We start from the raw sequence: 206950 nt of genomic DNA, 5'->3' as shown, positions 1-206950 counted from the left end.
CTTCCTTATGCATGCTATTATTCTGCCAGCTTTGACAGCTGCAGCTTGACATTGCATGCTATTACTTATTCTATCATCTACTAGAACCCGTAAATCCTTCTCCATCCTGGATTCCCCCAGAGGTTCCCCCCCAGAGCATAATTTGCTTTTATGTTTTTTGCACCCAAGTGCAATACCTTACATTTCTCTACATTAAATCTCATTTGCCATGTAGTTGCCCACTCTGATATTTTGTTCAGGTCATTCTGTAAGATTTCAATATTTTGATGAGACGTTATTGCCCTGCATATTTTTGTGTCCATGTATCCATGAAAACTGAGATTGAGCTACTGATTCCGGCCTCTGTTATTGATGAATAAATTGAACAAAATTGGTGCCAGAACTGAGCCTTAGTGGACCCCACTTACCACTCCCGGACCAGTCTGAGTACGCGTTATTTATCACCACCCTTTGGACATGCCCATGTAACCAGTTTTCTATCCAAGAACAAACCTTGAGGTCGATGCCTGCAGACCTTAGTTTGTAGATTAAGCGTTTGTGGAGAACTGTATTGAATGCCTTAGCAAAATCCAGATACACCACATCCACGGGTCTCCCCCTATCTAGCTCACTGCTCACCTCCTCGTAGAATATTAACAGATTCGTTTGGCAAGAACGTGGATTGTGGATCTTGGATATAGTCCTTTATCAACCCTTTAAATAATTTATATACAATTGATGTCAGGCTGACGGTCTATAGTTTACCGGACTATTCCTCCCTTTTTTTTTTTTTTTTTTTTTTAATAAAGTGAAGTGCTGTGAATACTTTCCCGAATGCACTGTATACCCTAGTCCAATGATGGCGAACCTTGGCGCCCCAGATGTTTTGTAACTACATTTCCCATGATGCTCATGCACTCTGCATTGTAGTTGAACATCTTGGGAAATGTAGTTCTAAAACATCTCGGGTGCCAATGTTCGCCATCACTGCCCTAGTCAATGACTTTTATTAGGATCTATTGAGAAGGGACACGTAGACTGCAGCCAATGGACAAAGTCAATGGCTGATCTAAGGTCAGTATATGGAATTTGGGGGGGGCCGAGAGAATGTGAGGTATACATGTGGCACACAACAAAAAAGTTCAAATATCTTTTCAAGCTTTGTTTTTTTTTTTTTTGCGTGCAAAATTGTGTGTCTTGCTCACTACTTTTGGGCACCACAAAAGCAATGTGTTTTTTGCACATTTCATGAACACACCTAAAATTGCACAACACAACTGTTAATGCAGTCCTAGTGATCCTGCCAGTAACACACTTCCTGTCCTAGGGTGACAATGCTCCTTCACTGTTCTGTATCTATGGAGGAGCGGCCTTGTCACCTTAGAACAGGACTACAGAAACCTCCCCTGTTTCTCTCCTCCATGCCATAGAGGATTGGTTCTCCAGTCCTTAGAGATACCTGGGAGTAATGGAAGAATGGAGCACATGAAGGTATCAGGGGACATGATTTCTGTCAGGATCAACAGGTATTTCTCTTTCGTTCATTGACGGACACAGCTCCTGGTATTCCTAACCATTGGGTTATACTGCCCCCTACAGGAGTAGGACACCAGGCAGAACAAAATTCTGGCTACACCCATGGGCAGTTCCAGGGAGTATACTCCCCCCCCCCCCCCCTCTCTCTCTGCTATAGCCACTCAGTTTTCTTTCTGCCTAGTCAGGAGTAAGGACCTAGTTCGTTGCTGGGATCTTTGGTCCTGGAAACATTTTTTTAGAAAGTTTTTCCTTCTGGATTTTTCCTGTGAGATCTACAGTCAACTGCCGGACTGGGCGACGGGCTGGATAACTAGATCCAGTGGTCACTCCGGTCTGGCTAGCGCACGCAGCCCTTAGCTCCGCGCTAGGTCAGTCGTGACATAGCCCCACTGGACGGGGGCTGGCCTGCGAGTTAAACGCCTTGTGAGGTCACATACGACCAGGTCTCGGCCAGAGTCGCAGCGTTCTTCCTGGCCGACAGCCCCCCTCCAGATACGCTGGGGCTGTTTGGGTGGTCTGGCCACTTTCCTGGTGTGGGGGCAGGGCGATGAGGGCCGGGGGGTGACCGGACGATCGACTGCGGGGGGGGGGTTGTACCTGGTGGGGGCCCCCCGGCCTGCCTGGATCTGTCCATGAGGCCTGGTCTCCCAATCCTGGGTCCCTGTATGCCTTGTGGTGCTGCCATTTTGTTGTAGCCTGTGTGTTCTATACACCGTGGCCAGGTTTGTGTAGTCTGGTGGCCATATTGCTGTGCTTTGTCATTGAAAATAGAGGCTGCCTTGGCAGTGGAGCCCTGTGGGCGGTGGGAGCCCCTCCTCATCCCCTGGTGATGACTCCTGGATCATTTTACTTCTTGGTTGCCCCATGTGTAGAGCAGATTATCCTTGTGGCTGCAGGTGCTTGTCTCTGCAGGTGGTGAGTCTGGTGGGGTTCTCTCCCTCTCTGCTGAGGATTGCTGATGCTGCAGAGGTGGGTCATCCTGCTGGGTCTGCAACCATGCACCTGAAATCCTCTGATAGTGAGGATGATTCCTCCACGTCTGTAACCGTGCACGAAAAGGCACTGGTGAATGCACTGATTGTATCTGTGCGTGAGACCCTGAAGATGGAGGACGCAACTGAAGCTGTGGAGGCGCAGGTACCTTTTGGCACTCACAAGCCATCCAGAGCGGCAAAGGTGTTTCCTTTCCCTGCCTATTTTGACTGAATGGTTGCTAAAGAGTGGGGACGACCAAAGCGTCCCTGTGGGGTCCCTAAGCACTTTACTAGGTGTTATCCCTATGAGGAGTCCCTTAAGAAGTGGACTGTGCCGCCGGTGGTGGACCCTTCGGTTTCCAGATTAAACAAGGCAACCATGATTCTGGTTGAAGAGTCCCCAGCCTTTAAGGATCCGGCTGACCGGAAGGCGGAGTCTGTGGCCCGCCATGTGTACACTCTGGCTGGTTCGGCAATGAGGCCGGTATTCACCATTGCCCTAGTGTCGCAAACTGTGACCGAGTGGGCTAAGCTCTTACGCCGTGACCTGGAGGGGGAACAGCTCGCCCCTTCCTTTGCCCAGGTGATGCCTCTTTGGATGCGGCTCCCCTTGTGGCTCGCCTCTCTGTTTTGACAGTGGTCCTTTGGCATGTCTTTTGGCTCAAGTGCTGGTCTGCGGATCAGACTTCAAAAAAGGCCTTGACTATTCTTCCTTCCAAGGAGATCGCCTGTTTGGAGCTACCCTGGATGAAATCATTAAAGGTCTCACAGGGGGAAGAATAATTTTCTTCCGCAGGCTACTAAGGGCAAGGAAACTCGTCGTAAATTTGGGCCCTCCTCCTCAGCTCATAACATTTTTTTTCGTGTCTCAGGGTCGACTGACAAGGGCTCAAAGCCTTTCAGGGCCTCTTCAGGTGGATCCAAATGAACCTGGTCTGGCAAGCCAATATCGGGCTTCTGCAGACCCGTGGACAAGGCTTGAAGGTGCGCCCGCACCCGTATCGGGGGTGGGGGAATGTTTTTCGCTGGTTCCTGGACCCGTGGACTTCTCTAGTGCAAGACAAAAGGTCCACGAAGTAATTCGGTCCAGCTACAAGATCGAGTTTCCCTCTTGTCTTATTTGTGGTTTTACCCTTTGGTCTCGCCTCTGCTCCTTGGGTCTTCACAAAAGTGTTATCCCCGGTGTTAGCCTTGCTACACCAACGGGGGATCATGGTACTGGGCTACTTGGACTATCTCCTTCTGCGAGTCTCCCTCTGCTCTGGTGGACAACCTGGCGATCACAATACGAACTCTGCGGGGGTTTGGCTGGATTCTGAACTTTCAGAAATCTGCTCTGGTTCCGTCCACAAAGCTGGACAATCTGGACATGACTCTGGACTCGGCCTTAGCCAGAGTGCTCCTTCCTGTGGACAAGCTCCAAAAATTGCAGGCTGCAATTCGCCTCCCGCTATCCAAAAGATCGTCATCCTTCCGGACTTGTATGTGGGTGCTGGGCCTGATGGTGTCTACCTTGGAGACGGTTCGGTTTACCCAGTTCCATACGAGGTCCCTGTAAAGGGAGATTCTGACCAAATGGGACAAGACTCCCCAGTCTCTGGACAATCAGATCCGGGGGGGAATGAGGGAGTCCCTGATATGGCGGCTTCGTTCTCCGGTGCTTCGGCTGGGAAAATCCTTCCTCCCCTTGTATTGGACAGTGGTCACCACAGATGCCAGCCTGTCAGGCTGGGGAGGCGTCCTCAGCAAGCATTCTGCTTGGGGGAATCTGGACGCTGGAGGAGTCCAGACTACTAATCAATGTTTTGAAACTCCGAGCGATCAGGCTGTGTCTGGATCATTGGGCGGATCGTCTTCAGGGTTGTTCAGTGCGCATTCAATGGGACAATCATCAAGGAGGAACAAGAAGTATCCTGGTGGCTCGGGAGGTAGCCGGCATTCTAAGGTGGGCAGAACGGTTTGTTCCAGCCCTTTCCTCCATACACATTCCCAAGGGGGGGGGGGGAATTGGCAGGTGGATTATCTCAGTCAGCAGGCGTTGGACCCTGCGTCTCTTCATCTCCTTTCTCTCTCTTGCCCCCCATTCCCCCTTCTTTCTCTATGCCCCCTCTCTCTCTCTCTCTCTCTCTCTCTCTCCCTCCCCCCCTCACTCTCCACCTCCTTCTCTACACCCGTTCTTTTTTCAGCACTCTCTTCATCCCACTTTCTCTCTCTCTCTCTCTCTCTCTCTCTCTCTCTCTCTCTCTCTCTCTCTCTCTCTCTCCTCTCTCTTTTTACACCCTTTTTGCCCCCTTTCTCCCTTTTCACCTTCTTCTCTCCCTCTTTCTCCTTCTCACCCCTCATTCTCTTCATCTCCTTACCTTCCCCCCGTTTCTCTCTTACTCTCTCTTTAGCCCTCTCGCCCTCCTCTTTCTTAACCCCCTCTTTTTTCTTTTTGCCCTCCCCCCCACTCTCTCTCTCTCTCTCTCTCTCTCTCTCTCTCTGTGTCTCTGTCTCTCTCTGTCTCTGTCTATCTCTGTCTATCTCCAGCCTCCTCTTTCTTCGACCCTCCCTTTTCCCCTTTTTTCTCCACATTTCTTTCTTTGCTTCCTTTTTTCCTCTCTCTTTTTTCACCCCCTCTCTCTATTTGGCTTTCTTTCTTTCTCTCTCTCACGTACGTACACCCTTTCTCCATTCACCCCCCCTTTGCCAACTCCCTGTATTAAACCTCTGCCTCTCTCTTCACCCCTTCTCTCCCCTCTCTTTTCTTTACCCATTTTCAATCTTTTGTCTCTTTCTTTTTGCCTTTTTTCTCTTTCTGCACTGCCTCTGTCTCTTCCACCTTTCCTCTCTCTCTCCCTTCGCCCCCTTTCTCTCTCCCCTCTTTCCATCTCTCTCGTTGCCTCTTCTCTCCACCCCTCCCCCCCCCCTTTTCTCTCTCCTCGCCCACTCTTTCTCACGCTCTTTCTTTCCCCTCTTTTCTCCTCTCTTTCTCTCTTTTCTCACCCTCCCTCCTCATCTCCTCTCTATTTGCCAACTTCTTATCCTTCTCCCTTTAGCCCCTTTTCACTCCCACTCTCTCTCTCTCCTTCTCTACTACCTCTCTATCTCTCTTTGCCCATCTCTCCCCCCCCCCCCTCTCTCTCTTTAAACTCTTCTTTCCCCTCCATCTCTCTTCGCCTTTCTCTTTTTCATCACCCCCCCCCCCCCCCCATTCCTCAATCTCTCCCTTTCTCCCTACCCCCATCTTTTTTCTTACCTGTATTCCCTCCTTCTATCTTTCATTTTCTTCACCTTTCTCACTCTCTCTCTCACCCCCTTCTACCTTTTTGTGTGTGTTTAGATTTTTTGTTAACTTTTATCATGAGCCTTTGTGTTTGTGTAATTGTAAATGGAATCAGTCAATAGCATTAATTGCTAAGCCCCTTTGGATTACAGGAGCCTAAGTGCCCCTATTAGGGATTTCATTGCTATGATTGATTTCCGATACTTTCCAGCTTGCAGTAGAGGTGGTGCGCACAAATCCCATTATAAAGTGGGACTGACAGACAGGGATGGCTTTACACCTGTAGTTTATGAATGTGCGTCAGAAGTTCTTAGAAGCCATGTAACACCATAGATAGATAGATAGTCATGGTCAGGCAGTTACTATTTCATTGATTTGTTTAATGTCACAGTGGATCATGCCTGTGCGATGTGTGTTAAAACGGCCACGTGTGTATGTCCACCCATCAGCCATAACTTCATGACCACTGACAGGTTAAATCAGGGGTAGGGAGCCTATGGCTCGCGAGCCAGACGTGGCTCTTTTGATGGCTGCATCTGGCTCGCAGACAAATCTTTAATAAAGGGGGGCATGTCCGGACGTGAGCCATGCTGGACGTGTAGTCCCAGAGCTCCACCGTGTCTACCACTCAATCCAGTGCCATCTGTGTAGCTGTGCCCGGTGCCAAGAAGATTTCTGCACCCATCGATGGTACACTTTGTGGGCTACCCTCAGTTCGTCTCAGGGGGACCGGATTGCTGCTCTACAGACCCCGCGGCCTACTCGCGCTACTGCCGCCGGCTCGTGTGCTGTGAATCTGAGGGCCTTGGCAATCACCGCCCAGTAAGGAGACCTGCCATACACTCCCTGTGCCCTGACAGATACGATCTGCCTCTCACATTCACTTCTGAGGCCTTCAGCGGCCGACCGCCATTTGCTCAGGGCCTATACTCACCTCCATCACTCGCAGGCCTGCAGGCGCTTCACCACTTCAGCACTCATTGCATATCTGCCTGCTCTGCTCTCTTCCCAACCGGACTCCAGGCACTTTCACACGGCTCCATCTACTCACTGTATAGCTGTGACTCATGAATATGAATATTAGATAAAGGTTTCCGACCCCTGAAATATAGTGTATGGCTCTCACGGAATTACATTTGAAAATATGTGGTGTTCATGGCTCTCTCAGCCAAAAAGGTTCCCGACCCCTGGGTTAAATGATTAACATTGCCTATCTCAATGCAACGGCACCTAAAAGTTGGTGGGATATATTAGGCAGCAAGTGAACATGATGTCCCTGAATTTTCTGTGTTGAAAGCAGAAAAAAAGGGACATCACAGTTTATGTATGGGGCTGCATAGCTGGTCAGGGTGTCCATGCTGACCCATGTCCACAGCCAAAAAGGGCCTACAATGGGCACAAGAGCATCAGAACTGGACCACAGAACAATGGAAGAAGGTGGCCTGGTCTGATGAATTATGTTTTCTTTTACATCACGTGCATGGCTGGTTGGCATTGCTTACCTGGGGAAGAGATGGTACCAGGATGCAGTATAGAAAGAAGGCAACCTGGTGGAGGCAGTGGAATGCTTTGGGCAATGTTCTGAAGGGAAATCTTGTGTCCTGCCATTTATGTGGATGTTATTTGACAAGTACCACATACCTAAACATTGTTTGCTGACCAAGTACACTCCTCCATGGAAATGGTATTCCCTGATGGCAGTGGCCTCTTTCAGCAGGATACAGTATTGCACAAAAATGGTTCAAGGAGGGTTTGAGGAACACAACAAGTATGAGGTGTTGACTTGGCCTTCAAATTCTCCAGATCTCAATCTAATCCAAAAAGACAAGTCTGATCCATGGATGCCCCACCTCACAACTTACAGGACTTAAAGTGGTTGTAAAGGCAAAGGTTTTTTTTTTTAAATCTTAATGCATTCTATAAATTAGGATAAAAAAAAAAAACCTTCTGTGTACAGCAGCCTCCCTAATACTTACCTGAGCCCCAGGGATGTTGCACGAGAGACTTGATCTGTCAGTCAGCCAATGAGGAGAGGGCCGCAACTCCGTGTCTGAATGGATACACAGAGCAGTAGCTCGGTTGCCTCCATAGCAAGCTGCTTGCTTTGGGGGACACTCAGCAGGAGGTAGGGGCAAGGAGCGCCTGCACGGAACCCGAGAACAGGAAGATCCAGGCTGCTCTGTGCAAATCCAACTGCACAGAGGAGGGAAGTATAACATGTTTGTTATTTTTTAACAAAAAAAATTGAGGCTTTAGTTTTTTTTTTTTTTTTTTGTGTACAGAACAGCTCCAGGTAGCCATATTGCATTGCATCTTACATAAAGTTGCAGAAGCTGCAGATTTAAATAATAACATTCAACTACAACATGACTTGTGTCACAATTGTATACACTAAATAATTTTTTTTATTTGCTTTTTTTTTCCCCCACGAAAGCAGAGTTACCCTTTAAGCCGTGCTATGTCATTGTTATCACTCATTTGAAGCGATAGTCTTCACAGATGTTCTGCAGTGGTGAGGTATCCCCAGGAAGCATAAAGTAAGTACTAAAGCCTTATTTTTTTTTGCATAGCTTCATAAGAGCCTGCAAGGGAACAGAGTCAACCAAGAATAGGAAACATCCATTGACCTACAGAAAGTAAATTACATTTACATGGCAAATGTAAAAAAAAAAAAAAAAAGTTTCTTCCTGTTGTTCTGCTTTAAAGAGGAAGAAAACTTCCATCTTTAGGTTTTACCTATAGGTAAGCCTATATTAACCACTTGCCGACTGCACGGCGCAGATGTACGGCGGCAGTCTGGCTCTCCCAGGCAAAGTCCCATACATGTACAGCGCTCGCCTGGGAGGAGCTAGGGGGGCGATCGCGCACCGCCGGAAGCGCGCTCCTGCCCCCCATCGTCAGCGGGGAAGCTAATGCCTGTGACAGGCGGGTCCGATGGCCGCCGGCCACTCACGATCTCCCACTGCTGACAGAGAAGGACAGACAGCTGATGTAAACACAGCCATCCATACTTCCCCCTGAAGTTATCACAGATGTCATGTGATCCTGCTATATAGAATCGCATGTCTCTGTGATTACTTCAAAAGCCACGCCCCCACAGTTAGAATGACTCCCCTAGGGTCACATTTAACCCCTTGATCACCCATACTGTTAACCCCTTCCCTACCAGTGTCATTTTTACAGTAACAGTGCATATTTTTAGCACTGATTACTGTAGTAATGTCACTGGTCCCCCAAAAATGTCAGTCAGGGGTCCGATCTGTCCGCTGCAATGTCGCAGTCCCGCAAAAAAATCACAGATCGTCGCCATTACTTGTAAAAAAAAAAAAAACAATAAAAATGGCAAATCTTTCCCGTAGTTAGTAGATGCAATAACTTTTGCACAAACCAATCAAAATACGCTTATTGCGATTTCCTTTTTCCAATATGTAGCAGAAAACAAATTGGCCTAAAATGTTAAAAAATTTAGATTTTTAAATTTTTTTGAGAATTTCATATAAAAATGTGAAAAATATTATTTTTTCAAAATTGTCGCTCTTTTTTTGTTTATAGCGCAAAAAAATAAAAATTGCACAGGTGATCAAAGGGTAAGTCCTTCAAGGCCTCCGGCGGTCACAAGAAATCTTGGGCGGGTAAGTCCAAAACCGGTCAAGCTGGGCAGGCAACCCAGTCCACCTCTTCCTGAAGGGACGCCCTCACCCGTATCAGGGGTGGGGGGGCGTCTGCGTTGCTTTCCCGAGCCCTGGTTGTCCAAGATTCAGGACAGGTGGGTTTGCAAGCTCATTTGTTCAGGGTACAAGATCGAGTTTCGATCTTGCCCCGCAGACAGATTCTTTCCATCAAATCTCCATCTGACTCCTGATCGTTTCCGGGATCTAAAAAGGGCGGTTCAAGATCTTCTCGCCCAGGGGGGGTCATCATGCCGGTCCCTCCCCGTGAGAGGTTTTGGGGGTTTTACTCCAATCTGTTCACGGTGCCCAGAAAAGAGGGCAAGGTGCGTCCGATTTTGGACCTGAAGTTGCTGAACCGCTTCATGCAGGTACAGAAGTTCCGGATGGAATCCATCCGGTCGGTGGTGGCATCTCTGAGTCCAGGGGAATTCATGGCCTCCATCGACTTAAAAGATGCGTATCTGCACATCCCTATTTTCGAGGGTCATTAGCAGTATCTCCACTTTGCAATCGCAGAGGAGCATTACCAGTTCGTGGCGTTGCCCTTCAGTCTCACTTCGGCTCCAAGGGTGTTCACCAAGGTTTTGGCATCTGGACGATCTCCTGTTAAGGTTGAGCTCGAGTGCCACCCTGTTGAGCGATCTGTCGGTCACGGTTCAGATGCTCCAGGCATTCGGGTGGACCATCAATTTTCAGAAGTCAGCTCTGTCCCCTTCGGGTCGTCTCCCCTACCTGGGGATGAACCTGGACTCCGCTCAGGCAAAGGTCTTCCTTCCGGAGGACAAACTCCAGACTCTGCAGCACGAGATCAGGTCCCTCAGGGACAACGATCTCTCCTTGCTTCGGACCTGCATGCGGTCCCTGGGTCTGATGGTGTCGGCCTTCGAGGCAGTCCCATTTGCGCAGTTTCACACGAGAACTCTGCAAGCAGAGATTCTTGCCAGGTGGGACAGACATCCTCAGTCTTTGTACAAGAAGATTGCGCTAAGCCACCATGTGAGGTCGGACCTTTTGTGGTGGCTCCAGTCACCGACTCTGACACAAGGCAAGTCCTTCCAGCCGTTATTGTGGACGGTGCTCACCACGGATGCCAGCCTGTCGGGCTGGGGTGGAGTTCTGGGCATGCTTTGTGCCCAGGGGACCTGGTCGGAAGGGGAGTCCTCCTTGCCGATGTCCTGGAGCTCCGGGCGATCAAGCTCTGTTTGTTCCGTTGGTCGGCTCGGCTTCAGGGCTGCCCTGTGCGATTGCAGACGGACAACGCCACGGCGGTGGCTTACATCAATCATCAGGGGGGCACCAGGAGTGCCCGGGCGGCCACGGAAGTGGCCGAGATTCTGTCTTGGGCCGAGTCACATGTTCCAGCGATTTCGGCCGTCCACATTCCAGGTGTGGAGAACTGGCAGGCGGAATATCTGAGTCACCAAACCCTGGACCAGGGGGAATGGTCCTTACACCCAAAGGTGTTTCACCTTCTGTGTGTCCGGTGGGGGTCTCCGGACGTGGATCTGTTTGCATCCCGTCTCAACAAAAAGGTGGAAAGGTTCGTAGCTCGATCTTCCGATCGATCCTCTAGCGGAGGCCTCCGACGCGTTAGTGGTGCCGTGGCATCGGTATCAGCTGATATATGCCTTTCCTCTGTTGTCCAGGTTCCTCCGCAGGTTAGCCTCGGAACGGATGCTGGTGATTCTGGTAGCTCCAGACTGGCCGCGTTGGTCTTGGTACGCGGACATCATGCAGATGGTTGTCGAGCCCCCCTGGTGGCTTCCGCTGAGAGACGATCCTTTGTCTCAAGGACCGATCTTCCATCCTGCTATACAGTCGCTGGCTTTGATGGCTTGGCTGTTGAAAGCCAAGTCTTGAGAGACAGGGGTATCCCGTCGGCTGTCATTCCTACCTTACTGAAAGCTAGGAAAGCTTCTTCTGGTAAGATTTATCATCATACCTGGAGGGCATATTTTGCCTGGTGTGAGTCGCAAGGTTTGCACCCCCGCTCCTTTTCAGTGGCGAGGGTTTTGGCCTTCCTGCAGACTGGGGTGGATCAGCGCCTGGCGCTGACCACGATCAAGGGTCAGTTGTCGGCCTTGGCCATTCTTTTTTAGCGTCCCTCGGCGACAAAATCCTTGATTCGCACCTTTATTCGGGGGGTGCGTCATCTGGCTCCCCCCCGAGGAAGGCTCCCTTACCTCCCTGGGACCTGAATCTGATTCTGTCCGTTTTACAACGACCTCCCTTTGAGAACATCAGAGAGATCCCTCTGTCTATGTTGTCACAGAAAGTTGCCTTTCTAGTGGCGGTCACATCTGCTCGCAGAGTGTCGGAATTGGCGGCTCTGTCGTGCTGCTCCCCCTATCTGGTTGTTCATAAGGATAAGGTGGTCTTGCGACCAAATCAGTCTTTTCTTCCTAAGGTGGTTTCAGCCTTCCACCTCAATGAGAATATTGTGTTGCCTTCGCTTTGTGCGAAGCCCAAGCATCCGAAGGAATTTGCTTTGCATTCCTTGGATGTGGTCAGGGCGATCAGGGTTTACCTTTCTGCCACGGACTCTTTCAGGAAGTCGGATTGCCTGTTTGTCATTCCTGAGGGACCTCGGAATGGTACAGCGACGTCTGCGGCAACCATTTCCAAATGGATCAGACAGACGATTGTGCAGGCCTATTCGATTAGGGGTTGGGTGCCTCCCTTCCCTGTTAAGGCGCACTCTACTAGAGCTGTTAGTGCGTCTTGGGCTTTTCGCCACCAGGCGTCGGTGGCTCAGGTGTGCAAAGCAGCGACCTGGTCATCTGTACACACCTTTTCTAAGTTTTACAAACTTGATGTGTTGGCATCCTTGGATGCTTCTTTTGGCCGCAAAGTTTTGAGTGCGGCAGTGGTCTAAAGAGACATGCTGTTTTTTTCTGTCTCTTAGTCATGGGGTTTATTTCAATTTTTTCCTGGGTTAGCTCCTGTTGAACTTTGCTTATCCCGTTGGTTCAGTTCAGTTTTTTTTTCTGACCTGGGTGCAGCGTTGCCTCACTGAAGGTTGCGTCTTCCCACCCCTCACATCTGCACTGCTTTGGGTCGTCCCAATCGTGAAGACTGTATGAATGGGCGGCGACTGTCAGAGGACGTAAGAGAAAATAGAATTTTTGTAAAATCTTACCGTAAAATTATTTTTTCTGAGTCCTCTGACAATCGCTGCCCCGCCCCTCTCTTTGGGGGTTGACGGTTTTTTCATGGACTGCTTGCTACACAACTGAATTAGAGTGGTACTGGCTGTGGGATATTGGCCAGAGGGACGGCCCCCTGTAGGTGTGTCTATATGTTAAAGTTTGTTTGTTTGTATTAACAAAATTACTGCCTAGCTTTCTCCTGCGTAGAGAGGGCCAATACCCCCCCAATCGTGAAGACTGTATAAGTGGGCGGCGACTGTCGGAGGACTCAGAGAAAAGGATTTTACGGTAAGATTTTACAAAAATTAAATTTTTTTCATCATTTTAGGCCAATTTGTATTCTGATACATATTTTTGGTAAAAAAAATCCCAATAAGCGTATTTTTGATTGGTTTGCCCAAAGGTTATCTTGTCTACAAACTAGAGGAAATATTTATGCCATTTTTATTAATTTTTTTTTTTTTTTACTAGTAATAGCGGCGATCTGCGATTTTTAGCGGGACTGCAACATTGCAGCAGATCGAACCCCTAACTGACATTTTTGACACTTTTGGGGGGAAGCAGGGGATTGTTTTCTAACTGTATGGGGAGGGACTTGTGAAATGATCATAGAGACTTGTGTTCCTATATAGAAGGCGCTCTGTGATCATTTCAGAGAGAACAACAGTCTGCTGTGTTTACAACAGCTGCCCATCTTCTCTCAGCGGGAGCGATTGCGACGGGTGCCCGGCGGTAATCAAGGCCGCCAGGCCCCAGGGATCGGCTTCCCGGCTGCCTAGTGGGGGGGCGAGTGCACGCCACTGGCACGCTCCTGCAAACTGCCTTACAGGTATGCCAATTCACGCAGCCGAGCCAGCCTGCTACAGTGTGTATGAGGCGGGCAGTCGGCAAGTGGTTAAGAAAACCAGTCTTGATAATTGATACAATGTTATTCTTACACCAGCAATCTTATCATTTATTGTTATTAGAAATGACCTTTCCAGTTCAATCCGATTCTGTAAAAGAGATCCAACATAAGTTGTAGGTCTCTTTCTTATACCCATGGCAGACCGGGGGCGTTCTGCGCCCGCTCACCGCCAAAGGGCTTTTTATTTTTTCTGCAGATGCTCTTGAAATAAAAACCTTACGGAGAGAAATACAAAGGCTGCCGATGCTGACCTCCTGGAATGCTAATTGCCTGGCTGTCATGCCGATTCATTGGCTTCTATACTTTCTGCGTCACTCAGAAATGTCAGCCTTTGGAGGACGGTTCAATGGCGGAGGAGGAAGGGGCACATAGTGAGGCTGAACTGTGCAGGGGGCGTGGCTAAAAATAGGACTTATCAATGGACAAAGAAGAAAGGAGAAGATGAAGAAACATGCAGAATGGTGCAGTGCACATAACAGGAACAGATACTGAGAATTACACCCAGCATACATGGGGAGAGAAGTGCTACTGTGCAAAATCCATACATACAGAAAAGGAACAGATACTGAGATTTACACCCAGCATTCAGAACAAAAGAAGTGCTACTGTGCAGATTCCATGCATACAGAATAGGAACAGATACTGAGAATTATACCCAGCATACAGAAGAAAAGTGCTTCTGTGCAGACTCCATACAAACAGAATAAGAACAGATACTGAAAATTACACCTAGCGTACTGGAGAAGAGAAGTAGTACTGTGCTGAGTCCATACATACAGAAAAGAAACAGATACTGAGAATTACACTCAGCATACAGAACAAGAGAAGTGATACTGTGCAAAATCCATACATACAGAATAGGAAATTACACCCAGCATAAAGGACAAGAGAAGTGCTACTAATTGGAACAGATAATGAGAATTATAACCAGCATACAGAAGAAGAGAAGTGTGTCTGTTCAGACTCCATACAAACAGAATAAGAACAGATACTGAGAATTACACTGAGCATACATAGGGAGAGAAGTGCTACTGTGCAAAATCCATACATGCAGAAAAGGAACAGATACTGAGATTTACACCCAGCATACAGAGCAAAAGCAGTGCTACTGTGCAGAGTCCATACATGCAGAATAAGAACAGATACTGAGAATTACACCCAGCATACCGGAAAAGAGAAGTAGTACTGTGCTAAGTCCATACATACAAAATAAGAACAGATACTGAGAATTACACCCAGCATACAGGACAGGAGAAGTGATACTGTGCAGAGTCCATACATACAATATAAGGACAGATACTGAGAATTACACCCAGCATACAGGACAGGAGAAGTGATACTGTGCAGAGTCCATACATACAATATAAGGACAGATACTGAGAATTACACCCAGCATACAGGACAGGAGAAGTGATACTGTGCAGAGTCCATACATACAATATAAGAACAGATACTGAGAATTACACCCAGCATACAGGACAGGAGAAGTGATACTGTGCAGAGTCCATACATACAATATAAGAACAGATACTGAGAATTATACCCAGCATACAGAAGAAGGGAAGTGCTACTGTGCAGACTCCATACATACAGAATAAAGACAGATACTGTGAATTACATTTGGTTTACAGAAGACGTCAAGCAGTATTGTGTCAAGTTTGTATATAAAGACCAAAACCTGGGAATTCTATCCAATGTACAGTATAGAACAAAGGAAGTAGTACTATGCAATGTCTATATGTAAATGCTGCCAGCCTTTTAGAACCCAAGCAGTAAGCACAGATACAGCACTGCATTTTACACATATCAGCATATCAGGACTGTGCAAAATGCAGGTCACCTGGCAACTCTGCCGAGCGGAGGGCTGGGTGCTGGTTACAGGTCAGTGACTCGGAGGCAGCCAGGCAGCTAGTTTTTCCATAAAGGAGTCCTTTGCAGTTTCTAATAACATGAAATACCCACTATGCTCCCATGTGATCTTATTGATTTTATTTAGAGTTTTATTGATTTGTGCAATTTTTAACAATAGGTCACCTAAGTCATTTTTTTTTTCATTTTACCAACCCCAAGGCACATTGTGGGAGCAGAACTGTATACAGGCAGATTATTTATCATCTGTGACACCAGGCGATGGCTGCGCTGCTCTGGGGACACAGCGGACAGCGACAGGCTCTATACATATGTACTTACACTGGGGGGGGGGGGGGGGGGGGATTCTTTATTAGCAGCCCAGAGCCCGCTCACAGCTGAACACTGATGCAGAAACTTTAAAAGGATAGAAAAATATCTCTCTGCCTGCAGGTGGAAATTTTACACATAAATTCCTCGGGAAAATGGGTCATTTTTACAGGCAACATTTATTTTCTTCTTTTTTACTTGCTTGCTAAAGCATGAAGAATGTTTTATGGCGTAATGACACCGGAGCCCGCAGGAACGCCATGCGATGTAATGTTATAAAATAAGCCACTTACTTGATCATTAGAGACCTAAAGTGTATTCCGCGTTCCGTGCTGAGCGCAGGGATAAGCATCGGATTTTGAATAGCAGGCTTCCAGCATTGCGTTTTATCAAAGTGTTCACAAAGTAAGACCCCATTCACACTTGAGGATAGCAGAAATGCGTGCAGAAACGTGCGTTTATTACAAGTATTTCCAAAACAGGTGAAAAGTGGCAAAACGCGTAACGCACATTTGGCTGCTATTCAATCCTAATGGCACGCTAAACTCTTTAGAAAAGTGAATTTTGGCATGCGTCAAAACGCGTAGAAAAGATGCATCATAATGCCCTGTTCAAAAGCTGTTCATTTTGCTATATGACATTCTCAAAAAAACATTTTTTTTTTTAACATTTTAGGCCAATTTGTTTTCTGCTACATATTTTTGGTAAAAAAAAATCGCAATAAGCGTATTTTGATTAGTTTGTGCAAAAGTTATCGCGTTTACTATCTATGGGAAAGATTTGTCATTTTTTTTTTTTTTTTACTAGTAATGGCGGCGATCAGCGATTTTTAGCGGGACTGTGACATTGCAGCGGACAGATCGGACCCCTGACTGACATTTTTGACACTTTTGGGGGGACCAGTGACAATACAGTAATTAGTGCTAAAAATATGCACTGTTACTGTAATAATGACACTGGCAGGGAAGGGGTTAACCCAGGGGCGATCAAAGGGTTAAGTGTGAGCCTAGAGGGTGTTTTCTAATGGTGGGGGGGGGAGGGGGGTGGGCTTGTAATATCAACACAGAGACCTATGTTCCTAAATAGCCGTTCCTAAATAGCAGGAACACAGGTGCTTTGTGTTGATAGGAGAGAGAACAACGGTCTGATGTGTTTACAACAGCAGACCGCTGTTCTCTCTTCACGGGGAGCGATTCCGGGTACCCGGCTGCAATTGCAGCCGCTGGTCCTGCACCTCGGCTTCCCCCCTTGCGAATGGGCGCACCCCTGGGATCACTGCTGCAGACCGACGTACAGGTACGGCGCTTCGCGGGAAAGTGCCGACCTGCAGCCGTATAACTGCGGCGCCTGTCTGTCTGCCCCCGTGTCAGTGCCCCCTCCTGCTGCTATAGTTTCATTTAAAGTTTTGTATCCTGTCTACAGTCTGTTTAATAGTCCTGTGTGCCCCTGTGTCTGTGTTTTATAAAAATAAGCCGTTCTTTACCAGTTTTCAGAGTGCCGAGCGCCGCTCCTCATACCCACCACCTTTCTCCCCCTCTGGCCCTCTCCTCCTCCTCTCCTGAATGACGTTATCGGGGGAATATTTGGCCCCACCCACCGCAGGCAGCTGTCAGATGGAGAGAGGAGAGAGCCGGTGGGTCACATGAGAAGCGATCGGCGCTCTGAAAATTGGTAAAGAACGGTTTATTTGTTTGTAGCCGGGACCGGACTACCGTTATCTGAAAGTGCACACTCACCTTCTGTTCCTTCAGATTGTCTTTGTATCCCTCTAGTGTTGGTTTCAGGATTAAATCATCATATTGCAGAGACTGGGAGAACGGCATTGTGGGAATTGTACTCCTCTGTAAGGCTATGACGATGTGGCTGGATTGTTTAAGAACTATATTTCCCAGCAAGCTTTGGATTACAGAGGAGCATCTTGGGAGGGGCTAAAAAGGGATCGGCTGAACAGGCTTGGGGCCTCCTGCTGCCTGGAACCCATCGTGTGCACATCAGTTTACTGTACAGAGAGCGAGATAGCAGACTGCGGCCTAATGCACATCGCCCCATCTGCTTGCAGACTCAGCCCTGGCGGGACGGATGTTCATCGCAGCATCGCAGACATCCTTGCAGCATCGCTGATCGGGTGGAGTCGGCAGGACACACTGAGACAGCAGAGCGCAGCCATCTCGAGGCCACATAGCATGAACAATTCCCATTGCCTGTTTCCCCAGGACCCTCATTGATGGACATCGGGATTTGGTGAGAGGGCACCTGCTCAGAGTTCAGACCCAAATTATTACAGTTCTAGTTACACTGAACACAGACACGTTGCAATTGAATCAGCCATCAGATCACTTAGGATTGTAATCAACTATATTCTGCATTGCTTGCTATACACTGAGTCCTATTGGAAACTGTTCTTTTTATGAGCTTCAACTGCCGGTGAAGACTTTAGCAAGGCCTTGCAAGTAGGACACTATTATATTATTTCTTCTTAAAGGGGACACATTACTGGTATCTAGATTACCTTATCTCTCATCAGGACACAGGTGGTATAGGCCGGCCCGGGGTTCCCCTTTAGCCTGAGTGTTCCACAGTAATAATGTATAGTTTTCTGAGAGATTCACATGTATATTCCAAGAGATTGTGTTTATGTTAAGTTCTTCTTCTGAGTAAAGTTAAAACGAATTCATATTGTGTCAGTGAGTTACTTAAAGGTATATGCAACATGTCTGAACCTAGAGTGTAAGGAGGGATGGACGGTTTACAGGGTCAAGGCAGTACAGAAGAACATACACTTATCAGCAACCCCCAAGGGGATAGTGCTACATGTTTAAAACACAGACACAGGGGCACGGGCACACAGGATTATTAAACAGACCAGACAGGATAGTGTAAAGTGGCTTAGCAAGCACATTAAAGGGGAAGTTGAGATTCCGGGGGGGCGGACGCCCATGGCTGAGTGGATCATCTGGTGGACTTTTTACATATATTTCGCTTGACTTTTTTATCTCATGTGTGAGTATGATGTATATACCTTTTTAAACAATAAATTGTTGGAAAGGTAATGCGCTAGGCTGGTGTGCCCTCTGTTTCTTTCTTTTTGGAGATTTTGAAGTACCATAGTTTGTCGCCATTCCATGATTATTTTAAAGCGTGACATGTTGGGTATCCATTTTACTCAGCATAACATCATCTTTCACATTTTATAAAAAATTGCAGTATATATTGTATTTTGTTTTTTTTAATTCATTAAAGTGTTTTTTCTGCAAAACCACTGCGCAAATATCGTGTGACTTAAAAAAAATTGCAAAAATCGTCATGTAATTCCCTAGGCCTAGGGTCTCTGCTAAAAAACAAAAATTTATAATGTTTGGGGGTTATAAGTAATTTTCTGGCAAAAAATACCAATTTAAATTTGTAAATAAAAAGTGCCAGAAAAAGCCTGGTCTTCAAGTGGTCGGGGGTTCCTTAAGCAAGGAGCCATTTCTGCCATTCAAATAATTTGCCACTTAACCACCTCTCACCCGGGCCATTGTACATATACGGCCGGGTGGGAGTCTCGTCCTTCTGATCGGACCTTCCGGAACGTCCTTCAGAAGGAAAGAGATCGGGCCGCCGCGGGCACGCGCAGCGGCGCAATCTCGATGTGCCTGTGTCCCTAGGACACAGAGCAACAAGACTCGGCAGGAGGGCCCTGTGATTGGCCCTCCTGATCACATGACGGCTGTGTCCAATCACAGCCGCCATGTAATGTCAATACAGCCGTTGTAACGGCTTCGATCTCTTCTCCTCCTGACAGATCCTATCAGTGAGGAGAAGAGGAGAGGATCGATTCTGCAGCTGGGGTGATCAGTGAGTATTTCTAATTACTCACTGATCACAGGGGGGGTCTGTGCTGGTAATCAGATGATTGATTACCAGCGCAGCCCTGGGGGTAGGGGGTGCCACTAGAGCCACCAGGGATGCCCACCATGGCCACCAGGGATGGCAAACAGGGCTCAGAGAGCCTGCCAGTGATGCCCCCCTATCAGTGCTGCCCACCAATGCCATCTATCAGTGCTGCCCACCAGTGCCCGTTATTGCCATCTATCAGTGCCGCCCACCAGTGCCCATTATTGCCCACCAGTGCTGCCTATCAGTGCCCATCAGTGCCACCTATCAGTGCCCATCAGTGCCACTGATCAGTCCCCATCAGTGCTGCCTATCAGTGCCCACCAGCGCTGCCTATCAGTGCTATCTATCAGTGCCAAATATCAGTGCCCATCAGTGCTGCATATCAGTGCTACCTATCAGTGCCACCCCATCAGTGCCTCCTCATCAGTGCCTGTCAGTGCGGCGTCATCAGTGCTCATCAGTGCAGGAAAAAACGTATCTATATACAAAATTTTATAACCTAAACAAAAAAACTTTTTTTTTTTTTTTTCAAACTTTTCGGTCTTTTTTTATTTGTGCACCAAAAAAAAAACCTGGCGGTGATCAAATACCACCAAAAGAAAGCTCTATTTGTGGGGAAAATGACATAAATTTGGTTTAGGTACAGTGTTGCATGACCGCAAATTGTCATTCAAAATGCAACAGCGCTAAAAGCTGAAAATTGGTCTGGGAAGGAAGGGGGTTTAAGTGCCCAGTATTGAGGTGGTTAAACTATCCATCTTTTTAGCTATGTGTTTAAGTGGGATTATTCCCACTGACTATAAATGGGAATATTCTTCTTTTTGACCATCACACTAATGTCCTGTAAGCTGTAGATGTAGAAATTCTTAGCAGGTGTTCCCTGAGACCAGAACATTGTTTCAGGAGTTCCTTCATATTAAAAAGGTTGGGAATAGTTGGCCCAGGAGAATGGGAAACTGGACCAATTCTCCACCACATGGTCATCTTGGTTCGTGTTCCAATTGTCAGCTGTCTTCATTCACTGGGCCAAGGGCTCAACAGATACTGGTACCCCTGTGCCATGATGGAGTGCGTACAACCTTCACAACACTTTCCCCCTCCTTCTTTCCTTATTACCTCTTCTGTCTCATTTATATTCTTCCCCTTATATTTCTGCCTTGAACTTTTCTGAGTTACCTTTACACCAAATTATGGCAAAATTCCATGTATATAACATCTCTAATGACCTTAACAGATCATATCCTACTGTAAGAAGGAGGTTATTGATGTAACTCACAATATCCTTTCTGATATAACGTGTCCATTTGCTTTTTGGTGGCCTATGGGATCTATTTCATGTATTTCAATGCAGAAATCAGATTGTGAAAATGCCATAATGTTGTAACTATGCAAATTTTCTTATGATCCTTATCTTTGTACCATATTGTATAACTTGGTATATAACTTTTTATATTGTTGTACATTATTTTTATTTTAATCTTTTAATACAATAAGATTGAACAAAAAAGGTTGGGAATGGCTGGCCTAGGAGGTATCTCATAGTACACATTGTCAATGACATTTTCTAGGGAGAACATGTTCTACAAGAAGTAGAGATAACTGTAGAAACGATAGACGACTGACTACAATGGCTTTGGTAAAGCTGCTATTGTGTCTATACGGTACGTACGGTCCTAATTAGCTCTGTACATGCTGCTTTTACATCTGTGTTTTACAATTCTTCGGCATAGCTCCACCATTGTTGTGTCCTGTAGATTGTCTGCGTATCATTAACATATCATCATGCGTCAACAAATTAACCTCTTAATGGTTCCATTTGGCTGATCCAGTTCACAGCTGGTCATGAATATCTCAGGGTTGATTTTTGACTTAAAAATATGGAGCTGTGAGAGCAGACGTCTCCTGATCTGAATTCCACACCCTGCCTGCTTTCTCCTGAGACTCCTTCAGCTTGATTACCTTGTAATGAGGCCCAGGGAAACCCAGCTGCTGTCAGGGTGAGACAACTGCGAGGTATCGCTCCATATGCCCAGGGAATAAAAGATTTGGTGGAGAGACGGTGAGCTTTGTAAACAGCGACTGCTAAATGTGGGGCGTCCCTTCCTGCTGAAATGTCAACATATGACACCGTCTGTTCCTCCTAAAGTCTTCTCGTAAATTTCCATTCTGGAAGAAGAAAATTGGTAGATGAAAAAGTTGGATAAGAACAAGAGCGGGGCCACATGCTGGTGTCAGCCCAATGGAGAGTTCTGTGCCGTCATAGATTGTACTTTTTCAAATAGGTTTGCAATCGATCAGGTCAGCCCAATTTTACATTTTCAGAAACTTTTAATTTTTTCCATAATTTTTTTTTTTTATTTTCAGATAAAGAACTAACCACCTACAGCTGTGACGGACATACAAATGATTTTGAGAGGGTAACACGTAAAGTAGGGTGACCATATTTTCTAATTAAAATCCAGGGACATCCTGTTGACCACGCCTTCTTTTGACCACACCCACAAAATCATGCCCCTATGTTAAGCACTATTTAAACAGTTATTGACAAAAGTTAGGTCAAGAGTAGGAGCAACCTAGTGTGTGCCCACGTCCCTAAACTTGACACAGAAAAAGCGAAAAGCCCTCTGATGGGACTTTGAGAGCCGGTTCACATAGGCCCGACCCGACTTGCCGGGGCGACCTGTGAAGTGGCGGTGCGCAGCTCACACCGCGAACTCGGAGCGGCATGCACGGACTTCATATCATTGAAGTCAATGCAGGTCGCTCCAGGTCGCCCCAAAGTAGCTCAGGACCCTTTTTCTAAGTCAGAGCGACTTGTGTCGCTCCTATTAGAACGGGTCCTGTGTTAATCTATGGCAGGTGACCCGCGGCGACTTGTCAGGCGACCAGGTCGCCTGACAAGTCGCCCCAGTTTGAACCGGCTCTAAGGGGCACTACACTGAGAACCATGGTAATAATAATAAAATGCAAATTTATTGGTATATACAAAATAATATAGAAAAACATCAAATTTCACAGTTTACAGAATAAAAACACTGCGACTTGTAGAAGAAAGCTGACCATGTTGGGGCATTACTGTCCACACTGGACTGTGGAGACCCAACGAGTTTCGATGTAACTTTGTTATTGTATCTTCTTCAGGGGTCATAAGACAGAGAACCAGAGATGGTGTCCAAAATCAACAGGTTCACAACATAAAGTCGCATGATTAAAATTCGCTATCCAGGACTGTCATAGAGCTGAACTAAGGAGTTCCCAACAGTGCCAATTGCATATGTCTCTGGGGCCACGGAAAAGATCCCACAAAGGGCCTAGCAAGACATCAGAATGTCCATACCATTGAAGAGAAACCAGTAGAGAAAAATTCCCTATCATACCAGAACATCAATAAATAGGGCTCATCATTGATGTGATTTGCATAGCTATTTCAAAGACCTCTTAGTAGATGGTAGCTGACCCAGGGTTAATCTGACCGTATATTGCTCGATATTCCAGAGTAAATCTGACCATGTGTTGGTTCAGATCACCCACTGCCTTAGTCGGAGTTGTTCATCGTAGGGGAGCTCCTTTGGGTAGACAAATGACACAGCACAAGCCCTGTGCTCTATAACATGCTTTTAGGCAGGGGTAGGGACAGGGCCGCTGATAGGGGGGGGACCACCAGCCCTCTTGTAGGGGGCCCGAGCTCACAGGGGGGGCCCACACAGAGAGGAGGATTAGTGATGGACAACAAATACAGAAATCTTCCTCCAGTACCTGAATCTGATCTGTCCCTCTCCCTGCTATCAGCTTTTATCTGTTGAGAAAGAGACAGTTGTCCCTCATGAATCCCCCTCCCTTTGTGGGCCCCCCTCCCAGCACTTATCTCTGCTCAGAGTTTATTTGTAAATTGTAACTTTGTTTCTCTCTCTCTGATCACTGAGCTCCAACTGCCAAGCCTGTATATTTTTCTCATCTCATCTTCTTTTTTATTTAACATAGTTTTTTTTTTTTTTAGATTAAGCAGGAATTATGCGAGTTATGTTATATTTGTGTCTGCTAATAGTGGTTTTGTTGTAATTTTAGCTAAATATATCTTTAATATTTTCTTGGGGGGCCCTGCCATGTAGTCTGTACGGGGCCCCGCGATTTCTAACAGCAGCCCTGGGTAGGGAACCTATGGCTGGCAAGCCAGACGTGGCTCTTTTGATGGCTGCATCTGAAAAATCTTTAATAAAGGGGGCCGTGTCCGGACGTGAGCCGCGCTGGACGTGTACTCCCAAAGCTCCGCCGCGTCTACCACTCAATCCATTGCCATCCGCGTAGCTTTGAACCCATCGGCGGTACACATTGTGGGCTACCCACTGCTACCCTCAGTTCGTCTCTGGGTGACCAGATTGCCGCGATACGGACCCTGCGGCCTACTCGGGGTACCGCCGCCGGCTCGTGTGGTGTGCATCTGAGGGCCTTGGCAATCACAGCCCGGTAAGGAGACCTGCCATCTGCTCCCTGTGCCCCGACAGACACGATCTCCTTCCCCTCTTATACCCGGGGACCCGCGGGAGCTGCCTCACATCCACTTCTGAGGCCTTCAGCGGCCGGCTTATAACCGGTTATGACAAAGCGAACATAGTTTCGTGAAACGCGTCAACTGTTTTTTACCCTAATCATTTCAACACCAGAGCGGTCTCTGTGCTCTCATATCTATATGGAGGCGCAGAGTTGCCATCTTAGCATAGGAACTGTGTTTGAACTACAGAACACCTCCCATCTCCCTCCACAATAACTGTCAGCACAGACAGAAAATATATAAAAATGATATAGGGGGATATATATATAATATATATGCATTTGGTTAGGGCTTTTTTTCAGCTGGAACAGTACCTCGAACACTGAATGTATTTTATGGCAAGCTGTGCTGGAGAATGGATTGATGCTGGCTTCTGGGGGATCTATTGTTGATGGTGGGAATCTATTTTTGTGTGGGGGGGTCTATTGTTGCTGGGTGGGTCTATTGTTGTTGGCTAGGGGGAGGTCTTATGTTGCTGGGAGGGATCTACTATTGAGGGGGAGGTCTATTGTTCCTGGCTGCTGGAGGGTCTATTGATGCTGGCTGCTGGGAGGTCTGTGGTTGTGTGGAGGATCTATTGTTGATGTTGGGGATCTATTTTTGTGGGGGGGGAGGGGTCTATTGTTGCTGGGTAGGTCTATTTTTGTTGGCTGGGGGTGGGAGGATCTATTGTTGATGTTGGGGATCTATTTTTGGATGTGGGGACTATTGTTGCTGGGTGGGTCTATTGTTGTTGGTTGGGGGGGGGGGTCTTATGTTGCTGGGAGGGATCTATTGCTGAGGGGGAGATCTATTGTTCCTGATTGTGTGGAGGATCTATTGTTGCTGTGGTGGGGTCTGTTGTTGCTGGGGTAGGGGGTCTATCAAATTCCATACAAATTACTTAGTAGCACAAAATGATACTCGGTTCTGTATTATCTAAAAGGGGCGGTACTGGAGGGGTGGAGCCAAGAGAGAGGTGGACAGGGGGGCAGAGACTTAGGAGGGTTCCTGCACCTGTTCTCTGAGAAAAAAAAGCCCGGCTTTTGGTAAGTTGCACACTACTGGAAGTAAAGAATTGTTTCACTCTAACTACACCGGAGAAAAATTGGGTCTGGTACATGGCAGACAGGGCTATGCTGAGTGAGATCTCAGGACTGGATAGCCAGAAATACAAATCCTATGGCAGGTAAAATGCATTTATAGCTATTTGCCTGGAGTTTGGCTGTAAACCAGACTGCAGATTGCAGAAGGATGATATAGAACTGTATCTAACCACGGCTAATCATATTCAGCGCTTTATCTGAATTTAGCAACATATCGCTTTGTTACATCAGTGATTTACTCGCTGTCATATTTATAATCAGGCGGTGCCACAAGCCGGTCTTGGCATCAGATAGAAGTGATCTGCATAATGCCGCGTCTCTGCCATTTCACAATTGTCATATTTAAGATAGACTAGCGGGAGAGCGTTGGGCAGATCTATACATTGTACATACATATATAATAGACAGTAATGATAAGAGGGAAGTGCTGCCAGCATTGCATGACCTTCAGACATCAGCATAATACAAAGTCTATCCAATTCCTTCTTCCACAATCCTTTGCCTTGCATGGCATACAGGGTAAGTAAACACTGGCAATTCATCTTGCATACAGAACAAGGTATCTTGTGCTGGGGGCTCTGTTAAAGTCCTCGGAGAATGAACACTGACAACGTCTTATGTTGGTTTTCAGCACAAAGATTCGTTCTTCCCAGCGTGGGGCTTTCACTGCTAATGACATCAAAATAAAGTAATAGATAAGTGAAAAAACACTGCGCTAGCTACATAATTGGACACAAGCTGCCAGCACTACAATTGACATAAGAGATTGTGCATGAATGTATAATAAAAGTGCAGGGCTAAAATTATATACAATATCTCACAAAACTGAGTACACCCTTCACATTTTTGTAAATATTTTATTCTATCTTTTCATGTGACAACACTGAAGAAATTACACTTTGCTACAATGTAAAGTAGTGAGTGTACAGCTTGTATAACAGTGTATATTTGCTGTCCCCGATAAATAACTCAACACGCAGCCAGTAATGTCTAATCCGCTTGCAACAAAAGTGAGTGCTAGCCTAAGTGATAATGTCCAAATTGGGCCCAATTAGCCATTTTCCCTCCCTGGTGTCATGTGACTCGTGTTACAAGGTCTCGGGTGTGAATGGGGAGCAGGTGTGTTAAATTTGGTGTTATCGCTCTCACTCTCTCATACTGGTTACTGGAAGTTCAACATGGCACCTCATGGCAAATAACTATCTGAGGATCTGGAAAAAAGAATTGTTGCTCTACATAAAGATGGCCTAGGCCAGTGATGGCGAACCTTGGTACCCCAGATGTTTTGGAACTACATTTCCCATGATGCTCATGTACTCTGCAGTGTAGTCGAGCATCATGGGAAATGTAGTTCCAAAACATCTGGGGTGCCAAGGTTCGCCATCACTGGCCTAGGCTATAAGAAGATTGCCAAGACCCTGAAACTGAGCTGCAGCACGGTGGCCAAGACCATAGAGCGGTTTAACAGGACAGGTTCCACTCAGAACAGGCCTCGCCATGGTGGACCAAAGAAGTTCACGTGCTCAGTGTCATATACAGAGGTTGTCTTTGGGAAATAGACGTACAGGTGCTGCCAGCATTTCTGCAGAGGTTGAAGAGGTGGGGGGGGTCATCCTGTCAGTGCTCAGACCATACGCCGCACACTGCATCAAATTGGTCTGCATGGCTGTCGTCCCAGAAGGAAACCTCTTCTAAAGATGATGCACAAGAAAGCGCGCAAACAGTGTGCTGAAGACAAGCAGACTAAGGGCATGGATTACTGGAACCATGTCCTGTGGTCTGATGAGACCAAGATAAACTTATTTGGTTCAGATGGCAACCAGGTGAGGAATACAAAAAGGCAAGTTTGTCTTGCCTACAGTCAAGCACTGTAGTGGAAGTGTCATGGTCTGGGGCTGCATAAGTGCTGCCAGCACTGGGGAGCTACAATTCATTGAGGGAACCATGCATGCCAACATTTACTGTGACACATTGAAGCAGAGCATGATCCTCTCCCTTTGGAGACTGGGCCGCAGGGCAGTATTCCAACATAACGACCCCACACACACCTCCAAGACGACCACTGCCTTGCTAAAGAAGCTGAGGGTAAAGGTGATGGACTGGCCATGCATGTCTCCAGTCCTAAACCCTATGGAGCATCTGTGTGGCATTCTCAAATGGAAGGTGGAGGAGCGCAAGGTCTCTAACATCCACCAGCTCCGTGATGTCATCATGGAGGAGTGGAAGAGAACTCCAGTGGCAATCTGTGAAGCTCTGGTGAACTCCATGCCGAAGAGGGTTAAGGCAGTGCTGGAAAATAATGGTGGCAACACAAAATATTGACACTTTGGGCCCAATTTGGACATTTTACCTTAGGGATGTAATCACTTTTGTTGCCAGCGGTTTAGACATTCATGGCTGTGTGTTGAGTTATTTTGAGAAGACAGCAAATTTACACTGTTATACAAGCTGTACACTCACTACTTTACATTGTAGCAAAGTGTCATTTCTTCAGTGTTGTCACATGAAAAGATAGAATAAAATATTTACAAAGATGTGAGGGATGTACTCACTTTTGTGAGATACTGTATAGTATACACACCATGAAGTATACATATAGAGATGAAAAACAGTTTTAAATGTCTTATATATATATATATATAACTGACGAGTGCATGGAAAAATCAATAAGAGTCCATAATTCCCAAAATAAGTGGAGAAGACTGGAAACCAGGTATGAAGCCAAAGTGCTCTGATTCCAATAATCATCAGTGAGATAGAACCCAACACCAATAACGGGGGGATATGCGCTCACCAGAAAACATGTACCATATAGTAAATGGGTAAAACAGGCCACATCCTTATAGGTGTAAGAATTCCGATGTTAGGGAATCCTCCATCAGGCTGTGTCTCATCACACATCTGGATATAATAGCTAAGTAAATAGATCACAAGGAACGGTTTCTTACAGATGTTCTTCACAGTTTTTATCCTTTGGAAAGAACGGCAATCCTTGTTGTTTGGTGATTTAACATGTCAAATCTCATGCCAAATCGCAGCCTACTGCCGGCGTTGGCACTGTCCCAATCGGTGCGACGCCGACTTTGCGGAACAACCCCAATTTCCAAAAGTAGTTCCTGCACTACTTTAGGCGACTTCGGGGGCGATTTTAATAGACATTTGTGCATGAACCCGCACAGATGTCTTTCAAATTGCCCCCCGAACTCACACTGAAATTTGGGTTCCATTAGTGCGAGTTTAGCTGAACTGGCATGATTACAAACCGCATTTAATGTAAACAAGGGCTAAGGTGTTATCATCCCCATGGAGAAATAGACAGAGTCCAAGCTGGGGAGACCGCTCCAGGTGAGGCAGGAATCAGGTGCTGGTCGGATCCGTAATCCAAAATCACATGAAGTAAGAAGGAATGACCGCGGTCATTCCTTCTTACTTCATGTTATCATCCCCATAGTAGCACAACATGTGTTTCTTGTTTTGTTTACATCTGATTGGATGGCAATTTCCCCAAGAGCAGGCGAGACTAGTCCAGAATTTTCTCCCTTATGCATCATGAGATCATTATCCTATATTAGAGGTGAATTAAACATCACATTAAATATATACTGGGAGTGGGCCTTTACACCCACACTCTCATTCATATTTTTTTTTTTTATTTCATTGCATATTATTACACTGTGTATATTATTTTTTTGCTTATTTTCGTCTCTCTGGTGGGTTAAAGATATTTTGGATGTCATTCTATGTTGTTGTTGTTTATGCTGTATATTTCTTGACCTATTTTTTTTCTTTCAATATGATTGCAGTGTTCATTTCTGGGTACATGTGAGATCCAAGGTCCTGATGAAGGTAGGTTCGCGCGAAACACGTCTACCTTCAGATGGATGGTTATGCACTTGGGGGCTAAGAATATGCATGCATCATACATACTAGGGGAAGTACAACTGGGGGAATCCATAGCGGAGAAGGATCTGGGTTTTCTGGTAGATCATAAGCCTAACAACAGCATGCAATGCCAAGCTGTGGTTTCCAAAGTGAGCAAAGTTCTTTCTTGTATTAGGAGGGGTATGGACTTCAGATAAAGAGATATAATTTTGCCCCTGTACAAATCATTAGTAAGACCTCATCTGGAATATGCAGTTCAGTTTTGGGCACCAGTTCTCAAAAAGGATATCGGGGAACTGGAGAAAGTGCAGAGAAGGGCAACCAAACTGATAAGAGGCATGGAGGAGCTCAGCTATGAAAAAAGATTAGAGGAACTGAATTTATTCTCTTGTGAGAAGAGGAGATTAAGGGGGATATGATCAACATGTATAAATACATAAGGGGTCCATATAGTGAACTTGGTGTTGAGTTGTTCACTTTAAGGTCATCACAGAGGACAAGGGGGCACTCTTTACGTCTAGAGGAAAAGAGATTTCATCTCCAAATATGGAAAGGTTTCTTCACAGTAAGAGCTGTGAAAATGTGGAATAGACTCCCTCCAGAGGTCTATTCCACGATTGCTTTAAAAAAAGCCTGAATTATTTTCTAAATTAACATTATATAACTAGGTACTCCCATTTATAGGTAAAGTTTTGATCCAGGGAATATCTGATTGCCTCTTGGGGATCAGGAAGTAAAGTTTTCTTTTTTCTATCTTTGGAAATACAGTATATGTAAAGTCCCAAGCATAAGACAAAGTATAACAGTTAGTGAAGCTATTGTAACAAAAGGCTGCCTAGGGATAGTTTCCACAAAAACCACTAGGTGGAAGCAGAATACAAAATAATAGTATATAGAGAACAAAGTATAAGAAAAAAAATCACTAGTAATGAGCAGCACAGTGCAGTTTAGTATGTATCAAGCATAAGACAAATTGGGGGGGGGGGGGTTACTTAAACTGGTGCATACAAAATCGGTGCAGCTATGCATAGTAACCGTTCAGCTTCTAACTTTAGCTTGTTCAGTTAAGCTTTGACAATAAAACCTAAAAGCTGATTGGTTACTATGCATAGCTGCACAAGATTCTGTGCACCAGATTAAGTAGATCCCTTATTGATACAAGCAGTGAAGATATTGTAGCACAGGGTTGCCTAGGGGTAGTTTCCATAAATTCCACTATGTGGCAGCACAATTACAGGATAACAGTATTCTTAAACAGGGGTGGGCAAAAAACTTTTGCAAGGGGCCACATGAAAATTTGGGTCATTTGTGGAGGGCGAAAAGAAATCCAGCTCAATATTGCTGTTGGTCGGACCTGAGAAGACCTGTAATGTAATTAAAGAAAACAAATATCTGGTGCTAGGAATAATAGGTACCACTGCTCGTGAAATAGGTCTCTTTCAGATGGACTGTGATAAAAAGCCGGCAACTGAGCCACGGTTTTACCACCACACCCCCCTCCCCTCCCTTCCTGGCAGCCCACCGGAACTGTAAACTATCAACCGGATCATGCTTTGCTTCAGGGCTGCAGCATTTTTAGTTTGGCAAGTCGCACCACTTGTCAAACTCCCTCTTCAGTTCCGTAAGGAAGCTGACAGGCTCAGAGAAGCATGTTGATGGTGGTGGCATGCTGGGCCAGGTAGGAACAACCAAAGAGCCAGATGTGGCCCTGGGGCCACAATTTGCCCAGGTATATTCTATGAGAACCATATATAATGATAAATCACTATTTATAAACAGCCCAGGTTACCCTCATGCAGACACCCTTACTTCCAGTTCCCCAGGGGGGCGGGGGGGGATTACACCGCTCTCATAAGGAGTCTGGCTGTAGCTGGTAGTCCACGTGGTTGACCACAGGGATCTCCTATTTCCACAGAAGGGAGGCGGAAGGAGTCTGGATGTCCAGGTTGGGGGTAACAGTGGCTTTATTATTAAACCGAAGTGCCTGAAGTGATCATATGTCTATAGGTACCAAGTCTAATGGAAGTCACAGATGCTTGGCGACTGGATATGGGGCTGGTTAGCTGTGGTTAGGGGAAAACTGATTGGAAAACCAAATGACGTCTTCAATGACATTGTCGTAATGACGAAACGCGTCAGGAGGCGCAGGGCCAAACCTCATTGCGTCACACCTGGAAGCTTAGAGGTCGGCCATTTTTCTGGTTGTCTACAGAAGCAACATCGCTGCCGAACCATGTTTTGATGCCTGTTACCTGCTCTAATACTTGTATCTGGGTGAGTGCATACCCTATGAGTTTTTAATAAAAGAATTGGTTTTAAGGATAATGCACTATGGGCCTATTTCTTTTCAATCTCTCCCCGATCTATGAGGTGTAAAGCTATTCAAGGAGGATTTGGTTATCTGTTATGCACCATCTCAATGATATGTTTGGAGACTGAAGACTGATAAGGCTGTGTTTTCTTATGGAGGTTTTGGCCTGAGAGGGTTTTAGCGGTCCCTTAACCGCTTGCTGCTGCATCCCCGCCATCCTCTGGTAAGAGTCAGTGTGTGGTGGCTGGGATTTCACTTCATTTCGTGTTGACTCACATTGTGGTGATAATATGCGGACACTTCACCTGCAATTCTTGTGATTTTAATTTGGACTTTATATAACCACATGTCATCATTAACCACTTTACCACCGGAGGATTTTGCTGTCTTACGTCCAGGCCACTTTTTGCGATTCGGCACTGTGCGACTTTAACTGACAATTGCGCGGTCATGCAACGCCGTACCCAAACGAAATTTACGTCCTTTTTTTCCCACAAACAGAGCTTTATTTTGGTGGTATTTGATCACCTCTGCGCTTTTCATTTTTTCGATATTAATAAAAAAAATGCGACAATTTTGAAAAAATAACAATATTTTTCTACTTTGACAGTTAAAAAATATCCAATATATTCAATTTTTGTCATATATTTAGGCCAAAATGTATTTAGCTACATGTCTTTGACAAAAAAATTCTCGATGAGCGTATTTTTAACCGCTTTAAGACCAGAAGCTTTTACCCCCTTCCTGACCAGGCCATATTTTGCGATTCGGCACTGTGTTATTTTAACGGACAATTGCGCAGTCGTGCAATGCTGTACCCAAATTTAATTTATGTCCTTTTTTTCCCCACAAATAGAGCTTTCTTTTGGTGGTATTTGATCACCTGTGCGATTTTTACTTTTTGCGCTATATACAAAAAAAATTTTCAAAACTGTCACTCTTAACACATTTTTTCACATTTTTTTTATATGAAATTCCCCCTCAAAAAAATGTAAAAATCAAAATTTTTTTACTTTTTTTGCCAATTTGTTTTCCGCTACATATTTTTGGTAAAAAAAATCGCAATAAGCGTATTTTGATTGGTTTGCGCAAAAGTTATCGCAGCTACTATCTACGGGAAATTTATGTCATTTTTATTGGGTTTTTTTTTAACTAGTAATGGCGGCGATCTGCGATTTTTTTATTTATTTTTTTTTTTGTTTTTTTTTTTTTGCGGGACTGCGACATTGCGGCGGACAGATCGGACCCTTGACTGACATTTTTGACACTTTTGGGGGTACCAGTGACATTACTACAGTAATCAGTGCTATAAATATGCACTGTTACTGTAAAAATGACACGGGCAGGGAAGGGGTTAATTTTTATTGGTGATCAAGGGGTTAATGTATGCCTGGTGCTTACTGACGTGTGTGGGGGGAGGGGACTATGTGACACAGGGACAGATCGCATGTTCAGCTATGCTGAATCCTGCAATCTGACCCTGCCTGTCACTTAGGAAATCCGCCCGTTTCGTTTACACAAGCGGGCGGATCTCCACACTCGATCCCCGACGATCGGGGAAGAGCAGAGGTGATCACCGCCACTCCTCCTCTGGCCCGACTCCCGCTGTGACTGAATACAGCGGGAGCGAGCCTCCGGCAGCGCGCGCACCGCCCACAAGGGGAGGAGTCCAGCGACGTAGGTCTACGTCGCTGGACGATAACGAGCCACATTGCTGCAGTTGCAGCAATGTGAGCGGTCGTAAAGTGGTTAATATTGGTTTTTGTTAAACTAGTGCTGCTCTATGTATTTTATCTCATTTGAACCTTCCAGTGTTTTGAGTTTAGCTGCTGTTATGTTTTTCTAAAGGGCGTGGGGTCTTTACATATATTATTACAAAACACATGTAAATACATCCCCCAAGAGTTTGCTAGCAGACAATAAGTGTGTTAATTAGCACAATTAACAATGTGAAGAAGGCAGGTGGTTGAGCTGATAAAATTAGTGTGGAGCAGTCCTTATTGGTAATGGTAATGGGGCAGCTAGGCCCAAAACAGGGACCCCAGGCCTAAAGTTCCAAAGTCTGTGTGTCTTGGGGAGACATGGACTTAAATCCAAAGTAACATTACTCCAAGGGTCCCCCCAGCATACACTTCTCAAAGAGTAGTGTTCCCTTAAACGCCAGGGCCCATAGTCAGTAGACAGGAGGTCCCCCTGTAGTCCCCTCCAAAAGCTTCTGTCCCGAGTGAGTCTATCACAGGGACAACCTCAAATTTAGCAGTTTCTTTTATATTCTTTGATAATGGTAAACAGGACAAATAGAGATGGCAAATCTTACTAAAGGGAACACAGACTGTAATAAAAACCTAACAGGGATTCTAATCCCTCTCTCGGTTCAAAACTTTAAAAAAAAAGTTTTGCCTTTAGGTATACTTTAATGTTATAATCCAGATCTGGCCTCCTCTTTACTCCATCCCCTCCAGTGACTCAGATGAGTAAGGTTCTTTGGCTTCAGGGCATTTTTGGCATGCACTTCTCTGGATTGTTGAAGATCAACACCAATTAATATAGGTATGTATGCATTCAAAAAATACATGTAAAAACATCATGCATTTTGTTATTATTTTATTTGCAAAAACGAATAATAATAGTCTTGTCATTTCCTATATAGCAGCACTAGAGCAGCACAAAGGGCCAATCTGGTGTGCTACATGCACATGTGCCAAGAAGGAACAGGAGGACAGAGAAAAGAGATGACCTCATCGGTCTACTGCTGCTCATCATTTCCCAATCATAAGCTGGGGAAGAGAGATGACCAAGTTGCAATACCCAAGGGTGGTGGAGAAAAGCAAGGTTACCAGTCTGGCTCTGCTGTGTGAGTTGTATACTCCTCAGGAATGAATGAACAAAAATGCAAATCCTTTGACAGATAAAACATCCTCCGTGTATGTTATTTCATTTGTGTATTTAGGTATTTGCCCTGGGTTCAGCTTTAAAGTGTATGTAAACTCTAACAATAAATTTCCCCTATTATTATTATTATACAGGATTTATATAGCGCCAACACTTTAGGCAGCACTTTACAATATTAAAGGGAGACAATACCGTTACAATTAAAAACTTTACCACCGGAGGATTTTGCTGTCTTACGTCCAAGCCACTTTTTGGCACTGTGCGACTTTAACTGACCACTTTACCAACGGAGGATTTTGCTGTCTTACGTCCAGGGCACTTTTTGCGATTCGGCACTGTGCGACTTTAACTGACAATTGCGCGGTCATGCAATGCAGTACCCAAACGAAATTTACGGCCTTTTTTCCCCACAAATAGAGCTTTCTTTTGGTGGTATTTGATCACCTCCTGCGATTTTTACTTTTTGCGCTATAAACAAAAAAAGAGCGACAATTTTGAAAAAATAACAATATTTTCCAAAATTTTTCATATGAAATTCCCCCCCCCCCCCCCCAAATAAAATGTAAATTTTTTTAGCATTTTAGGCCAATATGTTTTCTGCTACATATTTTTGTTAAAAAAAATCGCAATAAGCGTATTTTGAATGGTTTGCGTAAAAGTTATTGCGTTTACTAACTAAGGGAAAGATTTCTGTCATTTTTGGCGTTTTTTTTTTTTAACGAGTAATGGCAGCGATCTGCGTTTTTTTTTTCGGGACTGCGACATTGCGGCGGACAGATCGGACCCTTGACTGACATTTTTGACACTTTTGGGGGTACCAGTGACATTACTACAGTAATCAGTGCTATAAATATGCACTGTTACTGTAAAAATGACACGGGCAGGGAAGGGGTTAATTTTTATTGGTGATCAAGGGGTTAATGTATGCCTGGTGCTTACTGACGTGTGTGGGGGGAGGGGACTATGTGACACAGGGACAGATCGCATGTTCAGCTATGCTGAATCCTGCAATCTGACCCTGCCTGTCACTTAGGAAATCCGCCCGTTTCGTTTACACAAGCGGGCGGATCTCCACACTCGATCCCCGACGATCGGGGAAGAGCAGAGGTGATCACCGCCACTCCTCCTCTGGCCCGACTCCCGCTGTGACTGAATACAGCGGGAGCGAGCCTCCGGCAGCGCGCGCACCGCCCACAAGGGGAGGAGTCCAGCGACGTAGGTCTACGTCGCTGGACGATAACGAGCCACATTGCTGCAGTTGCAGCAATGTGAGCGGTCGTAAAGTGGTTAATATTGGTTTTTGTTAAACTAGTGCTGCTCTATGTATTTTATCTCATTTGAACCTTCCAGTGTTTTGAGTTTAGCTGCTGTTATGTTTTTCTAAAGGGCGTGGGGTCTTTACATATATTATTACAAAACACATGTAAATACATCCCCCAAGAGTTTGCTAGCAGACAATAAGTGTGTTAATTAGCACAATTAACAATGTGAAGAAGGCAGGTGGTTGAGCTGATAAAATTAGTGTGGAGCAGTCCTTATTGGTAATGGTAATGGGGCAGCTAGGCCCAAAACAGGGACCCCAGGCCTAAAGTTCCAAAGTCTGTGTGTCTTGGGGAGACATGGACTTAAATCCAAAGTAACATTACTCCAAGGGTCCCCCCAGCATACACTTCTCAAAGAGTAGTGTTCCCTTAAACGCCAGGGCCCATAGTCAGTAGACAGGAGGTCCCCCTGTAGTCCCCTCCAAAAGCTTCTGTCCCGAGTGAGTCTATCACAGGGACAACCTCAAATTTAGCAGTTTCTTTTATATTCTTTGATAATGGTAAACAGGACAAATAGAGATGGCAAATCTTACTAAAGGGAACACAGACTGTAATAAAAACCTAACAGGGATTCTAATCCCTCTCTCGGTTCAAAACTTTAAAAAAAAAGTTTTGCCTTTAGGTATACTTTAATGTTATAATCCAGATCTGGCCTCCTCTTTACTCCATCCCCTCCAGTGACTCAGATGAGTAAGGTTCTTTGGCTTCAGGGCATTTTTGGCATGCACTTCTCTGGATTGTTGAAGATCAACACCAATTAATATAGGTATGTATGCATTCAAAAAATACATGTAAAAACATCATGCATTTTGTTATTATTTTATTTGCAAAAACGAATAATAATAGTCTTGTCATTTCCTATATAGCAGCACTAGAGCAGCACAAAGGGCCAATCTGGTGTGCTACATGCACATGTGCCAAGAAGGAACAGGAGGACAGAGAAAAGAGATGACCTCATCGGTCTACTGCTGCTCATCATTTCCCAATCATAAGCTGGGGAAGAGAGATGACCAAGTTGCAATACCCAAGGGTGGTGGAGAAAAGCAAGGTTACCAGTCTGGCTCTGCTGTGTGAGTTGTATACTCCTCAGGAATGAATGAACAAAAATGCAAATCCTTTGACAGATAAAACATCCTCCGTGTATGTTATTTCATTTGTGTATTTAGGTATTTGCCCTGGGTTCAGCTTTAAAGTGTATGTAAACTCTAACAATAAATTTCCCCTATTATTATTATTATACAGGATTTATATAGCGCCAACACTTTAGGCAGCACTTTACAATATTAAAGGGAGACAATACCGTTACAATTAAAAACTTTACCACCGGAGGATTTTGCTGTCTTACGTCCAAGCCACTTTTTGGCACTGTGCGACTTTAACTGACCACTTTACCAACGGAGGATTTTGCTGTCTTACGTCCAGGGCACTTTTTGCGATTCGGCACTGTGCGACTTTAACTGACAATTGCGCGGTCATGCAATGCAGTACCCAAACGAAATTTACGGCCTTTTTTCCCCACAAATAGAGCTTTCTTTTGGTGGTATTTGATCACCTCCTGCGATTTTTACTTTTTGCGCTATAAACAAAAAAAGAGCGACAATTTTGAAAAAATAACAATATTTTCCAAAATTTTTCATATGAAATTCCCCCCCCCCCCCCCCAAATAAAATGTAAATTTTTTTAGCATTTTAGGCCAATATGTTTTCTGCTACATATTTTTGTTAAAAAAAATCGCAATAAGCGTATTTTGAATGGTTTGCGTAAAAGTTATTGCGTTTACTAACTAAGGGAAAGATTTCTGTCATTTTTGGCGTTTTTTTTTTTTAACGAGTAATGGCAGCGATCTGCGTTTTTTTTTTCGGGACTGCGACATTGCGGCGGACAGATCGGACCCTTGACTGACATTTTTGACACTTTTGGGGGTACCAGTGACATTACTACAGTAATCAGTGCTATAAATATGCACTGTTACTGTAAAAATGACACGGGCAGGGAAGGGGTTAATTTTTATTGGTGATCAAGGGGTTAATGTATGCCTGGTGCTTACTGACGTGTGTGGGGGGAGGGGACTATGTGACACAGGGACAGATCGCATGTTCAGCTATGCTGAATCCTGCAATCTGACCCTGCCTGTCACTTAGGAAATCCGCCCGTTTCGTTTACACAAGCGGGCGGATCTCCACACTCGATCCCCGACGATCGGGGAAGAGCAGAGGTGATCACCGCCACTCCTCCTCTGGCCCGACTCCCGCTGTGACTGAATACAGCGGGAGCGAGCCTCCGGCAGCGCGCGCACCGCCCACAAGGGGAGGAGTCCAGCGACGTAGGTCTACGTCGCTGGACGATAACGAGCCACATTGCTGCAGTTGCAGCAATGTGAGCGGTCGTAAAGTGGTTAATATTGGTTTTTGTTAAACTAGTGCTGCTCTATGTATTTTATCTCATTTGAACCTTCCAGTGTTTTGAGTTTAGCTGCTGTTATGTTTTTCTAAAGGGCGTGGGGTCTTTACATATATTATTACAAAACACATGTAAATACATCCCCCAAGAGTTTGCTAGCAGACAATAAGTGTGTTAATTAGCACAATTAACAATGTGAAGAAGGCAGGTGGTTGAGCTGATAAAATTAGTGTGGAGCAGTCCTTATTGGTAATGGTAATGGGGCAGCTAGGCCCAAAACAGGGACCCCAGGCCTAAAGTTCCAAAGTCTGTGTGTCTTGGGGAGACATGGACTTAAATCCAAAGTAACATTACTCCAAGGGTCCCCCCAGCATACACTTCTCAAAGAGTAGTGTTCCCTTAAACGCCAGGGCCCATAGTCAGTAGACAGGAGGTCCCCCTGTAGTCCCCTCCAAAAGCTTCTGTCCCGAGTGAGTCTATCACAGGGACAACCTCAAATTTAGCAGTTTCTTTTATATTCTTTGATAATGGTAAACAGGACAAATAGAGATGGCAAATCTTACTAAAGGGAACACAGACTGTAATAAAAACCTAACAGGGATTCTAATCCCTCTCTCGGTTCAAAACTTTAAAAAAAAAGTTTTGCCTTTAGGTATACTTTAATGTTATAATCCAGATCTGGCCTCCTCTTTACTCCATCCCCTCCAGTGACTCAGATGAGTAAGGTTCTTTGGCTTCAGGGCATTTTTGGCATGCACTTCTCTGGATTGTTGAAGATCAACACCAATTAATATAGGTATGTATGCATTCAAAAAATACATGTAAAAACATCATGCATTTTGTTATTATTTTATTTGCAAAAACGAATAATAATAGTCTTGTCATTTCCTATATAGCAGCACTAGAGCAGCACAAAGGGCCAATCTGGTGTGCTACATGCACATGTGCCAAGAAGGAACAGGAGGACAGAGAAAAGAGATGACCTCATCGGTCTACTGCTGCTCATCATTTCCCAATCATAAGCTGGGGAAGAGAGATGACCAAGTTGCAATACCCAAGGGTGGTGGAGAAAAGCAAGGTTACCAGTCTGGCTCTGCTGTGTGAGTTGTATACTCCTCAGGAATGAATGAACAAAAATGCAAATCCTTTGACAGATAAAACATCCTCCGTGTATGTTATTTCATTTGTGTATTTAGGTATTTGCCCTGGGTTCAGCTTTAAAGTGTATGTAAACTCTAACAATAAATTTCCCCTATTATTATTATTATACAGGATTTATATAGCGCCAACACTTTAGGCAGCACTTTACAATATTAAAGGGAGACAATACCGTTACAATTAAAAACTTTACCACCGGAGGATTTTGCTGTCTTACGTCCAAGCCACTTTTTGGCACTGTGCGACTTTAACTGACCACTTTACCAACGGAGGATTTTGCTGTCTTACGTCCAGGGCACTTTTTGCGATTCGGCACTGTGCGACTTTAACTGACAATTGCGCGGTCATGCAATGCAGTACCCAAACGAAATTTACGGCCTTTTTTCCCCACAAATAGAGCTTTCTTTTGGTGGTATTTGATCACCTCCTGCGATTTTTACTTTTTGCGCTATAAACAAAAAAAGAGCGACAATTTTGAAAAAATAACAATATTTTCCAAAATTTTTCATATGAAATTCCCCCCCCCCCCCCCAAATAAAATGTAAATTTTTTTAGCATTTTAGGCCAATATGTTTTCTGCTACATATTTTTGTTAAAAAAAAATCGCAATAAGCGTATTTTGAATGGTTTGCGTAAAAGTTATTGCGTTTACTAACTAAGGGAAAGATTTCTGTCATTTTTGGCGTTTTTTTTTTTTAACGAGTAATGGCAGCGATCTGCGTTTTTTTTTTCGGGACTGCGACATTGCGGCGGACAGATCGGACCCTTGAATTACATTTTTGACACTTTTGGGGGTACCAGTGACATTACTACAGTAATCAGTGCTATACATATGCACTGTTACTGTAAAAATGACACTGCCAGGAAAGGGGTTAATTTTATTGGAGAGGGAGGGGTTAATGTATGCCTGATGCTTACTAACGTGTGTGGGGGGAGGTGACTGAGTGACACAGGGACAGATCGCAGGTTCAGCCAAGCTGAACCCTGCAATCTGACCCTGCCTGTCACTTAGGAGATCCGCCCGCTTGTGTTTACACAAGCGGGCGGATCTCCACACACGATTCCCCGAAGATTGGGGAAGAGCAGCGACGATCACCGCCACTCCTCCCCTGGCCCGACTCCCGCTGTGACTGAATACAGCGGGAGCGAGCCTCCGGCGGCGCGCGCCGCCGAGAAAGGGGAATGTCTAGCGACGTAGGTCTACGTCGCCAGACGTTATCGAGCCACTTTGCCGCAGTAGTGCTCTAGTGAGCAGTGCGGAAGTGGTTAAATAAAATACAAGAGGGTTAGGAGGGCCCTGCTTAGAAGAGCTTACAATCTATTTGCTCTCTTTTGGTTTGTTTTATGTACCATTAAAAGCATTTTATTATATCTGTTCAACAAGTGCAAAAAAAGTAGCTGATCATCCCAGCTGGAAACCTTATGATGTGATAACTTCTATATCAGGGTTTCTCAACCAGGGTTCCATGTAACCCTAGGGTTCCTCCTGAGTTTGCTAGGGGGGGTTCTTTGAGCAATGGGCAATTTCTGTCTCTCAGATAAGTTCCCAATGACACCATTGTTCCTTTTAGCTAGCTGTAAGGGGGAATTCTTCCCAATGATGAGAAGAGTAAGGAGCATTCTTTCCACTGACTGTCACACTAATGTGTCATGAGTTGTAGATTTTTAATTTTTAGCAGGGGTTCCCCAAGACCAGAAATTAATTTCAAGGGTTCCTCTGTGTTGAAAAAGTTAAGAAAGGCTGTGCTATTCTCTCTGTCTCTGGACTGTTATCAGTTAGCATTGTTCCCTGCTATCTATCTGGACTACTAAGCACCTCCCCCTGTTATGGAAAAGAGAGGAAGATATTACGTAGTCTCAGCACAGTGTTAAGTAGTCAGAGAGGCAAATTGGGGGGGGGGGGACCTTTACCCGCGCCACATCCTAGTAATGTAGATATATATATATATTCTTTGCATTTACTATTTGGTGTTTCCCACTACAGCTGCAGCTTTTACAATTATATATTTCACTTTTTTGTATTACTATCAATCAATTCCCACTGGTTTATTTATTTAATTTCTCATTTTGTGCTTAGCGCGGTTATTTTTTTATACAAGAGATATATATATATATGCAAAAATATTTCTATACATAGTCCTGCTAGTGGTGGATTTTAATGGCACTCACATGAGACATATTTATGATATTATTAAAACATATTCTTTTATTTTGACATTGTTTAAGAACACAGAAAGGCGCCTATACAAGGCTACATTTAAAAATACACAAAAGTGTAATACAGTAACCTTAAAACAGTTTTGAACACCTACATATATTCAATCAGCAATTGAGGTATATGCTCCTTGTTGCTGATCGACGCGTTTCAAAAAGTTACATAGTTTGTGAGGTTGAAAAAAGCCATCAGTCCATCCAGTTCAACCTATGATGTGTGTGTGTTTGCTGTTAACCGTACATTGTATACCCCTGTATGTTGTGGTCTTTAAGGTGCCCATCTAATAGTTTTTTTGAAACTTTCGATGCTCCCTGCTGATACGATACGAAGAGAATTCCACATCCTTACTGCTCTGACAGTAAAGAACCCCCTACACATTTTGTGGTTAAGCCGTTTTTCCTCTAGTTTTAGTGAGTGGCCATGTGTCCTATTGTATTCCCTTTCTCTGAATAGTTTGTTCCCTATGCTAGGGTCCTCACCAGTACAGTATTTGTACATTGATATCATATCCCCCCTCAATCTCAATCGTCTCTTCTCCAGAGAGAATAGGTTCAGTGCTTGTAGTCTTTCCTCATAGCTGATGTCCTCCATTCCCCCAATTATTTTTGTTGCCCTTCTCTGGACTTTCTCCAGTTCCAGCACATCCTTCCTGAGGACCGGTGCCCAGAACTGGACAGAATACTCCAGATGTGGCCGGACCAGAGTCTTGTAGAGGGGTAGAATAATCTCTTTATTCCTGGAGTGAATCCCCTTTTTTATACATGCCAGTATTTTGTTGGCTTTGCTTGAAGCGGCTTGGCATTGCATGCCACTGTCAAGCCTGTTGTCCACTAGGACCCCCAGGTCCTTTTCCATCTTAGATTCACCCAGAGGTTCCCCCCTAGTGAGTAGCTTGCTTTCATGTTTCTGACGCCAAAGTGCATTACTTTACATTTTTCACCATTAAACCTCATCTGCCATGTAGTTGCCCACCCCATTATTTTGTTCAGGTCTGCTTGTAAGGTTTCCACATCCTGCATAGAAGATATTGGCATGCTTAGTTTAGTATCATCCGCAAATACCGAGATTGTGCTAGATATCCTCTCCTCTAGATCATTTATGAATATATTAAACAGGATTGGTCCCAGGACAGAACCTTGGGGGACCCCACTTTCCACACCCACCCAATCCAAATACTCCCCATTTATCACCACCCTCTGGACTCTCCCCTGGAGCCAGTTCTCTATCCAGGTACTCACCCTATGGTCCATACCTACATTCCTTAGTTTGAACAGTAAGCGTTTGTGGGGAAATGTGTCAAATGCCTTTGCAAAGTCCAGATACACCACATCCACAGGCTTCCCTTTATCTAAATGGCAACTCACTTCATCGTAGAAAGTTAATAGATTGGTCTGGCAAGAACGATTTTTCATAAAACCATGCTGATTACTACTAATAATACTGTTTTCATTACTAAAGTCTTGTATGTGGTCCCTTAACATCCCCTCCAAAATCTTGCAGACTACTGATGTTAGGCTGACCGGCCTATAGTTACCCGGGCCAGGATATATCTCGGCCCTTTTTTAAATATTGGTACCACGTTGGCTTTTTTCCAATCCTTAAAGATCAAGGATAATGGTCTGGCAATCACCTGGCTGAACTCTTTAAGAACCCTCGGGTGCAAGCCATCCGGTCCCGGTGATTTATTTGCTTCCTCAAGACCAACAGCCGGTGTATCACAGTCAATTAATCTAAACAAACATTGTCATCAGTTTCATATTAATGGTATAATAACAATAAACAACTTTCTTTAAAAGTTTTTCTATTTTTTGTTCAAGGTGTCACTTACATGTGTTGACATGAGAGGCATACATATGTCACATACTTCTGGGGTGGACACAAGGGATTGATAATTGGCTATAATGTATTTGATGGTCATGGTCATATATCAAATACAGGATAGCAGCCTTTCACTTGCATTGGCAGCCCTACGTGGAATGGCGGCTCCCAGGTGTCAGGAAGCGCCAGTAATTTTCTGTCATTTTTACATAAGGAGAGAAGCGCTGTATGCGTGTGCAAACGCTGATGTGAAGGCTATGCATTTACCTGAAGTTAGTTGCATACAACAAGGGCTGCGCCCTCCCCCTTCGGAAAAATATCACATGATATTTTCGCTAAAATGCCATGAAAGAAACTATACCCTCATTGATAAATACCCATTGAATTGAATAGTGCTGCTCTGCAAGTGCTCCACAACCATACGGGGCTAAAACAGGCAGTGAGGAGGCAATATTAATTTTTTTTTTTTTTTTTTTACAATATTAAAAATTTGAACATGAATTTGAATTTTCTTTTTTTCTTTTTTTTTTTAGAATTTTACATTTTTTTTACTTTTTTATTTAGAAAAAAATATATATTTATTATATTTATTTTAATTGTATTTTTATTTATTTATTTATTTTACATTTCCAAACAGACCCCTAATGTCTCACATTTCAGACAGAAAAGGAGACTTGAGGACAGAGATTCAGCAAATTCCTTTCTCTGCAGCCTCATCTGCACTGGATCCACAAGTGTCAGCAATAGGGCAGTACAGCTGCCCCTCCTGCTCAGCAGATTCCCGTGCCCCCTTTTTGAACTGATGGGGCCTGGGCCCAGTACAAGAGGGATGGCTGTACTGCCTTATCAGCGGCCCGGCATACAACCGTTCACTTGCATTGGTGGCAGTATGCGGTATGTCAGGGGTGTCAAACTCAATTTCATTGCGGGCCACATCAGCATTATGGTTGCCCTCAAAGGATTTGATGTCAAGAGCACCAACCCCCCTAACACCCTAACAGGAGGTGTCAAGAGCCCCCCCCCCCGCACCATCAGAAGTCAAGAGTCAACCTACCCTTCCTTACATCACAATGCACCCCCTTGCCTTGTGGTGCTGCCTCAAAGATGATGCGGGTGGATCTGAGAAGAAGTGCAGGGTCTGGAGGAGAACCAGAGGAAGGCTGGAGTCAGCTTCCAGAGTCTGCTGAATGCTGAGATCAGGGGAGGGAGAGGCAAGGTGGTGTTGCGGCTGCACAGAGAGGTGCAGGATCTGTAGGAGGAGTTCCGCCCTTCTCTCTGCTGCGGACTGCTTAGAAGGGGGGGGCAAAGACGACCCTTTCTGCAGCTGCACAGAGGATAGCAGGATCTGGCAAAAGAGTTCTGTCCTCTTTGCTGCAGACTACAGAGACAAGGTGGGGGCAGAGACAAGGGGGGATGCCGCAGCTGCAGGAGAGGTGCGAGGGCCACATGAAAAGGCCTGGGGGGCCGCATTCGGCCCGCGGGCCTTGTGTTTGACACCTGTGCGGTATTTGCAGCTTCCCAGGCGCCTCAATACTGGAGCTGCCCAGTAGTGTCCATGTGCATGAGGCCGAAGAGAAAAAAAAATGTGGAAAAAAGAAAACGAATGGAGCCACTACATCTAAAGCTGGCCTTAGGTGGATCGAAATTTGTCTGGTTCAGCAGGGACCAGCTTAATTTCAATCCATTTGTGGCTATCCTTGTTTGACATTAATCAATCAATAGATTGACTTCTGTAGAACGGGAATATTGGAACATTTTTCTGCAGCAGCTGATCAGTGTATTGTAACAGTGGAATGTGTGGGGGGATGGGGGTAAGGTTCTTCCATCCACCTCACTTGTGTGAATAGGGGAATCCATTTTTTTTTTTTTTTTGATTTGTGCATCCCACTGGTTTATCGAAAAAAAAAAAAGATTAAAAAAAAAATAATAGATAATAATAATAATTATAATAATAAATATTATAATAAATAATAATAAATACCAGTAAGCTGCAATGCTATGAATGTTTATTCTTGAGTCTAGCTACGCTTTAACAATTTCCAGACCTACGGGATTTGATCTGTCATTTCTTGATAAATAGGGAGGCTTTTATGTGCAAAGTGGAACAGAATAAATCGGACAGTCTTTGATAAATATTCTCCAGCTATGGACATCCACCTACATGCCACTGGCCCCCTCGGCTACCAGCAACCCTTTCCACATAACCTACGGCGAACCTAACACACCTATTTGTTGCGATTTGTCTCAGCGCTTTTGTGGCCGCGACGCCTAATCTGTCACGCGCCTTATATTACGGAAGACTGTGGAATCAATTTGGACACTCCATCAGGCATTCCGCTCCTCGCCGTGTACATTGTGCTACTGACAATATTTGATATGCAAACCGTGTCAGAAATGATCTTCCCTCTAGCCGCGAATAGAAATTTTTTTTTTTTTTTTTGCTGGCGCATTTCGAAACACAAAAGGACAGCTCTGTCCCAAATTCCTCCATCCAGCCTGCCTGCCGTTCCCTTCATCTCGCCGTCACTTTTTCTATTCCTATATCGCAAGCTCGGTTTCCACAGCGACCAGAGCGAAGCGTTTAACAAACCACCCTCTCAATTTCTGTTACCGAAAAGAAAAAAATAATAAAGGAAAACATGAAAAGAATAATAATAGAAAAAAAAAACCTCAGCAAGTCAGTGTGTGCAGATTGCGCTCTGACAAGGGGGGAAGATTGGATCAGTCAATGTGTGGATGACCTGGATCATAGCCTATGATATCATACACACCGCCTGTCATTCCCTCAGCCTCTCCCTGTCATCCTTGTAATGTGTGCCAGGAAGGTGACGTCACCCAGAACCCCCAGCAGCCTGCCATGCTTGGCACAGGAGCGCACACCGAGGGGCTCTCCGCACAACGCTCGCCGCCTGCTTAAAGGGTTAATGAGAGGGAACCTTCGCACAGCTCCAGGCTGGTGACAGTGTGACAATACATAGACACAACACCCTGCCAACCTCTCCAGAGTTGTGGCTGATTGACAGTATGCACTCCAGCAGCTGAATACACTGCCAGCGCTGTCACAGTGTCACAAACCTGCTACACACAACTCCCCCCTCCCCCCACCATCCTGGGCTCCGCTATGGGGACAGATGGTATTCTTACATCTCCTCCTCCCTATGTGGGGACTAATACGTTGTATGGGGGTGGGTGGAACGCGCCCCCCCCCCCTTCCAAACACAGACATCCTGTTTAATCATGAATCAAAATTTAAGGGAGGTTTGCCCAGAAATAGAGAGAAGGGGACAGACCTGGATGGATGACAGGAGGAGAGATACAAACACAGAAATGTACAAATCCCACCGAGGGTACAAATGGAGCGCAACCGCGCGCTCATACTTCTCTGTTATGTACACAATACAAGAGATGTGATAGATGAGCACCAATCAGGATTACTCTTGCACCACACACACACACACATATGTGTGTATATATATAGTATATATTACATTTTATTTATATTGGGGTTGAGAGTTTACATTTTATTAAACGAATTCCATTCTTTTCATAGTTAAAATATTATATATATATATATATAAGGATGGGAATTAAAATTTTATTACAAATAAATATAAATTCCTTTCTTTTTATTTTAAAAAGAAAAATGAATAAATTTATATATATATATATATGTGTGTGTGTGTGTAAATATATATAAGGATGAGAATTTAAATTTTATTAGGTATAAAAAGATCTCAATTTGTTCATATTTTATACATTATATAATATATTTAATAGGGATGAGGATTCAAATTTTACTGCATATAAAAAGATTCCACTCTTTTTATACATTTAAATATACACATATATATAAATTGTATTTATATTAGGGTTGAGAGTTCAAATTTTATCAAACAAATTCCATTCTTTTTATAGTTAAGATACTATATATATATATATATATATATATATATATATATATATATATATATATATATATATATATATATATACATAGGATGGGAATTAAAATTTTATTACATCTAAATATGAATTTCTTCCTTTTTATTTTAAAAAGAATATATAAAGGATGAGAATTGAAATTTTATTAGGTATAAAAAGATTTCCAATTGTTCATATTTTATATATTATATAATATATTTAATAGGGATGACAATTACAATTTTACTACATATAAAAAGATTTCCACTCTTTTTTTACATTTAAATATATGCATACATATTTAAATATAAATATATATATATATATATATATATATATATATATATATACATATATTGTATTAATATTAGGGTTGAGAGTTTAAATTTTATCAAACAAATTGCATTCTTTTTATATTTAGGATATTATTTAATATATATATATATATATATATAATGGGAATTTAAATTTTATTACATATAAATTAGAATTCCATTCTTTTTATTTGAAAAAGAATATATATATATATATATATATATATATATATATATATAAGAGAGTTTGGGTTGGAGGAATTTGACTGGTCTGCAGTCCTGATGCCAACCTGATAGAACATATTTGGGATGAATAAGTGCGGAGACTGCGAGTCAGGCCTTCTCGTCCACATCAGTGCCTGACCTTACAAATAGGCTTCTGGAAGAATGGTCGAACATCCCCATAGACACACTCCTAAACCTTGTGGACAGCCTTCCCAGAAGAGTTGAAGCTGTTCTAGCTGCAAAGGGTGGGCCGACTCAATATTGAACCCTACGGACTAAGACTTCGATGCTATTAAAGTACATGTGTGTGTAAAGGCAGGCACCCCAATACTTTTAACAATATCGTGTGTGTATATATATATATATTTATATATACAGTATACACACTCACTGGCCACTTAATTAGGTACACCTTGCTAGTACTGGGTTGGACCCCCTTTTGCCTTCAGAACTGCCTTCATTCTTGGTGCATTGGTTCAACAAGCTGTTGAAAAGATTCCTCAGAGATTTTGGTCCATAGTGACATGATAGCATCACACAGTTGCTGCAGATTAGTCGGCTGCACATCCATGATGCAAATCTCTTGTTCCACCACATCCCAAAGGTGCTCTATTGGATTGGGATTGGTGACTGAGAAGGTCATTAGAGTACAGTGACCTCATTGTCATGTTGAAGATGATTTGAGCTTTGTGATATGGTGCATTATCCTGCTGGAAGAGCCATCAGAAGATGGGGACACTGTAGTCATAAAGGGATGGACATGGTCAGCAACAATACTCAGGCCATGGGGTTAAACGATGCTCAATGGGTACTAAGGGGCCCAAAGTGTGCCAAAAAAATTTCCCCCACACTATTACACCTCCACCACCAGCCTGATCTGTTGATACACGGCAGGATGGATCCATGCTTTCATGTTTACGCCAAATTCTGACCCTACCATCTGAATGTCGCAGCTGAAATCGAGATCCATCAGACCAGGCAACGTTTTTCCAATTTTCTATTGTCCAATTGTGATGAGCCTGTGCAAATTGTAGCCTCAGTCACCTGTTCTTAGCTGACAGGAGTGGCATCCAGTGTGGTCTTCTGCTGCTGTAGCCCATTTTGGTATGATGTGTTTTGCGTTCAGAGATGGTATTTTGCATACCTTGTTTGTAATCAGTGGTTATTTGAGTTACTGTCATCTTTCTGTCATCTCAAACCAGTCTGCCCATTCTCCTCTGACATCAACAAGGCATTTTCCTGCACACACCTGCCGCTCACTGGATACTTTCTCTTTTTTTCGGACCCTTCTCTGTAAACCCTAGAGGTGGTTGTACATGAAAATCCCAGTATATCAGCAGTTTTCAAAATAGTCAAGCCAACCCGTCTGGCACCAACAATCATGCTATGTTCAAAGTCACTTAAAGTGGAGTTCCACCCATTTTAATTAAGTTTAGATGTATGTAATACTCTTTAAAAATGCTTTTACCAATGTAAACTATTTTTTTTTGCAAGGAAATACCTTTTTTCTTCTTTAGTCATCCGCACTTTCGGGTCCGGCCACCTATAGGCGATTACGTCACTACGCGATTCGCAAGGGCTGCTGGAATGTATCCCAGCAGTCCTTGCGAATCGCCTAGCAGTGGCGGCCCGTGCATAGGGGGCGCCAGGGCGCCGCCCCCCCTACCCCTAAAAAAAAAGAAAAAAGAAAGAAAAAAAAATTACAAAAAGAACAAATAAAGTTTTGAAAAAAAAATTGTGTTTGCTGGTACACCGGCCTATGTGGTGGCTATGTGGGGGGGGGGTGAGGTTTACGACCCAGAAGAGGCACTGATTGGCTGCCTTCTGGGGGCGTAACCTGGGCGCAAGTCATTGCGCTAGGACACCCCCACTTTCCTGATATCCTGGCTGTGATTGGTCCAGTCTACAGCCTGGACCAATCATCATCCAGGACATCCCATGGCCCCATGCTGACCCTGCTGACGTCGCGTGCGTCAGTCACGCTGCCGCACCGACTGGAGTGGACACTGGACGCGGTGGACGGACAGTCATGGCGGGAGTGACGGCGGCACCGGCATTGCAGAGAGCGGAGTGGAGACCGGAAAAGAGGAGAGGGAGAAGCCGCCGTGACTCACAGGGCTCCAGCCTCCAGGTAAGTGCACTGCTCTGTCGGGCACGCACGCATAGCTCTGCATTGGGGGACATGTATACTGGTGGTCACTGCACTGGAGGCACGCACTCAAAGCTCTGCATTGGGGGACATGTATACTGGTGGTCACTGGCTGCACTGGAGGCACGCACGCATAGCTCTGCATTGGGGGACATGTATACTGGTGGTCACTGGAGGCACGCACGCATAGCTCTGCATTGGTGGACATGTATACTGGTGGTCACTAGAGGCACGCACGCATAGCTCTGCATTGGGGGACATGTATACTGGTGGTCACTGGCTGCACTGGAGGCACGCACGCATAGCTCTGCATTGGGGGACATGTATACTGGTGGTCACTGGAGGCACGCACGCATAGCTCTGCATTGGGTGACATGTATACTGGTGGTCACTGGCTGCACTGGAGGCACGCATGCATAGCTCTGCATTGGGGACATGTATACTGGTGGTCACTGGCTGCACTGGAGGCATGCACGCATAGCTCTGCATTGGGGGACATGTATACTGGTGGTCACTGGAGGCACGCATGCATAGCTCTGCATTGGGGGACATGTATACTGGTGGTCACTAGAGGCACGCACGCATAGCTCTGCATTGGGGGACATGTATACTGGTGGTCACTGGCTGAACTGGAGGCACGCACGCATAGCTCTGCATTGGGGGACATGTATACTGGTGGTCACTGGAGGCACGCACGCATAGCTCTGCATTGGGGGACATGTATACTGGTGGTCACTGGCTGCACTGGAGGCACGCACGCATAGCTCTGCATTGGGGGACATGTATACTGGTGGTCACTGGAGGCACGCACGCATAGCTCTGCATTGGGGGACATGTATACTGGTGGTCACTAGAGGCACGCACGCATAGCTCTGCATTGGGGACATGTATACTGGTGGTCACTGGCTGCACTGGAGGCACGCATGCATAGCTCTGCATTGGGGGACATGTATACTGGTGGTCACTGGAGGCACGCACGCATAGCTCTGCATTAGGGACATGTATACTGGTGGTCACTGGCTGCACTGGAGGCACGCACGCATAGCTCTGCATTGGGGACATGTATACTGGTGGTCACTGGCGGCACTGGAGGCACGCACGCATAGCTCTGCATTGGGGACATGTATACTGGTGGTCACTGGCTGCACTGGAGGCACGCATGCATAGCTCTGAATTGGGGACATGTATACTGGTGGTCACTGGCTGCACTGGAGGCACGCACGCATAGCTCTGAATTGGGGACATGTATACTGGTGGTCACTGGCGGCACTGGAGGCACGCACGCATAGCTCTGCATTGGGGACATGTATACTGGTGGTCACTGGCTGCACTGGAGGCACGCATGCATAGCTCTGAATTGGGGACATGTATACTGGTGGTCACTGGCTGCACTGGAGGCACGCACGCATAGCTCTGAATTGGGGACATGTATACTGGTGGTCACTGGCTGCACTGGAGGCACGCACGCATAGCTCTGCATTGGGGACATGTACACTGGTGGTCACTGCATTGGAGGCACGCACGCATAGCTCTGCATTGGGGACATGTACGCTGGTGGTCACTGCATTGGAGGCACGCACGCATATCTCTGCATTGGGGACATGTACACTGGTGGTCACTGCATTGGAGGCATGCACGCATAGCTCTGCATTGGGGACATGTATACTGGTCACTGCATCGGGGACATGTATGCTGGTCACTACATTGAAAGGGGGCATTTATACTGGTCACTATATTGAAGGGGGCATGTACTGTGGGGTTTGTGCTAGGGGCCTGTACTGTGGGGTTTATGCTAGAGGGCCTGTACTGTGGGGTTTGTGCTTGAGTTGTTTGTGCGGGGTTTGTGCTTGAGGGGTTTGTGCTGGGTGGGGTCTCTACTGTGGGGTTTGTGCCACTCGCAGTCCATGTATCCCATAATAGGATGTCTCTCACAGTATATCCCATAATAGGGCCCCTGTTCCCTATTATGGGATATACTAGTACTGATGGACCCCTTAATATGTGATATATTGGGAGAATTGGTTCACGCAAGCAAAATACAGGGGACAAAATGGGTGGAGTCTATAAGGGGTGGGGCTTCTGAGAAATGGGAGGGGTAAAAATAGAAGGGCGGGGTCTTGCGCCCCCCCATCTTAAAACTTCACCAGCCGCCACTGTCGCCTAGTGACGAAATCTCGCATTATTACACCGGCACCAGCTGTTCTCAGGGATGTATTGATTTGAGTCTGCGCTCCGCTCCGCCCCGCCTCCTCTCAGTGAGCTCTATGGGATGTAATACTTTAAGTCCGCGCTCCGCCCTGCCTCCTCTCAGTGGGCGCGGACTGAAAGTATTACATCCCGTAGAGCTCACTGAGAGGAGGTGGGGTGGAGGCGGGGCGGAGCGCGGACTCAAATCAATACATCCCTGAGTACAGCTGGTGCCGGTGTAATAATGCGAGATTTCATCACTAGGCGATTTATAAGGGCTGCTGGGATACATTCCAGCAGCCCTTGCGAATCGCGTAGTGACGTAATCGCCTATAGGCGGCCGGACCCGGAAGTGCGGATGACTAAAGAAGAAAAAAAGGTATTTCCATACAAAAAAATAAATAGTTTACATTGGTAAAAGCATTTTTAAAGCGGTTTACATACATCTAAACTTATTAAAATGGGTGGAACACTTCAAATCCCCTTTCTTCCCCATTCTGATGCTCGGTTTGAACTTCAGCAAGTCTTCTTCACCACGCCTAGATACCTAAATATATTGAGTTGCTGCCATGTGATTGGCTGATTAGCAATTTGTGTTACCAAGCAACTGAACAGGTATACCTAATAAAATGGCCGGTGCGTGTGTGTGTATATATATATATATATATATATATAGTAATCTGCAAGGTTGCTGCAGATTATTACCTTTGCGCTCCTTTATTAAACAAGCTAAACATGTAATTTGCATTTCATCGAAAAGTTGCTGATCTGAATATCTTAATTTGACATATAAATCCTGTACAAAATATAAAAAGAATTCTATTCCTTTTTATATTTATTATATTGATATATTATATAATAAAAAGCACTCCATCCTTTTTATACGTAATATATGAAATATTAAATATAATAGGGATGAGATTTTAAATTGTATTAAAAAGAAATCAAATTCCATTCTTTTCATATTTAATATATAGATAGTAATCTGCCAGATTGCTGCAGATTAGTACCCTCGCTCGACTTTATTAAATGAGCCAAACGTGTAAATTGCATTTTATTGAAAAGTCGGCTTTTGTTGATCTGAAATATAAAGTAAATTTGGTTGCTATGGATAAGACGACCCCTGTTGTGAAAAATATTGTATTACTATACCTATACATGAATACGTCTTGATGATATTTGCTGTTGAGTATTAATGCATTTTGAATATTTTGCATGTATTTATTTGTGTTTTGGTGAGACGGGGTCCAGTGATAACTATTTATTAGGGATTGGCTTTTATCAGTGATGTGCACAAAGCTGAGATAGATGGATACCAATCAGATATCTTTAGACAACATTCACATGGGCGACCAGACCAGAGGCACATGGTTTGCTGATTCAGAGGCTGCTAAATGCCACCTGTGGATGCAGCAACATGGCCACATACTTTACATACTGTCAGATTAGCTGCAGCCTTTTAAGTGTTTAGCCAGAACTCTGCAGAAATGCTGACCCTGGACGCACACTGTTGGTGTCCAGGATTGGTTAGAGGCCATATTCACATTCTAGCTAAATGCTTTGGAGTCAATGAGAAAGATGAATTTAAAGCACACCTTCACAAAAAAAAAAAGCCATTGCAACTCAACCCACTGCCGGGGGGGGGGGGGGGGGGGGTCATTTTTATTCCAGCCCATGCCTCTGCCTTCATGTTCACCTAGCTGAGAATGATGTGTCCCTGCTCCCGTAGCCTGTAGGCTGAAAGAGCAGGGATAAACAGTGGCTGGAGGGCGGACCTGGCGGCTCATCATTGGAGCATGGGGGGGGGGGGGGCTTTAATTTTTTTTATTGTTTATTTTATTTAAATTTGATTATTTTTACACTTTCCCTTTAATTTTTTTTATCACTTTTATTCCTAATACAAGGAATATAAACATCCCTTGTAATAGGAATAGGGCATGACAGGTCCTCTTTATGGAGAAATCTGGGGGATAATAATAAGACCCCATATCTCTCCTCAAGGCTGGAAAGCCTGAGATAAAAAAAAAAAAAAAAACGATCTCAGAGTTTACAATTGATGGCCCAGGCGTGACATTGCGCCTGACCCTAGAGAGTCATAAAGATGACCGGGGACCATCTGGTCATCGGTCAGCTCTATGGTAAACTTCTGCCGCCGGCAGATTCCTTCTCCGGCTTCCTGATTGCATAGGAGAGCCGTTAGAAGCACTAGAGGGTGGTGGGAAGGGGGGGGGGGGAGAAAGTCCCTTCCCGCCGCCTGTAAAAACAATCAAGAGGCTAAACTGCCGCTATGATTGTTTTTACTGTGAATCGCTGGCTGAAAAAAAAGATACGTGAATGATGCCTGCAGCTGCACCCATCGTTCAGATATCTCCACTCAAACCTCAGGACGTCATATGGTCATATGATGGCCGGTGGTATAGAAGTGGTAAAAGGCAAAGTCCACCTTTTAGAAAAATATTATAAATTTTATATATTTTATTAAAATTAATTTAAAATAAATACATTTAATTTTATTTTTATATTATTTGTACCGACAATGATAAAATAAAAAATGGTCATTTACTAAATTTTTGCATATTGGCCATTGCAACTGTGATCAGTGCTTCATGGGTGCAATCCATAGGCTTTCCCATCACTTACACCCAGCATAAGGTCTGTATGAAGGTATGGACCTTCTGTGATGGGACTGGAGAAAGTCACGAATGAACTCTAAGCGGGGGATGTCACCGCCCATGTTTAATATTACACCCTAAACATGGGTATGCTGTAACATGTTTCTTGTACCATGGATTAAAAGTAGACTACGCATTTAAATAGCTCAATAGAATTACCAAAGCTCCTTCCAACTATCCTAAACCTTTCCATGTGCCACAAAAATGCCCCCTCATTAGCCACATTATTTCACTTTTTTTACACAGAAAGAACAATAGAAAGAAAAAAGTAAAATAAAAAGATTTAAGTAACAGTACACAAATAATAAAATGTGCAAAAAAGGAAAAAACACAAATACTCTCCCAGATAAATACAGGCCCAAAAACTACACTCTGTGTAAAGAAAAAAATAATAATAATTTTTCAAGAAAATTTTGTATTCAATTATTATTCTTGGGTTTAGTTATCCTTTCGTTCTGGTAGAATAGGGCTTCTCAGAGATATGAGAATCCATGCCCAACTAATCCAGAGGACCATTGCCTATGAGTTGGAAGTCTAATTGAATCAAATCATGTGAAGCTGCTAGACCGATCCAGGTAGCTGCTTCTCCCCTATGCTCTGACAGTCTAAGGTCCTCTGAGGTCATCAAGACCAATACAGAACGAAGGACAGTAACCTGCTAAAGCATGGAGGAGCACCATCCACCAGGGGGGCACTGGATCAGGTAAGTCAAAATGCATTTCTCATCCTATAGACTTTTCCTGTCCTGGGATGCAGCCCCACTGTTTAAGCTGTGGATGCCTATCTACCTTGTATGCTGCCTCTGTTTTATCAAGCTTGTCTTCACAGCTGTTCCTTCCATTCTCATGGTTGCTATCTCTACTTTCCTTTACTTTCTTGTTCTCAGGTGTCCCCTGTGCCCTGTGGGATCTCATGGAGACACCCTTGAAGTTTGATGTTGCGCACCTAGGCCTTACTAATGTGGCACTGGAGATGAGGGTAATCATGTGACCAGGCTAAAAATAATTGAAATTCAATGAGGAAATTCATATAGGATTTTGACCATACATACACTTTAGGTATCGAAGACAAGCAATCAGGGCTCCGCCTTTAACCACTTAAGGACCAAGCATATTTCTGACATTTGTTGCTTACAAGTTAAAATCTGTATTTTTTGCTAGAAAATTATTTAGAACCCCCAAAACATTATATATATATATATATATATATTTTTTTTTTTAATTTAATTTATTTTTCTCTTAAGCTCATTGACAGACGTAGTCCTCGTTGATTCATAACAACTCGGGTTATGCTGCCCTCTACAGGAGTAGGACTAGACAGGAAAGAAAACATTCTGGCCACACCTTAGGGGCAGTCCCAGAGGGTATATCCTCTCTCTCTCTGCTACAGCAAATCAGTTTTTTTCTGTCTAGTTAGGAGTAAGGACCTAGATGCCTTGCTAGGATCTTCGGTCCTGGCAGGATTTTTTTCTTAGAAAGATTTTTTAGACAGCTTTTTTCTCCAGTGTTCCTGTGAGATCTTCAAGCAAGAAAGCTGGAACTGGGCGACGGGCTGGATGTTGAGATCCAGTGGTCACCCCAGTTCAGCCTACGAGCGCGTGCAGGCCATAGCTCCGCGCTGGGTCGGCCGCGACATAGTCCCACTGGACGGGGACTGACCCTGCGAGTTGAACGTCTCGCTTAAACGCCAATGACCATGAGTCACGGCGTCCGTATTGGTCGACAGCCCTCCCACCCCGGTGGAGAGGGGTACTGTCAGGAGTTGGCGCCCGCCTGGTTCCGGTAGGGTGAGTAGTATGTTCCCCCTTTCCCCCTGACGGGTCTTGTGGTGAACGCGGGCCCCTCTCTGTAATGGTAAGGATGGGTCTCCCCTCTATCCTATAACATGTCACAGATCCCCCTATTGGAGTGTGATTTTTGTGAACAAGAAACCAGGAGGCTTGGTTTGGGAGCTGACAATCTAATTGTAAAAATGTTTAAATGATTGTAGTCAGTGGCAGTATTAGAACATTACTGTGATAGTATAAGGTATCCTACCTGTCAGAAGCCACAGGGCGATGTCTATACATGTATACTGCATTCCAGATCATATTCCTCCAGCTAAGCAGATGCCTCCCGACGGCCACGGACCGCATACGGCCCGCCAGAGTCCGGTACCGCCGCCGGTACCGCCGGCCACGCTGATCACCATGAGGGTGAAGGTTTGTGAGGCCGAGATACTCCTGCAAACATGCCGTTATTCTGTACAGGCCGCCGCCATTGTCTGGTAGATCGCACAATGCCGCCATTTTGGCATAGCCTCGTGTCTCCAGCATGGGGGCGGCCATGTTTGAGGTGACCCAAACACCTCGTGGAGCTAGGGGAGGCGCCGGAAGGCGTACAGAGGGGCGGAGCCGCCTCCTTTTTTCCCGGGAAGCCAGCCAAAAGACTTCCTGTCTGTTCTAGACAGCGCTGAGACAAGTTGCATTTGAAACTCTGAGCATCAAGTGGTGAGCCTTAGGGTCTATCTCTCTCTCTCGCTCTGTAGGGGTCCCTAAGCAGGTAACACTGAGGGGCTTTGTGGCGCTGGGGGTCTGAAAAAAAAAAAAGTTTTTATTTTTTGGCAAATTGATTTTTTTCCGGGTAGTATCTGGAATTATCATGGACCCTGCCACACAGGTACCCCCACCTGTTTCCCTCGAGGGGGCCGCGGGACCCGCCAGTGCACAGAGTATGGATGCATTTACAGCAGTTTTGGAGTCTTTGGTGGCTCGGGTGGAGACGGCCTGTCAGGAACGGGGGTCAAGAAAGCGACCCCCGCCTACCCCTATTTCATCTGATACTTCAGATTCTGAGATAGTCATTGCAGCTGCAGGTCCCTCTGCAGGGGCTGTTGTCTCAGGTAAAGTTCCCTCAGACAGTGAGGAGGACGTTCATGCTTCCGCCATAATTCAGGAAGAAGCATTGGTGGACGCACTAGTTGTGGTGGTTCGGGAAACCTTAAGACTTGAGGTTTTACCGGCAGAGGCAACTGAAATAGAGATTCCCTTTGGTACTAGCAAACCCACCAAGACGGTGAAGGTTTTTCCTTTACCCAAGTGTTTTGGTAATAAGATTAAAGAGGAATGGGAGCATTCTAAGCGTACCTATTTCCAAGCGCATTGCTAGACGCTATCCGTTTGAGGAATCCCTCATTAAGAAATGGACGGTATCACCAGTGGTGGATCCACCTATTTCCAGACTGAATAAAGCCACGGTTATTCCAGTGGAGGACGCTTCGTCCTTTAAGGATTCGGTGGATCGGAAGGTAGAAGCGGAGTCCCGCACTATCTTTTCCCTGATAGGGTCAGCCTTTAGACCAGTAATTGTCATTGGTCTCGTTTCTCAGACATTAACGGAATGGGCGAGATTGGTGCGCCAGGACCTGAAGGGGAAAGATATCCCCCAGGCAACATCTGATTTGATGGAACAGATTATACAAGGACTACAGTTTGTCTGTGACGCAGCCTTGGATGCCACCCCCCTATTAGGGCATGCATCTATGTCAGCGGTAATCCTCAGACGTGTGCTGTGGTTAAAATGCTGCTCAGCGGACCTAGGTTCCAAAAAGACCTTGACGAATCTCCCCTTTCAGGGGAATCGCCTATTTGGGGCCACCCTAGATGAGATCATTAAGGATGCCACTGGGGGCAAAAGCACGTTTTTGCCACAGGCTGCTAAAGCTAAAGGACCTCGTAACAAGCGGGGACCTTTCTTTACCGCCCATAAAGGGTTCGTTCGCTCTGCTGGAGCAATCGGGAAGGGCAAAACTCCTCTAGGAGGGTTCAAGAAGGGCTGGTCGGACAAACAAAAGACCGACTCAGCCAAACCTGAAGCAAAGGATTACACAGCCTGAAGGTGCGCCCCCACCCGGCTTGAGGGTGGGGGGACGTCTTCACCGGTATTCAGAGCATTAGATCGAGCATCGACCACTGCTACCGGTGCGATTCTTCCCTTCCAACATTTAAGTACTACAGGGAGCGGTAGTTACCGTTCCCTGAACAGATCATTTTCTTTACCTTTTCCAAAGATTAGCCTCAGTTCCCCACAAGAATCGGATCCGGTTGAACAGACAGACCAAGGAGCCTCTAGCCGGGTGACTTCGGTCCCTAATGTTCAACCAGGAGAAATCACCACTCCTGATAGGAATCAGGTGTCTGATAAATGTGTGGGAACAGAGAACGATCAGACTTTGTCGGATTGCCGGGGCCAGATAGCTCTAGGGCAGCCTGGTTCGGATCCAGTCAGCTCCAGTTGTCCTGGAAATTGTAGGATGGCCTCGTCAAGCCGGTCTGGCCGACTTGGACATGCTAGTCGCGAACGCTCCTTGGGAACTTCTTCTCAGGGAGTGTCTGCGGTCTCAAGGACCGATCTTCCATTGTGCTTTACAGTCGCTGGGTTTAATGGCCAGGCCATTGTGACCCAGGTACTGAAGGACAGAGGGTTGTCAGCTTCAGTTATTCCTACACTAATTAAGGCAAGGAAAGCGACTTCCAGCAAGGTCTATTATCGCACATGGAAGACTTATATTGCGTGGTGCGAATCTTTAGGATTTCCTCCACGTACCTATTCGGTGACCCGAATATTGGCCTTTCTGCAAAAGGGGGTTGAGCAGAAACTAGCCTTGAGCACCATCAAGGGTCAGGTTTCAGCATTAGCAATCTTCTTTCAGAAGCCTTTGGCTACTAAGTCCTTGGTGCGGAATTTCATCCAGGGGGTGCGGCACCTGGCTCTACCAGTCCGCGCGCCCTTACCGCCCTGGGATCTTAATTTGGTTTTGTCGGTTCTGCAGAAACCTCCCTTTGAAAACATCAGGGAGATTCCCTTGCTTACTTTATCCCAGAAGGTGGCCTTCTTGGTGGCTATCACTTCTGCATGCAGGGTGTCAGAACTGGCTGCATTGTCATGCCAGTCCCCATATTTAGTGATTCATAGGTATAAGGTAGTTCTTCATCCTAAGCCATCCTTTCTTCCAAAGGTGGTTTCAGACTTTCATCTGAATGAAGATATTGTACTACCTTCCTTGTGTCCTCAGCCCAATCATCATCGGGAATATGCGTTGCATTCCTTGGATGTGGTTCGGGCAATCATGGTATACCTGAAGGCTACGGAATCGTAAGACGGATTCACTTTTTGTGATCACGGATGGCCCCAGAAAGGGGTTGCCTGCATCTGCCGCGACTATCTCCAAATGGATTAGACAGACGGTGGTACAGGCTTATTCTATTAAGGGTCGGAATCCTCCGTTCCCTGTTAAGGCGCACTCCACTCGAGCGCTCAGTACTTCCTGGGCCTTCCGCCATCAGGCGTCAGTGGTCCAGGTATGTAAGGCGGTCACCTGGTCGTCGGTACATACCTTTACAAAATTTTATAAGATTGATGTGATGGCATCGGCGGATGCCTCATTTGGCCGCAAGGTTTTGCAGGCCGCAATTTGAGGAGACCGGTGGTCTACCTCGAGGGTTTTTTTCTGTTGGAATTTTCTGTTGAGTCTCATCTTTGATTGATGAGCATTGAAAACTTCTAGTTGGCACCGGTTGGGCCTTCTAGATTGGATTTGATTTCCATTTTCCCACCCCTCATTTGTGGTACTGCTTTGGGACGTCCCGAGTTGTTATGAATCAACGAGGACTACGTCTGTCAATGAGCTTAAGAGAAAAATGGATTTTTGTAAAATCTTACCATAAAATCCTTTTCTCTTAAGCTCATTGACAGACATAGTACCCGCCCCTCTGTTTTTTGAGTTGGGTTGGGTTAAATTCTCTAAACACTGCTTTGTGACATAACTGGTTTGCTGTAGCAGAGAGAGAGAGGATATACCCTCTGGGACTGCCCCTAAGGTGTGGCCAGAATGTTTTCTTTCCTGTCTAGTCCTACTCCTGTAGAGGGCAGCATAACCCGAGTTGTTATGAATCAACGAGGACTACGTCTGTCAATGAGCTTAAGAGAAAAGGATTTTACGGTAAGATTTTACAAAAATCCATTTTTTTTAGCAAAGACACTGGAGAATAAAATGGCGGTCATTGCAACATTTTATGTCACCTGGTATTGGCACAGCGGTCTTTCAAACTTTTTTGAAAATATACACTTCACTGAGTTTAAAAAAACTAAACAGTAAAGTTAGCTCAATTTTTTTTTTTGTATATTGTGTAAGATGATGTTACGCTGAGTAAATAGGTACCTAACATGTTTCAGGTTAAAATTGCACACACTCCTAGAATGGCAACAAACTACAGTACTTAAAAATGTCCACAGGCGATGCTTTACATTTTTTAAAAATGTTTAAAAAATGTTAATGGTTACCAGTTTAGAGTTACAGAGGAGGTCTTTTGCTAGAATTATTGCTCTTGACGATCGAGGCGATACCTCACATGTGTGATTGGAACACTGTTTACATTTGCGGGGTGCGACTTACGTATGTTTTAAAAAAGGTGCTTTCAATTTTTTTTTCTTATTTATTTATTTATTTATTTTTTTTAACACTGTCACTTAAAAAAAAAAAAAAAAAAAATCTGATCACTTTGATTGCTGTCACACAGAATGTAAACATCCCTTGTGACAGTAATAGGCAGTGACAGGTACTCTTTATGGAGGGATCTGCACTTCAATGTATTCAAAATGCCAAGATTGTAATTTTTGGTATTTTTTTAAAATCGGCACCGTTGGCAGCTGAGTAAACCAGAAGCCGATTCTGGCTTTGTTTGGGACTCCGACCAGCCAGCGGATGTGGTGGCGTGTCGCTCTTGTCTCCCGGTAAAACAGGAGACCCGGGCGGAGTGGAAGGAGGGGGGGGGGACATCTACTACTTAGCCGCATTGGTTGTTATCACCTGAAAGCCGACTGTGTGCTCTAAAAAAACAGCTGCAGGCTTTACCCCAGTACAAACCACTTCAACAAAGTGACGTACAGGTACGTTGTTTTGCGGGAAGTGTTTAAAGGGTAACTCCACTTTCGTGGGGGAAAAAAAATAGCAAAATAAATAAAAAATAATATAGTGTATCCAATTGCGACACAAATCATATTGTACTTATTTGTTATTAAAAATCACCTTTCCTTTTCAATCTGCAGCTGTTGTAATTTTCTGAAACTGCAATGCAATATGGCGACCTGGAGGTGTTCTGTAACCAGAATGTGTACTGACCACACCCCAGAAACATTTCCTCCTTGTGTGATTGGCTCACTGATTTTCCCAGAAATCTGCACTAAGATGCAAGTCAGATTTCTGGCATCCCCTGGAACAAAAATGCAATTTTTGGTGAGATACTCTCAATAGGAACACGTCTAAAGGGATGCAGGCCCAGCAGCTTTCCTCATTAGTGATCTGCAGGTGCACAGCTGATTGATAATTATGAAAACACTCCCATTAGACCCACTCAGAACATGGGCACAGAGGAACACAGGGATTTCTTCAGAATAACAAAAGGTAGAAATCTGCAACAAAGTTTGTTATAATCCTTGCAATGTACAGAGATCACGCTTTAACTATTGGATCAATTTTCAGTGAACTGACCCTTTAGTACTGCATATTAAGAGCTAATGTACACAAGGTGGTGGGAAACCTCGTCTGAACGCTGGAAACTGACGGTGAAAAAGGTCTGTTTTACGGCTTTTACATCCCGAGTTTATGTGAGTTTAGCGGCAGTTATGAGTATTTGAGGTTAGAAGCGTTTTTTAAAGATGACCTCAGGAGACCCTCCCAAATACCCACAATGCATGAAAAATAAGTAAATTATTAAAAATGTCATGCATTCTGTGAGAGAAGAGAGAGCAGGGTGCTTGTAGATGGCGGTCTTATTTTTTGTGTTTTCCCTATAGATCCCATCAGGAGCCTGTGTGAGGAAATGCTCCTAATGTTGATGTTGCTGAGGCTCCAAAGAGAGGACCAGAATTAGTTGCTACTGGACTCATCCATTGACAGGGCTGCTGTTAGAAATCACGGGGCCCCGTACAGACTACCTGGCAGGCCCCCCCCCCCCCCAAGAAAATATTAAAGATATATTTAGCTAAAGTTACAACAAAATCACTATTGGCAGACACAAATACAACATAACTCACATAATTTCTGCAAAAAGAAATAGATAGGGGGGGGGGGCGGCATGTAGAAAAATCATTGTCCTCCTTTTTCCTCCTGTAGCAGCAGGAGGAAAATGGAGGAGATTGGTTCCTCTGTATGCTGCCCCCGCCACTCCTCTTATCCAGTTCACTTGTGTTCTGCTGTCTCTGGACCCCTGTGTGCTCCCCTGGTCAACCCCCCTTACTGTGCTGCCCCCCCCCCCCCACTGTGCTCCCTTCCCTCTCCTGCCGGCTGCTGCAGGGGATGTGTCACAATAAAAAACCAGGAAGGGGGTCGGTAAATATGTAATTTACCAGCTCCTTCCTTTTCTGAATGGACAGAGTCATAGTCAGAGACATTGTAAAAAAATAAAATAAAATTACAAAAAATAATACAATTAAAATACCAAAAAACAAAAGCTACTTCCAGGATCGCAAAGGTCCGGGCCCGGGCATTGCACCACCAGATGGCAGGAAGGGGGCTCACTGCAGAACTTGTGCAAGGGTCACGCAACGAGAGTAAAGGGCCCCAGGACCAGTGGGAAGAGCCACAGGCTATAAGGGAAGGGCCCCAGGCCAGGGGTCAGGGGGGCCTTTCATGGTTCCTTGTACCGGTGCCCTGAAGGTTCTAGTTACGCCTCTGCACTGTGCAGAGACCGACCTGTCAGAGCCCCACTTTCCTTTATGGGGAGATCCAATGAAAATGAACAGCCTGTCCATTTTCATCAGATTACATCTGATCCGACCCTCTGGACAGATGGCGAACGTATTGCCATACAGTGGCGGCCGGTGCATAGGGGGCGCCAGGGCGCCGCCCCCCCTGAAAAAAGGAAGAAAAAAAAAAAAGATAAAAAAAAAAAGATTGCAAAACGAGCAATAAAGTTTGAAAAAAAAAAAAAATTGCGTTCGCCGCCGCCGCCAGCCGATGTGGAGGGGGTGGGGGGGTGGGGTTACCACCCAGAAGAGGCGCCGATTGGCTGCCTTCTGGGGGGCGTGGGGGGCGTAACCTGGGCGCAAGGCAGATTCCTTGGAAACCCCCACTTCGTGGATTCCTGGCTGTGATTGGTCCAGCCTCCAGCCTGGACCAATCACAGCATCCAGGACATCCAACGCTGACCCCGCTGACGTCACTCGCAGCAGTGGACCGGACCGCGGGCGATGGAGTCGGGTGGACACCGGACGGGAGTGACGGCGGCACCGGAGAGGAGACCAGACCACCGGAGGTCATCTGCTGGAAGAAGACATCACCACCGGTGAGTCCTCGTGGTCCTCCTGTCCTGTCAGTCCTCCATGACCATCCATCCAGCTTTTCCACCGCCATCCCCCTATGCTCTGCCTCATCCCATGAGTCATGGGATGAGGCAGAGCAGAGGGGGATGGCGGTGGAAAGGCTGGATGGATGGTCATCATGGGCCATGACCATCCATCCATCCATCCAGCCTTTCCACCGCCATCCCCCTCTGCTCTGCCTCATCCCATGACCATCCATCCATCCAGCCTTTCCACCGCCGTCCCCCTCTGCTCTGCCTCATCCCATGACCATCCATCCATCCAGCCTTTCCACCACCATCCCCCTCTGCTCTGCCTCATCCCATGACCATCCATCCATCCAGCCTTTCCACCGCCATCCCCCTCTGCTCTGCCTCATCCCATGACCATCCATCCATCCAGCCTTTCCACCGCCGTCCCCCTCTGCTCTGCCTCATCCCATGACCATCCATCCATCCAGCCTTTCCACCGCCATCCCCCTCTGCTCTGCCTCATCCCATGACCATCCATCCATCCAGCCTTTCCACCGCCGTCCCCCTCTGCTCTGCCTCATCCCATGACCATCCATCCATCCAGCCTTTCCACCGCCATCCCCCTCTGCTCTGCCTCATCCCATGACCATCCATCCATCCAGCCTTTCCCACCGCCGTCCCCCTCTGCTCTGCCTCATCCCATGACCATCCATCCTTTCCACCACCATCCCCCTCTGCTCTGCCTCATCCCATGACCATCCATCCATCCAGCCTTTCCACCGCCGTCCCCCTCTGCTCTGCCTCATCCCATGACCATCCATCCATCCAGCCTTTCCACCGCCATCCCCCTCTGCTCTGCCTCATCCCATGACCATCCATCCATCCAGCCTTTCCCACCGCCGTCCCCCTCTGCTCTGCCTCATCCCATGACCATCCATCCATCCAGCCTTTCCACTGCCATCCCCCTCTGCTCTGCCTCATCCCATGACCATCCATCCATCCAGCCTTTCCCACCGCCGTCCCCCTCTGCTCTGCCTCATCCCATGACCATCCATCCTTTCCACCACCATCCCCCTCTGCTCTGCCTCATCCCATGACCATCCATCCATCCAGCCTTTCCACCGCCGTCCCCCTCTGCTCTGCCTCATCCCATGACCATCCATCCATCCATCCAGCCTTTCCACCGCCATCCCCCTCTGCTCTGCCTCATCCCATGACCATCCATCCATCCAGCCTTTCCCACCGCCGTCCCCCTCTGCTCTGCCTCATCCCATGACCATCCATCCATCCTTTCCACCACCATCCCCCTCTGCTCTGCCTCATCCCATGGCCATCCATCCATCCAGCCTTTCCACCGCCATCCCCCTCTGCTCTGCCTCATCCCATGACCATCCATCCAGCCTTTCCACTGCCATCCCCCTCTGCTCTGCCTCATCCCATGACCATCCCTCCCACTGCCATCCCTCTCTGCCTCATGCCCTCATCCCTCCCACCGCCATCCCTTTGCCTGATCCCATCTCTCCCACCACCATCCCTCTGCCTGATCCCATCTCTCTCACCTCCATCCCTCTGCCTGATCCCATCTCTCCCACCACCATCCCTCTGCCTGATCCCATCTCTCCCACCACCATCCCTCTGCCTGATCCCATCTCTCCCACTGCCATACCTCTGCAGGGGGCATGTACGCTGGTCACTGTATTGAAAGGGGGCATGCACGCTGGTCACTGCATTGAAAGGGGGCATGTACGCTGGTCACTACATTGAAAGGGGGCATGTACGCTGGTCACTACATTGAAAGGGGGCATGTACGCTGGTCACTACATTGAAAGGGGGCATGTACGCTGGTCACTACATTGAAAGGGGGCATGTATGCTGGTCACTACATTGAAAGGGGGCATGTATGCTGGTCACTACATTGAAAGGGGGCATGTACGCTGGTCACTACATTGAAAGGGGGCATGTACGCTGGTCACTACATTGAAAGGGGGCATGTACGCTGGTCACTACATTGAAAGGGGGCATGTACGCTGGTCACTACATTGAAAGGGGGCATGTACGCTGGTCACTACATTGAAAGGGGGCATGTATGCTGGTCACTACATTGAAAGGGGGCATGTATGCTGGTCACTACATTGAAAGGGGGCATGTACGCTGGTCACTACATTGAAAGGGGGCATGTACGCTGGTCACTACATTGAAAGGGGGCATGTACGCTGGTCACTACATTGAAAGGGGGCATGTACGCTGGTCACTACATTGAAAGGGGGCATGTACGCTGGTCACTACATTGAAAGGGGGCCTGTATACTGGTCACTACATTGAAAGGGGGCCTGTATACTGGTCACTACATTGAAAGGGGGCCTGTATACTGGTCACTACATTGAAAGGGGGCCTGTATACTGGTCACTACATTGAAAGGGGGCCTGTACGCTGGTCACTACATTGAAAGGGGGCATGTACTGTGTGGTCTGTGCTAGGGGGTCTGTACTGTGGGGTTTGTACAAGGGGCCTGTACTGTGGGGTTTGTGCTAGGGAGTCTGTACTGTGGGGTTTGTACAAGGGGCCTGTACTGTGGGGTTTGTGCCACTCTGTCAGTGTATCCCATAATAGGGCCCCTGCTCCCTATTATGGGATATACTAGTACTGATGGAGCCCTTAATATGTGATATATTGGGAGAATTGGTTCACGCAAGCAAAATACAGGGGACAAAATGGGTGGGGTCTATAAGGGGTGTGGCTTCTGAGAAATGGGAGGGGCCAAAATAGAAGGGCGGGGTCTTGCGCCCCCCATCTTAAAACTTCACCAGCCGCCACTGTTGCCATAAGTCTGTTTTCAGCAGATCTTGTCAAATCGGATTTCAGGCTGGTGTCAGCGCACATCCACCTCCCCATAGAGGTCAATGGGTGGCCCAATCAGGTCTGCCTAAAAAAACGGACAGGCGGACCCGATCGGTTCAATCACGTGAAAGGGGCCTTCGGCTACATTCACACCCGAGCAGAGTGATTAGGCGTATCTATCTGAGCGTGTCTGCACCTGTATACGAATGCTATAGGAGCATATTTCATGCATTTAAACACTTGAACCCCTAGAAGGTTTTGCACCTTCATGACCAGACCATTTTTTTCTATATGCCCTGCGCTAATTTAACTGTTAACTGCTCGGTCATACAACGCTGTACGCAAATGAATGTTTTATCTTATTTATTTTCACACAAATAGAGATTTCTTTTGGTGGCATTTGATCACCACTGTTTTTTTTTGTTTTTTGTTTTTTTTTGCTATATAAAGGAAAAAATACAAAACATTTTGGAAAAAAAAATTATTTTTCTTAGTTTCTGTTACTAAATTTTACAAATAAACAATCTTTCTTCATTAATTAAATGAACATATATTCTTGAATAGATATTCCTCAAATATCTACATCATTGTTTGTCAACACTATAACTTTTATATGTTCATAAGAATATGGGGGAATATGGTAAAAAAAGGTTAATAAAGACGGGTACGTAGGGCAGTGGGCTTATATAAAGATAATATAGTAGATACATGATATAGTAGATACATAATAATATGCCAGTAATCATTGTACATAAGTAGAATATAACCCATTGCCTGAAGAGGGTAATACATAGGGGGAGCGGTAAAAAAGGGGGGGGGGAAATGGGACTTTAAATGAAGTGTGTGAGCAGGTGGTGGGTAATAAAAAATGTAAAATCATTAGTAGAAAGAAACACATAGGTTTAATAATACATGTAAATTGTATAACATTGCATTGATTGCATGGTACATACATATAATGCGTAAAGCCATAATACAATACAGGACATGATAATAAAGGCACATTAGGATAGTATAACATGTACCTAAAATAAAAACATAGTCTATGTAAGCAATTGTAAAGTCCATATAGAGGGTATAGTGGATGCATCGATAATAGGCTCGACGCGTTTCGTGGGCAATTCCACTTTATCAAGAGCATTTTCCTGCACCTTTATTTCCTTTATCACCTTCACTTGTTTATTTTATGACATTTTTTCGGTAGTCTTGCTTGGTGGCTCCCTTATTCACCTCAGACATTTCTCACTTCCTGATACGTTTTTTCTGCACCACCCACTTTTTCTTGATTCGACTCACTACCATCATCTTGTTGGTACATATTTTCTTTTAACCCTTGATTGATTATTACTCTCTACCTTTCTTAGACTATCCATTTTTATGCCATTATCATTGAATACTTACATACATTTTTATTCACTCACACAGATACCTCTGGTGATGACCACTTTATACCGTCCCTTATGACTTATCTTGGCTTTATTTTTCTGCCTTCTGGGATGTTCAATTTGATGTGCCCTATGTTGGATACTGGGGGGGCTCCCTCAGCTCCCGGCGGGGATGTTCTAGCCCTCTGGACCTATACTTCAGGATATTTTAAATTTTACCATCTGTACTGATCTACTATTATATCCATGATGCACTTGCTCTTGATAAAGTGGAATTGCCCACGAAACGCGTCGAGCCTATTATCGATGCATCCACTATACCCTCTATATGGACTTTACAATTGCTTACATAGACTATGTTTTTATTTTAGGTACATGTTATACTATCCTAATGTGCCTTTATTATCATGTCCTGTATTGTATTATGGCTTTACGCATTATATGTATGTACCATGCAATCAATGCAATGTTATACAATTTACATGTATTATTAAACCTATGTGTTTCTTTCTACCAATGATTTTACATTTTTTATTACCCACCACCTGCTCACACACTTCATTTAAAGTCCCATTTCCCCCCCCCCTTTTTTACCGCTCCCCCTATGTATTACCCTCTTCAGGCAATGGGTTATATTCTACTTATGTACAATGATTACTGGCATATTATTATGTATCTACTATATCATGTATCTACTATATTATCTTTATATAAGCCCACTGCCCTACGTACCCGTCTTTATTAACCTTTTTTTACCATATTCCCCCATATTCTTATGAATAGGGATGGAGGTGTCTAGCCCCATTGGGCAGAACCTCATTTAAAGTCCCACTTTCTGAACTGTTGTTCATTCTTTTTTTCTCAACTTTTATATGTTATTTAGTTTGTGTGAAAGTTATAGCATCGACAAACTATGGTATAGGTATTTGAAGATTGATTAATCCTGATGTAATGATGGCCTGTGTTGCGGTAGTTACTCAAAAAAATGTAACTAGTTACTTCTGTAAATTGTAACGAGATTACTTTACTAGTTACTGCATTTGAAAAGTAACTTCACTACTTATTACTTTACTTTCCTCTTTCTTAATTGACCGTGTAGAAGAAGATACATGACACTCTTTCTGCATAGAGTTTATTGTATAAACACAGGCTTTGGGAAACATGAGAACAAAACCTGAAAAAACAGAATAAAACATAAAGTGCAACAAAAAGTCATAAACTTCATCCCTCTCTATTCTTCGAAATAACGATTGTATCGCACGGCTTGGGTAACGCAGGAAAGCGCATTCCTATAGCCTAGTAAAGTAGTGTAGTTACCTCCTATAGCCTAGTAAAGTAGTGTAGTTACCTCCTATAGCCTAGTAAAGTAGTGTAGTTACCTCCTATAGCCTAGTAAAGTAGTGTAGTTACCTCCTATAGCCTAGTAAAGTAGTGTAGTTACCAATATTAGTATTGTAACTAGTTACGTTACTTCGTTACCAAAAAAAGTAATGTAGTTACTGTAATCCATTACTTTGTAACTAGTTACCCCCAACACTGATGATGGCCTATCTAATTTCTTATGGCCCTAAAATATCAGGACAATATAAATACCCCCCAAATTACCCCTTTTTAGAAATTAGACAGCCCAAGGTATTTAGTAGGAGTCAATTTTTTGGAAAATGAAAAAATAAATACAATTCTTCTTTTTTTTTTTCACAATTCTTTTTTTTTTTTTTTTTTTACATACTATCACCAGCGCAGTACAGCGTCATCATATGAATGGTGTGGCAGTGATCAGAGACACTGACTGGTGACAGTATGTAGAAAAAAAAAATAAATCATTTTTGATTACGTTCTTTAAACATTTAAATTTCAGGCTCTTTTTGTTTTAGCCAATTGAAAGAACTTGAGCAGGAAGTTACTGGTGATTAATCGCCTATATATGTGAACAGTCACTAAATCATGGGATTTAGGATGTTTTGTGTTTTGGAACTTCGAGCTACAAAATGCTCAGGTGTGAATGGCACTTGTGACATTTCAATAAAGTTCTCACAAAACAAAAGAAAAGAGTAAACAGTGAAGTGGACTGTAATTGGCACATCAGCACCATTCCTCTCAGTACACACCAGCAGCCATGCGTTCAGTGCGGTTGGGGATGTAAATGAGCTCTAATAGACTGAGACTAATTTTCTATAGCTAGTATAGGAAATGAGGAGTGGAATATATGACTATGAGGGATGAGCAGAGAGATTTTGGCTACATTGATGTCACTGAGATAATACTGATTTTGCAGTCGGCAACATTTTGCTGACGAGGAAACTTTTAATTTCAATCAATAAGCTGCATAGTCGACATTTGGATCTACTTTATTTTAATTTTGTTATTAGGGAGTTTAGGTTTTCTTGCTTCAGTATATTTATGGTAGCTTAGTTCATTTCACAAGTTATTATTGTACCACCCTCCAAGGTAGGTGCTAGGTAAATTATAGTGGGGCCATATTGTTCAGTTAGGCTGACATGTGCTCCCAGGTGTGCCTGTTGTGCTGGGGAGTCTCCCCACTGTATCCTAATGAGGGCTCTCATTGGGCAGTGGAGGAAACCTGGACAATAGCACACCAGGGCTTGTATCCATCCTAGAAGGGCAGATTCTGCCGCACACCATTCTGGGAGGGGGTATAAGTCTGTGGGGCACGCATGTCAGATTGTCTTTGGCGGGAAGCAGAGTCCCAGGAGGACTCTGTCTCTCCTCCTGTCAGGAAGAATCGGGTGTCCAAGGCGGCTTTCCTGAGTGGATACAGGGCTGAGCTGAGCTGTAGAGAAGGATCCAGGTGTGCTGAGGACCAGCGGAGCTGTTGGGGGTCGAGTTTCAGGAAAGCATTCTGAGTCGTGAGTACTGAAAACTGCCCCTGGGGCTCTGCCTAACAGAGGGGACCACTCCGGATAAGGTCAGAGGGATCCAGGAGCTAGCTAGCCAGGCAGCCGTGACAGTAAAGGGGGTGCCAGAGATTACCCTCAAGAGTAAAGGGGGTGCCAGCGGTTGGGCCCTAAAGTGTAAAGTGTTAAGTGTTGCAGCATTATTGCTAGTGGCTACCTCAGTCAGAGAAGACTACAGGGAGCAGTGCAAAGGACTTTTGAGCTGTGAGGAAGCAACAGAAGTCAAGTTTAAGTTCACAGACAGCAAGTCAAGTTTACAAGTGCCAGTAAGCGTTGGTCGGCGCCAAGACATCGCTAGGCGGCATTTTTTCGAAAGTGTCCCAATTCTGTAACTAGTTGAGCCAGAGGAGTATCCCACTCATTCCCTTCTCCCATCCAAGTTCCTACAATAAACCTAAAAACCAAAGAAGCCGGGCTGTTCATTGTCTCAGATCTCACACTTGGGCAACAAGCTTAAATGTGCTGTTGGCGGTAACGGTAACCATGGCAGACCCACATCAGGCCCAATGCCTGGAAATATTGCTACATTTGGGGGCTCGTCCGGGATTTTGCCATGGGTTACTGGGTTGGTTGCTCCTAGCAACGGCCAAAGAAAAAGTAAAAAATCTAAATTTTTGTGCCCAGAACTGTTCTTTAAAATTCAAGCCAAGTGTGAGGCCGGATCTGCGGGAGGCAGGGAGAGTGGGATGAAGATTGAAGTGCACTGCTACATTATGTTTTTTTTCTGAACTTATAAAATGTAACATAATACACTGTAAGAAATGCAAAGATTTTTGGCAGATCCTGCACTGTTAGGAATACAGAGATATCCAGCAGATCCTGTACTGTTAGGAATACAAAGATATCCGGCAGATCCTGCACTGTTAAGAATACAGAGATATCCAGCAGATCCTGTACTGTTAGGAATACAAAGATATCCGGCAGATCCTGCATTGTTAAGAATACAGAGATATCTCGCAGATCCTGCACGGTTAGGAATACAAAGATATCCGGCAGATCCTGCACTGTTAGGAATACAGAGATATCCAGCAGATCCTGCACTGTTAGGAATACAAAGATATCCGGCAGATCCTGCACTGTTAGGAATACAAAGATATCCAGCAGATCCTGTACTGTTAGGAATACAAAGATATCCGGCAGATCCTGCATTGTTAAGAATACAGAGATATCTCGCAGATCCTGCACGGTTAGGAATACAAAGATATCCGGCAGATCCTGCACTGTTAGGAATACAGAGATATCCAGCAGATCCTGCACTGTTAGGAATACAAAGATATCCGGCAGATCCTGCACTGTTAGGAATACAAAGATATCCAGCAGATCCTGCACTGTTAGGAATACAAAGATATCCGGCAGATCCTGCACTGTTTGGAATACAGAGATATCCAGCAGATTCTGCACTGTTAGGAATACAAAGATATCCAGCAGATCCTGCACTGTTAGGAATACAAAGATATCCAGCAGATCCTGCACTGTTAGGAATACAAAGATATCCAGCAGATCCTGCACTGTTAGGAATACAGAGATATCCGGCAGATCCTGCACTGTTTGGAATACAGAGATATCCAGCAGATTCTGCACTGTTAGGAATACAAAGATATCCAGCAGATCCTGCACTGTTAGGAATACAAAGATATCCAGCAGATCCTGCACTGTTAGGAATACAGAGATATCCAGCAGATCCTGCACTGTTTGGAATACAGAGATATCCAGCAGATCCTGCACTGTTAGGAATACAGAGATATCCAGCAGATCCTGCACTGTTAGTAATACAAAGATATCTGACAGATCCTGCACTATTTGGAATACAGAGATATCCAGCAGATCCTGCACTGTTAAGAATACAGAGATATCCAGCAGATCCTGCACTATTTGGAATACAGTGATATCCAGCAGATCCTGCACTGGTAGGAATACAGAGATATCCAGCAGATCCTGCACTGTTAGGAACACAGAGATATCCCGCAGATCCTGCACTGTTAGAAAACAGGGATATACAGCAGATCATGCACTGTTAGGAATACAGAGATATCCTGCAGATCCTGCACTGTTAGGAATACAGAGATATCCTGCAGATCCTGCACTGTTAGGAATACAGAGATATCCGGCAGATCCTGCACTGTTAGGAACACAGGGCACAACAGGCAGCTTTCTCCTAGGGTACTCTGCAGGATGGGGGGGGCAGAAGTGCCAGCGGGGGACCCAAGAAGAGACACACAGAGCAGGTAAGTATGAGGTGTTTATTCTTTTAAAGGGAAAAAAATTGAGCATTTAGAACCACTTTACAATAACACGCAATATTTATCTCAGAAATCAATTCAATGAAAAAAATGCGTTATTTAACAAAAGTGTTATGTTTTGCAATATTTAGCACTTACATCCCGTGTTATTTTTACATTGTTTTACTGCAATTTTTTTTTTTTTTTATAGGTTAAAAGTGAGTCAGATAATGATGTAAAGATCGTGCATCATCCAGGTATAGAGAGATGTCCGGCAGATCTTTCATTGTTCTATGAATAAAGGCGTGTGGAAATTTTGTGAAGCTATGAAAACCTCCTCAGTGTGTCTTCATTCATGGAACCTTCTAGAGAAAGGTTACAATTTATTTCCATTCCTGAACTCGGGGCACAACATTTCCACACTGGTACATTATATACTTTTTACCTTTCTGGTCAGTGTGGAGAAACGCTTATTGTTATTTGTACATTCCTAAAAAATTGGCAACCTATACCAATGGTGCCCAACCTGTGGCCACATGCTGCCCTTCGACTCTTTTGTGCACCCTTTGGGGCCCCGCAGATCATAATTTGTGTTTCCATATAACCGTGTTATAAAGTGATTTCTAGCAGTTTCATATAATATATATCCAGTCTATGACTGTCTCCTTAGACATGCTTCCAACAACTCCTATAGCATGTTCAAAGTCTCTGACCATCTCTTCTACCTTGTCCATAGTCTCTCACCCTCCCTTGTACCATGTCCATAGCCTCTTACCCTCTCTTGTACCATGTCCACAGTCTCTGACCATCTCTTCTACCATACCCATATTCTCTCACCCTCTCTTGTACTATGCCCACAGTCTCCGACCATCTCTTGTACCATGTCCACAGTCTCTGACCATCTCCTGTACCTTGTCCATAATCTCTGACCATCCCTTTTACCATGTCAACAATCTCTCGCCATCTCTTGTACCATGTCCACAGTCTCTGACCATCTCTTGTACCATGTCCACAGTCTCTGACCATCTCTTTTACCATGTCTACAGTCTCTCACCATCTCTTGTACCATGTCCACAGTCTCTCACCATCTCTTGTACCATGTCCACAGTCTCTGACCATCTCTTGTACCATGTCCACAGTCTCTGACCATCTCTTGTACCATGTCTACAGTCCCTCATTATCTCTTGTACCCTGTCCACAGTCTCTGACCAGAACTTGTACCATGTCCACAGTCTCTAACCATCTCTTGTACCATGTCCACAGCCTCTGACCACACTTCTATCATGCCCAAAGCCTTTGAAGGGACAAACTGGTGTCACTGTACAATGGGACAGATGGGCGTCGGTGTATGATGGGATACACGGGCGTCTGCATATGATGGGACAGACGGGCTTCGGCGTATTATGGGACAGACAGGCATCTGCGTATGATGGGACAAACGGGCATCAGTGTATGATGGATGGACGGATGTCGGTGTATGACGGGATAGACAGGTGTCAGTTATTTGATGGGATGGACAGGTGTCGGTGTATGATGGGATAGACAGGTGTCGGTGTATGATGGGATAGACAGGTGTCGGTGTATGATGGGATGGACCTCAGTGTATGATGGGATGGACAGGTGTTGGTGTATGATGGGATGGACAGGTGTCAGTGTATGATGGATGGACAGGTGTCAGTGTATGATGGATGGACAGGTGTCGTTGTATGATGGATGGACAGGTGTCGGTGTATGATGGGATGGACAGGTGTCGTTGTATGATGGATGGACAGGTGTCGGTGTATGACGGATGGACAGGTGTCGGTGTATGACGGATGGACAGGTGTCGATGTATGATAGATGGACAGTTGTCAGTGTATCATGGATGGACAGATGTCGGTGAATGATGGATGGACAGGTGTCCTGAATGATGGATTGGCAGGTGTCGTTGTATGATGGATGGACAGGTGTCGGTGTATGACGGATGGACAGGTATCGGTGTATGACGGATGGACAGGTGTCTGTGTATGACGGATTGACAGGTGTCAGTGTATGACGGATGGACAGGTGTCGATGTATGATAGATGGACAGTTGTCGGTGTATCATGGATGGACAGATGTCGGTGAATGATGGATTGGCAGGTGTCAGTGTATGATGGATGGACAGGTGTCGGTGAATGATGGGATGGACAGGTGTCGGTGAATGATGGGATGGACAGGTGTCGGTGAATGATGGGATGGACAGGTGTCGGTGAATGATGGGATGGACAGGTGTCGGTGAATGATGGATGGACAGGTGTCGGTGAATGATGGGATGGACAGGTGTCGGTGAATGATGGGATGGACAGGTGTCGGTGAATGATGGGATGCTTGATGTGTTGAGTATTTAGTGTAGGGTGTATGGACGATCCATTTGTAGGGTGTATGGTGATCTTTGTGCTGGGTGTACAGTGATGCATTTACTGGGTGTCGGATGTATGGACGATGCATGTGCCGGGTGTGCAGTGTCGGGTGTATGATGATCCATGTCCCGGGTGTACAGTGTCGGATGTTTGAAGATCCATATGCCGGGTGTGCAGTGTCGGGTGTATGATGATGCATGTACCGGGTGTGCGGTGCAGGGTGTATGATGATCCTTTATGCCCGGTGTCGGGTATACAGCCGATCCATATGCCGGGTGTGCAGTGTCGGGTGTATAGCTGATCCATGTGCTGGGGCTCCAGGCTCCTCCCCTCCCCCCCCCCCCCCCCTCCTCTCCATCCTCAGTGCTCGGAGATCTGCGGGCTGAGGCCGGTGCCCGGGGTGTGATCCCCTCTCCTCTCCGGTGTGATGAGGCTTCTGGCCGGTGCCGGTCTGTGCCTCGCCCTGGCCGCCCTCGCCCTCCTGGCGGTGGCCCTGAGCACCGATCACTGGTATGAGACGGACGCCCGGAGACACCGGGACCGGTGCAGGAAGCCGGGGGGGAAGAGGAACGATCCGGGATACATGTACACCCCGGGACAGCACCTCCCCCTCCGAGGGGAGAAATCACGGACCCGGACCGCCCGCGGAGGAGAGCCGCTGTCCAGAGGAGTCCGCCTGATCTCCAGGGTGGGGGAGGTGTCACCCCGGGAAAACCGGCACCGGGAGATTCCCTCCCCCCGCCCCTACCTGGCCCTGGACAGCCACTGCACCCGCCGCTTCAACTCCACCGTATCCGGCCTGTGGAGGAGATGTCACCGGGAGGGCTTCGACAAGGACACCGAGGAGCTCATCCTGAAAGGTGGGGGACCCGATCCGAGTACATACTGGAGAATAGGGGGTCACCTATAGTACATACCGGAGAATAGGGGGGTCACCTATAGTACATACTGGAAAATAGGGGGGCCACCTATAGTACATACCCGAGAATAGGGGGGTCACCTATAATACATACCAGAAAATAGGGGGTCACCTATAATACATACCGGAGAATAAGGGGGCCACCTATAATACATACCGGAAAATAGGGGGGTCACCTATAATACATACCGGAGAATAGGGGGGTCACCTATAATACATACCCGAGAATAGGGGGGTCACCTATAATACATACCAGAAAATAGGGGGTCACCTATAATACATACCGGAGAATAAGGGGGCCACCTATAATACATACCGGAAAATAGGGGGTCACCTATAATACATACCGGAGAATAGGGGGGTCACCTATAGTACATATCGGAGAATAGGGGGTCACCTATAGTACATACCGGAGAATAGGGGGGTCGCCTATAGTACATACTGGAGAATAGGGGGGTCACCTATAGTACATACTGGAGAATAAGGGGGTCACCCATAGTTCATTCTGGAGAATAGGGGGGTCACCCATAGTACATATCGGAGAATAGGGGGGTCACCTATAGTACATACCGGAGAATAGGGGGGTCGCCTATAGTACATACTGGAGAATAGGGGGGTCACCTATAGTACATATCGGAGAATAGGGGGTCACCTATAGTACATGCTGGAGAATAGGGGGGTCGCCTATAGTACATACTGGAGAATAGGGGGGTCACCTATAGTACATACTGGAGAATAAGGGGGTCACCCATAGTTCATTCTGGAGAATAGGGGGGTCACCCATAGTACATATCGGAGAATAGGGGGGTCACCTATAGTACATACCGGAGAATAGGGGGGTCGCCTATAGTACATACTGGAGAATAGGGGGGTCACCTATAGTACATACTGGAGAATAAGGGGGTCACCCATAGTTCATTCTGGAGAATAGGGGGGTCACCCATAGTACATATCGGAGAATAGGGGGGTCACCTATAGTACATACCGGAGAATAGGGGGTCGCCTATAGTACATACTGGAGAATTGGGGGGTCACCCATAGTACATACTGGAGAATAGGGGGAACACCCATAGTACATTCTGGAGAATAGGGGGAACACCTATAGCACACACCTGGGAATAGGGGGAACACCTATAGCACACACCTGAGAATGGGGGGGAACACCTATAGCACACACCTGAGAATGGGGGGGAACACCCATATCACACACCTGAGAATGGGGGGAACACCCATATCACACACCTGAGAATGGTAGGAACACCCATATCACACACCTGAGGATAGGAGGACCACCCATAGCGCACACCTGAGGATAGGAGGACCACCCATAGCGCACACCTGAGGATAGGGGGGGACCACCTATAGCGCACACCTGAGGATAGGGGGGGACCACCTATAGCGCACACCTGAGGATAGGGGGGACCACCTATAGCGCACACCTGAGGATAGGGGGGACCACCTATAGCGCACACCTGAGAATAGGGGGAACCACCTATAGCGCACACCTGAGAATAGGGGGGACCACCTATAGCGCACACCTGAGGATAGGGGACCACCTATAGCGCACACCTGAGGATGGGGGGACCACCTATAGCGCACACCTGAGGATAGGGGGGTACCACCTATAGCGCACACCTGAGGATGGGGGACCACCTAAAGCGCACACCTGAGGATAGGGGGGCCACCTATAGCGCACACCTGGGGATAGGGGGGGCCACCTATAGCGCACACCTGAGGATAGGGGGGGCCACCTATAGCGCACACCTGAGGATAGGGGGGGACCACCTCTAGTACATACCAGAGAATAGGGGGGGGGGGACTCCCCTGTATACATATTAGAGAATACATCCCTATAATGGTGGAGCCTCACATAGTACATATCATCATGTGGGGCCTCACATATTATCATATTACACTATCTAAAGTACATATGGAGGAATGTGTCCATACGGGGACCACCTATAGTACATGCTGGAGAATGTGATCATACAATGGGGGTACCACCAACTATAATGCATGATAATATTTACTGTCTTCTGGGGTTAGGAAGTGTAATTGTAGTGCATATTGGTATTTGTTTATTGGCACATTTAGTCCAACTATGCTGCATAACAGCTTTCATTATTTGTAAGGCTTAGGAGTCAAGCTATAGTGCATACTACCTTATGGTGTCTCTAGGGAAATGGGGGTCCCCCTATTTGGTGGTCCACCTGTGCATATTGACTTGTAATCTCTTCAGAGAATGTGTGGTGCACCAATAAATAGTGCATGTTTCCTATTTTTTTGGGATGCCCCGAGTTCTGGGGATAGAGGGTCCACCTTCTCAATACGTTCTATGATGTCTTCTAGTGGTAGAGGAACCCCCTTCACGCTACTTTATAGTTATTTGCAGTAAAAGAAGAGACACCTTCATTAGTACGTTATATGTTTTAATCTAGGGGTATAAGAAACAACTCCACAATACATTATATTATATGATCATCTAGTGGTAGAGGAATCACCTCCACAGTAGTTTCTGGTATATATTCTAGTGGTGGAGAAGCCACCTCCACAATACCTTCTGTTATATTTTCTAGTGGTAGAAGAATCATCTCCACCATACTTTCTTGTATATCTTCCAGTGGTAGAAGAATCGTCTCCACCATACTTTCTGGTTATTCTAGTGGTTGAGAAATTGCCTCCACAATACTTTCTATTATATCTATACTTTCTTGTATATCTTCTAGTGGTGGAGAAGCCACCTTCACAGTACTTTCTGGTATATCCTCTTATGGTAGAGGAGCTATCTATGGTGCATCCTGGAATATGTTGCCTTTTGGGAGCAGAGGGTCGACTGATACAATGTTTTGTCTACTGCTGTGCAATGCATAGTAGGACCATTCATGCTGATTGCATTGGGATATGTCATCTTTGTTGGTTGAGGACTATTCAAACTGTGTATCAGAGCACATTGCCTTCTGGTGGTAGGTATATGTATATTATCTCTAAGTAGAGTAGGCCATGCTATAAATTATATATATATATATATATATATATATATATCTTTCTTTCTATATAGGGTACTTACTATGACAAATCGTTGGAATATAGTCTGCTGATATAGATTGTCCACCTATGCAGTATGTACTTGGTTAAACAGGGTACTATAAAGGAGGACTGTGTATAAAGTCTGGTGAAAGGGGTTTAATGTGTGTTGGTATATAGTCTCTTAGTATATGAAGGCTGTATATATATATATATATATATATATATATATATATAATGTGTATAGGTATACATGTGTATATATATACATATATGTATGTGTGTGTGTGTGTGTGTGTATATATATATATATATATATATATATATATATATATATATATATATATACAGGAAATGTAGAGGTGTTTTATACAGCATATACTGGTTTCTAGAAACGGTAACCACCTATATAATGCATATAGGATTACACAGTGACGCTGATAAGGAGGGTCCACCAGAAAAATGTCTGCTGGAATGTATATTATAGGGTGTATAGTGGTCAATTATACAACCTACTGATATGTGGAGTCTTGATATAGAATATCCTCCTCTACACCGCATACTGTGATATATGAGAGACTGCTATAGATCCAACTGAATAATGAATGCTGAGATTTATAGACACTCCAGCAATAGCACACTTAGACTTGTAGTTCTACTTCCTAACACAGTGTCTTTGACTATCAGGCTAGGTCACATTGATGGTTTTAAAATGATATGTAGTGTATCTGGGACAATATAAATGCTAATGCATGGTCTTCTATAAAGATGTCTTGTAGGGCATGGTCAGTGCTTCACGAGATTGTCCTCGGGCTGTTGCACCTTTTGAAATGAATGAGAATGTCATGTTCAATCTGGGACATGAAGAGCCTGTGTCTAATACGCAGTGTATGTGTGGAGTAATAACGGAGATGATGAATAGGTAGGTGTGAATGGTTCATAACATTGGGGTATATGAAGCTGAACACTGTCAATATAGCAGGGGAGGAGACATCTTCAGGCTTTTAATGTGCGTGGGGTCTAATGTGTGCACGTCTGTTAATGGGGAATTCATGTTTATGTGCATTGCAAGGCAGGCTGGATGTATTCAGGTCTTACTAGATGATCATTAGACACTGGAAATGTTTTAGTGTGATCTTCAGAGATGGCAAGCTCTGTCTTTTTAAGGGATTTGTTTGCCTTCCTCTGGATCAGCTGTGAGTATAGTGTTCTGTATATGGGGAGTTTCAGTTTATTCATGTATCCACTTAGTTTAGTAGTAGTTTATTAAAAATATAAACATAAAGAAGAAATAGCAAACATACAGTAATAATCACACACACAAAAACAAACAAACATAAAACTATTAACAAAACAAAATATTTTGGTTTACATATCCAGAAAGGGTGGTAAGAAGTACCAGTTTATTTAACCCCATAAATTATCTAGCTTCCCATTAGTCTAAAATTATACAATAATGAATAATTCTAATATATTATACTAGTTACTGATAATCTTACTATACAAACATAAATACAGACTTATACACATAAATGTGTATATACATTATATAAACATGCCGACCGCCTAACTGGGAAAATACGTAATCCTGGCATCATTTTTTTCCCTCGGGCGCTAGTATTTCTCATAAAAGTGGTCTGAGTGGCGGATTCGCCACTGGGTCACTTTTAGAAGTGGCCGGAGGGGTCTTCAACTAACCCCTCAGGTCCTGGTTGGGATCGGGAAGCCCGAAAACGGATCCGGCGCTGGCGGAGGCTTGGCACAGAGATGAGAGAAGGAAAGATGGCCTCCGCTCATGCCCTAGGAGGACCATGGTGACATTCTCCAGTCCCGGCCACATTTTTTTTTTTTTTGCTTTTATGGGTAGAGGTGAGATTTGGGGCCTCTCCATAAAGAGGACTTGTCACAAGGGACGTTCACATTCCTTGCGATAGCAATAAAAGTGATGCAAAAAATATTTTTCAAGGAACAGTGTAAAAATTAAAAATTTTTTAAAGCGCCCGTCCCATGTGCTCATACGCAGTGGTGAACTCATACCAGAGGCCTAACTAGAACCTTCAGGGCCCCGGTGCAAGAAACCCTGAAGGGACCCCTGGCCGGGGCCCTTCCCTTCAAGCCTGCGACTCTTCCCACTGATCCTGGGGCCCTTTACTCTCATTGCGGGGGCCCTTTATTACGGCTCTGCAGCGGGACCCTTTCACAAGTTCTGCAGTGGGCCCCTTCCTGCCATCTTGGGGCCTCCCCACGGTGGTGGAATGCCAGGGCCCGGTGACAAGTGTGACCTTTGCGATCCTGGAAGTTCACCCACTGATGTAGTAGTTTTTATTTTTTGGTATTTTAATTGTATTATTTTTTATCATTTTATTTTATTTTTTTACAATGTCACTGACTATGACTCTGTCCATTCAGAAAAGGAAGGAGCTGGTAAATTACATATTTATCGACCCCCTTCCTGGTTCTCTATTGTGACACACCCCCTGCAGCAGCCGGCAGGAGAGGGAAGGGAGCACAGTAGAGGGGGACCAGGGGAGCACACAGGGGCCCAGACACAGCAGAACACAAGTGAACTGGATAGGAGTGGCGGGGGGCAACATACAGAGGAACCAATCTCCTCCATTTTCCTCCTGCAGCTACAGGAGGAAAAAGGAGGACAGTGATTTCTCTACATGCTGTCCCCACCGCCCCTCCTATCCAGGTGTACAGGGGAGCCGCACAGGCCCCCTGGAGCATGGGGCCCGGTTGCAATTGCAACCCCTGTAGTTATGCCCCTGACTCATACATAGGTCACACCCACATATGTAAACAGTGTTCGCACCACACATGTGAGGTATCGCCGCAAACATCTAAAGGAGAGCAATAACTCTAGCACTAGACCTCCTCTGTAACTCTAAACGGGTAAGTTGTAGAAATTTTTAAATGTCGCCTACGGATATTTTTACTTGTCATAGTTTGGCACCATTCCACGAGCGTGTGCAATTTTAAAGCATGACATGTTGGACATCTATTTATTCAGCGTAACCTCAACGTCACATCCAATTTGCATGTCAGGAGCCTGTGATCGGCTCTCAGTGGAGCTGGTTCACACAGGTCAGAGACAGCTGCGGAGTTAATTGCACAGGAGTCCTGTGCGTCTTCTGGTCCGTTTCACGTCTAAATTCAGCCAAAAATTCAGACGTAAAACGGTTCTGAAATGGTGAACAGGGACGCACCGGACCCCTGCTGTGAGCCGCTCCACACGCATTGCACGTGGTTTCAGGGTGTTTGCAGAGTGGCACTTTTCACTTAAATGTGTCACACTCTGCTATTCCTGCTGAAAGTGACATGGGGTATAATTCCTGTCGCAGCATGTGTACACCCCCAGCAACTGCCTCTGGCGCTAAAGGAAGGGAGGTAAAAATGCCTCTCAACCATTAGTGTGAACAAACTCTTAATTTCAATACAGTTCATTCATTTGGCTACGTTGACAGGGATGCAACTTGGGAACATGTGCAATATTACATGCATTCCCTCAGAGCATGATGACATGCTATTTCCTGGTAGGCGCTCTTTAGTGCCATTCAATCTCAATAGCACCCCAGATGCCACCAGCCAATACATGTGTGCTAAATCACACTATGGCATGCATGGTAACTTTTTGCCATGCATTGTAGTGCAATGTGATTAAAAAAAATTGCCCACACTTCTTTTGTGCAATTGTGGCAAAAATAGGGCAGCTCATTGAAATTAATAGGCTGCCCTAAACGACTTGCACCAAAGCACCCACGCATTATCACAATCACACCTGCATAGGTGTGAACGGAACTGTGTCATGATTCTTCTGACACGCCAGGTGAGAAAGGAATTTAGAGCTTTGGTGAATTATTATTTGATATAGGTCAGTTTTTACATTTTCTTCATTTTATTAAAGAATACCAAATGTTAAAGCAGTCGAGATCACATTATACAAGAACTGACACAAGAATGCAGAACATTGTTTTATGCTGTACTAGTTATCCATGTTCTTGACCTGCGTTGTTCTGGTATTTAGTCCAAGAATTCCAGGCACCATAAAACAACTGCATATCCTTCGTAGATATCTTTATCTCTTTAAATAATAGAACAAGGGTATTTTTTTTTTTAAATAAAGTCAATAGATGGGGAGGGGGTCTTTTCCAGAATGGTTTGCCCTAAGGTTTGTGTCTCATAGGAGAAAGGCTGTGTGGTTTTCCAGATTTAGGTCATTCTTTTATAACAAAGGCTCAAACCACATGTGAATATTCTGAGTGTATTACAGGCCAAACAACTGTTTTACTCACCCCCCTCCACAGACAAACAGACACACGAGCGCACGCAATCAACAATCCACCCCCAGCTTCATCATCCACTTAGAAATACATTGAAAACAACCGGAAAGCTGCGCTCCGTGAGATCTCACTGACATACAGAGATGGTGACATCCATTTCTTAACCCCCTAATGAGGTGATATTTTCGGAGGTGGTCAGAGAGTGAAACAGACAAGGAGAAAGGAAGGGAAAAGCACAATCTGTTCATGTATAAGGGATTCCACCCCTATGTATTCTATTAAAAATGATTGTTTTATAATAAAGTACTCCAAAATGGAATATTTCTTACTATTTGTTTCCTATGGATGTGAAAGGGAAGAGAGTATATCCGGTATGAGCAATGAGTCTCCCTCCTGCTGCAGAGGAACTACAATAACCAGCATGATGGTAGAGGCATGGGGGTATGCTGGCATTTGTTGTTCATATATATATATATATATATATATATATATATATATATATATATATATATATATGATCTTCTTCTCTTTTTTTTTTTTGGCATTAAGCTAACACTGCAAAGGATGTTAGACAATAGTCTATGGGACTTTCACTGCAATGAAATCAGTTTAGCCCAGCTTTGTCCTAGAACCCAGAGCAGCTGTCTGTGGTGCTGAATATGACCTGTTCGCTACTGTCCATGATGCTGACTATGACCTGTCTGCTATTGTCCCTGGTGCTGAATATGACCTGTCTGCTGCTGTCTATGGTGCTGAATATGACCTATCTGCTGCTGTCTATGGTGCTGAATATGACCTGTCTGCTATTGTCCATGGTGCTGAATATGACCTGTCTGCTATTGTCCATGGTGCTGAATATGACCTGTCTGCTATTGTCCATGGTGCTGAATATGACCTGTCTGCTATTGTCCATGGTGCTGAATATGACCTGTCTGCTATTGTCCATGGTGCTGAATCTGACCTGTCTGCTGCTGTCCATGGTGCTGAATCTGACCTGTCTGCTGCTGTCCATGGTGCTGAATCTGACCTGTCTGCTGCTGTCCATGGTGCTGAATCTGACCTGTCTGCTGCTGTCCATGGTGCTGAATACAACCTGTCTACTATTGTTCATGGTGCTGAATATGACCTGTCTGCTGCTGGCCATGGTGCTGAATATGACATGTCTGCTGCTTTCCATGGTGTTCAATTTGATGTCAAGTTTTAATTCAGTTTTAGTCATAGGGGTTTATTTACCAAGGGCAAATCCACCGTGCACTGAAAGTGCACTTGGAAGTGCAGTTGTTGTAGATCAAGGGGGGGCATGCAAGAAGAATAAAAAAAGGGCATTTTTTGCTTGCACATGATTGGATGATAGAAATCAGAACAGCTTCCCCTCATTTCAGATCTTCCCCTCAGATCTACAGTGACTGCACTTCCAAGTGCAATTGCAGTGCACAGTGGATTTGCCTTTAGTAAATAAGCCACCCAGTCTTTAGACTAAAATGCTATTTTAGTTTTAGTCTTAGTTAAGTCATCTGAATTATTTTGGTCGTATTTTAGTTGACTAAAATTTCCAGTACATTTTAGTCAAATAAAATTGAATGGGTTTAGGTAAATTGTAATGCAATATTTAAGCATTTCTGTAGAATTTCCAATCTCATTTTAATCTAAGAACATGTAGTGGGGACGGGGAAGTAAATGGGAGTGAGGGAGTGTAATGACAGCTGATCACTTGATGTAAACAGAAGCCAGCAATTGGCTTTTTTTTCCCTCACATTGACAGCGTGAAGAGGGAAAAAAAAGCAGATCACCGGCTTGTGTAAACGAGACACCGGTCCCACACATGGAGAGTCACCGCCATCCTACCAGTGCCACTTACCAGTGACCATAAGTATTGCTAAGCATTGCCCACCAGTGCTGCCAATTAGTGCCCATCAGTGCCTCATCTGTGCCACCTATCAGGCACTGGTAGGGGACACTAATAGCCAGCACTATAGGTGCAGCCTCATCAGTGCCCATCAATGGAGCCTCATCAGCGCACATCGATGAAGGAAAAATATTACATGTTTGCAAAATTTTTAGAACAAACTATGATAAACTGTGTTTTCTATTGTTTAGCAAAAAAGAAAAACGCCAGTGGTGATTAAATACCATCAAAAGAATGCTCTATTTGTGGGGAAAAAAATGAAAAAAAAAATCATATGGGTACAGTGTTGCATAACTGCGCAATTGTCATTCACAAAGTGATAGCACTGGAAGCTGAAAATTGGCTTGGGCAGGAAGGGAGTTGAGGTGCCCACTGCCCAGTAAGCAAGTTGTTATTTTACATGGTGCTAAGCTACCTTGCTTGGAGGGGAAACCCCCACCACTTGGTTTGCAGGGCATTGTTCCAGAACTACCAGGAAGCGGGCAGAGGGAGCCTGGGTCTCTCAGCTAATACAGCTTGTCAAGGGGGCTTGGGCTTTACTAGACAGGCAGAGCTCCAAGGAAAGCGGTAGTTCAGGTGGGTAAATGTCCCTCCCTCACATTTTTTGTTTTCGTTCACTGGCGACAATTGGAATTGATTTTCGTCACAATTTTTGTATTTTGACAAAATTTGAATTTTATTTTCATTTAGTTTTCACTGAAAACATGCAGCTGAGAAATTATGATAATATTTTCTTTGACTAAATTAACACTGGTTCATGGTGCTGAACATGAACAATAAATTACATATGCTGTCCATGGTGCTGAAAACAAACAATTCCTATAGCTGTCCATGGTGATGACCAGGAACAATACACTGCCTATAGCTGTCCATGGTGATGACCAGGAACAATACACTGCCTATAGCTGTCCATGGGGATGACCAGGAACAATACACTGCTTATAGCTGTCCATGGTGATGACCAGGAACAATAAACTGCCTATAGCTGTCCATGGTGAGGACCAGGAACAATACACTGCCTATAGTTGTCCATGGTAAAGCCCAGGAACAATACACTGCCTATAGCTGTTCATGGTGATGACTAGGAACAATAAACTGCCTATAGCTGTCCATGGTGATGACCAGGAACAATACACTGCCTATAGCTGTCCATGGTGATAACCAGGAACAATAAACTGCCTATAGCTGTCCATGGTGATGACCAGGAACAATACACTGCCTATAGCTGTCCATGGTGATGACCAGGAACAATAAACTGCCTATAGCTGTCCATGGTGATGACCAGGAACAATAAACTGCCTATAGCTGTCCATGGTGATGACCAGGAACAATAAACTGCCTATAGCTGTCCATGGTGATGACCAGGAACAATAAACTGCCTATAGCTGTCCATGGTGATGACCAGGAACAATAAACTGCCTATAGTTGTCCATGGTGATGACCAAGAACAATACACTGCCTATAGCTGTCCATGGTAAAGCCCAGGAACAATACACTGCCTATAGCTGTTCATGGTGATGACCAGGAACAATAAACTGCCTATAGCTGCCCATGGTGATGACCAGGAACAATGAACTGCCTATAGCTGTCCATGGTGATGACCAGGAACAATAAACTGCCTATAGCTGTCTACGGTGATGTCCAGGAACAATAAACTGCCTATAGCTGTCTACGTTGATGTCCAGGAACAATAAACTGCCTATAGCTGTCCACGTGATGACCAGGAACAACAAACTGCCCTATAGCTGTCCACAGTGATGACCAGGAACAACAGACTGCCTATAGCTGTCCACAGTGATGACCAGGAACAATAGACTGCCTATAGCTGTCCACAGTAATGACCAGGAACAATAAACTGCCTTTAGCTGTCCACGGTGATGACCAGGAACAATAAACTGCCCTATAGCTGTCCACGGTGATGACCAGGAACAATGCACTGCCTATAGCTGTCCATGGTGATGACCAGGAACAATATTCTGCCTATAGCTGTCCATGGTGATTATTATGAACAATACACTCCCTATAGTTGTCCATGGCGATAAATATGAACAGTTCATAGAAATAGCAGATACTGGCATCAGGGTCCCAGTGTTGCTATCTTTCAGTGTAGAAATCCAAGTGTACTAGAGCAGGGGTCGCCAAGCAGTGGTCCTTGAACCACTGATGGTCCACAAGAAAATTGGGTTGGTCCCAGGGTGATCTACCACAAATCAAGACTGTGGCGGATGTATGCTGCCCAATGTTGTGTCCAGTGTTGGGGACTTCTAATGGCAGCACTGATCACAGACGGTGGGAAGAAACATAGAGCTAGAGAACATGGCTGGATAAGGATGGGAGATTCAATGATGAGTCTGTGTAAGGTAGCAGTGTGATGCGGGGGGGGGGGTGTCAGAGAGCTGGAGCATTGTGTGTATAAGGCAGCAGTGTGATCAAGGGGAAGGGGGGAAGAGAGCCAGAGCACTGTGTATATAAAGCAGCAGTGTGATCAAGGGGGAGGAGGGCAGAGAGCTTGAGAATTGTGTGTATAAGGCAGCTGTTTGATCAAGGCAGAGGGGGGCAGAGAGCTGGAGTATTGTGTGTGTAATTCAGCAGTGTGATCTAGGGGGAAGGAGGCAGAGAACTGGAGCATTGTGTGTGTATAAGGCATGTAAAATTCATGTTAGTGGTCCGTGGGATTCAAAATTGTGAGTTATCTGAAAGTTTGGCGACCACTATGCTAGACGTTGGTGTGCAAACAAGAGTTAACTTTCCAATGTTAGGATTACAGACGAGGTTAGTTATAGGGTGGCTTTAGGGTAGAGCAGTGCACATGAACAGTAAAATATCATTGTTCATAGCTGTCCATGGTCATATACAAGAACAGTGCACTCCCCATAGCTGTCCTTGGTACTGAACATAAATGGTGCACTATCCATAGCTATCTATTGTCACATGAACATTGCCCATAATTCTGCATGGTCATAAACATGAACAATACAGTGCACATAGCCACCCACAGTTCTAACTGTAAACAGTGCTGAACATTAGAAGTACATTGGGTAATGATGTCAGTGAAGCTGAACATAGCCCATAGGGGCCACAATTGGTGCACATTCACAGTGCCATAACTTCCTATAGCTGTCCATGTACTAATAACATCCAACAGTGCCCTAACTGCCCATAGCTGTCCATTGTTCTAAACATTGAACATTGCTCTGGCTCGCCTATCGCTGTCCATGGTACTGAACATGAACAGTGCACCGATCATAGCTGTCTACACTTCTGATTTTATACTTAGGGGGATACTTTGTTTGATTTAGGGATAGAAAATCTTAGTCTGCAGTGTAGCATCCTGGTGTACTAGAGGTTAGTATGTGGTTAGCTTTCCAGTGTTCGGGTTACAAGTAGGGTTATGAGAGTGGCTTTAGGGTATAGCAGTGCACACGAACAGCACAATAGTGCTGTCCATGGTTATATACTGTACATGAATAGTGAACTGCACATTCTTGTCTTTGGTACTGAACATGAACTATGCATTGCCCATACCTGTCCATTGTCCTCACATGAACATTGCTCATAGTTCTGGTCATGAACTATACAGTGCACGTAGCCACCCACAGTTGTGAACTCAAATAGTTCTGCACGTTCCAAATATGTTTTGTTATGATGTCAGTGGAGCTAAACATGAACACTACATAGTCCGCAGGTGCCACGGGTGCTGTAACATGAACAAGGCACTAAATATAGATATTTTTGACATTGAACATGCACAGTGCAGCCTGTAGCTGTACTTCATACTGAGCATACTGTAGCTGCGATGGTACTAAACATGGAACAGTACACTGCCCATAGCTTCCGTGGTACTGAACATTGAACAGTACACTGCCCATAGCTGCCTTGGTACTGAACATTGAACAGTACACTGCCCATAGCTGCCGTGGTACTGAACATTGAACAGTACACTGCCCATAGCTGCCGTGGTGCTGAACATTGAACAGTACACTGCCCATAGCTGCCGTGGTGCTGAACATTGAACAGTACACTGCCCATAGCTGCCGCGGTGCTGAACATTGAACAGTACACTGCCCATAGCTGCCGTGGTACTGAACATTGAACAGTACACTGCCCATAGCTGCCGTGGTGCTGAACATTGAACAGTACACTGCCCATAGCTGCCGTGGTGCTGAACATTGAACAGTACACTGCCCATAGCTGCCGCGGTGCTGAACATTGAACAGTACACTGCCCATAGCTGCCGTGGTACTGAACATGGAACAGTACACTGCCCATAGCTGCCGTGGTACTGAACATGGAACAGCTCTGACTTGCCTATCGTTGTCCATGGTACTGAACATGGAACTATAAATGATAAAGGAAAAATGGCCACAGAGGACAGAGAAAAGGCGGAAGTGTTAAATAATTTCTTTTCTTCAGTCTTCACAAAGGAATCGGGGGGCTACACGAACCTTGCTTGTAAGGCCGAACTAAATAATACACCTCAGGAAGTGCCGCCATGGCTAACAGAGGATAGACTTAGAGCTAAACTAGAGAAACTTAACATAAATAAATCCCGGGACCGGATGGCTTGCACCCGAGGGTTCATAATGAGCTCAGCCAGGTGATTGCCAGACCATTATTCTTGATCTTTAAGGATAGTTTACAGACGGGTATGGTGCCAGCTGATTGGAAAAAAGCCAACGTGGTACCAATATTTAAAAAGGGGCCGAGATATATCCCGGGTAACTATAGGCCGGTCAGCCTAACATCAGTAGTCTGCAAAATTTTGGAGGGGATGATAAGGGACCACATACAAGACTTTAGTAATGAAAACGGTATTATAAGTAGTAATCAGCGTGGATTCATGAAAAATCGTTCGTGCCAAACCAATCTACTATTAACCTTCTACGATGAAGTGAGCTGCCACTTAGATAAAGGTAAGCCTGTGGATGTGGTGTATCTGGACTTTGCAAAGGCCTTTGACACCGTTCCCCACAAACGCTTACTGTACAAACTAAGGAAGGTAGGTATGGACCATAAGGTGAGTACCTGGATAGAGAACTGGCTCCAGGGGAGAGAACAGAGGGTGGTGATTAATGGGGAGTACTCGGACTGGGCGGGTGTGGAAAGTGTGGTCCCCCAGGGTTCTGTCCTGGGACCAATCCTGTTTAATTTATTCATAAATGATCTAGAGGAGGGGATATCTAGTACAATCTCAGTATTTGCAGATGATACTAAATTAGGTCTGCCAATATCTTCTATGCAGGATGTGGAAACCTTGCAAGCGGACCTGAACAAAATAACGGGGTGGGCAACTACATGGCAGATGAGATTTAATGTTGAAAAATGTAAAGTAATGCACTTGGGGGCCAGAAACCAGAAAGCAAGCTACTCACTAGGGGGGGAACCTCTGGGTGAGTCTAGGATGGAAAGGGACCTGGGGGTACTGGTAGACAACAGGCTTGGCAGTGGCATGCAATGCCAAGCCGCCGCAAGCAAAGCCAACAGAATACTGGGTTGTATAAAAAAGGGGATTCACTCCAGAAATAAAGAGATTATTCTTCCACTCTACAAGACTATGGTCCGGCCACATCTGGAGTATGCTGTCCAGTTCTGGGCACCGGTCCTCAGGAAGGATGTGCTGGAACTGGAGAAAGTCCAGAGAAGGGCAACAAAAATAATTAGGGGAATGGAGGACATCAGCTATGAGGAAAGACTACAAGCACTGAACCTATTCTCTCTGGAAAAGAGACGATTGAGGGGGATAAGATATCAATGTACAAATACTGTACTGGCGACCCTAGCATAAGGAACAAACTATTCAGAGAGAGGAGATACAATAAGACACGTGGCCACTCACTAAAACTTGAGGAAAGGCGGTTTAACCCTAAAGTGCGTAAGGGGTTCTTCACTGTAACAGCGGTAAGGATGTGGAATTCTCTTCCACGAGCAGTCGTATCAGCAGGGAGCATTGATAGTTATAAAAAAATTATTAGATGGACACCTTAAAGACCACAACATACAGGGGTATACAATGTACGGTTAAAAGCAAACACACACACACACATCATAGGTTGAACTGGATGGACTGATGTCTTTTTTCAACCTCACTAACTATGTAACTATGTACACTGCCCATAGCTGCCATGGTACTGAACATGGAACAGTACACTGTCCATAACTGCCGTGGCACTGAATATGGAACAGTACACTGCCCATAGCTGCCTTGGTACTGAACATGGAAACAGTACACTGCCCATAGCTGCCATGGTACTGAACATGGAAACAGTACACTGCCCATAGCTGCCATGGTACTGAACATGGGAACAGCTCTGACTTGCCCATTGCTGATCATTGTACTGAACATGAAACAAGCTCTGACTTACCCATTGCTGGCCATGGTACTGAACATGGAACAAGCTCTGACTTGCCCATTGCTGGCCATGGTACTGAACATGGAACAAGCTCTGACTTGTCCATTGCTGGCCATGGTACTGAACATGGAACAGTACAGTGCCCATAGCTGCTGTGGTACTGAACATGGAACAGTACACTGCCCAAAGCTGTCCACAATTATGAACTTGAGCAATGCTTTGTTCATAGGTGTCAGTGATGCTGAACTTGAACAGTGCACTACCCATAGCTCTCCATTGTCCTTATATGAACCAATATTGCCCATAGTTGTGCATGGTCATTAACATGAACAATACAGTGCACAGAGCTTCCCACAGTTCTGAATGCAAATAATTCTGAACTTTACAAATAAACTGTGTAATGATTTCAAAGGAGCTGAACATGAACCGGACTTAGTCCATAGGTTCCATAGGTGCCACAAGTTGCTAAACATGAATGGTGCACTACTCATAAGTGTTCATGGTACCGGACTTGAACAGTGCAGTGCCTATAGCTGTCGACATTTCTGAAGGAGAACAATACATTGTTGATAGGTTTCAATGGTGCTGAACATGAACAGTACATAGACCATATAGATGTTCATTGTCTAGAACAGGAATCTCCAAACTGCGACCCCTGGCCGAATGCAGCTGTTTGTTTGACTTTATCTGGCCCTTAGGGCACTATTCCTCCCATTGACACCAACAAGGGGGCACAATTCCTTCCACTGACACCAACAATGGGGAATCATTCCTCTTACTGACAGCAGCAATGGGGCATTTTTCCTTCCACTGATACCAGTGATGGGACACTATTCCTCCCACACATCACATCAACAGTGCTCTGCCCTTTGCTGCCCACAGTTCTCAACATGCACAGTACATTGTCCTCGGATGTAGGTGGTGCTGATCACGAGTAACACATTCCCCCATTGCTGCTGTCAATAAGAGGAATGATTCCCCATTGTTGGTGTCAGTGGAAGGAATTGTGCCCCCTTGTTGGTGTCAATGGGAGGAATAGTGCCCTAAGGGCCAGATAAAGTCAAACAAACAGCTGCATTCGGCCAGGAGTCGCAGTTTGGAGATTCCTGTTCTAGACAATGAACATCTATATGGTCTATGTACTGTTCATGTTCAGCACCATTGAAACCTATCAACAATGTATTGTTCTCCTTCAGAAATGTCCATAGTATGTACCATGTAGAGTTCATTGTCCACACTCCTAATGGTTGTCCATGGTATTTACCATGAACAGTTTATCGTTCACACTGCCAATGGTTGTCCATGGTATTTACCATAAACCTTGCATTGTCCACACTCCAATGGTTGTCCATTGTATTTACTATGCACAGTTCATTGCCCACACTCCCAATGGTTGTCCATGGTATTTACCATGAAGAGTGCATTGTCCACACTTCAAATGGTTGTGCATGACATTTATCATGAACAGTGCATTGTCTACGCTCAAATTGGTTGTCCATGGTATTGATCATGAACAGTACATTATCCACACTCCTATTGGTTCTCCATGGTATTTACTATGCACGGTTCATTGTCTACACTCCCAATGGTTGTCCATGGTATTTACCATGCACATTGCACAGTCCATAGATGTCCATGTTAGTGAACATGCCAAGTACGCTTTCCATATCTGAGTGTGATGCTAAATGAAAGTGAACTGACTCTCTGTCTGTAGCTGCTCATCACACTGAATGTAAACAGTGCATTGTGTATGGTGACTATGGACAGTAAATTGGTATACACTGTCTGTGTTTTCAGACATACTGTAGCCGTCCATTGGTGCTGACTGAGAACTGGATACTGTCCACATCTATACATAACTATGAACATGTAGTATGAATTTTCATCGATGCCTGTAGTGTTAAATAGCCCCAACATAGTTTTTATAGCACTCCATTATACTGTATATGATCATTACACCATCCAGTGCTATCCATGGTGCTGCCCATTTGTGCCCATGATGCTGGAAATAATCAGTACAACATTTCAGGTGTAGAAAGTGAACGTATATGCAGCATAAAGGCACAGCTCCAACAAAGGTACTGAACAGTTACCTATAAATACTACATTACAGTGCAGAGTTTTTCCCCTGATCTGTGTAATAACCTTAGGGAACCTTGCACCTCATTTAGAGCTATGCAGTGTGATAGATATCTACCTGCCATGAGTAATATGATTCATTTAACTGAGCTAAGTGTGTCTCTTGGAATAATTGAACTTTGTGCAAAGAAATCATGTCCTTGGCTGGAACAAAAAAGGTGTGAACACACACAGGCCTATCAGTGCTCATTAACTCTTCAACTGCTTTTTATCTTTTTTCAGCAGGGGGTCCATTGTTGGGAAAATTGTAAGATTTGTGGAGTGGATCATCATATGTGTTTACCGGTTTATATAAGCTTGGCCTCATTTATCATGTGTTGGTGACTTTCTTTCTGCTGCTGGAATTATAAATTATTTTATAAAAGTTGTAGAATTTCGCATATTCATAAATGTATTTAAGGTTTGGACTCTAAAGAGGAGAGAACAATATTTATTTTTGCGTATCATTTAGCAGACTGCCAAGGATGGATTAAAAAAAGAGAGAAAAAAAAGAAAATAAACTATAATTTTAATGGTAAAGCACAAACTCAAATTCTTTTTTTTTTGCAATCAAAGTTTATTAAAAGTAAAAGGTATAAAAACATTAACAAAGGGTTGCCAACAATTCAAGAAATACAACTAAGCCAAAGGTACAGTAACTACAAGCATTGCAGTAAATATCGTATACAAATACAGAGGAAGTAAAACTCAAATTCTTTGATAACTGCACTGCAACCACATTATCTTTTACAATATTAAAGCGGTAGTAAACTCAAAGAAAGAAAAAAAAAAAAACCTGCAAGACAAAGGCATAATGAGCTAGTATGCATCGCATACTAGCTCATTATGAAACACTTACTTTAGAGCGAAGCCCCGACACGGAACCGCGGACACCACTGTGGGAGCGGGAGTCATTTTCCGGCAATGCCCGGCAAGGAACTCTGAAGGTCTGCCGGACCTTCAGAGCGCATGCGCCGCACGCGTCAGCGGCTGCATGCAGTGGTAATATCTCCTAAACCGTGCAGGTTTAGGAGATATTAATTGCACCTACAGGTAAGCCTTATTATAGGCTTACCTATAGTTAAAAGTCAAAAAAAGCGGTATACTACCGCTTTAAAGCCCAAATCTGTAAAAATTAAAAATAATCCCTTTCAGTCAAGGGAGAGGAGAAGCAGTATACCTGACCCTCCACTCCCCTGCAGATGGTGTTCCCTCACGCTGCGCTGGTGGACTGTCCCTTGACACCGTCCAGTTCAGGGCTTTGGACCCTGCATTGGTCATCAATGATGTCAGGATCTTAGACTGCTGGAGCATGGGGGAGAAGAAGCTGTGGGGGCTGATCTAGCTTTGGGGAAGAGCAGAGGATTGGTTAATTTGATTTTTGTTCCCCTAGACTAGGGGTCTGCAAACTTTCTAAACAAAGTGGGGCAGTTTATTGTCATTTCAACTTTAGGAGGCCTGGACTGTGGCCAGCGGGAGTGGAAACCTTTCCTGGCATCAGTGGGAATAAACATCACCACATTTGGTATATGGTGAAAGAATAGTGCCCCATTGTTGGTGTCAATGGGAGGAATAGTGCCCCATTGTTGGTGTCAATGGGAAGAATAGTGCCCCATCATTGGTGTCAATAGAAGGAATAGTGCCCCTTCGTTGGTGTCAATGGGAGGAATAGTTCCCCATTGTTGGTGTCAATGGGAGGAATAGTGCCCCATCGTTGGTGTCAATGGTGGGAATAGTACCCCATTGTTGGTGTCAATGGTGGGAATAGTGCCCCATCGTTGGTGTCAATGGTGGGAATAGTGCCCCATCGTTGGTGTCAATGGGGGCAATAGTGCCCCATAGTTGATGTCAATGGGAGTAATAGTGCTCCATTGTTGGTGTCAATGGGAGTAATAGTGCTCCATTGTTGGTGTCAATGGTGGGAATAGTGCCCCATCGTTGGTGTCAATGGTGGGAATAGTGCCCCATCGTTGGTGTCAATGGTGGGAATAGTGCCCCATCGTTGGTGTCAATGGTGGGAATAGTGCCCCATCATTGGTGTCAATGGTGGGAATAGTGCCCCATCGTTGGTGTCAATGGTGGGAATAGTGCCCCATCGTTGGTGTCAATGGTGGGAATAGTGCCCCATCGTTGGTGTCAATGGGGGGAATAGTGCCCCATAGTTGATGTCAATGGGAGTAATAGTGCTCCATTGTTGGTGTCAATGGGAGTAATAGTGCTCCATTGTTGGTGTCAATGGGAGTAATAGTGCTCCATTGTTGGTGTCAATGGGAGGAATAGTGCCCCATTGTTGGTATCATTGGGAGGAGTAGTGCCCCATTGTTGGTGTCAGTGGGAGGAATAGTGCATCCATTGTTGGCATCAGTGAGAGGAATAGTGCCCCGTTATTGGTTTCATTGGGAGGAATAGTGCCCCATTGTTGGTGTCATTGGGAGGAATTGTGCCCCATTCTTGGTGTCATTGGGAGGAATTGTGCCCCATTTTTTATGTCAGTTGGCAAAGTGGGAGGAATAGTGCCCTGATGGCCAAATAAAGGCAAACAAAGGGCCATATCCTGCCCCCGGGCTACAGTCAGACCACTGCCTTAGACTAAATGGGGAAATTACCTCACCAGCACAGCCCCACTGCAAGGGAAAGTTTTTTTAGTTGCCTGGTGTAGGGCTTTAATACTCAAAACTGATATCACAAACCTTATGCTTTCTCACGATGCAGGCTGTTTAATGATTTAGTGAATTCAAGCTTCCTACTGGCTTACAGAGGTGCTTGTGCATTGCTTTCCAGCCCTCTTTCATTCAATTCTATAGTCATTATCTGATAGCCACCATGCTGAGTCAGGCTGGTTGTGGTCTTATCACAAATCCCTATTAGGTGCTATACATATCTTCAGCAAAACCTTCGCTAACAACCAATATGCATCAGCACCGATGATTTCAGATAAGTGATAAAACTTCAAACAGCCTCTGGCACTTCCATGGAAGTTAATTCAGTATTAAACCCAAAAACAAAAATATATTGCAGCTTACCAATCCTTAAAGCGGTTGTATCCTCAAAAAAACAAACAAACCCTGCAGAACAAAGGCATAATGTGCTAGCATGCATCGCATATAAGCTCATTATGAAATACTTACCTTAGAACGAAGCCCCGACATGGTCGCCCAGACACCGCTGAGGAAGCTGACATCTTCCCTAGGCATCTCTTCTGGGTTCGGCGGCTCTGGTATGCGCTCCGCCGGACCTTCAGAGCACATGCGCTTTCCTGTATCACTGAGCAGCTGGGCAATGGGTGCCTATGGGTGACGACACTGCTCCCAAAATTGCTGGGCTACTCACTGTGGAGGATCATGTAACTGGGCTGGAGTGGGCTTTTACATAGGTTGGTCAACATACCAGCTTGGACCAATGTAAGCATGCATATGTCATAGCTAAGTGATCCCTGTGAAAGCTGCCAATCACCATAGTAGTCGCCACTACTACAATGATAGCAGCATTCTTCCAGGTCTAGTGCCAAGTAGCTTCCCTTCTGCATTACAGCAACATGGCATCAACTGCTCAGCGCTGCCACCATTTGGAAAACTACCAGATTGATGTAAATAAATGGGAATTAATAAAAGGTGTGGATGTCTCTGAGACATTCACACCTTTTATTAATTCCCATTTATTTACATCAATCTGGCAGCGCCCAGTACCTTCCCTCCCTTTTCCACTTTTTAATTGGTATACCGCCCCTTTCAGAGGCATATACCTTTTTTGAAGGTAGGCTGCAGCCGCCCATTTATAACACAATTTTCTCCATTAGCGCGGATTCTTCGCATTTTTTAACCATTTGGAAAACGCCTTGTATTTTATTTAATGAATACAAGGCATTCCTTGATTGGATGGGATGGGGAGGCAGGGTAGTGACCTCACAATTTCCACCTCGTCCAGTCAAAGAACGCCTTGTATTTATTGAAAAAAAATACAAGGCACCCTGTGAATGGCGGCAGTGCAGAGTGAGCAATTTATGAAGAAATTAGATTTTTTATTTTTATTTTTTTTGCAAATGTTTTATAGCAGAAAGTAGAGCTGCACGATTAATTGTTAAAAATTTGCAATCTCGATTCAACCCCCTCACGATCTTAATCCGGTGTTCTAAAATTTAGTCGGACCCGTGAAAATTCCAGACCCTCGTCACTTCCGGTGACATACGTCATAACCCAGCTGATGCGAGCCCCGGTGCGCATGCGCACAAGACATTTGCAAGGTCCGATGAAATTCTAAGACTTACGAACAGCTGACTGAGAGGAGGAGGGGCTGAGGTGGGACGCACAAACCGCTGCGGGATAATGTTACAACACCGCCGCGTCATCGAGCAAGGAACATGTTGCAGAGCTGACTTAGAGGAGGAGGGAAGGAAGTGAAAACTCATACTAAATAGTTATGATAAAAAAAATAATAAGAAATACTAAACATTTTTTATCATTACTATTTAGTATGAGTTTTCACTTCCTTCCCGCCTCCTCTAAGTCAGCTCTGCGCGGCGGTGTTGTAATATTATCCCGCAGCAGTGTGTGCGTCCCACCTAAGCCCCTCCTCCTCTCAGTCAGCTGTTCGTAAATCTTAGAATTATATCGGACCTTGAAAATGCCTTGTGCGCATACGCACCGGGGCTCGCAGCAGCTGTGGTGGTGATGGAGCGTCCCCGGAAGTGACCGGAAGTGACGAGGGTCCGGAATTTTCACGGGTCCGACTAAATTTTAGAACACCGGCATTTCCGCGATTCATTTAACAGCGCAGAGCCGTTCCGTGCTCACTGCTGTCAAAGAAAAAAAAAAAACAGCTGGCAAAGTTTATTACTATTATGCTTAGCACTGAGAGATAAATAGAAACATTGTATCATTTTGGTTCTTTTAGATCAAAGGGATGAACTTCGGTCTGTAAATGAGGTCAGTTTAACCACTAAAAGTGATTGTAAAGTCTTGTTAAAAAAAAAACAAAAAACAAACATGTTATATTTACCTCTGTGCAGTTGGCTTTGCACAGAGCAGCCCGGATCCTTTCCTTCTCGAGTCCCTCGTCTGCTATCCTGGCCCCTCCCTAATAAAGAGTGCCCCCGCAGCAGAGCTGCCGTTCGGCCCAGACCCCTCTCTCTCCTGATTGCCTAACTGACTTTGATTGACAACCGTGGGAGCCAATGGCACTGCTGCTGTGTCTCAGCCAATTAGGAGGGAGAGTCCTGGGTGACGGAGGGACTCGTGGGGCTGTGGGAGCCAATGGCACCGCTGCTGTGTCTCAGCCAATTTGAGAGGGAGAGTCCCGGACAGCCGAGGGACTCATGGACATCGCTGGACAGAGATGGGGCTCAGGTAGGTACTAGGGGGTGCTGGGGAGGCTGCTACACACAGAAGGCTTTTTATCTTCTTGCATAGAATGCATTAAGATAAAAAAACCTGCCGTTACAACTCCTTTAACCGCTTCCGGACCGCAAGGCATCCCCTCCTGCGTGAACCAACGTAGCTCTACGTAGGTTGCGCGCCGCCAACTCCCACCCCCACTCGGCAGCAGGGACTTCGATGCACGGGGCAGGCGGCTCCTATTGCCACCTGCCACCCGCAATCACTCCCCGCTGAGAGAGAAGTAAACACAGCTGATCATACTTCTCTCTGGAATGATCAGAGAGCTTCTATGATCCTGCTATATAGGATCACAGGTCTCTATGATCATGTCACAAGCCCCTCCCCATACAGTTAGAAACATACCTCTAGGTACACATTTAACCCCTTGATCACCCACAGTGTTAACCCCTTCCCTGCCAGTGTCATTATTACAGTAACCGTGCATATTTTTAGCACTGATTACTGTAGTAATGTCCCTGGTCCCCCCCCAAAAATGTCAGTTAGGTGTCTGATCTTTCTGCCGCAATGTCGCAGTCCCGCTAAAAATCACAGATCGCCGCCATTATGTACCAGACAACAAATTGGCCTAAGATGTTAAAAAAAATTGATTTTTTAATTTTTTTTTTGGGGGGGGGGGGAATGTTATAGAGCAGAATGTGAAAAATATTGTTTTTTTTTTTGTTCAGAATTGTTGCTCTATTTCTGTTTATAGCGCAAAAAAAAAAATTGCACAGGTGATCAAATACCACCAAAAGAAAGCTCTATTTGTGGGAAAAAAAAGACATCAATTTTATTTAGGGACAGCGTCGCACGACCGCGCAATTGTCCGTTAAAATAATGCAGTGCCGAATCGCAAAAAATGGCCTGGTCCTTAAGGGGGCAAATCCTTCCGGTCCAGAAGTGGTTAAAGACTAAGCCTTTTTCTCAAACTTGTTTCTTATAATCAGTATTTTTTGCTAGAAAATTACTTAGAACCCCCAAACATTATATATATATATACTGTATGTATGTATATATATAATATATATATAAACATTTTATTTTTTATTTTTTTAACAGAGATCCTAGAGAATAAAATGTTGCAATAGTCTGTCACGCTGTATTTGCACAGCGGTCTTTCAGACGCAATTTTTTGGGAAAAAATATGGTTCAATGAATAAAAAATAAAAAGCTAAACAGTAAAGTTAGCCCAATTTTTTTGCATAATGTGAAAGATGTTACGCTGAGAATTGTGAGAGAATCGTGATCTCTATTTTAAGCAAAAAAAAAAAAAAAAATTGTGGTTCTCATTTTATCCAGAATCGTGCAGCTCTAGCAGAAAGTAATTTTTATTTTTTTTCAAACTTTTCATTCTTTTGTTGTTTTATATAGTAAAAAATTTTAAAAACCCAGTAATGATCAAATACCACCAAAAGAAAGCTTTATTTGTGTGGAAAATATGATATCAATTTTATTTGTGTACAGTGTTGCATGAGTGCGCAATGGCCAAGTAAAGCAAAAAATGGCCTGGTCATGAAGGGGATACATTTTTCCGGAGCTCAAGTGGTTAACTGCACTAAGCGCTATCTTCTTCTAAACAGGCCATATACCGTAACCCGCGTTCAATTAAAAACAAGCCGCAATCTGTTGTGTGATAAAACGCTTCTATTTCATGCTTGTCCATGTCTAACCATCAGGCAGGGAAAACAATGAATAGTCGCTCTTTGCGGAGTATGTGTGAGCTAAAGAATCTCAATCTTCTCCTTTCTCCGGCGTTGGGGGCTACACCTGTTCTGTGGTTAGGTGTGATATTCATCAACGTGTATATAGTGGAGGAAGTGGGAGGGTTTCGGGAAGGGAAAAGTGTTAATCACAATAAATGATCCCTGCATCGTACATGATGGGGGGGGGGGGGGGAGCTTGGAGCGCAGCCGTGATCAGCTTGGAGAGGAGGCTGTGGGGGATCATTCACAATTTCACACCACTGGAGTGGCCCTGCTGGAGCACAGAAAAAGGTGAGTATTTCTCCATAGTGCGTCACACCTAGACATAATGAGCATTGAACCCTTGCCTTGCCCTTGTCAAATTGCATGATAAATCACAGCCTATTCTATCCTGGCACTGTACCAATCGGTGCCATGCTGACTTTGCGGCACCGCACCATTTCCAAAAGTAGTCCCTGCATTACTTTTGGCGACTTCGGGGGCGACTTCAATAGACATCTGTGCAATGAACCCGCATCAATTGGGACTGAAATGTGGCTTTGAAATCCTGCAAATTCAGATGAAGTCGCACGATTTCAAAGCCGTGTTCAATGCGAATGAGGGCTGAGTGTAATTTACACCTTAACCACTTGCCGACCGCCTCAAGTACATATACTGGGGCGGTCAGCCCCGTGCAGGCAAAGTGACGTATGGGTACGTCACTTGCCCGCGAGCCAATAGGGGGCGAGCGCGCGCCGCCGTAGGCGCGCTCCCGCTTGTTCACGAGCATCCCCGCGCGAGTGACCGGCGGTTCCGATGTCCGCCGGTCACTCGCGATCTCCCGCTGGAGAGGGAGAAAGGCAGGCGGCTGATGTAAACAAAGCCGCCTGTCATTCTCCCTTATGTAACAGCAGAGATCATACGATCCTGCTATGTAGGATCGTATGTCTCTGTGGTCACATCAAAAGCCACACCCCTTTACAGTTAGAAGCACGCCCCTAGGGACACACTTAACCCCTTCCTCTCTAATAACGTTAACCCCTTCCCTGCCAGTGTCATTTTTACAGTAACAGTGCATATGCATAGCACTGATTACTGTAGTAATGTCACTGGTACCCCCAATAGTGTCAAAAATGTCAGTCAAGAGTCCGATCTGTCCGCCGCAAAGTCGCAGTCCAGCGAAAAAAAATTTGCAGATCGCCGCCATTACTAGTTAAAAAAAAAAAAAAACAATAAAAATGACAAAAATCTTTTACCGTAGTTAGTAAACGCAATAACTTTTGCGCAAACCAATCAAAATAAGCTTATTGCGATTTTTTTTCACCAAAAATATGTAGCGAAAAACAAATTGGCCTAAAATGTTAAAAAATTTTGATTTTTACATTTTTTTGGGGGGGGGGGATTCATATAAAAAAATGTGAAAAATATTGTTATTTTTTCAAAATTGTCGTTTTTTTTTTTGTTTATAGCACAAAAAGTAAAAATCGCACAGGTGATCAAATACCACCAAAAGAAAGCTCTGTTTGTGGGGAAAAAAGGACATCAATTTCATTTGGGTACAGCGTCGTACGACCTTGCAATTCACGCAGTGCCGAATCGCAAAATAGGCCCTGGTCTTTGAGCAGCCAAATCCTCCGGGGCTTAAGTGGTTAAAGCGGATTTCCGGCCTCCAATACCTTTTTTAACTAAAAATACCCCTATAATACTAATCCATCGCCCTTTACAGAACCGCTATTCTCATACTTACAGGTGTACAGTATTGGATTTTAGTCAAAATCTTACTTTTAAAAATGCTGTCTGGGCGCAGCCATCTTGGTTGTGGGCATCTGAAGCCACAGTGTAATCTGCTGTGTCCTTCTTCCTGATTCCAGGGAGTGTTCTGTCCTTCCTGATTCCAGCCTCCTGGGAGTGATGACAAACAGCTCCCAGGATGCAATGCAAAGGCGGAAGTGATGTCGGTGGCCACAGAGGGGGGAGAAGGAGGAAGTACAATCAAAAATGCCCTGAAAATAAGGTAAGGGAACCCCAAAAATAATTGAAAATGCCCAATTGTTGATTAGCATAGCGAGCACTCCAGTAATCACTAAAGTTGCAAAATAGGCCGGAACTCCGCTTTAAGCTGCATACACACTATACAATTTTCTTTAGATTTTTTCCTTTAGACTTACCAAAACCATATAATATGAGGTCAAACCTAAACACTTTTGTTTTGTATGCAATCAGGCAGGCCCTTGTACTACATAGTTAAAGGTAAATCTAATGGAAATCTACCAACAAAAGTTGTATAGTGTGTATCCAGCTTTATACTTACCTCTGATAAATGTCCATTAGGACTCTGTGTTGGACCCATCATTGTCTTGGACTTCAACCTTCCCTTTCAGATTTTGGGAGCATGGTGAATGTTACCTTAAATATAACTTTAATGAGTATAACATAAAACATTATCTGAAAAATGAATGAAGCGTTTTAAAATGGATCCATAGTGAGAAGATCAACTTAGCACAATAACCAGTAATCCTCAGCTACAACCTATGGTACACCACTAAGGGTACACTAGTCAAAATTGGGGGAAAAAGACTTCAGATGAACAGGACGCATGGCCACTCTGCTCAGGGCTTATCTGTATTGCAACAGTCTACCCCAGTTCCCCTTTTTGGTAATCTGGAGACCTGGGACCCCCCCCCCCCGTGTACTTACCTGCTTTAATTCTGGAGTAGTGTTAACACACATACACTATATTACCAAAAGTATTGGGACTCCTGCCTTGACACGGCACATGAACTTTGATGGCATCCCAGTCTTAGTCTGTAGGGTTCAATACTGAGTTAGCCCACCCTTTGCAGCTATAACAGCTTCAACTCTTCTGTGAAGGCTGTGCACAAGGTTTAGGAGTGTCTACGTGTCTACGGGAATGTTTGACCATTCTTCCAGAAGCGCATTTATGAGGTCAGGCACTCTTCTGGGCCCCTCTTCCCTGCTCCTGCCCCCCCCCCCCTCCTGTTGAGTGCCCCCACAGCAAGCAGCTGTGAAGAGAAAGTCCCGGACAGCCGAGGCACTTGTGGACATTGCTGGACAGAGAGGGGGCACAGGTAAGTATTAGGGGGGCTGAGGGAGGCTGCTGCACACAGGAGGCTTTTTATCTTAATGCATAGAATGCATTAAGATAAAAAAAAAAACTTTCTGCCTTTACAACCACTTTTAATGCATTTTTTGCTTTAAGGTAAAAGAAAACCTTATGAGTACAGCTTCCCCCCCCCCCATGCACACCTGAGCCCTATGTCGATCCAGTGATGTGCATGAGAGCAGTGGCTCCCCTGAGTCTCTCTCTTCCCATTGTCCCTCACAGCCAGTAGCAAATGAAGAGAGTGCAGGGGGCTGAGCCACACTCTGTATGTGAATGAACACACAGAGTGCAGCTTGGGAGCGAGCATGTTCGAGTGCCCCCATAGCAAGAGGCTTCCTTCTGGGGGCACTCAGCAGGGGGAAGAAGCCAGGAGCACCAATGGGTGACCCAAAAAGAAGAGGATCGTGACTACTTTATGCAAAACCTTTGCAGAAAGCAGGTACGTATAACATGTTTATTTATTTTTAAGTCTTCCTCTGAAGCTTTGAGCTTGGGTAAAAAAACTGTTGCCCACAGACTTACTGATCCAGTGATCCAGCATCACACCTCTTCCAGGTCAAATGAGGCCCGGCATCATTGATTCCACTTCCCATTAACCCCAGGGCATTTAAGATGGTGCTCCAGTGGGGGAAAGAGGGCTAATGCAGGGGAAACCCAAGGCCCTGAGTTATGCTTTATAGCCCCACTAAGCCTAAAATCTGCACTTGCAGTGGGCCTGCCGTTCAGGGGTCGTTATGTCTAGGGTTAGAACATGAGGCAGTATTACTAGGGCAGGCCATAGGTGGTTCCAATATTGGCTGGTTCAGCGGGAGCGGGCCGAGATTCAAACCGTGTGTGGGCAGGCTGAATGTACCAAGTTGATCGTTTAACTTTGGTACAACCAAGTGTCAGAAAAGATATACTAATGGTATATCCCTCGCGCCAGGGGACCGTGAGTGGGTAGATACAGTATATATATATATATATATATATATATATATATATATATATATATATATAAGAAAATATAAAAGGTTGTAATAATGAGCAGCTGCTATAGGAAGAGGTTATAGATAGATGTATAGGTGATAGCCTCTAGAGAGAATAGTGGCTACCTACAGCGCTTGCTAAATGATGTATAAATAACCATAAATATTCAAGTAATAAGAGGTTAACGAATACTTGTGCAAACATGCAGTTCCGATTCAGAATAAATTATAAAAATACTCCATGCTAAATTGCATCAAATTTAATGAGATATGTTATGCATCAATTGCTGCATGCAAGTATGCAATAAGTAAACAATTCATAAGGTGCATATAATAAAGTGCAAACAGGTATACTGTTGATAAGGTGCATAAGTAATCAATGTATAAGTGCAGGTGTCCCAATGGTGGTAAATCAAGTCCATAAATATATAAACAAAAGGTGACTGTAGTGATCGTGATCACAGTTAAAAGGAAAAAGGTCCTCGTGCAAAAACGCTCATTCAATGCGGTTCACAGTGAAGGTGCTCAGTGTAGAGTTATCCAATCCACTTTTGGTATATGGATAGCATAGGTTCCTCTCCACCCTAGTATGGATAAAGATGAGTGACTTCCAAGATGATGTGGGTTTCATATGCCATACAGCATTAAGACCACTAAATCTTGATTGGCCCCCAAGGCCAGGGTTAGTACCCTCAGTGACTCTCTGATCCTTAAGCCTCGTACACACGCATCGAAAATCGGCAGGGAATTTTCCTCCAACGACCGATCTGCCGATTTTCGGCTTGTTAGTATAATGCTTCCAACAACCGACTCCGACTTTTGGGCCGAAAAAAATCTGGTGTGCAGGCTATAAAATTTTTGTCCGCCGTTAAAACACGGCTGATTTTCGTGCAGTCAGTACAGATTTCGACAGGGAAAAATCTAATGAGCAAGACTGGGCATGCTAATGCCCCATACACACGTGCAGATTATCTGAAGACTTTTGTCTTCAGATTTACCTTTTCTATGTAGTGCAAGGGCCTGCCGGATTGCATACAAATTGAAAGTGTTTAGGTTTGACCTCATATTATATGGTTTTGGTAAGTCTGCAGACAAAAGTCTTCAGATAATCTGCACGTGTGTACGGGGCATCAGAGAAGAAAGAACACAAAGAAAGCAAACCAACACATGACATCACTTCTGAAGTAGAATTTTGTTGGGCGAGAAAATTTGTGTGCAGTCTAGGCACATTCCAACCAACAAAACACCACTCTGGACAAAAGAAGGACAATCGGTCGGCCGATAATCGTTGCGTGTGTACGGGGCTTTAGATAGTGGCAGGTCCCTCCTTTTTTCTCCTCCCCGCGTCAAGCAGATGCCAGAGTAAAAAGAAAAACTCCAAATGGTGTAGTATATAAAAATATTTATTTCCCATCCATGGGCAAATTCAAATAAAAACAATGTCTCGGATGATTCCAGTGACCGTCACGATCGGAGCACAGAGTGGAGAGCGGTAAGACCAGCGTGCGTTCCACTCGCTCCCATGACGTCACGGCATGTGTTTTACCATACGTACAACCAACCTGTCGGGTTCACTTGTGATTATCGCTAGAGGCTGTTATAGCCGCTAGCAATAATCACGGTCTTCTACTGGCAGGGACGTGCAACCCATGGTTGCAGGAAATAAATTTGCATAGTCTATGGCAGGGGTCTCCAAACTGCAGACTGTGGACTAGTTGTGGCCCTTTGCTTGTCTTTATCTGGCCTTCTTGGAACTATTCCACTCATTCGAGGTACTATTCCTCCCACTGACGCCAACAATGAGGTACTTCCTAAGACCTCTTGCTTTCCAGCTCCCATGTTTCATCCTTCCACACTCCCCTCAATAACGTCTCCCAAGCCTCTCCCCAAGCTTTTGAACTCCCTATCTGAATCTGTCCAACTATCTCCTGTTCTATCCACTTTTAGGCGATCCCATCTCTTCGGGGAGGTCTATCGAACCTCTAACTCATAAACTGTAGTTATTACCATTTGTATCACCCACCCCTTCTTTCTAGATTGTAAGCTTGAACAAGCAGAGCCCTCTGATAAATCCTGTATAATAATAGCATTGCTTTCAGTCAATCTGAACATAGCTAAAGACTTGCTTTGGGTACAATTGCACTATTTGGCAATCTGTTTCGGACACCTCATCATCACACCTATATAGGCTTATGGGACATCCCAGCTCGAAACTAAACTATGATTTCAGGTGTTTCCAGGATATTGGTAATACAGCATAGGAATATATTTTAGACATTTGTGCAGTTTTAGCCTTGTGGTAACAGTCTAGGGAAGGCCCTTTTCTGTTTCAGCATGACTATGCCCCTGGGAGGAATCGGAAGACAAAATGTGAACCAGGTTGTAGGTGGGGTGCAGCGCGGTGCAACAGCAATAATCCACATAGTCAGGTGCAATAGAAGTCATGTCTTAAAGCAATGCAGAAACAGTTTACAACAAACCCGTGGGAAGGCTGTCCAACCGGGTACACTAATGGTTTCCAGTAATGTGAAGAAAGCAGGTTTCAGCCAGACTGATATCATCTGTTAGGAGGGCAGAATGGGGCCTGGCCATCTCATGCCCAAGCAGGAATATGTCCATGGAAGTTGCGACCCTACACTTTCCCTCCTTGTAAGGAACTTTTACCTACTGCTAGTACTGTCCCTAACAGGCGGGGTACCTCTCCTTATGCTACCCACTTGCATAAAGTGTGCCAAGTCTGGGAGCCAGAGCCCTAAATAGGCTATGCCTGATCCAAGATGGCTGCCAGTCACATAGGGTGGTAACATCCAACTGGATTGCTTTCTCAGTGACCCAGATAACCGTAGAGGAACTACATTCCTCTTGACTTCCTCTACAGCTACAAGGCCGCTGCGGATGAGGGTCTCCTGCAGTGGAGAAACTAGACTGCACCTGCCTACAAGGCCTTCTTGTCCAGTATCCGTGCCTGATTACCCAACTACGCTTTTTGCTGAATAAGTACAAGTTCCCCCAGACACACTAAAATCTCATGTAAAGCCCTACTAGGTGAGTGGAGGCTGTTCTAGCCGCAACTCCATATTTGTGCCCATGGTTATGAAATGGGATGCCCAACAAGCTGTGTTAGAGGTGATGGTCAGGTGTCTGCAAGCTTTGGACCATATCCTATCATTTTATCACTGTATAATGCAGCATTTTAATGTTGGAAACCCAGCATTTGTATCTCATAAACTGACCAGGGTGCATAAAATGTTACAAGCTATGCATGCCAACAAGGTTGGCACACCCTGATAAGTATTATAAGAGCCATATTCACATATAAAAACTTTTGGAATGTAGATTTCCTTCATATGAGGCATTTTTGATTATTATTTAAAAGGTGATTTATTTCTGAGCTCATGGACGCAATCAAATGCATACCAGAGTATGTTTCCTACCAATGAGCATTAATCCTTAATCCTTCATAATCCACTAACTGCTATCCTTTTTGCCCTGGCTCCAGGATAAAGATAACTTGCAAGGATGCCAAATTTGTTCTCTGGCACTTGTATATGCCAGGCAACTCATTGGCCTTTTGGCAGAATCAGGTTTATAATTAAACATACTTGAGAAGAGCGACCTAGGTTCACTCTATCTAAATAGCTGCAAACATTTGAAAGTTCATTCCAAAAAGTCTGTGATATTTTAGAATTGTAGGCTCCCCTATGCCTATATGGTTTGAGATATTTTGTATGGTAGGCTCCCCTATGTCTATATGGTTTGAGATATTTTGTATGGTAGGCTCCCCTATGTCTATATGGTTTGAGATATTTTGTATGGTAGGCTCCCCTATGTCTATATGGTTTGAGATATTATGTATGGTAGGCTCCCCTATGTCTATATGGTTTGAGATATTTTCTATGGTAGGCTCCCCTACAGTGCCTTGAAAAAGTATTCATACCCCTTGAAGTTTTCCACATTTTGTCATGTTACAAACCAAAAACGTAAATGCTTTTTTTTGGAATTGTATGCGATAAATCAACACTAAGTGGCACATAATTGTGAAGTAGAAGGAAAATGATAAATGGTTTTCAAAATATTTTACAAATAAATATGTGAAAACTGTAGCATGCATTTGTATTTAGCCCCCTGAGTCAATTCTTTGTAGAACCCTTTCTCTTCAATTACAGCTGCGAGTCTTTTTGGGGATGTCTCTACCAGCTTTGCACATCTAGAGAGTGAAATTTTTGCCCATTCTTCTTTGCAAAATAGCTCACGCTCTGTCAGATTGGATGGAGAGCATCTGTGAACAGCAATTTTCAATTCTTGCCACAGATTCTCGATTGGATTTAGGTCTGGACTTTGACTGGGCCATTCTAACACATGAATATGTCTTGATCTAAACCATTCCATTGTAGCTCTGGCTGTATGTTTAGGGTCGTTGTCCTGCTGGAAGGTGAACCTCCGCCCCAGTATCACGTCTTTTTCAGACTCTCTAACAGGTTTCTTCTAAGATTTCCCTGTATTTGATTCCATCCATCTTCCCATCAACTCTGATCAGCTTCTCTGTCCCTGCTGAAGAAAAGCATCTCCACAACATGATGCTGCCACCACCATGTATCACGGTGGGGATGGTGTGTTCAAAGTTATGTGCAGTGTTCGTTTTCCACTACACATATCGTTTTGCTTTTAGGCCAAAAAGTTCAAAATTTGGTCTCATCTGACCAGAGCACCTTCTTCCACATGTTTGCTGTGTCCCCCACATGGCTTCTCGCAAACTGCAAACAGGATTTCTTATGGTTTTCTTTCAACAATGGCTTTCTTCTTACCACTCTTCCATAAAGGGCAGATTTGTGGAGTGCACGACTAATAGTTGTCCTGTGGACAGATTCTCCCACCTGAGCTGTGGATCTCTGCAGCTCCTCCAGAGTTACCATGGGCCTCTTGGCTGCTTCTCTGATTAATGCTCTCCTTACCTGGCCTGTCAGTTTAGGTGGACGGCCATGACTCTGTTTGCAATTGTGCCATACTCTTTCCATTTTCGGATGATGGATTGAACAGTGCTCCATGAAATGTTCAAAGCTTAGGATATTTTTTATAACCTAACCCTGCTTTAATCTTCTCCACAACTTTATCGCTGACCTCTCTGGTGTGTACCTTGGCCTTCATGATGCTGTTTGTTCACTAAGGTTCTCTAACAAACCTCTGAGGGCTTTACAGAACAGCTGTATTTATACTGAGAATAAATTACACACAGGTGGACTCTATTTAATAATTAGTTGACTTCTGAAGGCAATTTGGTTCCACTAGATTTTAACACACTTTTACACTATTGGGAGCCTTCTTTCCTTTTCATACCCATTACCTAATGGAGGATACATTTGGAAAGCCCATTAGATCATTTCAGACCGGATACCCGTCAACCCCTAATCAGTTTTTCATCTGCTCAATGTAAAAAGGGATTACCTCGGAAAGCAGCAAGAAAATTTAAAGGGAAAATTACCTATATATGCTGTAAGCTTACAGCTGTAAGGTGAGAGGCAAGTACACTTGGAGGTGTTACAATTGTTTTGGATCTTTCAGACACCAATCATTTTTCCAGCTTTGGGTGAAGGGACCCCAGCACCTTCCGGATGAGCATTGGACGTTACTTTCACTTCTTTCACGCTTTTACATGGACTCCCTCTGAGTGAGGATTATCAATTTAGTTACTTTGTCATCTGCATTTATATTAATTGTTGAGATTTATTATTTGTGTACTCACTGACACATTTTTCAGCACATGCATTTTTATTATCTGTGTACTTACTGACCTATTTCTATTTCCAGCACATGCACTTTAGCAATTGTCATTTTCACATGCTTATATACTGCCCTGCATCAATTTTAGCACATGCACTTTAATTGACATTTTTACATGTTTATTTACTTGAGGGTATATGATAGCGCAGCACCACTATCTTTTATTACATACACTGGGGACATTATTTACTATAGCAGAGCTGATGGTAAGAATGTTGATGCGGTTTGTTAGTAGCAAGAGGAGAACAGATCGACACTCACACAGCTGACAGGCAGAGGAAGGGGAGGGAGGGGGGAAAGGACAGAGGAGAGCTGCGGATGACGGAGGCACGGAAACTGACCACGGTGTCAGGGCTCAGCAGCCATGATAAACCGTGGTCACAGTGCTTGCTTAAAAGCTAAAAAAACACACAAGATACTAACCACAATCATTTAAACAAATAAATATAAAGTGCTGACAGTTTATTTGTTTATTAATTTAAATAAATATAACGTGCTGACAGTGCTATATAGAAAGTGCTAAATGCAATAATTCCACAATTAAATATAAGTGCAAAAATGGATAAAAAATATGTATATATGTGCAAAGAAATGCACTAAGTGCTCAAATAAAAAACTCTAGTCCATTCAAAAAGTGTTAAAACGTCCATAAGAAAGTCCAAAAAAACGTGCCGATGTGCTCGAATAGGTTTTTTTTTAATAAATTTATTTATTTATTTTCAAAAATACAAAACATACATTCATATCAAATTATGCAACTATACATCACCCCATTGTTACCTACCCCCCGTCAATCCTATAATTGGCCCTACCCCCCCCCCCCCCATCCCCAACCACTCCTTTAGACAATTTTCTTATTTGCCTATTCACCTTTCCACTTAGTATATCCTCTTGTTTTCTTAAAGTCCATCCAATCCTCCCATATGTCAACCCACTCTATGGTCTTGTCTTCCTCCCACTCTTTTAGGTATTCTAATGTTCTTATTTTTTCTACTCTTTTCACCCAGTCACCTAATGTCGGTGCTTCAGTTTTCTGCCAAAAGAGCGGGATCAGACCCTTTGCTGGTGCTTAGTTTCTTAGTGCTGGAAGGTGCTCATCAGTGCAAAGGTGCCACACCCCCCTCTTGCATTCCTACTTACCAGAAATGAAGACCCTCTCTGGGTCAATTGTAGTCTTAATGGTGACTATGAAATCCTATTGTGTAGTCTGGGTACCATTCAGTAATGACCGCTCACTCACTTGCAAGTGACTTTTCCTTAGCGGGCTCAGCCCAAATGGAATAAAAAGAACATAGTGAAGTACTGCAAAAATCGTATTTATTATCGCAAGTAGCAGAATTACTTACAAAACGGAGGTATAAAAAGTTGCAGTAAGACAATAGTGATTTGCTTCCTGGAACGCCGACTCTCATGCATTTCTCTACTCATATGCACTTTTTAAGTACATAGGCACTGATTTCTGCATGTGGGATGTGACAAAATGTTGTGGTAGCAAAAACTAAAATACATAGAGGGCCTGATACTTCTTCCTTATCACTGGGGTCATCTAATCAGTGGTGCAGTAACAAGGTTTGAAGTGGTGGCCACTGTGACCTAAGGAGAGGACGAAAACCCATCTTGCTCCTTGCTTGTGACATTTGAATGGAGGCACCCATTTCCCGTTGGGGTTATTCTTTTCTGCTTGGTTCCTCCCCCTCTGTTCAGCCATTATGATGTAAACATAAAAACAGTTAGGCTACAGTTGTGGTACTGATGGCAGGGTGGTATATGAGAGTATGACTTCTGAATTAGAAAGTAGAGTGTAAATGTTAAATGCTTGCACCCCTTACAAGTTAAATGAATAACACTGATTATCTCGTTACATTGGCATCAGAAAAGTGGGTGGGATATATTGGGCAGAAAGTGAACATGTTTTCCCTAAAGTTGATGTGCAGAAAAAATGGGCATCGCAGTTTGGAGTGTATGGGGCTCCGCAGCAGAAGACCGGTCAGGGTGCCCATGCTGACCCGTGTCCGTAGAAAAAAGCACCTACAATCGGCACATGAGCATCAAAACTGGACCACAGAGCTATGGAAGAAGGTGGCCTGTTATGATGAATAATGTTTTCGGTTACATCATATGGATGGCCAGGGGTGTGTGTATGTGTTACTTATTGGGGAAGAGATGACACCAGGCTGCAATATAAGAAGGAGAGCCTTCAGAGGCAGTGTGATGCTTTGGGCAATGTTCTGCTGGGAAACCTTGGGTTCTGCCATTCATGTGGACGTTTCTTTGACACATACCACCTACCTAAACATTGTTGGTAACCATGTACACCTCTTCATGGAAACAGCGTTTTTCTAGTAGTGGCCTCTTTCAGCAGGATAATACACACTGCAATACTGCAAAAATGGTTTTAGGAACACAACGAGTATGAGGTATTGACTTGGCCTCCAAATTACCCAGATCTCAATCCATCGAGCATCTATGGGATGTGCTTGAAAAAAATGATGGTCCATGGAGGCCCCACGTTGCAATTTACAGGACTTAAAAGATCTGCTACTGACAGCTACCATAGCATACCTTCAGAGGTCTAAAGGCATCTATGCTAGGGTAACCAGATGTCCCCAAACTGAGGACAATGTCCCCGGATCAAGTCTGTCCCCGGTTTTGTCCTTAGATTGGATTTGAACAGGGACCCAGGCAATTTCAAAGATGGTCTGTGCAGAATTAAAAAAAAAATAATAATAATATTCTGAGTTCCACACCCCCGCTCTGCCACTGCTACTAGCTTAGTGGGGGTGTATTTTTCCCATTATCTGGACCCCTCTCTGATGATCATGTGCTGGTCGGAGCGGAGGCACTATTTCTTCAGTTTAGGGCGCATGCCCATTTCGCTCCCGCTCACATGTTCTTCTGCCTTGGCTCAAGTCCCGGCCAGCCACCAGCATGCCTATCTCCTTGCCTTCCCCGCTCCCCACCCGGTAGTAGTCGGGGGGGGAGAAGGGGGGAGACTTGAGAGGCTGTGAGGCGGTGACAGGCAGAGAGAGGTAGCTGAGCTCAGCTGACAGTGTCTTTGGGGGGGGGGGGGACGACTGTGAATAGACTTAAGCCCCGTACACACACACAGATCGTCGTCATACAAATGTTCGTCTTTTCTCCCCGGGATGTCGGTGTCTGTTGAAAAGTGCAAAGACAGCACAAGGACAGCACAAGAATTTTGTCCGCAGACTTCAGCTGACTGCAGAAGTGATGTCATGTAATGGTTAACTTTCCCTGTGTTTTTTATTTTCTGAGCATGCCCAGTCTTGCAAATCTGCGGTCTGTCGGCTGATTTCTGTACTGACAGGCGAACAATCGTCCGTTCTGGTGTCTGCAGACAAAAATTTTCATGTTTGCAAGAAAGACTCTTGTCCGCGGATTGTGTGCAGACAGCTGTCGGAGGCACCATACTAACACGCGTACAATCGGCAGATCTTTCGTCCGCCGACGTTTGTATGACGACGATCTGTGCGTGTGTACGGGGCTTCACATTGCACCATTGCACTGTGTGTCTGTCTCTCTGGCATCATGGATGGTATCTTAACTCACTCATCATGTGTATATATACGTGATCCTGCATTTCTGGGTATCGGAACAGATCAGCGGGTCTGGAGGACGAGATGTCCGCTGGTACCCGCCGATCGTTCTGTACACAAGCAGATCGCCGTTCTGTCAGTATGAAAGACATTGATCCTGTGTTCCTGCAAAGGAGGGACGGGGATTTATGCCTTCCCTTGGTAAAAGCACCTCTACCGCAGTGAGAAAACACTTCTTAGGCACACATTAAACCCTTTGATTGCCCTAGATGTTAAGTCCTTCCCAGCCAGTGTCATTAGTACAGTGACATATTTTTAGCACCAATCACTGTATTAGGGTCACCTGTCCCCACAAAATGTCAAAAGTGTTAGTGTCCAATATGTCCGCCGCAATATCGAAGTCCTGCTAATGACCGCCATTACTAGTAAGAAAAAAAAATGGCCCCGGATTTCAATTTAAAAATCTGGCCACCTCAATCTATGCCTCGATGGGTCAGGGCAGTTTTGGAGGAAAAAGGAGGGGGATCTACATAATATTAGGCGGATGTTCATAAAGTTATGATAATCGGTGTATATAAGATGATGTTCCCTTAGAGCAGGGGTGGGGAACCTTTTTTCTGCTAAGGGCCATTTGGGTATTTATAAAATCATTCGGGGGCCGTACAAAATTATCAACTTAAAAATTAGCCTGTTATATTTGGTCAAACATTTAATTAACTCACCCCTAATGTGATGTCTACAACTGCTTCTCTTTGGTGAGGTGTGTGATGTTAGCTGGTATTGATGATGTTGCTACTCGCAACTGGTTTTCCAGGTTTGCGTCGGTCAGTCTGGAGCGCAGTCGACTTTTGTGGTGGTAAGTTTTGAAAAGAACTGCTGGTTGGTACTGCTGGTGGGTACAGCTGGCTGGTACTGCTGGTGGGTACAGCTGGCTGGTACTGCTGTGGGTATTGCTGGTTCAGGCTGGTACTGCTGTGGGTACTGCTGGCTCTGGCTGGTACTGCTGTGGGTACTGCTGGTTCTGCTGTGGGTATTGCTGGCTCTGGCTGGTACTGCTGTGGGTACTACTGGCTCTGGCTGGTACTGCTGTGGGTACTGCTGGTTCTGCTGTGGTTATTGCTGGCTCTGGCTGGTACTGCTGGTTCTGCTGTGGGTACTGCTGGCTCTGGCTGGTACTGCTGGTTCTGCTGTGGGTACTGCTGGCTCTGGCTGGTACTGCTGGTTCTGCTGTGGGTACTGCTGGCTCTGGCTGGTACTGCTGTGGTACTGCTGGCTCTGGCTGGTACCGCTGTGGGTACTGCTGGCTCTGGCTGGTACCGCTGTGGGTACTGCTGGCTCTGGCTGGTACTGCTGTGGGTACTGTTGGTTCTGGCTGGTATTGCTGGCTCTGACTGGTACTGCTGTGGGTACTGCTGGCTCTGGCTGGTACTGTTGTGAGCACTGCTGGCTCTGGCTGGTACCGCTGTGGGTACTGCTAGTTCTGTCTGGTACTGCTGGCTCTGGCTGGTATACTGCTTTGAGTACTGCTGGCTCTGCCTGGTACTGCTGGTTCTGCTATGAGTACTGCTGGTTCTGGCTGGTACTGCTGTGAGTAATGCAGATACTGCTGGCTCTGGCTGGTACTGCTGGTTCTGGCTGGTACTGCTGGCTCTGGCTGTTACTGCTGTGGGTACTGCTGGTTCTGGCTGCTACTGCTGTGTGTGCTGCTGGTGGGGAATGCTGGCTAGGAGAAGTGTAGCCACGCAACGCTGGAGGAAGAGGTGATGTTTCCTGTATTTGTCACAGGCGGAGTGCATTTGATTGCTCTCTGCCTGTGACTCACTCAGACTGTCATAACGAAGCACGAACTATACAGGAAGCATCGGCTCCGTTCTGACAGATCAGCTGAGAGAGACACAGACTCAGCTGCACAGGGGGCCGGACCAAATGACTTTGGGGGCCGCATACGGCCCCCGAACCCTAGGTTCCCCACCCCTGCCTTAGAGTAAATGTGTTAAACACAAGGCCCGCGTGTCATGTGGCCCTCCCACTTTTTGTCAGCTGGAACGTGGCAGAAACTCTCACAGATCACAAGGGAGATGCAGGTTCATTATGGGATAGGGCATCACGTGGCAAGCTTCACTGTGATCCCCATCTGTGCCTGGGTGCACAGATTCCGACCAATGATCTCCCTGCAAGTGAGAGAGAGAGAGGTGGAGCTACCTTCACTGCCTGGAGGTACTAGAGCCAGACCAAGTAGGTGAGAAGAAAGTTGAACCCTGCACACTGTGCATAGCATACCCCTAAATCCTGTACTCTGTATGTAGCGCACTCCTCAACCATGCACTCTAAATAGACAGCGCACCCCTGATCTTTGCAATCTGAACTCTGCGCATAGCGCACCCCTGAACTCTGCGCATAGCGCACCCCTGAACTCGGTTCATGGCGCACCCCTGAACTCTGGGCTCATTGCATGGCGCACCCCTGAACTCCACTCTCCCTTATATGTATTGCCCCTTTAAGATCCTTCCACTGTTATAGCACTGCTAATGCAATTTCAAAGCAATTCGGCAGGGGGGGGGGGGGCGGCATGGTTAAATTCCTGAAAAAATGCTCTGGATAAATTTATATAGTGTTACAGATACAGCCAGCCCTTTAAGGGCAACCAAAATGCTGATGGCATCCTGTATAAAATGTCCATGTTTTATTTCACATACATTTTTATTTTTCTCCACATTTTCACTCAGACTAAGCTGACCAGCAAAAGTTACAGCAGTTACATCCCCCCATCAACAGCCCCCCCCCCCCCCCCCGCATGCATAAGATACAGAAGCCCATTAAAAAACTGCAGAATTTTAGGCACGTCCCCACAGCAATGGTGTCCTTATGAGAGGTGAACTTCGGTGCTATTCTTTGTTAATGATATCCCAAGTGCACCCTCTTCATGGGTGTATAAAATCACGTTCCAAACGCAAAGTATCGTGTTTTCCTGCTAAGTGATTTTAAAAATACTGTAGGTGCATAGGCTACTTTGGCACAATTGTCGTACATTCAGCAGCCACATGAGTGCACCTGCACAATTATAAGTAGAGTCGATTAGGTATAAATGAAAAGTTTTTGTACAAAATGTTTCTTGGTAAATGTAGTGGAGTTTGTAATGAGACTGTGCAATCAGGTTGGTGTGTGTGTCCAGTTTAAGTTGCAGCAACTTCAAAGTAGTTAATGTGCTACATTGGTCTGACCTTCATGCAACTTGAGGGCCATAGACTTCAATGTTAACCCTGAAGTTGCATGAAAGTCGTACCTGAATGTTAAACAATGCAACTTGTGTGCAACAGTTGTCCATTATCACTGGTCAAAGCCAAAGTCGTATCCAAATTGCACCCACCCAAGGTTGCGTCAAAGTTGCACTCCAAAGTTGGCGAAACTTTGGAGTCATACAAGTGTGAATGGAGCTGTCGGGTATATATAAATGGTTATCATTGGAAAACATGGAAAACGACTTGTCATGCTACTTTGATGTCCAAATTTGCATGACAAGTCACACAAGTGTGAATGGAGCCTTAAAGCGGTAGTATACCGCTTTTTTTTACTTTTAACTACAGGTAAACCTATAATAAGGCTTACCTGTAGGTACAATTAATATATCCTAAACCTGCACGGTTTAGGAGATATTACCACTGCATACAGCCGCTGATGAGTGCGGCTCACCTTCAGAGTTCCTTGCCGAAAATTGCCGGAAAATTACTCCCGCGCGCATTCGCGTGGGAGTGATGTCACCACGGCTCCGGCAACTCACAGCGCCAGAGCGATGCATACTAGCTCATTATGCCTTTGACTTGCAGGGTTTTTTTTTTTCTTTCATCAGAGTATACTACCGCTTTAAAGTGAAGATCTGCTGTGTTGTAGCAAATGTTTATGAAATGTTAATTATGCCTAAGCAGTACCTAGAAAGCTGTACCATTTGCTTAGCGTCCCTGTTAAAGCATAACAGTACAATACCTGGAATGTAAGGGTGCTCCTATGTCTACAACCTTATAGCTGTATATCTGCAGTATGAGATCCAAGGCACTACTGCCTCTGACTGCTAGTCTAAGGCATTTTGGAGTGAGATTTGATGATGCCATTGTTGTGCTGCTCGCTATTCTCCTGGCTGGAGGATCGGACATGAGGAAGCTAAGCCCTGCCTCTACCAAGATGGCTGCCTCCACACAGTGCAGAACAAGGCATGGTAAGTAAACAATGGGGAAGGGACGGCTGCAGGGGGACCACAGGCAATACTGATGGCTAGTCCTTTACCCTCTGCCTGTTTTTTTTCTTGAGTTTTTTTCCTCTTGAACATTGCCATGGTGCATTATCAGTTCCGGTCACAGCTTCTGTTCCTTTAAGGCAGGGGTCTTCAAACTATGGCCCTCCAGTTGTTCAGGAACTACAAGGAACTACAATACCCATCATGCCTAGTCATGTTTGCGAATATCAGAGTTTTACAATGCCTCATGGGATGTGTAGTTCCACAACAGCTGGAGGGCTGTAGTTTGAGGATCCCTGCTTTAAGGCCTCCCGTGAACTTTTTTTGCTCCTGCTTAAAAAAAATTGCCTAATGCTGCGTTTTGCACATGCGTTTAGTTGCCTCAAACATTTGAGAGTTTATGGATTCCATCAGCTATATTAATAATTTATTCTGGCCATTGGAATGAATGCATGCTCATGAGCCAAATGTGTCTAGCATTTAGGCGCATTTACACGTGTTTACACACATTTAGGCTGGTTTGGTGGTGGTTTGCGCTTTTTGTTTCTTCTGCCTGTAAACGCCTATGTGTGCAGTGACACATAGGCTAACATAGAGGTCAATGCACACTAGGCAGCATAAAAAATGGCAGAACTGCTGGCAGAAAAGCAGCACAAAAAAAAAACATTAATATGGAAAATATTGTACAAGGGTTTAGGCATGTTTGCGCTTATAAGAGTTTTTCCCAAAACACTAGAAAAAATGTAGACCTAAAGTGGAAGTCCAGGCAAAACCTGACTAACGCTGAACCTGCTCTGCGCCACATTCTAAACCTAATCTAGCCAACCCTGTAAAACAAAAATCACTGTACTTACCTATTCTGCAGCCAATTTAAGAGATATTTACTGTACACTGCGCCAATGACGTCATCAGCGCATGCGCTCTGAAGGAATGGCCGTCTGTGCTGTTTCTTCAGAGCCCTGTGCCATCACGTGGCTCTGTCCAGTCACACAGCTGGAATCCGTGGACCTGGAAGGAAGACAGGGGCAGATGGATGTGGCCTCCAGCGGGAACGACAAGGGCTACGTTCGCAGGTAAGATTCACATAATGTCTTTACTTTGCAGGTGACCAAAAAAAAAGGCAGTGTTTACTTCCTCTTTAGGTGTTTTTTCTGCTCAAAAGCTCCTCTCAAAAACACACCCATGATGTTTTCTTTTTTTTTTTTAACCTGTAAACGCTCCTCTACAAATATGCCTGTAAATGCCCAAATGTGCATGGCGGCATAGGCTAACTGTTGCTTCCCCAGGCTGACAGAAAAAATGCCAAATGCCTGTAAAGTGGCGCTTTTTTAAGCCCGGTGTGCAAGAGGCTTAAAGCGGAGTTCCGCCCCCCTTAATAAAATTAAAAGTCTGCAGCTACAAATACTGTAACTGCTGACTTTTAAATAGTAGAACTTACCTGTCCACGGAGCCCGCGATGTCGGTACCCGAAGCCAATTTACGTATCGGCTCTCGGGTGCCGCTGCCGCCATCCAGGGTAAGGGAACCCGGCAGTGAAGCCTTTCGACTTCACTGCTGGTTCCCTACTGCGCATGCGCATAGCACAACGCGCTTTGTAATTGGCCCAGCGGCGGAGGCGGGAGGAGGAGGCCGAACTTCCGAGGGACAGCGCCACGGTGCTGACTCCCGGAAGTGGGGAAGGATACCTGTGAAAAACAGGTACCTGTTCCCCCCTCCCGCCTGAAAGGTGCCAAATGGGGCACCAGAGGGGGGGAGGAAGCAGATCAGCGGAGTTCCACTTTTGAGTGGAACTCCGCTTTAAGTGAGAGTAGCAAAGTGCCCACACTTTGCTGATAGTGGAATTAAAGTGGTTGTAAAGGCTCAAGGTTTTTCACTATCATGCATTCTATGCGTAGCAGCTCCCTCTTACTTACCTGAGCCCCATCTTGATCCAGCGATGTGCACAAGAGCAGCGGCTCTTGGGGATCTTTGCCTCATTAGCTTAGACCGCAGCGGGAGCCATTGGCTGCTGTCAGGGATGGGGGCAGGGCTGATCTGCGCTCTGTGTCTGAATGGACAGACAGAACAGCGGCTCGGGAGTGAGTCTGCCTGGTTGCACCCATAGCAAACTGCTTGCTATGGGGCAGGAGGGAGGGTCCAGGAGCACCAGTGGGGAACCCAAAAAGAGGAGGATCAGGGCTGCTCTTTACACATCTACTGTACAGAGCAAGTAGGTAAAACATGTTTGTTATTTGAAAAAAAATCAGCCTTTATTCAGTTAAGGACCGTCCTATAGTAGATTTACTTCTACAGGGCGGCCCTTCTGTGCAGAATCACGTGTATTTACTCACAGCAGATTACATACATCAGAAGCCGATCTGCTATTGCTGGGCACTGGATGTCCGCTTGCACCCACCGATCGTTAGGCAGACACACAGAACGAAGCTCTGCCTATGTAAACAAGACAGATCTCCGTCCTGACAGGGGGGGGGGAGGGGGGAGGGGTGGATTTTGTGTCCCTGCAAAGCAGGCAATAAAATCCATCACTTCCCAGAGAGAGAGTAAAAGCAGTGTCACGGCTCCCCACTAATTCTCAAAAGTGTCCAACTCTTCGCTGCAATATCACAGTCCCGCTGTAAGTTGCTGATTACCGCCATTACTAGTAAAAATTCCAGTATATATCCCATAGTTTGAAGACCTTATATCTTTTGTGTAAATCTATCAAAATACACGTATTGGGATTTTTTTTTTTTTTTTACCAAAGATGTGTCACAGAATAAATAGTGGCCCAAATTTAGGATGACATTTTTTATTTTTTCAAATATTTTTTTTATATGTTTTATAGAAGAAAGAAAAAAAAATATATATATATATATATATATATATATATATATATATTTTTTTTTTTTTTTTTTTTTTTTTCAAAATTGTCAGTGCTTTTTTGTTTATAGCACAAAAAAAAAAAAAAAAAAAAAAAAGGCAGTGGCGATCAAATGCCACCAAAAGGAAGCTCTATCTGTGTGGAAAAAAATGATATAGATTTTTGTACAGCACTGCATGACCGCGCAATTGTCAGTTAAAGTAACGCAGTGCCGTATTGCAAAAAATGGCCTGGTTATGAAGGGGGGTAAATCTTCTTCTGGAGGTCAAGTTGTTAATATTTTAATCTAAAAATGTTAAAATTATTTAATTAGAGTTTTTGTGTGGACTAGCTAAAAAAAAAAAGTGCTGTAGAAATTTTTGTATTGTTCTGTGCATTGCTCTGCCCATGGGTACCTTACTAACTTAAGTGCTCAGATCAATTTATCATTTCTCCAAAACTAAGCTTTTTGCTCAGAGTATCCAGATTGCTCAAGGAAGCTTTTTTATTTGCTACTGGAGATTATCTCAATTTTGTCTTCAGCTTTTTTTTTTTTTTTAATAAATCAAGTCGTGATGTTTGAACATGGCTAATGTAGCGTAGACACATCCAGAGACGAAAACATTTTTCTTCCTGTGGGTCAATTAAATATTTAAATGATTGCTTGCAAGATGACATCACCTAGTTAGATGTTGAAACGGTTGGATCAGTCTTTCCTCTTGGCCGTTTAAGGAAGATGGCATCAGTGTTTCCAAGCCACAATATGAATAGCAGTTTCATACTCTTGGTAGGATGCATTGCATTACATGGGTACGCTGAGGGCCGGGTTTGGCAGTGCTCCCAATTTGTCTGAGCTAAAGCTCCCATGATGCCGCAATGCTCCTAAGGCAGGCCGATAATACCTATGAATGGGCACTGTTCCCAGATCAACCATTTTAAAACTGACACTTATGAAACACGCATGCTGAACTATGTGCAGAAATAGGACTGAGAATACCAGGATGTATGAAGGCTGGAGGAAAGCTGGAGCCGTTATCCATTGGAAACAATTGGGTTTTAGATTTCATTTCATGTATTATGTTAAAATAGGAGCTGGTCTCTTTTTGTTTTCCGTTTGTGTATGTTATTAAAGTTGTTTTGAAATGCTTATAGAGAAGTGAACCTCACCGATAGCCCTAGGGCAGCCATAACCCTAATACCTTGGAGGAAACCTTCAAATAGAATTCAGGTCTCAGGGAATCCCTGCTGATAGTTTATCTACAGCTCACAGTACATTAGTGTGGTGGTCATTGGGAAGAATGTCTCCTACTTTGATGGTCAGTGGAAAGAATATTCCTTACATTGGTGGTCAGTGGGAGGAATACTTCTTACATGGTGGTCAGTGGGAGGAATACTTCTTACATGGTGGTCAGTGGGAGGAATACTTCTTACCTGGTGGTCAGTGGGAGGAATACTTCTTACCTGGTGGTCAGTGGGAGGAATACTTCTTACCTGGTGGTCAGTGGGAGGAATACTTCTTACCTGGTGGTCAGTGGGAGGAATACTTCTTACATGGTGGTCAGTGGGAGGAATACTTCTTACATGGTGGTCAGTGGGAGGAATACTTCTTACCTGGTGGTCAGTGGGAGGAATACTTCTTACATGGTGGTCAGTGGGAGGAATACTTCTTACCTGGTGGTCAGTGGGAGGAATACTTCTTACCTGGTGGTCAGTGGAGGAATACTTCTTACTTGGTGGTCAGTGGGAAGAATGCTTCTTACATTGGTGGTCAGTGGGAGGAATACTTCTTACATGGTGGTCAGTGGGAGGAATACTTCTTACCTGGTGGTCAGTGGGAGGAATACTTCTTACATTGGTGGTCAGTGGGAGGAATACTTCTTACCTGGTGGTAAGTGGGAGGAATACTTTTTACATTGGTGGTCAATGGGAAGAATATTCCTTACATTGGTGGTCAGATGGAAGAATGCTTCTTACATTGGGGGTCATTGGGAAGAATAGTCCTTACATCTGTTGTCAGTGGGAAGAATGCTCCTTATAATGGTGATCAGAGGGCAGAATATTCCTTAAATTGATGGTCAGATGGAAGAATGATTCTTACATTGGTGGTCATTGGGAAGAATAGTCCTTACAATAGTGGCCAGTAGGAACAATGTCCCTTACGTCGGTGGTCAGTGAGAAGAATGCTCCCTACATTGTTGGTCAGAGGGAAGAAAACTCCTTGTAGCTGTCATTTTTTACCTGCCAATAAACACAAGATTACAGAGTATACACTGGAGTGCAGATTTTTCTTTGCTTATACAGATTGTGTAGATGAGGAGTCAGCTGCCTGCCAGAGGGATGAATGTGTCTTACGTTGGTGGTCAGTAAGAAGAATTGCCCTTACATTGGTGGTCAGTGGGGAAAAAAATTATCCTTCTATTGGTGGTCAGTGGGAAGAATGCTTCTTACATTGGTGGTCAGTGGGATGAATGCTTCTTACATTGGTGGTCAGTGGGAAGAATGCTTCCTACATTTGGTGGTCAGTGGGAAGAATGCTTCTTACATTGGTGGTCAGTGGGAAGAATGCTTCTTACATTGGTGGTCAGTGGGAAGAATGCTTCTTACATTGGTGGTCAGTGGGAAGAATGCTTCTTACATTGGTGGACAGTGGGGAAGAATGCTTCTTACATTGGTGGACAGTGGGAAGAATGCTTCTTACATTGGTGGTCAGTGGGAAGAATGCTTCTTACATTGGTGGTCAGTGGGAAGAATGCTTCTTACATTGGTGGTCAGTGGGAAGAATGCTTCTTACATTTGGTGGTCAGTGGGACGAATGCTTCTTACATTTGGTGGTTAGTGGGAAGAATGCTCCTTACAGTACATTGGTGGTCAGTGGGAAAAAAATGCGCCTTACATTGGTGGTCAGTGGGAAAAAAATGCTTCTTATATTGGTAGTGAGTGGGAAGAATGCCCTTCTTACAGATGGCTAAAAAGGCCATTGGTGTCAGTGGTAAATATCTGAGAGGCAGAAAATGCATATTGCTTAAGAAACCCCTAGTAATCTCTGGAGGAACCAAAGGAAACCCAGGTTGAGAGAAGCTGCCTTTAGGGTTTTCAAAACTGTCTCTAATAATATAAAAATGAGGATGGTGGCTGGGTGATCTACCCACCAGATATTTGTATATCTCCGGGGGGCTTTATTAACAAGGTCTGTGCACCTGAGTTCCCAGATCCCTTTTTTCTTTAATTTTTTTATTAGTTCTCTTCAGAGTTGTTCTTCTTAAAGTGCATGTAAAACCAGGGACATGCAGTCAGGGGAGGCAGGTGAGGCAGAGCAAAATGAATGAGCTTCGAGGGTCATAGCTCGGCAACCTGGGGTCACAGAGACCCCAAATTTCGGTGTTTACCCAAAGTCCTTCCTGACCACTGGTCAAAATATGGGCTCCTAGCACCTATGGTTCCGGCGGTACGGGGCTTCTGCTCAGCCTGTCAGAAACTACATTCACCGCAACTAGTTCAAATACAAGCTGGCACACACTGTTTGCAGCAGAGTGAGAGGATGATTTTTTGTCAGAGGCATTGAGCTCAATGGGCAGCTTGGAGCCTTGGACCAATGGTAAAGCACCATTGGTCCAAGCTGTCCAATAAAAATGCTGCAGTGGAGGCTCTCCTCTCACTGCAGTGTCATAGAACGGGACGTGTCAAAAGACAAATGCTTCCTTCCAGCCCAGTACTCTTAACTAGAAGGAAAAAACATGGATTTATGGGTATAAGGTTTACCCATAATCAGTGCTGTATTCTGGCCTAGGCCAACAAGGCCCAGGTCTAGGGTGGCACTTTGCAGGGGGGCAGCAAAAAAATATTTAATTATTTGTATAATGACTATGGGCTTCCTATTTAATATACAAATAAGTGAAATAATCTATAATTACAATCAGTGGCAGCAAACACAAGTCCAAATATCTTAAAAGAGTAATCTTACTAATCCCGTGACATAAGGCTGTACTAATGGGCACTGATAAGGCTGCACTGGTGGCCACTGATGGGGCTGCCTTGGTGACCACTGATGAGGGCACACTGATATGCTGCACTGATGGGCAGTAAACAGGTGGCACTGATAAGGCTGCACTGTTGAGGCTGAACTTATGGGAACTGATGAAGCTACACTGATGGGCACTGATAGACTGTGGTTATGGTCTGTGGTTTACAGATGACAGGGTGGGTCATAATCAGGAAAGGGTGTGGCCTTTATAGGAAGGGGTGGGTCATATTTAAATTAGGGGGTGCATAAGTTTAGTCAGGCCTAGGGCAGCATAAAACCTAAATACACCACTGCCCATAATCCCATGTTTTTCTCACACAGTTAAGAGGGAGAATCTGCTGCTGCTGCTGCTGCTGCTGCTGCTGCTGCTGAAAAATTACTTTTTTTTTTAATCACGCAAAATAATATATTATTATGCTATATGTTATAACATAATAATTGTATTAATTATCTATTTACTGTGAAATTACTGGTTTGAAGTAATTCAGTAATTTGTCTATTAAGCCACCTGCTTGAGTACAATTTTTATAAATATAGTAAATTACCTTTAAAACAATAGATAATAATTAATTGTATATTACTTACTTATGGTAATTAACCACTTGCCACCCAGGCCAATTCTGACACTTCTCTCCTACATGTAAAAATCATATTTTTTTGCTAAAAAATGACTGAACCCCCCCCCCCCAAATATAATATATATATATTTTTAGTTGGACTGTTTTTACCATTTGTTTTAAATTCTCCTGCATTTCACCTTTTAGTAAATAACCCTAAACCCTTTAGAGCCCATTCACACTGCCGCGACTTGTCAGTCTGACAAGTCGCGGTCGGTCGCGGCCCATTGAGTAGTACAGGTCCCGTTCTAATAGGAGCGACACAAGTCGCTCCGACTTAGAAAAAGGGTCCTGTACTACTTTGGGGCGACCTGGAGCGACTTGCATAGACTTCCATTATGTGAAGTCCCTGCAAGTCGCGCCGAAGTCGCGGTGCACAGCGGTGCCGTGTCGCCTCAATGTGAACCGGCTCTTATTGTTTGCTTGATTTTTTTCTGAATCTTACTGTTATATTTCTGTCTTCAGAAAATAAAGAGACATGATTTAGAGCCGGTTCACACTGGGGCGACTTGTCAGGCGACCTGGTCGCCTGACAAGTCGCCTGCCATAGATTAGCACAGGACCCGTTCTAATAGTCGCTCCGACTTGGAAAAAGGGTCCTGTACTACTTTGGGGCGACCTGGAGCGACCTGCATTGACTTCAATGATATGAAGTCCGTGCATGTCTCTCCGAGGTCGCGGTGCGCGCTGTGCACCACGACCTCACAGGTCGCCCCGGCAAGTCGGGTCGCCTGTATGTGAACCGGCTCTTATTTTTTTCTACAATCTTTGTCATCTTTTGCTAGCAATATTGTTTCCAGCATCAACAAAAAGGGTGATTGAAAAACATCTTAAAGGGACAGCGTTTGTAATTATTTTTGTTAAATGAGTATAACTAGTAGAACTGCAATCGCCTAATAATGAGAATCGAATACGTAACTTGTGAATATGTAACCTGTGTGTATCTGGCTCTGATAATAGCCAGTGCCTCACCAGACACTGACCACACCGCACATCCCGGATGTAAACCCTAAGAGCCGGTTCACACTGGGGCGACTTGTCAGGCGACCTGGTCGCCTGACAAGTCGCCGTAGGTCGCCTGCCATAGATTAGCACAGGACCCGTTCTAATAGGAGCTACACAAGTCGCTCCGACTTAGAAAAAGGGTCTTGAGCTTCTTTGGGGCGACCTGGAGCGACCTGCATTGACTTCAATGATATGAAGTCCGTGCAGGTCTCTCCGAGGTCGCGGTGCGCGCTGTGCACCGCGACTTCACAGGTTGCCCCGGCAAGTTGGGTCGCCTGTATGTGAACCGGCTCTTACACTGAACTCTTTGTGATCATTTTTTGGTCTGTTAAATATACCAATTAAAATAGTTTTGGTATATCTGTTCAATAATTCATATAAATACCTGTTGATCCTCCCAGAAATCCAGTGAGCGTGTATCTTCACTGTGCTGTGTTATTGGCTTTTTCCCTGGCCACCAACACCTCCCCTATATGTTAAAAAAGGGAGGATTATGTTAAGTGGTGCACCAAAATAAAAATTCTGGACCGAAACCGAAAATTCAGGAGATGCTTGATCAAAAACCGAAAGGCACAATTTAAAAAAAAAAAATTATAATAATAATTATTTATATAAAGTATTCGACTTTTTAATTATTATCATGAATTAAAAACCAGGGGTCTCCAAACTATGGCCCTCCAGTTGTTCAGGAACTACAATTCCCATCATGTCTGTGAATGTCAGGGTTTTACAATAGCTCATGGGATGTGTAGTTCCACAAAAGCTGGAGGGCCGTAGTTTGGAGATCCCTGATTTAAATGAAGATGAATTTAATTTCAGCCATTATCGGCACCTATTTTCAGCCAATAATTTTCAATGTCCATTGTCACCACCATTTTTTCTGTCGGCAAAACACTGATAACCCTACTTTTACCCGAAAATTTTATTAGGCGTAATCGCATCCCTAATTGTGTTTTGTAGTCCAAATCAGGAACAAACAGTTTGGGGTGAAAACACTTCTCTTTAGATACAGTACAGTGGTTGAGAAATGTCACCCTAGGCTGGGAAGTGTGTTATGGACTGTGTTTCTTGGTGAAAACAGAGTTAAAATCTGCTTGGAAAAAGAAAATGAATGCAGCCACCATATCTAATAAGTGGTAAGAAGCAATATATTAAAGCTGAAGTTTAATCTGCTTTTATTTTTCCTTCCCTGGTTCTTCCTCTCCCTCCTCCTCCTCCTCAACATGCCATTGACATTGTTTAACAAAACCTTTCCATTTTCATGACACCTTAGCTTAGTAAACATTGTTAAAGCTGCTAGATAACTATAAACACAATGTTTTACAATGTATCATTTCCTTCTTTTAGATCAAAGGAATGAACTTCTGTCTGTAAGTGAGGGCAGTTTTAACCTCTTAAACAACTGTCTGCTCAGTTTCTATAGATTGGACATGGACAGAGCCCACTTTGCGCTAAGAATGGGCGGGAGTAAATGGAATCTGCCATATGTTTACACTCAACTACCCTCCAATCCTGTCTGCCGAATTGGAAGGGGACTTACATGTTTTTTTTTAGCAGACACAATCAGTCCGGAGGTAGGCCCACCTGTCTATAGTGATGAATAGACCTGCTGAAAAACTGACGGGGTGACCGGATTAGAATGGCTGTGTGAAAGGGGTTTTATGCCTCGTACACACGATCAGATAATCGGACGACTTATCATTCCTATTTTGTTGCATGGATACTAGTATAGAATTCAACAATGTGTACTAAACGTATGATTTTTTTTTTTTCGTACGATTCTGGAAAAGCTTCCTGGTTGCGTAGCTACGTATCGGATGGTGCAAAACAAAAACAATGGCAGCCAGCGTTTTTCCAGGTCATTTTCGTGTTTCTGATCATGCGTGGTCTTTGTCTATCAATTTTTAGCGGACGCACACTGTACTGATTAAACGATTGTTGTTGGCTAGGCTATCGTACGACAAAACGCCTCTGACGATGTTAACTTTAACAAAACATGTTGGGAGGAAGTTAGCTGCTTGGCGCAGGTGCCTTACATTATTGGAGGTCGGCCATTTTGTTGGTTGGAAACAAGTTCATGCCATACTGTGATACGCTTATGTTATGAGTGAAAGTGTGAGTACCCTGTTTGTTTTTTTTATTATTTTAATAAATTTGTGAATGATCGCAATGTTCGCTTCCCTATTTCTTTTGAAATGTGCTGTATGATTGGAACGGGCATGGTTGATATAGTTGGATCCATTGACCAGGCAACAGCAACACATATGCCTTGACGGCTGTTTAAATATATACTTCTGGTAAGAGGCTGTATGTTTGGCTTCCCTTGGTGGTGGACCTACTTATCCATTTTCACAGTGTTTGTTATATCTCACTGAGGGATTTCTTCTATGCCTTGTACATCATTTTTGTTTCATCAAAAAACATGTGTAAGATGTTTGCGCAGAGATTGCCTTTTTTATCTTTTTATAAATACACCACGTTATTGGAGTCGGTGGGATCCTCCTCGCCAGATCCGTTGACCAAATAACAGTAACCTCTCTGTTTGGACGGCTGTTTTATTTCATGCATCTGGTAAGAGGCTGCATTTTTGGCTTCCTTTGGTGGTGGACCTACTGAATACTCTCCACAGTGTTTATCATATCTCACTGGAGGACTTTGTTTTTTATTATTGATACATCTTGAGTGCTGCTGTTTTACTTAATATCGTACGACAAAAGTTTAAGTCTCCATTCACACTAGTACGACTTGTCAGGCAACTTGGTCAGCCTGAAAAGTCACGCACCATCGCTCCCATAGTGTAGTACAGGACCGGTTCTAATAGGAGCGACACAAGTCGCTCCGACTTAGAAAAAGGTTCCTGTACTACTTCGGGGCGACCTGGAGCGACTTGCATAGACATTCATTTTATGAAGTCTGTGCAAGTCGCGCCGAAGTCGCACTGCACGCGACTTCACATGTTGCCCCGAAGTCGGATCCGACCTAATGTGAACGGAGTCTTAGTGTTTGTCCCTTCGGATTTTGTTGGACGGTATCATACGACAAAAGTTTTAGTGTTTGTCCCTTCGGATTTTGTTGGACGAAATATCGTGATCGGCTGTCGAAAGCTGTGTACTAATGATCAGATTATTGTGCGATCAATTCGAAAGGGATTTTTTTTGTGCGATTATCTGATCGTGTGTACGAGGCATTACAGTGCTGAGGAAGAAAGGAGAGAATATCGGGGAGATAAGATCACAAACTATCTATTTAAGTTTAACACTTTTGTGTCTTTCTGGCAGCAGAGTGTGTCCTGTCATCTCTCCTGCTTCTCTTTTCTCCCTCCCTAATCTGTTTTCCATTGGTGCTGTCTGTTTTCTTCCCCCTTCAGCAACAGTAAATCTTAAAGCGGAGTTCCACCCTAAATTTATACTTACCTCCATCTTCTTGCTCCGGGTCACCTGAAAAACAAATGGATATGCAATTTTTTTTTTTTTTTTTTTACTTACCTTGTAGAGAAAATATACTCACCTTACTTCCTTCCTCCCCTCGGCGGCCGCGGCGATTCGTCACTTCCTGGCTTTTGCAATGATTCCTGGGAGCTGAACGTCATCGCTCCCAGGAATCATTGCGCCTGCATCGGCCCCGACGTCAGTTCCGGGGGGCATGCGCGTCATTCCCTTCTAAACAGCTTCTGGGCATGCCCAGAGGCTGTGCAGGGATGACGCGCGCGACCCGGAAGTGACGGCGGGGCCGGTGCAGTGCATCGTGGGACCGAAGAAGAAGGAAGAGGACGCGGAAGAGGATCGGGCTGGCTTCAAGCTGCCCACACCTGAGATGACAGCGCTGGACAAGACATTTTCAAGGTAAGTATTTCTTCTAAAAGGTAAGTGCAACCCGGGACAGATCAGAGGCTAGCCATTGTGGAATGTGCTAGCCCTGACTGTCCCGGGGGTATTTTTATTAAAAAATGTATAACCAGGGTGGAACTCCGCTTTAAAGATGTCAGCTGATCGGCCTTTAGTGGCACTGATTTTAGGCACAGTGCCGAGGCTAGACAGCAACTGAGCATGTGCAGAGCAGGGTTAGATTAGTGCATTACTAGATATTAAACAATATAGGCACCTATTTTTAATTTTTTATATACTGTAGCTATACCTGCAAAAGAGGCAAGCATGAAGTGATCTATCAGGACTTAACCCCTTCCTGCCCACACAAAGCCGAATGACAGCTTCAGTGCAGGCTTACTTTGCCGGGAGGAAGTCAATAGCTGCACGCACGCACTGTGATCAGCTGAGTCCTTGGGACTCAGTTGATCACAGACCGGGGTAAAGGGCCAATCACAGCAGCCCTTTAACACGTGATCAGCTGGGTCCAATGGCAGCTGATCACGGATGTAAACACAAGCTGGTTATTGCCTGACAGCGTGAGGAGAGAAGAAGAGAGCCGATAACCAGCTTGTGTTAAAGGGACTTTGGCACTGATAATCAGGGCACTTATCAGTGCCCTGATTATCAGTGCAGTCCCAACAATGCCCACCAGTGCTGCAAGTCAGTGCCCACCAGCATAGGTGTGCACAGCCTAATGCATTAGGGTGTGCACACCAAAGTTCAAACACACACTACCGATCACTTAAGATGTTCATTCAGAAAGGGAGGGGGCCGGCAAATTATATATTTAGCAGCCCCTTTCCCCACTCATCCTAAAACATCCCCACAGCAACAGCCGGCTGGAGAGGAGAGGAGGGAAGCCGGAAGAGCTGTGGGGGTAAGAGGGAGGGGAGCCAGGGCAGTAGGGGGAATCTGTGCTGCACAGGGTGATTAGGGTGTGCCTGGGCACACCTGGCACACCCTGTGCGCACACATATGCCCACCAGTGCTGCAAGTCAGTGCCCACCAGTGCTGCCAGCCAGTGCCTCCTCAATAGTGTTGCCTATCAGTGCCACCTAACTATGCCGCTAAGTGCCACCTGTCAGGTATGCTGTGAAGGTATGCTATGAGATAAGTCCTTCAAGGTGCATGACATCTTCTGGACTCTCGATTTTTATACATCTGACAGGTTTACTGCTCTGCTGGAGAAACACTCCAGGATCTGAGAGGAGAGAAGAACACAGAGCACCTATGCCTGCCGCTCTTATCTGCTGCCCAATCACAGAAGCCTTTGTATTTTGTGACATACTACCAAGGCTTCTGTGATTGGGCAGGAGGAGGAGAGGGGCAGGCATAGCAGCACTGACTCTACTGTTAAAGATGCAGAGATCAAAAGAATCCATGCCAGGCTTCTGGAAATACATTGATAGCCTTCTTATGCTAGTACTATAAAGCTGTCAGATATAAAAAAATCAAGATAAGTCTAGGAGATGTCATGCACCTTGTTGGATTTAACTTATAGTGTGCCTTCACTTTTTGCATATGAGCTGATATCCTGGAGTTCAGCTTTAATTTTCTGACTAAAGTTCCACTTTAAAATACATACATGCAAACTGTTTCACATGCCAAAATATTTTAACCCTGTTTAGTCAGTCTTGCAGTTCATACACTTCTACCACACTGCATAGCTAGAAAGATGACACAGCTGTTCACTGTTGCAGCTTCCTGGTTCACCTTTCTTCTCATTGGTCAATACATTTTCATTACCCTACAGGGGAGAATCTTCTTGCCCACCTTTTAGGATACCTAACCACCTCCCCTCCAGCTCCTGGTGCATGAAATCATGATAGTTTGTTTGAGTAGTAAAATGCAGTAGAGTCTAGCTGTCAGTGCATATCCTCCTATTTAGTAAATCTGCTCTTCAGGAAATTTTGGTTAGATAATATAAAAACAGATTTCAGACCAGCTGTATTTTGGAATACACTTCATTATTTTTAAAGTGTAAGTTCACCTTTTTACTCTCCCCAACCCCCTACCCTTCCTGGTCCCTGCTGTGCCTACCTCCATGGATGATGAGCTGTCAGTGCCTATGCAGCCCATGTAATGACCCAGGGATTTGAAATGCCCGCTCTTCTTCCCCTTTTTCTGCAGGGCTTTCAGGACAGATCAGAACTATTCTGATTGGTCAGCACTGACACAGAGAATCGCTCTGATCCATCCCAGAAGGCCTGCAGAAAGAAGGGGAGGGGGAGGGGAATTTCAAATCCCTGGGTCATTACATGGGCTCCATAGGCACTGACAGCCAATCACCCACGAAAGCAAGTACAGCGGGTACTGGGGGGAGTTTGGGGAGGTTGTAGGATTCAGAATTCACCTTTTTATTCTTTCTGAAAAGGTGAACTAACCCTTTATTTTATACAATGTAACCACTTCCAGCCCAAGGACGTCATATGAGGTCCTAGACTTTGAGTGGAGATGAATGATGGGTGTAGCTGCAGGAATCATTTAGACATCATTTTTTTCAGCCGGGGATTCCCTGCACTGTAAAAAAAAAAAAAAAAAATTATAGCAGCAGTTTGGCCGCTTGATCGTTCTTACAGGTAGTGGGAGGGGACGCCCCCCCCTCTCCTCCTTCCCGTGGTGCTTCTACCAGCTCGTCCGTGCGATGGGCGAGCCAGAGAAAAGGAATCCGCCGGCGGCGGAAGTTCACCATAGAGAATATCGAGGACCAGATGGTCCCGTGCAGTCTCTATGACTCTCGGAGGCCCAGGCACGAGGTTATGATGTCACATCCGGCCTGGCAGTTGTGAATGCTGCCATGTGTTCGGCTGGAAAGGCGAGATCTTTTTTTTTTTTTTTTATCTCAGTCTTTCCTGCCTAGAGGAGACCCCACATTTCTCTATAAAGACGACCTGCCATGCCCTATTCTTATTACAAGGGATGTTCACATTTCTTGTAATAAGAATAAAAGTGATCAAAAAATTTTAAGGGAAAGTGTAAAAATATAAGAATAAATAATAAAAGAAAAAATGTAAAGCGCCCCTGCCCTGCATGCTCCCACAAATAAGCGAACGCATTGGTACATTGCTTATGTATACGGCGTTCAAACCACACACGTGAGGTATTGCCACGAACGTTAGAGCGAGAGCAATAATTCTAGCACAGGACTTCCTCTGTAACTCCAAACTGGTAACCTGCAAAGTATTTTAAAGGGTCGCCTATGGAGATTTTTAAGTACAGATGTTTGGCGCCATTCCACGAGTTTGTGCAATATTAAAGAGTAACATGTTAGGTATCTATCTCAGTGCTTCTGTTTTTTTTTTTTTTTAATTTCCGAAACCGATTTTTTCCCCAAAAAAACAAGTTTGAAAATTGCTGCGCAAATACCATTTGACATAAAAAGTTGCAATGACCGCCATTTTATTCCCTAGGGTCTCTGCTAAGCTAAAAAAAACATATATTATGTTTGGGGGTTCTGAGTAATTTTCTAGCAATAAAATTATAATTTTTACATGTAGGAGAGAAGTGTCCGAATAGGAAGTGGTTAAACATTGTATTGCTGTCGCTGTCTCTGTCTCCCTTGTGAAGATTCCCCCTGTTCGTCCTCTGCTTTTACCAGGACGGGAAGTGAGGGGTAATCTCTGACATTTGACACTTCCACGAGAGTCGGATGTCTATTTCTCACTGTATGCTGTGCTCCCATCCTCTGACCTCTACATTACTACAGGACCCAGCAGTGTCCTAGGGGTCAGTTGCTGTAGAGTCTTGTGGGGGCCGCAGTACTGGAATGAAGGAAAGATATTATACACGGGCCACCATAGAGATGAGTATAAAAGCTTTGCTCCTTCAGGGACCTTTCATCTGGATTTTCTTTTGACCTTTTATGGTCCCTATAAAAAAAAAATATTGTGTTATGCTGAGAAACTCTACACACTATTGCTGCCCCAGGATGCTGGAGTATAATATATAAATTAGCGACTATGCCAAAATGTTAATTGGTGAATTCACTAGGAAGAAACATATTTAACATGCTGGAAAAAAAGTGAGTTATGCAAATGCATATTTATTAACTTCTGTTCTTAAAGGATATGTTCACTTTGAATGCTTCCAGGTATAGTTTGTATTGCATAGTTACATTGGCCGAGTATGGACCAATGCAAGCAGGGCCGGGACAAGGAGTGGGCAAGAGGGGTGGCTACCCTGGGCACTGTGGTATCGTGAGGAGGTGAGGGACTTGTGTTGAGAAGGGGAATTTGGAGATCGGCAGGGGGTAAGAATTCTTCTTGGAGTGCAAATTTGGTGGTAATTTGGGGGGCATTTGGGTTAGGAGGGGGTTGAGGGAATAGATTTTGCTAGGGGAGGGGATTTGAGGGGTTTGTGCTATAAAAGTAATATGGTAGAATTTTTTTTTTTTTGGGGGGGGGGGGTTCTTAGTAGAGATGATTGGGGGGTATTTTACTAGGAGGGGAGGGGAATTTGTTTTGGAAAAGGGGGGGGGGGTTGGAGTTGGGGGGAGGGATCTGCTTGGAAGGCAAATTTAAGGGGTAAAGGATGTATGCTAGGAGGGAGAATTTTTTGTTTTTTGGGGAAGGGTGGGTGTGCTCGGGGCATATACAGAGAATTGTTCTGGGAGGGGGATTTTAGCAGGGGCAGATTTGTACTGGGAGGAGAGGGAATATATGTGAGCGTGCAGATTAATGCTCAATATTTTTTTTTTTCTGGAGGTGAGGAGATTTTTACTGACACATAATGATCATACATCTTGTGAAGAGGGGGGAGGCGCAATTTGGCATATTCGCCCCGGCTCTAGATGACCCTGTCCTGGCACTGAATGCAAGTATACATAATCCACACCTGTAAGACCATCCCGGAAGTGGAAAATCAGTGTAGTAGTTGCCTCTACTATAGTGATCCCCACTGTTTTCTAGGACCTATGCCAACACTGCCAAGCAGCTGCATAGTTGACATAGGGGTTGCTCGCTCGGCACGATCACCATTCACAGGACACCTTATATTATTTTCAATGAGCACAAAATGATCTCCGGATGATGTGCAGATCATGATGTCACCACCCAATCTTTCAACCTCATCCATTTCAAAGAATGCCTTCTATCTCCAGACTCCCCCCCCCCCCTCGGCTGTCCTCCACCTTCTGCCGGGTGCAGGTGCATCTCTCACATTCTGCTCTGCTCGGCACTACTCAGCTGATTCCGCCTCAGTCTGGTCAGGAGCAGGAGTGAGCCCCCTGTGGCCCCCACATGGATTACATTGGTTTGGCTGCTGCTCCGCTCTGAACACTGCAAGGCTTCTCCCCTTGCCCTGTGTGTCTGTGCTTTGACTGGTGGAAAAACCCCCATCCAGCAAACAGCAGCACGAACATACTGCAAGTACATGGCACCATTGCAGCAGGCCAGTGTAGCACTGCCCCCTAGAGGACTGCTGAGAATTACACTTTCTGGATTCCCCTGGGTTACCCTTAGCAACTGACAGTAGATAAACGGCAATGAAAGTTCTTGGCTCAGTCAATAATCAATCCAGGGGATGTTGTTTTTGTGGTTTTATTGAGAACTTTGATAGGAGAAGGGATTAGTGGGATACTCCAACTATTAACTATTCACAGTCTTGAGGACAACTAACTGTAGAATGTGGCAAGGCCGCTGCTTTACTCACTGTAGTGAAGATGCTTTAAATGTTTCTGCTTCAATATTCTCCTAAACTTGGCACCCCCTTTACGTTCACTGCCTGTGTGCTGACACCCGTCCGCTGACTCTAGCCACTGGAGTGGTCCCCTTCCTGGCAGACCCCTGGGCAAGTTCCTCTGTACTCACAGACACTGTTTTTCCAGAGTCACTATTGCCTACTAACTCCACCAGTCAGCCTCCATTGGACCTTTGGGTTCATCCACACTTTCTGGTTCATCAGGCCGACTGCCTGTGACCACCTTCCACAGCTTCAAAAGAGGAGACAGCTTGTCACCTTCCTTCTGGGACCTGGCTTCCCACCCAAAGACACCCTGCCACATGTGTCCTCAGCTTTTATAGCATATCCCAGGATGCACCACTTATCTGTGCCAACCCACTGAGACAGCTACAAAAGCCTGTGTGTTACTGGCTGGGTTTCCTCCACTGTCCAACAGGCCTCCCTATTGGACACAGTGGGGACACTCCCTCAGCCCAGATAAATCATAAGTCATAGGCTCTTTACTGGGATCGGAGATGCGGTGAGTCAGAGTGACACACTGCACCACCGATCGCCGCTCTGCGCGCCCGGGTCTATCCTGCTGGACATCATATGACGGCCAGTCAGGATAGTGCAACCACTTTGCTGCCGTCATTTTGCTATATGACGGGCCGCAAGTGGTTAATACAGGAAGCTCCTGCACAGAGGTAAAGTCTCACACTGGATTACTGCACATATATGGAAGAAATTCACAAAACATGCAAAGATTCAAGTAAAAATACACATGACTGTTGTATTTATACAATATTTGCTTATCATGGAGTTTGGCTTTTTACATTTCCTATCAGTAATTTAGATCTTGGAAACAAACAAAGCTACCACAGCCACGGTATACCCAATTTCTTCACTTAATGGTGTCCATTAAAAAAACTGTGCCAGGCCATAAAGGATAATGCCCATTCCCTCCTCCCTGCTGTGAGCCATTCTTTATGTGCCTGAAGGATTATTACATAAGGTGCCCAGTACCTGAATAGGAAAATGTACCACCATTCTCAGGCCATGATAGGACCTGGGGCTGCCATTTGTCTGCATCGATCGAAGGTCTGCTGTGACATCTGATCAGGAGGGGGAGAGAATTATACGTTTTTAATAAAAGTGAACTTCTCCTTAAAAAGTATTCTGGTTGCTGCAGTCGCTCATAAAGGGATAAAAGTAAGGCCTTGTGAATGCGTTGTATGCACTCTCCAAATAACCGGCTAACCAAGCCGCTGTGTAATATATTGCTGCGTGAGTCTCTCTAATTGGAAATTTCTGTGTACATCTGAGGTCCGCTTCGAATTCAGCGCAGACAATAGAAATGTTGATACTTGTGATTAATGGGGTGTCCAAACAGCCATTATAAAAAGCCTCCAACCAATATTCCATGAGGATAAAACCCTGTATAATACTCCACGAGGAGACGACTAGATTATCATATGGGCTCATCTGGATGGAGCTGATGAATGCAGATGGGGGAAATTAATAGACCGTCTCGACTTGGACTGTTTGGTAGGGTCATTAGTTCACAACCCATGCCGTGACATTTCCATCTAGAATCCAATTACAAATTCTATTTAGACACCGGATTCCAGAATGCCACCATTATAAACTCCCTTTTATATTGCGTTGTATGAATTTCAGATTTCTTTAATCCAATGTTCAGACAAAAAGCTAAATACACATCTAAATAAGTACAGTATATGCGGATTGTGTTACCTGGCAAAATATTTATTCAAGATTCTTTTGGTGCAGGTTCACCGTGTGCAAAAGTTTAATCCTCTGTCATAGTTACATGGTTACATATTTAGTCGGGTTGAAAAAAGACACATCTGGCTCAACCAATAAAAAAACAAAAAACAATAAAGATAACACACCCATACAATCCCATATACACAATCCTATACCCGCAGTTGATCCAGAGGAAGGCGAAAAATCCCAGCAAAGCATGATCCAATTTGCTACGGCAGGGGAAAAAAAACTCCTTCCTGATCCCCAGAGAGGCAATAGCAGGCGGATGACAGGTCCGTGACATGGACAGAGCCCGCTCTTCTCTATGGGGCGATGGCCTGTCGGTTTCCATCTGGCTGTCATTTAATCCAATCCAATCCACCGGGCAGATAAGAAAGGGATCCCCCATCAGTAGCTCCTAAAAAATACTGACAGGCTGACCTGATCGGATCTCCCTTGTGAAACCAGCCTAAAGGAGTTTATACAATCAGATTGTAATGCGTGGTCAGCTATAGTATTGTATGGAAAGCAATACAAGCTCAGATGACTCAAGCTGGCCATAGATTGATGAAAATGTGTCTGGTTCGGCAGGGACAGGATGAATTTTGATCCATGTGTGGCTGTCTGTATTCGACAGAAGTTGATTGTTAGGTTGACTTCTGTCAAACACAGTGGCGGCCGGTTTATAGGGGGCACATGGGCGCCGCCCCTCCCCAATCTGTGGCAAGAAAAATAAATAAATAAATAAAAAATTACCATTTTCAGCCCACTATGGGGCCCTGGACCTACTGGTGGCTATGGGGGGGGGTGGAGTTTTGCACCCCATGTGCGCCACGCAGAGGCGCCGATTGGCGGCCTTCTGGGGGGTCATCGGGGCGCAGAGCAATGCGCCCCGACACTTCCCACTCAAGTGCTGTCCTGGCTGTGATTGGTCCAGACTCCAGCCTGGACCAATCATACAGGACATCCTGGGTGACTGACGTCGCATGGGGGCGGTGCGTGTGTCAGTCACTCACCGTCCCGGCGTCAGGTCACCTTCCCGCCCGCCGTCAGAGGGTCAGGAGCAGCGGGCCGGCGCGCGTGGTGATCGAGGAGGAAGAAGAGAAGAGGACGTCTCGTCTCCACTCTCCAGACTAGAGTCCTGACTGGCCGTCTCCCAAGTCCCGTCGCAGCGCCGCAGAGAGCAGCAGCAGTGACAGTCACTCAGGTAAGTGATAATAAATGCTGCCAGTGCCTCAGTCAGACTCAGTGCCTCTCTCTCTCCTGTCTGTGTGCGGGTCCGCGATCGGGACTGCGGACTCGTGTGTGTCCATCCGGCGGTGGGGGAACTTTTTGCAGAGTGCAGACTCAGACAGTCAGAGAGAGTCTGTCTGAGTCTGACCAGGCCAGCCCAGGACACCTCTTCCTTCGAGTCCGAGTCCTCCAAGCCAGCAGCAGCCAGCCAGTCTCTGAGTCCTGGAGATATTCATGCCAGCCAGTGCAGCCACCAGAACCATGATGTTGGGAACCATGATTTTATACCAGGCCTCTGTGTGCCATAACCATTTACTATTAATAAATATATAGTGCCAGGCCAGCAGCCTGCTTAGCAGTGAGAGTGTACACAATATAAGACGGTGCAGGCCAGGCCAATGACATTGTACATCAGGTAAAGTACTTAGCATAGCACTTTACCTGTGTACAATGTAATTGGTCTGGCCTGAACTGTCTTATATTGTGTACACTGCTAAGCAGGCTGCTTGCCTGGCACTATATATTTATTACTGAAGGCCCCTTTAACACTTGTGTGACGTCAAAGTCATGCAATTTTTTACCGCGTTTTTTGCTGCAAATTTTTCTTTTTGCGTCCCTCCAAAAATTTTGAGCACCAGCCGCCACTGGTCAAACAGGAATGTTGGAAAAAATTTTGTTGATCAGAGGCTATAGCCGCTTATCAGTGTATTCTGACAGCAGAGTCCTGCAATACAATGTCCTGTTGGGCGGATTCCTCCATCCACCATGCTTGTGTGGATGGACAAATCCACTCTTTATTATCTATTGCCAGCTTTACACTATACCCTTTCCCCATCTAAAGCCTACTGTATAGAGAGTTATAGAAAGCTAACAAAAAGAGTTGGATACTTGTTTGTTGGATTCACAGTGCTTCACTTTTCCACATTTTGTTATGTTACAGCCTTATTCCAAAATGAATTGATACATTATTTTCCTCAATTATACAAACAATATCTCATAATGACAACATGAACGAAGTTTGTTTGAAATCTTTGCAAATTTATTAAAAATAAAAAACGAAAAAAATCCCATGTACATAAGTATTCACAGCCTTTGCTCCAATACTTTGTTGAAACTCTTTGGCACCAATTACAGCCTCAAGTCTTTTTGAGCATGATGCTACAAGCTTGGCACATCTATTTTTGGGAAGTTTCTCCCATTCTTCTTTGCAGGACCTCTCAAGCTCCATCAGGTTGGATGGGGAGCGTCTGTGCACAGCCATTTTCAGATCTCTCCAGAGATGTTCAATCGGGTTCTAGTCTGGGCTCTGGCTGGGCCACTCAAGGGCATTCACAGAGTTGTCCCGTAGCCACTCCTTTGTTCTATTAGCTGTGTGCTTAGGGTTATTGTCCTGTTGGAAGATGAGCCTTCACCCCAGTCTGAGGTCCAGAGTGCTCTGGAGCAGGTTTTTATCAGGGATATCTCTGTACATTGCTGAATTCATCTTTCCCTCAATCCTGACTAGTCTCCCAATTCCTGCTGCTGAGAAACATCCCCACAGCATAATGCTGTCACCACCATGCTTCACTGTAGGGATGGTATTGGTCAGGTGATAAGCGGTGCCTGGTTACCTCCAGACATGATGCTTGCCATTCAGGCCAGAGAATTCAATCTTTGTTTCATTAGACCAGAGAATTTTGTTTCTCATGGTCTGAGAGTCCTTCAGATGCCTTTTGGCAAACTCCAGGTGGGCTGTCATGTGCCTTTTTACTGAGGGTGGCTTATGTTTGGCCACTCTACCATACAGGCCTGATTGGTGAAGTGCTGCAGAGATGGTTGTTCTTCTGGAAGGTTCTCCTCTCTCCACAGAGAAACGCTGGAGCTCTGTCAGAGTGACCATCTGGTTCTTGGTCACCTCCCTGACTAAGGCCCTTCTCCCCCGATTGCTAAGTTTGGCCAGGCGGCCCGCTCTAGGAAGAGTCCTGGTGGTTCCAAACTTCTTCCATTAACAGATGATGGAGGCCACTGTGCTTACAGAGACCTTTAATGCTGCAGAAAAATGTTGGTACCCATCCCCAGATCTGTGCCTTGATACAATCCTGTCTCGTAAGTGTACAGACAATTCCTTGGATGTCATGGCTTGGTTTGTGCTCTGACACACACTGGTAGCTGTGGGACCTCATATAGACAGGTGTGTGCCTTTCCAAATGATGTCCAATCAACTGAATTTATCACAGGTGGACTCCAATCAAGTTGTAGAAACATCTCATGGATGATCAGTGGAAACAGGATGCACCTGAGCTCAATTTTGACTGTCATGGCAAAGGATGTGAATACTTATGTACATGTGATTTTGTTTGTTTTTTATTTTTAATAAATTTGAAAAGATTTTAAACAAACTTCTTTCACGTGATCATAATGGAGTATTGTTTGTAGAATTTTGAGGAAAATATTGAATTTAATCCATTTTGGATTATAAGACTGTAACCTAACAATTAGGAAAAAGCGAAGCTCTATGAATACTTTCCAGATGCTCTTTATTAGCTTTTTTGAAGCAAATTTTTATTCTGTTGAGATTTTGCGTTCTATTGTCCCCCCTCCTTTGTGTGATTTGATATGTAATATCGTTTTTCAAATAAAACTTTTCTGTTTTCATTATATAGCTTGTATTAGACCCAGAGACATATTCACAGAGTCTTTATGCTTCTCTATGCAGTGCAGGCAAATCATGGCTGGTTGGAGGAGCCAGCAGGGTGCTGTTCACCCGGCCTCAGTCCTGCAACAAGCAGCAGGCTGGCTCTCAGGAATGGTGCAAACATCAGAATGCCTTCATGAGTTGTGTCAGTTTGTAGGAGGGAGGGTGCCTGTGGGGGTTGCAGGGCCGCTCTATCTGTGTTTATAGAGGCAGGCAGTTCAGCTATGTGCACAGGTGTGGCACGATAGCCGGGAGCACCGGCAGGGAACCCAGGAAAAGGGATAACATGTTTGTTATTTTAAAAATAATTGAGTGTACAATCACTGTAGCAGGGATTTTATCAGTATATCTCCCTGTAGCTCTGCATTAACCACTTGCCGACCGCCGCAAGTACATATACTGCGGCGGTCAGCCCCTCACAGGCAGAGTGACGTATGGGTACGTCACTAGCCTGTGAGGCTCTGGGGAGCAAGCGCGCGCCGCGCTCCCGCGTGGTCACGGACCCCCCCCCCCCCGCGCGTGTGACCGGCGGACCCGATGTCGCCGGTCACTCAGCGATCATCGGGGGAGAGGGAGAAAGGCAGGCGGCTAGTGTAAACAAGCCGCCTGTCATTCTCCCCTGTGTAGAAACAATGATCATACGGTTCTACTATGTAGGACCGTTGATCATTGTTCCTACAGCTCAAGCCACAGCCAATCACAGTTAGAATCACGCCCCTAGGGACACACACAGCCCCTCCCTCTCAAATAAAGTTAACCCCTTCACTGCCAGTGTCATTTTACAGTAACAGTGCATATGTATAGCACTGATTACTGTAGAAATGTCACTGGTAACCCCAAAAGTGTCAAAAATGTCAGTCAAGGGTCCGATCTGTCCGCCGCAATGTCGCAGTACCGCAAAAAAAATCGCAGATCGCCGCCATTACGCGTTTAAAAAAAAAACAACAAAAATGACAAAAATCTTTCCCTTTTGTTAGTAAACGCGATAACTTTTGCGCAAATCAATCAAAATACGCTTTTTACAATTTTTTTTACCAAACATATGTAGCATAAAACAAGTTGGCCGAAAATGTTAAAAAATTTTGATTTTTACATTTTTTTTGGGGGGAATTTCATATAAAAAAATTTGAAAAATATTGTTATTTTTGCAAAATTGACACTATTTTTTTGTTTATAGCGCATGATAAAAAAATCGCACAGGTGATCAAATACCACCAAAAGAAAGCTCTGTTTGTGGGAAAAAAACAACGTCAAATTCGTTTAGGTACAGCGTTGCACGACCGCGCAATTGTCCGTTAAAGTCACGCAGTGCCGAATTGCAAAATACCCCCTGGTCTTTCAGCAGCCAAATCCTCCGGGGCTTAAGTGGTTAACAAAACATCTTGCCTCCTGTGTACTGGCAGCACATGCTGGGACTTCTAGTTCCACTGTACAATCTGAATGATTGGTTCTGCGATAGAAAAAGCAAACTCTTCCCTACAGACATTAAGGGAAGTCTTTCCTAGAGAATGCATATTTATTTTTAGGAAATTCCCTTTTATAAATTGATTGATCGGATTGATGTCTCCTCTGTCACTGTCAGCTGGTGTCTTTTTAGCCTAGTGCATACTATTAGAAAAATAAATGAATGATCATTCACATTTCTCTATCGCTCATTGACAGACGTAGTCTTCTTGATTCTCAAGAGCTGGGTTATGTTGTCTCCGCAGGAGTAGGACTAGGCAGAATGACAAAACGTTCTGGCTCCACCCTAGGGGCAGTCCCTGAGGGTATATCCTCCCTCTCTCTGCTACAGGGAATCAGTTTTTTTCTGTCTAGTCAGGAGTAAGGACCTAAGTTCCTTGCTGGGATCTTTTGGTCCTGGCAAGACTTTTTTTCTTTAAGAAAAAGACATTTTTTAGGTAGTTTTCTCCAGTGTTTTTTCCTGTGAGATCTTCAAGCAAAAATGCCGGACTGGGCGACACTTGTGGTCACCCCAGCCGGCCTACGAGCGCGCGCAGACCATGGCATTGCGCTTGGTCGGCCGCGACACATTCAAGTAAGTATGCGGGGCCGGGCGACGGGCTGGATGTTGAGATCCAGTGGTCACCCCGGTTTCTGCCTAAGAGCGCGTGCAGACCAGTGCGCTGAGTCGGCCGCGACGGAGTCCCAGTAAAGGGACTGACTTTGCGAGTTAAAAGCTTGCTTGGACGCCAGGTACCAGAGAGTCGAGGCGTCCACAAACCCCCACCCCGGTGGAGAGGGTATTGTGAAGAGAGGGTGCCTGTCGGTTCGGTATGGTGAGTAAACGTTCCCTTTTTTTCCTCATTATGAGGCAGTATATATTATGGGCCCCTCCATATATGGTCAGTATATATCTGATACTTACAAGTCCCCCTTGTAATACAGCATGTGTTTGTGGGAAGTGGACTTGGTTCAAGAGCTAACACTCTACCCAGCAGACTGTAACATTACAGCAGACATAGGAGGTATAATCCTACCTTATGTGCAGTGTATCTCTGTAGATCCATATGTCACCTCTTAGCAGAGTGCAGGTGGATGTGCTGGGAAGACGATATCGGCGGTCCGCCGCCATTTTGCCGTAGACCGAATGCATGTATGTCCTCAGGTCACGCCGGCCGCCATGTTTTTGGAGTCTTATGTCTCTTCTATGGGGGCGGCCATGTTTTGTGAGCCCAGCTACCTCGTGGAGGGCTGGGAACGCCGGAAGGCGTACACAGGTGGCGGAGCCACGCCTTCTGCCCGGGAAAAAGCAAACAGCTCCTTCCAGTCTATGTAAGACAGACGCTGACTGCAGTTTGTTGGAAACTGCACTGCATCGGTTGGTGAGCCTTGGGGGTCCCTCTCTCTCTCTCTCTGGGATCGAGAAGCAGGTACTCTGAGGGGCGCTATTGCGCTAGGGGGAGACACACAAAAAAAAAAAAAAAAAAGAAAAAGTTTTTTTGTTTTTGCTGGCAAAGGTGTCCTGTATTTCATGGACCCTGCCACTCATGTATCTCCTCCAGATCCCCTCGAGGGGTCTGCGGGATCCTCCAGCACCCCATTGACAATTGAATCTTTGTCAGCTATTATGGAAACTTTTGTGTCCCGGGTGGAAGTGGCTTGTCAGGGACAGGGCGCAAGAAAGCGACCCCCGCCTAACCCCTTATTATCTGAAACTTCGGATTCAGACTCTGAGCCTATTTCTGCAGTTGCAGGTACTTCAGCTGGTATTGGTGTCTCGGGTCCTGTCTCTTCAGACAGTGAGGAGGATGTTTCGGCATCCGCCATAGCCCGAGAGGAAGCGTTGGTAAACGCACTCATTGTATCTGTTCAAGAGACTTTAAGGTTACAGGGTATTCCATCAGAAATAGCTGAAACTGAGATCCCTTTTGGGACTAAAAAGCGCATCAAAGTGGCAAAGGTTTTTCCATTGCCCAAATGTTTTGGCAATCCAATCGAAGAAGAATGGCGTCTGCCAAAACGCACTTTTAATATTTCTAAACGCATTGACAGGCGTTATCCGTTTGAGGAAACCCTTATTAAGAAATGGACAGAACCACCTGTGGTGGATTCACCTATTGCTAGATTGAATAAAGCCACGGTTATTCCTTTAGAAGACGCTCCGTCTTTTAAAGATCCAGTGGATCGCAAGATAGAAGCTATGTCTCGCACCATGTTTTCCTTGATTGGATCAGCTTTCAGACCAATAATTGCTATTGGTCTGGTTTCGCAGGCTGTAACTGAATGGACCAAGTGGTTACGCCGGGACTTAGAAGAAGTCCCTCAGGCGGTATCAGATTTGTTGGAACAAATGATACAGGGGTTACAGTTTGTATGTGATGCGGCGTTAGACGCCACTCCATTAATGGCGCGAGCATCAGTCTCAGCAGTGGTTCTCAGGCGTACACTGTGGCTAAAAGGTTGGTTAGCCGACCTAGGTTCCAAAAAAGCATTGGCTAATATCCCCTTTTCAGGAGAGCATCTATTTGGAGCCAACTTAGATGAGATCATTAAGGATCTCACCGGTGGAAAAAGCACCTTTTTACCGCAAAACTTTAAAGGTAGAGGAACTCGTCAAAGACGAGGGCCTTCTTTTTCTGCTCACAAGAGGTTTTTTCGTCCAGCGGGTGAAAAAACTAAGTCCTCCAAAGCTCCTGCAGGAGGCGTCAGGGGTCGTTGGTCGGGCAAGCAAAAGCCCGCCCCCTCCAGACCCGAAGATAAACCATCCAAAGCCTGAAGGTGCGCCCCCACCCATAACTGGGGTGGGGGGACGTCTTCGCCGGTTCCCGGATCCATGGCTTTCCAGAATCCCGGACAAATGGGTTTGCGAAGTCATAAGGTCAGGGTACAAGATCGAGTTTCGATCTCTCCCACCGGCGCGATTCTTCCCTTCCAATATCCGTCTATCCGCAGATCGTTTAGAAGATCTGCGGAGAGCAGTCACAGATTTACTACAACAAGGAGTGGTAGTCCACGTTCCTTGGACAGAACGGTTTCAAGGGTTTTATTCAAACCTGTTTACAATACCCAGGAAAGAGGGCAAAGTGCGTCCAATTCTGGACTTAAGAGCACTCAATTCTTTCGTCAACATAAGAAGATTCAGAATGGAGTCCATTCGCACGGTAGCAGCCTTCCTGCATCCAGGGGATGTCCTAGCGTCCATAGACATCAAGGACGCCTATCTTCACATTCCCATTTTCGCAGGACATCAGCGTTTTCTACGCTTTTCCGTAGAGGAGAACCACTATCAGTTTGTGGCGTTACCTTTCGGTCTCGCCACGGCTCCGCGGGTCTTCACAAAGGTGTTGGCCCCAATGTTGGCACTTCTGCGCCAAAGAGGTATATCGATTCTAGGTTACCTAGACGATCTTCTGCTTCATGCAGAGTCTCCTCAGACCTTGCTACAAAACATAGAAATTACTATGATTTCTTTACAGGAATTCGGGTGGCTGGTGAACCAGCAAAAGTCATTTCTGGTTCCCACCCAGAGGCTCGAATATCTGGGTCTAATTCTAGACACAGTCAGGACGAGAGTTTTCCTTCCGGTAGGGAAACTTCGAAAGATTCAATCAGCAGTCCAGTTGTTACTGTCCAACAGCTGGTCTTCCCTTCGGACGTGCATGAGGGTTCTGGGGTTGATGGTGGCTTCATTCGAAGCAGTCCCATTTGCCCAGTCCCATACCCGAATTCTTCAGCAAGAGATTCTTCTCAGATGGAATCGGAATCCGGAATCCCTGGACAATCAGATCCGATTGAGAAACAGACCAGAGAGTCTCTGGTTTGGTGGCTTCGGTCTCCAATGCTCAGCCAGGGAAAGTCATTTCTGCCAATATATTGGACGATAGTGACCACGGATGCCAGTCTATCCGGATGGGGAGGAATTCTTGGTCCCCGGAAGAATCCAGGTTACCGATAAATGTATTGGAACTGAGAGCGATCAGACTTTGTCTGATTCACTGGACCGAGCAGCTCCAGGGCAGCCCGGTTCGGATCCAGTCGGACAATGCCACGGCCGTGGCTTATGTCAATCATCAGGGGGGCACCAAGAGTGTCCGAGCGGCCAAAGAAGTGGCTTGCATTCTTCGCTGGGCGGAACGATTTGTTCCAGCAATCTCTGCGGTGTTCATTCCGGGGGTGGAGAATTGGCAGGCAGATTATCTCAGCCGTCAGACCCTGGATCAGGGGGAATGGTCCCTCCATCCAGACGTTTTCCACCAGTTGTGCCTACGGTGGGGCACCCCGGATGTGGATCTGTTGGCATCACGATTCAACAGGAAAGTTCAGAGATTCGTGGCTCGCTCCCGCGATCCTCTAGCAGAAACCGCAGACGCACTGATCGCCCCGTGGGGGCAATACCAGCTAATATATGCCTTCCCTCCTCTCGCGTTACTGCCAAGACTTCTTCGCAGGGTAGAGGAGGAAGGAATCCCAGTAATCCTGGTAGCTCCGGACTGGCCTCGTCGAGCTTGGTACGCCGACATGGTCAGACTGGTGGCGGACGTCCCATGGAGACTTCCTCTCAGGGAGGATCTACTGTCTCAGGGACCGATCTTCCATCCTGCTTTACGATCGCTGGCTTTAACGGCCTGGCTATTGAGACCCAGGTGCTGAAGGACAAAGGTTTGTCAGCTTCAGTTATTCCTACTCTAGTTGAAGCAAGGAAAGCGACTTCCAGAAAGATTTATCATCGCACATGGAAGTCCTACATTGCATGGTGTGAACCTTTGGGGTTCCGTCCTCGGTCTTATTCGATTAGTCGAATATTGGCTTTTCTGCAACAAGGGGTTGAGCAGAAACTGGCCTTGAGTACTATCAAGGGTCAGGTCTCAGCATTAGCCATCTTCTTTCAGAAGCCTTTGGCTACTCATTCCTTGGTGCGGAATTTCATCCAGGGGGTGCGACATCTGGCTCCGCCAGTGCACGCGCCGTTACCCCCCTGGGATCTTAATTTAGTGTTGTCGGTTCTTCAGAAACCTCCCTTTGAAGATATTAGGGAGATTCCTCTACCCACGTTGTCCCAGAAGGTGGCCTTCTTGGTGGCTATTACTTCTGCACGCAGGGTGTCAGAACTGGCCGCATTATCTTGTCGTTCACCATATCTGGTGGTTCATAGAGATAAGGTGGTTCTTCGTCCGAATCCATCCTTCCTACCAAAAGTGGTTTCAGAATTTCATCTGAATGAAGAAATTGTATTACCTTCCCTGTGTCCTAAGCCCAGTCATCCTCGGGAGTTTGCTTTACACTCCTTGGATGTGGTCCGGGCGATCAGGGTATACTTGAAAACGACAGACTCGTTTCGCAAGACGGATTCACTTTTTGTGATCCCAGATGGACCCAAAAAGGGGTTGCCTGCATCTGCCGCGACCATTTCCAGATGGATCAGACAGACGGTAGTGCAGGCTTATTCTATTAAGGGTCGGGAGCCCCCGTTCCCTGTTAAGGCGCACTCCACTCGGGCAGTTAGTGCGTCATGGGCCTTTCGCCATCAGGCGTCAGTGGTCCAGGTGTGCAAGGCGGCTACCTGGTCGTCGGTGCATACCTTCTCTAAACATTATAAAGTTGATGTAATGGCATCGTCTGATGCCTCATTTGGCCGCAAGGTTTTGCAGGCCGCAATTTGAGGAGACCAGTGGTCTACCTCGAGGGTTTTTTTCCGTTGGAAAATTTTTTCTTTAGCCTCATTCTTTGTTTATAATGAGCCTTTAAAACTTCTAGTTTGGCACCAGTTGGGCCTTCTAGATTGGATTTGATTTTGTCAATCCCACCCCTCATTTGTGGCACTGCTTCTGGATGTCCCAGCTCTTGAGAATCAAGAAGACTACGTCTGTCAATGAGCGATAGAGAAAAATGGATTTTTGTAAGAACTTACCGTAAAATCCTTTTCTCTTAAGCTCATTGACAGACGTAGTACCCGCCCCTCTATCATTGAGTTGGGTTGGGTTAAATTCTCTGTACTGCTTTAAACAGAACTGATTCCCTGTAGCAGAGAGAGGGAGGATATACCCTCAGGGACTGCCCCTAGGGTGGAGCCAGAACGTTTTGTCATTCTGCCTAGTCCTACTCCTGCGGAGACAACATAACCCAGCTCTTGAGAATCAAGAAGACTAAGTCTGTCAATGAGCTTAAGAGAAAAGGATTTTACGGTAAGTTCTTACAAAAATCCATTTTTTTCCTGTGTCCTTGTTTCATATTGAAAACGAGAATGCCTAAAATGATACAAAAATGCCTAAAATCATACAAAAATTCTCGAACAACAGAGGACAACTTCCCAAGTACGTACATTAGCTACAGTCTGTCTAGTCTATGATCGTACTTTGTTTCCAGTCGTGCACAGGTTTGTGTGTTTTATTTTTCTAGGATGAATTCTGTACTAATTAAATGAAAATCTGATGTTCTAACTAAAAAAAAAAATTACAATATGTCCCTTTGGAAACTTTTTGCCTGAACTGTCCATATTGGCTCTCAAAAAAAGAAAATTGAACGATTGTTACAAATACAGATATTTTCACCTGGTTTTCCAATAGTGTATTCTAGGCTTAAAGCGGAGCTCCAGTCGCCATAATCCGTTTTTATCTAAAAGCACCCCCATGATTGGCACTGATTGTACATTAATGTCTGGATACTGTTGCAAATGTAACTGTGTGTTTTTTTTTTTTTTTAACCTGTAAAAAAAGATCTGATCTCGGAAGCAGGCAGGGGCTATCGCAGTTCTGGGCATTTGAAGCCCGCTCGTGTTTATTTCCGGGATTAGGTGCAGCTCGCTACCCAGCATGCACCTCCCGATCTCACGCCTGCGCAGTGATGACACTGCGCTGCACAGTTTCCTGTTTGCAGGTTGCCATAGCGATGGCAGTAGAAGTTCCCGCCCCATTGTTATGGCAACCTGTCAATTAAAAGAGAATCAGGTGATTTCCTTGGACTTCTGGGATCAATGACGCTGATATCCCAGGAGTCCAAGGGAATCGCCTGATGATGACATTGCCTAGGCGGTCGGGACCGGAAGTGCCGCTGACACATTTAAAATAAAGGTATTTAGACATAATTTAAAAAAATGAGGCGTTATTGAATGACAGGATGCGTATGTTTGACAAAACATGGGACCCCTGGATAAGGTACCTGGCGAGCCCCTCATAGGGGCGGTCGGGCGCCTTGGTCGCCTTGGACGAGATGTTGGGGAAATCTCCCCCTTAGGGGGTGAGCGGGACCTGGGTGTCGACCCTCTATTTTTTCCCCCAGCCGCTGATGTTTCTTTCCTCTTTCCCATCTTCCCACTCCTGCTACCCTCCTCTGCTGTTTTCTCCTTTCCTCCCTGTCTTGCCCTTTTCCCCCTATTTCTTCTTTTCTTCCTTTTCCTCTGGTACTCTCTGACAGTGCACGGATGACAGGCTACGCCCCCCACTAGTAGAGGGCTTGGTATTGGGGTCGGGGGTTGGGGGCCGTCCTCTCCCAAGGGCGCAGTATGTTCCCGTAGGGGCGCCGGGGGGGGTCGGGCCCGGACCGCCTGCCCTTCAGTATAAAATAGAGGGGGCGCTGTCTCTATGTTTTTGCTTCATTTGCTGGATGCCCAACCTGAGCTTACAGTTCCTGTTACTGATTTATTGGTTTCTCATTTTTGCTATTGTGATTTTCTGATTGGCACCATTGTATTTCATGTATTCTGTGAAATTTAATGCCTTCAAAGACTATGGTTGAGCCATGTTGGCTCCTTGTGCACTGTTAAATCTTTTTCTTACAAAAAATCCAATAAAAACATTGAAAAATAAAAAAGCATACACTAAACAGAATGCATTGAAAAAACATTACAGTTATACAATTTATTAATTAAATTAATATCCATTTAGGGCTGCACTGCGGGTGGGCATGTGAGTAAAACCAACTTGCAAATATGGGTGGAACTCCACTTTAATGTTGCTTTCACTAGGTAGCGTCATTGTTTTTTCCTGCTTGGGATGCAGGGAAAGGGGGGGGGGGCACCTGTGATCTGGGTTCCAGTATTATCTTTGGGTCAGGTAATATACCAATCCTTGTGCAGGATCCATAGGCATGGAGGGGAGCTTGTCTGCGTGATTATACCTGCCAATGGGGTGTTTTGTGCCCAGTTTTTTTTTCTCTTTTGCTGACATTGCCAGCTGTCCTCTATACTTGCCAGAATAGACTCCAATCTAATAGAGGCAATACTGGATGACTTAATTTATATTAATAAAATGCAAGTGTCTCTGCGTCCACTTTCCCTGTGTCCGTGGGATTGCGCTACTGCACATGTGCCCCATGGACAGCCGTTGGGACGCAGAGGCTTTGCCCTGCCCTACTTCAGTCTGTTAGGGCAGGACTTTTTTTTTTTTTTTCGTGGTGTGTGAAACACACTCAAAAGACTTACACCTGGTGCATAAAAAAAGTGCACACACGCAAAACGTGAGACACACATAAAGTGCACAAGGCGTACACATAGCCCTCCTCCGAAGAGGAAGGGCCCTAACCCTGATCCCCTGGGGTGCGAGGCTCCTGACGGGGACTGAGGTACTCACTATGGCCTGCCCAGCCAAAGCCAGGCAGACCCCATTCTCCAGGGGGACTGCCGAAACAGCCCACCCCAAATACTTGGTGAGGCTCCCCCGAAGGGAGACCCCATGAGAGAGGGCGAACTAAGCCAGAAGGCCATATCCACCCCCTCCCAAGACGTTCAGGGCAGGCCCGAGGACCTACGCCGTACTAATCGTGCAAGTGACCAACCAAAAAGGGACAAACGTGACACACAACAAAGAAAAAAAAGAGTGGGGAAAGGGAAGTGGAGAAGTGCTGGGTAGTGTCAAAGTGCAAGACCTTGACAGACCCCCCGGCCAGGAATAAAAAATTCCTCTGGTGCTGGCCAAAAGGCCCGTCCCAAGAGGCAGGTGCGAAAAAAGTGTGTGTGGTGCAGTGACCAAGGTGCCAAAAAACTCAGGTGAGCTGCCCCTCACCAGTGAGAATTAAAGCACCCCTGGGCTGCCACCCCAGGGGCACGTACACCATGGGCTTTTTCGGTCTCGGCCTTGGTTAGCGATCGTACGATAATCTGTTTGTTAGTACACTGCTTTTGAGAGCCGAAAACCATTCATCTACTACTATTCGAAGGGAAAAACGCGAAAATGTATCTCGTACCATACCAGATTGTACGATTTTCATTTAATCAGTACAGTCTTCATCCGACAATACAATAAAATACATGACATCATGTCTGAATATTTATTCTTTCGTATGAGAATTTTCGTAATTTTAGTAATCTTTTCATTTTCGATATGGAGACTAGCATGCAAAAAAACAAACAGTGGTTTGTCCAATAATCTCATCGTGTGTACGAGGCTTTAGGACATTCTTCAGGAAACTGTCATAGACTGAAGACACATTACATGAGACTGATAGAGATCTCTGCTATTGTAGGCCATTTACAAATCAATGATTCCACAGTTGTGCTCCCTACAGTACCGTTTTAAATTACATGTGCCACATTTTGATAGTTCCCAGTGAAATCCATTATTAAAGATCAGAGGAAAAAGAAAAAAGAGATGGACCGCACATGACCATGTCAGATCAGACCGGTGTGAACGTTGCCTAAAGAATATACTGGGTTTCCTTTGCTGGTTTGAAAACACACCAAATCCTGGCTGTAATGGTCCCTTGGTCCACACAACAAAGGCCTCATGCACATAGGATGTTTTCTTCCCCCCCTCCTGGAAACCTTTGCTCCAGGGCAGGGATCTCCAAACTACAGCCCTCCAGCTGTTGTGGAACTACACATCCCATGAGGCATTGTAAAACTCTGACATTCACAGACATGACTAGGCATGATGGGAATTGTAGTTCCTGAACAACTGGAGGGCCATAGTTTGAAGGCCCCTGCTCCAGGGGAAGAAAACACAGCTTAACCACTTAAGCCCCGGAAGATTTTACCCCCTTCCTGACCAGGGCCTATTTTGCGATTCGGCACTGCGTGACTTTAACGGACAATTGCGCGGTCGTGCGACTCTGTACCTAAACTAATTTGACGTCCTTTTTTCCCCACAAACAGAGCTTTCTTTTGGCAGTATTTGATCACCTGTGCGATTTTTTTGATCATGCGCTATAAACAAAAAAAGAGCGTCAATTTTGCAAAAATAACAATATTTTTCAAATTTTTTTTATATGAAATTCCCCCAAAAAAATGTAAAAATCTAAATTTTTTAACATTTTCGGCCGATTTGTTTTATGCTACATATGTTTGGTAAAAAAAATCGCAAAAAGCGTATTTTGATTGGTTTGCGCAAAAGTTATCGCGTTTACTAACAAAGGGAAAGATTTTTGTCATTTTTGTTGTTTTTTTTTTTTAACGCGTAATGGCGGCGATCTGCGATTTTTTTTGCAGTACTGCGACATTGCAGCGGACAGATCGGACCCTTGACTGACATATTTGGGGTTACCAGTGACATTTCTACAGTAATCAGTGCTATACAATACATATGCACTGTTACTGTAAAATTACACTGGCAGTGAAGGGGTTAACTTTTTTTTGAGAGGGAGGGGTTATGTGTGTCCCTAGGGGCGTGATTCTAACTGTGATTGGCTGTGGCTTGAAGTGTAGGAACAGTGGTCAACGGTCCTACATAGTAGAACCGTATGATCACTGTTTCTACACAGGGGAGAATGACAGGCGGCTTGTTTACATTAGCCGCCTGCCTTTCTCCCTCTGCACCGGCGATCGCCGAGTGACCAGTGGACCCGATCGGGTCCGCCGGTCACACGCGCGGGGGGGGGTGTCCGTGACCACGGGGCGCACGCTCGCTCTCTAGACCCTCACAGGCTAGCGACGTAGTACTACGTCACTCTGCCTGTGAGGGGCTGACTGCCGACGTAAATAGTCGTGCGGCAGTCAGCAAGTGGTTAAAGGGGTCGTAAAGTCCAAAGTTTTTTTTATCCTAATGCATTTTTGCATTAAAGTAGAAGCCCACCCTAAAACTAAAATCCCTGCATCTATAGACCTCCACGATCTAACAATAACCAATCTAGCCCTGTAAAGAAGAAATCAGTATACTGTACTTACCTTTTTTAAAGCCGACCTGACCCGATCTCCAGTGACGGAGGCTCTGCAGAGGACACGGCCGACAACGGCTGTGAAATAAATGGGAAGTGACGTCACCCAAAAAGTTACTATGGAGCTTCCATTGTCGGCTCTGTGCTCTGCACCCGCCTACACAGGGAAGCCGTGGCTGACAGCTCAGTGTGGGATTGTGTCGGATCGGCTTCAAAAAAGGTATGTATACTGATTTCCCTTTACAGGGCTAGATAGGTTAGTGTTAGATCGTAGCTGTCTCTAGATGCAGGGATTATAGTGTTAGGGTGGACTAATCCTTTAAAATAAAAAGCCTCCTGTGTGTAGCAACCCCCCTCAGCCCCCTAATACTTACCTGAGCCCCCTCTCTATCCAGCGATGTCCACGAGTGCCTCAGCCATCCGGGACTCTTTCTCCTGATTGGCTGAGACACAGCAGCAGCGTCATAGGCTCCCACTGCTGTCAATCAAACTCAGCCAATCAAGAGAGAAAGGGGGCAGGGCAGACCAGAAGCTCTGTGTCTGAATTGATACACGGAGTTGCAGCTCGGCTCAGGTGCCCCAAAGAAAGCTGCTTGCTGTGGGGACACTCAACAGGAGGGAGGGGCCAGGAGCTCCAGCCAGGGACCCAAGAAGAGGAGGATGTAAGTTGCTCTGTGCAAAACCATTACACAGAGCAGGTAAGTATAATAGGTTTGTTATTTTTAATAGAAAAAAAGAGACTTTAAAATCACTTTAGGAAATGCACCTTAAGCCATGTTTTGCATGCACATTTATGCGCGTTTGATGTCAATGCATTCTGTTGGCTAGAATATTCATTTATTCTGGCCATTAGAATACATTAATGCGGAAACGCACCTAGCAATCCACGTTAATGCACATTTGCCATTTTTTTTTCACCCAAAGGCTCCTCTTCTGAATATGCGAGTGAGTTTTCTTTTTTTTGTTTCTGCCTCTACACGCCTGTAAACACATGTGTGTGCATGGACACACAGGCTAACATAGAGGGGCGTTTAAAGGCAAAAAAACCCCCTCAAATGCCAGTAAAATTGCCATTTTTGATCTCCTGCATGAATGCGTGGCATGCAGCTCTTAGGCAGCATGTTGGGCACCAGGGGGTTTACGGCTTCATCAACCAATCAAGTCTCCTCTAAAGCCAAAACGTTTTTTATAGTGGATAGAGTGGGGAAGAGTTAGACCCTATCAGATTTTGAACCAGGGTGGTGCCGTGGACATAACCTGTCCTAATTTCAGCAAAGCATTTGATACAGTTTCACACAATCTAATAAAAAATGTTGTACATGCTAGGACTTAAAGTGGTTGTAAAGGCAGAAGGTTTTCTATCTTAATGCATTCTATGCATTAGAATAAAAGGTATTCTGTGAGCAGCAGCTCCGCTAATACTTACCTGAGGCCCATCTAGATCTAGCGATGTTGCATGAGAAACTCGGCTTTCCGGGACTCCCCTCCTCAATGGCTAAGACAGTAACGAAGCGCCATTGGCTTCCACTGCTGTCCATCAAAGTCAGTGAGCCAATGAGGAGTGAGAGGAGGCAGCGCAGGCCACGGCTCCGTGTCTGAATGGACACAAGGAGCTGAGGCTCGGTTTGGGTGTCCCCATAGCAAGCTGCTTGCCGTGGGGGCACACAACAGGAGGGAGGGGCCAGGAGCGCCACAGAGGGACCCAAGAAGAGGAGGATCGGGGCTGCTCTGTGCAAAACAAACCGCACAGAGCAGGTAAGTATTACATGTTTGTTATTTTTAACAAAAAAAAATGAGACTCTAGTATTACTATAACCTTGGATGGTTGTGGATATGCAGTTGACCAAGGATAGAGACCAGAGTGTGATTGTAAATTAGGTTTATTTGGAACAGAGACCAGTCACTAGTGGTGTACCACAAGGCTCTGTACTGAGTCCTGTTCTATTTATTCTGTTTTTAGGTTGGTGGTGATAGAGGAATGTCTTTTTTTGCTGATGACACAAAGGTGTGTAATAGGGTTAATATCCCTGGATGGCTGTGTGTTGAGTTGTTTTGAGGGGACAGCAAATTTACACTGTTATACAAGCTGTACACTCACCCCAAACGCTGTGCGATGTTGGCGTGATTTCTGCCTGCCGAAACGCGTTAACATCGCGAAAACAGAACCGCGGGACGCATGACGCCCAAAAAAGGTACAAGAACTTCGGCAGGCGGAAATCGCGGCAACATCGCACAGCGTTTTGGGCGCCATTGCAAATCACGGGCATCGCACAGGCGTCCCACGATTTGCAATGATTTCTGGATCGCGGGCAGAATCGCAGTGATTCTGCCCGCGATCCGCTACGCCCACATGTGAACGTAGCCTGACCTAGACTTCCAGCAGAGGTAGTGTGTCAGAAACGAACAAACATAGATCTATATTACAAAAAAAGTTAATACAAAAACAAACATGCTGTATATAAATACAAAAAACAAATGGGGCAGGCTCCATGAACCAATTGGTCTTTATTCTTCTATGTTTCTATTATTCTGTGTCCCCACTAAAGAGATCTACTCCTCCTCATGTCCTGGAGATGACAGAAAGTGAGGGGAAATCCAACATTTTTTAAAGTTGTCACCAAATCAAAAAGTGCGGAAATCTCCCAATCGCCAATATTGTTTCTGTGACTGTTTGAGGATAACAATTCCCCTTACTTTGTGGACACTTCCTCTCATTTCCTGTTGTGTCTCCAGGACAGGAAGTGAAGGGAAAGCTTTCAGTGGGACAAGACAGCAAAATATAACCACACGAGGATGTTTAACCCTTCCCTACTCTATCCAAAACTAGAAGAAAAACATGGTTTTGCATACACTTTCCAATCATCATTGGATCTCACTGTTGGTTTTAGCCAAGAGCAGCTTGCTTTGTTCTAGTGTTTTTTCCATTTTTGTAAATAGATTTTTTTTTTATAGTTTATTTTCCTTCTTTTTCAGGACTTGTTAAACGATGTACTCCAGTCCGATATCACTACACATCATCTTCACTGCCAACAAACCTTCCACTCAATGTCACCAAGACCATCCGTCAGGATGAATGGCACGCACTCCGTAAGTATCCCCTTACCCCGCTTCATGAACTGGATGGTTTATGGTCTTTTTGCTGTCCAGATTTAAGGTGTAAGGCTTTGTTTAAAAAATAGGTCTAGTATATATAGCCTAAGGTTTTGCCAAACTTTATTTCAGATCCCTGCCTATTTCTTTTTGAAAGATATTATCTATGCGTTAGCAACATCTATCACAATGGCAGATAAGCAGAAAGAAATCTGAGGGCTTGTAAACCAGCATAGCAAACTAATCACATGTCTGTTTCCATCAGTGATAACTCTTGACTGGCACAAATAGGAGGAGGCAAAGTCTATTGTCCAACAGAGGCACAAAATGCAATAAAGAACCAACAGAGGCTCTAGCCACACTGTAGCCCACAAGCCAAATGCGGCTCTTAATCCGGTCCTTGTGGCACAGTTCCTACTACTTATGCAGTAAGAAACTATTCCTTCTACTGACACCATCGTAATCCCTCTCACTGATTCCCCCCCCTTGACACAACTGATGGGGCACTAATCCTCCTATTAATGCCATTGATGGGGTACAATTTCTCCCATTGACATCACTGATGAAAGATAATACCCCCCCCCCCCACTGACTCCATCGATGGAGCGCAATTCCTCCCACTGACACATTTAATGAGGCACTAATCTTCCCACTAAACCCCATTGTTGGGGCACAATTTCTTCCACTAATGCCATTGATGGGGCACAATTCCTCCTACTGACACCAATGATGGGGCACAACTTCTCCAACTGCTTTTTTTTTTTTTTTTAATCTGTGGTGGTGCTGAAAACGAAAAACAAAAACTGTTAAGTGTACAAAAAATGTGCACTTTTTCACACACTAAGAATGTGCATCTAGAGCAGTCAACCCCCCCCCCCCCCCCGAGAGGGTAGGGCTCAAAGCTCCTTACATGGACATAGGGTACGACTTGGTTCACCTAGCCCAGGGTGTCCAAACTATGGCCCTCCAGCTGTTCAGGAACTACAACTTTTGGACATAGTTTGGACATAGTTGACCTAGCCAAAAGGCCTGGCAGACCCCTCTCCTCGTGGCAGGCTGAAGTGAACCCCTGAGTACTAAGTCCAGGGGTACTCCCAAAAAAAACCCTCTTAGGTTTGAATGAGCAAGGAGCCTAGGGGCCACACATCCTCCCCCCAGACATCAGGGCAAGTCCATGAGCTCACACCCTCCACCCAGTGAGAAAAAAAAAAACACACAAAAGTGAGAAACTTGGAAAAAATAAATAAGTGCAATGTGCACTGGCTAGGCCCTGAGACCTGGTACCAACGCCCTAGCCCAAAAAGGCACAATGCAGAAAAAAATTTTTGGTGTGGTGACCATGTACCTGTTCACACCATGTGGTCCCACGCCCAAGTGTTACTAAGAGCATCCCTAGGGGTGACCACAGGGGGTACAGACACTGCAACCTCTCTGCCTAACCAGCCCATGGCTAGACAAACTGGCACTATCTTTTGAAAAAAGCATTTATGCTGAAACGCGTCAAGGCCACGCTGCTGACAGCCTACCTTTGCATCTGTATACGCTCTTTACCACGAGATGTTTGTAAGTGCAATTTGGTGTATTTTTATTTAATTAAAATTTTAGCAGTGTTACACTATTTTGTGCTCCCTTGTTTTTTGGTTCCTTTCTGGCCATCTGATGGAGTGAGAGCCTCTCTGGTGTGACGGTTCATATCTGCTATTACCTCTTCACCTCAACATCAGTGACCTCAGTCATCCCTTTCTGATTATCCATCCATTGTACAACAAGCTGATTTGACTCATATGCTATATGGCATTTTGAGTCCTATCGTTCTGGTGAGCACAATATATCTCTATATCTTGTTGGTGTTGGGATCCAGTGAGCACTTCAATTATCACCGTTGTGGACTGTTTTTTTCACTTCACATATGGGACTGTTGATTTGATGTTCACTTTTATTCATTTTGCTATTTATTTGTATTTACCTTTCTTGGTTTATATATATACACGTTTATATTGCTAGTATTTATTAGCGCTGCACTTTTTTCCACACATGGCTAGACAAGTTTGATCCATTCAAACCAGGAGGAACTGGGCCTATCCAGTTTTCCCGGTGGATTTAATCCCATGCCTCAACTGGCTGTGGGTGTTCTGGTTTCTGTTCCAGCTGATACTAGCCTTCAGAGCCCCCATCATACTAGCAGAGATACTATACAACCAGCCATTGCAGCTCCCAGTAGGCCAGAATGACGGTGAAGCACCCCTACTTCCCCCTGATGCCAATGATGGGACATTGTTCCTCCTCCCACTGACCGCAAGCACTCTAACGCTTCTCTGCTCACAGGAGGCACGTGGAGATGTCGAAAAACATTTTTAATCTAAACTAATTTCTATTTCAGTGTAGGTATAATAAATATTATTAGCATATTTTTAACTCCAAGGCCCCTTTCACAGATCAGACCTGCCTGTTCGTTTTTTCAGACAGATTCGATCGGACCCTCCATTCTCCTTTATGGCAGGGGCAATGGCTGGTGTTGGCGCTTTAATCATCATGGCACCAGGATGACTGAAGCACATTAATTCCTATTATTACATTGTAATGTAAAATGAAATAGTTCAACTCACCATAATGCAGAATCAGTAAGAGCCCTGAGCATGTCACATGCCATTGTCACCTGCCACCAGATGCAGCTTGTCACTTGCCATGTCACCTGCCTTCAGATGCATATTGTCACTTCCTATGTTACTTGCCACCAGATGTGGACTGTCACTTGCCATGTCACCTGCCTTCAGATGCAGATTGTCACTTCCCACGTTACTTGCCACCAGACGCGGATTGTCAATTTCCATGTCGTCTGCCACCAGATGCAGATTGTCACTTGCCATGTCATCTGCCACCAGATGCAGATTGTCACTTGCCATGTCATCTGCCACCAGATGCAGATTATCACTTGCCACATCGCCTGCCACCAGATGCAGCTTGTCACTTGCCATGTCACCTGCCTTCAGATGCAGCTTGTCACCTGCCACTAGATGCAGCTGGTTACTTGCCATGTCACTTGCCACCTAGAGCGAATTGTCACTTGCCACCAGATGCAGCTTGTCACTTGCCACGTCACCTGCCACCAGATGTGGATTGTCACTTGCTGTGTCACTTGCCTTCAGATGCAGATTGTCACTTACCACATTACTTGCCACGAGATGCGGATTGTCACTTGCCACGTTGCCTGCCACCAGATGCAACTTGTCACTTGCCACATCGCCTGCCACCAGATGCAGCTTTTCACTTGCCACATCACCTGCCTTCGGATGCGGCTTGTCACCTGCTACTAGATGCAGCTGGTTACTTGCCACGTCACTTGCCACCTAAAGCGTATTGTAACTTGCCAAGTCGCCTGCCACCAGATGCAGCTTGTCACTTACCACGTCACTTGCCACCTAGAGCGGATTATCGCTTGCCACAAGATGCAGATTGTCACGTGCCACAAGATGCGGATTGTCGCTTGCCAGTGGCTATGTCCCAGAGTGAGGGTGGGCCGTGAGAGATAATGTAGTCTCTCTGCTGCCCACAGCTGCACAGTGAGAGCGGTGTTCTGCGGTGATTGGCCTGCAGCCCACTCCCTCACCCGCCGGCCCGTTGAGCGGCTTGCTCACCCACTGGCTGGCTCACTATTTTCTCGGGGGGGCGCCTCAATTGCCACTTTGCCCCCACCCCCCTGGATCTGCCCCTGCTGTATGGAGCTGTGGGTGTAAACAGACACATGTCTGTTTACACCCGCCAACATCCAATTCATTCCAATCTGCTAAAAACAGATAGATGGGGATCTTTTCCCCATTTGCGTAGCAGATCGGATCAGATGGCAGTCAGGTGTAAACAGAAAAGCGGTCCGTTAACATCCAACCAGGGGAAAGTGGGCTGTGTCCGTGTCTGCTCTGCATAGTTGAAGCGGACATGGACCAGCCATCTGCTTGCTCAGCAGGGATCGGCAAACAGATTCCCTGCTGAGCAGGCGAACGCCCCACGAAGAAGGGGCCTTACTAGTTCCTCAATTATATAAAAAGGTTTTTTAGGTTATTAGTTTCCCAGTGCTTTAAAAGCATTGCCTACTTTTGTAAAAAGAAATTATAAACATGACCACTTTAATAAAATAAAAAATGTGCATTCAATGAATGTTTGCTTTCAAGCCTACAGGGCATCGCAATCCTGCATTGCTTATATCCCAGCCCTGGGTCATGGACTACAAGTGGAATGATGTCACTGCTCTTGTGCTGGCTTCATCTGAAAGTCCCTGTGCCATGGTGGCAGATGGGGATTGTAGTCTTCCTGTTCACAGATGGTTGATGAGGCTGTGTTATTCAGGGCCACACACAGTGGAGCTAAATTCAAAATAAAACAGGGAAAAGCGCCCTGCACTAGTTAGGTCCATACAGTATATATTTAGACACAGGAACAATTCTTTTGGTTCTGTATGCCACCAGAATAAAAATAAAATGAAACAATCCAAATTAATTTGAAGTGCAGACTTTAAGCTTTAATTCAAGGGGTTAAACATGAATATCAAGTACAAATTTTAGGAACTGCAACCATTTTAATACACAGTCCCCCCATTTCAGGGGCCCAAATGTAATTGGATAAATGAATATAATAATAAATAAAATATTCATTTTTAATATTTTGTTGAGAATCCTTTACTGGCAATGACTGCCTGAAAGTCTGGAACCCATGGACATTACCAAAGACTGGGTTTCCTCCTTTCTGAAGCTTTGCCAGGCTCTAACTGCAGCTGTCTTCAGTTGTTCTTTGTTTGCGGGTCTTTCTGCCTTTAGTTTTGCCTTCAGCATGTGAAATTCATGCTCAATTGGGTTGGGATCAGGTGATGGACTTGGCCATTGCAGAATATTCCACTTCTTTTCCTTCAAAAGCTCCTGGATTGCTTTTGCAGTGTGTTTTGGATCATTGTCCATCTGTACTGTGAAGCATTGTCCAATCAACTTTGCTGCATTTGGCTGAATCTGGGCTGACAGTATATCTCTAAACACTGCAGAATTCATCCGGCTGCTTCTGTCTTCTGTCACATCATCAATAAACACCAATGACCCAGTAACAATGGAAGCCATGCATGCCCATGCCATCACACTGCCTCCACCATGTTTACAGATGACATTGTGTGCTTTGGATCATGAGCTGTTCCAAGCCTTCTCCAAACTTTTTTCTTCCCATTCCCATCATTCTGGTACAGAATAATTTGTTTCATTCGTCCAAAGAATGCTTTTCCAGAACTGGTCTGCCTTATTTAGATGTTTTTTGGCAAAGTCTAATATGGCTTTTCTATTTATTCAGGCGTATGAATGGTTTGCACCTTGTGGTTAATCTTCTGTATTTACTCTCATGAAGTCTTCTCTTGATTGTAGACTTTGACAATCATTCGCCCACCTCCTGGAGAGTGTCCTTTATTTGTCTGGATGTTGTGAATGGGTTTTTCTTTTCCATAGAGAGAATCCTGCAATCATCCACCTCTGTTGTTGTTCATGGATCTCCAGGCCTTTTATGTTGCTGAGCTCACCATGGCGTTGTTCTTTCCTCAGAATGTACCAAACTGTTGATTTGGCGACTCCTAATGTTGCTGCTCTCTCTGATGGATTTGTTTAGTTTTTGAAGCCTTACAATGGCCTGTTTCACTTGCATGGACAGCTCCTTTGAACGCATGATGGAGGTTCACAGCAATAGATTCCAAATGCAAATACCACACTAAGGCCTCTTTCACACAGGCTTTCCACCCGGCGGTCTCTGCTTTGCTCAGCAGGGAAGAGATCCGCTGATCCCCGCTGAGCAGGGTGGATGACAGGTCTGTCTCTGCTCACTTTGCTGAGATGGACCTGTCAGAGCCTCGCCCTCCTGTATGGGAGATCGACTCAAACTGGACCGCCTCTACATTTTCAACTGTTTTTATCTGATCCCGATCCTCCAGATGGATGGAAAATAGGGTTACCATCTGTCTGGATTTCAGAGACAGGATCAGATCGTATAGCAGGGACATGTCACCGCTGACATCCGCTGCTCCATAGGGGTGAATGGAGCGTCCAATCGGGTCCGCCTGAAAAACTGACAGTCGGACCTGATCGGAAAGCCCGTGTGAAAGGGGTCTTAAAATCAACTCCAGACCTTTTACCTGCTTAATTGATGAAGAAATAACGAAGGAGTAGCCCACACCTGGCTATGAAACCGCATTTGATTCAATTGTCCAATTACTTTTGGTCCCTTGAAAAAGGGGGAGTGGCTATTCTTAAGCCCTTAAACCCTTCCCCTTTGGGATTTGTATGTACATACCCTCAAATTAAACCTGAGAGTGTGCACTTTCAGCCCATATCCATTATATAACTATAGCTTGAATATGTTTTGGTAAATACATGAAAAAACTAAAATTGTGCCTATGTCCAAATGTATATGGACCTAACTGTGAATAAGTAAGGGGGGCGGTTTGAGGGTATATAACCGTGTTTCATGTTGCATCTTAAATATAGATGTATAGTGAAACATGGTATGAAAGGTGGAATATGCCTTTAAAGGAGAAGTCCACCCAAAACTGATAATTAGGTTGCTGGTAGATGCTGGAGAGGTTAACCATTTGTCAGTTTCCTATATCTCTTTGGAACTGTGTTGAGATCTCTGCTCTGAGTTCCCAGGCCTGCACACCCACCTGCTGAATTATTCATTATATGTTGACGCATGAACCAGGAGCAGGGACACAAAGGTGTTCCAGAAACAGAGTCTAATTTTGTCCGGGAGACCTCATCTCTGAACTATCAGCATACCTCCCGACTTTTTGAGATGGGAACGAGGGACACCTATTAGCAAAACTATTGCCTCGTTTCCACTGAGTGGTACGGTACGGTTCGGTACACATTGCGTTTCCACTGCCAATAGTACCCTTTCATGATAGGCGTGGTGTAGCAGGAAAGCTGTGATAGAGAATTCTCTGTCAACCAATCAAAGTTCTGCAGAGTGTAGCTCCACCCAGTTGGTACGGTACTAATGTGCTTGGTACCCCAACGAAAGGGTACAAAAAAAGTGGTACGGTTCGGAATTCGGGTACCATTCATAATGGAAACGGCATAAATAGCGTACCGTACCGAACCGTACCGTACCAGAAAGCTCAGTGGAAACGAGCCATAAGTATGCATAGGACACACCCCCTACCACGCCCCCTTAAAGGAGAATTCTACAAAACAAATGATTAGTTAAACCCACAGGTGCTTTTTTTTTTTTTTAGTACCACTACTATTCCTTTATATTGGATTTTGAAATGTACAAATTCAGCAATTTAGAAATTGGATGGAAGGTTTAGCACTGGGAAACACTTTTTGAAAGATAAATAGTGCATTTTATATATGACCATATAGATCAGACCAAAAGGAGGGACAAATGAGGAGCAAAGAGGGACAGAGGGACTTTGTTCCAAGTCGAGGACAGTCCCTCGAAATCAGGGACAGTTGGGATCTATGCTATCAGTGATGCCAAGGACTGATTGAGCCTACTACCCCATCTGTAACTAAACTGTCATTTGTGTGTGGACTGACCCTTAAGGGCTCTTTCACACTATCTGTCCGTCAGACGGACTCCGTTTATCTCAGCGGGGGATTGATCCGCCGATCCCCCGCTGAGCAGGAGGATGACAGCTGTTCTCCGTGCTGTGTGTGGAGACAAAGCTGTCAGTTTCCCATACAGCTCTATGGGGGAATCGGATGGGAATGGACCGTCGGTCCGTTCTCATCCGATCCGATCCGCTGGACGGATGGAAAATAGGGTTTCCATCCGTCCAGATTTGACGGATCGGATGTCAGCGGACATGTCTCCGCTGACATCCGATGCCCCATAGGGATGCATGGGGGGACCGTTCAGATCCGCCAAAAAAACGGACAGGCGGATCTGAACGGTCCGCCTGTGTGAAAGGGGCCTTATAAATGCCCCCAGGTTCTGTATTTACATGTGAACACAATCACCTTGGTATACAAATCTGATCAGTGTGTTGATGTTTTTAAAAATGTAAACCTAGTTGTAATTTGCAGGCTGTTTCATATGCAGATTATGCTCCTGTTTAGTAGCAGAGCACAGGGATTGTGTTGTACTGTTCCTCTTTCTCTGCCAGCCTATCGGTCTGACCAGGGTGATTAAAAACCATGTAGGGTCTAATTACCTATAGATTTTTTTTTTTTTTTTGTTAATTTGCAGCAACAAGTTAATGGTGTTGTCTTCTATAAAAAAGCCATTAGAGGGAGAATTTACATATCCATCTGTTCAGTAGCCCGGGGGGGCTGGGAACTTTTGGTCAGGGAGGCAAACACAGCCAACCGGTTCTTCCATAAGAGAAGGACACTAAATACGTACTAGGAACTAGCAGACCACAAATGTTTTCTGCTGATTACTTCCTTTCATACTTGAAGGATGATTGCGGGGGGGGGGGGGGGATATGCTAAAGTTTGTTATATTCTTGTATTTTTCATGTTAATTATAAAAATTTCAATAAAAAAACATTGAAACAAAAAAAAAAAAAAGAGAAGGACACTAATGGGCCATACACACTATAAGATTTTCTGAATACTTTTTCCTTTAGATTTACCAAAACCATATAATATGAGGTCAAACCTAAACACTTTCAATTTGTATGCAATCTGGCAGGCCCTTGCACTACATAGAAAAGGTAAATCTGAAGGAAAAAGTCTTCAGAAAATCTTATGCCCCGTAAACACGTGCAGATCGTCGGCCGAACGATCGGCTGTCTTTTGTCCCCGGGCTGTCGTGTCTGTTGAAAACTGCAAAAGACTGCACACAAATTATGTCCGCCGACTACAGCCGACTGCAGAAGTGATGTCATGTGATGGTTAACTTTCCCTGTATTTTTTCTTTTCTGAGCATGCCCAGTCTTGCAAATCTGCTGTCTGTCGGCCGAATTCTGTATTGACTGGCGAACAATCGGCCGCTCTGGTGTCGGCATACAAAAATTTTAATGCTTGCACGACAGATTCTTTTCGGCCGAAAGTGCGCTGTCGGCTGTCGAAGCATCATACTAACAAGCAGAAAATCGGCCGATCGGTCGTCGGCCGAATCTTTTCGGCCGACAATCTGCACGTGTGTACGGGCCTTAAGTGTGTATGGCCCTTAAAGAAACTGCACAACACAGTGTGTGTCAGGGTACTGCAGTGGTGACCATGGTATAAGGTGTATGCAGTCTTAATGTATGTTTATTCTAACACACCCTTTTACATACAGTGGATATAAAAAGTCTACACGCCCCTGTTAAAATGTCAGGTTTCTGTGATGTAAAAAAATGAGACAAAGATAAATAATTTCAGAACTTTTTCCACCTTTTAATGTAACCTATAAACTGTACAACAAACTGAAATCTTTTAGGTAGAGGTAAGTAAAACTAAAAAACTAAAATAATATGATTGTATAAGTGTGCACACCCTCATAACTGTGGATCATAATTAAGCAATCACATTCAAACTCATGTTATATAGGAGTCAGTACACACCTGCCATCATTTAGAGTGCCTCTGATTTACCCCAAATAAAGTTCAGCTGTTCTAGTAGGTCTTTCCTGACATTTTCTTAGTGACATCCTACAGCAAAAGCCATGGTCCACAGAGAGCTTCCAGAGCATCAGAGGGATCTCATTGTTAAAAGGTACAGGGGTGTGTAGACTTTTTATATCCATGATATATACTGTATGCTTTAAAAAAGCAGGATTTAAGCAGATGAAATACAGTAAAAGGAAGAAGTACTTTTATGAGCTGAACAAAATAGCTCTCTGTGAAAATATAATGGACTCCACTATATAAAATACTTACTTAAAGCCCAACTCTGGGCAAAAAAAAAGTGTTCCCATGTAGTGGGGCTGTGCCACAGTGCATGGGTCAACTGCTCATTTTTGTCTAGGGCAGGGGTCTCAAAACTTTTTACTGTCCTTCAGACTTTAGGGGGCCATAATGTGGCCCTCGGGAGTAAAAAATGTCCTCCAGGAGAGGAATTGTGCCCCATTATGTGGGTCATTGTGCCCCTTTGTTGGAGTCATTGGGAGGAATTGTGCCCCATCATTGGTGTCATTGGGCCCCATTGTTGGTATTAAGAGGATCTGTGCCCCATCGTTGGTGTCATTTGGAGGAATTGTGCCCCATCATTGGTGTCATTGGGCCCCATTGTTGGTGTTAAGAGGGACTGTGCCCCATCATTGGTGTCATTGGGAGGAATTGTGCCCCATCATTGGTGTCATTGGGCCCCATTGTTGGTGTTAAGAGGGACTGTTCTCCATCGTTGGTGTCATTGGGAGGAATTGTGCCCTTCATTGTTGTCAGTGAATATAACAGCACCCCAAGGGCTGGGTAAAATCAAGAAAAGGGCTGCATCTGCCCCCGAGCCGCAGTTTGGAGACCACTGGTCGAGGGGATTGAAGAAAGCTTATACTCACCTGATCCTGCGCTCCACCTGCGAACGGCGCTCCCCCACAATCCAGTGGTGGACTGTTTTTGACGTTCTCACATCCAGAGCAGATCTATGAGAGTGATGATGTTAGAAACAGTCTACCACAAGACCGCTAGACTGGGGGGGGGGGGGGGGCAGGAGCCATAGGGACTGTTCTTGTGCGAGGAGGATTGGAGGATTACGTAAGTATATCTCTGTTCTCCAGTCTCCTAGGCAAAAACGAGAAGTTGACTCACAACCCCACTGCATGGGAAACTTTTTTTGCCCACAGTTGGGCTTTAATCGAACACCATGCCATCACTAAAAATTATCCTTCTCATTTAGCTTTATTTAATAAATGAGAACATCTTCCAGCATTGATTTCCTTTGCAGCTGTCTGCATCTCAGAGCTCATAAAAAAAGTCAGTGTTGGTTGATCACAGGTCTGAACAGGGAGAATAGGAATCTGCCTTAGGTGTAGTCATAGGCGTGCGCACAGGGTGTGCCAGGTGTGCCTGGGCACACCCTAATCACCCAGTGTGGCACAGATTCCCCCTCTGTAGACCCCTGATATTTCACCAAAGCCCCCTAACTGGGTTCTTAAAAAAAAATCAAATTGTAAAAAACTGTAAAAACACACAATAATAAAAATATAAACTGCTGACACCGTCCACTGCCCTACTGACACCAATCTCCGTCTTACTGACACCGTCCATTGCTCTGCTGACCCTGTAAGTATATACAGTATACACATCCACACACACACAAATGTGTTTCAGCTTTGGGGTGCACACCCAAATGCAAAAGCCTGCGCACACCTATGGGTGTAGTCCTTGGTAGAGGATAGCTGGGATGGGAACCTCTTCTTCCTTCACATTGCTCCAGCTATCTCCAGCACTGTGCAGAGCCAAGGTGTCAAACTGGCAGCCTAGTCCTGCAGATTACACTGGAAGAGCATGATTCTCCCGGTGTAACCAGAGGAGCTCTGCTGTCAGTGTGACAGCCGCCAGCTCTGTATCTTGAGCTCTATGTACTCCTGGTAAACGGAGCACAGTAAACCGCTGTCAGTAGCAGTAGAGCTCTATTGATTAGAGAAGGTGAGCTGCTTTCTCCCAATGTTATCTGCTGGACTGAGCTGTCAGGTCGATGGGTGGACAGCCCGCTGTCACTGCTGCACCTCGCACCGTCTTGGCCAGTGCCATCTTAAGAGCATTATAGGCCCCCGGGCAATGCAGTGCACTGGGGCCCTGCCTACACAATCACCCACAAGAATAAAAATGCACATTATCGATAAGGCGATATTTATTGGTACAGCAGTGCCAGGGTATTGACAGCTTCCAAGTTCGGCAGCTGGGTCTGGTGTACACACACACGGATGGGAGTCTGATTCAAATGTCCTGTGTGTGCCTGTTCCCGTGGAGGCGGACAGGCATTCCTGCAGTTGTGGCCTCCCCCTCCATGGACAAAGTGGCCTGACAGCAGCGCAGGGCCGACAGGTGCTTGCCACCTGCTAAGTTCGGCCACGGGATGCACACGGAAATCAGGACAAATGCTTGGCTGGGGAGGGGTCACTGGGCAGGTGGGGCCCCCGGGCAACTGCCCAGCGTGCCCATTCGGTAATATGGCCCTGGTCTTGGCCACTGTTTGTGCTGGTGTGCAATCTCCGTCCATCATAGGTGGGTGGGTCGTACTTTGATATCCATGATTTGGTTGCCAGAAGATCTTGTCCCAGCACTAAGTAGTTATAGAACACCCAGCATGTGACTGTGGCTCTGATTGGGGGTCTAATTTGCGTAGTATCTCCATTTATGGACACCAGCCTAACATACTGGATATTAATTGTACGGGCCTAGGAGGAAAAAAAATCACCCTACACCCAGTCCTCCTACAAAATATGGAACAGCAAATGTAAAGGTTGCATCTATTAAACCTCACAGTAATAACTCTTCTAGCTGAAAATATACAATTTTCTTTAATGCAGAACAGCTGAGTCTGCAGTTTCCCTGTGACTGATAATGCAATGACAATGTACATGCCGTTAACTCTGTGTCTTTTCTCTCCCTCCCCTCAGACCTGCGGCGGATGACAGCTGGCTTCATCGGAATGGCGGTGTCTATCATCCTGTTTGGGTGGCTGATAGGGGTGCTGGGCTGTTGTAAGCAGCATGACCTAATGCAATATGTGGCAGGGCTGCTATTTCTCATGGGAGGTAAGAGTTTTCACTGCTCTCTGGGTCAGCCAGAAGAAGCTAATTATCAGCTATTGACTTGTCTTTTAACAAAGAGATCATAGATGGATGGCAGCTTCTCCAGATGAGCACGGGGGAGGGGGCCCACCGCAGTCAATTATTAAATCCCCTTGGGAGACCATCTTCACAGTTTTACTTGTTACACTGGCTTTTATCCCATTGGCCATTAGTATAGAGAGAAAATATTGCCCCCCCCCCAAAAAAAAAATACAAGATAAATGAAAAACTTTTTTTGTTAAGGTATACAGGGGTGCAGGGGTTACATAAAAATAATCTCTCAACTTTATAAAGTATTTAATATAATAATAAAAAAATAAATTCCCCTCTGCAATATTCACCTTCTCTCCAATGCTCTCCCCTTTAGAAAATCAGCTTGTCCACTAGGTGGCTCTTATCTTTGGGCTCTGGTCAGAGCCCATGCCACCAAGAGCACACCCCCTGGGGTTTTTTTGGGCTTCAAAAGAGGCATATAAGAGAGAGAGAAACATAATCTTGCTCTAACATAAAACATTAGTGAGACCTCATCTTAAAAGAAAGGTATGGGGTTCTTAAAAAAAAAATAATAATTATACTCACCTAGGTGGATGTAGCTTTGGCCTGATGCTGCATCTGTCCCCCACTACTTCCAAGACTGAGAACTGATCGATCAAAGACTGCTGATCACTCAGTCTTCAGTGAGCAGAGAGCCAAGGACTGTTATGGCACTTTTCCACTGCATGGAACCGAACGGTTCGGCTCGCTTTTGCGCTTTTCCACTGCATGGTACGGTGTTGGAACAGTCCGGTACGGTACGGCGGCGCTTTTCCACTACATGGAACCGAACGGTACGGCTCGCTTAAACAGTACCACCTCAGTTGTGGTTCCAAGAGGTCCTTACCGATACCATATCCCACAATCCTTTGCATGCAGCCTTGACTGTTTGTCACTACTAGCCACTGATTGGTCAGAGAATCGTTGTTATCCCACCTACTTACTATGGTGGAAAAGCAAACCGTACCGAACCATTCCAACACCGTACCATGCGATACCATGCAGTGGAAAACCAAACAGAGCCAAGCAGGGCCGAGTGGAGCCGACCTGGTACCTGCAGTGGAAGTGTCATTAGTTACCGGCTCTCTACTCTGTCCCTCCAGCGCTCACTGGAGCAGCTGGCCTAGGCACTCAGCTGCTGATCCAGGAATCTGGATGTATCCTGACTGTGATGTCTGGATCTTTCCAGAGCCTGAAAACCAGTAACAGGACCGCAGAACACACTCCTTTGATCCATAGGAAAAGTAGGGCCAAAAAAGCTTTGCTCCTACTTTTCCTTTAACTATACAGTTTAGTTTATGGTACCAGTTTACATAAAATGAGTTTTGCAGAGCTGGAAATGTTGTGGAGAAAGGCAATTAAAATTTATAAGGATTATGGAGAACTTTGGGTATAACATACAGAAGGCCTCTTTACAGTAAAAGCTGTAAAAATGTGGAATGGTAGATTGTGGGTACAGTGAGTGTTTTTTACACTTAGTTTTGTTGGCATTTTAGTCATAAAAGCATAAAAAAGATAACTGTGGACTAACTGATGATCTGTTAAATCTTATGCACATTTCAAAAGATTAAAATAAGAATAATCTTCCATTACTGTCTGCTGCCTGTGAGGAAGAAAACACACAGTATGCGTACTTACCAACACTATGGTGTCCATATCCCTGCCCATAATCCACATTTCATCAGCCCACTTTCCCCATGGGTGAGCCCGAATCACACCTTCTTTCTGGATGATCCAAACCAGACCCCTCTTCTAAATTTGGGGGAACTGCCCATCACACCCACCCTTTGGGTTGATCCCACCCAGATCCTGCCTCTAAATATGCAAGGACCATCCACTCACAATGAATATCTTTTTGAGTTACTGCGCATGTTCAGTAACCCAAATAGGGTTGAGGCTGTGATTCCAGGACATGGCCCAGGACACGGCATGGGTTGGACTGAGGGCCAAGATGTCAGAGTGTCCCAGAAAATCCAGGTCAGTTGGCATCTATGGTCACTGTCCCGGGTGCACAAGTAACTGATGACCAGCACGTCCAAATGTAAATCAATATATAAGGACAAGTTTGCATGGAAAGTTTTAAATTAGCGCCTGGCCCATGTCCCAGAATCTGTCAATGTTCACTTAACAAGGTATCAGAAATGTATGGAAGAAAAAAAAAAAAAAGAAATGTATGTTCATTCCAGCAGCATGTTAATGTAATTCCGGGTATGTCAGTAATTAGAACACGTCTGTACTGAGAAGTGACACCTAAAGTGAACCTGTGCTTTTCCCATACAAAATAAGAGCTTTACCTAAAGCAGAACAAAAAAGTAGAAAAATGGCAAAAATAGAAGCAAATGCAAAAACGGCATTCAGCATAATAATGCAGTCTTTTCAGTAGCATTAACACAGAAGTTTTCTGTTCAGAGGCGTAACTAGAACCTTCAGGGCCCGAGTGCAAGAAACCATGAAGGGCCCCCCCGGACCCCTGGCCGGGGCCCTTCCCTTCAAGCCCGGGGCTCTTCCCACTGATCCTGGGGCCCTTTACTCTTATTGCGAGGCCCTTTATTATGGTCCCCGCAGTGGGACCCTTTCAAAAGTTCTGCAGTGGGCCCCCTTCCTGCCATCTTGGGGCCTCACCACGGTGGTGGAATGCCAGGGACCGGTCGCAAGTGTGACCTTTGCAATCCTGGAAGTTCACCCACTGGTGTCAGTAGTTTTTATTTTTTGGTTTTTTAAATTGTATTATTTTTTTATCATTTTATTTTATTTTTTACAGTGTCACTGGGTCTCTATTGTGACACATCCCCTGCAGCAGCCAGCAGGAGAGGGGAGGGAGCACAGTGGGGTGGGGTGGGGGGGGAGGCCAGGGGAGCACACAGGGGCCCAGAGACAGCAGAACACAAGTGAACTGGGTAGGAGGAATGGCGGGGGCAGCATACAGAGGAACCAATCTCCTCCATTTTCCTCCTGCAGCTACAGGAGGAAAGAGGAGGATAGTGGTTTCTCTACATGCTTCCCCCGCCGCCCCTCCTATCCAGGTGTACAGGGGAGCCACACAGGCCCCCTTGGAGCATGGGGCCCGATTGCAATTGCAACCCCTGTAGTTATGCACCTGCCTCTGTTCATTCTGCAGTGACAGCAGCATTATCACCCTATAGACAGAGTAGCAGAGTAGTCTAATGCCTCGTACACACGCAACGATTGTTGGCCGACCGATCGGCCGTCTTTTGTCCAGTGTTGTTGTGTTGGTTGGAATGTGCTCTAGACTGCACACACATTTTCTCAGCCAACAAAAACCAACTTCAGAAGTGATGTCATGTGCTGGTTTACTTTCCGTGTGTTTTTTCCTCTCTGAGCATGCCCAGTCTTGCTCATCTGATTTTTGTCTGCCGAAATCTGTACTGACTGACGGAAAATCGGCCGTTCTGTTGACGGCCAACAAAAATTTTATAGCCGACAATCGGCCGATCGGACGTTGGCCGAAAATTCACGGCCAACAATCGTTGCGTGTGTACGAGGCATTAGATAAAAAGCTTGCTTGTCGCTTTACAAAGTCTATCTGAAACGTATTAAAGTGTTACTAAACCCAGGACCCTGCAGTCACTATATCTGGTCTCCTACAGTACACAGAACATGGAAATGCAATTATTTTAGTAAATATAAACTGCTAAATACCTTTTCACATCAGCAGTACATAGCAGTCTTGTGACTTTTTTTTTTTTTTTCCCCAAAACATTTTATTGAAATTAAGCAAAGTGCATAGTAATCGAAACAGGCGTAAAGACCGTAATGTGTACAAACATGCGTTATAACAAACATATCAAACTTATGCAGTAAACAGAACGGTATGAGACAATGTAACTGGAAACGTTAGGGAAGGGTAAGGCACCATAGAGACTCTAACATGAGGTTTATCGTCATCGTAGGGTCATATAATTGAAAGTATCCGTGCAGCCGTGGAGAACTGGGGTACGGGAGCAGGAGACGGGTTGTGGTGAGGCCTCCTGAACTCCGACACCCCCGGTGGGGAACTTGCTGTGTCGGGGGACAGAGGGCACACACCATATACATGCGAGCCCCAGTTATGAGTAATTCGAAATAGGGATACGTGGCGAGGCGGACAGTGGAAGGTAGTGACCTTCGGATGACAGCTGGGGAGCCAGGAGGGGGGAGGGGCATGAAGGGGGGAGGAAAAAAGGGGAAGGAGGGGGAGAGGGAAGGAGGGGAGGAGGGGAAAGGGGGGACAGAAGGAGGTAAGGGAGGAGTGGGGGGGGGATAAAGACCGGTCCCATGAGTGTTGGAAAGGTGGAGTATACCCACCTGAGGTGAAGTACATACGATTGGGGAAATCCGGTGATCAAGTGCCCAGTCTTGTGACTTCTATAAGTCTCTGGCCGAGCACCGGTTAAACTTGTAGGGAGAGTTTTCATTCTCCTCTGACTGTCCTATGGTGCTGCAGGACTCCCGACCCTCTGTCTGGACAGTGCTAATTGGCCCTGTGCTGAAAGAGCAAAGAGAATGTAACAATAAAATCATGTGCAGAGTGGCTCCTATCTACCAACAAGTATGTAGGGAAAGGGTGTCTAATTGGTTGGGTACAGCTGGATTGGACGGGTTAGGTAGGTCCTCATAATACACCAGTAGTCTCCAAACTTTCCAAACAGAGGGTCAGCTTACTGTCCTTCAGACTTTAGAGGGGCCAGACTGTGGCCAGTAGGAGTAAAAAATGTTCTGCCATCAGTGGGAGTAAACAATACCTTATTTTGCGTATAAGAGAAATAATGCCTCATGATTGGTGTCAGCAGAAGGAATAGTGCCACATCATTGGTGTCATTGTGAGGAATAGTGCCCCATCGCTGGTGTCAGCGGGGGGGAATAGTGCCCCATTGTTGGTGTCAGCGGGGGGAATAGTGCCCCATCGTTGTTGTCAGCGGGGGGAATAGTGCCCCATCGTTGGTGTCAGTGGGGGGAATAGTGCCCATCGTTGGTGTCAGTGGGGGAATAGTGCCCCATCATTGCTGTCAGTGGGGGGAATAGTGCCCCATCATTGGTGTCAGCAGGGGGGAATAGTGCCCCATCGCTGGTGTCAGCAGCGGGGAATAGTGCCCCATCGCTGGTGTCAGCAGCGGGGAATAGTGCCCCATCGTTGGTGTCAGCGGGGGGAATAGTGCCCATCGTTGGTGTCAGTGGGGGGAATAGTGCCCATCGTTGGTGTCAGTGGGGGGAATAGTGCCCCATCATTGCTGTCAGTGGGGGGAATAGTGCCCCATCATTGGTGTCAGCGGGGGGAATAGTGCCCCATCGCTGGTGTCAGCGGGGGGAATAGTGCCCCATCGCTGGTGTCAGCAGGGGGGAATAGTGCCCCATCGCTGGTGTCAGCAGGGGGGAATAGTGCCCCATCTTGGTGTCAGCAGGGGGGAATAGTGCCCCATCTTGGTGGCGGGGGGGGGAATAGTGCCCCATCATTGGTGCCAGTGGGGGCGAATAGTGCCCCATCATTGGTGCCGGGGGGGGGGGGAATAGTGCCTCATTGTTGGTGTCAGTGGGATGAATAGTGCCCCATTGTTGGTGTCAGTGGGGGAAATAGTGCCTCATTGTTGGTGTCAGTGGAATAGTGCCCCATTGTTGGTGCCGGGGGGGAATAGTGCCCCATCGTTGGTGTCAGTGGGATGAATAGTGCCTCATCGTTGGTGTCAGTGGGAGGAATACTGCCCCATCGTTGGTGTCAGTGGGAGCAATAGTGCCCCATCGTTGGTGTCAGTGGGAGCAATAGTGCCCCATCATTGGTGTCAGTGGGAGGAATAGTGCCCCATCGTTGGTGGCAGTGGGGGGGAATTATGTCCCATTGCCAATGTCAGTGGGAGAAACAGTGCCTCAAGGGCCAGATAAAGGCAAACAAAGGGCTGCATCCCGCCCTCAGGCCACAGTTTGGAGGCCACTGTATTATCAGTATTGGTAAATCTAAAGTTGATTTACAGTGACTGTATGGCCAGATTGTAAGGAGTATTGTAAATCATAAGTGGGCCTTGCATGGTCTGTTTTAGGTGAACCTGTCACTTGGCACTGCATGTGCACACATCTACCGTTCTGGCAGAATTAATGGTATAGATCAGTCTTTCTCAACCTTTTGGTCCCAGAGGAGTCATTGAAAGAGTTTTCAGTTCTCGGGGAAACCCTTGACAAAAACCAATTAATTGGGAATTTGTGGGAAAAAAATTTCATACAGTGGTGACCAGTTGGAAGAATTCTCCCCTCCAAAGTGATGGTCAGAATTCCACCCTTACAGATAGAGAAAGATCATTGGAGTCGTGCTGCTGACTCTTCCAAATGGAATTGGCTTTGAAACGATGCAGACACCATCAAATGGGAAGTCAAGGAGCCACATCTCAATGAACCCCTAGCAACCTCTGGAGCAGAGATCCTCAAACTACGGCCCTCCAGCTGTTGCGGAACTACACATCCCATGAGGCATTGTAAAACTCTGACATTCACAGACATGACTAGGCATGATGGGAATTGTAGTTCCCGAACAACTGGGGGGCCATAGTTTGAAGACCCCTGCTCTAGAGGAAGCCTGGGGTTTCATGGAACCCTGGTTGAGAATGGCTGTTATAGAGAAAGGAACTTTAAAAACATATAGGAAGGAATGACATGCAATTAGAAAACTCATCCACAAAGTCATGTGTCTGGTAGTAATACTGCAGATCAGCCTGCCAAATGTCTTGGTTTTCACTTCAGCCCCCTCTACCACCATACATACACACGGCTCTGGAAAGTCTAACACCTCCTTCAAGCCCAACACTGCCTGAATTCTCTGTTCTCAAGGCAACAGTGGATGCTGCCAAGGAAGTCTTGAGATCCAGATAATGATTGGTGGCAAATTAGAGGTCAGGGAAAAGGGTACAAATCAGGTCAATTCTGAAATTAATAGAACAAAGTGGGGGGAACAGCGGGGTCCCAGTGTATGACCTGAAATTTGTGAAAAGTCTGCAGGAATCTGGACAGGTTGGGGAATATCAGTATGCAAATCATTTAGCAGATAAAACATTTTAATGACCTGTATTTTAATTGAGCAGTCAGCCATTTGCCTTTAAAAAAAGTGTTTACAGATATATTAATGATAGGCGTAGGTCTGTGTAATGGCCGGGAAGAGCCACTTCGCTCTCCACCTATTCTTCCAGCAGTGTCGCTGGGGGGGCAAAAATGTGACCTTCTTACATAATCTTATTTTTTCTTTATTTTATTTTAAAGATCATTAAAAGATCATTTTGATGTACATAATCTAACCACTAAGTGCATATAATTAAAGCGCACCTGAATTTTACACTTTTAACCACTTAAGCCACGGAAGATTTTACCCCCTTCCTGACCAGGAGGTTTTTTGCAATTTTTTTTTTTACTGCGTGACTTTAACGGACAATTGCACGGTCGTGCGACGCTGTACCTAAACGAATTTGACGTCCTTTTTTTCCCACAAGCAGAGCTTTCTTTTGGTGGTATTTGATCACCTGTGCGATTTTTACTTTTTGCGCTATAAACAAAAAAAGAGCGTAAATTTTGCAAAAAATAACAATATTTTTCAAATTTTTTTATACGAAATTCCCCCCCAAAAAATGTAAAAATCTAAATTTTTTAACATTTTTGGCCAATTTGTTTTCTGCTACATATGTTTGGTAAAAAAAAAATCGCAAAAAGCGTATTTTGATTGGTTTGCGCAAAAGTTATTGCGTTTACTAACTAAGGGAAAGATTTTTGTAATTTTTATTGTTTTTTTTTTAACGAGTAATGGCGGCGATCTGCGATTTCTTTTTTTTTTTGCGGGACTGCGACATTGTAGCGGACAGATCGGACCCTTGACTGACATTTTTGACACTTTTGGGGTTACCAGTGGCATTTCTACAGTAATCAGTGCTATACATATGCATTGTTACTGTAAAATTACACTGGCAGTGAAGGGGTTAACTTTTTTGAGAGGGAGGGGTTATGTGTGTCCCTAGGGGCGTGATTCTAACTGTGATTGGCTTTGGTTTGAGGTGTAGGAACAGTGATCAACGGCAGAGGCATAACTAGAACCTTCAGGGCCCCGGTGCAAGAAACCATGAAGGGCCCCCCCGGACCCCTGGCCGGGGCCCTTCCCTTTAAGCCCAGGGCTCTTCCCACTGATCCTGGGGCCCTTTACTCCGCTTGCGGGGCCCTTTATTGCGGTCCCACAGCGGGTCCCTTTCACAAGTTTTGCAGTGGGCCCCCTTCCTGCCATCTTGGGGCCTCCCCACGGTGGTGGAATGCCAGGGCCCAGTTGCAAGTGTGACCTTGGAAGTTCACCCACTGGTGTCAGTAGTTTTTTATTTTTTGGTATTTTAATTGTATTATTTTTTATCATTTTATTTTATTTTTTTACAATGTCACTGACTATGACTCTGTACATTTAGAGAAGCAAGGAGTTGGTAAATTACATATTTACCGACCCCCTCCTGGTTCTCTATTGTTACACATCCCCTGCAGCAGCCGGCATGAAAGGGGAGGGATCACAGTGGGGTGGGGGTTGGGGGGACCAGGGGAGCACACAGGGGCCCAGAGACAGCAGAACACAAGTGAACTGGATAGGAGGAGTGGCGGGGGCAGCATACAGAGGATCCAATCTCCTCCATTTTCTTTCTGCAGCTACAGGAGGTAAAAGGAGGACAATGATTTCTCTACATGCTGCCCCCGCCTCCCCTCCTATCCAATGTCGGGTCCCCTGGAGCATTGGGCCCGGTTGCAATCGCAACCCCTGTAGTTACGCCCCTGATCAACGGTCCTACATAGTAGAACTGTATGATCACTGTTTCTACACAGGGGAGAATGACAGGCGGCTTGTTTACATCAGCCGTCTGCCTTTCTCCCTCTGCACCGACGATCGCCGAGTGACCGGCGGACATCGGGTCCGCTGGTCACACGCGCGGGGGGGGGGGGGTCCGTTAACGCGCGCTTGCTCCCTAGACCCTCACAGGCTAGCGACGTGCGGCAGTCGGCAAGTGGTTAATGATAGGCGTAGGTCTGTGTAATGGCCAGGAAGAGCCACTTCGCTCTCCACCTATTCTTCCAGCAGTGTCGCTGGGGGGCAAAAATGTGACCTTTTTACATAATCTTATTTTTTCTTTATTTTATTTTAAAGATCATTAAAATATAATTTTGATGTACATAATCTAACCACTATGTGCATATAATTAAAGCGCCCCTGAATTTTACTCTTTTAAAAGTGTTGCTGCTTTTTTTTTTACATAATAATCAGAACCCTTGTAGTGGGCGCCTCTCTGATTTGATTTCACTGTGATACTGGGGCCTAGTATTGGGCTTGCTAACTGCCATTTTTCACTGAGACTGCTTTAGTGGCCACTAAGGGCTCTTCCACACCAGTGGGCATGTGTTACCATGCACATAACACGCTCCCAGTTGTGTGCCCTGTGCACACATGTAGACAGTATATTAACACAGAGCAACCGTAGGTGTTTATTATTCAGGCTCCGTTTTCTGCTTTTAATGCTGCATACCTTTTGTGGTCTCTTCCCTCACTGCACATCTACCAGACTGGATCTCTCTGTCTGAAAACTCGCGAGGTCGCATACGACCGGGGTCTCGGCCCAAGTTGCAGCATTCCTCCTGGCTGACAGCCCCCCATTTGGATGGAGAGGGGTTCTGTATGGAGCGGTGCCCACCTGGTTCCTCATATGGTGAGTAGCTGTCCCCCTTCTCCCCCTGGAGGGTTTTGGGGTCGATGTGGGCCCCTCCTTGCGATGGCCAAACCCCCCGGTTCCCCTTCCACCCCCTTGCTGAGTCCCTCACCTGCCCCCCCTCCCCTCCACATAAGCTGGGGCTGTTTGGGTGGTCCAGCCACTGTTCTTGGGGTGGGGGCAGGGCACTTACTAGTGATGGGGGCAGGGGGGGTGCGCCACCGGCGACCGAACGATCAACTGTGCAGGGGGGGTTGTACCTGGTGGGGGCTCCTGCCAGGGCCCCCCATCTTGCCTGGATCTGTCCTTGAGGCCTGGTCTCCCTCCTGGGTCCCTGTATGCCTCATTGCCTGCCATTTTGTTGTAACCCGTTTATTTCTATTCACGGCAGCCATGTTTGTGTAGTCCAGCGGCCATTTTGCTATGGTTTGCCATTGAAAATAGCGGCGGCGATTTCGGCAGTGGGAGCCCCTCCTCATCCCCTGGTGCTGACTCTTGGATCATTTTATTTCCTGATTGCTGCATTTGTAGTGCATTATCCTGGTGGCTGCAGGCACTTGTTTCTGCGGAGGGTGAGTCTGGTGGGGCCCTCTCCCTCTCTGCTGAGGATCGCTTGGTGCTTTGTGCCTGGCGACCAGGTGGTGCTGTCAGCACGGTGGGGGTTGTCCCTGGTGACTCATGGAGTATTTGGAGCACATTTCCCCACCTGATCCCCTCTCTGAGGCTGCAGGTCCTTCTGGGTCCCAACCATCCATCCATGCACTGACAGCGGTCCTGGAGTCCCTTGTGTCCTGGGTGGAGGTGGCTTTCGGGGGATGGGCTAGCAAAAAGCACCCTCTGCCTTCCCCTCCCTCATCTGTCTCATCAGATATTGTATCTGATTCGGCCACCGTGGACGTGACACACCCTGCTGGGTCTCCAACCACTCGCCTGGAATCCTCTGATAGTGAGGATGATTCCTCCACGTCTGCGACCTCGCACAAAAAGGCGCTGGTGGATGCACTGATTGTATCTGTGCGTAAGACCCTAAAGATGGAGGACGCAGCTAGAGATGTGCAGGTACCCTTTGGCATTCACAAGCCATCCAGGGTGGCAAAGTTGTTTCCTTTCCCTGCCTATTTTGACAGAATTGTCGCTAAAGAGTGGGGACAACCAAAGCGTCCCCGTGGGGTTCCTAAACGCTTTACTAGGCATTATTCCTATAAGGAGTCCCTTGAGAAGTGGACAAGCCACCGGTGGTGGACCCTCCGGTTTCCAGAAGGAAACCGTGACTCCGGTTGAAGAGTCCCTGGCCTTTAAGGATCCAGCTGACTGGAAAGCGGAGGCTGTGGCCCACAATATGTATTTACCATTGCCCTAGTGTCGCAAACTCTGAACGAGTGGGCTTAGCTCTTACGCAGTGACACGGAGGGGGAACAGCTCCCCCCTGCCTTTGCCGAGCTGGTGGACCAGCTGGTCCAGAGGCTGCAGTTTATCTGTGATGCCTCTTTGGATGCGGCTCCCCTGACGTCTGTCTGTTTTGGCAGTCGTCCTTTGGCGTGTCTTTTGGCTCAAGTGCTGGTCTGCAGATCAGACTTCAAAAAAAGCTACCCTGGATGACATCATTAAAGGACTTTTCTTCTGCAGGCTACCAAGGGCAAGGAACCTCGTCTCAGATGTGGGCCTTCCTTCTTAGCTCATAAGACATTTTTTCGTCTCTCAGGGTCAACTGACAAGGGCTCAAAGCCTTTTGGGGCCTCTTCAGGAGGATGCAAACGAACCTGGTCTGGCAAGCCAAAATTGGGCTTCTCCAGACCAGTGGACAAGGCTCCTTCAGCATGAAGGTACCCCCTCACCCATATGGGGGGTGGGGGGATGTCTTCGCTGGTTTCTGGATCCGTGGACTTCCCTGGTGCAAGGCAAATGGGTCCACTAACTCATTCAGACCGGCTACAAGATCAAGTTTCGCCCTGGCAAGGTTTTTTTCCTTCCAACTTGCGCCTGTGCCCAGACCGCTTACAGGGTCTGTTTGGGGCGGTACAAGACCTGTTCCTTCAAGGGGTGACTGTGAACCGGTTTAAGTAAAAAACATGAAAACTTCTGAAGTTGGACCCAGGACAGTCTCCAGGAAGAAAGGAAAAGGGCGTCCAATACTGGACCTCGAGGCGCTCAACTTCTTTGTGCTGGTAGAGAAGTTTAGAATGGAATCCATTCGAAGGGTGGTGGCATCCCTGCGTCGGGGAGATTTCCTCGCCTCTATCGATATCAAGGATGCCTACCTTCACATTCCAATATGTGCCAGTCACCAGCGTTTTCTCCGATTTGCTGTGGGAGAGGAGCATTATCAGTTTGTGGTGTTACCCTTTGGTCTCTCCTCTGCTCCTCGGGTCTTCACAAAAGTGTTAGCCCGGGGCTAGCTTTGCTACCCCAACAGGGGATCATGGTACTTTGCTACTTTGACAATCTCCTTCTGTGAGCAGAGGCCCCCTCTGCTCTGGTGGAAAACCTGGAGATCACAATATGAACTCTGTGGGAGTTTGGCTGGATTCTGAATTTTCAGAAGGCTGCTCTGGCCACGAAGCTGGACTATCTGGGCCTGACTCTGGACTCGGCTTCAGCCAGAGTGCTCCTTCCTCTTGACAAACTCCAGACATTGCAGGCTGCAATTCGCCTCCTGCTGTCCAACAGATGGTTGTCCCTCCAGACTTGCATGCGGGTGCTGGACTTGATTGTGTCTACCTTCGAGGGGGTTCCAATTGCACAGTTCCATACGAGCTCCCTGCAAGGGACATTCTGGCCAAATGCGACAAGACTCCGCAGTTTCTGGACAATCAGATCCAGCTGATGGTGGCTTCGTTCTCCGCCGCTTCAGCTGGGAAAATCCTTCCTCCCCTAGTATTGTACAGTGGTCACCACGGATGCCGGCTGGGGAGGCATCCACGGCAAGCATTCTGCTCAGGGGATCTGGATGCTGGAAGAGTCCAGATTACCGATCAATGTCTTGGAACTCTGAGCAATCAAACTGTGTCTGGATCATTGGACAAATCGTCTTCAGGGTTGTCCAGTGCCCATTTAAGGGGGCACAAGAAGTGTCCTGGTGGCTCTGGAGTACATGTTAAAATTACTAAATCATGTTATTTTAAGTTAAAAGTACCTGTGCTTGCCCTGAATATAAAACGGCTGCTCTCACGCGATACTGGGAAGCATGGATCGCATGGTGTTTAGTTACCCAAAGAAATATGGGTGCTTCACGTAAGAGATTGAAGAAAAATTGGATTTTTGACTTAGTAAAATCCATTTCTCTGACTTTTGACAGACACAGCTCCTGGTATTCATATCCATTGGGTTATACTGCCCCCTACAGGAGTAGGACACTAGGCAGAAAATATTTCTGGCTACACCAATGAGCAGTCCCAGGGGGTATACTCCCTCTCTCTGCTATAGCCACTCAGTTTTGTTACAAGCAGTGTCAGGAGAATAATAACTCCACAGAGGGGTGGGTGCTGTGTCCATCAATGAACGAAAGAGACAATTGGATTTTCTGTAAAATCCATTTCTCAGATTTTTTATTTTTTTTTTATTGGCTATGTTTTATAGCAGAAAGTAAAAAATAGAATTGTCACTCTTTTTTTGTTTATATTGCAAAAAATAAAAACCGCAGAGGTGATCAAATACCACCAAAAAAAAAGCTCTATTTGTGGGAAAAAAAGCACATCAATTTTATTTGGGTACAGCGTCGCATGACCGTGCAATTGTCAGTTAAAGTAACAGTGCCGTATCGCAAAAAAATGGCCTGGTTATTAAGGGGGTAAAACCATCCAGGTCCAACTCTTTCCTTTACAGTCACTTAAGCTTTGAAGGGTGTGTGTTGGGGACTAGACTAACAGAGTGCAAAGGTAAGGGAATGTGAAAAGTGGTCACCCAGCAGTGGTCCCTGCAAAAAAAAAAATGGACTGTTAGGCCCAAGCTAAATAGAAGAATTTTTGGTAAATCAATATCGCTTACAAAATCACTAGCGAATCATTTGTAAGAGTAACGAAGAGTAGCTTCACAGATCGAACAAAAATGGCTCCCTAAAGTGTAAACTACAAATGTATTATGTAGCAGCGATGACTCTTCTGTGATCGCACAATGCTCCAATTGTGTTTGATTGATCACTACTCAATGTTATTACATGCTTCTGTAGCTTACTCTATAGAGGCCCATTTCTTCCAGCTGTGTAGTGATCTATCGCTAGCGATTTTTACTGGCATAATTAGGCTACTAAAAATCTCCTGTATAGCTCTAGCCTTATAGAAGAACTATAGGCAAAACTTTTTTTTCATTTTTGAATAGAGTCATGGAGGGTTATAACCCCTGTCAGTTTTTTTTTTCATCATCTGTGTCCCATTGCAGGGATTTCCCTTCACTTCCTGTCTCATAGCCAAACAGGAAGTGGGCGGAAATCCCTGCAAATTAAGGGAATCCCTTGGGGACCCCCAGGTCACTAGAACCAGTGTCCTCATTGGAAGATTTCCCTTCTATTACTTTTCTGGGGACAACCCGAAATGTTGTGATTTACTTTTACTTTTGTAGCAGGTTTTCCAGGCATTGGGCCTGAGGTGGGTCTGCCATTGTTAACACTCCCAGCACATTTGAGCTGTATCTCCAGGTGTGAGAACTGAGACAATGACAATTCCGGTATCTTTGGTTTGTGTGTTTTATTATATTTTGGGGATAGGAGAAGGGAATGAGTGGGATACTCCTCAACTAGGTACAATTTTGGGACTCTTCTAGCAAAAATGCCGCCTAGCGCTGTCTCGATGCTAGCCAATGCTTCCTGACGCTTGGATATACTGTAACACTGAAAACTGTGCTGGAACCTCGACTTTAATGCAGAAGATCCAGGACTGTAAAACACTTGACTCCTGACACTGCTTTGCTTAATGCCTCGTACACACGCAACGATTATCGGCCGACCGATCGGCCGTCTTTTGTCCAGTGTTGTTGTGTTGGTTGAAATGTGCTCTAGACTTGCACTGTACTTTTGTTGGCCAACAAAAACCAACTTCAGAAGTGATGTCATGTGTTGGTTTACTTTCCGTGTGTTTTTTCTTCTCTGAGCATGCCCAGTCTTGCTCATCTGATTTTTGTCTGCCGAAATCTGTACTAACTGACGAACAATCGGACGTTGTGGTGACGGCCAAGAAAAATTTTATAGCCTGCACACCAGATTTTATTCGGCCGAAAAGTCGTAGTCGGTTGTCGAAATCATCATACTAACAAGCCGAAAATCGGCCGATCGGACGTTGGCCGAAAATTCACGGCCAACAATCGTTGCGTGTGTACGAGGCTTAAGTCACTGAGTAGCTCCCTCCAGCCCTGCGCTGGCTTGAGGTAGCTCCTTGTAAATTCCTGTGCCGCTGCAACTCTCAACTGGTACACTCCACACTGTACAATGATTCTTCAGGGCCCAAACTGCAGGTACCCCCTCTAATACTTCAGGGTCCCCCGACTAGGCACCCTCTTTACAGCTAGCTGACTCTTGGATCCCAGAACCTTCTCCGGAGTGGTCCCCTCTGACACTCTGCTCCCGCCAAAGACGCTGAATCATGCACTCCCCTCAAACTTATACCCACTCCCAGAATCCTCTGCAGCACAATCTGCCTTCTGGGGTAGTTACAAGCCTGAATGTGTCCTTGATTGGGTTTCCTCCACTGCCCTATGAGAAACCTCTCACATGGCCAGTGGGGAGACTCCCCCCTCAGCAGACACACCTGAGAGCCATGACACCCTGACCAAAAAGAAATCATGGCCCTGCTGTTAGGCAGACAAGGCCCATTATGCATTTACCTAGCTCCTACCTGAAGGGTGCTACACTTTTATTGATAATGGTAAACAGGACAAATAGAGAGAGGGGGGGGTCTCCCTAATAGAGGCACAGACAGCAATAAATACTGACAAGGGCTCTAATCTCACTCCACTCTATCCGAAACCCCCCCAAAAAAATGTTGTCTTTATACTTTTACCCACTTCTGGACAGGAAGGATTTACCCCCTAATGACCAGGCCATTTTTTTGCGATACAGCACTGCGTTATTTTAACTGAAAGTTGCGCGGTCGTGCGACGCTGTACCCTAATAATTTATGTCCTTTTTTTCCCAGAAATAGAGCTTTCTTTTGGGGGTATTTGATGACCCCTGCGATTTTTATTTTTTTGTGATTTTTATTTTTTGCACTATAAACAAAAAAAGAGTGATAATTCTGAAAAAAAAAAAAAAAACTATTGAATTTTTTACTTTCTGCTATATAACATTCCCAATAAAAAAAAATAAAAAGCGAATTTTTTTTCATAATTTTAGGCCAATTTGTATTCTGCTACATATTTTTGATTATAAAAAATCCCAATAAGTGTATTTTGATTGGTTTGCACAAAAGTTATCGTGTCTACAAACTAGAGGAAAGATTTGTCATATTTTTTATCATGTGAAAATAAATGATTATGCCGAATAAAGAAAATGAATGCAGCCACCATATTTAAAGTAGAACTTTAGGCAAAACTTTTTTTTTTTCTTTTTCATTTATCCAAACTAGAAAAAAAAAAAGTTTTGCCTTTAGTTATACTTTAAAGAATCATAAGCTGCAATATAGATTTGTTTTTTGGTTTCGATATGCTTTAGCCCCGGTTCACACTAGGGCGACCTGTGAGGCGACCTGGTCGCCTCACAGGTCGCCGCAGGTCGCCTCCCATAGGAAAGCTGCGGACCCGTTCTAATAGGAGCGACACAAGTCGCTCCGACCTAGAAAAAGGGTCCGGAGCTTCTTTGGGGCGACCAGGAGGCGACCGCCATAGACTTCAATGTTATGAAGTCCGTGGCGGCCGCTCCGAGGTCGCGGCGCGCTGCTCGCACCGCGATCTCGGAGGTCGCTCCTATGTGAACCGGCGCTTAGGGCTCTTTCACACGGGCGTTCCGTATGTCCGTTTTTCATCCTATCTATTTGCGGATGAAAAACGGACATAATGTATCTCTATGTAAATACGGATGTCAGCGGATGATCATCCGCTGACATCCGTTTTTCGTCCTTTCCTTTCAGTTCAGTTTTTTGGAACGGAAGAGAAACCTATTTTTTCTTCCGTTCAAAAAACGGAACGGACGCAAAAACGGATGTCAGTGGTGTCATCCGCTGACATCCGTATTTACATAGAGATACATTATGTCCGTTTTTCATCCACAAATGGATGGGATGAAAAACGGACAGACGCACCGGATGACAGAAGTGTCATCCGTGTCCGTTTCAAAAAAAAAAAAAAGGACCTGATCGGGCAAAAAAAACTGAACGCCCGTGTGAAAGAGCCCTTAAGCTGGCCATACACAGCCCTGCTGACACCACCCAGCTTAACTACTTCAGGTCCGCCCTATAGCAGTTTTACTGCTGCTGCAGGGCACCACCTGTGCGCCGGATCACGTATATACATGGGATCCAGCTCTTCTGGTTAGGGGGATCGCTCCTGCTGTAATCACACACACAGTGAGAGCCCAGCTGCGGGTACTGCGGACTCGATCGAACAGAGGCAAAATGTAAACAAGGCAGATCGCCATTCTGACAGGAGGGAAGGCATGCAACTTTTGCACAAAGCAATCCATAAACACTTATTGGAAAACATTTTTTAACCATAAATATGTAGCAGAACACATATTGGCCTAAATTTATGAAGAAATTAGATTTTCTCTTTCGTTCGACGGACACAGCACTCCATAAATCATAACTACTGGGTTATATTACCTCCTCCAGGAGTAGAACTAGACAGAACAAAAAAACACCTGGCTACGCCCATGGGCCGTCCTGAGCTGGTATTTAAACCCCCCCCCCCCTTCTCTGCTCTAGGTAATCAGTTTAATAGAAAGCAGTATTAGAAGTATCAGAACTCCATAAAGGGGTGGGTGCTGTGTGCGTCGATGAACTCAGAGAAATGGATTTTACAATAAGAACAAAAACCCATTTTTTTCTTTTTTGGGTGTGTTTTATAGCAGAAAGTAAAAAAAAAAAAAAAAAATTATATATATATATATTTTCGAAATGGTTGTTTTTTTTTTTTTGATAGCGTAAAAAAATAAAAAAATGCAGAGGTGATCAAATACCAACAAAAGAAAGCTCTATTAGTAGGAAAAAAAGGACATCAGTTTTATTTGGGTACAGTCTCGCACGTCCGCAAAATTGTCAGTTAAAGTAATGCAGTGCCGTATTGCAAAATATGGCCTGGTCACGAAGGGGGGTAAATCTTCTGGAGGGCAAGTGGTTCACAAACTTTGGTTGTGGATTAATAGAAGCCGGCTAGAAAAAAAAAAAAAGCCGTAGTAACATTGACTACTGCCAATCAGCTGCAGTCACTGTTTGGGTATTCTGGGTATTCTGACCGCTGCAGGTGCCGAGTGTCAGAATACAGTAGCTGGCATGGGGGAGATTGCTCACCGGTAATACCCCTATCCATACTAAATAGTGTGGAGGGATAAATCTCCCCATGCCAGCTACTGTATTCTGACACTCAGCACCTGCAGCAGTCAGAATACCCAATCAGTGATTGCTGCGATATCGGCACTTAGGCTGCATTCACATGTCAGCGTATTGATTGCGGGCAGAATCGCCGCGATTCCGCCCGCGATACGGAAATCATTGCAAATCTCGGGACACCTGTGCGTTGCCCGTGATTTGCAATAGCACCCCAAACGCTGTGCGATGTTGCCGCGATTTCCGCCTGCCGAATCGCGGTAACATCGTGCAAAAAAAAATTGCGGGAGGCATTACGCCCAAAAAAAGTACAAGAGCTTCTTTGGAGCGTAATGTGTCCCGCAATTTTTTTTGCGCGATGTTACCGCGATTCGGCAGGCGGAAATCGCGGCAACATCGCACAGCGTTTGGGGTGCTATTGCAAATCACGGGCAACGCACAGGTGTCCCGCAATTTGCAATGATTTACGGATCGCGGCGATTCTGCCCGCGATCAATACGCTGACATGTGAATGCAGCCTTACTGTAGCTCAGGTAAGTAACGCTGTCTATTCCATATATGCGCGGAAACCATTATTGCAGGCAGCATGTTTTTCTTGTGCCAAGATTTCATCTTTAAAGCCTTTAAACATATGGCAGTGCTAAGGGATGTAATAATGTGCTACATACAGTTACCATAGCAACCAATCAAAATTCAGTTTACATAAAAATCACTTTGCATTAGTTATAGTTTTACAAAAAAAAAGAAAAAAAAGAAGAAGAGGTATCATTGCCTTTCTGTTTTCTCTTTTCAGGAACTTGCTGCATTATCTCCCTCTGTACCTGTGTAGCCGGCATCAATTTCGAGCTGTCACGATACCCGCGCTCGGTATACGGTTTACCCGAAGACATCAGCCACGGGTATGGCTGGTCCATGTTCTGTGCCTGGGGTGGGCTGGGACTCACCCTCCTCTCCGGATTCCTCTGCACCTTGGCACCATCCCTCAGTGCTTCCCAGTCTGCCGTCCACAAGCCACGGCAAGAAAACGGAGCCGTGTGACCGAGAAAAGCGGGAGCAGACGTGACCAGCCGCCGCCCCCCCAAAATCCCGAAAAAAAAGAAACCTTAAAAACTACAAAAAAGGACACACACTATCAGACTGAGGCACCCGTATCCTGCTGAGGAAGTTGTCCTGTTCAACTTGTGTTTGGTCTGACCGTGTGGTTTGCTTGTGATAAGTTGCTGAAGTTTGAACCTCATGTTAGCGGAAATAAAAAGGGAACTGTGGGACAGTGCGAAACGGGGGACATGTTGTACACCGAATGGGACAACCCATCGCTTTTTGGTGTTTGGACTTGCAAGAGAAGTTGGGCTGCAAGAGAAGTTGAAAGGGTTGAAGGGATAAGGACATCCATCAGATGCAGACGTCAGAATTTCGAGAAGATTCCAGTCTGTAACTTCTACAGAAGCTCCATTGTACAGAGACGTTATTGAGTATGGAGCGATCCGCAGTGTTTGGGGAATTTTATATTCAGACACACATACATACACACATACACCTATTTAAATATATATACGTATAAAAACAGGTAACCAATTTTTACATGTTTTATTACTATCCACAAAAGCAAAGATCACACATTCATAATTAATTCCCTACTCCATTTCCGTTCTAAATTCCACCCAGAGTGCAGTGCCATGGCACTCAGCAGGGACTTGGTGACATTAAAAAGCATATACGTAGACTTCCTGCCGTGCCTTCAAGTAGGTCCCATGAACCTACGACTGACTCAGGCTCCACCAGAGATGCTATGGGAGGAAATAATAATATATACATTGCGATAACAGGGCACTCAAAGCAGACACATCATGACCAGATGGTCCAGGTATTGTAAATGACCGATTATGCCACGGGGGGGGGGGGGGGTTGTGAGTTCAGAAGGTTAAAAAGGGGGAGGTGGGAATTTTTAGTGGTTCCAGATCACCTTGCTGGGGTGATGTGATGTCATGTACATGTGGTCCCATCACAACTTATAAAAAGCACATAATAAAAATTGTTTATTGGCGTTTTTAATACAATTACTGTATGCCAAGTATTTATTTCATTTGTTGAGTTCATTAAGCACTTAAAGCGGAGTTCCGGCCCCATTACCTTTAACGAAAAATACCCCTATAATACTAATCCATCGCCCTTTACAGAACCGCTATTCTCAGACTTTCAAGGTGTACGGTATTGGATTTTAGTCAAAATCTTACTTTTAAAAACGCTGTCTGAGTGCGGCCATCTTGGATGTGGGCATCTGAAGCCGCAGTGTAATCTGCTGCGTCCTTCTTCCTGATTCCAGGGAGTGTTGTGGGAGTTCTTCCTGATTCCAGCCTCCTGGGAGTGATGACAAACAGCTCCCAGGATGCAATGCAAAGGCGGAAGTGATGTCAGTGGTCGTGGCCACAGAGGAGGAAGTACAATCAAAAAAGCCCTGAAAATAAGGTAAGGGACCCCCGAAAAAAATTTGAAAATGCCCAATTGTTGGATCAGCATAGCGAGCACTCCAGGAATCACTAAAGTTGCAAACTAGGCCGGAAATCCGCTTTAAAGCAGTTGTAAACCACTGGTGGTATAAAAAAAAAAATCCTGCAAGGCATGTTCAGATGGCATTAATTTTCAATGGAACCTAAAAATGTGGTTTTGCCATGATTATCACGTGATAACTAGGGCGTCAGACCGCATGTCAACAGGTCTGTGGTAGTGAGCCCTTATAGATCCCCAGCTCAGGATTCCCCAGGGCACGGAGTCTAAGCCCCAGCCTGCTTGTTCACCAGGGCCCCTGATGGGTGGGGATGGACTTGCAGCAGACTGGAACCAGGTCACGGCCCCCAGTTGGCCCAGCTGAGAATGTGGAGACCGCTGGCGTGTGCAGGGTAAACAGGAGACTATAAGGAGATCCAAGAGACAAGCCGAGGTCAGGACAGGTAGCAGACAAATGTAGACGGAGGAACAAAGCCGGGTTGGTACACAGGAGATCAGATACAATAGCCAAGGGATACACGGATGGGAGCTCAGATAACAGCGAAGCTGCTCTAGAAAGGAACAGTGCAATGAGCATGTGTATATATAGGGAAGCAAACAGGGAGGTGACCCAGGAAGTAATTGACAGGAACAGGATATAACCCACAGTGGAGCAGGCGACGCCCATAGGAAACAGAGAAGCCCAAACACCACATGTGAAGGGAGGCAAAACAGAAGCACTGCAGCAAGGAGGTAAGAATATACAGACAAAACTATAGGCTAACTTGTGACACCGCAACCCATGAAGCCTGCCATCCACAAGAATATCCTTCTCCTTGTTGGGCGACAATGTTGTGGTTTTGCTGTGATTGCAGCGCTATTTTTCACGCAACAGTCATGGCAAAATTGTGTTTAGGTGCCATTAAAAATGAAGGTCCCCTGAACACGCGGGCTGCAAATTAGGAATTGCAGGCAGAATCATAGCAATTCCACCTGATAGCTAGATGTTAAAGTGATATTAAAGACAAGTTGTTTTTTTTCAAAATAACAAACCTGTTTATACTTACCTGTTCTGTGCAAGCCCCAATGATCCTCCTTTTCTTGGGTTCCTCGCCGACCTCCTTGGCTCTTCCCTACTGCAAGCAGCTTGCTATGAGGGCACTCAAGCAGGCTCACTCCTGAACCGCTGCTTTGCATGTCCATTCAGACACAGAGCCATGGCTCTGCCCCACCCCCTCTCTTCTCATTGGCTTACTGGCTGTGATTGACAGCGAATGACTCCCGCCGCTGCCTCAGCCAATGAGGAGAGAGAGTCCCCAGAGAGCCAAGGCTCTCGTGCACATCAATGGGGCTCAGGTACGTATTGGGAATGGGGCTGCTGCACACAGGTTTTTAATATTCATGCATAGAATCCATGAAGGTAAAAGACCTTGAGCCTTTAGAACCACTTTAAGGGGGCCGGGTGGCTGAGCCACAGTTTTGCCGCCCACTGGAATGCTAACATTATAGCCTTACTGTACACATGCTGCTGGCACAATCCTTTGCTTTGTGGCCGCAGCATTTTTAACTCTGGTTGTGCCACTGACTGCCAAAATCACCCATTGATATTATTGGGGCCGCACCGCAAATGCAAGCCAAGTACTTGGCTTGAAGTTGCGGCAAGATCCTGCAATGTAAAAATGCCATTTTGCAATTTAACTCCTATGCCTTGGCACCTCCCGGCCCTTTAAGAGGTTTCAGATGCCTGGGAGCGGGGTTTATGATCATGTGACCGCCGTGATTGGCTGCCAAAGTGGTTATATGATCGGAAAGCTCCGTAGCAATTGTGAGCTTTCCGTTAGCTGCCTGTAACTGTGCCGGATCAACCCAATTCATGCAAATATGTGGCCGCTGGGTGCCAAGGTTCACCCACGAGAGGCCGTATTATTGCATGCAGCCAGCGCCAAGAAGAGGTTAAAAAAAAAGTAAAAAATGGGCATCAGGAAGCAGCAATAGCTTAAAATCGGACACTTACCTTAAAATCACCGGAAGTGTTCTATGCCAAGTCCGGGTCCCTGAAATATTTCCTGGCTTACGAAGGCTCTGTGGCACAACAGGACTGACCTAGGGACCGCAGGGACCCTGCCACCTGACGTATCAAAAGCAAGCACTTCATTAACATTTTTCATGAAAAATTAGTTTACAAGAATTTGCTCTTAATTAATAAACTACAAAAAAAAAGCTAATTTTCAAGCTTCATCACAATACTTCCTCTTTAAAAGTAATTAGTCATGGCATATGCGTCAGTTTAATTTTTTTTCGGCGTTATTAGCGAGAATATATTTAATTACTTCAAAAGTTTTGCAAGGCCTATCTGTTCTCTACAGCTGGCGAGGTCCCCGGAGGATGATTTACTGAGACAGAATGGTAAATTTACAACACAAGTGGAAGTAGCAGGTGTGCGACTCATTAAATCCACCAATGTACAGCGCATCAATTTATAGCACGCCGCATTGTGCCGCGAAGTGGGTGAAATGCCAGCAACGTGTGTGGGAGTTTCTTCCAACTTTAAATTGCTGTTGATGAACGACCATTAATGAACGCACAAATTCAATCAAATTTATAGGCCATTATGATGCAGAGAGGCATGGAAGCTCACACACCCTTTAGTTGCTGCGTGTATAGAATCGGATGGCGCATCCAGTCTGTATATTTATTATTAACCACTTCGTATCTGGGTCAGTTCTGATACTTCGCTACTATATGTAAAAATCTACTTTTTTGCTAGAAAATTACATAGAACCCCCAAACATTACATATATATATTTTTTTTAAGCAGAGACCCTATAGAATAAAATGGTGGGTGCTGCAATTTTTTATTTCAGTATTTGCGCAGCAGTTTTTTTAGATGCAATTTTGTTGGAAAAAAAAAACACATTAAAAAAAAACAAGACACTAAAGGTACCCCAATTTTTTTGTATAATGTGAAAGGTGATTTTACGCTGAGTAAAAAGATAGCGAACATATCGCACTTTAAAACTGCATCTGCCAGCTTTAAACGGCTTTGCAGGTTACCAGTTTAGAGCTGGTGCTAGAATTATTGCTCTGGTAACTATACCTCACATGTGTGGTGCGATCACCGTTTACATATGAGTGCAGGAGTAACGTATGTATTCACATTTGCTCGTAAGCGCGGTGGGACGGGAGGACGCTTTCAATTCTTTTTTTTTGGTTAAAGGTATTGTAAAGTCTGTACGACTGGATTTTGATTGATCAGATTACGAGATTATATGGTGAACACCAAGATGTGATCAATCGTTTAGGATTGTTTTCTTTTTTTTTTTTTTTTTAATAAAGTCTATATTTGAGAAAAGAACAGTCTAGAATGTAGACATGTACAATGCACTGCAGACATATAGAAGAGTATATTATGAGCTGCCATTACATCGTAATGTGTATATGACCCAAATAAGGATCGTATCTTAACTATTGATCGAAATCCACTTCCCCGGAGGGTGGAATATCAACTGAATGCGTTGTTGACTATGTATTGATTATTCCTATCAGAAGAGATCGATTGGAAAAGAAGAGTGTATGGGTACTATAAGAATATATATATTCCTGGATGTTGACTGAAGGGAAATTCAAGGGGACTAAACCCTACTAAGAGTTTTCGCCAAGGAAGCCGCCATCTTGGCCTCTGTTTGATCTGCAACTGCCATGGTGCCACACATGATGAGCTAGGACACCAAACATTTGAAGGTTAGATTGGTTAACAAACAAAAGCAAATTCCCTGCATGCCAGGAAAATAACTACATTTTGTTAATTTGATGGGTTTAGTTCCGCTGTGACTACATTTTCTTGTTTTCTATAATAGAAATAGTTCCTGGGAAGGATTAACAGTAAGGCTCCATGTACACGGGACGCTGGAAATGGTCGTTTAGGAGCAGTTGGGCGTTTTTTTCAGAAGCCCCTGAACCCATCTACATTTTATCTTATCTGTCCATGTACACCAGGTCGTTTACAGTCATTTGCAGGCAGTTGCGTTCAGGGACTGTTTTTAGAACGCAATTATTTGCGTTCGAACGTGTGTTTCCCGGCGTTTCAAATGCACAAACGCGTCTGAACACGTCTGAACGCGTCCGAACGCGTCTGAACGCGATGACCCGCGTTTAGCGTTCGCGTTTTTCCATTTTAAAGGGGAATCATTTTTTTGACCTCTAGGAACGCTTCTAAATGCAAACGGGTACAAACGTGACCGAACGGACGTTTCAAACGTCCTAAAAATTCCAGCATTCAAAGGGACTTTTAACAACGTCCCGTGTACATGGAGCCTTAGATTTGCTTGTTGACAACAGTTTCTATTTAAAGACCAAATTAACTCTCTGCTAAAATCTGCCAAATACATGCCAGGCGCATAATGTTTTGTCATTAGCTACAGCCTGAGGAGAAAGGCCTGTCCCCTGCCAGCACGATGTTGAGAAAGACCCTGGCTCTCTATATGAAGCAGTGGTCTCTCTGGAGTCTGACATGCCCTCTGCTCAGTCAGAAGTGGAATTTTCCAATTCGCAATAAGCATGAGCTTTTCTGAATGAAGTCCATTCACAATGCGAACTTCAAACGATCCATTAATCGATAAATGAAAGCGGCGCTCACGTACAGCATGCGAGTTTTGATCATTGATTACTATTATTTTATTATTATTGATTAGTATTGATGGTACCATCAATAAGATTTAAAAATCGTACTTCCAAACACTATTTTTTTATGCCAGTATGGGAAGTGATGCAATGTTGTTTTGACCTTTTACACACACCTTTACTGTGATACCAACTGTATTCACAACACTTGCTGTTTCTCATGTGGTACGTGATTTAAGAAAGGTCCATTTAACATGCACAGATATTTGTGTTTGGCCCCTTTCACACGGGCGCACCGCCCGACGGAGACTGTTCTGCTCAGTGGGGGATCGATCCGCCAATCCCCGCTAAGCAGGCGGATGACAGCTCAGTCTCCACTCTGTGTGCAGAGACGGAGCTGTCAGATCTCCGCTGTCCTCTATGGGGAGATCGGATGAGAACGGACCGCCTGTCCGTTCTCATCCGATCCTCCAGATGGATGGAAAATAGGGTTTCCATCTGTCCGGATGTCCCAGACAGGATTGGATTGGATAGCAGCGGGTGTCAGCGGACATATCTCTGGGGCCCCTAACATGGTGCCCGCCCCCAGTCCCAACGGCTGTCCGTGGGGCACATGCGCATTAGCGCAATCCAACAGACACAGGGACGGACGCAGAGACACTTGCATATTATTAATATAGAATAGATATCCTACATACACCCCAGTCGGGCGGCCGGCCAAAACTCTTGAAGCGGCGGGTATGCGCGGGCACGCGGCGGGTACGCGCTCGCACGCGAGAGCCGCTCGATCAGCTCTGCGTGTGTCTCTGTTGCTAGGGCAACAGGGACACTATGTGCAGAGCTGGCTTGGCTATGTCATGCGGCTCTCGCGTTGTTAGAAAAAAAAAGAGAAAAGCGAGAGCCGCTCAGTCAGCCATATGTTCTAGCGCCCGTTAATTTAACAGGCTTAATGTCTAGTCATTATATGTTGTAGATGAACAATCGTTCGTGTTGTTGTTTATTTCGCTATCTTTTCCTTTCCGGTTCAAACTTTTCAGGAATCATGTGCGGTTGTGTTTTGTTAGGTCAAATCATACAACTCTCCCATTAATGATACGAAATTTGGCCAATTTTCACAAAAAAAAACATGTTGGATCAGTCAATTTTGGCTGTCATACGAAAATCGAGTGTCGCACATACCACACTAACGATATGAAGAACTAACGATTTTACTTTTGATTTGTATTTTCGTTCAAAATTCGCATCATGTATGGCCTGTCCTAGCAGACTTTTCTTCGGTTGACTGGCTTAACCCCTTGCCGACTGCCCCACATACATCTACTGCGGGTGGCAACTCCTACAGGCAGAATCACACAGTGGCGTAGCGTGGGGGGTGCAGGGGGGGCCAGCCGCACCGGGAGCAACATCTGGGGGGGCGCATCCACAGTGTCACTCTGTCTGTCAGACATACACAGTTCACACACTGTCTGCGGCTGCCTCCATTTTTAGGCTGGGCGATGTCCAGCGCGGCCATCCTATGGATGAAAATGGCAGGTCGGGAGGGGGCTGGACTGTGCCTCACCTGTCCATTGGTGCAGGGTGGGGTGGCGTTGCAAGCCAAGCCCCGCCTATGCCCCCTCTCCTCAATGCTCAGTCAGTTTAGCAGCGAGTTAATCAGCAGCCTGACGCTGTCACAGAGTGGGGTTTTTTTTTAATCGCCTGATTAGAGCCAGAGGCTCTGATAGGCTAAAAAAAGGGTGGACCCAGGGCGCAGAGCAGTGCGCCCGAGCCCACCCATTGTGTAAAAATAGCGAATGAAAATTCGCTATTGTCACACAGATCCTCCTCCTGGCCAATCAGGAAGAGGGTCCGAGACCCGATTCCTGATTGGCCAAAAGGCGAACTCATGCCATTGGCCGAGGAGGAGGTGGGAGGACTCGAGGAGACGCGGAGGACTCTTGAAGATGTGGGGAACTGAGGAGAAGCCACCACTGCAGGTAAGTCTCTCTGCAATGAAAGGGGGCACACTGGTCTCTCTGCATTGAAGGGGGGCATGCTGGTCTGTCTGCATTGAAAGGGGGCACACTGATCAATCTGCACTGAAAGGGGGCACGCTGGTCATTCTGCATTGAAAGGGGGCACGCTGGTCTCTCTGCATTGAAAGGGGGCACGCTGGTCATTCTGCATTGAAAGGGGGCACGCTGGTCTCTCTGCATTGAAAGGGGGCACGCTGGTCATTCAAACTTGTATTTAGATGCATTTTACTTTAATTACATCAGTATTTTCATAACAAACAATATATGTGCTTAGGGGGTAAGGGTTTCTTTAACTAATCTAATGGAAGAGACTCGAGTGCTAAAATCTCGCGGTTGAGGGGGCGCAAATTACTTGCCTTGCCCCGGGTGCTGACAACCCACGCTACGCCACTGGAATCACATACCTGTACCTCTCCTGCTCCTTCCGGGTTTGGGCGCGCTGCCGGCAACCTGTTCCCACTGTGATTGGACACAGCGGGAGCCAATCAGCGGACCTGATGTCTGCCAGCACTGGGTGATCATTCCCGAGAGAGGCAGAACGGTGGTCTGCCTACGCGAACAAGCTAGATCGCCGTTCTGTTAGTATGGAAGATAAAGATCCTGTGTTTTTGCCAAGTTGGAACACTGATCTCTGTATTCCAACAGTTAAAGCATCCCCCACACAATTAGAAAGCACTCCCAGGGAATACATTTAACCCTTTGAGCGTCCCTGATGTTAACCCCTTCCCTGCCAGTGTCATTAGTACAGTAACAGTGCATATTTTTTAGCACTGATCACTGTATTGGTGTCACTGGTCCCCAAAAAAGTGCCACTTAGTGACCAATTTGTCCCCTGCAGTTCCGCTATAAGTCGCTGATCAACTAATCGAAAAATAAATAAAAAATCCATAAAATTATCCCACCAATTATAGACGCTAAAACAAAGTTTTGTGAAAACTAATCCATATACACTTATTGGGATTTTTTTTTTCACCAAAAATATGTAGCAGAACACATATTGGCCTAAATTGATGAAGAAATTTGATTTTTACTGGTTATGTTTTATAGCAGAAAGTAAAAAATATTGTTTTTTTTTTTCCCCAAAATTGTTGGTCTTTTCTTGTTTATAGTGCAAAAAATAAAAACCGCAGTGGTGATCAAATACCACCAAAAGAAAGCTCTATTTGTGGGGAAAAAAAGGACAGTTTATTTGGGTACAGAGTCACACGACGGTGCAATTGTCAGTTAAAGTAATGCAGTGCGGTATTGCAAAAAATGGCCTGGTCATAAAGGGGGGTAAATCTTCTGAAGCTGAAGTGCTTAAGGATCATTCTGTACTACATACTGACAGGGGAAAGACTTTGGACCTCAGAAAGACAGCAGGCCTTGGGAATACCTTTTGTTTTGATGCACGTGGAATGTATTTAGCAGGTTTAAACTGCAACTATAATCGGGTTTAAATGCTTTTGTTTAAAGTGCTTCTAAAGGCTGAAGGTTTTATTATCTTCATGCATTGTATAGATGAAGGTAAAAAAACCTTCAGTGTGCAGCTTCTTCCTCAGTTTACCTCCATACACTCACCTGAGCCCGATCCCGCAACATACACGGGAGCAGAAGTTCTTCTGGGTCTCTGCCTCCTCATTGGCTGAGAGAGCAGCGGGTGCCATTGGCTCCCACTGCTGTCAATTACAGCCAGTAAGGGGGAAAAAGGGCCAAGCCACAATCTATATGTCTCATAGAGATGGCACAGGAGTGAGCACGCATGAGTGCCCCCAGAGCAAACAGCTTGGTCTGGGGGCACTCAGCAGGGGGGAGAGGCCAGGCGAGGTTGATTGGGGTGACTCTGTGCAAAACCATTACACAAAGCAGGTAGGTATTACATGTTTATTATTTTTTAAAAAGCTGAACTTTTACAAAAGCTTGTAAAGTAAACCTGGCACACATCTACTGATATGCAGCTGAATAGAACCACTAAGGACAGGTACCAAAAATGACAGTATAAAATGTAATCAATTAAACTTCTTCCACACTCTGGGGCTCCTAAACCTGCATCTCTGCCCTCTCCTACCACCAAACACTGCAGATGCAGAGAAGACTGTACTTGCAGTACATGCAATGGAAGACCAGGGTTCTGATTTGGAATCAAGTCAATGTATGGCATGGAAAGTCCTAGACTACCAAACAAAATGCCAGGAGGAAAACCAAGTTCCATGACCTGTCAAAGTCATGTGACCAGCCTCTCCAATCACAGTGCTTTCTTTTAGGGCCAACCTCCACTTCCACCTTGTGGTAATGTGAAGAACTGTGCCTCATTGTGGTGCCACTCATTCTGAATGGCAGCCAATCACTTGGGCTGGCACAGTGGTGTAGTGGTTAGCACTTTCACCTAGCAGCAAAAAAGGGTAGCTGGTTTAGATCCCAACCATGACACTGCCTGCCTGGAGATTGAATGTTCTCCCTGTGCCTGCGTGGGTTTCCTTTGGGTACTCCGGTTTCCTCCCACTGGAAAGCTCCTTGAGGGTAGGGACTGATGTGAATGTACAATTTATATGTAAAAGTGCTGCGTAATTGACGGCGCTATATAAGTACCTGAAATATATAAATAATAAATAAAATCACACTTAGGACACTTTTACACTGGCACAGTCCGCCAGTAGATGCACCCGATCAGCAGGGTTCTCTCCACTTATCCCCACTAAGTAGGCTAATGACAGGTCTGTGTCTGCTTTGCTAATGCATAGCAGACACAGCCCACAGTCTTCTATGGGCTGTCGGATGGAAACGGACCTGTGCATATTTATCAGACTGTCACTCTGTCTGTTTTTAGCGGACAGGGTTGGATCAGGTGTCAATGGACACAGGTCTGTTGACATGTGCTGCTCCATAAAGTTCAATCGATTCTGCCTGTCCATTTTTTGATTAGTCCATCAGCGTGAAAAGGCTCTAAGGCAATGCTTCTGAGTGGCAGCATTAAAAAAAAAAAAAAAAGAACAAAAACATGATTTTCTCCAATTCAGGGTGCATTGTGTTATGTCCCTTTGACGCAAGGTTGAGCGGATACTGGCAGCATTGCTAGCAACACCCTGAGAGACCTTGCGTCGAAGGGACATAACACATTGGAAGCCCCTTCATTTCAATGGTTTAATGTCACTTAATAGTCCATTTGGGTCAAACTGGTCCAAATTATTTCCATTACAGAATGGCGCAGCCACTTGGTGTACCATAATGGACAGTACTAGCAATATATATCATAGGTAAAAAGGCGCTGGTAATCTTAATATATCACGTGTTATAAAAATTAATAGGTGATTTAAAGTGTAATATATGTGATTAAAAATTGCTACAAATATATATATGATCTACTATTGGTGCAATTAGCAAAGAAAAGTGCATACCAGTGCAATTTCAATTCAGAAGTGTTTGTGCTTCTCAAAGTAAATTAATCCACAAAGGTGTGGATCAGTGAACCAATAAATAGATATATAAAGAATTCCATACAAAAATCACATAAGAATATATAAAAATATAAATATATAAATGTGCTCCAAGTAGTGTTTAAAAGTCCAGGCAATAGCATGCAATCAAAATTGTGCTTGGTGGATTCTTATTAATCCCTTCACAGTGCTCCAGGTGCTGGGATGTGACAACCGTCAATTAAGAAGTGCTTGTGCTTCTCAAAGTAAATTAATCCACAAAGGTGTGGATCAGTGAACCAATAAATAAATATATAAAGAATTCCATACAAAAATCACATAAGGATATATAAACAAATCACATAAGAATATATAAAAAAGTATAAATATATAAATGTGCTCCAAGTAGTGTTTAAAAGTCCAAGCAATAGCATGCAATCAAAATTGTGCTTAGTGAATTCTTATTAATCCATTCACAGTGCTCCAGGTGCTGGGATGTGACAACCGTGGCCTCTTACCAGCTAGCAGCAGGTCACAAGGACCCCCAACGCCTGTGATCCCTTTATTGGGTGGATCAGACCTCTCCTCGATTGCTTGGATCTCTGGCTCCTATATTACTCGAGTTGGACCATGTAGTCCCCCCATACACATAAAGATATAGAAGAACAAATAGCCTCCAATAGTGAAATACTGTTTTATTCTCCAAAAAACATACACTATAAGGTGACAATTAGCCTCTTACTATTTATTGTGCCCTCCTGGCACTGGGCAATTCGGCAGTACAAAATCGTTTTTTTGGGTCTTAGGAAGATATTCTCCGGGGATCTGCAGCACCCTGTATCTCCTTTCCCCCTTTCTTTGTATTGCAGCGGTGGATGTGTATCCATTTTAGTACTAGCAATATGGCACTTTTCCACTGCTAGTACCGGCTCAGCTCCACTCGGCACTGCTTGGCCCAGCTCGGTTTGCTTTTCCACTGCATGGTACGAGTCGGCACCTTTCAGCACTGTATAGGCTCTACTCGGCTCGGTTTGCTTTTCCACTGTTGTAGAACTTAGTACTAAGTGGGTGGGATTACAACGATTCTCTGTCCAATCAGTGGCTAGTAGTGACAGACAATCAATGCTGCATGCAAAGGATTGTGGGATATGGGATAGGTAAGGCCTACTTGGAACCCCAACCGAGGTGGTACTGTTTAAGTGAGCCGTACCATGTAGTGGAAAAGCGCCGCTGTACCAAACCATTCTAACCCGTACCATGCGGTACCATGCAGTGGAAAAGTGCCAAACCAATCCATACCATGCAGTGGAAAAGCGCCTATAGATACAAAGAGTAAAGCTGGCCATACATGGATCAAAATTCCCCGCTGAACCGGCTGAATTTCGTTCCATGCCTGGCCATCCTGGTTGTACACAAGTCAGTTTATCGATTGACTTGTGAACAACCTGTCTTTGGGTGTTTCCTGAACGATTAGTGCCACCAACTATGGCAGGCAACAACCTAATAGAGCTGTGGGAGGGATTCCACCATCAACACTGACTGTGGTAATGAGAAAATCAAGCCATTTTCTTCCTATATGCTGCTGTGTTTGGCAGCAGTACGGGTGCCCTCTCATCTGCTGCCAGGAAAAAAAGTCAGGCTGAGTGCTTCTCCTCCATTCAGGAAAAGCCTTGTATATACAGTGGGTACGGAAAGTATTCAGACCCCCTTAAATTTTTCACTCTTTGTTATATTGCAGCCATTTGCTAAAATCATTTAGGTTCATTCTTCTTCCTCATGAATGTACACATAGCACCCCATACTGACAGAAAAACACAGAATTGTTGACATTGTTGCAGATTTATTAAAAAAGAAAAACTGAAATATCACATGGTCCTAAGTATTCAGACCCTTTGCTCAGTATTTAGTAGAAGCCCCCTTTTGATCTAATACAGCCAGGAGTCTTTTTGGGAAAGATGCAACAAGTCTTTCACACCTGGATTTGGGGATCCTCTGCCATTCCTCCTTGCAGATCCTCTCCAGTTCTGTCAGGTTGGATGGTAAACGTTGGTGGACAGCCATTTTTAGGTCTCTCCAGAGATGCTCAATTGGGTTTAAGTCAGGGCTCTGGCTGGGCCATTCAAAAACAGTCACGGAGTTGTTGTGAAGCCACTCCTTCGTTATTTTAGCTGTGTGCTTAGGGTCATTGTCTTGTTGGAAGGTAAACCTTCGGCCCAGTCTGAGGTCCAGAGCACTCTGGAGAAGGTTTTTGTCCAGGATATCCCTGTACTTGGCCGCATTCATCTTTCCCTCGATTGCAATCAGTCGTCCTGTCCCTGCAGCTGAAAAACACCCCCACAGCATGATGCTGCCACCACCATGCTTCACTGTTGGGACTGTATTGGACAGGTGATGAGCAGTGCCTGGGTTTCTCCACACATACCGCTTAGAATTAAGGCCAAAAAGTTCTATTTTGGTCTCATCAGACCAGAGAATCTTATTTCTCACCATCTTGGAGTCCTTCAGGTGTTTTTTTTAGCAAACTCCATGCGGGCTTTCATGTGTCTTACACTGAGGAGAGGCTTCCGTCGGGCCACTCTGCCATAAAGCCCCGACTGGTGAAGGGCTGCAGTGATGGTTGACTTTCTACAACTTTCTCCCATCTCCTGACTTCATCTCTGGAGCTCAGCCACAGTGATCTTTGGGTTCTTCTTTACCTCTCTCACCAAGGCTCTTCTCCCCCAATAGCTCAGTTTGGCCGGACGGCCAGCTCTAGGAAGGGTTCTGGTCGTCCCAAACGTCTTCCATTTGAGGATTATGGAGGCCACTGTGCTCTTAGGAACCTTAAGTGCAGCAGAAATCTTTTTGTAACCTTGGCCAGATCTGTGCCTTGCCACAATTCTGTCTCTGAGCTCTTCAGGCAGTTCCTTTGACCTCATGATTCTCATTTGCTCTGACATGCATTGTGATCTGGAAGGTCTTATATAGACAGGTGTGTGGCTTTCCTAATCAAGTCCAATCAGTATAATCAAACACAGCTGGACTCAAATGAAGGTGTAGAACCATCTCAAGGATGATCAGAAGAAATGGAAAGCACCTGAGTTAAATATATGAGTGTCACAGCAAAGGGTCTGAATACTTAGGACCATGTGATATTTCAGTTTTTCTTTTTTAATAAATCTGCAACAATGTCAACAATTCTGTGTTTTTCTGTCAGTATGGGGTGCTATGTGTACATTCATGAGGAAGAAGAATGAACTTAAATGATTTTAGCAAATGGCTGCAATATAACAAAGAGTGGAAAATTTAAGGGGGTCTGAATACTTTCCGTACCCACTGTATATTTTTTTTTTTTTAACTATGAATACAAGGCTTCCACTGATTGGCTGGAGGGGAAGTTGTGAGGTCATCCACCCACCTCATTGATAAAAACACAAAGATTTTCCTAAGTGGCGGAGAAGCACTCAATCCTCATCTTCCTCCAATCTCAAACACCAACTATTTAAAGTGAAACTAAAGGATTTCTACTTTAGCAGAAAGCAAAGTGCATAACTCTTAACAAAAATGGAAATGGGCTCATAATGAATTGGCGGGGGGTCATGGTCTAAGTGGATATTGTGGCAGAACAACCAGAGGAAGCCATCTCCAGCTTCATCAAAAAAAAAAGTGATTCCCATATGATTGCTGCACAAGAGATCTTCTAAATATGGTCAGTAGTAAAAAAACAACATATCCATTTACTGTAATAAAACCCTGCCGTCTGCTGTACTCTGTACACTGCGATTTGTAATACTGCCAAGGGGAATACTTATAACAGCTCCAGGCACCTCTCCTGGGGTGAAGAGCCTATTGGGGTGAATTGAGGAAATTGGATCATTTACAGCATTGCTTCTGGCGATGTAAGTGGGAATGAAAATCATTTTACATTGTAAACTGCTATATATTTTTAATGTAGACAGCCTGTCACTGAACAAATGAAATGCATATACTGAGGACAGTACAGTGCACATTAGTAAAATGTACATGCTGCTATAAGGTTTCATGCAAACTGTGGCTGGAACTACACGTCCCCACATGCTAAGTGCAGCCTTAGGTCTTTTTTCCTTATACAGTAAATTGATGATTTTGGGGACTTTTCACACTGTAGCACCCTACAAACATCCCTAAAATGTCCTATACTGAAGCACATCAGCCTGGAAGAAGTTGGCCAATTCTGAATTACCTTCTGAAACTGCTTCTTACTCACCTAAGCCTTGCTGGTACTGCTTCCATGAGCGACAATCCGTGATCCAGCACCACAGTCTGTGACCGCCTGGACCAGTTCCCTCTTCCTTGGGTCATCACTGTGGGGTTGGTTTTCTAGAACTGGAGAGTGCAAAATCTGGCACAGCTCTTCATGGTAGCAAATCAGCTTCTTACTTCAACTTGTTCAATTAAAAAAAAAACCCTGGAAGCGGATTGGTTTCTATGCAGAGCTGCACCAGATTTTTCACTCTCCAGCTTTAGTAAATCAACCCCACTGTGCAGTCTTCAGCAGCTTGAGAGGACCCAAATAGTCAATAGGAAGTGTCTGAGGAAGCCCAGAGCAATATTCCGAATACACACGTTCCCGAATATGGCTGAAGAGTGAGTGGGTGCAGAAGCGACCACCGGCTGGAGACTGGAAGGAATTCAAGGAAAGAGATGTCACCGCCACACCAAGGATCACATTACAGCTATGTTTCGGAGCCACGCAGGACCCCTTTAGCAGGCATTTCTGATGAAGAGGTCCTGGGTGGCCCTGAAATGTCGCTGTCTTCTGCTGTGATGTGATCAATAAAGCATTGGACCCTTTAATGGAGTTCCTTGGTGTGCCGGTGACACATCTCTTGCCACACTAGATGAAGGATCTTTCTACTCTGCAGATAAGATGACTCGGGCCCTTGGTAAATTACATGACCACAGATTTAAATATATAAAAGTGGCACTGAAGCTGGCCATAGATGGAAAGAATTTTGAACAAAAATTCTTAGGAAAATTTATATGAAAATTCTTCGAACATTCCAATGACTTTTAAACACTTGATTTTGGAATGAATAGACTTTACCAAATTAAAACCACATACACTGTTAGAAATTTGTTAAGGAAAAATTCTCCATCCCGCTCCTTCAAATTTTCTTATCACTGCTGTCGAGAACAAAAACGTCAATTTGACCCACTAAGATTCAAAAAAACTAAATTTTTTAGAAAATTATTTTCCTAGAGCGAATCCCTTGATTCACCATCAACTGTGTTGACAGGGGGAATCCCCCCT

General features: G+C 45.2%; 1 protein-coding gene across 1 annotated transcript; it reads left to right on the top strand.

The window, feature by feature from the left end:
• Nucleotides 1-76022: 76022 nt before the first annotated feature.
• On the top strand, nt 76023-191224 carry LOC309565028 (transmembrane protein 178B). Its single transcript, XM_082269763.1, has 4 exons — nt 76023-76546; nt 158174-158287; nt 170801-170938; nt 189961-191224. The coding sequence occupies exons 1-4, from the start codon at nt 76114-76116 to the stop codon at nt 190203-190205; spliced, it is 930 nt and encodes a 309-aa protein (XP_082125889.1). The 5' UTR covers nt 76023-76113; the 3' UTR covers nt 190206-191224.
• Nucleotides 191225-206950: the final 15726 nt, after the last annotated feature.

The sequence above is a fragment of the Pelophylax lessonae genome (genome assembly GCF_965119305.1).
Source record: "Pelophylax lessonae genome assembly, chromosome: 10".
Taxonomy (NCBI): domain Eukaryota; kingdom Metazoa; phylum Chordata; class Amphibia; order Anura; family Ranidae; genus Pelophylax; species Pelophylax lessonae.
This window is presented reverse-complemented; position numbering and strand designations above follow the sequence as displayed.

What these genes read in the sequence shown, in the direction of transcription:
- LOC309565028 (XM_082269763.1), top strand. Translation starts at nt 76,114, where the DNA reads ATGAGGCTTCTGGCCGGTGCCGGTCTGTGCCTCGCCCTGGCCGCCCTC. An exon ending in CGAGGAGCTCATCCTGAAAG is followed by an intron (nt 76,547 to 158,173) that starts GTGGGGGACCCG and finishes CTTCTTTTTCAG; the next exon opens with GACTTGTTAAACGATGTACT. An exon ending in GGATGAATGGCACGCACTCC is followed by an intron (nt 158,288 to 170,800) that starts GTAAGTATCCCC and finishes CCCTCCCCTCAG; the next exon opens with ACCTGCGGCGGATGACAGCT.